The sequence below is a fragment of the Xiphophorus maculatus genome, chromosome 22 (assembly GCF_002775205.1).
Source record: "Xiphophorus maculatus strain JP 163 A chromosome 22, X_maculatus-5.0-male, whole genome shotgun sequence".
Taxonomy (NCBI): Eukaryota; Metazoa; Chordata; class Actinopteri; order Cyprinodontiformes; family Poeciliidae; genus Xiphophorus; species Xiphophorus maculatus.
This window is the reverse complement of record NC_036464.1, coordinates 16,996,753-17,225,440: the sequence shown is the minus strand read 5'-3', so window position 1 is coordinate 17,225,440 and position 228,688 is coordinate 16,996,753. Positions and strand designations below refer to the sequence as shown.

At 37.1% G+C, this 228,688-nt stretch overlaps 3 protein-coding genes across 7 annotated transcripts; 1 reads left to right on the top strand and 2 right to left on the bottom strand.

Moving 5' to 3' along the window:
- Window positions 1–26,981: 26,981 nt before the first annotated feature.
- Window positions 26,982–95,788, top strand: LOC102230130 (VPS10 domain-containing receptor SorCS1-like). 4 transcript variants are annotated; one of them, XM_023327843.1, is made up of 28 exons: window positions 26,982–27,040; window positions 27,335–27,374; window positions 57,056–57,123; window positions 58,007–58,106; window positions 58,316–58,474; window positions 60,241–60,314; window positions 63,273–63,337; window positions 64,103–64,221; window positions 64,545–64,634; window positions 65,234–65,413; window positions 66,675–66,821; window positions 69,097–69,199; window positions 69,506–69,582; window positions 70,984–71,075; window positions 71,214–71,321; window positions 71,471–71,588; window positions 73,323–73,456; window positions 74,256–74,369; window positions 76,211–76,382; window positions 78,872–79,058; window positions 80,729–80,862; window positions 80,936–81,059; window positions 82,896–83,008; window positions 83,692–83,826; window positions 87,601–87,700; window positions 89,975–90,083; window positions 91,115–91,269; window positions 93,893–95,788. In XM_023327843.1, exons 3-28 carry the CDS (start codon window positions 57,065–57,067, stop codon window positions 93,949–93,951), a joined length of 3,027 nt encoding a protein of 1,008 aa, XP_023183611.1. In that variant the 5' UTR covers window positions 26,982–27,040; window positions 27,335–27,374; window positions 57,056–57,064; the 3' UTR covers window positions 93,952–95,788. The 4 variants fall into 4 exon arrangements, with proteins under 4 accessions (XP_023183611.1, XP_014326425.1, XP_023183609.1 ...); XM_014470939.2 differs by lacking the exons at window positions 26,982–27,040; window positions 27,335–27,374 and adding an exon at window positions 35,655–36,483; XM_023327841.1 differs by lacking the exons at window positions 26,982–27,040; window positions 27,335–27,374; window positions 64,545–64,634 and adding an exon at window positions 35,655–36,483.
- A 146-nt stretch (window positions 95,789–95,934) lies between these two features.
- On the bottom strand, window positions 95,935–103,385 carry LOC111606698. Its single transcript, XM_023327844.1, has 8 exons — window positions 102,557–103,385; window positions 101,296–101,589; window positions 100,850–101,037; window positions 100,590–100,686; window positions 100,117–100,461; window positions 99,859–100,009; window positions 99,667–99,776; window positions 95,935–99,556 (listed from the first exon to the last, which is right to left on the bottom strand). Exons 1-8 carry the CDS (start codon window positions 102,578–102,580, stop codon window positions 99,230–99,232), a joined length of 1,536 nt encoding a protein of 511 aa, XP_023183612.1. The 5' UTR covers window positions 102,581–103,385; the 3' UTR covers window positions 95,935–99,229.
- Window positions 103,386–103,900: 515 nt separating this feature from the next.
- Window positions 103,901–166,825, bottom strand: LOC102230391 (VPS10 domain-containing receptor SorCS3-like). Of its 2 annotated transcripts, none has more exons than XM_014470936.2 (27): window positions 165,970–166,825; window positions 140,927–140,994; window positions 137,493–137,592; window positions 136,421–136,579; window positions 136,224–136,297; window positions 135,326–135,390; window positions 132,625–132,743; window positions 129,708–129,797; window positions 129,313–129,492; window positions 128,142–128,288; window positions 127,160–127,262; window positions 125,642–125,718; window positions 125,450–125,541; window positions 124,538–124,645; window positions 123,181–123,298; window positions 122,936–123,069; window positions 122,285–122,398; window positions 121,674–121,845; window positions 117,487–117,673; window positions 117,081–117,214; window positions 116,605–116,728; window positions 116,186–116,298; window positions 115,749–115,886; window positions 114,161–114,260; window positions 112,692–112,797; window positions 112,427–112,587; window positions 103,901–107,026 (listed from the first exon to the last, which is right to left on the bottom strand). In XM_014470936.2, the coding sequence occupies exons 1-27, from the start codon at window positions 166,615–166,617 to the stop codon at window positions 106,962–106,964; spliced, it is 3,696 nt and encodes a 1,231-aa protein (XP_014326422.2). In that variant the 5' UTR covers window positions 166,618–166,825; the 3' UTR covers window positions 103,901–106,961. The 2 variants fall into 2 exon arrangements, with proteins under 2 accessions (XP_014326422.2, XP_023183845.1); XM_023328077.1 differs by having other exon boundaries at window positions 115,749–115,883.
- Window positions 166,826–228,688: the final 61,863 nt, after the last annotated feature.

Below are 228,688 nucleotides of genomic sequence, written 5' to 3'. Positions count from 1 at the left end.
CGGCCATCAATAAAAGAATACGCTCTTTATTGAACAACCCAAACAAATAAACAGAGCCAAACAGCGGCAAGCGGGTATCCCCCCTGTGGTCGATGGCATCTCTGAAGCCAGTGATAACCGGAAAAGTTCTGCAAAAGAAAATAAAGGTCAAACAAACAAAACCTAACAAAGGCAGGTTGGCCAGACAGGTAAGGGAATAGCCACCTCTGTAGAGCCTAGCTGGGTGGAGAAGCCGACTCCTTTTATAGCGATGACGCGCTGGCCCTGGTGAATCCTAGTCCCGCCCACTCTGCTCCGCCTCAGGACAAAACACAATAACTGACGGATCCCTCCACGTCAAGTGGAGGGATTCGTCACAATAAGAAATCTAACATTTAATGCAAAAGTGGCTTAAAAAAAATTAGAGAGAGTAATTTAACACCCCATAGATCTCAATTATCTACCTGTACATTATTTATAGTAATTAAGATTCAGACTATCACTCTGTGTAATCCACATAACACTCAACAACAAGTGGTTATACATAGTGAAATATTGTTTCCAGTGGACTTTTGATTGGCAAGAAATAGCATCATTGACTTGTTTGCAGATCTAATTCATTTAAATGCCTACAATTTCAATAAACACATTCATTCATCTTGGATTAGATTTTGCTGCAATGACAAAAAAAAAAAAAAAATTGAACTTTGGAGAAATTGTCTTGTAGCTATGTTTTTTTTCTCAAAAATCCTTGAAGAGGGAGCTCAGAGCTGCACTCCTGCTCTGTGAGCATATTTTGAACTTGTGCCTGAACTTGTTCCCAGGGTGCCTCTTGATGTGTAAAGGATGGAGGAAAAAAGAATATTATAAAAGCAGCACCATTCAGCTGAGGTTTGCGTTTTTTGAGGGGGGTTAAAACCTGGCTCTAATTAGATACTGTGCTTTGTCACCCCTTGTAAGACTGTGGGCTGTCATCATTGCATCGGTTTTCATTGTTAGGTGTCAAATGGGGACACTGAGGAGATCTGATTGTGATTCATCAAAGCTAAGTGTCCACAGCTAGGGTGACAACGCTGCTGCAGTGCACCACAGAGCTGAAGTACATTTGAAATGAAGCTAGAAGTTCTTCATGTAAAATATAGGCGTGCAATTATAATATCAGCAAGATATAGCAGACAGGTACCAGAATGACATTTTGACATATTTTTTTCATCGACTTTCCATTCCTCCTTAATTTTATTTTGGGTTAAAGGTGGAAGGTTGAGGGTTGTTACTGTATATTAGGGCTGTTGAGCAAGATAAGTAACCAAGTAACCAATAAGTACAACTGGTGAGTTGAAGTTTAAACAAGATTTATGTTTTTATCTACTGAGTTATTTCTGTATTTGTGTCTGTTAAAGTTAATCAAACGTATACATCTCAAGTGCTCCAAGACTCTGCTTTTCTTTTTAAAATAAAATACAACTCAGCATGTCATCAGTGTTGGGAAGTTTTCCATTGACTCGACACAAATACTCATCTCTGAAGAGACAAATACGTTTTCCTTTAAAAAGTGGCACAATTTAAAGGGAAATAAACAGTCTTATCGCCCAGAAGCATCGTTACAACAGTGAAATAATTGACCAAACACAAATCCTCACTTGTGTAAGTGTGAAGGAAAAAATTAGTAACAATGTTTAAATAAATTTGAATGTACACTTTATGATGTTTCTATTAAAGGTTTGCACTCAGTTGCAGCTCAACAGGACATATGCTCTTCTGACCTTCCTCCAATAAGTGAAGAACAGGGTGTTCAGCAGTTAGAAATGTGAGACATGGCTAAGGTGATAAGCCTAGTTTGTAGAAGTTCAGTTACTAGTATCTGTTTAGCCATCAGCTGAGAGGCTTTTTGGATTAACGCCTAGAGTTGAGCTGTGAACGTGTATGCAACCTTGCTCGACTGAAACTTACAGATAAGTAACGTATAGATTTTTACCTGACACTTGAGCCAGGGGGTGTGACTAAGTAATGTGTGATGTATCCTATGTAAATGAGGGGACGTTCAGCCCCAAGTCAGAACTCATCCGATTCTCACTGAGATGTGAGCTTTGTATGTTTTCTCCATTTGCAAATGTTAATTAAAGCTGTTTGTTCTCTTTTAAAGCTGAAGTTTGGTCTCGAATTTTGTGCAACTTAACATAAGTACTTGTCTCCCTGTGTTCTAAGAGTCAAATCTGAGATTGACTTTGTGTTTCCACTTGTGAAGATTCCAGACTTACAAGCTACTCTGTCTGCTTCACTAAACCTGCTACGCTCATCTGGATCAGCAACTTGTCTCACAGCCGTCTTCTTCTGGACAGCTACTGCCTGAAAATACTCACCACACCTTGCATCCCCATCCACCCCCAGCATCACCTCTGTCTGAATCTCAGAACCAAACACTGAATATCTGGACCAAAAGCCACCTCTATGAAAGAGAAACAACTCCTGGAAAGTCAACCCCCCGCCCCCAGCCAACCTCTCTGACAATTAACCACAATGATTCATTCTGAAATACCAAACACACCTTTTGGGAACTTCTCCTACTCCTGTCCACCGCCGCCCAGAAATTGCTTGCTTTTTCTTTGACTGTACAACATTACTTGATAATTACTGTTATTATAACTAAATTGTTTCTTAGTGTGTGAGTTCAGGTCTCTAGTAACGTAACCCTTTGCTGGGAAATTGTTTTCATTCTAATGAGAAATACTGTATGGTTTCAGATTTTTATATAGTTTTTTTTCACTAAAACACTACTGAGCCAGGCATGTTTTAACTGTTTTTCTTTGTTACACTTTTATGTTGTGTTTATTTATCTAAATTTATCAATGTCAGTGGTTCAAAAAGGAATAGTGTTATTGAGCAGAACAACAGTTTGACCACATTCGAATACAACCTCACTCAACTACTAGAGGTCATAAATCTTTAAAAACGGTTTTGCTATTTGCCTGAAGGAAAATGAATAACAAATACAAACATGTTACAGTATATTTTATTTTCAAAATGTGTAAAGATTTAGTCAAAAAACAAACTCAAGAGCCATTGATAATAGCAATACCATTGAGCAATACCATCTTCTGAAATGTAGTTAAGCAAAGGTTTGCATATAAGGGATAATGCAAATGAACATCAAGGTCTAAAGATTTTTAGTCTTCTGCTATTTCACAAGTTATGGGAAAAACAGAAGCCTTTCTATTGTTGGGTGACTGACCGCATGCGGCAACAGATAGAAAGGACAGGCGCATGAAGCCAGCTGTCCTTCTCATCTGCTTTTTAATCAATAGTCCTCTATCACTTCTGAAGAGCTTTTCCAGCTTTATCTTTGAACTTTAGATTTTTTTTTCAGTCTAATATCAAATCACTTGTAGGAGAATGTCTCTTTGTTTGTTAAGCTACTTGGCTCTCATGTGTCATTGAGTCATAAAAAGCTGCTAAAGCTCACAGGGATGAACAAGTGGTCTATTGACACAACATACTTTAATTTGGATCATTTGCCAAGTTGTTATAGCAACATGTCTCAAAGACACAGTGTGCCCCCTACTCTTCAGTTTGAGTTGTGAAAAATCTAACATGAAAGTAAAGCAAATTAAATAACCACACTATTTAATTCTTAACAGGTCCATCAGCTCTTTCTCACAAATTAATCGCACTGGTGTTCCAACATACAGTTTACACCAAGGTTATCAAGACATGTCGCAGATTTAGATGTGACAAGTTCAGTATAAAGGATATTTTTGATTCTGCAGGGCAATAATCAGGCATACATATAATTTATTCGTCTTTTAACAAGGAGAGGCAATTTCTTTTCATCCTTTGAAGCCAGGTTGGTCTGGGATATTCAATAAATCAGTTTGCAAACTGATTTCTTATTCATTCGGACCGTGTCTGAGATAGCATATAGCATGAGGTAACCTGTCAAACATATGTCTGATGCTACTGATATAAAACATTTATGTAGAGTGAAAAAACCAAAAACATAAAAACATCTTTTTGTGTATTTTTTTTATTTTCATAAAAGCGCACAAGGATCGTCCCAAATGCTTAAAGAGAAACTCAAAGATCAAGCAATATAAACTCCAATATGAAGCAGATTTTCATGTGAAATCATCTTTTGAAGATTTTGTTTCGCTGTATGAAACCTCTAGACATAAAATGAACGTTTCGACATGGATTAACATCAAGATATCTCTGCTTTTTTTCTCCACTTAAGGGAACTTAAATTCACATTAGCTGTTCTTGTTTATCATTGTTTTAATAATTTGTTGTTTTTTTAAATTACTTTCTTGGATATGTGTTTATGAGACAGCAAAAGCTCCAGTGTTGGAGAGAAGGTGCTGCTAGCAAGGCTCTGTCATTACCTAGAAATGCACTGATTTGTGTACTTGTTGTTGTTTATGCAACTTTAATGATAAAAGTAAATGGAGAGTCCCAAACTTTTAGGGAAGAGAATCAGACCATGAATGCAGAATGCAGCAAACCACAGTCTCCTGAGCTCAAACTTCACTTAGCTTTGGCTGGAGCTGACAGCTTAAATTCCCAGATACAATTCTCTCTCTGGCAGCACACTCAAGTGGAAATGGGGGAAAAATGCGTTTAATGATTTTTCGTCTCTTAAGCTGAAAGACTAGTTAACCCAAAAGTGAAACTATAAAGCACCAGAATGATAGAGGTTTTCATTATTCACAAAGCAGCTGCTTGCATAAAGGAATTGCTTTTTGTCCATAGCTCATAAAAAAATGGTCATGAGGTTATTTTTCCTGAAGCACAGTATTATTGTGGGATATTTTTCAGAGCATACAAAGAGTGTGTTTAAAAAAAACACAAAAAACAAGAACAACACAGGGAATAGATTTGTCAAACATATTAATGGAGGCTGTTCAGCAACATTACTTTGTTGTATAAAATATCCCTAGTTTAAAGGCCTTTTAAGGAAAATAATTCAACACTAAAGAAGGGAAAGGGGATTATTTTTCTCTCATTAGGCCACTTTAAGAAGTCCAACTGAGAAAAAATCTTTAGGAACACAGTTTATTTTGTTTATTATTCGCCCATTCAACAACAAGACCTAGGGCTTATTGTTGTCTTACATATTTGATTTTTTTTTTTGCCCTCTACTTTTGTAAGGGAAAAAAAAGTAAGAGCTAAAATACATTTATGGTGTATGGTGTATTTTATGTGGGTGGCTTATTGCACCGGTTAGCACTGTCACTACAGAGCAGGAGGTTTATAGTTCAAACCTTGCCTGAGGCCTTTACGTATGGCATTTGCATGTTCTCTTTTAGCCTGCGTGGGTTTCTAGAGAACTCCAAAGACCACATAGATGCATGGTAGGTTAACTGCTTATAAACTCTTATAAGTATAAAAGTTCGCCATTGCATAATGGACTGGGAACCTGTTCAAAATGTGCCTTAACTGGAATTAGTAGGAGTGACCACCTGGTCTTCCCCAAATCAACCAACACCACTATAAATAAGGGATCAATTAGATTTTATCTTCTGTAAACATCATCAATTTGTTTAATTATAAACCATTAGAATAAAACTGAGGTTTTTTTTCTGTGTAGGCAGCACAGAAAGCATTTCTAAAAGTATTTTTTTCTCTAACATTGTCTTTGACTTATGTGACTTTAATGTGGTTCATGTATTGTTGAGAAACTTTGTGGGAAATGGAATCAAACACTTGATGATCCAGATTTCTTAGATATAGAAAAAAAAAAAACCCTCCTAAAGGTCTGTTATAAAACATTCATTTGATTTAAGTTTTCCTAATGCAGAGAGCGCCTGGGTTCTTTCTCCTTTAAAAAAAAAAAACATCTATAATAATGAAATGCATTCATACTTTATTAAAGCTGGCATTAAAAAGTGCAACTTTAATAACTTTTACATTGATTTTGGTTGTTTAAATATTTTATGTTGCCATTTATATGTTTAACTTTCCTCTGTATTTTGTCTAAATGTCAGTTAGCCTTCACTAACTATATAACATAAAAATTAAACCTTATTTTGACTTTGAAATTGTATTTATTTCCAACATCCTATCTTTGATTTAGGCAAATAAATATAACATGCAAAATATACATTCTGGAATCTGAACTGCTTACTTCAGATAACATCATAGTTGACCTTTCACCGCATTTAACTGTATCCACAATGCCAATTAAAAATGTCCTTGCTTGGCCTTTCAGATCTATTCATAACAGCCTATTATCCTGATGGCCTCCCTGAATCTGAAAAATCTAATTGTTTTCATGACCTTGAGGAGTTATGCTTTAACGTTTTGCCCGAAAGCCTGTTAATCCAGTTGGACCACTTACACTGTACTGCACAGAAAGATACAGTACATACACTTTTTTTCTTGCTCTCTGACATCAGACAAAACACTTATTTTATATTAGTTGGGATTAACAAAACTATTTCTAACTCCTAAATGCCAGAATATAGAATTTGCTTTGTGCATCTTTAACAACTTCTTGAAAGTAGGGAACATTAGGTGGACATATAGCAACATTTCAGCCCGCCCTCTACTGGTTCGTTCCTGCACCCCAATTGTCCCGCTCCACTTGCCCTCACTGCTGCCGACAGTCACAGTTCTGCTCTGTAGGGATGAAGAGGGGAAGTTTTGTTATTATCTGATGTCCGAAATTGGAAAAAGGGAAAAGGGGAGGAAAAACATGACAGAGACGGAGGTGCAGCTATGCTTGCTAGCCGAAAACAGAGCAAAACAATAAGTAATATTGCTAGTTCCAACATTGCTTAACTGGTTGCTCATTTCTTTGTTGTTCAGTGGGTGTTACAACTGCAATTTTATTTTCCTGCTTAGTTTTTCCTGTCCTCACAATTTTATGTTGTTGGCCCAGTTGTTTGTTGTTACCAGGAGTGGAAAATAACTAGTTAATGTAGTCCTTTGATTAAAATAAAAGTAAAAGTTCAGGTTCTGTAAACATTTTTAAAAAGCACAACATGCAGACACAGCATACTTGGAAATCCTAACCCTTCTGCGTTTTATTTATTTTTGTCACAGTATCGCCGTTCATATTTCAGACAGATAAGCTTATAAGAATTTAACTTTCATTACTGAACAAAGTTTGGACACCATTGCAGATACCATTTCTTGTTCCTGTCATCATTAAAGAGGAGCTTTGTTGAAAAAAGACCTAGGGTCACGACTTCAGATTCTCGGCTCCGATTTATAGCGGCCTGCTGTCCCGGGATTTGAATTGTAGTTCTTTGAAGACCGACTTAAATCATTTAAATGAGTTCAGCATATCATCGCCAACTCGACGTCGGTGATGTCACAGCCAGGTCCCCTCTAAATATATTCTATTGTTGTAACCATTGATCGCCTGATGCATTTATTTTTAACGAGGCAGGACCCCTCTGTGCTGCTCTGAGGGAACCACATATGGGAACTGCTGTGACAGTTTCATAAGATGGAGGAAAACTATTCTCCAATAAAACACCAAAAGGAGAATATTTTCTGGTATAGCCAGAGCTATATCTGGGGGTTCAAGGCGACACTTATTAAATGTAAAGTGTCTAAGACAAATCCTTGATGTCTTCACCTTCTTTAAAATATGTAGAATTAATTTTGGGTCACTAAGTAGATTTCTATCCACAGCTCATGTCTTCCAGTGAAGGAGAGTGTTGCTTAAGGAAGATGTACAAAGTAAAGACTACAAGTAAAGCAGGTTTTCATAGCAAGACAAGAGAACAGTCCAGTAGGAGCATTTTGATTCAGCAATTGAGTTTCTGTCTTGCTTTTAGGATGTGATCACTGAATAATTCCTGTAGTCCAAACAATTTGGTGCAAACTAGGAATTGAATTAGTTTTTAAGCAATTTCCAGCACTGAATGGAAATCCAGTGCTTGACTGATAAATGAAAGTCACTAGTAAAGTCAGATTCTGCTGTTGAGCTGATGACAGCAACAGTCGTCCCATATCATTTGTCATCACCCAATGGTTTAACCAATCACAGTACATAATTGGTAAGGATGCCAGAGTGGTTATTTGGAAATTTGGGATAAAAACGTGATTATCCATGCCTCTATGACTTTCTCACTGCTCAAACACAACTGACTGGAAATTCAATAGGCTAATTAATGCTAAGGTAATGTCTATCCTATTGCAACATACATAATTAGATGCTTTAGCAAACCTAAGCACAAAATGTTCCTGTTCTGTAAAATCTTAAATATTTCCTTGGTAATCTGCTAAGAGTTTCAAGCTAAATATCAAGCAACCAATAAAGTCAGGAGTGAAATTCATGGAATTGTGTAATAGTGAAGTCATTTTTAAAGTGATACAATCAGAGCTTCAATTGATTTTGTGTACTCTTTTCTAGTAAGGGAAAGGTAAATACGTTTTTTTAATACTGTAGAAAATGTCACTGATTAGGAGTATGGGCACTGTGGGAAAATTTTGTTTAGGAATTCAAACATTTTCCCAAATTTTATTTAAATTCCCCAAGTCTTGGCTCTGGGGCCAGATTACATTTCAGTAATGAACAGCAATCATCCTTACATCTCTGTTGCTGTTCAACTCTGGGTTTTACATCAGCTGCACTGTGAAAGTTGTAAACACTCCTACGTACCATAAAATGCTGGGTTGAAACACACAAACTAGTGTTGCTAACATGACTGCTGTTCGGAACTATACCATAACATAGAAAATTAAAGCAGTTAAGCCGGCTCTGGCAAACTAGCAGTTCAGATATTTATTAGGATGGTAGTGAAGAAGCTATGCAGTTGATTACAAGTTAGGGCTGTTAGCCTTAAAAGCTAGTGGGGAAAAACAACACACTTTAAAATAAACCCAAAAGGAGAGGAGAGCAGTTTCCTAGAGAGAGTAAAAAGACAAACAGAATAACAATGAGTGACTGAACTCTTTTCAATGCTTTGCGTCACGCTACCCAAGATAGATTTATCATTGGATAAAAATATATCTTTGCAGCAAACCCAACAGGATTGTGGATATCATGCTGCAAAGCAAATAAGCAAGCAACTGTAATGATGCTAAATACTAGACGGAGCGCATTATCTGACCCTTTTAAGTCAGGACTTAGGAAAAAAGGATGATGTAGGATGATGTTTCCAAGCATGGGCTGCTTATGGTTTTCAACTGGTTTTGCACAAGGCAGTGTTGTGTTCAAGACCACCTAACCCGAGACCAAGACAAGACCAAGACCAGAGTGTATCGAGACCGAGACAAGACCAAGACTTTTAGGGTCCGATACCAAGTCAAGACCAAGACCGAGGGAAGTCGAGACCGAGTCAAGACCAAGACCAGCGCCAGTATGTGACAATAAAATGTGAAACATGATCAAAATCACTAAAATTGATCTAAAAGACCCACATTCACGTAAAAACACCTAGATATTTTACACAGAGAACTGGAATAAACATAAACATCTTTATTTAGTACTTCTATGTTGTAATCACAGAATTTCAAACAATCAAAGTCGATCAAAATAGTATTTTCTCTGCCTTTCATGAACAGTACATACATTTATGTTGTTTTTAAATGTGCTATTTCAAAACCATGTGCAAATATGTAAAACTGAAAAAATGCCAATCATTTCTCTCGTTTCTCTCTCGTATACAGATTATAGCTACATTATATAACTTTTCTTAAATAAATCTATATCTATCACCAAGTTGTGACAATATGTTATGAGACAGATAATTTGTTGAAAAAAAGATTGATCTCCTTCACTTCCTCCCTGAGCGACTACTGCCATCTGCAGAAATACAAACCCCATTGAAATACGTGCACAAAAACATGACTGACTTTTATCAGTTCTAAGACCCTTTTGCTGGATCAGATGGTTTGTTTTTGACCAAGCAGTGTATTTCTCCAGTTAGCACTGGGAACATGGAGAAAAGGCAGAGGAGCTCAATATTTTCACAGCTTGTCGGTCTCATAACATACTGACACAACATAGTGACATAAATATATAAAAAAAACTATATAACTTTTACAAAGATATTTTTTTGTTTTAACAAAGTTACATACTGCATCTTTAACTCTGCTGTTGAATGGATGTAGCAACTTATACATAACATACATAATAAAGAAATCTGACATTTAGAGGCCCAACTGCATGCGTTTCAAAAATAAAATTATACAACTGGAAGCAGTTTCATAATACGCCAAAGCTTTAGAAAACGTCAATGGCAAAACTCGAGAACAAGGATAACCATGTAGTTGAACAGTGGTTGAAATAAAGTAGGTGATACATAAAATTAGTTTAAAGTAAGGTTTCATTGCACTTCAGAAAGATTAGAGACTGCAGCATTTTTGCACCTAAACGTGCACGATGCTTAACTTGCTAGCTTTCCTAATATCACTTTTACACACAGCTTACCTTTCTTTGTGCTTTCTTTCAAGGTGTCGATAAAAGTTGGACGTAGTCCCCACCGTCTCTGATAGTGAAGCACTGCAGAACTTACATTGCGCTGTATGCTTTTTTCTCAATGTTGCTTTACAAATGTATTGTTTGTGATTTAAATAGCCAAATTTTATAACCGATGATTTGGCCGACATCTTATCCCCTTCTCAGACAACCACTTGTAACTTTCAATCGAAGTGCTGCAGTCCGCGCTCAAGGTGAAAGGGGGGGGGGCGACAGCAGTTAAAAAAACAACAACATGCATTTACCAATGAGACGGGTTATTGCTTGGATTTGAATCAGGAGTGCATCCAATAAAAAGAAGGATCTTAAAGAAATTGATACTGATGATTTAGCGTTATTTTCACAGTTGTGGTCTTGACCGGTCTTGAAATAAAATACCGAGTCCTCAATGTCCGAGACCGAGACAAGACCGAGACCAAATGTGGTCGAGTCCGAGACAAGACCGAGACTATCAAAAAATGGTCTTAAGACCGGTCTCGAGACCAAGACCGTTTTCGAGTACTACAACACTGGCACAAGGCACTTTAACAGTGGAAGATCTTATATGTCTTTCGAGGCAAAAATACGGTTCACACTTCTGAAGACTCGTTGAGTTGTTTTGCGGTGTCTTGTATGGATAAAATGTGTTTGGAGGAACTTGAAAGAAACAAAAGTTTTATCTTCCTTCGTTAGCATAAATAAATCCATCATCTTCGCTTACAAGCAGAGTCAGAAGGCCTGATTCCCTGTTTGTTTCATTTAATATTTCATTGAATGGACCAGCTGCTATTGCATGAGGATGTGATGTGTTACAGGGTTGTTGATGCCACCCTTGCATAGCTCACTGAAGGCATTGAATTTGTATCATGTTACTCTTGTTGACAGTGTGACAGCTGTACACTTAAATCTTTATGAGCTCAATTCATGTCTTATTCATCTTTAAAGGGTTCTATTAAAGCCACCTGGAATCCGACAAGCTAATTTTTTTATGATCTACTTAAGCTGCTGTTTTGCAAACATCTTAAAGCCTCAAACAAAAGAAATTTGGGCTAAAGACTTCCTTTTGTACATCGAAACATGACAATGACAAAGGCTTTGATCAGGAGTTGAGCAAAGTGCTGTGAAAGAGACAATTATTTTTGTTTTGTAGGACTATTTTTTTCTTTCCTCTTCAAAAAGGATCTCCATGTAGAACAACCCAGACAGCATTTCTTTTTGTTGCTTAAGCACACCCATGTGAATGTTATGTTTTATTTATGGAATCTGAAAAGTATGCCAAGAGAAGGCTCGGCTCCCAAAGTTAGACTTCAAAATAGTGGATGGCGCTCATAAAAGTTTCAGCTCCCCTTAGAGTGGATAGTTCAGACATGTTGTCTTTAATTATTTTATTTTGCATTGAAAATCTGAGAACATTCAGTGGATGTCTGAAAAATGGGAACGTTACTTAGTGGATGGTGGGGCAGCATGTAGTGGACCTTCGCAAGCTTTATGCATAAGGCTTATGATAAGGCTCTCAGTTCTCCAGTGCCTGCCTGGCTGTCCTTAGTTGCACCCCATGCATTGTTAACTATTTCATTCTGAAACCTTCCATAGACAACTTACTCAGCAAAGAAGAAAGATGTCACATTTCTGATACAAAGAGTTTTTACCAACTAAATTACATTAATTAAATGAATTTAATTAATAACACACTCCCTTCACCTTAAAGAGCTTTCTTTTTAAAATAAACTTTTGGCACTAGTGGGTTTTATTGACAATAAAGCAGGGTGGATAAGTAGAAAGGGGGGAGACAAGCTGCAAATAGTGGTAGCCACTGCACACAGTGCACACACTCCACCAAAAGAGTCACCCAGCTCCCCCAAGATGCTTCTTTTTCCATAATTACTTCAAATCACTTTGCTGGTCACAGTCTATCAATAGTAAATAACAGGAATACAAAGTTAATGGCAGCAACAACTCTTTTAAGGTCTCTATCTCGAAAGGAGTCACAGCTGAACACAGAAGCACCAAGCCAGTAGTACTTTCTGTTGGACAGAAAAACTGAAGAGATGCAGTTTATGACAGCAATAGTGCCAGTTATGAACCCCTCTAGGAACGACAAATAGCTATACTTAAGCTACTTAAATAGCTTAGGGGCGTGCTGTGGTGGCACAGGGGGTTAGCACGCCCCACATTTGGAGGCCTTAGACCTGCAGACGTCGTGGGTTCGAGTCCCGACGACCTTTGCCGCATGTCCTTCTTCAAAAATGACGCCGGCTCAGCTGGCTGCCTGCAGACGCAGCTCCCGTCGTGTGTGTGTTAATCTGTGTATAAAAAAAATTCTTGCTGTAACTGCGAAATAATTTCCCTGCTGGGATGAATAAAGTAATTCTTCTTCTTCTTATACACCAAAATACAGAAAAAAAGTCAGAAAAAGTGGCCATTAAATTCTCCAATCGATTAATGGCACAGCAGCAAACTTGTAGATAGAAATAGAGATCAGATTTCATATTTATACAATGAAATTCCTTATTACCAGGAACTTTCCCCCAGAATCCATAGCTGGGATTCTAGCAATATTTTCAATGCTGTCACATCAGTAATGTTGTGAGCTGCTGCTGAACACCGAGCCTCCAATGTTAGATGTTTGCACCTAATTTGTGGTGTTTCTTACACACTTTTACAACAAAGACATGGAGCTGAATAATGATGATGTCATGCAGGTAAATCAAGTAACAGAGTTTCCACTCTCGCCCCAACACCCAATACAGAAACTTCCATAAATAGTAGGTTGATTATCGTCACAATGTGACGCCTCAAACACATTAATGTAGGGCCACACAGGATTTGCGACTACATTCTTTTTTGCCTTGACAACTCTTTTTATTTTTTTTCCTCACATCTCTTACAACTAAAATGAGGATGCTGCAAGTCTTTGTGTGTGCATTTCACTGAGGCAAATCTCGTGGGACAAGCAGGATGGTGTGCTGTGACAGTCGAGCCTGGGACATCGGAGTCTCACACTCCTCTTTTCTTCTTCTTATTTTTCCTTCTTCATCGGTTGCTGAGAATAGGACGAATCTTTCCAATTAGCAGCTTTCTGAAGAGGTGTTGTCACACTCTGGGAGTACATTCTTACAGTTGTTCAAGCTCATCTGAAGTCACTGTGAGAATCTAACAAAGATCATAATATCCCTGATAATAATCCAGAAAAAAGTTTATGAAACATTGTGATGATTGATTGGGCAGGTTTGGGATGAAAGCTGGTCTAATCCCAGCAGTACTTCCATCCAAGCTGCTTACACTCACCTGGGAAATTGCTGTCTGCCGCTAGATAATATGCACCAATTGCAAATTACGACTTCCCATTGTTGTCTGGTGGGAGACCTGCACAGATTTTTCAAAAGCAGGAAGATGAAAGAATGGTTGGAAATGTGGTGACTTCATTTATTATTATCATCTGACAGTATAGCGAACAAAGTGTGAATGAAAAGCTAATTTTTTTTCACACTGCCAACAAACTTCCTGTATACCGTAGTCTATTCTCTAAAAAATATGCTCATCATTTTGCTAACAACACAGCAAAATAAAATATGGGCCAGCTGTTTCTTTTATGGGTGAGCATTTGTTTGAGACAGATTTTCTACTTAAAAAGTGTATTATTTTTTTAAAATCACAGTGATGAAGTTATTAAGGAAGAGCTTCATTCATATTCACTAAATCTCTTAGTCTGCTATTTCATAGTTTAGTTTTGTAAAGTAAGAGCTACGAGACAGTGGACAGTAAGACAAAAGATGAAGTGCTCAGTAAAAAAAAAAACAATGCTGTCCATCTCATGTTGAAGATGAAAATAAGACATTAGGGGAAACGAATGAAGTAGTGAAATATTGTATGCACCTGCTGCTTGCTTGGCTTCTGACACTCACAAAGCAGATTGCAGTTATTGCATGCACACACATGGCCATCAAAACTAGTCAATAGGAGAAATTTGTACTACTCACAAATAAGAATTTATACTAGAGAAAAAAATGAAACACTTATGTGATTTCATTGTGTTAATTTGGCTTGTGCATATCCCACAGTCTTAAGGACCGGTTTCTTAAATACAACATAATTTTAACACAGCCTTTAAAATATATTTAAAGACAATATATTTTTGCAAAACAGACAGGTTGAATTCTAACTACTGAGACATCTTTGGCTAATTTGTGTACAATGAATATAGAAAGTTGCTTTTTTCCCTCCTTTTTTTCATGTGCACCATCACAACACACTTTCATCATATGGTACTTTTTCTATGCAGAGTGTTGATCAAACTCAATGTGTGTAAACTCAAGTTTAGATACATTTAGTTCGGCAAATGGTTTGGCAAATGTGCCTGTATGAGTCTAATCATATTTGAGTTTCATCATCTATATGGAAGATGAAAATGTAGGTGTGCGGGTTTGTTATGATGTACAGTTTTACATCTATATTAAATGTAAACAGGAGTAATTTTGTAACCTTCAGTAAGATTTGATATTAGTATATACAACAGTTCTTTTTAATTCATGTAACATACACACAGATATATTTATTGCGCTGTGAGTTTATCAAGGTGGAAAAAATTAGCATCATCACCTATCTAGCCAAACATGATTAAGAAGCTGGGGGTATGTCCAATGAGGCTGCTGATTAACAACTCTCATGCCTGCTCAAATGAGGCATGCTAAGTGGGCAAACAGTGCAAAGTATCTTGTTAACTGAACCAATCAGGTTGGTGTTAAAACACAAAAGCACTCGGATGATTCTCTCTGAGAAGGATAGAATCATCTGTCAATTTATTTAATTCACAACTAAATAAATTACTGATGCATGAATAAAACTGTGGTTTAAGCTCTATTGGTGTTTCTCCCCCTCACGCTATAGTGAAAGTTTTGAGAGAAGACATAAACCTTTTCTCCATGTCAGCAAATTGTTAATGATTGCACTCTGTATGAGTACATGAAGACCTTATGCATTGACCAAGAACTGCTGGAGATTGGCACCAGCAACCTCTGCAACCGTGCACAGATAATCAGGTCTAAGTTACAGTCAATTAGGCAGATGTGTCACATACATCAATACCATATATCTTCATATCGTCCTTTATACGATTTTAAACACTGGCATACATATCTGCTAAAATAATTAGTCTATGTATTCATTTTGAATTGCATAATGTATGCCTGTAATTAGAGGTATCTCAAGTCTCCCTTGAAAATAAAATTACTTTCTAGCATTGTTACTTAAGTCTTCATCAACTCAACCATGTTAGCAGTTTTTTTCATAAACTGTATTTTATTGCATATTTCTTTATCTTTGACTCTAACAGACTTGGCGTGCTAAACTTTGTGCGCCTGTCCATGAACATTTCATAGACGCCTCAAGTGATAGGTAGGAATACATAAATCTTACTTGTTGTCATTTCTTTGAAATTAAAATACATTTAATTAGATCTTTTTTTGATTTGTTTTGAAGCTGCAGCCTAATGTCACATCTGTATTTCATTATAGTATAAATAATACCATGCTAATTGGCAACTACAATCAGTTTTACATCCACAGTGGCTAATTGGCCACTATGTTAAATAAGTATTACGTGTTAAGTAGTTACTTACTTAACATGTAATGTTATTGTTTAGAAAGCATAAGCTCTTTTGAAATACTGCTTATCTGCACAGACACATGACATTTACAGTTGGTAAATTTTGGAAAAGTAAGACTCAAATGTTTACTTCGTGGTGCTTCATTATCAGAAAACATGCTTGTCTCTTAGCAACCAGTTAACAAATATTGTTATTGTTCATAAAGCATACAATTTCTTCTGCTCTTTTGAAATACTGCTTATCTTACACTACTTACTACTTAATACGCATTGTGCAGTTGGTGAATTTTGCAGAAAAATAAAATATTTTCTATTTCATTGGTGATAAATATATTATAAAACAGACATTCAACACATAAGTAAAAATCAGATTTTTACTTTGTGGCACTTTGTCACCAGAAAACGAGCTCGTCTTTTAACACCAAATTAATTATCAAGTTGCTTTCCATTCCACCTTTACTTATTTACTTACTTATAGTCTCCAAACTGTCATTGTAGTTTATGTAAACACTATTATATACATCTTTGAACCATAATCATGTTTGCATTGGACAGTGATTTACAGAGGCTCTCCCTTGTTGCCTACTGAGAATGGAACATGTGAACCATATCCAGTAGGCAAAAATAAAAACACTTATGGCAATGTATGCAGGCAGTATTCTATTCACTGTGTTACTTTTTTTTTTTTATCTAACACTTACTTTATCTGGAAATGCTTTTAATGTTTCCTTCTCTGTACATGTTTCACATGGAAAGATCATTAGTGGTGCAGTGCTGCCAACTTCCATTTTCTGGGTGAATAATCATGGAGTTTCTCTGTAAATAACCATTCAATGTAAGCATGACAACAGCTTTGAAGTCCATTAACTTGCGTTCAGAACAACCGCTTTGACATTTTTGATTTGTAGTTTAGTAAAAATCTGCTTTGATTTTAATCCCTCCCAGACTAGCTTGAGAGCTTCAGCCTGTGGAATCAGCAAATCAGAATTCAAAATTAAGATACTATTAAAAAATCATTTACTCCAGGAAAGAAACCGAACCTTTTTGCAAAACCTCTTTTTAAAAGTGTCAAACTATGCCTACAGGCCCAAAAGGCAGCAAGATGATTTTATTTCAGGATTCACCTGCCACATTTATTTATTCATATTTGGCCTTTCTCTAAAAAAAAAGACTAAAACAAAAGAAAAAGTGTGTAGGAGTCAATGATATGCCACATAATTGGATGTTGCACCGATAACTGATGCAATTTTGTGTATGACAGAAGCTGGAAATGAGCAGATAACATTGATATTTTCTCACAATACCTCTGAATAATGATGGCGATCTCATTGAGCCTCCAGGGTCTGCAGCAAGGAATCCACAATAACTTCTCACCAATGCTTAAAGAAATAAAAAAAAAGACTCAAAAGTATTGATCTTCATGTTTTTTATCTTAAATGACAGCTCTGCCTCTGTCATTATCTGAAAGCCATATCAATGGACTCTTCAGATTAACTTTATTTTTTGATATGGCAACTGACGGCCCTGTGAGTATATTTCTTTTTTTACTGATATAGGAATCGATATGTGGCCTATTACTATTTTTTCTTTATCAACTTCTTCTTCCTCTCAGAGCTCAGTGTTGTTTTTTCATAAACGACATAGTATGATGCAGAGATTCAAAAGAATGCACAGTAAAGAAATCTGATCTGAATAGCGGCATGTCTCCTTTAAGCACAGCAGATTTGTTTCATTTGATTTGTATTCACATGCTGTTTATAAGAGTCACCTGGAAGCTACTCTTGATTTTTCAACGTATTTACATTTAAGGCACCAACATTTTCTGCAATCTGCAGCATGAATCAACTGATTGTCACATTGAATGTGGGTGAATAGTGAAAGCACTCACACTTAAACAAATAGGTACATTTTAAAATCCTACAGCACCAGATTAAAACTTCTACAAGGAGAGACAGACAACTCAGTCTCCTTCTGTGCTGAGGGAGTCTGTGGGCCATGCTGCAAAGAGAAGTACTGATGTCCCCAGGCTGCAGGACAGGGTCAGCGCTGGAAGTGGCCACCTGAGCAGGGTGTAAAATGCCCAGTAAATCATTGCTGGACTTGTGTGAGTCGGCGTTTGTGTGCGAGTGTGACGGCGTGTGTGCAATATTTTGCATTTCCCTGTTGTTCATCCTCAGAGCTCTGTTCGCACAATGCATGCATGATCAGCCAGGAGATTATGTGCATTCAGGCATCTTGGTACTCTCTGTGCTCTGGTGAATGTTTATGTTTGCTACTTTGGCCAACATTTACATGGTGCATATGTAGGGGGGGGGGGGGGGGGGGGGGGTATGTGTGTGTGTGTGTTGGCGTGGATGAACACAGGTCACCCTGAAGCTGCCAGACCAGATGTGCAAGAGTTTGGATTCAGCGGAGTGATGAGTGGCTCCCTCGCTGACTCTGCAGACTTGGAACAATGCACACAGGTCTCTCCAGCTAATGAGCTCGCTGTATAGTGGGCACACACACACACACACACACCGTGTATCCACTCTGGCCACAGTTTCAATCAGGGTCCTCCATATCTGGTGGGCAGAGGTTTTTATACTTGTGTTGGCAGCAAACCAAGGAACCTGATACAAAATGCAAATCAGTATCAACTACCTGAGCTGGTTCCAAGTTTGTTTGTGTCACCAGGTGGAGAGTGACAAGTTCTTTAGATAAAGACGGAGTGTGTTTGGGAATGCAGAAGCAACCTGGCTATTTTTGTTTTTCTGGAGTTCTGAGCGTGCGATTCTGTGACAAAGCACTTTGTAAATCTGGGACAGCCTCCGCCAAACATATAAAATAAGCTTCACCCAAAGCATAGGTATACAGTGCAGTGATATACAAACATCACATTTACACTTGACTGCGCAAGGACTGCGATGAATTATCTGTTTTAACTGTGCAAGCTTGAAGTTTTGCTTCCCAGTGGGTTGGCTAAAAAGGACTCAGTAATATGAGTTTAAGAGGCTTCAGAGGACGATGAAGCTCCCCTACGGGACCAGAGTCCAGACTTCTTACTGTGATATAACTCTACATTATTCATTTCTTCGCTAATGCCTTTGTTCCACAACAGTACTCTAAGTAAAGCAGGACCTTTCAGCTGAATAGCCACTAATAGGACTCTGCCAAATACTGAGATAATTTTTCTCATTGTAACATTAAGTTTAAATATTTATTTTTTCAGCCAGACAAATTTAGAGGCATCTCTCCCAAAGATGTGTGAATAGTCTTTCACAAATAACTTTTCTTTTCTTGCATTAGCCCAATTTCAAACTGAACAGTTTAAAAGCATTCGACATTTAATAAGATGCCATTTAGTCAGTCTGGGAAAATAATTCATGTTGAGAAATAGTTATGGTCGCTGTAGAATCACTTAGTACCCATGACAAACTTTTATAATTCAACATAGCATCAAATTCATACTTTACATTTTTTGATGAGTTAAGGAAAGAGCTCTACATCCAAAAAAATAGTTTTCTAGAGTCACAGAGTTAGGGACCTTTAAGTTTTAGGACTTTCTATTTCTTTATATGAGATAGGCACAAGCACCCCCCGACCCCACTAGGGACAAGGGTGTTAGAAAATGGACGGATGGATGGATTGTCTGAGCCACAGAGACTGGTGTAAGGACTTTAGAACTGGGTTGATTTGCTCTAGCAAGAGCCCAGGTGGTAATATCTGTTGCAGATTCTTCGAATCGTTTAATGATATTTTGCACTGTAACTGATGAAATCCCTAAATTTCTTGCAAGTGTACATATGGTAAAATTATTCCTAAACTGCTGAACTGTTTGCCCACGCAGTTCTTCACAAAGTGGTAAACCTCGGCCCATCTTTGCTTGTGAACGACTGAGGTTTTTGGTGGATTCTCCCATTATATCCAACCATGACACTCACTTGTTTCCAATGAACTTGTTTCAAATATTCCAAACAAGGGTTTTTGGTTTTTTTTTTGATAAGCCCTTAAAATTCTCAGTCTTTTCGTATCAAATTTCAAAGGAGTGAATATTTACAAAACCGCAAAAAAGCTCTTAGTTTGAACTATATATGAACCATATATTCATTTGAATATATGTTGAAGAAGATTTGTAAATAATCACATTCTGTTTATTTATGTTTTACACACAATCCCATCTTCCTTGGAGTTGGGGTTGTATTTGTTAAATTCCTGTTACCTATCTGCGCTAGCATCTTACAATATTTTCCTGTAGGGAACAAAAGGAGTTCATGTAGATTGTGGTAAAACTAAGGCCTGTTCCTTCTCTGTATCACACAGTCAGGACAAAGATTTGGAGATGGAGGCGCGATGACTCTGTAACAACTTAGATTTTAATGTTTTAATAATGGGAGCTTGGTGACAAAATGAAGGTTCCTGGAGTGGTGTCATTGGGATTCAGATTTTGACAAGGTTGTTCAAATCATGAGGTGGGTGAGATGTGAGGGGGACAAGAAGGAGCTTCTTGTGCTGTGGATGTTTTCAAGATCCAGTCTGGAATGCTTGCTTTGTCTGTTAAGATTTGTGCTGTAGAGATTGTTATTTAAAAATAAGATGTAGTAGGTAACGTGTGAGTTGAAAAGTTGGATTAGACCTTCTTCTATGGTATTGTGAACACAGACTTCATTTTTTTTGGTAACCAACACTGAAGTGTGTTTGTAGTGAAACCAATGGGAAATCACCTCAAGCCAAAAGTCAAATATGTGAATCTGTGGGTCATAAAATACCATCACGATCTGGTGAAAGTGAAAATGGGTTATCAGTGGGTCTTTCAACAGATTATTGATCCAAAACATGTGCGCAAATCAACACAAAAATCTTTTTTTTTTTTTTTTTTGTGGTTATAGTGTCTAAATCCTACAGAAAGTAGAACATGAGAGAGAAGCCAGGACGATTTTGAGAGTTTTCAAAGACACATCACAAGGTTGTGCTTTAGCCCTTGTGAAATATTACTTGCCAGTACCATATGTTGTTGTAGAAAGTTTTGTTGGATAACATTGCAAAACTTCTCTGTAGAAAATATAAGTAGAGAGAGCAAATGAGTTGTGGTTCACACTGTGGGTAAATATTTCTGCTGTGTGGCTTTAAACTCAAAAAAAGAGCATTGAAAAAACAGTTGCACACAGTTTTTGGCGTCTTGGTATATTAGGACATATCTAAAGTTGGCTATAATGACTTCTTTTTTTTTGCACAACAGGCAGTTTAGAATGCAAATCTACTCATAAGCTACAAATCATAGCCTGGTAGCAATGTCATAAAATATTCATTTCCACAGGAACCCTATTCAGTGGTGGTGCAAAATTCTCTCCTTCTGATAGAGGAGTACAAAGATAGGCTCACATACCCTACAGTGTTCCTCTGCCACATCGCGTACCTGTCAGGGAAATTACAAAGGCTGTGGAGCTCTCGTCAGAATTCTGGCACGTAACCTTTCTGTTTTAGTTTTTTTTTTGTTTTGTTTTGTTTCTTTGACAGCACTAAATACATCAGATACCCTGTGGTATCTCACGAGCATGTTGTTTTGAAATAGGAGGTTATGATATAAGCTGCGGTTAATAATTGATGTCTGAAAAAATGTCTCCTTTCATACTTCATATGACTCAAAAATGACATTCCTGAAAATAAGAGGGGTCTCCTGCAGGATGAAATCTTTCACTTTGTGAATTACTGATGCGCTGTGTGGGAGGTTTCTACCTTCCTGGCTGCCTTATTATTGTGAAAAGTTCAGGGTTTTTAAGTTTGCCATGGCCTTTACACCAGCATGAAAAGGCTAACATGCCCTCATTAGTGGTTAGTACTGATGTGTATCCTTTAGTTTCTATCTGTATATTAAACAACAAATATGACCTTCTCTTCTTCTCATATGTGTCGCCCCTTGACTAATTAAATAAGGAAAGAGCACTGGACGACACCTGCTTTGAAGGGGGGAAAACATGAGAACACCACGTTCCTTCCTAGGCTGAGCCACAAGAAGCAGTATGTCAGCCCAATTTAGAAGAACACTTTAGTCTTTTTGAGAAATGGGAGTATCGAGAACTGAATGATACACCCAACAGTTAGATGCCAAAACTGTGCTGGTCGGTTAAACATGATGGTGCAGCCGCAACTGTACACAATTATAATCACTCAGACACCAGGGACGAAAGTCGCAAAGGGCACAGGAGGATCTCAGGAAAAATAGTGTTAAAAAGATATAGCGAGGAATAAAACTGTGCCTAACTTTGTGGAAACATTATGTGTCTTGGGGACCACAAGCGGGCATTTTGGGAAAAACTGACTGTGATTAGTGTCGGGATGACACCTCAATGTCAGTGTGGCAGCTGCCAATCACATATTTGACAGGCAGATCTTTACTGCTGAGTTTGAACCCTGGCTGAAGAGAATTTTTAAAACTTGAATTTTTATTTAACAAATTGTATGAAAAAAAAAGGTTTCAGTGGTAGCAAAGTCAGCAAGAAAAACATTAAATAAAACTGCAGTGAAAGGTTGCTAGTTTGATTCCTTTTAGGAGGGGAAGAGAGGGTGAAGAATTTCATAGTCTTCCTGCTTAATTTCAAAATCTAAATAGGCTTATACACTGCGTCATAGAAACCAGGTATGTCCATGTACTATATAAAAACAGAAAAACATTTTTCTCCTCATTATTTTCCATTAATTCAGACTAAAATATAAGGTCTCAGGTCTGTTAAGCTGACCAAAATAAATATGATACAACACAGTGTTTTTACTAGAATCAGTGTTTCACTGTGAATTTACGTGGCTTGCATTCAGTGAAAGTAATGTTTGCGCCAGTGTAATGAGGCAATTGGCAAAAGAGAAAAAGGAAAACTAAAATTGTTGATTCCGGCGCTCATGGCACTGTAGCACTAAGCTACAGTTAACCGCCTGTCATAGCATCTTAGACTAGATGCAGAGCTGAATAACAGGCTAAGATCTTTTTTTGCCTTTTAGGTCTCTAAGATCAATAAAAGAAAAAAAACAAACCTTTATTTACATGCCAAAAACATGGCGGTTTTGTGAGTAAAATCCCTCTGAATTGTTAATTTAGAAAAATCATAAAGCAGCCATATTCACAAAAGAATTCATGAGAGACGGAGGAACAAAAGCTGGCAGCAAAAAAGTACAGAGATTTGAGATCAATAAACCTACGATAAAATAAATCTAAAGCAGTCCAAGAGCTACACTATAATCTAAATAGGAAGACAGAATAGTAAGACAAAGACTACTGAACGTACACAAGGACAGAAGAAAGCAAAAATAGTTAGGAAGGCATTAAAAATGATCTGGTGGTGAACTGAGAGAGTCAATGAATCTTAATAACAGGCCCCATAGGTGAAGAGATAAAACAAAACAAAAAAAAGTAATACTACATGAAATACAAAAGTCTAAATTTATAGGAAGAATGAAGAAATGAGTGTCACCAAGGTGTAAAGAGATAACATAAACCAAAGTGCCAACTCTGAAGTATTGCTGTGCTGATGAAGATTCACTCTTGGAATGCTAAATGTTTGGTGTGGCACCATGCGAGGTAGTTTGACATACAGTACTATCTAGTTAATTTATCCTAGAAGTGCCACTTTTGGCACATAGGCTGAAGAGTAAATTTAACACAAAAAAACAACAACAACAAGGACATAGTGATGCTAAATACAATACAAAAATTAAATACCTTAACATATCACAATAGAACAGTCAATTTTACACCCTTACATCCCAATGAACACAAACTGTGCTCAACGGGAGTGCAAGAAAGTGGCTTTTTCAGAAATGGGAATTACTATTGCATGAAATATGCTCTGATTCTTCATGTCTAGATCTACATTATATATATTTTTAGAAACTCCAATTTACTTGGCAAGAGTAGAAACTGTTAGACTGTAAAAACACATAATGTCCTGCATAACTTCTCTTTGCTTTTCTTTGTTGTGTTTGTGTTTATTAGGACAACCTTAGGTTACTCCTTGAGGACCACATTATGCAGAGACATCTAAAACCTGGACTGGATTATTGCACACTGATGACGAAACCTTCAAGAAACAGTTTCTAGGAAAACAAAACCCGTATTTGATAAGTTAAAGTGAGTATATTGATCCTTAGTTTTTATGTATTTATTTATTTTGTAATCAAATCTAAAATTATATTTACAAATCAAACTGTGCCTCTAACATTTTGTCTTGGCGACATCAGCCAACACTATTATAAGAGGTTATTTTATATTTTGATAAAGCACATAACGATTTGTTTTTATTATTATTATTTGGTCAATTTGTCACAGTGAGTCGGATTTCACGACCCCCTCCTTTGGAGACAGCAAGAACAGATACATTTATTATTAATAACTACAAGTTTGTGTCTCATGATTATGGTTCTACTGCTGGAGGCCAATCAAGATATGAGCTGCTATTTCTACTGTGAAGAAAATTGCTTGATTTATTTATTTTTTTCAGTCAAAGACTGAGGGTTTGTTATGCCCTACAAATACGCTGCAAGAAATGTGTCCTAATGATTTTCCAGTTCACCTCCAATATTTAAACAACCATGTGGGGGTGTGCTTTAAGCGTCTGTTCTTAACAATCTTTTGAGTGAAAAGGAGAAGAAACAAGACAACAAAACAACATTTTCAAGGTGGGGAATTATTCAGCAGGGTGCCCTGACTTCGATCATTATCGCATCGAGTTTAAGTGGACATGAGGGACTTCTTTAAGTTTTAATTAACGTGAAAGAAAATCTGGAAATCTTTGGACCTGCTGCAGCAACATTTTTGTAATTCTCTCAGATCTCGGGTGCTGCTGAGCTGTGGCGTCCTCAGCCACAGGTTCAGACTTCTTTCACTTTTCCCACTTTCACTGCTTCATTTGACCACCGGAACTCTTCCTCCTTATTAAATCAGATTTGCTCATCTAATTTAGTAATGAACTATTCAGTCATCATTTCCAAGTGAGTAAATTTTAATAATGAATATAGTCATATTATTTGGAGTCTTGTGCAAATTTCCCATCCCAAAATGACTTCACCTCAAGTCAAGAAACATCTCCTCAGAAATGACTTCTTCCAGGTTTTTATCTGGGGCACCACATGAAAATTACATTTTGTTTAAGCTTGTGCAGTGAAATCTTAAGCCTGGCACTTCTCTCTGAAATACTGTACATGTCCATGACTTCAGGAAACTTTGGTTTCAAAGTATTGATTCATGAAAAACAAATTTCAATCATTTTAAAATTTGGCTATAGAGACACCAGGTGGTGAAGTGAAAAATATATATAAAAAAGCTTTTGTTCAAACCAAAAATCTCTGGGATGATTTCTGCCAAATTAACACATATGGCAAGAATTACAGCTTTCCTGGATTTCAGCATCATCTTATTACTTCCAGGTTTTCTTTCTCCTCTATTGCATCCTTGGAACCATATTCACAGTCAGTTCAGACAGCCCAAAAATACAATATAACTTGGGGTTTGTGTGCGCTGTATTGCTTGGTCCAAAATAGCTCTAAGCTGAGCTGGAAAGTTAGTTGGTGAAGCTGGCAGACGTGAATGTCAACATATTTTCAATATCCAAGATACAGTGAATAATAAACACATTCAATATGAGACAATCACCTCTATATTAGATCTCGGGTTCTACATTATTTTGTATTCTCATTGCATTATATCCTGCATAACCTCTAACACTTATATAAAATATATAAAAAAGACTTAAAGGTGACTTGCAAAAGTATTTACACCACACAACTTGCTTTTTATTCCTTTTTTTTTCTTTTTTACGTAATGTCATGTTACACCTATAAATTTCAATGCATTTATTATGTCACCAACACAAAGTAGAATGTACTTTAAAAAGTTAAGAATGTATGGTTTAATTTTCTTTCTTTCTTTCTTCTAAACAAATAGAAGAAAGAAATGTGAAATCTGAAATGTGTAACTTGCATTTCTATTCATCTCCCTTTACTTAGAGTCTTCCAGAGGAAATCAAACAACTTTCAAATTTTACTTAGTCAATAAATTAACATAAACACAATTGTTCTCAGAAGGTTTGTCAGACAACATTACTGAACAAACAACATCTTGAAGGTCCAGAAACACAAGCATACAAATGATGGATACAATTCATAGCAGTGTTATATTTTAAAATAATGACTGATCTTCAAACATATCGTGGAGCATTGATTGTGGGATTGCATGAATATCACTGGACACTAAGAATGCAACATCAAACCCACCAGCTCATCTTGCACCGGAAATGGAGAGCAGTAATCAGACAACTTGCCTGTAGGCCCATGGTTACTCTGGAGGAACTGCAGACATCCACAGCTCAGGTGGAAGAACCTGTTGACAGGACAACTAATATTGTCCACGCCACAAATATGAAATTAATAGGAGTGTAGTAACAATAAATGTACTTTTTAAGGAAGGTTATGCAATCTATTGTTTGCAGTTTATCTTAAGCCATGTGTTACATGCTCACACTTTTCTTCCGCCTCCTAATTGTTTATTTTTGTTTTTATTGTTGGCACCTTTGACGGTTCACTGGTGGGGACGGGGCACAGCCAGCCCAGGTGTTTTAGCTGGGCTGGTGGCGCACCTGAGCGGGATGAGTGATGGTGGCGTGTACGAAGCTGCCGCAGCAGCGGAGTTTTGGACGAAGAAAAATTAATTGAAAATACGGTGCGGGAAGACTCTGGACGAAAAAAAGAGTACCTTCACCTCGGGACGGATCCACCCAGAGGGGAGCGTCGGAAGTTTTGGCCGGGATGAAGTTTGTTTTTGTTTGTTTGGATTTGTTTTGGGAAAACCGGCTGGACGCTAAAGCATTTTAGCACCGGGGGAGTTACACCCTGCCAAGATCAGCCACCGACGAAATCACCAGAGGTGCGGTTTTTAGGAAAAGAGAAAAAACTATATATATATTAAGATAAAGAAAAAAAAAAACTATTAAGCGGAGCGGCTGATGAATGAGGGATCGCGAGGGCTCGCCCTTTTCCAATGGATGCCAGCTGGTCAAGGAATATGATCTACTGATCGGACATAAGGTAAGCCCCCGCCACACTGTGTGTTCCGTCAGGTGCCCAGTTTTGTTTTCTTTACTTCGTTCCTTTTTGTGTAAATTATTACACACTTTGTTGCGGCCCCTTCTCTCCCGTAAGAGCAAACATGTGGATGTGGGGTTTGTGGTCAGACAAGATATAAAGTGAACTTTCTGCCCTACATTTAAAACACTATGTGAAAACCAGCACTGCTCTGAACACATTGTGAACTCTGAGAAAATATGGTGCTGGCAGAACTGTGTTGTGGGATTGCTTCTCTTTTTTTTTTTTTTTCTTCAGCAGGGACAGGGAAAGTGGTGAAACCTGACGCAAGTATAAAGTGAGTAAAGTTTATTTACAGACACAAAGCATTATGCAACCTAGATTACATATCAGTTACACATAGCATGAAAACAAGTATAAAGAGGCACAAGCCACTGGAAGCTGGACAGAGCTAAGCAGACGATAAACATAAAGCCCAATCAACATGATTAAGTTCAAAGGATTCTCCTTTGTAAGGATTGCCTCATCAAAGTCTAGATACATTTTAGAGTTTCATGTTCCTCGTGTTCAATCAATAAAGTATTTTATTGTGTGTTCAGTTGAATATTCTACTCTATTCAACCTAAGTAAGTAAAAATATGCTGGCACGGATCATTCCGAGAAATCCTCTAGAGTAAATGGCATAAACTTTTCAATTTCACACATCATCCCTGTCTTGGGACTGCTCATTATAATGAGCTGACTCCTTCCCCTGAGCTTCTAATCTCAAGCAATCCTGATCAGTTTGTGCCATAAAGCAGTTCTAATAACTAAGATAAAATGAAGATGAAAATTTAAACAAACAACAATGAATAATCTCAGTCATTTTAGCCTTGCAAAACAATATGAAACTTGAAAAGTGTTCTCTCCACTTAAACTTGCAAGCTGCATAGAGCCATAAGAGAAAAAAAAAAGCTTGACATCTCCCAGAATCTGAACCAAGTACCTTCTTGTTGTGAAACAACAAGGTCATACCAATGCAGCCTAGATTTTTGAACTTTTGTGTTCGCTGCTGCTGCTGCTATTTGGCTTTATGAGGAAAATGTATGTTCACTGAATGCTGAGCCAAATAATAAAATTATATGCATTGAAAACTAATCACACCTCAAATTAAACTACAATAGGTTTCACTTATCTTGCCTAAATTAATGTTAGTGCACTATTGTAAGAACTTTGACCAAAGCATACTTTAGTTTGATATGATCACATGCTATGTTTCTGAACATTTCAATAGATTTGTTCTGCTACAGCATTTAACTTGACTGACAATACAAGCATACAGTATTAGTGTGAGCGTCTGATGGGTTTGGAGCATGCAGCCTTTATATACAGTCACAGCAACCAACCTGCTGCTTGTATTGCATTTCACTGTATCTCTCTGTAATTTAAATGAAATCATTATTTGAAAGGGCAGTTTTCTTGCTGAAGCCTCAGAGGTGTGTTCAGCTTTAATTAATATAGTTGTCTCAGGTGTCTGTTATCAACTCGAGCTACATGCTGTTGCAGCTGCAACACCCTCTTATATCTGAGGAGCTGTATATACTACATTTGCAAAGATGCTCTGCGTATTTCTCCATCTGATTTAGGAAAAAAGAGTAGATGTTCAGAGTCACTTTAAGGAGAAAAGAGAGATGACTTTCATGCCAACTGCAGATATCTGTTTTCACTTACTCAATATTAGCCAGCTTTGACGGCAGATTTTTTTTTTTCTTTGAAGGAACAAAACGGTTTGACAATGCACTGTGCATCACTAATGACCCTAACGTCTGCTCTTTTTTTAATTTTTTTTTTAATCTGTTATAAAGATCAGAATAATTAAGAGCGCTGTGAAAGCGAACCAGACATCAGACTTGAAGAGACTAATTTCAGAGATGGCCTTTACAGTGCTCTTTTCTACTTCTGCTGGATTCTATTTAATTAAAACACAGAGAAGTCTAACAACGTGGATAGCTGTCACCTTGCTCCTTTGTGTGCGTTTTCACACTGCATGCGCACAAGTTCCTATCATAGGAGAAGGAGCTCAGGGAGCATACACAGTTTGTATTCAGTCAGTGTGACAGGCGGCGAAGCAGCAGACTTGTCTGTCGAAAGACAATGATTCCACTCCGCCACCATGTTGTGCACACAAATGTGCTGCACATGACATCAATCCTGGAATATGTCAACTTTTACAACAAAATTTGATGACTCTTAGCAAGACACCAACATCTTCTGTGATATTTATTTTAGGAGCCTCATTTTACAACACACTGCATAGGATTACTCAAATTCCCTTCTTTTTTTTCCTTTTTGGCTGCATGTTCTTTTTTTTAAATGGACTGTGCCTCATAGTAGTATATCTCTTAACGATTTTTAAATTTTGTCTTCTTACAACCACAAACTTTGGTGTTGTTTGTTTTTGTGGTGTGCATATGTAATCAGTCCCCTTATTGTGGAAGTCATATTGTCTGGAATTACAGCTGCTTGTTTTTCGGGTATGTCTCTATCATCTTTGGACATCTAGAGATTGAAGGCTTTGTCTCTTCTTCTTTACAAAATGCACTGTAGAAAAAAAAAAACATCTCTAATTTAAGATAAAGTACAGGCATTTGTTTTTGCCAGAATTTTACAGTATAAATACAGAAACATTTTTCTTTACAGTATAGCTCAGACTTGGTCAGATTGTAGGTATCAAACCTATAAACCACAATTCTCTAGTCTCGCAAAATCACCTCAATTGAATCTATGTCTGGACTTTGACTGAACCATTCTCAGTACTGTTGTCCCTCTGAAAGACGATGAATCTCTGTCTCACCTTCCACTAAGAGGTTTTCTTCAAGGATTTCACTATATTTTTCTCTATATTGACCCTCATCCATCTTCTTATCAACTCTGACCCGCATCCCTGTCTGCCTTTGAAGAAAGGCATCCCCTCAGTATGATGCTGCCAACACCTTGTTTAGAAATGGTGTAATCTGGGTGATGTATAATGTTAGCTTACCTCCTCTTAGCATGTGACATGCTGGCCAAAATGTTGAATTTTGGCCAGATGTTAATACGTCTTCCATGTATTAACAACAATGAAGATGTATTTTCTCTTTCTTTCAACAAAGATTTTTTATGCCAGTGTTTCATATAAGAGTAGATTGTGGAGCATGTAACTAAAAGTAGTTCTTTTAGTTATTGTCCTCTGCTGTAAGTCTATGAAGCTACTCCAGAGCTAGAACAGGCTTTTTAGTTGCTTCTCTGATTAATAATCTCTTTGCTTGTTCTGTCAGTTTAGTTTGAACATATCTTGGTACGATACGTAGTTATACCAACATGTTAAGATGAAATGGATGTTTCAACTATCAATATTGTTTGATAATCTAACCTCGCTTTGAACTTTCATTTACCTGCCTGGTCTGCTCCTTAGCTTTCATTAATATTCTCTAACAAACCCCTGAGGGCATCACTGAACAGCAGCATGCATACTGACATCAAATTACATACAGGTGAACTTTATTAACCACTGCAACAGGGATTACTTCTGAAGGCAGTTGGCTGTACATGATTTTGTTTAGGAGTATCAAAATAAAGGGGCTCACTATCAATGCAAGCCACACACCAGGCAGATTGTGGCTGTAATGAGACAAAATGGGAAAAGACTCAAGGGATATTGCTAACACTCAACAGATAATACGATCATCAAAAAGTGACTTTTAGATCCATTAAGGCCATGAAAACACTGCTATTTTCATATTCCTGCACATTAACCACTCACATAAGTTACAGAGTCGACACCTTGGAGTAAATATTTTATAATTCATGAATACAAGATTCACTTCAGCTTGATGGAAAAAGAACCAGTTTTAGACTTGAGTTGGAGTTCAGGTAAGGTGGAATCTGTTTCCATCATCCTGGGGGCTATTTTGAGGGTCTCTCGCTTTGCTTTACAATTGCAGCTGCCAAAGTGCAATTCATGAAAGAAGATGGCTTGCATATCATTTCAGTTTGAAATGGAGCCAAGAACAAGATGAAGCATGTGAAGAGGCCTGATTATTATGACTTTCAACCGGATATTACCAAGTCGTCAAAGACGGTTTTTGTGAAGAGTTAGTCCAAAAGACGTCCCAAGATGTAAACTACACAGAAGAAGAGTGTTTTGGAAATATTTCATTGTTTCCATATCTTTTGGTCCTAAATGATAAACAGACCGAGTAGCTGAAGAACAATCTCTCAAACACCAGCCTATCCTTTGTCTAAAGTTCTGTCAGACGTCGGGACTGAAGTGGACCAAATGCTAAAATGTCTCGTAAAAGCAGTGCTGCACCCGAATGGGTTTCTGGTACATCTTACTCTGAAATATACAACCTATCCACAGGGCTCGTATTTTCCTTTTCAGCTGTCAAATGATGCAACCGTGCATGCTGCTCCGAAAAGACTCTTTCCTGTGCAATGTTTTTCTTTTTAAAAAATACCAATTTTTCTTCCAAGTTCAAAACCTGGATTTGGAAAAACAAATGTAGATGGCTTATACAGGCATGGGGGAAAAAAGAGAGGAAAAAAAAAACATTTTTATTGGTGGTAAATATAGTCATGGAGAAAACTAAGCAAGTCCTTGTTACTTACATAGGATTTAAGAGGACAAAGTAGAAGCCAGTTGCTGGTATTCCACTGCAATCAAATAATTGATCATCAAGTGAGACCATGTCTATAAAAAAAGAAGATTTGAAAGTTTATTGATATGGGTTACAAAAAAAAAGAGCTGAATATTTAATAGGGTGTCCTCATTTTTTAAATATGACTGGATGCTTTAATGTCCTTAGTTTCTTTAAGTCTTTTCAAGCCTCATGAAAAATAATGTAAGGATTTCAATTTTTTGTCTTTAAAGTTTCCCCTTTATTATAACCATCTCATTAGTATGGCCTGAAAGTTCCTTTACCAGTCGAAGCACAGCACATCCTACATATTTTTACATCAAGGACATTTTCATAAAACATTAATTATGTCTTTCCAAACATATTTTGCCTACCAGAGCACATGGAAGAAAGTCTCAAACACTAAAGCTATTTTAGTATCTTTCTAATTTTCCTCAGCTATAAAAATATGGTTTACATTCAAAACATAGATTCCTGCTTGTTAAAAAGACAGAAACTTAGGTTTTAGAGTTTGAGATGCCATACTGCTCAGTTTTTCACTTTACATCTGATTTTTTGTTTTTTCGCTTTTTTGCCATTTTCTGTGTGAGAGTCATTGTTCCAATCACCTGAATATATTGTTTGTCCTTTCTTCTCTGTGGCAACGTAGTGAGGTTTATCAGGAGTGATACTGGTACAGCCACAAGGGAACTGCCTCATTATGCTGGAGTAGCAGGGGATGTTCAAGGGTTTTTCACTGCTTGCTTTATCTTCCCCAAAATCTTGCATTTATTTATTTCGACACTCATTTGACAGTACCAGTCAACAATTATGCCAGGCAGAAACAGACTTTTTCTGCAACCCATAAATTCATGGAACTGGATCTGTCAATACATAAAGACTTCACAACAGCTCCTCTCAGAGAGGTTAAATCGTGGTGAACACAAACATGTCTGATCTGACCTTTCACCTTCAAGAATTACAGTCAATATTACAGTAGTTCTTGTAACAGGCAACTCGTCTTGTAACAGGCGAGTTGCCAGTTCGAAACCCCACTCTGTGAAATCTTCCACTCTTCTCGGTCTTGTGTCCTTGGGCAAGACGTTCACCCTCCTGATGGATGGCAGCCTGGCTTCTATCAGACTGCCCCAGGGCAGCTGTGGCTACAATGTAGCTTATCACCATCAGCGTATGAATGACTGACTGTAGTGTGAAGCGCTTTGTGGTCCTCTGGACTCGACAAAGTGCTATGCATGTACACACTATTTAGATCTAGTCAAAATGCCTGAAGTTTGAATATTTTTGTGAAGTGTTGAGTTAAAAAATGTCAGAATGCTTGTCAATATATCAAAGTTTATCTTATGAGTTATCATATTTTTCCTTATTCAGACAATAAGAAAGGAGTTAACTTTATGTGATGATGGTGTAAAATATGAGCCCGACTTTTTCTCGATTAGAATGATTGGCTGTTAAGAACTTCAAATGTAAAAACAGCTCAGGTCATAATCTAGATATAATGACTGTTATTACAGTTTGCTAATGGTTTGGACCTTAATAAAAAATGTGCTTTATTAAAAAAGTAGCAGATTACTCTTTTTTTATTTTTCGTTGACAGTATGAAGTGACTTTATCCTCTGTCTGCCTCTGATTGATTGTACAGCCCCTTGAGGCGTCTCTACAGGAACCTGGCGAGGAGTTCTGTGCTGAGTTCAGAAAGACTTAGATGAAACCAAAAGCCTCCAAGAAGCATTGCCATGATCAATTTGCTTGATTCGGTTGTGATAAATGTTCTTGTTTTCACTGATATCAAATTAACTGGCCCAGAGCCAACCGCCTTGTGAGGGACCTTCCTGCCAGAACAACAGTCAGGGTTCTAGCACATTTTTTAGTCTTCAAATGAGGAACTTCTAAAAATAGAATCTGGAAGAAAAGAAGAATGGAGAGAGAGAGAAGGAAGGAATCAAGGGAAGTTGCAGAGATAGGACACAAGGAGGGAAAAAAGTCACGAAAGAAGGAACAAACGGATTTTTGTAGAGTAGAACTTTTGTTTGTATATTTGTACTTTAGATTGAAATGTAAAAATATGTATAGCATATGTAATAGAGCTGTTTCTTTTGCTTCATTAAATTATTAGTCGGCCAATTTTGTTGTTACTAATAACATATTTATATCTCAACTTGAAATACTTTATTGTTCCCGGGGGAGAATTCATTTGCAACAGGGTCTACAAAATCCACACATACAAAAGCACTCACACACCAGAGAGAACTGAAAAAACTTTTTTTTTTCCATCGTCGTAATTTTAGAGTGAAGCCAAATACATGTTAGTCCAGAAATATACTTAGAAATCTCTTTGCCTCTTTTATTAGAGAAAGAGACTTGAGACTTCTGATTGATTATGTGACTGGTTATGAGACAGATATATTCATGTACATTAATCATGTTTAGCAGAGCACGCTCACACTGCAAGCTGCACTAACCACTGCATCCTCCTTTTAACTTTTACTTAATCATTTCTAAAAGCTAATCACTAGATTAAACGTACCAACAGTGACTCGAAGTCACATGTATCACTCAAGTCGTCATAAAACATTACCATAAAAAATAAGCAACCTCTCCACATGCATCCATGTGGATCTAAGCGAACAAATCAAGAGTAAGAATCTATTATGTGCAGTGGGAATCAGTCCCTGACAAACCTCAGCGAGTGAAAAACACATTACAGAAGTTGTATGGATGTCTCACACCTGCATGGTCATTACTTTTGCCGAGGCGCTGATGTGCATTGTGATGGCCAGTTTTGCTTTTAGGTTTGCGTTGCGGTCAAGAATTCAGCTTTTTTAGCCGACGTTCTCCGTGATTGAAATTCTCAGTCAGCCATCAATCTGCATTATAGACTGATTTCCTCTTGTCTGGTGGGGGCTAACTAAAACAGATTGAGACAGCTCTAGCTCACTGCATTGCTAATGGCTGGCAATGAAAGACTTCTCTGTGCAGTTGACCCGTATGTGGAACAGGATCACGTCGCAGCTCAGAGCGGTGAAGAGAGCACAGCTCAATACAGGGGAGTCTCTTCGGCATCAGTCACCAGTCAACAGCATCCTCATCTTATTGACTAAATGTTGCCCAGAAATAGAATCTAATCACAGGGTTTGGACAGGCTCTAGTTCTCCTAATGGTTTACCATTAGCCATCTGGAACAAAGCCCAAAGTGTAAAAGGAAATATAACAATACATTCCGAGGGTCTGTATTGCATGGCAAAAAATGTGCTCTCAATTATTGCCACAGCACTGGCATATTTGCAGAGATCAGAAGAGCTTTGCAGCAAAAAAAAGAGAAAAAAGAAAAGATTACTTGCTCACCCCTGCTTTGAATCCTCCTCATTATTTTCTGTCATACCAGTCCCTATTAACCTGTAAAGGCCACGGAAAGCAGAAGCTAAAATCTTGGGGGTGGGGGGGTTGGAAACGGCATTTTCTCCATTCAGCTGTTGTTGAATGGATGATACAAGGGAACAGTCTGTAAGTGAAACAATTACCCAAGCATTTTTTCTCGCAAGCAGGGCCAAAACAGAGTCATTACTTGCATGGCATAATTGACAGTGAACTCAGGCAATCTTATTAATTGATTACCCAGACCTTTTGGTAATGGAAAATGCAAAGTCTCATTGTATCAGCAGCCTCTCTGTCCCCCCTTACTTTCTAGCACAGGAGGGAGCAGATGGAGACCCACTAATGATTCTAGACTTCGCCCCCCATTCCCCCTCCATCATCATCGAAGAACCTCTCAAGGAATTTTAATTTTATGCCATCAAATAACCTTTATAGTGTAGTAACATGCAGCACAGTGCATATCAAAAACAGCTCAGGCCCAGGGGAGATATATAGCTTAATTAAGATAACAAGTTTATTTCTTAAAGCAGGCAAAGATGAGGATGCGGGAGTGTGCCCCCGCGCCTCTCTCATGCAGGATTCAGCCTCCAGCTCCTCCTCTGATGCATCGTTTGCATCAGTACTTGGGAACCCTTGTCCGCGCGTTGCTGCACCTCCCCACAGTGCGTTCGCAGACTCCTCTTTACCAGGTGATGACAGGCGGGGGAGAGAAAGAGAGAGAGAAAATAATAGCTCCTGATTAAAACAAAATTATTCTCAAAACTCTAAAGTCGGAATCGATGCATGATGGAGACGCGTCTCGGTTGCTGCTTTTTTATCCTTTTTTTCTCTGAGTGGATTTGTCTATTATCATTAACTTCCATCCTGGGCGGAACAAAGGCGGAGGTAAGGTGCATTCGCCAGTGCCAGCAGCCGCTTGTCGTAGAGGTACCCCGGGAAAGAGCGGCCCCGGACCAGGCGGGTTCCGACGCAGCTCCCGGTGAAGAATTCGTCGGATTTGTTGAGGAGTCGTTCAGCGCCAGTGGAGAGGAAAAAGACGGCGCTGCGGAATTGGTCGCGAGTGAAAAAAGTTCATTCAAACTACAGCCGCGGCCGGGGGAGAATGAGACAAGTGGTCTGCAGGGAGACGGGGGCCATCAGAAACTTTCCCACCCACCTCCAAGCGCCTCCGGCCCCTCTTCTATTAACTCGAGTGAAGAGAGAGATAACGGCTTCAACTCGACCGGGGACGCAGATGCGGTCGCTTGGAGAGTGCGAAGGAGCGCAGAGACCTGGTCCGGATTCCGGGGCGAGGGTGTGGAGGATGCTTCGGTTTCGGACCAGGAGGAGTTCGAGCTCACAAGTTCAACATTTGCCCTCGCCGGGGACACAGCTCACAACCAGGCGATGGTGCACTGGTCCGGACAAAACAGCAGCGTAAGTATAACCTACTTTGTGGCGCTCCTCATTTTACGCACGGCTGTCTTTTGACGCAGTGTGGTCAGCGCTCACTCACGCATCTATGGTATGCGTGGCTAAATTTGAAGCTTTTGTCCTGCGCTGTAGTCACAGGAAAGAGGTGAAAAACTAAGAATGCTGACAGGTCGCAGAGTTTGGTGGCTGATATTAATGTGTGCCTGTGCCCGCCTTCCATCTCCTCTGTGTCGCACACAGAGCACTCACGAACACAACTTATTACGGCTGTTGCTGCATAGTTGTTGGAATATATAGAGAAATGCATTATCTGTAAGATTGCCCAAATGATCTTGTTTATAAGTTCAAAAAATATATTTCCATAAAAAGAGAGATGCGTCTTTTGATAGTGATTCCATCAGGTCCTCTCGATAAAGCTTTTTCTGTTTCCCCCTGTTTTTGTTTTATGATTGTTTATTTAAAACAAATACTTAATACATTCATGCGTAAAAGTAACTATAAAGGTATCTCTTTCTTGGCCTAAATTGAAACTTTCATCTACCTTATTAAAAAAAAAAAAAAAAAAAAAAAAAAACAGGCCTACACAAACTTGAATCTAAATTAGGTGTGAGCATACAAGACCGTGAGCATTCACAGTTGGACATCGTTAGCATGTAGAGTTGGAATGCACCTAACAGAACTGCATATGAAATATTGCCTCCAAGAAATAAAGCAAGCAAACAAGTTACTGAGACATTGGAGACATCACAGTTTCAGTCACTACTGTGACCTGATATTTCGTGCAGCTCTAATAAAAATATCATAATCATAATGATTATAAATAATTTTAAGATGTGATCTTTTAATGCAGACTTTCGGTACTTCACAGTTTTAATAAAAATGGGGAATTGTGGCTTTTTCTTGAATGATCTCCTGTGTAAATCCATTCTTCTGCTCCCCACACAGCTGTCACCACACATCAGAGTCCCACACAAAACCACACAAACCTATTTCACCCAAAAAAGAAAGAAACCTTTTATATTATGACCTATTTATTAAGATAAAAATAATTATAAAATATTGTTCTATTATTATTAGCCCTGGGCTAATAAGTATTTTTATCTTTTATTTAGATAAGCTCAAATACAGATTTAAGAATATACTATCTGATGATCACTGAAAGCTAAGATTCATATTCCTATTTCATTAGCCACTCTCCAGATATGGCCACGTTTGTTGAACTTCCCATTAATTTGTTTCTACCAAGAAGAAATGGAAAACTTATTTGGGTGCACTGCCAGATCATTTTGTTTTGTCCAAAGAAGTTGTCTCACTGGACTGTGCTAGATGGTTTGGGGTGTTATTCTTGCCTTGTCAAATAGCATAGTCAAATGTGCTAAACATTTAAATTAAAACTATAAGTTGGACAGAAATAAAAAGTGTATATATATATATATATATATATATATATATATATATATATATATATATATAGTGCTAAAAATGCTTACAGAGTTCACCTGCCTTTGGTATCTACCACAGCTTGCAATTTCCACTTGATGACTTCTGTGGTCTTAAAGCTCAACAAACCCTGAGAGGAGAAGATGAGCCAGTGTGGAAGCACTTAAAACAACAGGGAATATTCCTTGTAACAAGCTCTTTCTCCATTTAGAGCCTCATGTGCAAGCAAGGAATGTCAACATCTATTTGGAGCTCCGTCATATTTAACTAAAACCACAGCTTGCTACATGGACGCTTTTTAGTCAAGAGGAATGATCTGAATTATTTGTAAACCCTCAACTGAACTGAGTTTGCTATGAGACCAGTGAGTGTCTTGTCTGATCAGCTAAGAATGAAAGAATAAGCTAAGTTGGATGGTTTCATATCTGAGATCAGTTGATAGTCATTTGGGGCTATTATTTAATTTATGCCAAGTAATGTTAAAATCCAAAATTGCTGTCTGGAAACAAATATTAAGATTAGGTCAGAGGCAGAAGACATCTAAGACTTTTGCCTGTTGGACGTTTTAAAGAAATAAAACCATCTAAGGCAGTGAATACAGGAGTAGCAAGACATGCACACATGTATATCATCAGCATAGCTGTTTATCTCAGATCCATGTCCTTATTTTCGGTTTCTGAAATATTTTTTTAAAGTTACTTTGTATTACCCTATGTGCCATTAGCATGTAGTGTTAGATCTCAGTAATTTAATTATCATCAAAGTGAATGTTTATTTGAGTTAATCAGTAAAAAACTTTATAATGAAGAGTTGGGAGGAAGGAAAGTGTGTGGTTCAAAAGGGCGCACAAATGAGGAACAGTCACATGCTTAAGGAGAATGTATAGCAAAGTCAATTCAAGAGTTTAGTTGAGATACACAAGTTGTGATCTGCAGCTGGAATCAAAGGTTCAAGAGCCACTACACTCACAGACAAGTCCAGGAAATGTGCTAATTGTTTTAGACACACTTTCCAAAGCTTCCTACCTGGACTAAGGAGAAAAAGGGCAGTACTGTTCCCCAGTGGCCCAGTGTCTTCAGAAGAAAGCCAATTTTGCATTTCATTTGGTAACCAAAGTCCCACAGCGTTGAGGAAGAGATTAGAGGCAAAGAATCAGAGCTTTTTCGGGTCCAGTGCAAAGCCTCCATGAGCAGTAATTTATTTAAGTGCCATGTGTTCTGCTGATTTTTGTCCACTGTGTTTTACCAAGCCCGGACATCAGCAAGTCTACCAGAAAGTGTTGGGGCACTTCCTTTTGCTAATTAGAATATCTAATGTACCAGTTTCATTTTTTGAATGAAATTCTTAAAATAAAAAATTTGATGATGTTCTAATTTAATAAGATGTGCCTATAGTCCCGGTAGTGAGTTCTAAGTCTGCTCCAGACTTGTCCTAAAGGGAGGAAAGCGCCAAAGAGGCTTTCTAGATATCAAAACTATCTCAGCTGACTCTTTGACGCAGAGGACTCCACTCTGAGCTTCCCCTCATTTTATCTCTAGGGTCCACTTCAGAGGGAGATCATCCAACCATTTATCCAGGATATTCCGTTTTTTCAGTCACGATCCATGTAGTGCAACCCTTAGGTACAAGGGTCGAATCATATACAAACCAGTGAATTGAGAGTTATGCTTTCCCTTTCCTTCTATAACTTGTTAGCAAGTTGTCAAGATACTTGAAGTCCTTTGCTTGAGGCAGAGACTGATCCCAGTCCTGGAGGGAACAGTCCACCTCATTTGATTGAGAACCTTGGCCTCTGACTTAGAGGGGCTACTGCTAATCTTTTGGAGAGTGATGAAAGACATCAGGTCAAACTGCCTATTAGCACAAAATTTGATTTCAGCCTTTTTAAATCAGTCTTTATTGATTTGAGACAGCAAAATAAAATAAAAAGCAGCAGCACTTCCACTCAGAAAAAAATAAAAATCATCCAGTAGTTTAATAACACATTTTGCTCACACTACACAAACTAAGCCTTTTTCAAACCTTTAAAATCTTCCAACTCAAGAATACAGAAAGCAGAGGAGCACATTGTTTTTACTGATAGATATGTATTTATGTATTTCTCATATTTTTCTCAAGGAGGGTAAAATAAAAATGGGACTGATGTGTTCAAGGTCTTGGAAGGCTGATGCCTCCCTTCCAGCTCACACTGGGCAAGATCAAGGACAGTTTGACTTACTCACCGGGAAAATATAATGACAAACACATTCACACCGACATTCAATTTAGACCTTTTGATATCCCTAGTTAGTTTCTCAACCAAAGAAAAAACTACAACAACTGACAAAAAAAAAAAAAACTAAAGAAGCTGTACCTTCTATATTATGTGAGGAAATTCAACTGTAGAATAATTAAATTAGCTTAACCTATATCCAAAGTGGAGCCACATATCTATGAAATTTAGCCAATAACTTAAGTTGAAATTAGCAGATTTTGATATTTCAACGTGAACTTCAGACCTTAACTTTGAAAGTGACAAACGTTGGACAATAAGGACGAAACTGAACAAGCTCTGCTGCACTCTACAGCCCTTTCGATTTGAAATCCCTTATATGTGTGCCTTTATAGAATGTCTTGCCCTTGGATGATCATAGAGGTTCAGAGAATCTTTGATGAACACAAGCTGATTGAAATTATGCATCTGCCATACGCAAGACAGTCGCTCAAGGCTGTGGCAGCATGAATACAACTCAAGACGTTTTATTTAGAATAAACATCCGCTAATCATCTAATTCTTTTGCACTCTGTGTTTTTTAATCAAATCACTAAAGCCTGTTGATGAATTGCTTCAAAGTGAAATGTTCAAGTCCAATGGCTGATACCTTGGTATTGAAATCTGATTCATGTTCATGGACAGGAATATGAATCAGAGCTGTAGCTTGTAACGGACATGGCAGCTCTTCTATATTTTCCAAGGTTTTACTATTAGATTGCAAAACTGAAGGGCTTTCAAATTGTGATAATCATTTCATAAATGAGAAAAAGAAATTATGACAGAATAAGTAATAAATACTAAAAAATAAGCCAGCAAGCCCTGAACAATAATTCCCTGACAAATATAATATAGAAAAGGGAGGAAAGTAAATTATCAGAGCAATGTGTTTCAAACTATTTAAACACAAACTACTTTTCAAATGTTTGACAAAACACAGTTTTGTATTACAGTATATTACTGATGCACAGAGGTTAAAAATACACACAAAGACAACCTTAATTTATAAGACTCTGCAAGGTTATTGCTTTTTGATTACTTATCTAACGTCTAAGAAAACTCTAGTCGAATATTACAAAAAAGATCAACATTTCATCTAAATCCTTAACTGTAAGGAGAAAGTTGAGTGACAGAAAGAAGAGCTAAAATCTTATAACTAGATTCCTAGCCGAACATTTTCAACTTGTTGATTATATAATCTGGGGCTCATTTTAATGTGAAATAAAATGCCTGTTCGCAACTGTCTGCCTTTTTTCTAATCAAGAATGATTGACACAAAGCAGGAGTTGGATATTAGAACTTGAATTACAGGTGGATCTTGATAAATTATAATATAACTGAATATTTCATGGATTCATTACACACAGAGTGATATATCCCAAGCCTTTATTTCTGTTAGACTTGATGATTACACCTGATAAAAACCCAGAATTCAGTTTCTCAGAAAGTTTGAATATTACATAAGACTAATAAAAAAATATGTTAGCACAGAAACCATGAGTACTAAAAATGTGTTCATCTACTGTACAGTATTTGCATTAAATATTTAATCGTGCCTCTTTTTGGATCAAATGCTGCAGCTGTGGAGTGTTACATGGAGGAGGTCAGTCTTTGCCTCTGCTCCGGTGTTAAAAAATTACTGGTTGTCATAATAACTGCAGTTCCTCTGAATTGTTAAATCTAGGGAATGTCTTCTCTAATTTAATCAAACCATCATGAAAATTTATCAGATTAAAATGAAAATAAATTAAAAAATGCTTTAAATATATGACCCAAAGTACAATATATAAACACACACACACATGTTGTACATGTAGGTTGTGGAGTCCAGAATGACTCCGTCTGAGAAATGTTGACGTGTTCAGTTTTAATTATTGGAACAATATTACTGTCCGAATTAAATAAAAATAATACTGGCAGGTGTTAAGGTAAAAACAGATTTGCTCATACTGCAAGATTCTCAAAAATATATCAAATTTTCACTATATTTTAATATTTAAATAATAACTACATTAAAAACAACAGCAGAGAAACAACAACACAACAGTGCCATTATTCATTTAACAAAGGACGGAGCAAAGAAACAGCAGGTTAGAAATTACGTACATCCCTATTTTTTAATAGGTTGCAGAATAACCTTCAGCTCTAAAAGCTATAATTTAACTTTTTTGACAAATGAAACTACTACTGTGTTTTCCCTGCATATCAGTTATAGATACTGGAAAGCAAATTGTTTGCATAATTCCCTCCTCTGCTCCTGTTGTCATCTTCTATTCTACATATTGTGTGACCAAGACTATTAGAAAATGGGCTTTTAGGACAAGAAGCTGTTTATTTAGATGCATGTCAACACTTGACCGACAATGCTCTTTAAAAATTAAAAGTGTATTTTTTTTCTAGTTTAGGACTCAACCAGTATTTGAACTCAACAGAATCCTATCTCTTCCATCTTGAAGTATTTTAGTGCATATTGATAGACCTAAATAAAATTTCTGCTTCCAGTAAGTTGTTTATCTTATTGAGTGTATTGGATTTCATTTTCTAAATTGATGCTCCTTTTACTTGATTTTTCTTACTTTTGAGGGAGTCAAGTCTCATGTACATTTTGAAGCAAACCAGTGGGTTGAATAAGACCTTCACACCGAAATCTCCCAGTTTGAAAAAATGTGAGTCTTTGTCATTCTCTAGTATACTTAAGTTTGATTCTGGATTTTGCCATGGCCTTTGCAAGCCCCCTGATTATTCTCTTCTTCAGGCATTCTGTTGCTGAGTTACTGCTGTGTTTGGGGGGGATTCTCATGGCGAATGACCCAGTTTGGCCTGATTTTCAGCTGTCAAACAGGGAGACTCACATAAGACCCTGCCTGTACCTCTGTGTACAGAAGAGTTCGGCTTGCTTAACCCTATAACGCCAAACGTATCATATATGATACATGAGTTTTTGAGACCTCCAAATTAGCAGTGTGACATTTTTTTCCCTAAAAAACCCGATGTATACAATTAGACACATGTAGTGCACTGATAATCCAACAGGGGGTAGTAACTTTCTCGCCAGAGGCCTTTCCACTGATACTACAAGACTGCCATGGCAAAGGACTGGGACACATGCGTTTTCAGCAGGAAAACTTTGCCAATTTTAGAAGGTTAAGGTAAGAAAAAAAAATTTGTTTTGGGGTGAACTATCAATAGGAACACTTACTGAGTTGATGCAATGTAAAATTACTTAGTATTTTATCATAATTTATTTGTAAAACCGTGTTGAAAAGTGATGTATCAAATTTGATACAGTGGGTCAGTTAACTCGAAAAATCAGGCAATTGTCTTTTATTGTACTTCGTGTATTTTACATCATGTCAAGCAATGTACAGTCTTTTTTCATATAAACTAATGACATGTTTGCATGTTCATAATTTTGGTACATTTATAGCTTAAAAATAGATATGCAACTTGGACCTTTTGCTTATTTTCAATGAAAACTGACCAATTCAAAGATAAAATAAACACTCTTTTTTGTGCCTGTGTTTTTTTTAGATGGCAAAGACATACATTGTTGAAGATATTCTGAATATGATTATGGGTGGGAATTCAAGTGACATTGAGCAGCTAGGGGAGGATGAGGATGAGGAATGGACTCCTGCAAGGATTGAGGAACACCCAGATAGCGGCGATGATGACCACCTGAAGAATGTCACGCTGTTGACGAAATCATGGTGCCTTTCAAAGGAAAATCACATCTACGGTGCTACATGCCAGGAAAACCTCACAAGTGGGGGTTCAATATGTGGGGACGTGGTGGGCAAAGTGGCTATCTATATGACTTTGATGTGTGCCAAAGGGCAGGAAATCTTGACCAAGAGAAATCTGATGTTGGTGCTACAGGAGATGTTGTCCTGAAAATGACCTCAACCCTTCCAGCAGGAAAGAATCACAAAGTTTTTGCTGACAATTTCTTTATGTCAGTTCCATTGGTAGAGCACTTGAAACAAAGAGGAATCTACTACATAGGCACAGTCCGAATGAACAGGGTGAAGAATTGCCAACTGATGGATGAGAAAGAACTGAAGAAAAACGGAAGAGGGTCACTGGATTTCAGAGTAAACCAGGAAAACAACATCATTGTGAGATGGTATGACAACAAAGCTGTGAACCTGCTCTCTTCTTTTGTTGGTGTTGAACCACTGGGCAGTGTGAAGCGTTGGGATTGAAAAGCCAAAACCCACATAATGGTTCCCAGACTGGCCATTGTTGACACTTACAACAGGTTCATGGGAGGCATTGACCTTCTTGATATGCTTTCTGCACTGTACAAGTTCAGCTTCAGATCTCGAAGATGGTACATCTACATTTTGTGGCACACCATCACAGTGGCAGTAATCAATGCATGGATCCGCTACAGAAGAAACCTGGAGAAACTGCATCCCAGGCAGAAACACCTGCCCCTGCGAAGGTTTCAGGCCTCTGTTGCCACTGCCCTCACAAGTGCACGAAAGGTCAAAAAGTGTGGCAGTCCTTTGTCCTCTCCGGAAGCAACGCCAACCCCTCCTAGGAGGAGGAAAACCACTGAGTTGCCCCCTGATGTGAGAAAGGATGGCCTCAATAATTTCCCAACATGGGGAACTCGACAGACATGCAAGCACTGTGTGGGCCACTTTGCCCATGTGTTCTGTAAGAAATGCAGAGTGCATCTTTGTCTGAAGAAGGACAGAAACTGTTTCCAAGCCTATCATAATGCAAAATAAAAAGGTTGTGAGCCACAATATGTCTAGAAAATAATTGAAATGTTATGTTCTCGAGACTGCCACCCTGCCAGTTCCATTGGTGGATTTGTTATTGCTGCATTGTTGTAGCACTTTTTATGTTTGGAATTAACAATTTATCTAACTTATTTGTGTTTTATTATGTTTTTGTTTGTTCAAGAAAAAATAATCTTTGAGCATTGTGACCCGATGTATCAAATATGATACAAAATGAAACTCATATATGGAAAATGATATTTGAAAAAAAATTTTTTTGTTTGTTCAGAGGGACCAATAAAGGCTCCAGTTTCAAAGAATTGGAATTTTCTGTCAGTTATTTCATGGTGTGGGCTTTACAGGGTTAAAGAGGGCATGGTGTCCAGGTTGTGTGACTGCAAAGCAAACACAAATTATCAGCCCCCGACCACTGTGCATGAAGGCTGTTGTGAGGTGTTTGTGCTGATCTGTGATGATTGTTTTGTTTGTGTTACAGCACAACTCAGCTGTGGTCAATCGAAATGGTAACTTTGTTCATATGTAGCTTTATGTGTCATGTGCCGCCATGCTGTTTTTAGTTGCCAACAGTCATAAATATTCATGAAGACTTACTCATGTTCATGACAGGTGTTATGTCATAGATAGATAGATAGATAGATAGATAGATAGATAGCATTTATTGTCATTGAACAGAATTCAACAAAATTTCCATTGCAGCTCCCATGCAAAAGGTCAAATATATACAGTAAAAATAAGCAAACGCACAATAATAATATGGAGGTGTCATCACAGTCTTATTCACTACCTGTCAAATAAAGTGTTACCGAGTTTTGCTCTGTCTTTCTCTCTCTTTTAACTTCAGACATGACATAAATGTCCCTTTTTACATAGCCTTCATATTTCCGAACTTCCTCTGATGTCATTTTTAACATCCCACTTAAAAGGAAAGTAACAAAAAATTCAGTGTTCTTCTCTCAGTCACAGGAACCACAATGAAGCATGTTGCTGTCACCTATATTTTGCACTCACTGATCAGAGTAACATGGCATTTTGTATTTTCTGAACCTCTGGTTACCTGCTGGTTTCTAGAGGTATTAGTAGAGTCATGTCTACTAAGTAGTACTATCAGGAAGATTTCCTATCTATGTTTCTTGGTTTCTTAGGTTGTTGGACAGGTTTAAATTTAACAATAAAGGCAGATTTTTGTAGCCATTTTCTGCTGATGTGCATTTCACCCTGATATACATATATTCTGTATTAGGGTTGGAAAAACAGGCTAAACTATCCTCCATTCTAATTCCTCACCATCTCATTGCCATTCACTTTCTTGGTCCTCCTGGACACATGTAGCTTCCTTCATAAAGCGCGCTGACATGCTCAGACAACCGCCTGACGAATGCTTTCAGCATGAACCTTCACGGGTTCTTCTCTCTCCCAGGAGGCCTGGATGGACAGTTTTGGGAGGCAGTAGGGGTGGGGGGAAAAGGGGTGTGCTTGATGTTGCACTGTTACAGGTAGTGAACATCTCACACATAAATATATTCATAAAAAACATAATGATGGGAATCGCGAGAAAGTCGCACTAAGAAAAGTTTTTTTTTTTTTTTTGGACAAGTTTTGGGTCTGCGGTGCTCCTTTCCAGCATGGACAAACACCGCTCAACTCTGCACAGAAACCACTGGCTGTCTGAGTTCAGCTCTGTCAAGTCACCAAGCCTTCCCATGGTGAGCTTCTCTGACGCCTTCAGATCCTGCTGAGTGTGTTTTTTATATATATATAACCAAGCTGTGCTTGCCTCCCAAGTTTCCTTTCTTCTTTGCCAAATGCGGCCCAATGGAGCAGAAATTCAGAATCCAAATCAGGTGAAGATTGTTTTTCCAGAGAAGCATAACGCTAACTTGCGGGGAGCATAATGAGATCTCACCTCTTATTCTTTTTCCTTCTTTGTGTGTCATAGACACATCTTTTGTGTTTCACTTTTGTGTGTGTGTGTGTGGCAGCTTAAATCAGACTTATGCTGTGTGCTCAGCCTGTTTGCTTTTGTGACTCACTGTAGTTTCATGATCGGCTTCAGAATAAAACATAAAGCCTCAGAATGGTTGCAGCAGCAGCTGGTAAGGAAGAAATTAGCTGTTGGAGACGCGCTCTTAAAATAATATGTCAGGAGATTTGTTTTGTTGAGATTTATTTATTTTTTCCTGTCTTCAGCTGAAGTGTTTGCTCTGTGTTCTATCTATGAAACTCTCTCCCAGTTAGTTGTATTTGTTAGCATTCTTTTTTTATTATTATTTTTTTGGCCATTGCTCAGTTTACATCTCGTTTCGTGCTTCAGAACACTTTCACATAACAGTCGCCACCTGCAATTCTCATTGAGATGAGCTACACCATCTGGTAGGAAAACCTCATATTTAAAACTATGAGTTTGGTTCAGTCATTCATGTTCTCTATTTTGGATATATAGTGATGCATTATTGGCAAACCTCAAACACAGTTGGTGAGCCTAATAGGACATATGGATGAAAAAAAAAAAAATCCATCCATGGCATATTTATCCCATCTGCTGTTTCACTTCATCAGAGGAATTGCACTTTATTAAATAGTCCAAGAAGCTTTAGGTTTGTCAACATACGACTAATCTTTCACCATCTCCTTCAGTACTTCCACATTACAGACCGAGTGCTGAAGATTTAAAAGGATTTTGGAAAAAAAACCCACAGAGCTCGTGGCTCAGCGGGTACAGTTTTATGCTTGGGTTAAAAGTGACAGACCAATAGCTGTCTAATAATTGCGTGGATTGATCAGAGCCCCTCCTTGTTCATTCGGAGGCTTTTCAAGCTCAGCGGGCCGCTGTGTCCAAGCGGCTGAACTGGCTCTGGCTTTCAATTACGGTGAAAGAGCCAACGACGCGAGGGCATAAGCCTAAAGAAGATGGAAGTCGTTTCAGAGGGTCTATCAACCAAGCTTCTATATGGACACGGTGCTCATGTCTCAGCATGAGGTGCCTAATAAATGCAGACACTTGCTGTTCAGCTTGAAAGCCACAGCTGTAACACAAAGTGTCTGAAGTTAGCCTGCTGAAAGTACAGCCAAGTTGTTCACACATCAATAGAATTACATCACAAGTCACACTCCAGTTGAACTTTATTACTAAAACTGCTTTCTTTCTCTTCCATGATTAACTCCTTCATCTGTGAATATTCAAGTTTTATCTGTGAATATTCAAGTTTTATGAGGGAGTAGGCAGTTTATATTGTGCAAAGCGATATTGTGATGCTTCTTTTATAATTCATGTTTGCAGTGACCTGACGCACACAGTAGAGCCAACCGCTCCGACTTCAAACAAGCCAACTTTAGCACAACAGCTGGCCTACGAGGAAATGTTGCCTTTGTTAATGAACTGATATAAATTGATGTGACAGACAAAAGCCTCTGCACATTTCAGGTCGTGCTCAGGTGGTATTGCAGTGCGGCAGCGTGCTGCTGTGCCACTGGCTCCGGTGGCTGCTGAGAGATTTCACAAGGCAACAAAGAGTGGAAGTGAAGTAGACAGTTCTGCTGTTGTGAAAGGTGTTAAGTGATTCTGTTTATTGTGGTAATTTCATCAAGGGCTATTTCACTTACATCGGGGATTTCAACTCATTTGATTGTAATGTTTCGTTGTTTTAATTTATAGAGGTGGATTTTCTGTTCCACTGCTCTCGCCTGTTTCACTTTATTATTTTGGATTGAATCCTGGTATTCCTTTAGTCGTAATTGTAATATTATTTTAATGTTTTTGAATCACATACAGTGTCTTGTAAAAATGTTCACACCTCAAGCTTCAATGTATTTTATTTGATTTCTATGTGGACAGATCCACACAAGGTGTGAATTGAAAAATATTGAAAGTGAAATATATATTTTTTTATATTTGAGGGTTCATGAACACCTTCATTAAACCCAGTCCAACTTAAATAAAAATCTTGACATAGATATCAAGATTTTTATTTATACTGTAGTTCGATATAGATATCCACAAAGGCTTCAGTGGTTTGTTAGCAAGCATCAATGATGAAACAACATCATGGAACCCAAAGGATAAAGTTGTGGAGTAGTTTAAAGCAGGGTTAGGGTAATAAGCAGTAATAAGTAAGCACTCTTCAGTCCATCACTCAAAGAAGGAAATACCATTCGAACTTACCAAGACATGGGCGTCTTCTGACAAGCAAGGGAAAGCAACCAAGAGAGGCTCATGATAACTGTTGAGACATTTTAGAAATCTCCAGCTCAGGTGGGAGTGGCTGTCAACAAGAGAGCTATTAGCTGTGCACTCTTCAAATGTAGCTTGTAGGCTTTTTGCTTTATGAAAAATGTTCCTGTAGAAAAAAAAAAGCTATAAAAGTGGTCAAAATAACACTCAGAGGCACCCTATAGAGAAAATAGAGCATATTTTAAATACATTTAGGTTACATGGAAATTCAATTTGGCACTTTTGGTTGACACTGTTGATATTGGAATTGCTGTATAATATAAATGCATTTTAAACATTTTCCCTTTATTCACATTGGGCCTGTAGCATTTTTTGACCACTTGGGTTTTCCTTTTTGCTCATTTTCATTGTTAACATGCACAAGATGTCAGTACATCTATTGCATCAATACAGGTCCTGCTTGATTATAATAAGGGTCCTGCAGGCATTTTAAGTTTCTTAATGTCAGTAAGGGGGCATAACAAGACACATGAAAGACAATGCTCTGGTCAAATGATGCCAAAATGCACATTTTTAACCCTTGCTATAGATATGAGTGCACTGTACATTAAAACCTGGTGTTGGCAGCATCATGCTTCAACTGGGACAGGGAAGCTTGTCTTAGTTGATAGGAAGATGATTACAGCTAGAGCAATTGTGAAAAAAAATGTACAAGACTACAAAATACTGAAGACTACAGAGCACAAGCACAATTAAAGGGATTGGATCTAAGTGAATTCATGCTTAAGAATAATTCTGTGAAAATACAGACCTACATTCACTTAAAGTGGAAGGTATACTCTTGATCCATGCTGACTGAGCTGGATGCTGTCTGTTTTGCAAAGATGTCTGTAGAAGTGAAATAAGGTCAAATCTTTCTTCTTTTTTTTCAAATTGAAAACCATAAATCTTTCCTTCACTTCACAATTATGCCATTTTTCATCTTGGTCCGCCAAATTTGTATTTGTAATCTAAGAGAGCATGATACGGTTTGTTAGCTCAACACATTCAGTTGATGTTGACAGATACAGCTTCCTAAAATTATTTTAACACAAATCTTTTTTCCACCGCACTGCTGAATTTGCGAGCTTGAATTTATCAAAGCTACGTCAATTTTTTGTTACCATTATTATTGATATTCCAATCACTAACTCCTGTAACAATTGCTATTATGGAATCATCCATCTGTTTAATTGCTGTTGCTAAATGTGATGACAGTCTTATTGATGAGGCAACTTAATTCCAACAGCTGATGAGGCTGGATCAGCGGGCCGCTGAGAGTGGGAATGAATTTCAGTGAGTGCTCTCGTGTCAATTGTTTCTTTCTTTAGTAAAAGGAGTTTGTTTTGCATTGTCTGGGCACCTATATCCCGTTTAACAGCTTCATTTCACACCAGTAATCCTCTCACTCTAAGCCCTGAAAATCACCCATTAGGCCTCCATTTGTTTAGACGTAATGATCAAATTCATCCCCGTCCATTTAGCTCCAAGGGTTGAGATTTACAAAGGATTAGAGTTGAGAAATCAATTCGCTTTCTCTTGGATGTCTGGTAATCCAGTTTGGAGACATGTTTGTGTTGTTGTAGTCTAATGAGTGCGGCAGTACATGACACCTTTGCTGGAATTCAAAGGGAGAGGTAGACTAAAATATGTAGGAAACAGAGTCTGCGTCGCTGCTACCAGGTTTTTTTTTTCTGATCATTAAAAGAAGATCCTGCGTCTGGTGATTTCAAATAACAATCTAATGGTTTGCAGGTCGTGCTGAGCTTCAAGCAGCTAACGCCTGACAACTACAAAGTGAATATTGTATTGTTGTATTGATGTATTAGCTACAGCCATGAAACATTGCTCCTAAGAAAGAAAGCTTCTCCAGTCAGTAACAAGACTTTATGTATCCCACTGCAGCTGTTTGATTATTCCCAAATAAATATCTATGATTAATTCCAGTATAGAAGAAGGGAAAGGTACGCATTTTGTTCTACTTTTCCAACTTGTCTAAGTTGTTTTGTTGTAAATGACTCTGTCAGCGATGGTATGACCTTTGGAAGGTGTACAACTAGTTTACTGGTACATCATAAATCTCTGCAGCCTAGTCTGGACATCGGACCAAAGTTGTACCAAGCTGTGCAGATAATTGCACAAAAATAAAAAAAAGGAACTCCTTAAAACAATATAATACTTTTATGAAAGGTGAGAGCAGACTTGGACTAAAAACTAAGAACTTTCAGTTGTAAATGTTAATAAAATCATATTTGGGCATCCAATTTAATATTTACTATGCATGAATAAGGTAAGACACGTCATGATGGGAATCACAAGCTGTGCAGGGACCCATGAATAATAAGAAAAAACTGAAGACTGGGGGAATAAATAATAAATGAATGTCAATATTTCTAATAACTGTGTGTTTGCAAGAAGATTACAGAAAAGAGGAACAAAAATGAATTAAACATTACTATTTAAGTAGAAAATCTTTGGGAAGATGTGGTTTTTGACTCAAGAAACCAAATACAAGCATCTAACTATTTGAGATGGTTTAACGAGCGAGTATACAGAATAAATGTTTTAAGAATAAATAATATTGTGCATCATTTGCACATATTTCTCTCCAGAATCAAAATGAGGTAATTGAGATTCAAGTTTAAGATTTTTGACTTTTACTTATGTGTTTTTAAATGTATGTATAGTCAAGTACTATTCTCTTATGCAGGGCCAGACAGCTGAAGACTTTGTTTCAGCTGCAGGACAGAGGAGGGGAAAAAAACCCTTGTTTACATGAAGGACCACTTTCTTTTTACATCAGTGTCACCCCATACAGTCATAACGTTTGATAATTAGGAAGTAGATCTGCAAGATAAACAGAAGGGCTTCCCCTGAAGAGCAGTATGATGCGCAGGCTTTATGATTACAAACATGGGCAGGATATCATTGTGGCAATTAATTTGTATAAATAACAGAACAAGTTTTTTACCCCCCTCTAACAGTTGTGGGTTTGTACTTTTAAAAATGACTTTTTTCCAGGAAGAACTTATGGAGATAAACAAAAAAGTTAAGCTTCCTCTTGTTTTTCTTTAATTTAATTTCTGTTGATGAAGAAAAATTAATCTTTAAAGCAGTAAACAAGGCTTTAAAGATCAGTAGTTGCATGAAAAAATGCTTGCTTTGATTAAAATTTTAATGTTTTCTTAAGAAATTACCCACAACATTGTTGTAAAATTTTAATTTACAAAAAAAATAAATAAAAAATCTTGAACTCTACTATTATGACTGTTAAACACTCAAAGCAGCATGTTCTGCTTGTAAGTTCCTCTGACATGAGTTTATTCTCAGTATCAGGGTCGGAGTGGGATTCATTTTCCCGGAGCTTCTTGCCTCAGAGTGGCCCACTTAAGTTTGCAGTAACTTTAAAAAAAAAAAAAACATACTTGGAAATATTGCCTAAGATGAAAAGTAAGTCAATAACTTATATATTGACTTATTTACTTAAATTTACTCATTTATTTTTCTTTTAAAATATCCTCATACCCATTTAAGGGTGAACAATGTTTCTTTGTAGTTTAAAATTTTGTTTTCTTAACAAGCAACAGAGTTTATGCATATCCTCAGCAGTTATTGCATTCCAGCTATGCAAATTGCTTGGCCTCTCTTGTCGGCCAGTTCCCTTTTACCTTTTTTTCAAAGTTGAAACTTTATTCCTGTGTTTGCTGCTTGTTCTGTCTCTAAAGCCTCACCACCAACAGCCTAGATTATTTGGATACTTGTTTTTCTCTGATGAATGAAATTTTCTTCATTCGGGTCATGATAATGTTATCTTTAATTTTAGATAATACTAAACATAAATTGGACAAAACAGTAAAAACAGAACGAATACGTCAGACGACAAGTAACTTTTACAGCAATGTACCATAATGCTGGAAACTATACTAGATGCAATAAGTCTGGTCTGTCTTCTGTGTTTCATTCAAGTCATTGACTTAAATTAAGACCGGCCCATATGGCCCATAAACCCAGTGGGCCCACTGGGATTTTTCCTACTTCTCATGGTTAGCTTCTCTGAGACTGCTCAGAATATGCACATACAATTTTGACCTCAAATTTTAGACTCTCTGTGACTAAAGATCAAGTCATTTTGAGTGAATTTTATTTGATCAGGACTAATATTATGCTTTTAACAGTTGACTCACATGTCTCCTTCATCCCTGTGATGCTTTTAGCAGTACTTCAAATGTGTCTCTTGGTTTTACTTGTGGAAAGTACAACACACTCCTTATGCACACTTATGCACAATAGTGAGTTAGCATTTGGTGTAGCAATTGTTTTATAATCACTGTTCATTCTTTATACACAACTCAGGTTTCTTTTTTTTATTTCAGATACTTTATGCGGATCTAAATCATGCCAATATGTATCAACAAAAGACTTATAGGGGACAACATGGGGGGAATATGTCATTAATATTCTAAATGAAATGAAGCCGCATCTTTATGTGAGACTAAATATGCAGAATTAGATGACTTCTGTGTTCGTACATCCAATTTTAAACACACACTGCTTTCAAATAGGTTAGAAACAACCAAATGTGTCAGCATCATATGCTAATTATATTGCTGGTGCTTCGCAGTTGCCAACTGTATTGTAACAGAAATCTGTCAAGTCTGACCTGTTGCAGTCACATTAACAGATGCACATCTGCATTGGGTTAATTTGGCATACGATACGATCAGCTTGTCAGAGGAATCAAACAAATTGCACAGTTGAATAAATAAAAAATAACATCACTCTCCAGCTCATCAAACACCACAATTTATAATTAGCTTCAGCATCCAGTCTTTTTTTTTCTACTTCTGTAAAAAGCAAACAAACCACTAACTCAGTTTAAAACAGCGATTGAACTGCACAGAATAATCCGCATGGCTTCTGATTAAAGCAAAATCTTAAATTTCGACTACTCCCATCCAGCTTCATTATAGTTTTACAGTAAACCAATGCAGCCTGTTTGTTAGATTTTTGTGGCAGAGCAGCATCTTGTTGCGATAAAATTGTAAAAGGACTTGCAGAGTTTGAGATGTTGATGTGACTTCTGAATTAGCTTTGTGAGAGTGATGAGTAAGAGTGGAGTTTAAAAAAAATTATGAGTTTAAAACAAGTAAACTTATCACAGTCCAATGCAGACCAACTGACAGCCTGCTCTGGCTCAGAACAAATTATTTGGAGATCAACCTTCACCCAAGACGTTCATTACTGTGTAACTACTTTGAAATTTGATTGATTTTGCAATCATGTTTTAAAAAAAAAATATATTTTTAATATTCCCTTCTTTCCCATCATTTCAGATCCATGCTTTGTTACTTTTTTCATTTTTCTCACCTTAGAACCGGTTCATCAAAAATATAAATAACTTTTAAATATACTTTTATGGTTTCAATGTATCACTCTGTAATAACTTTTAATTTGTGCAGAAAATTTACATGTTCATTGAAAACTTCTCCTTCTGTTCGCTGATTGGTTCGGTAGAAAATCTACTGGAGAAAATCCGAGTGAAAGGGAGAAAGTCCAGACATTACTGTAAGCAAGTTTTTTTGTCAAGCAGAATTTCACAGGAAGGCAATGGCCAGGCTAGCATCTTACTAAATAAATCCTAGTATTTGACTGGCTAAGCTGCACAGCAACTCAGCTGCAGATCAAAATCACTTAGATGGGATTAACACTACTTTTCCATAGCATCTGTGAGAGGTATGGATTTGTTAAGTGGAGAGATAAAACAAATTAATATCTTCAGCACAGGACCATGAAATACATTTATAAAATTACAAATCATTTCAATTAATACATATTTTTATGTATTTTTTATTTGCTAAAGACACAGATGGATGAATTTATTTGATACATGCATCTAAAGTTTTGTTAACAGTTTCATATAAATATAAATTTTGGGTCATTTTAATTTATTTAATTGTGGCACGTTTGGTTTTCCGTACTTACTTACTTATTTTAGGTTACTGCTTGTGTGATATGATTATATTTGACGTCTAAATACCATGGACAGAATCTACCTCAAGCAGAACTGCTTTGTGTACAACTTTGCATCGTCCAGATGAGGAAGTAACATCAATATACATGTAAACAGTGCAGGTATTAATGTTTACCAGCCTCCAAACTTTACGTCTGAGTTTTCAGGTGAGTCTGAGTTTTCTAGCAACATTAAAGCCGAGGACACAGATATGAGAGGCCAGGTGTTAGCCGAGTTAAAACTAGCCCCCTTTGGGAAGGCAATGGCCAGGCTAGTTGTAGATAAAAGTGGAAATAGAAAGAACTGTATTTATTTTGCTTTGCGTTTAACTCAGAAGTCGGAACTCAGATATGTGATTTACGCCAGACTTCTGTGTGCATTACCGCCACCTACTGGTATGGCGTGTGGCTCAAAATGTCAATTTAATTTTTACAAATATTGTCATATTCTATTAATTAAATTCCCCCCGCTTCCCCCCCAAAAACAAAACAAAACAAAAACAAAAAAATAAAAAAAAATAATGTGAATACCTTTACTATTTGAATTTCCTTGCTGTATATTTATTAAAATAATGGATTCTTTAATTTCTCCTGTATTTTTCCAACATTAATTTGCTTTGTATCTCATATCTGGTACACAATAAAATTGCATTTCATATTTTCTTATTTCCTCCACAATATTGACAGTTTCCCGCAATATTTTGCTGTATTCTGAATAATGAGCTGTACAATGTATGTACAAATCTTAATCTTGCTAACAGTTTAAGACTTTTGTTTTTCTTTCCTACTCTCATCTCTCTTATTTTCTTTTGAATTCTACACCACCTTCTTTTGTTATCTTCCTCCCATTCTTTCTGCCACTTTTCCCTCACTTTTTGTTTTTGACGTCAGCCTTGCGGTAAATATTCTATTTACATAGTTGGAATTTCAACGTGGCGACACTCATAGACATTATTTGCCGTGCCTCTTACAAACATTTTTTTAAGATTTACTCTCCTTCAGCAAACACCACTTTTTATTTGTTTAGTTTTGAGTTGCAGACGCTACTTATTTTAGATGCACGCTTACATACGTGGCTTGTAAAATAAACTTGTTTCCGTTACAGCTTACAACTGTTAGTGAGAGGAACGACCATTTTGAAATGCAACAGTCGGCCTTACGAGTTGTAATTGGGGGTAGTCAGAGTTATTCCCAGTTTCCCAGTGGAAAATCTGACTTAGAAGGGCATTCCAGTTTAGTTTTTCCAACTGGGATGTAAGAATTTTCCAGTTTTGAGTGCAACTGTAACACAGCATTAGTCTATGCCTCCGGCTTGAGGTGTGTCCCTCAGGTGACGGATGTGGTTCAGTTTCTTTATGATAACTGATGGAGGCTGCCTGAACCAGAGCAGAAGAACAGATTGAAGATATGTGTTTTCCTGCCTGCAGAGCACAGAACATTTTATACTTAGCTGGCGTGTCTTAATAAACTCTAAGTCAGACATTGCATCAGCAGACAAACCATTTCTGTGTTTGGGATTGGAGCTGTGGGGGGTTCCCCCCCACTGCAGCATGGAGAATTGGGAAGATCAAATAAATAAGTGGTTTTATGTAACTTAAAATAATTAGAAATATGTTTTAATTTTTATTTTTTTTATCACAGTCTCTTTTCTATCATGAGACTTGGACAATTAACAAGATTTATCCCCCATCCTCTCTGTGCGTCTCCCCTTTAATTTCAGAGGTGTGTCCTAGTGAAGCATGATGGAGGCCAATATGACAAATGTCTGAGGGACTGAATGTTAACACTTTAACAGATCAACTGGAGCCTTTAAAATAATGTCATGTCTGGAAAGGGCCTCTGTGGCACTTCACTGCTGCTGGTCTGCAATCATCAAACATTCCTTCACAGTGACCTGTTTGATCTGTTTTGCAGGTGATACTCATGTTGACCAAATACTACGACTTCAACTCTGGCAGAGTAACAGAGAGTTCTTTGTGGAGGTAAGCTCTTCTGTTTATTTTCAACATTAATAATGTTTACATATCAGGAGAAATTAATGGAGAAAAATTATATATTATAATTATAGCATTTGAAGCTAATTGGTATAGATTTGACATTAAACATATTTTCTGACATAAAATGTTCAGTTGTGGTTAGACAACTGAATTGTGATGATTATAAATGTTTGCTTTTGGCACCTTCACTCTTAATAATAATAATAATAATAATAATAATAATAATAATAATAATAATAATAATAATAATAATTCAACATAAAGTATGCTGTAAGTATTTTGGAAAAGTTTCAATATCCCTTGAACTTTTTCATGTTTGCAACTACATTTAATGTTTTTTTTTTACGTCACCTACAATATTAAGTAAAGAAAGGAAGAAAGCATGGCAATTTAAAATATAAGACAATGACAAAAAAATATAGGCTACAAAATAAAAAATATATATTCTATGAAAAAACACAATTATGCAACAATAACATGCATATTTTAAAAAATAATACAGCAATTAAATATTTTCTCGTTTACTGTTTTTTTTCTAAACCCACTAGGTTTGAGTTCAGCATTTTAGCAATGTCAGCTTTCGAGCAAATTCATTCTTGGATTCTTGACATTTTATACAACAAATATTGGAGTAAGAGGAAATTTGAAATCATATTTTTCCCATTTATGACACATGGATTATATTTGTTCATTTTGAGCACTAAAAAGTCCCGTTTCATTTAGCAAATTGCCTCAGGATGTTTGTTGCTGTAATTTTCTGCTTGCTTGATGTGCCTAACGATCCCATTATCCCCATAACTATTAAAGCCCCTGTTGTCCTCTAGCCACCATTCAAACCTATTTACTTTGACTTATAATTGAATTATAGGTCAACCGATTATGGGACCACGTATGAAAAACTTAATGAGAAAGTGGGGACCAAGAGCATACTGAGCTACCTGTATGTGAGTCCAAACAACAAAAGGAAGGTGAGTTTGTGTCTGTGTGCTATGTCAAAATCCTGCCTGCGCTGAATAAATTTACAGGCAGAGTGTCTTTTGCACAACATTGCGATAATGCACAAGCGGGCTGCATGCATCTATCCAAGCGGAGCAAACAAGCACATTTATTCCCTGTGGGGAAAAAAAAATGTTGTCGAAGTAGGCTGCTGATTTCACCATCTTCTTTCTTGTCTCAGATCATGTTGCTAACTGACCCAGAGGTGGAGAGCAGCCTGCTCATTAGCCTTGACGAGGGGGCGTCCTATCAGAAACACAGCTTAGGCTTTGATATTCTCAGCTTGCTTTTCCACCCGGAGCAAGAAGACTGGATCCTGGCTTACAGCCATGACCAAAAGGTAATGTGTAGGTGTCTACTCGTGTTTAGCGTGAACAAACCAGAACGAAAACTGAAAATGTGAAAGAAAAGCGTCCTTGTGAGAACATGTCAGCTGAAGTGTTTGGGTTGCTTACCTTTTACACTCCTTTTGCAGCTTTGTTTTAGAGCTTCATTTTATTGTAGTCTATGTAAGTTTACAAAAAAAAAAAATATACATCTTTATTAAATAAAACAAAAGACATGTTGCTGTTTAGCTTTATTTGGGAGCTTGGGGAGCTTTGATCCTGACAAAAACAATTGTTCTGCTGAGACTTTTATACTGATACAGTACCTGGCAAAATTACTTACACTCAGTGATATTTTTTAAATAAACACAAACTTAAATTTATATCTGCATTTTATTTGGATATTATATAATACAGCTAGACATAGTAGCAAATATGTAGGTGAAGAAAAATTCTGCATAATTTTCAAGAATATTTTACACATAAAAATCTGAATGTGTCAAATGGCAGAATTTTAAGTCTCACTACTGAATTTTTACCAATTCAACATATAAATCTGTTTTTATTTAAACCATTTCATTGTAGTTCTGGCTTTATAGTTATGACCACTGTTCATTTTAAAAGTGAACCTTCCCCTGACTCAAATCTTTTATACAACATTTTTATGTTGAAGGTACTTAATTACTTAACTGTGCTATCAAATGGTACTACGTGCCTAAAAACACATAATACTGCCCCTTTAGACCAGGCTACAGCTGCTAAAACATCAGACCAGCTCCATCCTTAAACAAGCCATAAGGTCTGGCTGCAGATGTCTGAATGGTTCAGGGCAGAACAAGAGAAAATTTAACAAGGAAGACACGCCCCCTCCAAAAATCCCTAAGCTCAACACGCATACACACATCTGTGAACGCAAATACACAGCATCCATTACCATGTGCAAGAACCCTGCTGTCTGCTCCACTCAGCAGCAGGGACATCAAACCCAGTCCTTCTCAGCTTGCTACCAGAAGACTTGATTTTCAGAGAGAGGAACAGACAAGGTCTGAGAAGTGAGATAAATGGTGGAGTAGGGAAGATGAAAAGCCCTGCAAAGAGTGATCAGTGGGTCAAAATAAAGACGCTTAAGAGAGGTTTGCCTTCGGGCTATTCTGTATGTCTCTGTAAAGCTTTATCTGAATTGTTTTCTTTCTTTTATTCCTGCCAAAAGGAACTAAATGAACGTCAGCTTGGTTTCATTTTACATTTATTGATCGTCTGTCATGTTGTCTAAAAGTTGCGAGTTCTGAGATGGGTAAGAACGATGCTGCTGATCCCTCTAAAGCTCAGAGCTCAGGATGCGTGGCACTCAATCAGTGAAGCGAGATGACACATCTTTAATGTTCTTGAGCACCAATAAAGTTGCTATATGGAGACAAACTGCAATGACAGTTAAAAGAGAGGTTTCACAGCGTTTTTAGATTACAATCCTGCTCAGATGCATTGTGAACGAGTCTCGTTTCTTGCCGTGAGAACAAATTGTCTGCATTATATAAAAATTTATTCTGAAAACCTGGCACTGAAGCATGACTTCACTTTACCTAAAACAAATTGATTTTCCTCCTGCTGCTGACTGTTATTCAAAATAACAGCGTCGTGATTGCAAAAACTTCATAGAGTTGGCAGCTGCTCAATAATGCAATTGTAAATAAATCCAGAAATAATTCTGTTAGATATTCGGATGTGCTGATGCTGTATTTCATGTCATATTTATTTGTCAAAGGCATTCTCATTTTTTCAGCTCTATGTCTCCGTTGAGTTTGGGAAGAGATGGCAGCTTGTGCACGACAACGTCGTTCCCAACAGATTCTACTGGTGAGATCATCTGTTGGTCACTTAACAGTGGAATAGTGCAGTGTTGTTTTTGGAAAACTTCATTGAAATTGTGAGCGTCTCTGGTGCTTTTGTACACTGTTAGTGTTGGGGGGAAAAGATCAGTTAACATAATTTTTGTGGCAAAAAATTTCTTAAATTATTTGAATTTAATCAAGGTAAAATATTTTTCAAAATATTTGCACATTTTCTCCTATTATAAAATTATAAAATTACTAAGATTAAGATGTTATGCTTCACAGATAAATCATATGTATTACTTTTGAATGTATATATTTAATTACATAGTGAAGTAAATCAATGTGTTATTTATAAAGATAAAAATTTCAAGAGCACATGCAGACTTTACATAAAATATTTTCAACAGTCTTGCAATGTACGAACAGCATGTTCAATTGAGTTATATCAAATTGAGTCAATCGAGTCATATTATATGCTCTTTTCTTCCAATTCTCTATGAAAAGATGTGAATTGCTGCAGATTTTTCAATTTCTTGTCTGACAGTTTTAGTGTTTTGCTCGTAGAGATTTATGACCTTGGATAATTGGACGACTTATTATTGGTTTTATAATTTTTAGCTGCAATGATTTGTAGGCTTCTCTGCTCCATGTGTTTTAAAAGTTACTGTTGCATCGTCATTGTTAGAGAAACAACATGGAGTAAACATTTTGAAGCAAGCTGTGATGTTAGATCGAAGGAAACCTTCAACCTAAATCAGACAGCTTTTATTTGGATTAACTAAATTGTAGGATGACACATAAGCAATCAACTAAAATAGAATAGAATAGAATAACTGGGACATTCACTCTGCCTGGTCCACAAAAACATTGCCATCTAAGAAAAGGAAAAGATAAAAAAAATATTTCCTTAGATGTTTTCTGTGCTTGATGCAAATGATGTGGCCCTTCCTAAGCAGACAAACACCTTGTTTGTTTAAGAAATGAAAAGCCACCCATTGCATCAACTGGGGTTAAATAATGTGTCATCGGGAAGACAGCTCTCAGTTAATTGTGTGAAAGGTGGCACCTTTTCTTTGGCAAGACAGTATAAATTTATATATGAAAACTGTTGCCGATTAATTTTAATTTCAACTGAACACGTTTAGTAGAGCATGCAGAAAAAAGCAAAAAAGCTTGTTTTCGGCTCATCCAAAAATCAAACACTATTTACAAAATCCTGCTAACAAGCACCCTGTTTCCTAAACATGCTGCATAGCCAACACACACTCATTACGAGACATTGTAGCGGCGTGTGTTAGTTATTGGAGAACACTGTAACATTGTGAGGCTTTATTTAAGAGTGCAGGCTGCTGTTCACTGATAGAATTGGATGAAGTATTTGACAGAAAGTCCATTAAAAGAGATGGAGCTGTGAGGCAATTACAGAGTGCTGAGGGAAGCAGGATGGGGAGCTTTTTATATTATAGTTCAGACACAGTATGGAAAATGAGAGAAACCCATCTTCTGTCACAACAGCTGCTATTAATACAACAAGTGGTCACTTCCGCTGCTTGGTGCTTAACAGCTACGATGAAGAATCTGTAGTTCAAGGGGAATGAAATGGCTAAGTACATCTTACAAAAAAGAAAAAGAGCAGAGCAGGTCAAACGTCCTTCAAGACACTGTCTAAAGATCAGGCCATTGTATTATGACTCCTAAGGGAACAATAAAGAGTACTGCTGTATCTAGTATAAGACACCACGATGGAAAGGATCTTTGTTTGATCATAACTTCTACACCACTTCACTTTGTTTATGGGTTTCTCACAGCAGCAAAGAAGATGAAGTGTTTTGTCCTATTGACAGTTTTAAAATCAAATTTATAAAAAGAAATACAGCCAGTGTAGAGTAAATAATTCACAAGCTGAGAACCTTCTCCAGATAAATTAGATACTTAAACATAAGCAAACGTTTTTTTATTGCAGTTTTTTTTTGTTTTGCTCCTTTAACTTCTCTAGGTTTTATTCTACGTCTCAAAGATACGGCGACAGAATCCTGTTTTCTGTAGCTCAGTAACACTCACTCTCAGAGGAGACTGCTGATTTGATTATGTGTAAATAATAATAATGGCTTTGTCCTTTTGAGAACTAAGAGTGCTTTTGTTTCTATGTGAACTGCTTCAGCTGGGCAACTTTATGAAATTACAAATAAATACACACATTAGTATTCCTGCCCACCCTGCAGATGTTTTTGATAAGGTAGTACATGCTGTTCTGTGATTCTCTGCAGATGGCAGCTCCTGCTTGACATAAACTTCCACAGCTGATATGAGGCAGTAATTCATAGTTGCCCCCTAAGTTATTTAACTTGCGGCTAATTTACAAACAACCTTGTGCCACTGAAAAATGTAGATGGGCCGTTGTCTTGTTTTGTGAGGCGCACTGTTTGTCCAGGAAACAAGATACTCTCTACACACCACAGACAACACTTTATGTAAGCAGGTTATTGAAATTAATAACACTGCTGTGTATAATGTATTGAGCCAAAGATTATGAAGATAACAGGTGATATTTTAAATAATAATATAGTTCCTGGTGGAAGTATCCATGCCTGTTTAAATGTTTTGCATTTTACAGCAACATAATTCAATTGATTTCATTTGACTTTTATCTGATAGACCAAAATAACTAGTGAATAAATAAAATCTGAAGAGTGTGGCATGCATGTAAATTCATTTGGTTTGATTAATTATGGTGTTAAAATGGTCCAGTCTTTGCCTAGAAGTAAATATCCATTTGAAAATTTGTGCCAGAATTGAATTGGCCACATAATTTTCCTCATAAAATCACATGCAATCCTGTTTTGACACAACATTTGTGATTAGAATGTGTGAAGAAAGTTGAATGAGTGGGAATACTTTTAAAACTCCCTGTAACTCACAAAGAGGTTGATTTGTAACCACAAATCCAGTGATTCTCGGTATGTCTTTCACAATGTTTCAGGTCTAGACTGGGTTTGGACAAAGACCAAGGGATGATTCACCTCGAGATCACCATCTCAGATGGACGTGAGTCAAAAACAGAAGATATTTCACCTCATGTAATTTGAGGAACAAAACCATAACTACATCAATTCACTAATTTAATCAAAGATGAAAGAGGATGAAGGAATTGATGGTTCGGAAAGGTGGAGCTGCATCCCCGGGGGTCTCATTGACAGGGAAGAAAGATGCAACATGTGTGAGTTAGATTTGAATTAGCTAATGACCAGGCCAACTTGTTACACCTTGAGTTGGTACCTGAGGAACAAGGACAGCTTTTGTTACAAATAGTAAATGGAATCAACATTAGGAGTAAGGTAGGTTTACTTCTATTTGTTAAAAGCAAATTTGAATTTCGCAGATTTGAATAGTTTTATTGTTATACATCTGCTTTTAAAACTAGATTTGGAATTGTTTGGTGCATTTCTAAAAACTACAACTTAATATAAGCTTTTAGTAAATGACTAATACTTTTTGAAATTTATCTAAATGACTTCGAAAAAGGAGTTACAACAATAAGAGTTGATAATCAGGAAAAAAAAATAAGGGATGAAAGAAATGTTTGATGACAGCAAACAGGCTGATGTGCATTATCGTTCACAGGGATGGAACATTATTACCTCATACACGGGAATATGACACCTTCAAGTCTACCAAAATAAATTGTCTGTAGTTTATCCTCTATGTATTACTTAGTATGACGGGTATAAATGGTGTGAAACCTTGATTTTAGACTACAGAGGGTTGTTTTTGCATTTCTTGCATTCTTAATATTTTCTCCACTACCCACAGGGTCGCAGTACATAACTTGCAAACTTCAGAACTGCTCAGATGGAAACAAGGGCAAACCTTTCCCTGGATTTATAATCCCAAACTCCCTGGTCGTGCAGGATGAATACGTTTTCATCCAGGTGGGTTTTTACTGCAAGGTCTGGCTTCATTAAAAGGCGATTAAAAGCTGTAAAATCAGTGCATTCAGCCGCATCTTAATGTACAGTCATGTTTTTCATTAACTAAAAGGCAGCATTATGCTGGCAAGAGAAGGGATGAAAATAAAATCACTGCCTTTTTTTACTGCAACTACACCTCACTACAACTCTCAGCATCACAATTAGAGACTAATGCAAGGTTTTTATGGTGGGATTAATTTTTTTAAACAGAAGCTTTCAGTAATCAATGTATTTTAATGTTTATTGTGATTACCTAAAATATTTTGGGTATATTTCTCTTGAAGGTGTCAGTCAGTGGCCAGGCTGTCCATTATGTGTCATATAAAAGACATGCCTTTTACCCAATGAAGCTTCCCAAATACACCCTCCCTAAGGTAAAACTGCATCTAATATTTTCTTATAATTCTTCACATTGTTATTTTGCAGACATGCCTTTAGCTACCCACAATCATGATATGTAATCTTAAAATCCATAAAACTTGAAACATAAATCAAGTAAGCATCTTTCAGAATTCTAAAGAAACATTTTTTTTCTTTTATGCCAATCTGCCTTTTGTCCCATGAGACACAAACACAGTTGGGTGGATTAGTGGTTTGGCAGTCAGGGTCAGAATAATCGGGCAACATCAACGCTTTCAGAGTGTCAAAGTGTCCACTCCAGCCATCCAGCCTTGTAAATTGTGAAAACCTCCTTGAGAAGGGCACATATTGCCTTACATGCTTCACTCTACCTTCAAATCTCAGTAAAACTAAATTAACTCAGTCTTCATTTCTGGTGCACAGCGTTAACCGCCCCGGGTCTAATTGCCGGGAAGTGATTTAAGAATTAACAAATTACTACTTCCCCTGTGTGACCACTGTTTGCTCATTGCTATTGTAGATTCCCAGGCATTTATCTTTTCAGTTGTATAAAATTAGTGCTATCAATTTTAACAAAATCTCAAGCCTTCCCTTGTTATTCCCTCTTATTTAGGACCTGCAGATAATCAGCACAGATGAAAACCAGGTGGTGGCAGCGATTCAGGACTGGCATCAGAATGAGTCGTACAACCTCTACATGTCTGACTACAGAGGACTGTTCTTCACTCTGATGCTGGAGGATGTTGTTAGCACCGGTGGTCCAGAGGACAATGTTATGATAGACCTCTATGAGGTAAGCAGTTACTATGCTGTGAGGCTGCTGCTGTTATCTAACTGCTGGGTTTTGATCCTGACATAAACTGAAGTAAGTTTATGTTTGCTGCAACTTTTATCATCGTGTTATATTATAATCATTGCCAAGCCTAATTTAGGTTACTAGCTAAAAGACTATTATTTTCTGTTACAGCAGTGTTTCTAATTTAGCCTATAAGCTACATATTCTTGAAAACTGTTTGGAAAATGATAGCAAGGGCTTATGTTCTTGTAGATGGGAATTTCATATTGTTATAAATATATTTGACCTACTTATTGAAAAAAAAAACACATGCATAGGTTTCAAATGGTTTGTTAAAAGATGTTCTGTTTTAAGAGTAAGAGAGTGTCTTAGCACTGTCAATCATGCTTGTGTATGTGCTGCTCGCACCCTCCCCCACACTGGGTGTGCAAGCTAAAGATTACAGGTTTGCTGCAGCTGTTCTCCCCATGGCAAAACAACCCCTAATGTCACAGGAAAATTATTTATCCATTGTCTTTGGAAGCCATGCTTACAGAGAGAAAGGGGAGGGTATGAGCAGTGCATACACCAGTGTGATTGACACAGCTAACACCTTGCACAAGGAGGAGACAGAGGAATTAATTTCTCCACAGATTATCAGTCTCATATTATACTCTGACAGTTTTAACAAATATGTAAAAAACATATTTTTATAAAAGTTACCTACCTCAGCTTTAACACAAGCTTTAACTTGTGCCAGGAACATAAATCTGTGTTGACAGATCTACTATGAACTTGCAGGGATTCCACATGAATGCATCAGTGCACATTATCCTCATCGTCATCCAACAGTGAAAGTATCATGTTGCTACAAACACACACCTCAGATATCCCTCAGTAGTTGCTGAGACGACTTTGCCACACATGTTAGGTTATGTTTTTATTCTCTTACAAAGATTTGGCAAAAACTAAGGAGAAATATGGACACAGTTGATGTCGGCTGTATGTTAAGTCTGCATCTTTGCACACAAGCACAAAGAAGAAGACATATCCCACGGCTCTGCCATATGTTGTTTTGATTTTACACAGCCATACAGATGGTCCAAAATAGTGCTCCATGTCAGAAAAGCTATCGCTCTCAGACATCTCTCTCTTTCTCTTGCAAAATGAGGCCCTCAGCTTTACTTAAGTTTGAATATTTTAAAGCTTTTTTAAAGTTTTTTTTCATTCCTTTTGTGTTATTTTTCTCCATTCCGCTTCATGCTTCTCATACACGCAGGTTGCCGGGATTAAAGGAGTGTTCCTGTCAAATAAAGTTGTTGAGAACCAAGTGAAAACTTATATTACGTACAACAAGGGCAGAGACTGGCATCTTCTTCAGGCTCCAGCAACCGATCTCCAGGGAAACAAGGTCTATTGTGAGGAAGTAAGTGGGCCACTGACAGGAGGTAGATATACTTATTTGGATTTCCATTATCTGCTCTCAGAAGCATCACACTGTATCATGCTGTATTATGACAATGCTAAAGACAGTGAAAATATACCAAGATTGTTAACACCACTGATATATTTAGGCTTTAAAGTAATATGTGAATTTTAACAACAGCTTCTTTTGACTGGACATCTTATTGACATGTCTGAGTGACCCACCCAATGTCTCAACTTGCATCTGAGTGTTTGAATTAAGCTAAAAATTAGGGCAATGGTAAAAAGGCCTTCCAAACTCAAAGAACTGGAGCTCATCAACATAGAAAACCTCCAAAATACCGGAAAATAAATATAAAAACTTACTTAATAAATGACTAAACATACTTATTAAAACTTTGAATATAAAAAAATGACTGAGCATATGATAACCCTCTAAATAATTTCAATTAAAACTATTAATTTGCTTAATAACCTTCTTCTGTTTGGTTTATTACAGATTATTAACAGTTTATGTTCAGTTCAATTCCGTATTTATGTACATTTAGATTATTTTAGAGAAAGAAAATCCTCATATGGAGTAAACATAGCCAACACTATCAGTAATTAATCATTAAAATAAACAATTATTTAAATCAATATAAATCTACATATAAATTATTCTTACAACTTTGTCATAAACTTGATGTGGAACAAAACAGCAAAATAAGGCAAAGGCTAAGCTGTCAGCCATTAATCATCTGCTGCTCTCAAAGTTTTGCCTCCTGCCATCAGGGAGGAGTTATACTTTTCCTAACCAGGCCAAGTCGAATGGATACTTGAGGTCGTTTGTCCCATCACCTGATGGGTTTGCTAACAAACTTGTCTGTGTTCAATTTCTCAAAGGAAAACGCATGACAAGTATGTTTTTAGATATGGTGGACATGTATTTATGGGTTTATTTTTCTGCACAGGTTTTCCTTAGTGAAGCGTGTTTGAGCTGCCTGTTTTTGTAAACCAAACATCCCCTGTGGGGTTTTCAAGAATATTCTTCACAGGTCATAAGAACTACTGTGTGTATCTGTGGTGGCGTGAAAAATGATTTGTTGTCCACATATTTATTCTGTTTTTTGCTATTTGCCACGCTTCAGTGTTTCAGGTCACATAAAAATCATTATCAAGCAAATCTGAATTACTAATGAAAGCTGTTTTCAAATGGCAATTTTACTTGTTAAATTAAAAATGCACCCAAAAATAACATGGCATTATACTAAACACAGTAAATATTTCTGCCACAACTGGAAGAAACATTGTAACGACTGCCATTGAGCATTTGTGGTATCTTTTACATCAATATGGAATAATTTTGTCCCACAGTTCTTTGCAGAATTGTTTTAATTAAGATACATTGGAGGGTTTCTGCACAAGCAGCAGGAGTGTATCTTGGGTCGTGTCACGGCCTCTCAATTGGATTTAAGTCCGGACTTTGACTTTGCTTCAAAACCATTGTTCTGCTGCGTTCACAAAGTGAACTTGAGCTCAAGGCCATTAACTGATAAGTGAACTCTCTCCCATAGGATCTTAAGGTAGATGGAAAATTTTATGACTATCAGGTTCTGAAGTTGCAAAAGTTGCCTTAGGCTATATTTGACTGTAGGTGAGTTCTTTTCAGAAATATTGGTTAGTTTTGTAGAAGATGTGAGGGGACACACACACCCATTTTGTCTCGTCAATGCACAGAATATGTTCTGCGAAAAGCTTGGGCAACTTCAAGATGTTTTTGACGAAAGTGAAGAGAGCCTTTGTGTCATTTTTGATCTGCAAGGAATTTTTAAATGTGCCCAGTTCTTCTTTCCTCTTTAATTAAGAGTAAATTAAGTCTGCAGTGCTGAGTATGTTGTTCGGGTTTCTGGACTACTGAATTAGTAATTGATAAACTCTTAGATTTATTTTGGAAGTGGATACTACTGGAGTCCCAAAGCCTGAAGCAGGACTTTTGTAGACTATCTAGACTGAGAGTAATTTTTTAGACTGTAAATTACTTTCATTCTCATCTGTTCTTGAAAACCATAACAAATCTATACAGAGGCAAATACTTTGTATACATGGCATGGATGATTAATTGACATCAACGAGACTATACTTGTTTTTTTTTTTGTAAAAACATTTGACACCACAATATTTCCAACAAAATCTTCTTTAAACATTTTATAATTGAACAAATGTTAAAATATTTGTAACGGAATCAGGTTTTCTTTTTGCACATTCTTAACAAATTAATCTCCTCTGTTCGACAGCCATACTGCTCTTTGCATCTTCACCTTCATGTCTCTGAGAACCCTTACGCCTCAGGAAACATTGTCAGCAAAGACACGGCTCCAGGGGTTATAATAGCATCAGGTGAGATTTGATTTGCACAGGAATCTGCGAATGCATATTTGTGTTTACTCGCTGTCATAATGCTGGTCTTTGATCATATTCTCCGGCACTTGCAGTCAGATCTGTATTTTAGCTCCATTCTCATGCACTTTCCTTCCATGACAACACTTTAGGTGATAGCTGTCTTTCCCATACATCTGTTGTGTTCTTATCTCAACAAGAAGAATGGAAGCACTCTGACTGCAACATGAAAATTGTTTTGGTGATATCTTTGAAATAATTTGGAGTTTAAATAAATGATATTTTTTTATGCCTTTCTTTATTTAGGTGTGGTTGGTCCAGAATTAAGCAGTGTGAATGTCAGTATCTTCATCACATCTGATGCTGGAAATACCTGGAGAGAGGTACAATATAGTTTTTGGAGCTTTGGGTGTGACACATTTCTAAAATCCTTTTATGTCTCAAATGTCAATATAGCAAGCGACCATCAACCTCCCTTAGCACTCTTTATGATACTGATGGAGGCTTATTAAAAATCATGACAAAGGTTTTCAATAAGTTGTGCATCTTATTAATTGTTGTGCATCTTCCAGATTTTGCTGAGCTACAGATATCACAAATAGAATAAGAAAGATTATCTGGATGGCCCTCATAGTGATTACAAATTTGTAACTAACTACCTACCACCATATTATTGATGGAGTGACTTCAGTCCCTATACTGTGGTAGACACTGTTAGTTGATTGCAGAATAAAGCACATGTGCTGATCACAAAATTATTACATTTTTTGAAAGTGACTAAAATCCTCTTTAACTTTTTGAACATGTATTAAGTAACATGCTTTTCTTCAGCAGGGTTTGGAAAACTGCCGAAAGTCCATGGGAAAATGATTGCCCATTTGGGATACAAATGAATCTGAATCTGAATGATTAGAGCTAAATATAGGGCAAATCTTGAAGAAAACGTGAGGGAGCTTAACATTTGAGCAGAACTTTGCTTGATCGCCTCACACAATAACACTCAAAATACACCACATTATTGACAGTCAAGTTTATTTACTCTTAATAACTAATAATAACTCTTCTTAGATACTCTCCATCTAATTTGACAGAGATTGAGCTTTTTTTTTTTTTTAATGTTCAATATACGGTAAAAACTGTATCACAATGTTCCACTGTAATGGCAGCAATTCAGGACCCTAAATGCAAATATCAGACATACTTTTTGGATTTTTAATTTCAGGTACGGTTACTGGTTGTGTTTTTCCTCCTTGAATCTTTTTTACCCTTTTACCACCACCGAGAGCGTCTGTAGTCATAATGGCTCAGTATATTTTTGAACATTTTTAAATTAAAAGTAACCTATCTCTAGATGAATCTGAATAAAGAAGAAAAAAAAAACAACCTTGCTCAGATATTTATATGCCAGCTATTTTTTTTTACTTTTTATTTTTTCCCTTTCCAGCTTTTGGTGCTGCAGTCACATCTGCATAGAAATACAGAGGCGAGGTTTGACAGCCAGCCTTGTGCAATCCTGATCTCTTGAAACAAATAAAACACAGAGCGCATACATATTTTTGCCACTGGCGTAAGACTCCAGAAATCAGCAAAGATACCAATATTTGTATGATGTTTTTCACACTACAGAGACTCTTGTGAAAACAGCAGCTTTGTGTTGTACTTGTTTGGCATTTAGGTGAGAGCACGCATCCATTCTTTTGTTTGAACTGCTGTATACCTTTTCAGAGTCTTGAACAATTTTCTCTGATGTGTTAAAGCAAAGGTGGCTGTGTGTGTATGTGCAGGTTTTTCAGGAAGAGTACAGCGTGTTTTTCCTGAATCAAGGAGGATCTCTAGTGGCCATCCGACATACACCTCTGCCAATTAGACACATTTGGTATGACTTTCCAAGGACGTTCCACGTCTTTTTAGAGAGCATACTCAATCTTTGAAACAAGGAGTGAGATTGCTTTTCTTGCAAAGCCTTTTCTGACTGAATTATACTCCATTTGTGGTGGGTCTCTCTCCCCCTCAGGCTGAGTTTTGATGAGGGCAGAAACTGGGACAAATATAGCTTCACCTCCTCTCCACTCTATGTCGATGGGGTGCTGGGGGAGCCTGGAGAGGACATCCTCATAATGACGTAAGATGTGGAAGGATTATGAGAAGATTATGTGTTTTCAATATGCTAATTAATGCAGAGGCTAATTATTTTTTTTGCCCTGATGTCTTGGAAAACTCTGTCCCATATACTGAATGCTATGACCTTGTTTTTCTGACTTGCTTTTCCAGGATATTTGGTCATTTCAGCCATCGATCTGAATGGCAACTTCTCAAGATTGACTTCCGGCCTATATTTGAAAAACGGTGCACATCTGAGGACTACGTGACATGGCAGTTACACAATGAGGTAGGAAGGGCTTTTTAGTAGATATCTTCACTTTGCTCTGTTATGTACAATAACATTTGATAGAAGCCGAGAGACTGTAAACCTTTGATGAAGATATGTATGCGTTAGTAAGTCTAAGGATCATATATATATACACTGGCAGGAGTTGCTAGAGATGAGTTACCCTCCATTTGTTGTGGATTGGCTCTGTTGCTCAGACTTTCTCACAGAGTAAAATATCTGTAGAGGAATCTATTTAAATAAATCATTTGATGAGATTTTCTAATGATTTTTTTTTCCCAAAATTGCTCAAAGGTTCTTTATTATTTAACATTGAAAAAAAGCACATCTGAAATTTTGCTCACACATCTCTGGAAGTTTATGCGAGGAGGAGGAAGAGGTGGAGGTGGAGGGTTCGCTGGCAGCTGAGAATATGTGCTAATGGGAAACAACTTTTCTCACCTCCTGTTTTTTTATTTTAAAAAATCCAAATTTAGATTTTAGTTGAGCATGTTCACTGTTGAAATGTTCAATTATTAAGGTGCTGGAGATAAGCCATGTTGGTTACACATTATTTACTGTTTATATTAGTAATAAAACCAAATAAGGCAGACAAATGAGGATGAGCATTAATCAGGTCAAAAGGAGAATATTCAGATCGATTAAGTTTCTATTTTTACTTACATATTATCAAAAGAGTAATCACAAAAGACTCTGCGAAGATTACAAACTATGCTGATTCAGTTCTCCATTTTGTAACCCAATTTTGCATCAACTTACCTCCCATGTACTTAACCAATAGATTAATGAACTGTAGAGATAAATATTCTTAAAAATGCTTTAAATCTCCCATTTGTACTTTAATGGTGTTTTATTTTGTAAAGAATAATTTTTGCACCATATTTCTATTATTTGTGGTTCTATTCCTTGCTAGTTCTTTCATCTTTAATAACATATGTGATTTAATGACATGATGGATAGGAAGTGACACATGGTCAACATGAAACATTTGGTATTTGTCAGTTTTTTTTCTGCACCAGTATCTGAGATTAACTTAGCAAAATACATTCAAAACTGCTGGTTTAAAACCACCTCAACTTGGGTCATTTTGCTAACGTGGTTCTTGATAAATATAGACAGATGGAGCCCTAAAAACCCGGCGTAACAGGTCGTGTTGTTAGGGCTGCGCAGGATTGCACTTCTGTTGACTTGCAGCAAGAAAGTTTTTCTGCATTTTCTTCTTGAGCAAACTCAAGAAGAAAATGAGTTTGTGTAATGGGTTTTCACCCACCATATTTGTTGCAACCCCAGAAAATATGCTACTAAGTATTAAACGGTCCCTCATGGCCAGACTGATATTGCAGTCACATGCTTTCAGGATGTTCGATTTTGCACAGATCTTCAAAGTCCACAAGAAATCCTTCCTAGTTCATGAGTTCATGACTGAGTTAAAACTACCCAACATCTGTCTCGGCAAGATAAACCCAATATTTGAGTGAAATATATAACCCAGCTATTTTTTGTCTATCTTTGCTAAGTTAATATCAGCCAGAAAATCAGACTATTCTCCATGTATGATGCAAACCATTAGACTTTCTACTGCCTATGCCAGACTACTACAAAATGCAAGCTTCAAAAAGATCAGCCAGTGATTAATCTTAAAGAATCACTCTGATTTATCTACACAATGAAGAATAAGACTCTATAAAACAAAGGGGAGAAGAAGATATTTTTATGATGCATTATTTATCACAGGGGGAAGTGTGCATCATGGGAATGAAGAGAATCTTCCAAAAACTGAGAGCAAACGTTCGATGTGTCAAGGCCAGAGATCAGTATATTTCTCAGATGTCAGACTCCTGCGCGTGCACAGAGGCAGATTTTGAGTGGTGAGTTACCCCTTTGCAGCTTTTCACTTCATTAAGTCAAATTCTCAACACGTCATAAGTCTCCAGAGGCAGAATGTGTGAAGCAAAAACAGACACAAGAAGAAGAGAGTTTAGAAGGATATGTTACAATTCAGAAAGTTTCCTAAAGTAAAACACAAATAAGGATGATGGATGGGTGGGTAGGTGGGTGGATGGATGGATGGATGGATGGATGGATGGATGGATGGATGGACAGACGGACGGACAGACGGACGGATGGACAGACGGATGTCTCTTGAATCTGACATTATTTTTAAGGAGTAATTTGGAAGCTGTAATTTCCTGGAGAGTTACCCAGATTGAAGATGACCTACTTTTCTCTCAATGTCTAACAAGTACTGTTACATTTCCTGTACACCCCTTCAGTCAGCTCCACACTTTCTTTTATCTTTATGTCTGTAAGTAATATGCAGCATTTTAAGCTTAATAACAATTTATGACTGAAAGCTTCTCTGCTCCTCTGGTTGCGATTCCCTCATCCTGTTGAAAGAAACATGAGAGATCTGTAAGAGATTATATGGTGTAATTATAATTTTTGTAAACACAAACAATGATTTCTCTGCTTCTGAAGTGTGATTCATAAAACATCAAACCTCAACCAGCTGTTGTTGTGTGGGAACTTTTCACACACCAATCATTTTTCTCTGGCTTTGAAATGATTGATTCCATCTTCACTAAATATTTCTGCTTGAACTTTAAAAGAAATATCAAGTAGCCACGATAATGCCCCAGTGTGCCTTTTTCTCTTGACTTAAAACAGTGACTATGGGTTTGAGAGGCAAGTCGATGGGAGCTGCACTTCAGCTTTTTGGTTCGTTCCTTCAGCATCAACTCGAGACTGCATTACGGGGGACAGCTTCTTCAACACAACAGGGTACGTTTAGTTCAGATCTGCTGACATGAACCAGAAGGCACAAGCTGTGAAAATGCAGCTTTGAAAAAGTGTGGAAGAAAAGTAGACAGTTGTTCAAATGGTTGGTCGCACACTATGTACTTTGGATAAAATCTTTCAAAGCTGATGCAAAGCATAAAATGACCAGAGATACAAAAGTGAAGGAATAAATGAAAACATTAGAATAATAACATCCTTTCTAAATGTGGGGTCACATTTAGCCTGAAGTGAACTCTGGCATGGTTTGAATGCATAAGTGAATGCCCAGCATACCAGAAACTGGTCCAAGAGCAGGAATCACTTTAGTGCAGGACATTCTGGATGAAATCAACCAAAACAAACCTGTGTGTCCAGCACTAGAAGAAGAAATGTCTTGTTGTCTTTAACAAACAACAAACATGAAATTGTACAACCACTAAAATCTGACGCTATTCCATTTTTTTCTACATTTTGTGAAGAGGGAAGTTTTGCTCATGTCTTCTAACCATGTTCTGTACTACATGACATATAGTCCCAGATATCTATGAGTTTAGAGGCACTTCTGCATTTGGTTGACAAGTTTCCTTTCTTGTACAATGAGGTTTAAGTGGAAAATGTGAGTGTAATTTAATGTTTAAGTCTTTGGGAAAGATTTTCTTAAGTAATTTCCAGCCCATGTGGGTATATCAGCTCCTGATGAGTGACAGTTCGCCTGAGGGACTGAAGAGCTCAGGTGTCAAGTTTGAGATTGTGTCCTTACTCCTGCTCTAAATATTCTTCCTGCTTTCCTTTGTCACTTGAATATGCTCTAACATGAGCACCCAGGTGTCTGGTTGCTTGAAGGAATAATTTAAGCAACCAGAGGACAAGATACTCTTCAGAAATACTTCTGTTGAGATGTTATTAGCAGTTGGCCTCTTATCAGCAGTTAATGACTCTCTCAGACTCTTTATTTTGTATGGATACAGATGAACTTTTCTCAGAAGCTGGGATGATAGGCGCCATATGTAAATTGTATAAATGCTATTTTAGAAACATTGAGACCACACCCATGCTTTCAATTGGTCATCCCAGAAAAACTGTATAGTTGCTTAACACGTTGCAATATAAGCTGCAGGGTGGAAGAGTTGTTCGCTGTAGTACCTGGCAATGAGAAGGTCCTGAGATGGATGGGTTCTCTCTTACTGCAGGTACTTAAACAAAAGGAGCACACATGGGGCTTTCCACACAATAAATAATAATTCTGTACTAATTTAGTATAAACTGCATTGTTTCTGTGATCAGCAATTAAATTTTCATTGGTCTCAGATGAAAATGAAAGAAGAATTTGGCTGGCTGAAGAATCTACATTTAAAGTGACTTTAAAACTGTGCTAGTGGGCACATCAGAAATCCTGACTTTTAATCTGTAAAAATTAAGTTGGACATGTAAGAGACGCAGTCAGCGGTCTTTCGATCGCTGACTGCATTCTGAAGCTACAACAGGAAATAGCTACTTACTACTCAGATACAAAACTGATTTATTCTTTGTGATTTAAATGCAAAGAGATTTACTACTTATAAGTTCTAAACAGAACCCCAAACTTGATAAGTTTTTCACACATTCCCTGTTCTTTCTAGATCGTGTTGCATATCACCATTCATAAATGTAAAATAAACAACAACAAAAATTAGTGGAACTAAATGTCATACAATTGAACTGAATATCTGCAGTAAAGTAAAGGCATTTGTCATTTTAAATTTTCAGTTTTTCATAGCTTGTTCCATGTTTTTCCAATTTTGGTTTATTTGTCTGTTTTCACTCAAAGCATCCAAAAGTGTTTTTTGTTGTTCATTTCATTCCAGATATCGCAAGGCTTTGTCGAACAACTGCACCGAGGGAAGTCTGTTGAAGTACAGCCCCAGGCAGCAAAAGTGTCCCAGCCAGGCTCCCAGGGGCCTCCAGCTCTTCACCAGCGAGGGAACATTTGTAGCAACGCTGGGAAGGAATGTTACCTTCTTGGTCTTTCTGGAAGAGGTGATGATTTCATTACAAAAACAAAAACAAAACAAAAAAAAAAGCAGCACTACACACTTGATCGTTCAGTTTCGACATAATGCAATTCAATCTTTAAAAATGCAATTTTAGGTTAATAACTACTTGATTTTAACATACTTTATGCTGCACTGTGCATTCTCAAGTTGGTATGTAGGAAAGAAACAACAATAGTTGCAAGTGTCTCACAAACCCTCCCCCACAGTCTTGTAGGAGCATATCATTGTAGATTAATATCTGAACCCTGAGAATTTCATTCATGAGACGAGAGTTAAAATCCTGCATAAGATCAAATATTTAAAACAGCTAATAACAGAGGCAGTGATGCAAACAAAGAGAAAATAATATATTTTTCTCTCGTCTTTGGAGTTAAGAAACTTGGATCACAAGTAACTGGAGAATTTTTGTGATGAATTAGTGAATGAAAGGGGATTTTGGAGTCTGGTCCTGTTGCATTATTTTTGGCTAGAGGCGGGTATAATTTCCCACTGTGCTCCCATTTCAGATCACAGGGGGAGTGTATTTAAATGATTCACACACTGTGATTTTTGTTTTAAGACCTGCGGTAAGCAATTCACTGCTGACTATGTGCCAATTTTTACAAAAGAAAAAAAAAACGGCCTTAAATTTTACACTTGATGTGAGCGTGAGAGATGCTGGAAAGAAGAGGCGCTGCAGGGAGCAGAGAGTATGTGATGGAGAGGAGAGTACTGCTGCACTCGTTAAACGCCTGGGGGATAATGTTCATACATTGATAGTGAAGACATGTTATTAATTTAAAAGAGAAAATTAGAGTTAAGCAACGTAACATTACCAACTACAATGGACTAAATGAAGTTTGTAATAATGCATATTTTGTATTCCCTTGCAACTATATTTTCAGCCACAGAATTTTTGGTTGGAAGAAAAAGGGAGCCAGGGCTAGACTTAGTGACTTTCTTACATTTTTCTATATTATAAGCACAAATCTCAGTGCACATAATTTACATTTTATAGTGTGACAGACCAACACAAAGTAGTAGATTAATGTGAAGTGGATGGAAAAGGGTACAACTTTTTTCTTTTCTTTTTTTTTAAATCAGCATCTGAAATATCTAGCATGTGTTTGTATTCAGCCATATTCACTATCTCTATACATCTTGCTGCCTTTAGAAAATCACTTGATTAATAAACAAATCCCATTTTTGAATAGTTTAATCTCAGTGTACACAGCTCTTCTGGGCATTAGTGAACAAACAGCTCCTAATTTGAAGGACAATTATCATAGCGAGATCATCAAACTATTTCTTGATCTTTTCAATCCATCTTTAAAAATGGAAAAAGGATGACATGAACCTTCCCAGGCAACTCTGATGAAGGCAGAAAGAACTTTAATGAAAATCCAACCAAAATGCCCATTTTACTTCTGGAGAAAAGTCATGTTTTGCTGTTTGTTCAAGCTGTATCAAAGACACAGGAAGAACGTTTTAGAGACAACTGAGAACAGAGCTATTTTATTTTTTTTTTTCATGAGACATGATATGTGTAGCAGAAAAGTAACACTGTCCATCACCATAAACACAATTCAAAGATGGTTGAAGCGTCATGCTGGAGGGATTCTGGGGGGAATGGTTTATATCTACCCTTATTCAAGTGTCAGAATGGCTAAGACAATGTCAACAGCTAAATTCAATTACAAATCTGTTGCAAGAGTTGAAAATTTCTGTTTACAGATACGCTTAGTCTAATCTGAGTTTAAACTATTTAGCAAACAACTAAATAGTTTAACCTAATAAATCTACCAGCTAATAGATTTACTAAGATTATTTCTTATTACATTTGCACTAAAAGGTGATTCTGAAAGGTTTTTACTCAAAAGTCCTGAACACAAATCAGACTATAGATCTTGTTTCCTTTGAAAATGGGGTCATTTTCTGCCATTTCACATTTCTAGTGTCACATTTAGACACTACTCTGTTGGCTTTTATGAAACAGATCAGCACTATCAAAGTTTATTACCTTAACTGGGTAAAATGTGAAAAAGTTGAAACACCATGAATATGTTTGCAAGGGATTATAACAGACTACATAACAATAAGCCTTCCAGCTACAAAGCTTTTCTCCTTAGGGTATGAAGGTAAACATTTCTGGTTGCAATTACCTAAACTCAACATTCACTGTTTACCATAGCATTTCAGGGGAGTGTTTTACAAGACTGCTTTTGCAATTTGATTTTACCACATGTCAAAGTGCACCTAAAGGGGTATTACTCACTTGCTGCATGTTTTTATTTAATGTGGTGTGAATCAAAGATGCTGTCACAAAGGCTATAGCCCTGGCGTATCAAATAAATATGCATCGACGTGATTTACAGCAAGACCTTGTTCTTGTAGCTTTTATTGAAAGTGCTCCTGTTATGAATCAGTGACTACACAGGGGAACAGAGAAGGATGAATAGCAACATCTTTTTCTTTTTTTTTCTTTTTTTGAAGGGTCTTAGCTTGATGACAAGTATGACAGTGGACTTTGGTGATGGAACTGCCATATCTTACGTTAATATCAGCTCCATCGATGATGGGGTCAAGCACATCTACAATAAAGTTGGAATCTATCAAGTTTCAGCCACAGCAAGTAACCATCTCGGCATTGACAAGGTCTTCCTCTACCTCCACGTGTCCTGTAAGTCAAAAGCAAGTTGTAAAGTAATTGCTAAAACGTTAGAATTCGTCCAAATATTTCAGAGAGCTGGAATCATAATATACACATACTCTCACAATTGTTTTGGAAATAACTAATTTATAGTGCACTGCAATAATTATCAAATTGTTATTATCTTAGACAAAGATAACCTGAGTAAATGCAAAAAGCAGTTTTAAAATTATACCTTTACTGTCAGGCCTGTAAAGTCAGGGAATCACTAAAACAGAACCGTTCATGAAGTATGTTAAAATATTTTAACAGTAACACATCAAGCACCATTTCAAATGACACATTACAAATAAAGTCACTGACATTTATCAGTTTGGAAAGGGTGGTGAATCTGGCCTCCAATAAGAGGTCAATTTACCAAAAGCACTCCAAGAGGACATGAGCAACTGATCTGAGAGAAGATGAACGAACCCTGAACAGCAGATCATTTTTTAAAATTTATGATACAACAAAATGAGATAAACTGGGCAAATCTGTATCTCTGAGAGAGAAAAAACATGTCGATGATTCTTAAGACTTTTGGGAAAATATCCTGTGGACTGATGAGACAAAATTGTAAATTGAAAAGTAGGTGTCCATTTACATCTGCAGTGAAACTAACTCTGCATTTCATAAAAGGCAGTCTAGCATGGTGGTGTGATGGTCTGTGATTGCTAGATCTAGAAGACTTGCTGATGATTTAACAAGGAAACTTGGTCTTTACTAAGACATCCTAATGCTCATGTGCACTTCGATTATGCTCTGGTCATGTGAATAGCTTAAAAAAACATGAAAGTGTTGGGGTGATCTAGTCAAAGTCTAAACAAAATCTGTTTAAGATTCTGTGGTATGACCTTAAGCAGGCCATACATACGTACAAAACCATCTAGTGTGACTGAATGAAAGCAATTCTATAAAGAACAGTGGGCCAAAATTCCTCCACAGTGACAAAAAACATTTGTCAGTTTTTACAAATATTTGATGGTAGTTATTTCTGCAAAAGTAGCCCTAGTGAGTAACCATATTGATTTAGTGGACAACTGCTTTTTCACACATGGCCAGATTGGTTTGGGTACTTTTTTTTCTCTTAATGAATGCAGTCATCATTTAAAAACTACATTTTGTATTTCCTGAGGTTACCTTCATTGGATTTTTAAATACTTCTGATGAGCTGAAACATCACAGTGCAACAAAGAAAAGTTCAATTAAGAAAGCTGTAAGGAGCAAATACTTTTCTGCACGTTGTACTAGGCCATACCCTTTATTATAGTTTATCAAGGATATAACTGTAGTCTTTTTTCATTACTTTAATCCAAGATCCTGTGTAGCAGAAAAATTGACTTCTGTGTTCATTTCCTTACTACCACAGAGCCCCACCGATCAATTTAAAACAAACTTACTGTTGTGGTTTTTAGTATTGACAATTTTATGGCTGGAAAAACATAAAAAATTCCCCATGTGCAGAAATCAAACGACTTCTGGAGTGCAAACAGCTTTAACGCTGTCCACCAGTGGGTTTAGTGTGTTCCACTTGGTCTCTGCTGTGCCAGATATTACAAACATTTCATTTGTTGAAGCTTAGACGCACCAGGGAGGCATTAAATTTAGCCCTGTTTTAATAAAAGGTGTAACTTCACACTCTGTGTGTTTTCTCTCTAAAGGTCACCTCGAGCAGGTGCAACTTTCAGCTCCTTTGGTGGTCATTAAGGACAAAGCAGTGAATTTCACAACAACACTTCGCCCAAGTAGTGTGGGAACAGTCACATATTTCTGGTGGTTTGATAATAAGTCAGAGGTAAGCCATCTCCAGGCAATTTTGCCTTAAAAGCTTGACAGAGAATTACATATTATGTCCCGTTGTCTTGCAGCCAGTTGTGACCCTTGATGGAGCAATCACCTTCACTTTCTCCAGAGAGGGAAGTCACATTGTTACTGTTCAGGCTTTGGCCGGTAATATTGTCCACCAGGACCAAATCAGAGTGGCAGTTTATGGTAATAATATTTATTATTTATGTTTGTTTAAGTTAGAAAGATTTTTTTAGAGTACACATTATCCTTAAAATCCCTCTTGAAAAGAGACATGGTAGGCTTATAGTCAATTGAATTTTAAAGCTCCACATTTTGCTAACCATGTCATGGATTTGAATCCATACCAGGTTAGGTTTTCAACCAAAGTTATTTTCAAGCTGCCTCCTTGCAACATATCATCTACGTGTGAAAATTTCACTCACCAAGGAACATTTCAAAGATGCTTTGACGATTTAAAATAATTCCAAATATTCTACTAATTTGTATGTAGTAAGAGAATGTAGTTGGATGACTCCAGTAAATAATATCTACAACCAGGAGGTCACTTAGGAGTTGTTTTGGTTTGGTCTGTCATGTTTTACAAAAGTCAAAAGGTTCAGTCAAGAATCACACAATCAATAGAAATAGTACTACTGAGTTTTCAGAGAATAAAATTCTGTCATGTTCAATAAATCAGAAAATTTTTGAAAAGTGAAAAAAAAAAAACTAGTATCCATTAATTATACACATACTGATGTTATGTAATGTTAATTGTGAATTTCTGCTGACAGCTAATGTTTAAAAAAGATTAGGAAAAGAAAATAGACATAAAAGTGGGGTAAATAAAAGTATGCTTAAGACTTTTGAAAGGTTTTTGAAAAAATATACTTCTAATCTGACAAATAAGCATCATTGGAGTGCAAAGTCTCATTTATTTAATATGTTTGTGCAGATGAATTAAATCATGCATAAGGTTTGGTCAATTTTTTCAATGTGTATCTTCATAATTAATGAAAATACAGTAAAAATAAATTCAAAGGCTATGTACATGTAGCGAAGACTCCCTTTAGTTTTCTAACAGGTAATCCAGAGGTACTTTAGCAACCGGAAAGCTCATGGAACTGCTCAGCCCAGAGAGCCAAAAATCCAGTTATTCAACAAGTCAATATGCAGTTAACAAACAGAAAAATATAGTTTTACATTAGTTTTAACAAATATTAAGAAAAAAAACCTGTCAGGTATTGAATTATGCTGGTCAGAAATAAACTTTTTTAGAAACAACCTCTAACTGAAGCCTGGAGTAGTTATTAAAATTACAAATGAAATGATTTGATGCATGATGAAAAGTTCACATCCTTGTTGCCTGTGTGTTACTGTCGCCCCCTGGCGGTGGATCCAAATTCTGATGTAGCTGATACCTGTAAATAATATTTTGTGAAAGTTTAGTTAGGATAAAATTACAAAGTCTGAAATATATATATATATATATATATATATATATATATATATATATATATATATATATATATATATATATATATATATATATATATATATATATATAAGTTTTTTGAAAAAGTAACATCTAACTCTGAATCCAATTTTGAAAACAATATTTTTTGGTATTTTATGGTATATTTACTTTCATTCAGAATCATTACAGATTCACAGAATATATATTCCTCCAGGTTTAATTAGTTTTTAACTGTTTCCCAAAATAAAAATTCTTATTTAATGAAATTCTTTGTTGAAGCTTATTGTGTTTTCAGCATAGTAAATCTCTACAGAGCAACAGTTAATTTCCTTCCAGTCAATATTGTGACTTCAGCATGCTTAATCATTGTAACACCTCGTTGTATTCTCTACCCATACCTAATAAAATAGAGTTTACATATTGATATTGTTGCATGCAGAAGGCTCAACAGCAAATTTTCAAAATAGAGGCAGGTCACTGAACCAAAATAATCTTTAGGATGGAAAAATGTCCCTTTTTTGTTTCATTGCTGAATCAGAGAGTAAAGTGTTTTTCTTAAATTTTAGATTATTTCAGGTCACATCCTTTGGTTTTTTCCTCTAATCTGGATGAGATGAACCCAGGGGTATTGGAGTGGAGAGAAGACATTGGCAGAGTTGTGAAGACCTGCATAGTTCAGGTAGGTCACAAAGACAATGCTGTATTGCTCTCAGAAGTTTCTGCCTCAGGAGAGGGTCCATCCTTATTCTTGCATTGAAAGAATGTTAGTATTTGTCTAGTAAAATGCCAAAAATACTTCAAATCTCAAATCTCAGTAGTAGCAGTGCAATTGTTATGTTTACAACTGTAAAAGTTTTTAAATTATCAGCAAAGAAAACTTGTTTGTTGCAGTAGAAATAAAAACCCCAAGTAAAATGAACCTAAGTGCAGTTAAGTTGTAACTGGTTTTCTCTTTTAGACATAGCATAGCAGGTTATATAAAAGACCTGGATACTCTGTTCTATATATATCCAACAGTAGCCCTCAGTATGAAACATTCACTTTGACCTTCTGTCCTGTCAGATTTTACCACGCTCTACACCAGGAAACTGACAGTAGACCTCTGGTTATGGCATAAATGCACTAAAAGCCCCGGCCTTTACCAAAAACTGTCAGAATGAGCTTCCATGTTCCACTTGATCCAGGGATTAGATCCTGACAGTACTAAGGCAAATGATACATAAAGGAGAACCAGAAAGCCTTTTCTCTGTAATACACAGAGGACTCTCATAACTCCGGTAATATCTTTGTGTCTGAAGCACAGACTTCCACATCATTTGGAAGTTAGAGCTTACTGGCAATGTTTTGTTGATATTTTTAAAGGTCACAGGGATTAATGAGGACCAACTCCTGGTCAAGCTGTTTCCAGGTTTACCAACTACAGCCGAGGTCTTCATTGTACCAGAAAGGAGGTCAAGAGACAGAGGCATGAATGAAGAGTGGGCACACCTGGATCAGGTACTGTTTCAACAAATTATTCAGAAGCTTCTGGTAAATATCAGTATGATCCTCATGGTACTCAAAAACAGACAGATAGCATTCCCGGCTGAATATCTCAAGTAGGCTTGAGCTCAATGTCACAAACTGATGGTGGGATATTATTAGTAACAAGTCCTTCTGTTCTTATTACAAGAACCCACCCCAGATCATCACATTATCTGTGATCACGTGCAACAGTTGATATGAAGTTCTTTTTCTTAAAAGAAAACCAAAGAAAAACGCTGCAGTGTTTTACACTAGCTGTAACAGGAGACCGTCCAAAAAGTTCATTTTTTGTTTCAATAGATTGTATAATATTTTCCAAAAAGTCATGGGAATCATTCAGAAGTCTTATGGGAATTTTTTGTCAGCTGTCTTTTTTGCCTCAGAACTCTATCATGCATGCTAGATTTGCCCAGCTTCTCTTGTATTGTTGTGTCATGACAACATACCTTAAGAGAGGCAATTGAGGCCTGCAGTTCAGGTGTTGTTCTGGGTTATTTTGTGACCTTCTGGGTGAATTTGAGTAATTTTGGTAGACTGGCCTCTCCTAGGAAAGTTCACCACTCGATTTGTGGAGAAGATTTGTAGCTCTAGTAGTTTTATGGAGTCCCAATGCCTTAGAATTGTCCATAATGTTTTCTGGACTAATTCATATCCGTTTCGTTTCTGCTCTTGAATTTCTTTAGAATGTGATGTATTATTTCCAAGATCTTTTCACCTGCCTTATGTTGTCCGTCAAGTTCTATTTAAGTACTTTTTTGGCTTCAGCCATCATGCCGCATGATTTCATAAGGCTGGCTGCTACTTTTTTGCATGTCAGGCCGGGTTCATTTGAATAGCTTTTTTCCCTTCAAATGAAAACAACATTTGGAAACTGATTTTTGTATTTACTTGGGTTATATTTATCTGGGTAAATTCCAGTTGTTCCTTAAATATTTAGATACCAACATATGGATACATAACCTGTTATAATGCATGTGCCACAGACATTTTAGTATCAGACGATACATTATGACATCAAATATGTTTTTGAACTTTTTATTATTATTATTGTGAATGAGCTAGAATTTGGAAGCCTCTATTCTACAAAATTAACTTCAGCAAGTCATCAAAACTACAGTAGTTTGTTTTTACATTTGGATTACATTTTGCTGTCACTCAATTTTCACTAAAACTTTCATCTACCAAGAACTGTCAACATCCTCCACCTCCACACTTATCCTCTGACACTGGCACATTCTTCTGGTTCTGTGAAACAGGACTTCTGGATCGGATTTGTGCTGCAGTATATAGATGACACTTGATCAGATGTGAGTTGAAAAGCAGGCCAGCACCCTTGGCGCATTGTTATATTCTTTGTGACATTCTTGGAGCAGGCGTTTCAGTGTGGTGCCATGCTCTGTCCTGCGGTGGAAGAAGATTTTGTCAGGGATTCCTGCCACAATAGCTTTTTCTTTTTACTACAGCGGGTCATATGTGTCATAATAATATTAGCACCAAGCCAACCACAAATGTTTGCCAGAACATTGCTCTGCAATGACAAGATGTTTATTTCATTTACATTTAGGTAGTTTTATTGCTGTGGCTAATGGCAGGTATGTAAGTAGCACTTCTCTCTGACCTTATGTCAGGAGCAAAAACTTGCTTTCACAGATATAGCTGTGAAACTCTGGTTCTAAACATATACAAGAAATAATAATAAGAATAATATTGATAATATTTAATAATCTAATAAGAAGAACATGAAGAATACAGAGAATAGTTATACGAATCCTAAATTGAATGCAGTTCAGCCTGCCTTTTAAAAAATGCATGTATTGTTGAAGCTGCTATACATCAATGATGAATGCACACATTTTCTCTGTTGCATAATCACCATCTTTAGTGAATCTTGAGCTGTAACATCTCCTACCTTTAGCCACACGTTCGTAAGGTTAACTTTGACAAATACAAATGCAGGCGTGATACTCATTGTGATTGATCACTTGAAGCAACCAAGCAACTTAAGGCCCACTCAGTTGTGTTTTTTTATATCAGAGTGAAATAAATAGATGCCAAGGCATATCATGCCTCAGAAAAGAACAGCTGTAATGAGGACTGGACATTTTTTGCAGTAATTGGGCTAAAACATGCAAACAGTCTCTGGTGTGGTCCATTAAGTGTTCACACAGAGAGCAAGAAGAATGTGTTTTCGACGGGTTCATTGTTCTCTGCAAGCAGGAACATCCATCTGATCTCAGAAAGCCACTGAGCTCGATTCTTAAATTCCTAATGTTTCTGGGTTTATAATTAGTCATGCTGCACAAAATTAATTAATTCGGGTTTATTTTTTCTGACAGCTGTCGCAAAAATATATTTTGCTTGTGCATAATGTGCTCTAAAGTGACAAATAATTCACCGTTTAATCAATCTTACATGTATTCCATTCCTGCCTAAAAGCTAAATACTTTAAGTTAACACTAGAGGGCAATGCCATCCTTTATATGAACACCTGCCTCTCAATTGACACGCACAAAGCAGAACGTGTCATTAGACACCCTGATGTGTTTTTCAGCTTTAAATTTGCAGGAGCCTTTAAATGATATTATGGGAAAAGATTATTCAGAGCTATTGTTTTGTTACCATGCTCTAATGGCAAAAGAAGACAATTTGAAATTGATTATTGTATTAATTGTTTATTTAAAGGTATCAAACATGTAACAAAAAGAATAAAGCAGTATTTTTTTAAGTGCAGTGCAGGGAAGCTCATTTATTCATTGGGAGTAAACATGAATTTGCTGGCTCACAGTCAGTCTTGAACTAAGTTAATAGGTATTTAATTACATTGATGCATCATATAATTGGCACCATCGAGAAGGGAGACAAACTGGGGCAGGCTGCTGGGATTGGGAATTAAAGAGATGTATTTATCTAAAGCCTGTCTGATTACCTGGCAGAACCTCACAGACAATAGGGTAATAAATCTTCAGTTCACTGTTCTCTCATCTCCAGTGAACGACTTTCAGCGTGGAGACATTAAGTGAGCAGTGCCCACACACGCACACGTGTGCGTGGCAAAGTGTATGCATGGCGCGGGCTTATTAAAATGTGTAATAGATTTACTGACCCTGATATGCCACTAGAACAAAAAGTAATTATTCATGCTGTGTAGAGCAGTCTAATTTTAACCAGTGGAAAGATTTGAGAAAGAGTGAGATGGAATTAGTGAGGCATGGCTAAGGACTCAAATATGCATTGGGAAGGCATTTTGCTCCCCTGCTAAATGACTGTTTCATCAAGGTGTGAAAAGCTGAGGAACTTTTGGCACTTAAGCGAGAAGAAATTAAAACAGCTATTTTATGATATTAGTACATAGTTTGATTTCCTATAACACCGCCTCGTTGAACTTTTAAATGGGTAATTCTTATCCTCTTTAGAATACTTACGCTGATGAAGGTATAGAGGAAATATTCCCAGCGTGGGAGACGTAGCAGAAAGATTAATATTTCTTTAAATGTCACAGCTGCGCTCCAAGCAGGACGCCCTTTTGCCTGGAAGTCCTTAAAGCCTGTTGGGTTTCGGTGTGGCAGGTTCGGTTTTGCATGTGTCATTTAAAGATTTGCCCCTCTTTAGAAGGAAACAGAAATCCCTATCCATAATTCATGCTGTTGGTGGAAATGACTGTGGGTGAAATATTGATGAATGTGGATTATTGGTGGACGGCTGCAGCTAACGCAGTCCCCTCTGCTCCTATTTCACTCCTCCTTGTAGCTTTCTCAGGTTCTGCTGAGTGCTCTAAACCAGGATCTCATCGAGTTTACAATCAAACCCGGGCTGCAGGTGAATGTGTATGCCACACGGCTGTCTCCAGGTAAGTGTGTCCCAGTATTCCCCGCCTAACCCACCTGTTCCCCTTTTTCGTCATTTCTTTTTTTCTTCAAAGAGCCAAGAGATTAGAGAGGTCTTAGCCAATAGTTATTGTAGCTTCCTCAAGGTCTTTTAAAGTGTGTGTTTGGACTGCCATTTCACTCATTTCAAGTCCAGTCCATTCACCTGACCATGACAGCATATTGTGCGGACCGCATTTGATTAAACGAAACGGACAAGTGGCAGTCAAAAGATCTGTCAAGCTTTAAACAAAAAGCTATTTTCTGCAGGTGAATTGAATTCAAAGTCATGTCTTTGAGAGACGGGAAAGAAATCTAGTAAAGATGATGCTTTCGGTAGATCTACTACTATATACCACATTTTTTGCTAGTAGTTCTTTTAAAAATAGCTCTGGAAATCACATTGATGGTCGTGAAACAATTATTAATGTGTTTAATGTTTTGTATTTTTATAGATTTGGTTAATTAATTGAAAAAATGTATCTTTACTGAAAAAGGATCCACTTCAAGGTGGATTTTTTTTCTAAATAAACAGCAAACTATGAGCAAACTAGATGAGCTCTTATGCTCTTTCTCTATTTCTGGAGCAACTAGCTTGCTAGCTAAAGGGCTGGCAGCTTTCACTCTTCTAGAGTGAGACTGAAGGGTTTTTTTCTATTTCTCCCTCTTTCTTTCTACTTAGATAAATCTCAATCCAATGAAGTGTGTTTGCAACCAAAAAAATTACTCATGCTGTTCTCTCTGATGTCAGAAGCAATCTTTGCTTGCTGCCTTATGTGGTACTGCCTCAGTACCACACTGTGATTCTGTTGACCCGGGTCTGCTCTGGATGGTACAGCTGCATAATTGAGTTTGATCTTATGATTTGAATAAAAACATCATCTTTCTCTTTTTAACTGTTTATTTTCTCCACATCAGTCCTCTGATGTTCAAAGTGTTGCATGGATCTTAGTTTCATTAGATCCAAAAACATCAATTTGATTTTGTTTATAGGGAAATATCTTGTTGCTTTCTCAAAACATCTCCAGGATTTTTGTTTTTGTTTGCTTCAATCAGCAGGTCACTTTGGTTGCATTTGAATATTCCAGTTATAATATATTTTAGAACTGTCATTGGTTAACAGTGTTCAGATGACTACAGTGTTGCCAGAATGGATGGGTTTCCACCCAATTGAACAAGTTGGGCTGTAAAAAATATGCTTTGGGCAGGTTGTTAAAAAAAATGTCTGCTTTTCACAGTATTTGGTTATTAGAAAGTATTAATAGTACATTCTAACAAAATAGTTGTGTTAGAAAAGTTTGAAAAACAACTTGGACAATGCTTTGTTCTTCCCCTCATTTGATTAATCTATTTAGAAATGTCTAAAATCTGGGACATTATCATTAATAATCATTTGTTTATCAACTGTACAGTATCTGGCTATTTTTAACACGAGTTTCAACAGAGATTGAGATTTGGGATGGTTTTTTTTGGGGGTTTTTTTTAGATGGGAGGGTTTTACATTGGGTTTGTGCTGAAAACTGCCTACCAGTTCTGGCAACCCTAACCCTATATCCAAGAAGCTTAAATCATTAGCAAGAAAATAAAGATATTCTCTTTAAAAATACCAAAAGTCACCTATGTAATGTACAATGAACCACACACTATTAACTATGCAGTTTATTCAGCCGTTCAAGTTTCTTCATCTCACTTTTTCAAATACAAATCCCACCTGAACTCCCATCTGAATTAATATAGCTACAGCTAGCTAGCAGCTCAAGCAGACAGATGGATCAAAGTACACTGATGTCTCAACCTAACAATAGCAAACCGAACAAGCTTTTGTGTGAAATAAAGCTGTACAAAGTAGTTAATAGTAACTGTAAGGCTTTACATTGACCAATTGATCTGTAATGATGTTGTTGAGTTTTGTTCAGCTGAAGCAAACTGGCTGACAGTCAAGTAGTTTAAAGGATTAATGGTAAATGAACTGAATTTATATGGTGCTTTTCCAGTCAAACACTCAAAGTGCTTTACACTACTGTAGTGACCCATTGACCTGTTCGCACCATCAAATGTACACACCCACAGCAGGATAGGTGCCTTGCCCAGGGGCACATCAACATCCAACAAGAATGAAACCTACGGATGGATTAATGGATGATAAAGGGTTTTAACAATGTGCCATTTTAGGACCTTAGAATTGGCTTCAGAGTTCTTATCAATGTTCTATAATTAAAGTTCATATCACTAATCTTCTCACTCATTCTCTTTTAAAGCTCCTCTTGTGGACGGCAGTGACAGTGGGCACAGTGGCACTGCAGTCATCATGCTGGTGTCAGTGGTGCTGATGGGATTGGCTGTCTTTGTGATATATAAATTTAAAAGGTACAGTATAGCAGGTGCAGTGCATACACTATGGAGTTCTTTGGAAGAGAGATGAATGCAAAATCCATTCCACTGGGTTTCAGAACAATAGAAAAAAAGCTGATCTATACGATCAAATATTTTGCCTTGTTTCTGTTTGCACAGCATTGTTCAGATTGTCCATTGACTATAAAGACGCTCCTCAACCTGAAAGCTCCTGAAACTTTCCACATGTATTCAGACTCCATATATCTCCAAGTTATGGACATCCATGGCACAATAATAGCTAGAGGAATAAGACAATTCCCCTCTGTCTCAATCTGCCCAATATTACAGGGAATGACAGTCTAATCAATTCTCCCAGAGTGCTGAATGGGTGTCAGAGTCCTTCAGTTATCAATATTCATCTATCTGACAATGTGAGGGTTGACCTTTTGGAAATGCTAAACACAGCCATTCAAGGTGAGGCATACTCCGCACAATGGCAGGAAAGGTTGAGGAGATAAGTCCTGAGACAACATATATTATACAGTGTGGGACATACAGTAAATAGTATCCTCTGCTGCAAGAAATCCCATGTCATTCATGGAGGATCGGTCTGCTTCCTCTAAAATATTGCTCATTATAAAGCGAAACATTATTTGACTTCAACTTTCTGGATTGTAATTGCTACATTAGGAAATCAACTTTGAATTTCTTGAGCTCCCCCCGAATGTCACAGCACCAGCTGCAGCACAAGCTCATGAGGGAGAAATCTGAAATTAGAAATGCAAGAAGTTAGTTTTAGGCAGAACTGGGGATGCATCAGAGGGGATAAAAAATTGATTGAAAACTGAGGTGAACAATATGAAAGAGAGAGAGCGTTGCCCAGTGGAATGCAAAACGCCCTAGTTTCCAGCTTTCAAACAATCCTCCGCCATCTTTAACTGTTAAAAATAGTGTGTGACACATTATGCACAGTGAAAGCATTAGTGGAAGTAAAACTGATGGCAGATTTCCATTAATGCACCTCTACTTTACTCTAAACCTCTCCCACTCTACACGACCTGCAGAAAGATCCCAGGCATGAACACGTACGCCACAGAGAAGCCTGACAAAGAACAAGAGGTCATCCCTGCGGTGACCTCCATAGCTGTCCCAAACCCTGAGGGGGATGAGCTGACCTCACTGGACCATGTGGATATACAACTGGACTCAAAAAGCAGAGGTATCGATGATTCTATGTCCTATTTTTGGAATTATTATTTTTTCACTCATGTTGTAGTGCCGCATCCTTCACCAATTCCAGTGAGACTGTAATGTGGGTGTATTCGGAATTAAAATTGCATGAATGTCTGTTTGTAATGACGAGGGTAGATGGATAATCCTTTGGGGAAATGGTCTTTTTCTCACCAGGCATTAACTTTTTATTTCTCTGTTCTTTTCACATTCATCTTTTTTCACGCCAGTCTAAACTGATAGCTTGACACATTTAGTGGTGTGATTATTTTTATTGTGCAAACTGATTCATATATTAATTTTAAATATTCAAATATCTTATTTTCTGTTCATATTACATTTTCTGACTAATTGGATGATTTTAGCTTTGAGTTACTAATTATTATACATCCATTTATAGAACCCAGTTAAAATTTCAATCTAATTAATTGTGTGGTATGTAATTAATTAATCGAATCATAACTTTAATTCATAATAATTTAAAAAAGGCCTTAGAACTCTTAAGATTTCCAGAAATCTTAATTTACAGAATTATTGATTTTTTTGTAGCCTTCCCTGTCTGATATTTTTGCACTCTGAGGTCTTGTTAAGTCTTTTTTACAACAAGCAAAGGCTTTTTTTCTGAAAGAAGCAAATCAAAACAAAAATCCAACTGATAAATGCCACATTACATTTGTTAACTGGAAGAGATTTATCAAGATCTTCACTTTTTTAAATCTCAAAAGCCTGTAACAGAGGGGTTTATTCTTTTGAGTACCACTGCACAAATAGTTGATCATATAGCAACAAACTAAATGTATATAATATTTTATTACTTCTTTAGTTAGTTAGACCTTTGCTGTCACAACCAGCTGTTTTCCCAGGATGGGGACAATAAATCCATCCCCTATTTGCACAATGCATAATATAAAACTCATATATCACTTAGACTTATTACATTCATAGTTGTATATTTTAAGCATTTAATAACCAATTAAAACCAACTTCCTAATACTGAAATGTTATATATTAGCTTATCTGAAACTGTTGAAGGACAGTCAGCCAGAAAACTGTCGCATTCATTGTGCTAAGGCACTCTTGAATTTGAAACAACACAAGTGTTGTACCTGAGCGAAGAAGAAAATGGACTTGGCTGCTAAAGTTCTCTTTCATATAAAGTAGGGCAGAAAGAGGAAATTAAATTTTACATTTCATTTGGAAACCAATCTCCCGGACTCTGGGCCACGATTGGAAAGGCACAGGTTCCAAGTTGCTCGAGGTCCATTACTGTATTTCCACAGTCAATGATGATTTAAGGAGCAATGCCATCTGCTGGCGCAGGTCTGCTGTGTTCTACAAAGTCCAAAGCTATACTCCCTCCTGCTGCCAAGCTTTGTGGAGATGCCGCTTTCATTTTCCAGCACGACTTGGCACATGACCACACTGAAAAAGTACCAATATCTGGTTAATGACCATGCAGTGCTTGATTGGCCAGCAAACTCTTCTGACCTAAACCTAGTTAAAAAAATCTATGGAGTATTGTAAAGAAGATGTTGAGAAACACCAGAGCCAACAACGCAGACAACCTGAAGGCCACTATTAAAGCAACCTGGGCTTCCTGAACACCTCGAACCCTGAAATATTGTAGTGATTTCTGCTAAAGGAGCCCTGATTAAATCTTGTATAAATATCCAGTAATGTACATGGACACTCAGCAGTGTCAAATCATTTTCTCTATGGCTGGTCTTATGCCACACTCAAATTTTCCAACCAACAGATTTTGGGGTTTTATTAGTTATAAGTGATAATTGATAAAATAAACAGTAAAAGTCGCTCTTAGTGTTAAAAATATTTATAATAAATGAGTTTCATTAAAGTAATTTTAAGTAAAATTACTTTAATGAATTAACGTCTTCATTATATGTATGAAAAAAAAGTGATCCACTTGTATGCAATAGAAATTAGGTTGCTTGGAATTAACTCTTTAGTCAAATTGGACTAAATAAAGTTTTTCTTTTTTTAATCTTTGAGCATCTCTGAATGAAGTCAAGCTTTATTGGCTGATTCTCAAAACCTTAGCACAACAAGCCAAAATCTGATACACAATATTGCAGAGTATTATTTTTTTTATAACCCTTTATAACAGTAGAGGAATGTGGCCACAAGCTGAAGCTCGCTGTCGGCAATGAGGGATTCACTTAATTTAAGTGCTGATGCTTTGCTTTACGTCCCTCCGCTTCACCCCCCAGGTTGTCATGTGAGTTGGCAAGATGCAGCTTTTATTATGTGCTGTATATTTATGCTTTTGCCATCCTTAGTTTGTCACACAGAGGTATTAGTATACACAAGCAAGTGAAGCACAATCAAGCGCCAGCTAAAGTGATGAGCACGTCCAGGTGAATTATTTGATCCAATAAAATAATTAGTGCATCAGGAATGCAGCGGGGTGGTGAAAGCATTTTCATCAAGCGATATCTATGAGGTTCCAGCTGATTTACCCCTTCCCTTCCCACACCTTACAGTAAACAATCGGCCTATCCAAGATGAATGTGTTTGCCTGCAAAAACACACTCTTATGCAAATACCAACATAAAATCTCTCCGCTGTCTCTTTTCTTTCTTCTGCCTCGCCAGGCTACCTGCCATCTCACACAGACATCAAGCTCTCTGATGAAGCGCCCCATGTGTTTTAATGTTGGAAGTCTATGACCGACTCGAAAGCAATACATCTTCTTTGGCAGTTACTTCCAGCAAGCTAGGAAGCTGCGGTCACAATGAATGGTCTCGAGTCTTTTGCTACCCATGCATGGATGGACCAGTTCACACTGTGCTGCCTAAATCCCTCCGAGGAGACTGTACAGATTTATACTTGCCTCTTGAAAAGGAACAGTTTTTGACTGAAATACTTGTATTTTTGCAAGGACGTTGATCTTTTTATGTAAATACTGTACATCCATAATGGAAGAAGCGAAAGTTATTTGTCTCAGCTGGTTATAGCTGCAATTGCTCAAATATGAAAACATCAAACAGTGGTATGACAGCAGAGTGTAATATATATATTTAGAAAATTTGTCATTTTTTTCCCTGATTATTGGACTTGTGTTTGTGAAGTTTACTTTTTTTTTGCACAGACTTATCAGAGTAAGACAGTGAGGGAACCAGATTCATTAAGCTCTCTGTAATCAGTAAATCTTATCACCAGATTCTCATCCAATGAAAACTCGCAATATCCAGGAGATGATGGAGGGCTCCCAGGCCCGGATCTGTGTATTCCATCAAGCCTGTCTCTCTGCAGCTCACAGTGTTATATATGTCATAGCGGAGAGAAAAACAAAAAAGAAAAAAACACACAACAGAAGATTATAGCAGATAGGTACGCACAGAAGATGAGATTCTCTGAAATCCCTGTTGTTTAGGAGACACAAATAAGTCATTTTAGAAACAATGAAACATCTTCGATCTGAAACAAACTGAACTAAAATATTCAAACGATTTTACCCCTAAAAGAAATGCTTCATTCAATTCTCACATGGTGACACCTATGAGACCACGCGGCCCTCGTGTAAATTTCCTCTTTGTTGGTTTATGTATTTCTTGTACTTTCTGGCTTGTGCTGAGAGCAATATGTAAATTTATTGAATCGTTCCAAGTGTGGAATAATTACATGAACTAAGAAGAAGCAGCAAGAAAAGAACAAAAAAAGTTCCCCGTTTGTGTTTAATTAGTAATAAGATCAAGGTTTATTTGCTTTAAAAGATTTGTTGGCACACTTACAAACTTTTTCTTTGAACTGAGATTACTGTGAAGGTTGGTGGTGTCTTTTCAACATTTGCACTACATTTTTTTTTTCTTCTGTTTATTTTTGTTTTGCTTAAAGCCCTTCTTATTTATTCTGGACTGATTCTCCACCATCTCCCAAGATTCCAGAAATGCAAAGGGGCCCGCAATGTGTTCTAGGTTTGCCCCCAAGGACTCGGCGGACAAAAGGCTGCAGATTTGTTCATCTCCTGCGCTGCGAGGGACACTGAGATAGAGAAGACGTATCTCCTGTCAACGCGGCTCAGCCCACGCACACGGCTTCGGTCAGCCGCTGTCTCTTTGGGATATGTACCGAGGTCCTTCTTCATCAAACTTTCTTTTTAAGTGTTGTCAGCATCATATGTCAGTAAGACAAATTGACTGGAGGCTTCTCCATACTTCTTCCTAGCAATCCCCTGATTGAGCCAGAAGCATAAATAAACTCAAGCCCAGAAGAACTCTTTGTGCAGCTGTTCAAAGATCTTTCTTTTTTTTGAAAATTATTAAGTGAAATTAATCATCTTTCAGTCCCGGTTATTAAGCTGTGAATACAATCGTGAACAGATTTGCATGATGTTTTTGTTTCCTTTTGATCTGCTTAAAATATGTCTTACCTTGGAGAAAATGTATCTCAGTATTTTCTTCTTTTTTTTCTTTTTTCCAGAGGCTAGACAACTCATACATTACAAGTGAAGTGATTATTCAGTGGGTTGTTAGTGTTTTTTGTTTGATCTTGCAGAGGTAACCATGGTTGCAGAATAAAGAAGAGACACAACAGCACTGCAGTGTGGCTGGTTGCTGAATTAAACAGAAACACTGTTTATGTTAGTGTTTAAAGTTATAAATGTCCACTGCTGTTAGTCACTGTTTATATGTCAGGGTCTATGGTGTATATTTGTTTTTTTTTTTATTTTGTCATGTTACAACAACAAATTTCAATGTATGTAATGGGAATTTTATGAAATAGGCCAACACAAAGTAGTCCATAATTTTGAAGAGGAAGAAAAACATTTCTTACAAATAGGAAAAACTGAAAAGCATGGCATGCATTATATTTAGCCTCATTTCCTCTGATACCCGTAAAGCAAATCCAGAACAACTAGTTGTTTTTAGAAGTCACCAAATACAGACAGTAGATTCCATCTCTGTGTGAATTACAAAGCTATTCTACTCTCTTAGAACAGATGTGTTAAAAACAACGCATGATGTGTTAAATTTTAACACATGTGCCGCATCAGCTCAAGGACAACACATGACGTGTTATTTGTAACACAATTTTTGTGTCTGTCATTTTAACACAAGTATTGTGTCACTTAAATCAACACAAAATATGTGTCAAGATGTGTTATTTTGAAACACAAATGTGTAGAATGTACTTTTTATAGATTAGAGCTTATAAAAATTGACATTTCAAATTGTGGATATTAGAGTTTTTTTTATTACAATCATGCAAATAGCAAAGTTGACACAGCTACAATTTATAGTTCAAATATTAAAACATTAAAATAGAAATTGAAATCACCAAGCTAACAAAATAGCACTTTTAAATACAATAACATGTGCAAAAGAGAACATGGATGAAAATAATGACAAACATCATGAAAAAGAAATGAAAATAAATTCCTGTCCCTTTCAACATTCGTGAGATTTTCAATCCCACTCAAATTTAAACTTCCATTTTCAATACCGAACAATCATGGATCAAAATACAATATTTTGTATCTTGGTGCCACATACAGCTTTCTGTTACCAAAACTCGTCATAACATCTAAAGGATGGAAATCACAAATATCTGCAAGCGTGATCAATTCATAATCACTAGTTTTTTGTACTACATATGCATAAAAATGATCATCAAAGTATATTACATTTAGTATTTGAACAAAGATAAAAATGGAGTCATTATGTGCCAGAAAATGAACAACTTCACCAAATACAGGTTCTTTTCGGTAATCTGCTCTCAATGACAAAATGGAGCCAGTTATGTAGATTTGACTATACACATTAAGACTGTGAGACAGATATATTTTCGTGGCTAAAGACATGTCAGTTTTTAGAGCTAACATTAACTGATTTAACAAGAGCTCAGATTTGTCCAGTGACCCCAGAATGACAAGATAGGCATTGGTCACACTGACTTTCTTAGAGATGAGAGAGCAATGTTTATAGTGATACATTTGTTGTACCTGGTGTTTGAAAGCCAATGTCTTTGAAACGTTTTTAAAGTTGCACATAACATGTGCAAGTCTTTTGAATGGATTATGCTTTGCTTCAAATCGCATGCACCAAAGTTTAGACAGAGGTCCAAAACGAGCCATTATCCTTGGATAATGTATCATAAAATGATGTTTCGGTGTGAGATTTTTCTCATACAGCTGCTTGAAAAGAGTATGATGCTCAATTATCAATTGTTTTAGAAACACAGCAAGCCCTTTGGTAACCACTGGTGCAAAAATAATGCTGCAGATCTCATTTAATAAAACAAGTAATTTCCAGTGTTGACTCTTTCTGTTCACAAGATCTCCAAGTAAAAAGGGCAAGGCGAGCAAAAGACACCACATTTGAGAAGCCGACTGTTTTACAGGATTCTCGCTAGCTCTCAGATTCAATATGACACTTGGCTTATTTTTTACATTTGCACTTCCATAATGAAAACCTGAAATTCTGTCATTCAGTTCTTCCAATGTAATTAACTTTTCCACATGAATGAAATGTTGCAGCATTAGTTTAACCTCTAGGGGGGCTACACCTTCAAGAACATCATGCATGACATCAACACTTGAGTTTTCTGTTACATGAAAATACCGCAGTTTATTCAAACAAGAGTCTCCTTTCACACCTGTTTTGCTAGGTTCATGTAGTTCAACATGGTCCTGATAATTTTGTTTTGTTCGCAGCTCCACTTTATCCTCATCAAAGATACCCTGTGCATCTGCTTTGTCAATCATACAAAAGTGACAAAATTTATTTGAAGAAAAACTTTCCAAATAACCACCAAGAGTATGCAGTGCAAGGTTATCTGCTGTTAACAAGCAGACAGTCCCATAAATGTGATGGTTTTGTCCATTTAACTTTAATGTTATACCATCATCTTCAAGAAGTTTCAAGTCCTCTAAAAGTGGCTGCAAAATCTTGTCAAATCCATATACCTCTCTGTCAATTGAGTTGAACAGAAGACATAAATGAATATTTGCAAGTGTTGAATTGCAGCTGGTTGGTAAATTCCTTATGGTAAAATACATAGCTCCAAGCTTATGTATTTTTGTTTTTGATCCCAAAGGGTTTGCTGTCTCCAGATCGTCATAGTAAAGTTGTATTTGCAAAGCATTGGGAGACTTTTGAAACAGTGGATGTGTAGAGAAATGTGAGCCATCACAATAGTCACGCAGATTATCGTCTGTGCTCTTGTTCTCCAAAAGAAAGAGGGCCTGCATTTCTTCATGTTCAAATAAAAACATTAAGGTTTCAATTATTGATATGTACTGGAATGTGTCTGCGACTAAAACTTGGTTTATTTGACCATTTTTTCTTGCTGTATCAGATCTGTGACCTAAAAATATTTCCTTTGGTTTGACAAGTGAAAACTTCGCAAAACATTTTTTTATTTTATATTGTGTGTCAAGATCATCAAATATGTGCTTGGCATCTTCAAACTCTTTCATCAAAGTATCACTGTCACCAGGTACTTGCAAACTATTCAACAAAGTTGTAGTTGATTGCTGCAACCTGTCTACAGTTCTAGTAATTAGCTCCTTTGCACAGTTCACATTTTTCATGACATCAGAAAAAGTTACATTTGAAGATGAATACATCTGGGAAACAAAAGATGCTGCACAATTACTGAGCTCAATGTAATTTTCTGATTGTGGAGCTGCAACCATAATATTGGGTGTATCCAAATTATCAGTATGAGTTTGTTCTCCACTGTTTGAACCCTCGCTTGGGAACAAGGATTGCACAACAGGCATATCTTTTGTACCCATCTTAAAATGTACTCTGTGTAGATGCCTAGTAAATGAATTCAAGTTATAATATGTTCTTGGACAATTTTCCTGAGCACATCTAATTTTTATATTCTGTCCATCTGATAAGCAGTGTATTTCACGGAGGTGCCATAGGAGATTTTTCACCTCTTTGAAACCAGTTTGTCTACATTTTGGACAACAATACATTTCATTTACAAGCTTTAAGTTGTGCAATCAATTCAATCACCCTTGTTTTTCTTTGTGTGGAGAATGGAAGTTCATAGATGTACTCAAAAAATGTAAAGACAGGTCCGAGTTGGGATGGATAACACAAGTTAAACACCCAGTACAGCTTAAAAAGCTTGTCCACAGCACATGTGAGTCCATCGTCCAGGGGGATGGTGACTTTGTCATTTTTTGCAACGATGACATACTGCTTTGACGACCGCAGATTACCGATGCAGATGAGCTGGGGCTGATGGTTTGTTGATGAAGTAGCAGAATCATTGCAGAGGGATGCTATTCTTGTTCCAGTCTTAGAAACAAAAATTAAGAAATAAAACAAAACACATTTGTTGGTGAAATAATCAGGAATTCAATGTAATTTCTGTTTAAAATAATATTTGTCAAAGGATAAACACCTACCGGCACAAAATCTAGAAGGTGTGTTATTGTATCCTTGACGCTACATTGTCTTCCACTAACAGGGGGCAGAAGGTGTGTTAGTACCACGAGTGTTCTGTAACAAGCCTCCTCTGAAAGTGAACAAAAACCAAAACATTAAAAACATCTTCTTATTACTGTGATACACAGTAAATGTACATCAACCATAAATACCTTCAGTCATGTTTTCAAATCCTCTCAAAAGAGTGCTGAGTCCAGGTTCCATGGCAGCCACAACTCTAAGTTTTGGCATGATGTTGGTCTCCCATCTACGAAGGAAAAGGTCTGTCTTTTCACCTGTCAACCTTCCAAACTCTGAGTCCAGCTAAAACGAGGCAAAAAAAAAAAACACCCACATTTTTCTTTTAGAAATTTCCAAGTATAACATTGTTGGTTGAGTCAAATAGCAGGTAGGAAAAGGAACAAACCTACCAGACTCGGCATGTCCATAAATCGTGGATATTCACGCAATATTTCTGCAAGTGTGGGCGATTCCCTTGTAATCCATGCTCTGCGCTGTGTGAATGTTTTTTCCATCCCAGACTTTATTACTGAAAGGTTTTCCGAAGAGGGCCGCAATCTCTTGATCAAGGTTACCCATTCATTCATGGTATTATCATTTTCGGTCTCGGTTGCACTGGATGTTTGTGCATCCTCCGGGTAACTGGTTACTTTTCGCTTTCTGTAGCGTCTTTCATGTTGTTGTAGATTCCGCCGAAGGTTACGCAATTTTATCTCAATGAATCCACTGTGGGATGCTGGATCATAGAAATGCTCCTGATAAAGAAAAAAAAAATCTACATATTTTTTCAAATTCTGAAGAAATATACCAAAAAAAAAGCAACTGAACCCGTTACTTTGGATCCCTATTGAAAAATAATATATTATTTCACTTTTTTACTTACAAATCCCTCCCCTTCTCCAGCCACCTGGATACTCAGAGATGGGAAGATGGTAATGATGCTCTTCGCTAAGGCTAACTTGTCTCCACTAAGAGGATAACTGGAAATAAAACAACTTATTCTCAATCATTTGCTCAAGTTACTCACACAAAGATCACATTTCAAATATCACATTTAGATGCATCAGTTCAGAGGCTGTTAAAGTGTAAAAATCCACATTTATAGAAAAAAATGGCAAAGTGTCAACAAAAAATAATACTTACTAACCACACCTCTGAACTAGGTCTCCCACGCACATTTTCACTATACATTTTCTTGACTTCCCTGACAGGAAGCCTGTGTTTTCATACTCCTCAAAGATTTGTGGTGCTTTTTTCATTAGGAGCGATTTTAGAGGCTCACTGTCTTCTCCTGTATGGGTCTGACCGTCTTCTCCTGAATTAGCATGGGGCTGTAGAGAGTAACAGTTATGTTTAATATCATCAAAATAACCTTAGAGAACCTAATAACGGAATAGAAATTTGGTTTGTGTTTAAATTAGCAAACTTTTCAACCACAACCAATTTCTCACAATTTATTTGTGAAATCACAAATAAATGGCAATGAAACTGAGTCACTCACAATAAATGAGGTATTTTTTAAAAAGTGTTTTTATTATATCAACATAAGAACATTAAGGTAATATTAATTTGTCCAATACAAATAGTACCTGGTTTGGAATTTGCTCCTCACGAGACACTTCTACCAGGGGCCCTCCAGTTGATAGAAACACGTAGAATCTGTCCAAGTCCTTAATTTCAACATTAATGTCAACATCAATGTACTCCAAGAAGTCAGAATTAAATTTCTGTAGCCTGTCCAGCAAAAATCCAGAATGGTTGGCAAGAATCTCCTCAACAAGATTGCTGGCAGTTGAAACACTGAAAATGTTTTTCGAAGTCTCTTTTTCATTTTTGAATGTTGTTACAAGAACTCTCGCCATTTCTTGATTGTCAAATGAGAGCTGAAAAGATAAATACACCAAAAAATACAATTAGAATATTTAAATTGAGACCATATGCAAAAACAAGCTCTCCTTTGTTGGAGTTCATTTGAAGACTGTTACAATCAAAAAAATGTACTTGAGAAAGTTTAACCTGAGAGTCATGTTTTTGGACTGTGGGAGGAAGCCGGAGGAAACCCACGCATGCACAGGGAGAGCATGCAAACTCCATGCACCCAGAACCCAGAACCTTCTTGCTGCAAGGAAACAGCTCTACTAAATGCGCTACTGTGCAGAACTGGTTTTCTGTAAGAATGTCATACAGAAAATTTTTCCTGAACTCTACTGTGACTTTTCAGTAGTTGATTTTATGTATACCAATGAGTTTTAGCATAAAAGATTAAATCTCACAGCCTGTTAGCTTGAATGTTTTAAGTACTAGCATAAAGAGCTGCATTTTTGTGTACAGTGCCCACTAATCCAATGTTTTAGTTTTTAGCCAACAGGTCATGTTTAATGAATGTACTAAATCTGGTAGCATTGCGGTTGAAATTAATGTAAAAATTTCAGCACGGCTGCATCAGTACACACGTGCATCATGCTAAACACTTTTTATGGAACGTTACCATGGAAGTTATGATTAGTTAGCAAGTAACGTTCCGATTACTTCTACGTTGTTGTTTTTTTGTTTGTTTTTTTCGCCACCGGAGTTTTACCGCAGTTCAATTTAAGGACGTCCGCGAACAGCCCATCTTAACATTTCAATTAATTTAGAAGTACGCCGTTAAATACAACCACATACATTTTACTTGATCAAAACTCCGGTATGACACTCAACGTCAGTTCCACTCGAAAGTGCTAACATGGCTAACATCTTACAAATACTTCTATGTCTGTTTTGTTTTTTGTTTTTTTCGTCAGCTGAGCTTTAAGGTAGTTCGCTAACAGCCCATCTTAATTTTTGAGTTAAAACAACAGTAAATATTACCGTGTCAGACCGACTTTCCGACATCTCCGGAGGACTGGCGCTTCCACTCGAATATCAGCTTCCGTTAAGAGCTCCAACCGTTAGTGTCTCCTTCACTGCCAAAATGAATTTACAGAACCGTTAACTTACACGTTTACTTACAGAAAAGTTAACAGCTTTATTGTAAACTGTTAACTTCCAGTTTACAGGAAAACAGGCATTTTAGATTACAATGGCTTCCAATTTTAATTTAAAGCTAAATTATTTTACAATATTACACTTATGTACAGATGTTTTCCCGAAAATGAATTAAAGGTGTTATTTAAAAAAAATACGTTTTGTCTATATTTTATATCTATATTTTTTGTATACAATGTATCTAAAAATTCTCACTGCAATATTCATCATGTATTGTACATTTATTCCAAAGCTTCAACAAGCTCCCTTTAACATTTAATTTTAAAATTTTACCCTCTTCAATAAACTTTGGACAAAAAAAACAACAAAAAAAGACAACTGTAACAAATGATAAAATAGTGACTCCATCTCACGTGCCACAGTGAGATAATTAACGTTACAACTTTGCAGACCCTGTAGAAGCACAAAAAAATAACGTTTTTTCCAACCACTGAGTCCTCAAATTCTAGACTATATTTATGTGTTTAAACAAATTTAAAACTTACCGAAGTTGCATTTCATAAGATCTCCATATTTGCCTCCTGCATGTGTTTGCTTACTCCGTGCGGGGAATAAAAATCCAAACTTGATCCTTCATCTGGTGGCCACTTGTGCTGATTTGAGGTTGTTCTTTGATGTTTGATTCGATCAACTTTCTTTGCTCAAATATATTTTCTAATTAATATATGTAATAATTGTTATTTATTGTAAATGTTCAAAAATTAAAAATGAATAAAAATTAATAAATAATAAAAAATTAAAAAATAATAACCATGTATTAAAATTATGTAAGAATAGTAGTAATTTAATGAAAAGTGATAATCAATCATTATGTGTTGATTTACTCCCCCCAAAAATACCTCTGCATCATTTTAAAAATTATTAAATCTCATCACAACCCTAAATTAACAACCACAGTTTAAAAATAAATTAAAAGGAAATAAATTAATTAAAAGGAAAATTTATTGAGATGAATTACCATTTGAATGGCAGATTAATCAGATTCATGGTTGTGTACCTGACAAACACAAACTAACACAATTATGTGTTGAAATATTCAAATAAATATTCAACACATACTGCGTGTCATATTATATTCATTTTAACACACAATGTGTAAAATTAACACAAAATATGCTTTTAATTTAATAACACATTTTTTGTGTTATTTTTTAACACATCTGTTTTTAGAGTGTAGTAGGATGGCAAATCTGTACAAACAACCAAAGCTACAATAGAATGATTTAGATCAAAGCATATCTATATGTTACAATGGCTGGGTTAAAAGCCAGACCTAAATCAAACAGGAAACTGTGGCAAGACTTAAAAAAATATGTTCACAAATACTCTGTGTAGTTTGATGAGTTTGCTCTGTAACAACACATATCTCCAACAAATGTAGATGCTGGCATTAGACATACACCCAAAATTGTGTAGCTCTCATTAAAGTCTTTCTACAAATCATAACTAAGGAAAGCTGAATATAAGTGCTGGTACATTTTTCAGGCTTTTATTTGTTAAAAAATAGAAAACTATGCTCATCGTCTTCCCTCTGCTTCTGAATTCTACACTAGTTTGTGGTGGTCTAACTCATAAAATCCTCATGAAATGCGTTGATGTTTGTGGCTGTAAAATGAGGAAAAGTTCAACAGGTGTGAATCTTTTTGCCAGGATCTCTGTTGCCTCTGTGTATGAAACACACAGCTTTGACTCCACACTTTCTCTCTGTTGGATTGGACGTTTAGTGCCTTTTCTTTCAATAAGTGCTTAGCATGCCTAAAGTTTCGCTGCAGCCATTTTCTTGTTACAAAGGGGCAGAGTGGGAGGACAATGAACAGTGCAGAGTATCCTGGAGTGATTCTAATTGGCTGGTTCCTTCGCTCTCCCACTGTGCAACAAATTAATTACCCCCTCTCCCGGAGATCAACACGTACCCGGTCAACAAAGAAGATTTTCCTACTCCGGATGGCACCTTGAATGAAAAATGGCCCACAACAATAACCCACAGCAATATTGTGTTAGCCACAGTGTGAAATTGATGAGCATGTTTCCTTTCATTGAGTGCTACATTACAGTGTCTGGCTGCAGCGAATCATCCATTAGTGATTGTCACCGTTCAATTTGATTGTGCACCGCAGAACATCCCAGGGCGGTTAGAGAGAAGCCTTGGTGTTAATTCAGACTGAGAGCACAGGCGAGAATAAGACTCTTGGGGCGTTGATGGCTGTTTGAGTGATGGAGATTGGTGTATGTGTGTGAGAGACGCGGTTGTTGAAGTGGCAAGCAAAATGCAAAGCAGAAGATGGGCCTGTGTGAAGTTTCCGTCCTCCGTTCTGCCAGCTTGCGCGACATTTTAATGTGCAGCAGATCTCCTCATACCAGAAGAAAGAGGGGACGCAGTCTTAATGCTCGTAGCTCTTCTTTACAAAGTCATCCGTTTCTCATCGTTGTCCACGGCCTTGTAATTGTTCCCATTAAAACAGAAACCATCTGTACCAGACTAACTGAGCGAAAGAGGTAAAATGGAGCCCAGTCTAAATGTCAGATGGGAATCTTCATGTGGCTGTTATCACACCTCTCCCCATTAAAGCTGACTTCAGAGACTCTGTGAGATCATTAAGAGCAGTATGTTGAGGCTGATACACTGCCTGTTACAAGGCACCATTTATCCAGATAAGACTGGGGCAAGGTTTGCAAGAACACAGCTTCTTGAACTATTTTTGTCAGGATTATGTCACGACATCATAGACATAGTCTAAGCAATGTATTTGCACACATACGCCTACCGAACACATACTGCAGGAACATGCGAAATAGAAAAATAATAATAATAAAAAACATATAAAAATACATTTATTTTCAACAGTTTTGTAATGTTAATTTGTTCACAGTAAGAAATGTAACTTAAAACATGACAATGTCCTTTTAATTGACAAAAGGATACAATACTAGATATGTCATGCATAACTTTTGAGCAACTGCACAACTGGACCTTTAGACCAAACATGTTTAATAATTTGTTTAATGTGTCAAGGAAGATTTAAAATCACCATAAACATATATACAGTACACACAAACACACCCCAACATAGTCTTTGTTCACAGCTAATTGGGGTATGCTGTTGTAGATAATAAAGTAAACAAAGTGATCATAGAGCTTGTAGAGCTGAAGCAGATGGAAACACAAGACTGTTTAGTGACTTTACGCTACTGTATCACTTTCTTTCTCCCCTCTATGTACAAGGTATCAACAGTCCCAAATTTAATAAGGACAGACTTCCAACATCTGAGAAACAGTCTTTGAAAGCACCGTTATTATCTCACAGAGCAAAACCACAACTTGTTTCTGTCCTTTGAGCATTCACAAGAATCAGATTTGGACATTTGTACACATCTTGATGATATTTACAACAGAAAATCTTCTGTTACTAGAAAGGTAGAAACACATTTATGCTCCAAAATTTCACCGAGTGTAGTAATCGTAGCTTTGAGGCAAGATACAGTTAACACTTTACATACTGGTTCAGTTGTGTGCAGTATTGGAACATACTAACCAAAAAAGGAAATAATATTACCAACTCTTGTATATATATATATATATATAAAAAGATTATTTCATTTTGAGTCCAATGTCTTACTACTCCTTTAGGTAGGTCCAAATGAAGCAAGGTAACTTCCAGAACATTATACACACATTTATTTCATGTAGAAATCCACATAACATTCTCTGACCACTTTATTATGTGGATCAGTTTGACGGGTTGTTAGCGGAAACAGTGGCTCAGCCAATTACATCTAGATGTGGTAGAGACAATTGAAACTTAATAAAGTGGCCAGTGAATGGATCCCAATGTTTTCTAAAACATACTTTTAATATTTTCATATTTTACTTTAGCGACTGTCGATAACTTTAAAGAAGAATCATTTAGATATAATAAACTCAGACCAATATTTTAAAATCTGGACAATATTTTCAAGACATTTATAAAACGTTTATAGTGACCACTATGGCAGTTTTAGGACCATCTGGACTGATTTCAGTAGATGGACACCTTCAGAGCAAATAATTGATACAATTGAGACACTGTAAACTACGTACCCTATCCAGAGAAGTAAAAAAATGACTTTGAACAATTGCAGCTATCAGCATGACATAAATGAAAAAAAAAAAATATATATATATATATGTATATTCTAACAAAGCGAACTAAGCACAATCAAAACACAACACACAGTACTTACTCATGTATTAGACGTTAGTACAATTAGGAAATTCCCTTGTCACAATTCTCTCCATATTTCTCCCAAATCCTCCTGTGAACATAAAACACACATGTCGAAAGTTCAGAACCATTAGATTGCTTTGATATCACAATTATTTTACAAATTATCCTCTGGCTTTATCTACATGACCCTCAGATACCATTTTATAGTTAATATTGACTTGATTTTAATCTAAAATAAACATGTTTCTGAAAATGTAATATCAATGTTAGATTTTCATAATATTTCATGCCTAATTACAACTTAAGTAAGAAAAACATTTGCGTAGCATTGTTGCCGTTTGTTTTAAAATTAGTTTTCTCCATAGAATATCATGGGTCTCTCTTATAGAGGAGGTGAAAAATTCAGTCATCTGGAAGGGGCTCAGAGTAGAGCTGCTGCTCCTCCACACTGAGAAGAGCCAGGTGAGGTGGCATCTGGTTAGGATGGCCCGTAGACGTCTCCTTGGTGAGGTGTTTTGGGGACGTCCCACCAGGAGGAGACCCACAAGAAGACCCAGAACACGCAGGAGGAACTAGGTTATCTGGCTCAGGAACGCCTCAGGATTTCCTGACCTCAGATAAGTGGAAGATGATGATGGACAGATGGATAGCTCACTAAAGAAACATAGTCTGTCTTAGACTTAAGAACACAAAAGAAGGCCCTTTTATTGAAAGTATGCCTAATTAATATGTAGACTTTAAAAGAGGCAGAGGGGTTGGGCGTCCATACTTTCTTGAAAGACCCAGTGGTGCAACGACAGTGGGTGAGATTTACTAAATTGAAAAGTGGCGTCCCCCTCCTCTGCCACCAACAAACAGTGTTATCTGTTGAAAACACTTTCTGCCCTAAGAGTATGAAACAAGTCTTGGCTTAAAGGGGAAGAGCAGCAAAGACTGTGAGATGAAGCATGCCCCACAGTACGCTGCCACAACAGAAGTCGAGAGAGAGAGAGAGGGATCAACAGCTGGGCCATTCAGACGTTTGTGCGGATGTGTGGAGTTTGTCAGGTAAGCAAATGTGTGTTTTAACATGGCTCGGAGATTAAACCAGATGTTTACATGTACTGCATGAAAAACTCTGTCTAACATTGCATCAACAAAACCATTTTCTGTTACAAGTTAATTAAACGGGGAGTATCATGCATTTTCCAGGCACATAGTGCCATTTTACAACACAATCAAGTAACTGAGTTACCTTCAATTGTTATAAAAATGCTGCATGTATCATATATATGCAACATATATATACGTATAAAATAAATTTGACTTTGTGCATTGAAAATCATCACAATGCTTCACATTGCATTGTGAAGCAATGTGTGCCTTTTAATTTAGAAAATATGAGCATTTTGTAGGTTTTCAATTGTCTTTCAGAAGAATAAATTATGGGGGCCATCACACAAATGGCCTCTCTAAAGCATAAATAAAAAATTACAATTTAAATGTAAAAATTAAATGTCTTATAACACTAATGACTACATGTAATCTAACAAATTATAATAGTTTTGTGTCCATGAGGGAGAAGACACACAAAAGGAATCCTTCACCTTTGCTATTACTCTTATAAGCGGCAGAACAAAAGCTGTATATCATTTGTTTATGGCTACACATAGTCAATGTTATACTGCCCACGTAAGTGAGTTCAAATCTAATGAGACACGTAAATTTTACTGATGATGTCATTTATAGAGTCGGTGCAATAATTTCTCTGATGCCTTTTTATGCTTCATCTTAGTCATTTCAAATCATTTCTGACCAATTTATGTAATTATAAATGTATTAGGCTGTTGTTGATTACACAAGTTAATTGCTGCTGAAGCGGCAATAACTCATTTTTGTTGCAGCTTGCAGTTACAGAGCAATGCCATAATTCATTTAGAGTTATGTTCCCACAAGCATGATGAATGTAAGCCTAATGTTTACTTTGCTTTGGTTTCAGTCTCTAACAGCTTCTGGGTTGGAAATGCTCTTTAGCTACTACATTGTTTACCATTTTTCTACCTATGAGTTTTTAACTTTTTAACAAGAGCACTAAGAATAACTCAAATGTATGAACTGAAGTCAGTTTTGAAGAATAGATTTGAGCTATTTTCGAAAATTTATAAAAACAGTTCATTTGAACAGGAACTAATCCTGATTTGAAAATTGTTTACTTCCTTCCTTATATTCAGAGAAGACATTTAACAGTTTAAAAATAAAACAAGTAAATTCAGGTTTAGTATGTATGTTGTCTTAAATAACTGTAGCTCGATCCTAAACAAGTTTAGGTGTTATTACAATGGACCTTACCAGAGGAGCCGCTTTTCATTGGCTGATGCCCATTCTACGTGGTCACGTAAGCGGCCGTCTCACAAACACACCGTTAGCTTCCCGTTAGCTAAGTACAGCATAATGGCAGCACTGATACAACTTCTACACTTTGAAGCCTGTCTGCTACACAGTCTTACGTTAGCTAAACAGATCAATATGCAATGTATCTGTATCTGACATACACTAAACATTTTATTAGTTAGTTCCTCTGTCCATTGTAGTAGCTGATATATTGTGAAAATCCGGTAGAAATGATGCACTAATCCAGTCATGTGTACATGGAAACAACGCCACGAGGCTTTGCTTGTGAGACTTGCGGTCACGCGGGTCGGTTGTGGGCGGAGCTTGGTAAGGTCCATTGGGTGTGTTCTAAACATTTTTTGACAGGACATTGAATTGTTTACCTCTCTTTCCGCTGGCCCACTCACAACCAAACGAGAAATAATTAATACATTCCAGACTCCTTGCAAAACACTAAAATATCCAATTTAATTTAATACACACTAACTTCAACATCATTACCTAGCTATGATGTGCATCAATATTGTTGGGCACCTTGATATGCAAATAGGCAAAACAAATACTTATTGAGGTGCATCTGATAGGTTTTTTCTTTTTGCCTCATTGTTTATCTTTTTGGTCCTTGCTGCCCTGCAGGCCTTTGGCAGAAAGCCTTTTCACATAGATCAAAATCCACCACAAGGTAGAGAAAATGTATTGGGCTATTTCTTTTAAGGACCAAGTTTAATACCAAGGTTTATGAGGTGTCATTTTGGTCGTTTTGCCTCAGCACAAATCAAATAATTCCTATTCACATAAAAAAAATAATTATAATAATAACTTAAAATGTGCTGCTTTTTGTTCAAACTGCACTGACAACTACTAAGATATTCAAATTATAGCTTGAAATGTAATTTGGACTATAATCAGCAAACAGACTCTCTTCACACCAGTGTTTGTTCTGAACAATCTAGTCCTATCCGAGTAGCACTTGAACATTAAAATAGCTTTAGAGAGGGTTTTTCCTTAGACCACCTTTGGAGGACACTATGTGACACTTTATTCTGAAATAGTTTAGCAATTTGAAGACAATCATTAAAGAACCACCCACTGATGTGATGTGACTACCCTCGAGCAACAGAGTATTTGGTCATCTCCCACTTAGAAAATATATAACATATAAATAATATAATCCGTGTTCTTAAAAACCACACTGCGGTTGGTCATTTAAAATGATGAAAATGCTATCTGAGGTTGCTTACTCCATTTATTATAGATATGAGTGTGATTAAGATGTATCATGCGGCTTCCAGCTGCCAACAAACCATCAGATGGTTTCACTCTGGTGGAGATTTTAAGGGTAGTGGTGAATTTATTATATTTTTCTATCTATTCATTTTCATTTGGTTGTAACTATTCCAGCATCTTCCTCATATCGTGTCTTTTACATATTTAAGATGATTAAGAGTTTTGAAACTGAAATAAACAAAAATGTGATTTTGGTAAATCTCTCTAGAGTTAACATTTAAAGTATTTAAAAGTAGAACCTTGATTACATTTTGCTGACAGTGCTATCTGTCAGATGACTACTTGAATATTTAGATGTAAAGTATCTGGAGAAATGTTAATGCCATGAGTGAATGAGCGCGCTCTACTTTTATAAGGACACATGCTAATACCAGGCCTTAAAAAAGCTATAAACACACTGAATCCCAAATTGTCCTCTTGCTAAAATGTGATATTCAAATAAATCTAAGTTGATTTGACTTACTTAAATATAAAACCACTTATTTTTCTTCCCCCTCCAGAGACTTTAAAATGTCAAACTTGGTAATTTATGCACAAGATTACAAAATATTTTACATCAACTATTGCATGACAAAATATATTACTATGTATTTATATAGTACAGTGTGGTTTGTATAAACAAATTCAGAATAAAGACAACTAAATCCAAACTGATGAAAATAAATAACACCTCTAAACAGAGGGGCCCAAATGAATTTGATCTGCCAATTCCAAAACCTGAAGGTCCACTGCTCTACTGCTCTTTGGCAAATAAACACTTTTGTTAGTGACCCTAAAATGAGTTAATTTGTCTTAGATCAGCAACAACTTGAAAAGGTGGAAACAGCTGAGAAATGAAGAACAGCCCAAAGTGCTGAGTGATCACAAAAAAAGGCCTGCAGCCCACATGTCTGTGTCAGAAGCACTGCAATGCTACTTTTGTCAAGCAGTCCACACTCAGTGTGTAGGGACTGAGTAGTTTCCATCTCGAAGGCTTCACAGAAGATGTCACGCGAAGCAATCAAAAAGTTAACTTGTCACAGTGATATCTGGGTTTCTTTGCAGATGCTGTGGCTGTGCTCTTGGGGGGCAATTTGCAAAAATATGACACACCGTGGTGATAAAGATGTTCCAGCTCCTCGGACGTGTGCTGCACTTCAATACAGGGCACGCTGGAATCACTCTAACAGGAGTCATTTAAGTGAGACTGATACAATGCAGCTGCTTCAGGCTTCACCAAATGCTGTTAACATGCATTCAAATGCAAAGTGGTGTATTTTGGGGGCAATAAAATGCTAATCGGTATCAGTCTCTTGCAGTGACAGTCATCCCTTAAATCCTGTTTTAATGGATTAATGGATCACAGTAGTTCACAGATATTATTAGTCTGTATTTAATTTTGCCTGAACAAAAACGACGGAGTAACAACCGTCATACCCTAGATTCTAAAATGTAGTCTTTGAAACTCATTTAGGACAGATCAAAATGAGGTTTGTTATTTACACTGTAGTGTTTCAGAATACTACTTTGGAAATGACTCATTAGCAGCTACATCTCTTCTAAGATGATTTACTAGATCTCCAAAATATTGGCATTTTGTAATTTTTAAAAATATTCCATACAGAACTTTGGTCCGTCTGGCAATGTAAAGTGCTTTATAAGTAAAGCTGGATTGGAATGATACTACTTCCCCAACTATATATTATGCTATATTATGTGTTTATTTTATGACATTCATCATTTGAATATATTTTAAACTGAAGCAAAAACTGATCTCGGAATTTCTTCCAATAGTGCTTAAGTACAGTGTGCTGCACAAAACTGCAAATAGTGAAGGGTTGAAACTGATTACCTCTGCTTCTGCCTTCCAGCTCTTTCTCCATGAGTTCTTTCTGAGACGGAAACTCGCTTAGCTTGACCTTGGACATGGCATCGTTTTGACCTACTGTGCTTATCACTTCTGGATCCTTCTCATGGGGGTCTTCGGTCTCCACATGGATCCAAGGAATTTTCCTGAAAGAGACAGTACACCAGCAAAGATTTTTTTTAGCCGTTTCATTTAAAAGATTAGGTTCTAGAATAGACTAGAGCGTCGTTTTGGATGCGGGCAGACAAACCTTTTGAATTTGTAGATAAAAAATGCAGCTATACCAACAAAGACCACGCTGATCAGCATTAGCATTGCGGGCCCACTGTGAATTGAGTTTGAATCCACCAGTGGTGCTGAAACACAAGCACATTCGAATCCGTGATATGAAATTGTGAATATCGACACAGTCAGGAATCATAAAACCTATACTGCATATAATTAATTTTAAAAGACATTTCTGATGGAAAAAAGTCTTTGTAGCCACAGAACCACAGCTTTGTTAAAGACATGAAGTGAATGCTGTATTCAGAGGTTGAAGGTTCATCTGCATCTGTAGGCTCTAATAAAAGTATGACAAAAAGTACGCAACTTGACCCTGCAGCTGTACTCAATTATTCCAAATGTGCGAATATAAAATTGCACAATTGTCTTTTTTAAGTTTTTTTTAAATTATTATTTTTATTGACTTTTTATGACCATTGTTGGTACAAAATGTTTTCTGAACAAAGTTGAAAATGACATCTTTCAGTTTTTGCTCTAAGAGGTAAATTACCATGGTAGATAATTACAAGCAGACTGGACTTGGACTTGCAACAGAGCACTTTTAAAATTCTTTCATAGCGTACTGGCATTTTACGTCTCCAAGCCACTGTTCTCAGACATTTTTTTTTTCTTACAAATTTGTGCAATATTAGTCATGAACATGAATTTAACTATTAGGAGCCAAAAGCCAGAGTCCAAAAGTACAAGTAATATATAATGTTTAAACATTTTCCCTTTCAATTATGGTTGTTTGTCTTCCAGAGGGATTACTTTTATTACTCAATCCCATGCAACCACCATAGCTGCAATTTAAAGAATTGGACTTTGCATGTTATCCTCTGAGGGTGTTAAACGAAACCTTCAGGACAACCCTGGTCTCTCCCTGGGGACTGTCATGGTGCAGCAGCTTATGCATGCTGAGGTGCAATATTCAAAGCATTTCTCCTCACCACCCATCTTTCTCTCCCACTGATAGAAGACGATGAAGTGTTTGACCTTTCAGGATCATTTTAAAGGCAACCCAGACCTTTGTGTGCAGACACAAATGAAGACAGATCCATTGGTGGATGAAAAGGGTAAAGCCACGTAGGGTTGATCGACACATTTGTGCAATATGTTAATGACCTGATGACCCTGCAGATTTCCTTGGCGCATACCTAATGCCCTCCTTGTCAATCACCTCATCGATTGACTAATTTCAAACAGCTACTGTACCACAGCTTCAGGCTAAAAAAAAAAAAAACTGACACTCTGAACAATGTTTAAGTCCTGTGATAAACTGTACTTGAAGTTTTAACTATAGATAAAACCTTGGGTCAAACAGTTCAAAGAGTCTTTGAAAATTGCAAAATTATGTTAACAGGTTTGAATCTGTTATCTGTTGGCAAAAACAATAGAAATGTAAAACTAGAGTGGTTTGTAGAAACAGTGACCTAATGTTGCAGCAGGACTTACCCAAGGTTTGCTGAGTCATGGACACGACAATGTGAATATTTGCTTTTAGCTCAAAATGGACCAGGTCTTGGGTCAGGGCAGTGACAAAAATATCTGATATCTGTTTAGAAAAGATAACACCAAGAATGTTATCAGACACAATCCAAATTTGTCATTGCAATCATTTGACTCTTAAAATAATAATGACACTAAAGAGCAAAAAACGTAGAAATGCAATGCTGAAATAACAATCTGGAGAGGATATTTTTTTATTAGACTTAATTTGCTTACTTTTTGAATGGCTCTCTTGTGCATCCCAAGATAAGCTAATATGCTACATCAGACAAAACATTTCCAGTGTATAGTTCTATCCTTACCAAAAATGATAAGGATGGTTCAGTCCCCCAGACACCTACCGACCCTCTCGACTAACTGGCTAAATGTTGCATAAAGGAGAGTCTGGCAATGCATGAAAATGGGACATGTTAATGGCTATTCTCCTTTCAGTTTCCAGGCACAATGCAGAACAGAAATGTCCAGGGAGGAGTTTCTTTTTCAAATGGGTGAAAAAAACCTGTTTTTGAGCACAGACTGCTCCAAAAGTGTCACCATGAGAAAAAGAGAACTTGCCAGACTGATTTACAAAGCTAATTAAGAGTCTGTTATGATGTTATGGTGTTAGAACTTAATTTTTCATTTAAGTGTCTATTTTGATCATTTCTTTGTCGTTTCTTTAATTTGATTTTGCCTCTTTGTGTTTTTATTTCCTGGTTCATTATTTATTTCGCATTTAGATTTAGATGTTTGTTTACAGTACTGTTTGTGTTAGTTTCAGGATTTTCCCTTTAGTCTATTTTCTCCTTTTCTCCTCCTCTACCTATTTTGTATTAGATTTCCTGTTTCAAGAACTTTTTTGTTTTCTTGTCTGTTTTTTTTTTAAGAATTATGATCATCCTGTGCCATTTTCCCAGCCAGTAAGTGTCCTCAGTTTTCTTTATTTCTTTTTCAGCAGTCCATGTCTGTTTCCCATCTAAATCAGAACACCTGTCCTCAATCAACAATTACTTGTCCCAGTTTTTAAACAACAGGAGGTTCTTTTGCTCCATTTCAGATAATTTTGTTGCCATGCTGTTCTTACTGTGTCCTATTGGAATCTTTTTAGCTCACCATTGGGCCAACATTTTAAGAGTTCAAACAACAAACTGTTGTTGAGGTTTTTGTTTAAAATGAAAGCTTGTTGAATCTTAATTTCATGATTTTTGCCTACCTGGATTTGGGTCAAAGTAAAACCTTTTTTCCTATGTTCAAGTGAATAACATGCATGCATTTCTTTTTTCTAGAATGTGACCAACAAAATGAAATCACAGACACAAGCAGCTAAATTGAGCTTCCTATGTAGGGTGACTAGGCTCACCCTAAGAGATATGATCATAGAATCATAGAGGGGGAGCTTGAAGTAAAGCTGCTGCCCTAAAGTTTAAGACAATATACTGATATGTAGGAACAAATTACACCGGAGCTGATATGGTTGCTATTAATGTTGACGGTTTGCTTTTTTTATTACCAGAAATGTTCAAATGAAAAAATTTCCACAAGTCGCGTCTCTTACTGTATCCAAAGCCTCCTCGCTTCTTTTCTTGTGCTCACTTGACATTTGCTCATCAGACAGAATAAAAAGCTCAGCTGTGGTCGGAAGTCCAGGGTACAGAGACACCATCAGCTGACTCTCAGAAACCCCGGACACCTGCTGGGACACGAATGACAGGTTTAACTCCATTAAGGAGCTTAATTTAAGTTCGAGACCAAAATATAGCAATATCCCGTGTTTCTCCACAGCAAGAGTGGCTGACATCGCCTCTAATTCACACTAGTTATTCACACTAGTGACCTGTCATCACAGATCGCCTCAAAAAAAAAAGGCTCGTGGAGGACAGAACTTCATGGCTGTGTGGTTATTATTGCACAGGGTTTTAAAATAGTAATGACCCTGAAAGTAATGGGGTTCCAATGTTGGTTTCAGGAAGGATCTGTTGGGACTTGATGTACCTGTGACAGAGCTGTCCGCACCACACGGCCTATGTCCTCCCTCCACTCGGGGATGTCAGGATTGTGTTCGTCAAGAGCTGGTGAAAACGACAACAGCAGTGACCTGAAGAACTCTGGAAAAAAGGGGTGAAGTAGTATGTATTAGAACATGAACGCTACTTCTAGTTTAGTTTTTGATTAATATGATGTGCAGATTTGTCTATTTTCATTTGGGAACATACGCCTTGAAGTTAATTGCTCCTCCAGATTTTATGTTCGCATAGCGTGACATTTTATTCATTAGATAGGTCTACACTGACATACATTAGGCACAGCTAGCAGTGCTGACCGTGAGGCATCACTTCCCCTCCTCTCCGACAGTAACATATTGCATATTCATGTACCTATAAAGTGCTTTGAAGTCTGTCTTTTCCACTCACCTTTAACAGTTATAACTTTTGAGTCTTCCAATACGCTGCTTCCACAAGCAACCTGGACCGTGACCTTGTTTTCTCCCTCTCTGAGAAACATGTGCGAGATGCTTCCTTCCAGAGTTATAATGGGCTGAATTTCAAAAGAAAAGAAAAAAAACCAAACAGAATTTCTCAAGAAAATGCTGAATAAATACTACATGTATGCAGCCCTTGACTCGCCGTATAATGAATAGTTGTTTCAGTGAATATAATCAACGGAATAAAAAAGTCAGATCCATTTGAGCTCGATCTTCCACGAAAAAGGGGGGGGCACAAGCCCAAGATTTACATTATTTGTGGAAAAGCTCCGTAGGTTTGCGGTTTTAAATTAATACGGTGGTGCAAGGACAGCAGAAGAGGAGTGGAAGAGTGGAAACAATGACAGTAAGCTGGACAAAGACGAAGGCTGAAAACAGTAGTAGGAGGAGGTGATGCTCCCTCACCTCGGAGCTGTTTTCAAACCACCAAAAGAAGGTCAGAGTTCTTGTGTGGCTTGGCCAAACTACTGCCGTGAGATTAGCTGCTTTCTCCCTGATGGCCACAATAGGAGCGGAGAGATACACACGATCCACTGGACCTGAGGCAGTAGCAAAACACATGCAGATATCCATACATGCATTAGATTAATTTAAGTAAACACTGAGTATTGAATTCATCACAGATGATGTACACTGCAGCTCAAAGTGTGTGCTTTTGCACGTTCAACAAGCCTGATATGCATAAAAGTATTAGGAGTGTGACTGGCATGATATTTGCCAGTGTCAAAATGTGACTATCCAGAAAAGCGAAGAGGCTTCATGCTGTATGCACTGCTGCAGGAATGAGTAATGACGCTACTTATCCACGTACTGGTGATGTGCAAAAAAAGTGCGCTGCTGTCAGATCCCAGGTTGTTTTCTGCAGTAGCTATCACACGGTAAATCCCAGTCTTTCTGTAGATGTGCTTGATGCCGTCGTCGGTCCGGCTCAGGTTAGAGTATGTGATCTTGATTCCGTCCCCGAAGTCTAGCTGGATGCTGGTGCTCGGAGACTCTCCCTGCGGATACACAGGATGACATGGCATCTGTCATCACAGCTTAGGTCAGGACACTTCTGTTAGGCCAAGTACAACTGGAGATATCCCGGCCCTTTGCTTAAGTGCTGAGGCCTGGATGTCCATTAAGCAGAGCCACTGAAATCATGTAGGCGTCTATGGATAAAAGGTGACATAAATCCATCTGAGAAAACAAGATGAAACGCAAAAGTCGGAAAGGTCACCCAGTGCCCAAAAAGTAAAGAAAAGTTTATGGACTGCAGCCATTTTATAAAATCCTTTAAATTAGATATGCTACAATATATTGCTTTGCAGTCACTGACACAATTTAATTCAATTTAGGGAAAAATAGCAATAGTAGAGAAATGCTTGGATGCAATATTTGGTGATCTGTAATATTTTGGGTATGTTTCAATCAAACTCTTCTTGCCAATAACACATTAGGTCAGTTGGATGGATCTACAGTTTCTTTTTTGGAGCCAACATTTGATGCATAGTTGTGTTCATAATTTACCATCAGGTGTATTATGGCAATAGGAAACCAACGGCAATGGCATGCATGCATCTGGTTCTGTGTAACTGTATCATCAATTAAAACAGGTGTCCTCAAAATAATAGCATTGTGGAGATTAATGTGGTCAGTGTGGTCATTCATATTGTTGTTTTATCTTGTTCTTACAGTGACTTTGAGTGTTTTGAAAGGTAGTTTCAATAAAATGTGTTATTTTTATTATTATTATTATTATTATTATTAATAATAAAAACAAATAGCTGACATTTATTTAGGGACAAAATCAATGAATGTTCATGTGAAACTCTGAGTAAAACAAGTTTTTCCAGAGTGTTCAGAAGAACAGAGTATAAACAAAAAGGTTTATTGAAGAGGGGAACAGATACAAAGTCAAATTATGTAAAAATAGAAACCAATGTTAGAAAAATGTCTAAGAATACAGAAAACAACCATTGGAACGGATCACAGAAAAGCAAATATAACAAAGAACAAGTCAATATTCGCTCAAGAGGGAAATAAATCTAATGTTAGTTGTGAGAACTGTAATAATAAGAAAATGTCAATGAGAAGCTCTGTGTAAGAATCCCAGCAGGAATACCCTTTGTCAGTCCATTTGATCTAAAGAGGGGTCTTCTTGCAAACATATCAGTCTATGTTTGTGCTGAAGAGGTTACGATTTGCCAAAAATAAAACCTCAATGAATGGCCAAAAGATAAATGGCACAATGACTTCTGGACAAGTTTTTCTCGTTAGGTCTACGAGCCTTAATTTCTTAATTAACCTCAAACACTGAATTCAACCCACAATGGTCTCACCTGGGTCATTTCCACTTCTGAACTATTTATCAATTTGAATCAATCAAAAATACATCAAAATTCGTCTTGTCTTATGCCAAAGAAGAAAATGCTTTTGAAATGTTTTTTTTTTATTTTTTTATATACCAATTGAAAACAAACCTGAGCAAAGCTGAGCAGCATCTCAGACTTACACTGAAAAAAATGCAAGAGATGGAGAGGTCTCATCAATTTGAAGACAGTAGTCCAATTAAAAACTTGTGGGATGATGTCAAACATCCTGTTTTTGAGTAAAAGGAAGAACAGAGGAACAGTGGAGAGTAGTCCGATCATTCTGGGCTAAAATACCTATCATGTAAACAAAAACCTTAAATACACAGATTTTGAGCTTTGATCATTTTTTTTCAAAAGGCACTGGATTAACTTTTAACACATCTGCAGATTTTACTGACAGAAGTGCTAATGCTCCAAGAGAGGGATGGAGAAGTTAAAATTGACAAGAAAGACAAGAGTGATGAAAATTTTTGCTAATTGCAATTATCGTAACTACTGTGATCACAGTAATCAACAATATGGTAAAATGGTAAATTACCCATACTTGTACAGTCCTTTGTCAAGTCCAGTGGAGCCCAAAGTTCTTCACACTACATTTAGTCATTCATTCATTCACATTCAGCCCTCTGACCATCGCCAGCAGGCAAGGAAGGTGAAGCGTCTTGTCCAAGGACACAACGATTAAGACGGACAGCAAAAGTTACAGGACGAATTCCTACCACCATCGTAATTCAGATTAAATTATTTGCTATTTATAAAGTGTTTAATTTTATTAAAAGACAATTTTGAATATTAACTTAGGTATTGTTTACTCTAACCCTATAAAAGTCTTAAATACAATCGTTATTTTTCACAACTTGTTAAATCAGCCTCAGAAAGTTCATTTGTGGAGCTCACCAGAAAAAAAAAACCCTAACACCATGTCAACTGTTTTCAGGCTACCCTTGAAAGAAGAGGTAGTTCCAATTAAATCTGCTAACAGCTGAGATCTAAGGATAATCCAGGGCAATGACGCGGTTGGTGATGCCCTGACTTTTCTTCGGCCATTATAATTGTGCTGTGTGTGTGGGTGTGGGGATGCATGTGAATCTGTTAAGACCAATTCTGATATAAACAATGATAATGGAATTTAACAATGATAATAGTTTATATATATATATATATATATATATATGTGTGTGTTGTGGGGGCGCGTGTGTGTGTGTGTGTGTGTACTCATTAAATATTTTTAATGAGTCACCATCTACATGTCAAATTGTCCTTGAGCAAAACACTGAAATCACACATTGTTTCAAATGTGCTCCTATTTGTGTAACTTTAGACTAAAACAGTGCAGTGTGAGTGCAAGAACTGCTGCTCAAGTCAGTAGGTTAATGGTCAATAACTTGCACAAATACTTTGTAGAACTTGGATAAAAGGAAAATAAATTAGTGTGGATCATGGCATGCATATGGTATTTCAAGTATGATAAAATATGATCAGAAGGTGTGATGTGAAAAGCAGCACATGTGACCTTACAATATAGGTGTACAAATATAAAGAATCTAGAGTAGAGCTACTGCTTATTGCCATGGATGGTGAGATGTTTTATTGTAAATAAATATGGCCATGATTCAAAAGGAAAAGCTCATTGCGAGATTTGGAAGTTACACAGGCCTTTAGTACAGTGCAACACTTGGGCATTAGTAAACTGAAACACTAAGATAGAAATTTTTGCAAAATGGAAAAATCTGCTGCATTTGCACAGTCTGCTGGTGGTGACAAGAGATTTGTATGAAAACATTAAGTAAAAAAAACAAAAGCATGTTTTTGGCGTATGTATGGAGAGCATTTTGAATAGCATAGAAAGACAGCTGAGTCAGGAATCACAGCTTCTTCAGTATGTAAAACAAATCTGCCACATGAGCACCACAGATTACACACCTGCACCTAAAATGTTACAGAGATGAAATGATAGCCTTACGCGATTCTATCTAAATCCCTGACTCACATCAGGATGCTACATGCTTGAAACCAAAAGTGAAACGTTAGGGGTTTGCTGCTGTAGACTAATAATTGTATGGCCACTTGGGGAGACTTATTAATATTATTCTCAGATGATAAAACGCCTACTATGCAACAGAACTCTATACCAAAACCCTGTGACCTCAATATTCAGGGTCCATCAAAAGTGACAGGAAGGGGATGGTAGTACTCACTGTTCAACATGTTTAAAGTATACAGTACAATGACAGGATACAATATGACAGACAACCAAATAAATGAACAATTTTGAAGCCCAGGGTGAAGATGCCTAGCAATGAGTTCTAATGTTTTTGTTTGTTTCTTTGTTTTGTTTCTGCACCTTTATCTCATTTTGTCTTCATTGCTTTTCTATTGAACTAAGACTTAAAAAACACTCTGAACAATATAAAATAAAAATCTCTCCTTCAAGTAGTTGAAGTTATTCACATACCATAACTTTTCCTTTCAGTCAATTTATTTGGTGCCAGGCATACACTTCCTGCATAGCCCCATTTTGTTCCTCTCAACATACATGCATGACATTCTGTTGCACTAAAGACAAGGAGTATAGTATCCCTACTACACAACAATTGACACTACATGTTTATTTAAACACAAATTATGTAAAATTCTTACTCACATTATCAAGGTGGATCATGAAAGTAACATTGCTTCCAATGGCAGCACTGAGTTCTCCGTGGCTGGTGGACAGATGCAGGCCCTGGGGTGGTTTGGGTTGACATGCAACCCTCTTAGGCAAGTACACATTTCTTCCTTCCTCCTTACAGTTATTGGACAAAACCTTACGATACCTTTCAAGCATAAAGTGGAAAAGAAGCAAGCATAAATAACAACCAGTACTTGAAGAGATGCATCATCTGACACCGATGTGCACACTGCACTTTTCACACACACTAGAGGTGCCACCGCCACACACTATTGGTTTTATCTTTCACCTCTGTAGTAAAACAATGGCAATCTTTCAACAACGTAGAGATTTAGCCTGAATTGCTCCAAGTATACATAAATCTTTCGCTTACAAAGTGTGCAATTGATTGCTTTGTTTATTTATCTTAAATAAAATGATACACAAGATGCAATACTTTGTTTTTTTTAGTTCCCTTGAGTTTTTCTTTTCACCCATCCTGGTGGTAAACTATGATTTTCTGTTTTCATTCCACACAGCTTGTAAAACAAGATGAGATTGAATAATAATGTTTGTTGAGAGACTTAACATTGGGGCCCACTTACCCTGTGCTGTTAAGGAAGCTTTGGCTGGAGCTGCAGCTTTTAGCCACACCATTTGGATTAAACCAAAAAGCAGGAGAGCACTTCCCATCCGCCTGGCGCTCCCAGCCATAGTCACTGCCAAAATAAAACAAAAACAAACAAAAAAAAGAAAACGCATCACTTCATGACATGATAAACACTGCTACTCAAAATAATCTACAAGCTTTCATACTGAGGCAAATTTTCTGCGGTTAGGGCTTCATGGAATATTTTAAGACCTTAACCAGAGACATGATTGTCAGACAAGCAAGATCAAAGAGAATTTCAGATGGATAGATAAAAAATATTTAAAATTCATTTAACTATTCATTATTAATTGAATTCTAATAAGTTATTTGACATTATGCAAATTAGAAAAGCATGATGAAGGTTCTAAACTAAATGTTTCAAGCTGCAATTAGAGTCACACTGCAGTAAATGTGTTATGTGGTATGAAAATAGGAAGTTTTTCAGGCTGATACCTTTGTTTTTCTCTTACAAATTTCAACAGACAGCCTAATTACATGCAATAAAATATGCTTGGTGGTGAGTTGATTGGAAAACACATTAAAAATTACACTCTGCAGTCCTCTCTGGACAAAATAAGAGAAATACAAATAAAACAGTCTTCACCATTCGAAATCATAGGAGTTGCAGGGACACGGCTCTGAGGAGTAGATCCTGGAATAATCTTGAGCCAACATGCAACGGTTGCCAGGCCGCCGCTTCATATACTTCTGCTTCTCACCCATCACACACTGCTCTTCCTTTTTCACATAAAGAAAATTGTGTTTGGGTTGTTTAAGAGCGTGAATTTCAACAGCAGACAATTTTTCAAGGAACATGCGTGAACAGGCATGCAAGAATATTTCTGTTACCTTGTTGTGCAGGGACCATGTCTGATAGTCACCGTCCATGCATCTCCTGCTAAAAAGACCCTTGTAGTCAATCTTGATCAGCTGCCACTCTGAACGGTGGCTGAAGTGTCCGAAAAAACTGCAAGAAGATTAAAGGAAATTCCTGATTTCCAACAGAAACCATGCTGAGATGTAGAAATACACTTTTTGAAATCTGTGTGTCTGACATGTAGATCTGAATTCTGTAGTAAAAAAAGACCCCTTCAATACTTAATGTTGATGAAAACACACACATTTAAGATAAGTATTTTAAATCACATGAGATCAATGAAATTAATTAGTAAAATGAAATGTGGGCTCAAAGCTGCAGAAGGTAACTTAAAAAAACCCTCAAAACTTTTACATATTTTTTAAAAATTGTATTCATGCTTATACAGTTTAATTTGAGTCAGGTAATCTGTGAAAAAAATCAATATCCTGTGGTTCTACAGCCATCTGCAATAATACACTGGTAAATAAACTTGTTCAGAAACAACCAATCAAAGCCCAGAGGAGGGTCCTAGCACTGTCACCCTCCCTCTTGCTCTAGGTTGCACTACTAAGACGGCAATGACGACAGATGAACAGTTTCAGTTGAAAAGCGTACCTAAAGCATGATGCTGCCACCACCTTGCAAGAGAGTGAGGATGGTGTGCTCACGGTGATCTACAATGTTAGTTTTTCACCAAACATATTCTATGAGGGCAAAATGTCCAACTTTAGTCTCATTGGACCAGAGAAGAAACCAAATGAATTATATGGTGTGTTCCTCTGTCCTCATGATGCTGTTCATAAACTACAAAACAGCTGCATTTATAACAAGATTTAATTACACAGTGACTGCCTCCATCTATTTGTAAGGTGAGTTTTGGATGTAGTTGGTTGTATGGGTTTTCTTTAGGGTTGGCAGAGTAGAGTCAACTGTGAAATTTTTTTTGCTATTTTTTCACAGCAATAAAAAGTGTAACTAAAGTGGATTTTGTTGCAGTGCAATAGTCTGCTGTAATCATCACTTTCACCTTTGTCATTCACATAAAGAGTGTGGCAAACTCAGACAATCCTACAACATTGAATCGTGAGAGTCTTAATCACTGAATAAGCTCCAAACCCCTGACTGATAATACATACCCACCCAACAACACAGAGCACAAGTTTAACATGGCAGGGCAGGAAACCTCCGATACAAACGGTAGACAAGTGCCTTTACTGTGAGGGCAGAACGATGCTGGAAACATTTTAATGTGGAACACCTGTGGAAAAATCTCTGCTTAAACCCGCAGAAGAGCTCGATCTTAAACACTAACATCTTCCTGGGCTGTACCTGTTAGTCTTTGCTTACGTGATAATGTGATTGTCAGACTCAGGCTCCATTAAAACTCCATCCACATACAGAGGCACCAAGGAAAAACTGTGGCGATCCCATTTCTTCCCTTCATCAAGACTGATCCTGCATAACAAAGACAATATCTGTCAGTGCATTAAAACCCCTGTACTCCTGTTTATCTCTCTAAAGATGGAAAATGTGTTATTTATTCCATGTAGACGTTATCAAATAGGGTACGTACACCAACTATACAATGGGAAACAAGTAAAAGTGAAATATGATAAAAGATTTTAGGTCATTTAGCTTTTGCCATGTTTGAAAAATGGAGCCCAATAGCTTCTCTTCACTTTGAAAAATTAACTTGACAGCAGGCTGAACAAAGGAACAAATGTCCCTCAGCCCAGGTAAATGTTTGAAGGTGACAAAACATCAGAAAGAAAGGTATGACTCAGATTTCAACATCAGAAATAGATTTAGGGGGGGTTTCAAATCACCTTTCTTTGAGCTTAATCACTTTTGACAGCATTGTAGTGTGCAGGGACATCAAAGTAGATAGTGTTACAAAGCTCCCACAATGAGGGACTTATGAGGGCATTCTGAGTCTCATATTTCCATCCTGCTCCACTTCTCATTTACATAAAAGCACTCAAACCTTCATATCCAACCAAGAGTACAAAGCTGTAACACACTCTCTTCTGCTGGAAATGACAGCTCTGAAGCCACAGTGGCGATACAATAATCACATAAAGTTGGCCCATCAGCATTTCAAAACATTAAGTGTAATCATATGCTGTACCACCACCCCCAACCCCAGAGCCCTGAATCCCCCACCCAGTTCAAAATTATATTCAGGTAATTTTCCACTACACCCTCAAACCTACACTTCCTAGCTCTGGTATGCTGCTTGTAACAACATGCGATACCTACCATAGTTGTCTAATAGGCATTGCCGCATGAAGAACTGCAAGCAAAGCTCCTCCGTTGTCAAGAAACCAAATATTGTACTCTTCGTCAAAAATCTGAATTCAGTTAAAAAGAAAAAAGACATTGCATTCTTTCCTTTTTCATTTGATATAAAAACGTCATCTGTTTCGCACAAAATCTATAAATGCTGCTTACCTGTCTCCAGCTATTCCCTGCGTCTGATGTTATAAACATCCCAAGGTTGGTAGAGGACAGCTCATTTCCAATGTTTCCTGAGTACAGAAAATACAAAATGTACACCATGCTTTGCAGCCACAAGCTTTAAAGTGTTTTATTGGGGTGGGGGGTGGGGGTTCTGTGAAGGACAGACACTACAAAGTAGTGCATGAGTTGAGAAGAGGAAAAAAAACAATGCATTGTTTTTGGATTTTCTATGTAGAAATCTGAAAATCATGGCATTCGTATGTAAACGTTGCCGTCTACTCTGTTACCCCACAAAAACCCAGTGCCACTAATTCCCTTCACTTAATTAGTAAATGGAGTCTGTTTGTGTGTAATTCAATTCTAAACATGAGTAGAAAGTGCTCTGAGCAGATGAGAATAAAACGAGACCTTTTGGCCAAGACTAAAATTGCATATGTAGAAAAAACTAATAATCTAAACATACCATCCCCACCATAAATCATGGTGGTGGCAGCATGTTGTGGAAATACTTTTCTTCAGCATTAGAGGGAATTTTGTCAGAGATGATGGGAAGATTAGATTAAGTTAAACACAGGGCAATCCTGGAAGAAAAACTATCAGACAAAAAAAGACCTGAGACATCTCGAGTCTCAGGTCCGATTTTGGCTGATACCATTTTTTTTTGTCCAGAATGTTGATAAATGTAGCAAGAAAGTTGATGAGTTGCCAACAGTGAGATGACTATTGTTAACTGCAACATATAGGCCTAACCTGGTGGGGGTGCTAGTCAAACCTCTATCACTGCTGAGAGAGGTTTGACTAGAAGAAGATAACAGTTGATTTAAATACATTTACCGAGGTAGATAAGATCGATGGTTAAGATCGGCTTCACATGTAAAAATCAGCTGATCACTGATTTTCCAAAATTAGGGAAATAGGCATTGATAAATCGGTGCATCCCTAGTGCAAATGCAGCAAAGGGATGTTGGACAAAATCTGAGAACTAAATACATATTTATTATTTACATAAGTTTTTTTCAACGCTACAATTATGCACTGATTTCTATTGTTAACAAAAGAAAACACCAAAATATATCAAATATGCCAGTTATAATATGATAAAATAGATAAAAATGAAAGGAGGACTGATGTTTTCCCAAGGCACTGCATTAACACAACAGAGACCCAATGTCATATTTTCTCTACTCACACAATCAGCTGATAAAATCATTACTTTCCAAAGCTGTTTGTGTGTCCTCATTTTCCAGTCTCAGTTTGGGAGGACAAACTTATGTCTTAGTGCAACCAAATCATTTCACCGCAAAAAAAAGTAAGATTCGGGAGCCGAAGTTTCTGTATCTGATTCCAGTGACAGAAAGGGGGCAATGTGCAATTTATTTCGAACGTTTCTGCTGTTGCACAGCAGCAATGTACTCATCTGAGTGAGTACTGAGGGGGGAAAGAATTTGTGAAGTCTCACTGCTTTTCAAATGCACATCTATTTTTTGTATTATTTTCAAACAACTGTACCTGTGGCCACAATAATTCCTGGGACAGATTTTTTGCTGTTGATGGGCCCAGATGTGTAGGGATTCTCTGACATCTCCAGATGGAGATGCAACGAGCAAAATGGCTGTCAACAACAAAACACAGCACACGGGTGAGCTGAGACACCATGTATCAAGATCTTAACCGAGGCGGCTGTAATTAGCTCTCCTTTCTTCTGATTCTTCTCACTGAGAGAAAAGTGCAAACATTTTCAGAGACCATTTATAAAACAAAGATACTTTGATCCCCCCCATCTCCTCTCCCAGAATAAAAACAGGAAATAGCTGAGAGGACACAGAGGGCATTCGAATTGTTTCATTCCAAAGCAAACAAGGCATGTAATTAAAATTCCCCAAGATGCACTGATAAAACTGGCAAAATTGATTCGAATCATTTCACTCATCTTCCTGACTGAAGCAAACTGAAAAACATCAATACAGCCTTTCAAAGAGCTGAAGCTGCTGTGTGGGGGGCGGTGGGTGGGTCGGGAAGCAGACAGAAGCAGAGTGGTCATTTGTGCAGCACACAGAACGACTGCAACCTGCTATTAACTGAATAATATACATTTTCTCTCTCTACAGGACAGACTGGCTGGATTAGATTCCATAATACCGACTGAATAACAACACAGGCCCTTAATGTAATTCTGTGTAATCTAACATTCATTAGTCCAACGTGACTACAGGTAGTAAATTGAAATCACAGAGGTTAATGGAAAGTCAGGACCTCAGCAACTAAATGCGATGACACTCAGTGCCTTACACCGATAATAGGAATATTTCCCTCATCCATTTAGCAGCCGAAAAGTCGTGCTAATGCTAAAGCTGGCACCTGGTCTTGCAATAGAAAAAAATTAGATCCTAAACATTACTGACTAGGTCAAAACATTTGATGAACTATACGTGCCATGATCTGACAGGAACAGAAGCATCCATACACTCTGGTCTAACAGGCTCAAACTTACCAAAATGCAGTGAAGGTTTTTTCCTGACACATCTGTTGCTGGCGCTGGCAGCAGAGCCCATGTCTGTCCCTTGTTGTATGTGATGAAAGTCTTAATATGATTATCCACTATTTTGTTGGCAAGATACATTCCGTTTATGCCCTCAACCTGCAAAGATCAGCAGAAAGTAATGTAAAAAAATGTTTAGCAGTTGCAAAATGCATTTTGAACATTGAATTCAAAATATCCTCTGTTGAAACATTTAAAGCTAATTGTTCTGCATGACCTTTTCAGGGGTTTTGATTTGCTTTTTTAGCTTTGATAAGCAGCATGTTTTTAAACTGATTTCATGTACAAGCATCACGAAAACAACACTCTGATTGCTATGCACATTAGAAATTTAAATGGGCAGATATTTCTGACACATGAGTTGACCAAACACGTGAATGACACTCTCAGAGGGAGAACATCTCAAATTTTAGGGAAAGATAAGGATAAACAAGCCAAACCTTTGCTGTAACTTTGGGCATACAGCTAAATGTGTTTTATTGGTGTTAACATAATTTACCTAAAAAATCAAAACGACCGAGAAAGACATTAGACGACACACTCAAGCAGACTGAATGCACTCCTGTGGCGCACTCCTTCTCACCCGATGTCACCCGATCAGTATTTTGCAGGCTGTCAGTTTTTACTACAACACCTGGTTTGTTCCTGCGGTCGGCTCTAACCTCATAAAACCTGCCTCCCAGGCTACTGTAGGTGGCAGTTCTCACGTGGCTAGTGACTTAATTCAGTTGGGAGAGGCACAGAAATTCTTATTGAAAATCATGACATTATAATAAGAAAAATTTAATGGAAAATAATACTTTTATGGAGTAAGAAAGGAGTAAAATTTCTTGTATTTTATCCCTTAATGCATAAAATACAACTTGCAATCTAGAGTAAAAATATTTAAAAAATAACTATTCCAATCTGTGTTGGAAAAAAAGCTAAGATATAAATAGCTTAATAAATAAATAAATTAATAAATAAATTAATTAATAAGTAAATGATAATCAATCTTTTAGTTATAAGTTAAAATTGGCCTCTTGCCCATTGACCGCTGGAGATGGGCAAAAGCGACCCTCGCAACCCCACTGTGTAAGATAATGGATGGATAGTTAGTCCTTGAACAAAGCCGACGACAAACCTTGTAAAAATCAACCAGTAGGTTACCAGCAGGCCCTCTGCTGGTCCTCAGATTCTCTAATGAAAGGATAAAGTAGACGCCGGGGGAGTCTGAGATATACAGGCTGTAAGTGTTGTTCTGGTTCCACTCCTGGACAGCAGCAAATACCTGCTTCTCATCTGTGCTGATAATATGCATGTCCTGTAGCAGTGGAAAGGCGGGCACAGAGAGACAGACAGACAGAGAATAACAGGCACAATGGAGAAGCATAAAACCGACTCCAGAAAGAAGTCATCAGCTTGTTTCAAATGTGACATTTCTTTATAATTAAACACATTTGTGTTGCACGGTTTTGTCCTCTACAAGTGAAGGCTAAAATTGTGACTAAAAAGGAAAACAGGAAATCTGTTGCTTACCTTCGGCAAACAGTACTTTGGTAATTTCATCTGCCTGAAGGATTCCCTCATGTAGGAGACAAAGTAACTGGCTCGTCCTGACTTGGTTACCTTTGTAGGAAAGAAACTGTCATAAACATTATGTAATAATTCTTATTTATTGAAAGCATCTTTAAATGGGAGGATAAATGGATTAAACGTATGATAGAAAAAAGGAAGATGAACATTTTCAAGCAATATTGAGATAACATGAGTGCAGTTTAAAAATACGCAGTGGGTTAAAAAGTATTTATACTGCTTGAACCTTTTCAAATACAACCTATTTTTTTACTTTGTTGCATGCTTTCCAAGTTGCTTATTGGTGTATAGTACCTCAACCACACCATCACCTCTATAATCTAGAAATACATCTGTTATGCTTACAAAAAAAAAACAGTATAGACAAACTCAGCTTCTTGACAATGCAAAAAAAAAAAAAAAAAAAAAACAACAATCAGAAGAGCGCTATTGACACTCTTATTAACCTAAAAATGTTATGATCCTTGGGTGTTGAGTTTTAGATTTCATTTGTGCTTTGAGAACTTACTTTGATCTTTATGTTTGTGTATTTAATTATTGCCAATCAGGTCTTGCCATAGTTTTACTTTCATTGTTATTGCTGTAAAGGTCTTCCTATATATTCATTTCCTTTGTATTTAGTTTCCTCATTACTGTGTTCTGTTCCCTGGGAGTTGGAAGTTTGTTCTGTGGAACAAGTAAATTTTAACCCCTTTTATATATACAGTAGTTTCATTGAGTCTCAGTTCTTCTCCACTTTTCCTCAGCCAGGCAGCTTGCTCCCTTCCACAGCTGCTTAATGTCACCTGATTCTCCTCAGCCTGCATTCTTCCTCAGCTCAGCTGTTCTCCATTCAGCTCTTATTAGACCTTCTGATTGTTTTGTCATTTCCACCACTGCCTCAGTATATAGGTTCTCATTGTTCATTACTGGATCCTCCCATATTTATGTTTGTTACCTGCCTGTGTGTTGGTACCGGCTTCATGACCTGTTTGCCCTGTTCCTGTTTTTGTAAGTTTTCTGTTTTTCACCTGGAAAGGTGTTTTAGCTCTTGCAATCAATATGTTATATTATCATGGTCACAGCAGGGTTAATGTTCACTTTTCTGTGAGTAACTAGTTCATGACACGTGTGTCGTCTGCATAAATACAACCAGGCTATAGTCATTTTGTTTGTTTGTTTTGTTCTCATGGAACCGTAACTGGATTATTGCCCAACCGTTTTATTTTTTTTCTCGTTGGCTTGTACAGTTTACTTGTCTCCTTTTGTATTCCCAAAAGATAATACCACAAGTTATCTTCAGAGTTGTGAAGGTAGTTTTTATGACAATTGTTGCATGTTCATAGTTGTCTTTATGTTGCATAGTTAACTTCTTAAGAAGTTAAGAATGCTTCCTGATTAAATGAGACAATTGATAATTACCTGAAAATCTTAATGCACCTGAATTTCCAGACAATTACAGAGAATTGTTTATCTGGGAGGTAACTGTTGTGAAATGAAACATCTCCTGAAGGAAGCAAATTAATTCAGCATGCATGACTGATTTGATAAAACAATTGCATGTGTATGCTGCTCGCCGCAGCGTTGAAGGCTGGGAAGGAAAAAAAAAATACAAGCAAAACAGAAATTAATATTACCACCTCAATTAGTCTAAAATGACGAGCCGTCCAAAATTGAGTTGGCTTTATCTACAGCGCATCTTGCATATCTTAACGCGCTACCGCTGTCCCCATCCACACGCAGGCCAACAGTACTTGATTGCTTATTTTCTAATCAACTAGAAAGATGGTGTTTGTCCCCGAACACACTACATTAGGGCTCTAATGGAATAATCTATCGAAAATCAATGAGCTGCATTTTCCCAGGCCACATTTTTGAGGATGTTGCACTTGGCTGTTCCTCCCCTCCCAAGAGAGTTTGGAGGTGTTGAAGACGGCTTATTTTGTTGTACCCCAATCGATAACCTCATTACTCTTTGTCAAGTTAAATCCAACTGCCCCAAGCAATGAAAGTCACAAGAAAGTCATCTGTGCCACCGCAGCTCCTTGCAGCCAGACACTCTCTCCCTGATTGTCCGGTTATATTCACCAGCATCTTCCCCGCGTCTGCCTCCGTCTCAGTGGTCAATCTCACCTCAGCTAAATGCAATTTCAGAATATTATTGAATCACAGTTTATGCCGTGATGTCTTTCACCGCTTCTCAGTTTCAGTCAGGTCTGTAGCAACACATCAAATGATAAAATCTTTGACTGCATAGGAATAAATACCAACCGTTAAGGAATGTTTCATGTGCGATGAAAACACACAGCCAATATGAACAGCTTTCACTGAAACGTACCCAGAGTCAAATAAGGATGACCAAATGCATTAGGTCTGACCACCATGATAGAAAATTACTCACCAGTGGAAGGAAATCAATGACAGTGGAGGACATTGGAAAATTAAATTTCTAATAATGACCCTGACTGTGGTTGTCTAATTGGAGTCAAAGTTAGAGTGAATGATAATAAGGATGGCGACCTGTCTTTTCATTATTCCTTCACCATGTGATCATGGAGAACAAAGATATTTTTCCAGGTATGGATTGGATTATGTCTGTGCAGAAACTGAAACGCCTAAGCGTGCCCTGACACGAATGAGGGAAAAAAAAAAAAAAAAAACGTAATCAAAACACATATTGGGCCGGCGGGGAACAGGTGTGTTGGGAAAAGCCATTATGTGGGGTTTGATGGAAAAGCGTAAATTGGCTGCACAAGGGAGCAAAAATAAAAACAAAGAAGTAGGTAAAAAGAAATCAAAGTTCACCAAGGCAGTAACCTTTAAGTAAAAAGATGAAGGCAACTATTGAGATCGAGGACAAGTAATCTGTTGCAATGCAAACCTGTGTGAAAACATATTCGTCCTGCACAACGAGGGAGTTGGTGTCTACGTGTCCAGGAAAGAGATACTGTCTGTCGCCCTCTGTGCATCTCTGGGCTCTGCACTTCACATACTGAGCTCCTGAAGGGGGCAAAAGGAAATCAATAAGAAGTAAATTAATACCATTCACATTTAGACTCTACTTTGTATGCACTGGAGGTGCTATGCAGTACTATGATTTTAATCCACTCTAAATTTACTAGCTCATAAATTCATCCAATTTCAGTTCAGTCCTACTTTTTTTTCTAATTTGGTGTGTTACTACTAATGCTATCCCAGGCAGTAGCTGGCTGACATGTGCCAAATATTAAAAAATATTCTCAGAAATGTTTACAAATGAGCTCTGTATAGATTATGTGAATAAAAGAACAAAATACAAGATCTGAGATAGAAAGTTAAGCTATAAATGTAGTAAAAGTTGTCTGTGCATTCATTGGTCATTAACTGGACATAAAACTACGACGATATCTATCATAAAAGATACATTAGAAAATACTTTGGATATCATTTCACTGAACTTGGATGCAGAACCACATGCCATTCTGGAGATGTAGGCAGCGAGGCTTTAGCCGCTCATCCTCTCACAGCCACCCAAACAAGGTTGGTGACATCAACAGACTTACTCTTTGCTACGCTAGCAACAACGTGTTGCTTAACATACGTAGTAACAGTATCATGTTGCTCCCAACACACTTCACTCCTCAGAGGTTCTTACACAATCAAGCTAGACTCAGGCAGGACTCGAAGTGAAAGCTGGACACTCCTGAAAAAAGGTCTGTTTTTACGACTGTATACATCTACTCAGAGATGCACTGACTGACACAGGAAACTGTTCGGCAGGAAGCAGTATTTTGCATACCGATTTGATCATTTTGAGAGCAACCGGTCACAAGGAGGCGTAGCATGACTGCCGCTCTCTGCAGCACTGGCATTTGTGCGGTGGCTGACCTGATGGACCATTCAGCTAGCTCACTGAACATGAAGGTATCCATTGTGGTAAATGAAAGAATCTGTCAGTACAGACAATCGGTACGCTTGACTGAAATTTCAACTGTCCGCAGACAGCACACTTGGAGTCTGCGTAGTTCACAGAATACACATAGAAAGGGTGAGGTCCTAAGTGGAAGGAGAAGATGAGTACAATAGCTCTAAAGAAAATTGAGGATAAAAGAGGAAAGTCATGTCACTAGCTTGGCAGTACTTTGGATAGATAAAGCAAAAAGCTAATCAATAATTATCAATGCCGACTAATAAGAAATGCATTTTTCAGCCATATCGACCAGACTTATTGGTCATGTAAAAAATATTTTGACCCCACTTAAGAGTATTTCGATGCATTACCCTTTATGCTGACTCGTGCTCTTACTTTGCTTATGTATTGTGAAGCAGGGGAGTTCTTAATGGGAGAATAACACCTGACCAAACTGATCATAAAAATGTGGGGTTTTTTTGTTGTGTCTGTGTGGATATGCCTTATTGAACAAGCCATTTTGTTTTCCCTGCTTGCTGTTCTGTGACACCACAGACATCGTCAATGGAAAGGTCTTTTTTCTGCTTTCAGACATATCGGCACATAAAGGTAAGGAAACAGAGCAAAAGCTGATTTTCTTTTCCCTGTTGTTACATGAACTGAAAAAGAAACACTCAATATATTAAGGACTAAGACAAAGTCCATCAAGGTTTTTTGGTGGTAGAGAACAGGCACATGAGCTTCATTTCCAAATAAAGCGATTGCAGCAGTAAAATATCTCAAAGGCCAAAGATTGTTTTGTGTGCTGGTTTTTAATAACTGATATTGGGTGGATGAATATGTACATACAATCAATTAGAATGAATGGGTCTTGCACATCAATATGGAGTTTTGCAGACCATTAATCTCTTTGCTACAAGTCTAATCCATCCCAGTCTCTGGTTCTTTTTTCCATCTAAGATGGTATTCTGAGATAAGAAATTGTTTGATGGGTTGTATTAGGGGATACACAGATTCTGTGCAATTAATTTTCACAATTTTACACATTATTTGTGTCACATTTTCACATTGTAGGTAAAAAACATGGAGTTTGTCTGCTGCTGCATTACCACAAATCTCAACATGTCACTGGTCCAACTACATTTTTAAAGAATATTTTCATAAAAAATATATATTTATATTATATTTATATTTGCACTTATATCTAAATATATTCTGAATTTTGTTCATGAAATTCTGAAGTTCTGACCAGGAGTGTATATTCAACGTTTGCCAGGCATATCACAAACAGTTTGGGATGTTATTGTGTACGACAGGAGGAGTTTGTATGCTAATTTAACTCCCCGTTTGTTCCCCTCAGAAATACTATGCATATTTCTCTGAGGCAGGAAACTCCCTCTAATTGGTTTGACAAAATATGCAACAATGTTTAGAAACAGGGGAGCTCAGCTTTAGCCGATGAAACACGGGGGATAGATTAAGGAGAGGAAACATCTATCAACCTGCTAAATCTCTGAGCTTTTTTTTTCTTTTTTTCAGGAGACACCTATTCAGCTCTACGAGACTTCAGGGACCAATCTGAGCAGCAGAACAGGTCTCATCTTGCCCGTGACCTCTCTCTAAATGAGAGGCAAAGGGGTCCTGCGGGTCCTGCGGGTCCTGCTACAGCAGCGAACTGAAGTGCAGCACTCACGGCCTTTTGCGATGCGCGTCTCGATGTGGACCACATCTGATTCTCTGTCCAGCCCCATTACCGCCCTTGAGAGAATGTGAAGAGCAGAAGGAAATGGAAGGGAACAGAAATAGGGTTTGGTGGATACGAGAAGGATAAATGAGAATTAGAAGAAAAGAACAGAAAGCTTTGTTGATCATAGCAGTAGTAGATGGACATTGTTGTTCTCAGAAACCCAGAACAATATCATTTTATCTCCTGTAAATCACTCGGGGTAAAATTAGCTCCAGCGGTGGCAACTAATCTCAATTTACCGAAGCGTCAACAGGGGCAACAAAAAGAGAAGGGAGGTGACAAAACGTCCAATGCTCACATAAATACCAACCATGGCAAATGGATGTTGTTATGAAATTGCAGGCAGCTGCAACAAATTTGAAAAATAACTTTTTGACATAATGTGTGTCAAGGAATGGCATTCAAGAGCACAACAATGCATTGTTTCAGGCTGTGCCATACCCACCGTGCTCCACTAATTTATGAATCATCTGACTGTTCATGCATGTGGAGAGGGCGTCCTCCAACCAACCTCGTTTCTTTTTTGAATAAAAACAAGAACACAGTTGGCTGGAGTCATACCATGACCAACCCGCTAAACGGACTCATCAATATTCACCGCCTTGTGCCTGCGCAGTAAAGACGTCTACAAGGCAGCAACAACAAAAACAGCATGTTGTGTTTGTGCTCCAGAGAAGACGGCACAATATTATATCAGCCCTACGTGACGGGGATGTAATCAGTTTTGGGGTCGACTCCTGTGAGGGTGAGGTTTTTTTTGACATAGATCACTGGATTCATCTGTTTGCAATCAACTTCATAATCGTGTTAGTGATCAATTACAGGACAAAACAGGAAGTCATACCAGTAGAATCTGCCTGGCATCACGTTTTCGTGGACAAGCTGCCATTTCTTCCCAAAGTCCATTGAGCTGTAGAGCTGCAAAACAACATTTTGATCCACTATTTCACACACTAAAAGTAGGCTGATGATAATGTGAGAATAAAAACACGTGAGAATAAAATCAACATTTCATTGTGATTTATTTTCTCCAGAATGTACCTTGTAGTCATGACTGTAAGCCAGAATCCAGTACTCCTGTGCAGGGTGGAAGAGGAGGCTGAGGACGTTGAAGTTAATGGGGAACTTCTCGAAGCTTGCCCCTTCATCTGAGCTGATGAGAACAGCGCTCTCTACCTCTGGGTCACTAAGCATCAATATCTATGGTACGGGAAGCCGAGCAAGGGGTAAAGCATTAGAAAAGGATAAAAGAGCTTTGGACATATTGGTTGAGCAAAACTTGGGAAAAAGACATAGTACAGGAGCATCTCAATAAGTTAGGATATCACCATAAATGTTTTTTTTTTCTGTAATTAAAAAGTAATTGTGCAAGTCAATCATATTTTTAATTACAAAGTAATATATGACAAGTGTTTATTTATGTTCATTTTGATAATCAGTGTTATTGAAAACCAAAAATTCAATTCCTCAGAAAATTACAGTGCATATAAACATTTCACACCCCCTTGGAGGTTTTGCCCTTTTTACAAATCAATCATGATCAACAAAATGTTGTTGTTTTCACAAAAACCCTTTAATGTCAAAGTGAAAACTGACTCACCTGCACTCGCTCCAGCTCCATAATGTTCCCAAAACGTTTCACTGAGCTCTGCTTGACAATCATCTCAAGGCTGCAGTAATGCCTGTAATTTGTGCACAGTTTTCTAACACTATTTTCCCTCAACTCAACTTTCTATAAATATACTTGGATATAGCACTCTGTGAACAGTCAGCTTCTTTAGCAATGACCTTTTGTGGCTTACCCCTCTTATAGAGAGTTTTAATAACTGTTCACTGGACAACTGTTAAATCAACAATATTTCTGCAGCATAAATCTATTTCCATGGGTTTCTAAATTTTCTGAGAAACAGATTTTTGTGTGTTCAACAAAATTATCAGAAACAAATGCTTAAAATATATTACCCTTTCTGGCAGTAATTTAAAGTTACATAAATGATCATCACGTTTTTGAATCAAGATGCCAAAATAATTGAACTATTTAATGATATTCTAATTTATTGAGAATGACTTGTGGAACATCTGAAAGAAGTAAAAGTCAGAGGGAAATGCTGACCTTTTGCTTGTTGGTAGGACAGACATACAGGTAGCTTAAAACTGTCCTGGAGGTCACTTTATCATTGAGTTTGGTGTAGGTGCTGCCACAATCAGTGGATCTGAACAGAAACAACATTGTATAACAATTAAAAAAAATAACATCCATTACAGAACTATCCAGGTTTGCCATGTTTAGCCAGTTTACTGTAAATCATTTTCTTCTTAACAAGAACGTCTCTCCAGAGCTTTCCATGCAATTAGAGATTGATTTTCTGACATTCAGGCAAAATGTTGTTTAATGTGTAAAACAGATTTGACAGAGACTACTGTAGTTTAGCATTTATTCACTTTTGTTGCTGTTGTTGGGGTTTGTCATGATTTGTCTTGTTTGGACTGTGAATTGTCTCATATATGGATCAACTAAGTAAAACAATTGTAGTCAAATCATTTATTACTACTATGTTCAATCAATACACCTCTTATGGTTACTTGTGTCTTTCCCAGAATTTTGACGTAATGCTTCCAGATAGAGACTCTTGGTTTTTGTTATGTATTAAAAGCAAAGGTTCAACAAGTTGTTTTCATCCAGATATGATTTAAGTTTCCATCACATCAGCACCCTATTAAGGCATTACTTAAAATTATCTCTAAGAGACTGGAAAAATGGTACAACAGTATACCAGATTAGGATGACTGTTTTCGAGCAATTAGGCCATTTTGACATGACATGAATATGCAAGGGCAAAAATACCCCACGCTCTCCACATGTACTGGCACCCTTGTTAAAGACATGTGAAAACCCTTACTTATTTTTATTTTAGCAACAGAATCTCAGTTTTTAAAAACCCAGTTTTGATTTGTGATGCTGTGTGCCTGTTGCTTTTCCAAAGACCTTTGTTTGAAGTCCTTCTTAGAGTAAATAGCCTCATCAACTCTTTGCAACACTAGCAAATTTTGGATAAACACCTGGTGTCTTCTGACAGGAAACTGAAAATGGGTTGTCAACTGGGCCTTAGAGTAGGATAATGATTTCTAACAAATCAACACGTAAATTGTTCCCCAGACACAAGATTAACCATCCACTATGTCCATCACAGCCCTCCAAAATAAATCCTTTTGAAGACCTTTGGGCGAACTGAAAATAAATATGGAATATACTGTACATAACAGCTAGCGAAAAAGACGAAGAAATGAAAATCTAACCTTAAAATTATTTTCAAACAACCACAACTAGGCTCCCAGAATGTTGTATCTTCTTATTATGTAAAGGCATTTAACTTCTTTAGCATTTGCAAAAATTTTGGATGTGTGTTAACACTGTGCCATAGTTCATAACGCCACCAGGATTAATTGGAAGTTACATCTTCTTTATCCTCAGACAATGCAAAAAACTATGAATGCCAAAAGATTTCACTGACTCTGTTTTCTGCATTGAAAATGAAGCTTTGAATAAAGCAGAATTTTAGCAATGTGTTAAGGTCACCTTTGGAGTAGTACATTTTCTATCAAATTTCTTAACAGAGTCATATTCAGGAAATGAAAATGTGCGATGAGGATTGCTTGGCAAATTAACAGTACCAGTTGAAAAATAAACATTTTAGCAGATATTAAGCTTTTTTATCAAAGCCAGATTAAAAATGTTTTATTGGACTGATGTTATATTTAATTCCTAAATGTTACATTTTCATGAGCTGCAAAAGGAAAATCATAAATAACATAACCAGAGGCTTAAAAACATCAGTCTATATAATTAATCTATATTATGTGTTTCACTTAGTGAATTTATGTAGCAAAATAAATTAAATTTTTATAAATATTAAATTTTATTGAATGGTGTCTGTGAAATATTTATCTCAAATTATTACTAGTTTAAATCTGCATCAGCTCAAAATTCAGCTAATTTAGATTGTTTGTTGTCTTTTCACTGTTTATCTTTAAGGAGAACATAATATGTGAATACAGAAATGAGCCAGTTGTTGGCCTTAATTAAAATGTCTGTGTGAGAATGTAACAAAAATATCCACAGCAGTGTTTTAAAGATGCCTGCACTTTACTAAGGTGACTCCAGTGACAAGGGCAAATGTGCTTTGTCACTCATGGCTTGCTATTTCTTCTTTTCACAAACGGCCAATCCATGTTCTCAGTTCTACCTGGGTGCATCCAAATGTAATTTTGCCACATAATTGGATGGGAACCCACCGTCTGCTATCATTGTCTTTGCATTAACTTGAACTGTTCCTGTTGGGATTTGTTTGCACAAACCGCGACCAGTAAAAACATTTGTATTTAAGCGTTAAGTGCTCCTTGTCTGTTTCTGACTGAAGAGCTCTTAAACGATGTGATTACAATGTGAGGCTTCATCTGGAAACATAATGGGAATCGAGGCGTGTTTCGCCAGCTCATGCATATCACCCATTGATCTGCATGCTGCGTTTTGCCACAAGCAGAGGCCCAGAAGCTGTAGACATAAATCATTTATGGTGTTGTCAGGGAAATCATTTACTCTTTTCTTTTCATAACATGGAGATCACTGCTTTTCTAATGCCCCTACTAAGAGATCTCCATGGACCCCCTCAGGTACTCTTATTTGCTTGTAGGCCATTGTTAAAGGAATCACCTTGATGATGGAATACCTCCTACATACAATATGGAATTTCAAAGGGAGTAAGTAGAGTGGGTATAGATGCCGCTGGAAAAACAGATATTAATTTAAGGCTCTTGCTTGCTGGACTGATGGTCTTCTTTTTTTTCATACGTATTTCAGAAAGAAATGAATTCTCTGCAGGCTTGTAGAGAGGTGAGAGAAGGCATATCTGAGACAGTATTGGACTTTGTGGTATAATCCTTAATGAATTCTATTCTTATTTATGACCTGACAGGGCACTGTAACTCACCCTTTAATGCATTCGGAATGAAATTGCTATGACTATATAGCAGCAATTGCATGTCAATTGCTGCTGAAACAAAAGGTTACAGATGACTATCAATCAAAAAGTCAATCAGAAAGTTTCTAGGTCAGAGGAAAAGCACCACAGATCCAAACAAAGAAGCTCTCAGATCAGTCATCCGGTTTATCTTTCAGAAACAGCCTTTCAAAAAAGTTTTTTGTGCTGATGATGGACAGAAGGTAGCATCTTCTCTAAAAGCCTCCTGCAGTCTCTCTCGACTTATTTATGGGGCTGCAGGAAGCAGAGAGGAGGATGGTTCAATCTTAACCACTTCAGAACGCTTTATTAAAACATACTTCACCGTGGCTTCCACTGCAACTTGATTGTTCATATCCTAGAGAGGGAGAGCACTATAAATCATACTTACAGTATGCTATGCTCTCCATGAATATATTATTCTTATTGTTTTGTTTTGGTTTTTTTCTTTTTCTAAGCCTGGTGTCCTAACCTGTATATGTTTATACTGGAAAATAAAAACAGCTATGATTAAATTACTAAAACCTACCTCCAGAGTGAGCTCTCGGTTACGGTCCCCATGGTTAAGTCATACAGCTTAGTCAAAATCAGGATCACCTGCAACAACAGCAGAAACAGATGGATTTTTCACATTTTATTACACTGCAAACTTATTTTTTTAATATGCCAATTCAAAATTGAGTATAACTCCGAAGCTAAAGTAAAATTCTAAAAGCTTTTCAATTTTTTAAAACATATACATCTGAAATGTGTGGGGAACATTTGTACTTAAGCCCTCTTTCTGCCAACTCTTTGTAGAGCTGCCTTTTGCTGTGTTGGATTTGCACTTTAGAGATTTGACATTTTTACAAATCTTTCTTTGCAAGATAGCTCAACCTCAGTCAGACTAGAAGGCGTGTCCTTGTGATCAGCAATATTTAAAGTTGTCATAGATTATAATTAGCTTTAAGTCTATGACTTCCTATGACAAGAATGAATAAACCAGTCAATTGTAGCTCTGAACTGCGTGTTTAATTTTTCTGCTAAACAGTGATTCTATACCAACATCTCAAGTATTTTGGAGACCTGTAATTTGCTCCATTCATCTTCTCTTCAGCTACATCTGACTGGCCACCCTTAAACAAAATCATCCCATGACTCACAGTAGGAGATGAGTCATGGGATGGGAGGAGATAGTGTGTTTTGGGTGTTACTTTCTGCCACGCATAGCATTTTGCGTGTGTGCTGTATGTTCTCTGACAGTCCTCAAAATTACCCAAATGTGACTTATTTTAGATCATTCAAAGACTGTTGAAACAAATCGGTATCAGAATTACTGGATATAATCGGTCAATATATCCCGTTTTTAATTTTGTGATTACAAGCCACCAAAATATGAAAAAGTTTGAGGGGTATTTATACTCAAACTGTTGAAATTATACTGCCTCTGTAGCACACATTATCTCTCTACACCCAATGAAGTCAACTGTATAGGACATGTTTGGCACATTTCTTTACCAATGTATATCAGCCTCATGCAGTGGTTATCTCGACAACAATAACGTGTCATTTTGTCATGATGTATCAGTCTACTGGTTGTGGGATTGTGAAAGAAAAAAAGCTCCATGTGTTATGTCAAGTGTTGCGTCTGTATATCATGCAGAATGATACCCATTAAATAACAAAATCTGAATTGCTCAGTGAACAGGAAGCAGACATGGAGCTAATAGCTGAATGGCTCCTCCCTCTCTTTTTCCTCCCTTTGTTTCTGCTAATATGTTGTCGAAATTTCTGATTGAATATTGAATCTTATGTTAGGTAGGTCAAGTCTGCTGTCACACTTTTTGCAAACTATCTGTGGTTGGTTGGGGGGAAACAAAAATATTGCCCGCTTAGGCAAAGACAGCAGAGGAAAATGGTCTGCAAATGCATTACTGTCACTCCAATAAAATTATAAAGGACTTCCCGTGTGAATGCTTATAACTCAGGCAAGAAGGATGGACAGGATAGACAGTTTGGGGCAGAGCGATGAGAAGGGATGGTGGGTAATAACAATCAAGGGGTATAAAACATGATATAATATGATGATTTCCTTTTTTAACAGAAACCATGAAAGACAGGTCAAAAGCTCAATTACAGTGAGTTTAAACACATTAACCTCATGGGGACCCATGGAAGGAGTTATTAAACTGTGAAAAGCTGCACAGACTCAGAGGAACAAAAGACACGTCACTAAGTCTGCTTTGGAAATGTTAAAAACCCAATTGACCCACAATTTAGCCATCAAACAGCCACTATGCATTGCTGGGACTATCTGCATTGCAGGTTAATTAACCAATCACACGGAGAGATAAGCATTTGCATAACTAAATGCACCGTGTCTGCAAGGTCCAGCGCTGTAGTCCGAATCAATTTGGAGAACAGACTTAGTTAAATGGCTGTGATGCCGGGCCTAATTGCCTGCTTTGAAAAATAAATACAAGAGAAAAACTCTGCCAAACTGTTGATCGTTTGTCTCCTCTGTTCTTTTTTTGATACAAACACTGACTCAGTGTCATGGGACATAATGATACTAAAAGGCAAATTGAATCTGGAATTGATTTTATTAGTGTCAAACTAGAGGCAGTTCCTTCTTTACTACAAGAAATCAAACATGGTGTACTAACTCAGCATACGCCACAGAAACGTTTTTGTGATGAACCGAGTTAAAAACAGGAGGAATCATAGGAACTATTAGGAAAAATAGTTTTGTTTTTTCTTTTGATTTTAACCCAAAGACTTATAAAGGACAAAAAGATCATCTGAGCTCATAAAAGAGGTCAAAGAAACAAAACTGAACTCAGGCAAAAATGCACACAAACTGGTTGCACAAACAAACAGAACTGACCTAAAAGAAATGACACACAGGGGTACCTATACTGGCTGATCAGACCAATTGAGACACAGTAGAGCAAACTAAACAGAATACGATTACAAATAACAGTACAGCTACGTTTGACTAAACCAAACACCCAAAAACAAAAAGCAAAAATATTAAACTTTAAATGCTAATATTTACTTGAATACAAAATCTTATCTAAACAAAGAAACTACAGATTCCCCCTGCCAGCAGGAACTAGTGATGCAGTCCAATCAGCATTTAAGCCTGCCGAGCCCTGGCCCCATTTTTTGTCTGGCAACTCCATGACATGTAAGTACCGGCTAGAAAAAAACAAACAAGAGTTAATTTTAAGCAAGCAAAATTGACTTTAAGTTGATATAAATACATATGCTAACTAAATGTGAGTGTTAAAAATGGAATAAATGTATCCAAATAAACTAATAAATATTTTAATTGAAACTAAAGTGTTGTGCTTGTATGAAAAAATGAATTGTGCATTAAAAGTTACCGACTTCAGAGTGTGGCCATGGATTTGGCCATCACAGGCTTTCACTTTCATTATTTTGTATTGGGAACAAAGGCTGCAAAATCCTAAACTGAATCAACCCAAGCAAATAAAACATGTATGAAAACATGCTTAAGTGTTTATGTATTTCCTCATCACCCTGTTCCAAAATAGTTCACTTTCTGAAAATACCAGATTAAACGTAAACGTAAACATTGAATTACACTACAGGAAGTTTGCCAATCCGCTTTACAGTGTGGCTAACGATTTGTGATGGAAATCAAATGCCCTGAACAAACCATCCCCTCTATAAAACATGGTGATGGCAGCACCATGCTGTGGGGATGAAACTATGTAAAAAGTTGTTTGCAATAGCTCTGCCCCTGTTTGGGAGTACAAATGGGATGCACAGCAATTAAGTAACTTTCTTCACCAAAACAAATAAATATATAGTCTGGGTAATACACAGCTGTGCTCATACATTGGCATTCCCTGGCAAAATACCATTGTTTGCTGCATTCGAGGGAATTTGAATGATAATACAAAAACTTTTCTGTCACTAATGGTTGGTGTTTGGGTCAAGCCATTATTCTTAAGCAATTTTGTTTGTTAAAATCAGAATAACGACAGATACCCAAACTACCTTGGTCAGAGATTTCCATAAAGCGGATCTGGATATTTTCCTATTTAATAGGAAAATAGGAAAGGACAGGATTTTCCTGTTTAATAGGAAAACATCCTATTAAACAGGAAACCTGTCATCCAAAATTTGACAGGTTTTGGATGACCTGTCAAATTTTCATTTTGGCAAAAGGCTTTTATAGTTGTTTTAAATTCTTGGGCAGGTCTGCAGGCTTATATGGTTAAGATCTCTCCACGGTGGTATGATCATACTAAGGCTAGCAAACAAAGTTAATCCCCTGAATGTTCTCATTTTCCTGTTGTTGCCTATGGAAAGTCAATGGAGAGTCTAAGTACACCACAGACAGTTTCCAAACTAAGAGTGAATCTTTATTGAGTGTTTTGTGATAACGTCCTCTTATTAATTAGGAGGAATTTGCATGCACCTTTTTTGCTCACACATCTCTAAAGCATAAGCAATCCACCTCCTTATTTAAAATTAGGAATCACATACTTTTCTGATAGACAGTCTGACTCCTCTCCAAATGTAACATTTGTGGTTGTGTCCATAAAGTTACATTTTGGTGTCATCACTCCAAATGTTTGTCTCTGTGATGTTTGGCACAGCAGTGTCTTTCTTCTGGCAACTACCTGTGTAGCCCATTTGTCAAGTGCCTCCTTGTTGTGTATCTTGTAGCAGCTTGTACCCTGCTTTTACCTGAGAGTACTGCATGTCATCTGAAGTTATTTCTGGATTTTCACAATTTTCCTGGCATTTGTGGCTGGACTTGTTTTCAACAAAATCCCTCATTTTCCACTTCTTGGTAAGGGCTTGAACACAGCTGATTGGCATTTCCAGAGCCTATTTTTATATCATTTTCTCAGTTCTTTAAAGTGCAACTGCCTTTTCCTGTAGATTATTTGATTTTGTTTTCCACAGTTCAGCAAAATCAGTACGGTTGAAACATCCAGGAGTCAGTCAGGAGTTCAGAAATTCATATACTTATATACTGTATATACACACACATACACTAATTACAAGCAAATCAATTACAGATGAGATGGCTGCAGTCTTGATGACGTCACATCCGGTTTGACCTTTGGCAGAAAGCTCGCAGCTGCTATTTTAGGAAGTCCTATGAGTGTTTTAAGAACTAAGAGTTTCTCTGTTTTATCATTTATACATATGGCAATGTGTATATTTCTGAACTCCTTAATATTTATCTTCTTTTTCTGTTTTTTGAAGTGTTTAAAGTGTAACTAATTCCTAAATCATTTTTTTTTTTGCTAATAAACCCTATAAATAGGTTATTTACGGTTGTACCTTTATGTTTCTATGCAAATTTTGACATTTGTGTGTGAATATGTTTAATTTGACAATACTTTACCTAAAACCATCTCAACGCTGGCCTCCTTTGGTGAAATGAAGCTAAAGTAGTTGAACTTTTCCAATGGTTACAGCAATACGATTTTGTTACAACTTGGTCAAATCCGCGTTCGGGTATAAAACCATCTTATTCAGACACACAGCCTCTCCTGGCGACGAGTCAGGAGTTGGAATAGCGAGCTGAGTGTGACACAAGCATTGCTCGATAGTGTTATTCATCTTTGCAAATGTGTGATTCATTTAATTTGCAATGTAGAAATAGGGTGGGATGGACCTGCTCTGCTTTGACTATTGGTGACGGTTTGCTGTTGAACTGACCGGTGTTGCAAGGTGTTATCTCTCTGCTCTTCTCATGGCACAGTCAAGATGAGATGCAACTCTCCAACAATACCAAAAAGAAATAAATGAAAAAGTCACAAGAGGGTTTAGAAACGTGGATAAATATCGCAACAAAGTGGATAAGTTGACATTATCCTTTCCTCTCGTCCCCATTCTCCGGTGTCCTTTAGCTCCGCCCACTTTGGTGGAATTTTTCCAAATTTGCCAGAAGCTGGGTTTTGCTTTCACAGCTGTAATAGTTACATTTTAATGTCTTAATCCAGAAAATCACCAAAAAGAAACTGAACTAAGTTCACAAAAATTGTTTAATGAAACCTTTTTTTGTTTCGGTTGTTTTCTCTTCCCTACCTCACTGCCGCTGCACCTACATGACAAAACTGGAAGACAAAAATCCACTCGACACCCTCACCGTAATTGCCACTAAACATTCTGTCTTCACTGTTAGCAACATGTTTTTCTATCTGGCTCATTAACAAATGCTGACCCACTGGGTGTGGGTCAGTGAAGATCCACCTCAGGGAGTAAAACATCGAGGCAGATGACTGGATGATTTCTCCCCAGGTGCGAACATCACTTTGTGTTCCCATGTGTTCAACGTTATGGATAGGATAAGCAACTGTGATTAAGTCAGTGGGGAGAGACTACTGCAGACATGCAAATGTTGAAGCACAAGACCTACAGACCAGTGTGTTTTGGTAATGCTAGTGGAGCTTGGCTATTAAAGTTGCATTTAGCACAAAACCGTATGAATCGCTGCTGCAGCCTTGCCTTTTTATAAGCACTGGTATCAAACAAACAGAAAGTGGCTCCCAGAATTATTTGGTGCCTTCAAGGTAAATACAATTCTCTGTGCATATCATCATTCACTTGCATACATGAAATTAAGTACGAACCCTGGAAGGCCAAAAGCAGTGCATTTATTCATGTTTATGTTTTATTGATGTGAGCAAAGAGAGCTTTGCCTCTGGAAACTCAACCAATCATTTTTCAGATTGGTTTTCAACCTCAAAGTAGTTAGGTTTAGTCATCCTTTCATCCCTACATTCTATTCATTTTACTTACTTCATTTCTCAATCTTGCCTCCACTCTTTCAATCCCCCGTCTTTGTTTTTTTTCCACAGTTTAAAGCAGATTCTAATATACATTTCCGTACAACATGAAAAGGCACATCAGAACGGAAGCTGTTTGGGCATGCAAAGACTACGAATCCTTCAGATAGCTGACTGGACACCCTACTTGACAATAAATTTGTTACTGCTGTAATATCATTGTGATGTACTGCGTCAGCTCAAAAGCAACCATCTCATCTACACAGACTCGCACACCCCAGCAACACAAGTGTTGAGGCATGCAGTGTATGCAGTCACACTGTTGGACCAAATCATGTCTCCACAAATTCCATATCAATCAATTTCCTGACAAAAGAGAGAGAGAGAGAGAGAAATCTTGAAATATAAACGTGCTTCAATGGAACGTGAGAGGCATCTTGACAATACGCCGGTGGGCAGAGGTTTTTTCTACGCAGCTCACAATTTAGGCATGAATCATCTCTGTTCCATACTGCAATATGGCTATTAATAAAATGAAATAGACTGTTGCCGCACATCAGCACAGTAATCCGGCGCTCTCTAACACTGGGCTTCAAACAGAACCTGTTGCTTACTCAGCCTCCACTAAAATATCATTAAAAAGGAACCCCTCAAATATTGTTTCTTTCTAATTGGGCAGGGGAGGAAAGGAAAGGAGCCACGTAATCTAAACATCACACCTCCAGACTGCTGTTTCTTTCTGCTTAGGAATAACAAATCACAGGAAGAGGAAGCGATCTCAGAAATGTGAAGAATACAGCTGCTTTTATGTAGCTCCAGCAGTCTTTTTGAACATAACCAGCGGGGACAACTGAGGCAGCTAAATTAATTTCCAAGGGACCACCAAAGTTGATGGCAGCGAACAGTGTAAGGCTCCTTGTAATACAACAGCTAATGGGTGATACAAAGAGAAGGCTTGACACATTCAGTATCTCTGTTTTACTGTCTGTTTCTGAAAAGTTCACAGCAAAGGGGATCTATATTTACATTCTCAGTAAAATAAATATGTAAGTTTATATATTATACTGTAAAGACATGGGTGTAGAGATGCTTCTCCAGGGAGTAATCTCTGTCTCTTTATATCATATCACTACAGCTACAAGAGCAATGTGTCTGACAAGCAACTGAAATTAATCATATTTATTTAATCTTAGGAGGTAATTTCTACACTGATTTTGACAACTTTCCCTGATAGCTTCAGAAAATGTGAATTTCTGGCAGTTTAAGAAAATGATGAATGAACATTTTAATTTGTTTTACTAGAATTTAACTTACTAAACCTTCAAGACGACTTCATAGCCCCAAATTTTTATGAAACTTCCATGTGTTTTATTTGACTATTACAGTGCATGTGGAACATATTCACAGTGCTTCATTTTTTTCACATTTTGTTTATTTATTCCAAATTGTATTTTAAAATAAGTGTTTTCTCAAAATTCTATTCACCAATTGTGACAGAGTGATTTTTTTTTTTATTTTTTCGCTAGTTTATTAAAAGCAGAAACAAAGAAATCACATTTATTTAAGTATTCACAACATTTGCTTAATAAAACACATAGAACACAACATTTTTAGTGTTAAGCATAGTGGAGTAAAATTTTCTACAAAGTGTTGCTTAAAAGCAACACTTTGCTTTCAAGCAACAATGTAAAAATGATTAGGTTTAAAAGTATGAATGTTTTTTAAGTTACTGTACAAGTGCATAGTTGGTTTATGCTACCTTTTTCTACCAAACTTTTAAATTCCAAATGTTTTGATGCAGTAGGACAGATAATTCACAACTGATACTAAAAATGAATATTTTGCACAAGACTTGCAGCAAGAATATTTGTCAACACAGAGCTACATGTTTAACATCTTTTCTGTTTGTCACATTGAAAAACTTGTCTTAATCACAGGTTACCTCCAAAATGGCAGCATGCAGATAGGCCATGTAAAATAGCTTTTTTACAGATCAACATCACAGAATGTTCAGAAAACTACGATCACCATTTTTATAAAGTTTCTTAATCACACATGCCTCTGAAACTGCGGTTCTGTGATAGATTATGATCGCTCAAAATGTTTTGTATTTGTGCCTTGGTTTATAGCATGGTGGTTTTCCAGTTGGTCTCATACTGTGACCCAGTCTGGTGGGTGAAAGAAGAGGCTCATCATTCCTCCCAGACAACCATTTTGAGCTTTGCAATAATCTGATTAGACTTTACTGAAGCTTTTTCAAAGAATGAAAAAGGAAATGGTAGGATTATGCGGTTTAACTTGCAACATCACAGAGCTGTGGTAATGACTTTGTTCACTCTGGAAAATTAGCTTGTTCACCTTGAGTAACATTTCCATTTTAGCTGCAAAGTACAGTAGTTAGTGCCGACTACTACTAACTTGATTCAGAATACGCTTTGACCACTTTGACAAAGATATGTACTTTTTGCAGGATTGGCACCTATTTACAGCAGCTTTTGGGCAAGATGTGTTCAATCATATTCAAGTCTGGACTCTGAGTAACTATGTTACCATCAGTTGTTATAAAAAAGCTGTATACTGATATATTAAATAAAATATGACTGTCAAATATCAAATACGACTTAAAAGAAATTTGACTTTGCAATTTTGCAAACCTTAAAATTGGGTTTCTGTCTCTTTAAGAAACTCCTAGTTATAGTTATGTTTTTGATAAGGGAATACATTTATAACATGATGTAAAGCTCAAAAAAGTTGATTTTAATCATTCAGAAAATGCAGTAAAAAAAAAATTTGTTTCACCACTTTGAAAAATGGTGAAGCATTTGCTCCAATTTTTTATTGTTCATGTGTCTATGCTTAACTTAGCTGATTTTAAAATTAATTTCAAACCCATTGCAAAAAGTAAAACTCGTGACCCAACTCTGTTTATATGCTGAACATATCCATACCTAGCCTAGGACTGGGTCAGCAAAAACAACTAGGTTGGTTTGTTTGTTTTTGACCATAGTTTTTAAGATTATTGTTTTCAGTTTTGACCAAATGTGCCACAGTGGAATGGAACATGATGTGCTTCATGTGTAGTTCTCTTCCAGATGCTTTCCATTAATTGGTTATGTCTGTTTCTCCGCTGTGCTGTAAATCTCTATTATTGATCAATGAGGGCACAGCTATACAGCAGTGGCAAACACTCCGTGAGTTTGACAGCTTTTTTTTTTTTTTGCAGATTTCACTGAACGTCAACAGCTGTACTGACCCTATTTGGCTCCCCTGAGTATTTCAATGACTTAGTGTTAATCTTGTTGATTAAATAATACAAATAGCCTGTTGAATTTGAATTAATTTTTTGATTCTAACATGCAGCCTCTCAGCAGAATGTCAAAAATTGCCATAGATGAGGGACTTTATCCACTCTCTTTTCCCTCCTATGAATACAGACGCCAGCTATATATGAATGGTCATCAGAGGAGTTATTTATTTATTAAGAAAAAAAAAAGAATATAAAATTTCTATTTTATTGTACACATATTGTACAAAAATATTTTAACATTTATGTGAATGACAGGTTTTTCTCAGCAACTCATGTTTGGAGAAACATGACTCCCAAAATTAAGGAAAAATCCATTGTGGGCACATCTGAAGGCCAAGATTTTTTTACAAATCTCCCAAAAACAGAAGTGCAAATGTAAAAAAGAAAAAAAATTACTTAATAAGCTGCATTCAATATTAACAACTCTCTCTTTCACCAAAGTACTTTTCTTAGAGAGCTGCACATCAGTGGTGCTTCCTCCATAACCATGCCAGACTGACCTGGAGTTGAGTCGTTCATCAACGATTCATTCAAATTGACCGTTCAGCATTCCGGTCTGGTGGAACTTCCACTTTCTGTGACTAACAAAATGTGTGATAAAGATTCATCCAGTGAGAGACACAGCGCCACTCCAGCACTGTAGCTGTACTGTGCCACTATGCTACAACGCCGCAGCACAAATCTGGACATTCACCCTGTATCCTTGAGACAAGTAGGTAGGCTTACTGCAAAGCAATGCAATGCTTTATTTGGTGAAATAAGTAGATGGGGGCATGCGTGTCTTTGTTTTTATGTGGCTTGACACAACGTTAGCCATTAGTTTGGAGAAACAGAACCAGCAACACACTGTACTGGAGTGGCGCTATGTCACAGAATGAACAGCTCACTTTCTGATTTGTGCCATGTGCAGATTGTGCTGGAAGAGATGCTACTCTGCATGAATGAACCATGTGATCAGGTGAACAGATCTTGTTAGCAATTAAGGTATCTTTTCTGAAAATCAAAGTATTTTTATTAAGTGACACAAAAGTTATCTTCAATAATGCACTCAAAGGGAATGGTCAAATTTGAACATAGGTAGGCACACATGCTTACTAGAATTGGTTTTACTATCACATAGAAGCACATCATGTTCCATTTGGACCACTCTGACACTTGGAAAACCCCACATGCTCAGTTATTGCGAAACACGACCACCTGGTTTCATTTTCACTCAGAATGCAGTCACTTTAAAATTCTGCTAGGTGCTGCTTTAATGTTTCTACGAGAAATCCTTAGTGTCACCCACTACTTTGACTGACTGTTGGATGCTTCATGAACTGCCTGATGAGCTAAGAGAAACCTTTAGCTGTTCTTATCGATATGTATTTTAAAATATTCAGCTAACATGTCAAAAACATAAAGCCAAATAGAGTCATAAATATGAGAACTTTGAGTTTTGTTACTGGTAGTTTGGATTTTAAGAAATTTTGCTTTAGTTCAGTGATTGCTGATTTTTCTAGTTTCTATGTTTCTCTAGATTTTATTGTAGCTTTGCCTTCTGATTCTTTCTAAGCTATTTTTTTTTCCGATTTACACCACTGCTCATATATGTATTGATAAATGTGTGTTAAACTTTGTGTAATCTGATTTTGGATTATACCTATACACTTTCTAGCTAATTTATAAAGTCATAACTTGGCCAAAATACGGTTCTTGTAAGTCCTTGCATTGGTGTCCTGCTATCAAGTGAACCTAACCCCCTACCCATCAACAAATATTTGCAAAAAAAATCTGCTTCTAGGTGACAGAGGTGTTAAATGCTTCTGGATTCTTTTATAAAAACTGTTTCCAGTCTTGTGGTGGGCAGGGAAACCCATCCCATTAAAACACGCAGTAAGTACTGTTTTGCAATATTGGCTAAGACATCTAAGAGCTATAAGAATACAAGTCTGCAGCAGTACTGATATGGTAAGCAAACTATCAAAATGAGGACAATTATTATATGTCAGAACAAAGTAGTCATAAAATGCCAGTCTATTTTTGCTTGTAAGATCTAAGATTAATATATTCATGTATTCATTAGAAATTACCTGATGCAAACACCTGCAGAGAAAAAGAAACACAGTAACCCCTGCGCATTTGCATAGACTTCTTAAAGACAGCAAAATCAAGAAGCAGTGCAAGTGGGTGGACGGTAGAAAAACCACCACATCTTGATTGTGCTTCTGTTAGGAGGTTTCCAAGGCAGATTACTTAGCAGGGAGACAAATGTCTTTCAGGAAAATGGTGTGGTCGAAGAGTGGCCTTACTCTGTGCCCGTCTTATCTGTGGACAAAATTGATTGTTTGTATTTTTGTGGGCGAAAACATACTCTGGGGAAAGCTGCTTTCATCAAGTAAACTCCGGCAAAATGTACCTTGTGCATTAGTCGGCGATCTGTATGTTTGCTTATCCACCCAACTCCTGAGCTTTGGTCATATAACACAAATGCTTCAAGCTTGAGAGGTTTCAACAATCAATTCAGTCCATTATGGGGGGGAAATTAATGAAATGGGTTTCACTTCAACTGCGGCTCTATTGTGACGAGATTTTGTGGGCATGTTGGGCTTTTCTTCCTTTAACAACAATAAACAATAAACCGTTTTTTTTGCCCTCAGAGGGATAAAAAGATTGTGAATGGCCTGCTTCATTTTTTAATGAAAACTTGGGGTAAAAGTCAAAGAAATATGTTTAATGGACCAGCACTTATTTTTCCTCCTCCTGTGTTCCGACATTGTCAGACAGCGAATTGTAGTTTGCACTTTAAAAGGTAAAATCAAAAGGGACTTGGTGTTCAAGGACAAATTTGGTTGCCATTTATTTATGTAATTTAAATGTTGGAAACGTACGACAAAGTTTTAGTAAAATTGTAGCAGTCTAAAACTAATTTGATGCATTGTATGTTATGGGGATGCATTAGGACTTTTCAGTCTGCCAGTTCGTTTGCATTCTTTCACTGTAAGCATGAGGACAATCATTTTGATTCATTTTATCCTGTCTTTCAGTAAACCATGAACCACAGCAAAGATTTCATATCTGGCTGGGTGAAATATCACATTATAAAGTCTATATAATTTAAAATTAATTGTTTGTGTAAAGGGTTTGATATTTGCATTTTGGTGAACTGATTCCATATAACTACTTCCTAGAAGTCTTTCAGTTCCCTTACAGCTTTGGCTTCAAATAGCTTATCTTCTGCCTGACTTTTTTGGAGCCAATAAGGGGCAGAGAGTTCAAAGTGAGCATTTCCATCACAAATGTTATATGACTCAGATCATGAGGTAAACTTATCTATCATGGATGTGATATCGATTCTCCTATAACTTATTTGCATATTTTACCATGTTTAGCTGCAGCTCGTGAAGATTAGGGAGATTTTTTGTGTGTGTGTTTTTATTTACATAGCCAAAGAACTTCATTCTTGCACTAAATTTCTGTATATAAATTACAATTTCCAGACATTACATGAACCAAAGCAAAAGGTTAGTTTTTATCTTGTCATGAAAATAAAATAAAAAACTACCTCTATGTTATAAAAGTGGTTAGATGGGCAGCAGTTCATGCACATTTCATGTTTGCTTTTAATTTTTAATATGCCAATATTTTTGGTTTATATATTTTTTGTGGATTTGCCAATATTGCTATTATTAAAATTACTAATATATTTTTATTTAATTAATAGCTTTGGATTTGAGTGATGTCACAGTATTATTCCCTCATCTAAAACATACCTGGAACCTGGGTTAGATTTTTTCCTGCACTGTTGAGAAATATTGAATCTCCTTTGGCAGCCACTGCTGGTGGTACTACTAGTCTGCTGACATCATCAAAATATTTGTTATGAAATGACCCTATGTAAGTGAACTCAGCTGAATTGAAATGCATAACTAATAATCAAAGCTAACATTACAGGGGATTGCTAGTGCCCTAAAGAAAAAGTTACAAAACCAAGACATCTGTATTTCTCCATCACATTGGCTTACACTATCCCTCAGACTGTTCCACTGGATACTGTGTCAACTTCTTTTTCTTTGCACTGTACCATAACAGGAATGAATGAACTGTTTGTAAGTGGATATGATTCTCAAACTGACTATACTGAGCTGAAATACACTGGAATAATATAAATTAATTTAGACTAAATCAAATTTCATTAAAATGGAGACAAGTCAGAGCTGTTTGGACCTCAGGGCGGATGATCTGTATAAACAGCTATTGGCCTTTCACAAAGTAAAAAAGTATATAAATATTAAAAAATGTCAGAAATAGACTTACGTTGGTGAAGACAGGCAGCACAGAAAAAGAGAGACTATACGACTAACATAACAAGATGACTCTGATCGAGTGACATATCCTGGAAACAGGACTGAAATAAATAAGAATATATTCAGAAATGAATACAATATATCCCCCAGACAGCTGGGGAAAAAAGCAGCAGTAGCAGTAATAATCCCTCCAACAGAGCCACAGGGACATTATTTGTTCCCAAAGTAGAGTATATGAATTTTTAGCTCATCATATAACCCCTGAGTCTGTGGCGGCTCTGCACTCGCACACGAACACAAAAATGCATACATATGTTTGATTCCTAAAAATAAGACAATATGAAATGATGACAATTGTGATACTTCCAATTTTGAAACACTAACTTTTTAAGTCAAAAGATGTGAAATATCTTTTGTATTACTCAGTAAATGTATTACTGAGGGATAATTGGCACATTGATTCTGTACAAAAGAAACAAAATAGCCCATTTTCCTTTCACATTTGATAATAAAGAAATACTGCTAAATGAGAAACAAAAGAGAAAGTATTTGAAAATACCACATAATATTTCAATGTTCTTGATCAAACACCCTGAGTATAAAACCCTGTCTTTCACTTTGCATTTTGCTCTTAAATTGAAGGAAAAGAGCTTCAAACTCATGTGATCATGTACATTTTGTACAAAACTGAAACTTCTGGCACACATTTAGCAATTAAATGTTACGTGCTGCAGCTCAGGGAATGAGTGAAAAGCCAAACACAGAAAAGCCAAAATATAATTAGACTCTGTTTTGTGATTTATATAATCAATTTTTTTGATGACACTTCCATCATGTTTCAGCTCATTCACTAAGTCATGTAAATCATATGCAGGTTTGTCAAATCTGACCTCTGCAAAGATTTTGTTTATCCTGTCATGAGTTCTGCCAAAATTGTAATCAAAATTAATTCACTTATTGACGCAGCCTGCCAGACAATAACTCTGATTATTATTATTATATATATATACTTTTTTTTTCATTATTATTATTATTATTATTATTATTATGGCACAGCAAACCAGCTATTTTAAAGGATCGGTTCCAGGATATCTAATGAGTGAGTATTCTGTTTTCTAAATGTGCCATTTTCTGTTTGGAAGTTTTCCATCATTTCCATTGATTGCACCGTGTGTGTGGCACTTTAGGTTGGGTCTTTTGTTACTCGCTAGATAGGAAAAGCCATTTTCAACCCTGCAACTAATACATTCCTGTCACTGTAAGCTGCCAACTCGTGCCATTATTTAAGCTGACTGCCACCTGAACAGTTCCAGTCATCTTTAAACATGATAGTAGCTGCTGTGTTGCTTCAGGCAATATGCTGCTTCAAGGTGTAGTGATTCTCGGCACATAATCTTGCTAAACCAGGTTCTCTTAGGTTGCCTGATATCTGGATAGAAAGACACAATCTGTTGTGACCTTTAGGCGCAACATTTTTTACCCTGAAGTGGGGCAGTGTGTGTAGACGAAATATCCCTGATGACTAATAAAGCTGTCAGCCAATTGGGATTTCAATTTTATGATTTTTCCCAATCAGAAAATGCATAAATTTGTTTTCATAAACTAATCACAAATATACTATGTGTCTTCCTCGCTGCAACAGCTATTAAACTAATTAATCACATGCAAAACTGTCAAATATGATTCTGCACCCGCTTTGTCTCTTTGATTAAATGTGATGGATAAAAATATGTGCGTGTGTATTTGTGTGTGTGTGTGTGGTGCACAGAGAGAGAAAGAGAGAGAGGCAAGCAATGTCAGTGTGCTTGAATATGAAACTGATGGGAACTCTGTATTTACTGCTTAAAATGCACTTTGTGAGGAACAGCTAAATTGTAAGTGCTGAGGAAGTGCTGAGAGGATATGTTGATGGGATGCATTATGGTCCCTGAGCACAAATGATTCATGAAAAAGAGCACACATGCATGTCTTTTGAGGAGCAAAAACTGGGATTTTACTGAATTATTTCTACTGTAAGGGGTGATTTATTTTTGTCAATGTGACATAAAATAAAACTTAAAATGAAAAAAGAAACATATTAAAATATGATACTCTAATTTTACCTTTTTTGGTAGCTTCTGCTAAAGTCTTCTTAAAACACATGGCCGAGTTCTACTACTGCTAGTGCAAGTGACCTGCCGCTAATCTAACAGTGATTATAGGAGCAGCCTTCCATGAAATGTTAACTGGTGGAAGGATTAGTTTGATCTAAATTTAAAGAGCTGGACAAGGTATTGGTTTCTACTCACAAAGCTGTGAAAAACTAGTCTGTTTGTCACTGTAGCATTAATAATTATTTCTAACATAAAAATAGATTAAAAACCATCATATTGTCAAGAAAAACATGAAAAGCTAGCGATAGCCATTAACAACTGCTGCACACGTCTCTACAGCGTCCTGCTCTACTGCAAAAGAACGTTTCAGATTCATTTTAGCATGAAAGATACAAATTTTTTACAGAATCCACGTGAAGAGTCTTGTATGTGAGAGATTTTACTTAGAGTACTCATAAGATCGGTCTGATCCTTATGTAAATACCATTTTAGTTACTTGAAAACTTTATGACTATTTCACGTTGCTGGAAACCACAATTGCATATCTACAGTCCCTGAGGAAGCCATGTGTTTCTGCTCCAGCATGTCCACTGGCGAGGGTTGGTGAAAAGAGTACAGCTTATGTAATTTATTTATTTAAAGTCATGCATAAAATGTTGTAAGCCTAACCAGGAATCTTCTGTGTAAATTATTTTTGAAGGAGGCGGGGGTGGTGGTAAGGACAGTGGTGCGGTGAGCCTGGGAGTTAAAGAAAGTCCAAGGTAAAAGAAGAGGGAAGTAATTGCTTACTGCCGGAGACGAACAGAGGCACATAAGCCCATCAGATGAAACTGGGTGTTTTAGAGCAAAGCTGCCTACCCGCCAATAAGTGCTTGTTTGTCACTAATAAAGCTGAAGGTCGCACACACAATTCCCTCTCCTCTGTTTTTTTTGTCAAGCATGTTTCAACAAAAACAAAATCAAAATCATCCTAACCCTGAAAATTACCCCAGAGACTAAAATCAAATAATTTGTACTTTTTTTCTTTGGCACTTTTAACTGCCTTGTTGTTGCTTTGTGCTATGCAAATAAACTTGACTTTGGTAACTATAGGTTGCTACAGATTGGTGGTTTACTTTGGTTAATTAGATTGAAACTTCCACTTTATTAAATTTTGGCACTAAAGCTTGAGGTACATAAACTAGTGTTTCTCTCCTTCATGATTTCTTTAGATTGCATTATTTTATTCGACTTAAGCTTTTTACACTGAAGAGAAAAATAATAAGTAGGCTGAGAAAATGCAACAAGTCTGTTATGCCACCCTTGTAAGCAACAGCTGCTAACAAGTCTTGCAATACATTCTTTTTTTTCATTTTGAACTATTTCAGGCTGGACTTGTTGGTTTGCTTTGCATCACTGACCTGCTGATCAGAATCTGCACTGATTTAGCTGAAGTACTCTCAAGCATAAGGTTACAAACTAATAGTCAGACGTCATCCCTCAGAAAATTCTTCATGAGAGAAAAAAAATCAAGAAATCATTTCTTCATCAATTATGTCAAGTCGTCAAAGTCCTAAAGCACCACTTCCCTAGATGTTCTTTTTCTGAATTAATATTTCATGATGTTTAATGACGAATATGAGACAGGGCGCTGTGTTCTTTTGGTTAAAAGCAGTTTTACCTCAGAACACATTGATGCTAATTTTTTTCCTTGTCTTTTGTTGCTAAGCCATTAAAGGGATGGTGTTATATACGTAGTTTCCAGGCACAAAGTACCATTTTAAAGAACAATTAAGCAACTATGTTACCTTCAGTTGTTACACAAAGGCTGCATATATCAAACACATCTAAAGAAATTTGACATTGCAATTTGATGCCTTAAAGTTCTCTTTAAAGCCCCTTTGCTCTTTTCCATACTCTGCATTCAACACATCAGCACAACAATGCTTCTCATTATCCTGTCTGCAACCATTCTTAGGTTTTACTCAGAAGTAGTTCCTATGCGCAGCTCAGCAGACTCACAGTTCCACCAGGTGTTAGCTAATCGCTGCTGCTGCTAGTCTGAAGGAGCTGTGTGGAGAAGGGATTCTCTCTGAGGCAGAAGCTCAGTTGGGGACTGCAGATCTGAAGGAGGAGATTTGTAAAAATAGGCGGTACTTTGTGTGAGCAAGCGTTTAGGCTGAATGGCTGCTATAGGAGATTTAAGGATTCCTCAAAAAATGAAAGAATCAAAGCAACACTCCTGGTATATTAATGAGGAGGGAATAAGAATATCACATGATGGGAGAAAGTAGATTTTATATACCTCCGCTCTTCTTTGCCCCCTCATTTAACACTGACCTTATACCTGAGGCAAGTGATCATAATCAGGCCACTGAACTCATGTGGTCAATCACTGTTAATTTATGATTTAACTAGGCTGTATCAGATACAAATAAAGCCTAGGCATGAATTCAAGTTAAATTCAAGAAATGTGATTAAGGACATGCAGGTAATCTGTTATTTTATTTATTTTTATTTTTTGCAGACCAATAACAATTTGATATAGGGCTATGTTAGTAAACTACTTTCAAATTAATTTACTTACATCATGTTTGCTTGATATAAATAACTGTGATCATCAGAAACATATAAGTGTGACTAATAGTCAAAAACATTCAAAAATTATAATGAGCAAACACATTTTCTCACAGCAATGTTCTTGACCATTTTATGGATGAGGCCATAGTTCAGGTTAAAAGAGATCATTGCTGAGTTGAATAACTATGATTTATTACCACAATTTTAAAAAGTCAAATCCCACTGTGAAGGTTAGGCAGTTTCAAAAAAGAAACAATGGTACTGAAGCGGTGGGATTCCAATTTGCTGTGACTCAACTACAATCACTGGAAAACTACACGATACCAATAATTGCTGTGAACATGTTTACTTATGAGCAGACGCATCTTGAGCACCAAAGAATAAAATCAGTGTGGTATACAAATTTTTTTTATAAAAAAAAAAAAAGGACTCCGGAAGGAATCAAAAGCCGACCTCCTTTAGCAACAAAAATCGACAAAACTTTTGTAGTTTTAAAAAAGTCGTAGGCATCTCAAATAAAACTAATTGTACTCTTTTAGGAGAGTGCTGCTGTTTCTTTTGTCCACCAAGTCATTATAAAAACCAAACTGCAAAACAAGAGGTTTCCTTAATTAATGAATAATTTTTCCTGGACCTCAGAATGCTAAGTGATTAGAAGATTGTTGTTTTTGGTTAATTAACTGTTATAAGTTTTGGCTTATGGTTATTCTTATAACGATTAGCCATTTTAATGAGCGACAAAATACGCTTTCAGTGTGTAGCACTAACGATTGTGTCAACTGACTCGCTTGGTTAAGCTTTGTGAGGAGGCTTTTCCTGAACTCGTGAACTCTTTTTTTCTAAATTATTAAAATGAATGCACAAGGTTGAAATCAAGGCAGAGAGGTCGTATACTTTGATCCCAGTGTTATGAAACTATTTTTCTGTAGGAAAAAAAACTTTTACTGAAGTGGGTGCGGCTTTGACTTTGTCCCTCATCAATAACTCTCATTACAGTAAGCTGCAAGAGTATTTATATTCAGTGGAGTTTTTCATATTCTGCCACATTTGAACCAAAAGCTTCTATTGTTTTTCACTTGGACTGTAAAACCTAGCAGTACATCCTAATAACAGAAATTAGTTGAAATAACTTAAACTAAAAAAAAAAAAAAGTTGTGATAACTCATTTCCATCAATTAAATAAATATTTGTTTGAAGTAATAACTCAGTGGTTTTAAGTTGTGGTAAATATACAGTACCCTATCATGATGTATTTTTAGATCTTAAACTAAACAATTATCCTTGAAATGTTCAAAGCTTGAGATATTATTTATGTACAAATGCCGATTTAAACTTTTCCACAATGTTATCGATGTCTGATGTATTTGTTGGTCTTCACAATGCGCTTCGTTTGCTTATGTTTTCCAGCAAACCTATGGGGCCTTCATATAATGACTGTATCTTTATGGACAATAGTTACACACAAGTGTCCTCTATTTACAAATTCAGTGACTTTTGAAAGGAACTGGTTGCTATGGATTTTAATTGGGGGTCAACACAAGTTCAGTAAGGGGGAGTGCAATATAAATGCATATAAATTTAACAAACTTGTTATTCCTGATAAAAGCAATTAAACCTTGCATTATTTTGCTTCCATTGCTTAATTATGACCTACTTTGTGTTAGTCATGATATAACATTCATATTAAGCAAACTGAAGTTCATGGTTCTAACATGACAAAATGTTGAATAGGTTTGAATACTTTTGCAAGGCATTATTGCCAACCACATTTATTAAATGATCGTGGAAAATAACCTTTATTAAAACCCGGCGCTCAGAGAAACATGTCACTTCTCCTCATTAGATGCCATCACAACTGGCCAACAAAAACAAAATTAACTTCTCTGAAGCCGCATATCCACAAATGCTGTGTTCACAGTGACTGGATAAATGGCTGTACTCTACGTTTTATACAGCACACAGCTGCAGTTTCCGTCAGCATCTTACGATTCCATCAGTGGACAGTGCACCCTAAAGGCTTAAGACAAGTGGGATTAATGAACAAGTGTGTGGTGTTGACACCTCCAGAGACAAGCATGTGGAGGACAAGAGTGCCTTGCAGGGGAAAAAAAAAAAGATTTTTGATTTGTTTTTGTGCCGCCAGTTGCAACTTTACAAACAAAAAAGAAAAAAAGACACAAGCTAATACTTGTTATTAAAGTAAATATAAAATTAGAAGGAAAAAACTCAAGAGAAGCACAGTACGGGAAAGTCGACTAATATAAAGTGCATCACAGACAGAAAGTAATTTATACTCAAATATAAAAGCATGAACTGTTTTTGGTTTTCATCAAGCATAGTGAGGATCAAAAAACCCCTTAGATGGAAAGCAGGGGGCCAGAGGATGATAAAAAGTTCATGGCTAAAAGCCTTAAGGAACTATTAACCCTTTGACTGAACACCATTAAAGAGTTTTCTCCACGTTTGGCGAGAAAAGCATTTAATATTTTACAACTGATTTGCAATATGAAGGATATGCATTTTGAGTACAAAAGAAACTCCTATTTTGCCTTTTGCTATGCCTCAGTTGTGAAAGGTTTATAATGCTCTTTTCATCATCCTGTAGCAGAACCAAATTCTGGTCAAACACCTCTGTGATTTGGGAACCCATTCAATTTGATTTTATGGATCAATGAATTTCTGGCGCATTAAATGGAATGGCTGTCTATGTAATGAAACGGTTTTAAACACAGGTGTCCCCCAGGGCCATGTCATTTCCTCTTTTTTATTGTCTATTTATACCAATGAGATTATGAGGAACAATAATGGCCTCGTTTTGATTAAGCGTTCTGACAACACGACCCAGGGGACCTGTCTAGTTCTGTGTAAGTCACAACAACAAAAAAAAAGAAAAAAGAAGAGACAACATTACAGAACTGACAGATCCGTTTGACTAATTCCACCTCAAAAGGAAGAACAGAAAAAAGAGAAGGAGAGGAGCCAGCCTCATCAATGCCTGGCACCTCTTAAAGCAAGTCTCCAACAGCAGGGCAGTAAAGATGATCAGACCCTTTCTATATAGGAACATTATTTACAGGGACGCACAGAAGAAGCTCCAGGGATGTGTAGTCAATAAAGATGCTCATTAATGTCCTCGGCTCAAACACTCCGTCCTGGTTTGATCAGCTGTCTGTGAGGAGCTTGGAAAAATGGTCAATCAGGAGCCCAAAATCATTTGGCTGCCAATAAACTCCCTGATCGTCATCAACTGGCTTGCACACTAAGATGCCTGCCTTTAAAGGGAGGATGGCTTTGCATCCACTGAAGTAGTTTAATATGTGCTGCAACAGCTGTTTAGCACTTATGTGAGGGAAATAAAAAAATGAAAAAACCTGTTATGCATTACAACCAAAAACGTTTACAGGTTTTGCTAGGGTTCTATATGACAGGCCAACAATAAGAAATTCATATTTGTGATGCAGATACAGAAAAGAAAAAAAAACAACAACTTATTTTCCAAGATTTTTTTGATACTAAAAATCTAAAAGTATGATGTGTATTTGTATTCTACCCACCCCTGTTAATATCTCGCTACAATTGCAAGTGCAAATGTTGGTGTATACCACCACAATTTATGCATATGTGGAGACAAAACATTTTGCCAACTTTTCTGCGATAAATAGTTCAATCTCAGTGGGATTGGATGCAGAGAATGAATGAATAGAAATGTTCAATTGGTTTTATGTCTAGAATTTGACGGGGGAAATTCAGCACAAATGCTATAAGGTGGCTCTCTTTGTTTTCCTGCTGGAAGGTTAACCTCCGGCTCAGCCTCAAGTCATTTGTGCCTTTGACCATGTTCACTTCCAGAATTGCCCTGTATTTAGCGGATAAATCATCCCCATTTGTTTTTGACCACACAAAGCCTTTTTTGCATCCTTGTGTGGGATAAAAAGTTCTTCTCCACGACTTGAACAACACTAAGCTTTCCTTGAGTAATTCAGCAACCAGGCCACTTTTACATAAAAGCCAGCTATGGGGAGTGCAGGCTAATAGTTGTGCCTTTAAATTCTTTCACCTGAGCAGTGGATCTCTGCAGCTCCTCCAGAGAAATAATGAGCCATTGCCTTCTTCTCAGTGCGTTCCTTGCATGGCCTACACAAAACAATTCTATTTACACTGAGATTAAATGATACAGAGATTGAATATTTTCAATAATTACTGGTTCTCTGAAAGCTATTGGTTTGCACTGGATTTCATTTAGGAGTGGGGAAGTAAAGAGAGACTAAACTTTTTAAATATTTACACATTTAAAAAAGAAAAAAAAAACATCTGTCATCTGCCTTCTATTCCCCAAAAATACAAACATAACACAATTAATTTTGTGGATGTCACATGACTTATGAAAATACTGGAGTTTCTTCATATGAAATTTCACCGGCCATGTTGGTATCCATCTATCTATTGTTTATGCAGGCGTGTTCTTATAGGGTTGCAATGTTGTTTTTCCTAATTTGCGCAATTAATATTTTCGCCCAAACTAAAACAGCATCATTACAAATCATATTTCTTTTTACCACCTTCCCTATTCACATGCAGGACAGATTTAAGCAACGAGACACATGCACTACCAATCAATACAACACACAGTTAAGGAGCATAAATTTAAAAGGGAATTTGTGGGGTATATGTTTTATTCCCCTGGTTGAGCCCAATCAATGTTATCTCTCTTAAAGTCAGAGTCCAGGGGGCTACGACTGCAGGCTTTGATGTCTTAGACAATCCCAGAAATCAAATGATGGTTGGAAGACTGACTCATGGACAGGTTCAGGGTTTTTATACGATGAGATTCTTTATCAAATCTGAACTCAGAAGATCCCCTGCTGGCACTTTTCACCATCACCCTCAACATCTCTCTCATTTTTCTTCCTGTGGGATTTGACATATTGGCCAAATCGCAGGCAATGTCTTGAAGTGAAAATTTGATAGAACTACCCTAGACCGCAGGACTGAAGTAATTTTCCTTCAAATGTCCCTTTAAGATTGAATTTATTATCAGTCATTTACATCTAATATAGCCTGAGCTCTAACATCCAGTCGTAAAACCCCATAAATTTAAGCTCCGCCGTTTCACTTGTACTTTCAGGACCACAGACTGGAGTCCAGATTGTATAAATCTAAAATGTTGACTGGCTGCAGTGACAAGCTCATCAAAGATCCAGTGAATACTGTTGTGCAGGAAAAAGAAAAAAAGTGGGTGTGGAGGGTCATCAATGTGAAGAGATCTGAAAACTAACCTCATATTTCACTATTCATTACATATGAGGTTGTATGACTTCAAAAATGCTTCGACGTAGCAAAAGTCTGAGAACATAATAATATGCGCCATATAACAGAAAATGGAACAGATAAGAAAAGCAATTAAAGATTGAATTATAAAAAGAAATTGATCTGGCTGTTTAAAAAAACAGGAATATTAGCTCTTTCACTGGGGATGTGGAAATGATTAAATGTGAAATGAAATGATTGTTTCTGACACAAAGTGTTTTACCTACTAGACTGAGGTGATCTAAGTTACCTGAAGTAAGAAAAAAAAAAAAAAGGAAAGATGTAGAGCAACAGCTTTAGTCCAAGGCTCTTTGTAGTTTGGAGATCTTTGCTCCTGATAAATCCTGCTGCTTGAAAACATCTTTGCATGCTGCATATTTAAAGCACGAGATAAAATCACCTTGGCTTTGTCTGTGTGTTGCCGGAGTGTGTGTACCCACAATATGTGTTCCAGAATGTAGAGAAAATGCGTGTGCGTGCGGGTGCGCGTGCGTGCGTGGGTGTGTGTGTGTTTGCGTGGGGGTGTGTGGGTTAATGTGGAGGGATACAGCAATGTCTTGGCATGCATTTCAGCTGCCTTCTGGTGTTAAACCGGGATTTATCAAGACAGCAAGCATACAGAGCAACAACATTTATCAACTAAGCAAGAGTTTACTGTCAATAATAAAACTGTGTTTAATTTGCTAAAAGGTCAGACGCTGTTTCATCAGCGTCACATTAGGGGCCCAGGTTGGACACAGTTATTCTAATTGTAGCTCTTACACCTCTCTAGGAGACATTACTTGATTATTTCATAAATAATTAATGTGTTGTGATTGCTGCCAAAATGCCTGCACCCTCCCACAGCTCTGCGCCTTGTCAAATTTACTTGCAAGGACGGATATTAATTTAAAGTTCAAGTGACAAACAGTTGAATAAATGATTCTTCTTTGGATAAATGTAAAAAAAAAAAACAGCAGAGAGAGAGAGATAAACAGGAGGATTGCATGCATCCAAAACACTCAGTGGGCATCTACAACAAACAACAAAAATGAGTATTAATGCAGACATAGCAATATACATATAATTTGTTATGTGCGTGTTTGTCGGGCTTTAAATATTTACATATGTGCGCTGACATAAACGTGCGTAAAAATGTGGTTTCCTAAAAACATCTAAAACGTTTCAGTTTTAAGATGCAACGGCATATAAGGCAAGTGAAGGGCAATTTAAACCCTGGCGATATTAAGTTGAGTGTTGTTTTTCAAACTGAAACTCACACTGCTATTCTGGCCGGACCAGTGCACCATCGCCTGGTTGTGCGTCGAGTCCCCCGACAGAGCAAAAGTGGAGGTGTCCAGGTGAGGCTCGCTCTGCTTCGGGTTTGAGCCCCTGCTTTCCTCCCCCGTGCGCCGGTACTCTCCTCTGAAGTTCGAAGCATCTTGGACAGTTCTCACGGACCTGCGCGCTTCCCCAGTGATACTCCTGTCCAAATGTTCGTTGTAGGACACGCCGACACTTCTTTTCTTCCTTTCCCCGATTGAAAATGTGGCTTTGGGTGTTTCAATCACTGCCGTCGAAATATTGTCACACTTTTTGTCTGGTATTTTGAGAGTGCTGAAATTGTTTACCGTTGAGCCATTTGTAATCACGGTTTCATTTTTCACCTCCTGCTTATATTTTGGTCTCGGGGGTCCGTCAGTTTCAGACATGTGCAAAACTTCATTGCGGTCACTGACTTTCAGCGAGACTTTCATCCCCGCTGATTTTCTGATCATATGTCCCATCGGCGTCGTTACCTCCATGGGGTACAATCTGTTTGCCAGTCTAGGAAAACTTATCTCCGCCCGAGTCGCCAACTTGAGGTGAAAGGGGAATAGCTGAATGAACGCCAAAAGAAAGCAACTCCAAAATGACCAAAGTGTCATTGTGCTCTCCAATTCGGGCAGCCCTCCTTTGCAGAGCAGATAATAGTGCGGCAAAACTGTTCGATTTCTCAAATATTTAGAGAATCATGTCTGCAAGTAAAAAAAAAAAAAAAATCCATTCAGCAGAACCACTCACGTCCAAGAATTTGTCAAAGTGAGGGACCAGTTGGGGAGGCGCTGCGCATCAGGCAAGCGCGCCAGCAGAGAGTATCTGCGAGAACGGGTAGTATAGAGCTCATGAGGACGTCTGAAAAAAAAAAAGAAAAGAAAAAGAGGAGGGAGACTTTAAAGCCTTCAAATCATTTTGAAATCATTCCACGATCTAGGCTTTCATTCAGTAACATCTCTGGCTGTCTGTTTGTGAAAACCTGTGGAAGTTATCCAGAGCAGCGCTTGACAGAGTTAAAACCGTTACCAGAAAAAAAAAAAAAAAAGTGATTTGCATAACATCGTTCAATCTTAGGTAACATTTTGCCTTTGAAACGACTGTGGAGGAAAAAAAAGAAACATAATTTGCTGGCATCAATCAGCAGCGGATTCACCTGTCAGTTGTGCACGCCCGAGCATATGTGGGAGAGTTCATTTGCGAGAGATTCACTTGGACTGCTGATAAAGATCCAGATTTACTATTATTGTTCCAAGCTGCGATGCTGCTGAGGTGCAGAATTTTCTGTTCTCCTCTTGTCCCTACAAGAGGTTTTTGTTTGCGTTTTTTCTTTTTTTCGTTTAGTGGCCTTAAAAAAACCACAGGCCTTCTCCAAGGACACACACATTATTAAAAGCTGTAGAGGTGCAATCTGGTCGACTCACCGAGACAGAAAGTAGTTTTGAAAAGTTAAACTGTCAGTAATCCGATTGGAGAAGCATAACGTACTTCACACACAGACTGCAAGGAAAACTTTTTTTTTTTGTTGACATTAATGATAATCTCTTTCAGAATAATGGAAATCCAAAATTCAGGTTGTCAAAAATACTAATCTGTATATAAGACCAGTAAAAAAAAAAGAAAAGAATGTGGTGTTGTGGGTCAGCGATCTCATTTGTAATTCATACAATCATGAGAGAGAGACTGCTGACTTGACAGAGATTTACACCCTAAACAAGGAGCGTAAACCACATAAGGTCATTGCTACATAAAATCACTGTGCACAAACTTGCTGTACACAGAACTATTAATAAAAGTTTAGTGGAAGAAAGATCTGTGGCTCCCTTAAAAAGTTAGGGTAGATTCACAAGGCATAAGCTGCAGATGGAGTCATTGCTTCAAGAGCATCTACAGCAGTTTTAGGAACATGCATTATTAGCCAAATCTCTTGCATTCTGCGTGGAACCGGAGGTGTAAACAGTGCATCGCTGAGCTAAACAGAAAAAGGATCGGACTGGAGCTCATGTGGTTGAAAACACACAAAAGCAGCTAAATCCAATATACACCAGGTCTGATTAAAAAATTACATTAGATGACATATTACTGAAATAATGATCAAAATACCAAAATTTCACAAATGTATTTTCCTAATGAAGACTGTTAGAGAGATTCAGTCTAGATTTGACATATTTTCACTCTTTACATTTGTCTCAATTTATGGTTGTTCATTATGTCCAAAAAGAATGAATAATATTTTGTTTTGTTATTTTTAAAAAAATCTTTTAAAAGCATATGGATTTCATTAAGTTTATTGTAGTATAAAATATCTAGTTTCAGTTTGACATGTTTTGAATCTTTAGCGACAGATGATACCAGACTTCAGATTACTTAAAAAAACAGCCTCTGAAGTTAGATAAGAGCAATATTCAACTCAAAACACTATTTTTTTTTTGTTTTGTGCATTTCTCCCATGAAAGAAACCTTACAATTATGCCAACATGCTATGCAGTGTATGTTTGACTTTAAAATTGTGAGTTTTAAGCAATGAGGGACCAGGCTTCCAATGCTCTGTTAATCTCTGCACCATCACATTTTCTTTTGTTCATTCACTTTTACTGTCCACATTTGAAAAATTAAGCATCCTTCCAAATCAATAAGCTATTTGAAAGGTATTAGTTTCAATTAGTAGAGCCAAATGAATCCTGCAAGGCATTTTCTATACTTCCTGCTGACAAAACCTTCTCTCTCTCTGTCTCTCTTTCTCTCTTTTTCTCTTTCCCCCTCTTTCAGTTGTTGCAAAACTGGTAAGCCAGCGACCAAAGAAAAACTGTCTTCTTGTAAAAGTTATTACAATGCCTGTTAATGAGGAGCTGGAATGTATGCAAGATAAGTTTGCATCAGCTACCAGACAGTTCCCTAAGGAAGACTCATAAAATAAGTATTTCCACCTTCCTCAAGGACAACAGAAACATCACTGAAGAGGGGCATAGAACCATGTTCCAACATGGGGAAACGGAAAACAATCGAGGACCTAAAGGTTCTCATTTATTTCCTTAAAGTGTGTATGTATGGTAATTAGTGCTAGCTAGGAAGAGATGTAAAGGCATTGATCCTTTCTTACTTTTAATTAGATTTTTTTTTCTGTATATACTTGACAAATATTTTCAAAATTCAGGTCTAGACCTGCGCTTTGATTGTGTTGAGTGGAATCAGTTCTCAGCACGATAATCATCCGTGAATCAATTTCAGTGTAGTGGGTAGATAAAAAAAAAAAAAAAAAAAAAAATCACAATCTTTGAAATAAAAAAAACAATACACCAGCAGGACTGGCAGCAACATGAGTTTATTGCTGGAGAAAAAAAAAAAAAAAAAAAAAAAACCTTATGATGTTGAATGGTTTCAGAGACAGCGCAGAGAAAACAGCAATCAGAGTGCCAAGGAAGGCGGGCAGGCAGCAGTGCCATCCTCCTTAGAGGCCTCACTTTTTGGTCGCCGCATTTCGGCACGGCTGTGCAAACAAATTGAGATTCATACAAGTGAGGGCTCCGGGCAGCAGGTGCTACTGTTGCTATCCGCAGCATTGCCAGGCGGCTAGCTCTCATTCCCGCCAGAACGCCTCTGCAATGAGGGGGTAATTGGACTGATCACACTCTGTTTACCCATTATGCTGTGAAAATGAAGTGGGTTGCTCCCAAACACAGTGTGACAGTCCAGGGATGAAGGAGGAGTCTCCTCCATCAGTGACACATCTTTTAATCTGTTCTAACCTTGGGCCGGCTGCACTGCGCGGCTTCATTGTTTACCTCTTACTTATGAGCCCATATATGGGGCTAGCACAGAGGGAAAGTCTGAGGAAGAGTTCAGCATTTGTTGTTATCTGAAGACGTATCTGAGGAGGCAGCTTTAATGTGTCTCTATGTATGAAACTGTGCCCTACATCTTGTGTGCTCCTAAACTAATGGAAAGGAATATTGTACATCTTCCGGAGAGGAGCATCTCTCTGAAGCTGCATAAGACACAGCTATGGTAAAAAGGAATATGGGGAAAAAAAGCGAAATGAAAAGCAAGCCCAAAAATCTCAGGGCTCAATCAGCTTTATGTGCTCTTCTCCTCAATATTAATCAAGAGCAAGATTATCATATTCACTCATCTCATTTCTTTGGGCACACAGCTAGGACAGCCTCAGCAAAAGCCGAACGTCCGCGCTTTTGTTTCCAGCCGGAGACAGGAAGCAAACTTTAAAGCTTTCAGGACAAAATCCCATTTGTGCATTCTCTGTCTGCATCCCTGGCTTGTTAGCTCCAACACTTCAGTGATCCCGGTGGAGCGGACGCACATGCAGCAGCAGGAGCCATAATGGCCATCAACCAGACAGCTCGCACTCATACGCAGGAGATGAACAGCAAGGTGCACTCGCCCCTCGCCCATACCCGAGCCATTAAAAAGAGAGATTTTCTTTTATTGCAGATGACAAAACACTTATTTTGTACTTCCTTTATCATCCAGATGAAAGGAAGGCATTTTAAAATCACAGTGGGAGGAGTAGTTTAGGACAGTTTGCCATTGCAATAAACCGGCCCTGTCACTGAAAACATAATTTTCTCCCTTTATGAGTTACTACCACACTGATGTCTTTGTTTGTGATGAACAGACTGCTGCATATCAACGCAATTTACCTAAGCCCCAAAACATATAGTTTATTCACAGCTGCGGTGTTTCTGTGGATAAAACATTTTAAATGCACACAGACAATGTCTGTTTGTGATACTTCATCAGTATTCACTAGTCTAAGGATATCACTTGATGACAGCACCTGTTATAGTTTGGCCATTGTGTCTGTCTGGAACAAGATTGTTTTTTTGTTGTTGTTGTTGTTTTTAGGTTTTGACAGAGAATGGAAATTAAAATCAAAATAAAAATGCTTAGGTGAGAGTTTGCTAATGCGTGATCAGTCAAATTACACCTAAGTAGAAAGGTGAGATGGTAAAGGAAAAGAGGGAGAAACTCTTAATGATATTTGACTAGATTTTAGTGGAGGTCAGAGGAGGAGGAAAGTGTGTAGAAGTTCAATGTACAGAAGCTACAGAAAGAGAGGCGTTTATACTGAGGCTTGGTATTGAACTGGGAGTGGTTTAGGCGCAGTCTTTTTTCCAGAATAGGATTACTTCATAATTTCATCATGAGTAAGCATATGAGTATGTCAAATAATTCATAGTTCAATAATTGTTTACAGTATGTATGTGCTTATTTTTCCATTTCCTGAAAAGTTCAACTTTTGGAGATCCAAGTTTTCTGTCATATCTATGTTTTTTTTGTGATGACCTAACATTGTCTTTGATTTTATCTGTCTTTAAAAAATAATAACATAGTGGAATCTGTTGCATGTATGTCATTTCATACACTTGAAGTTCAATTTAAATAATTTTAGAACTAGCTATGATCCTTGGATGTTTAGATTTAATTTGGAAACATTTTGTTTAGATCATGGCATATTATATTGAGTTCACTGTGTACATTATTGTTCTACAGATGTGTCATATCAGTTCATGCCTTTGTGTTTTTTTATTATTATTTATTTGTTTCTTTATTTTTGTATTCTGTTCTTTGTGCATTTGGTCATAATTCCCTTTCAACAATGTTGATTTTTTTCTTTTTGGTTTGTAGTTTCTTTGAGTCTTAGTTGAGCCTGTTTACGTTCTTCCACAGCTGTTCCCAATCAGATAATTACCTCAGCTGCCTCCAAAATCCTCCTTCACTGCTGGTGTGTTCCCTGACCTGCCCTTCCTGCAATTCCCCTTGTAACTTTTAATTTTCTTCATTAGTAAAGTACTCCATTGTTCTCTGCACTTATCAGAATCTAACATGACAGACCTTGATAAAGACAGTTGTATTAAGAATCCTAGAATTGACAAAAAGCATTTTTTTTCTTACATCTGCATTTGTCAAAACCTCTGCGTAATAGTCCGATTTTTTTTTTCCTGTATGAATATGTCACCAATTATGTAGCACATAGAGCCCAGCAATTATCCCTAACTCATGTAATCACACAACACTAAATCTGGCCGGTTCATTCTTATTCAAAATGTTTGTTTATGGCCACTGGTGAACAAAACACCATCTGCTATCATCAGAAGCTGATTGATTCGCTTTTGAAAATACCTGATCTGTCTTGGAAAGGGAAAATACCAACGATTTCATGCAGAACACAAATTCTACCTGCTTGATTGAGCATCTGAATCCCTTTTGCAGTTCGTGAGCAAAAGTGAGCATGTGATAGTATATAAATGCCCGTAGACATTTTACATCAAATGTCACCTGTTAAAAGAAACCTGTTGTTATAGTCAGAAGCAGGAAAACAGCTTGAGTAGGCAGACATGTTTACTGGCTGCCCCTGGTAAAGATGTGTAAAAACGCTTTACTGGAGCAGCAGCATCACAAACTGAAAAGCTTAAGCAAATAATAGATAGTTTTTACATCAGTGGTTGCAAAATGACTGGTACTCCTGCTGTTGGTATTTTGACAACCTCTTTTCACCAGTAAGATAGTTCCTCAGTATTCTCTTGTAAAATGTCTCCAAGGTTAGGCGTATAGGGAGAAGTATTTTTGACCATTCCCCTTGGCAAAATCTCTCTAGATCATCCTGACCCCTCCCCTCTCTCATCTTCTTGTCTCTTCAGTGAAACCTTGCCTTCTTTTAAATACAATTGAAGTGTGGGGACTGAAATAGCCACACCAAAATGTTAATGTTGTTCCTAATGAAGCATTTTATGTGCTCATTTGGTCATATTTATATCCTGTTGAAAGATCCACAGACAATTAACTTCCAGCTTATTGACACCAATTCTTTATTAAACATATCCTCTTATTTTTATTTCGCTTTGCGATTAATAAAGTAGTTATTTGAATTTGAATTTCAAAGGGTTCAACTTTCCATGTACTTTAATAAGCATCCCAGGGCTTTTGGAAGAGAATGAGGCCCGCAGCATCACAGATCTGCCATCATATTTAGAAGTGAGAGTACAGTACTCATTCATGTATTTATATTTGGTTTCATGTCAAACCCACTGCAAGAGTTTGCTGCTGAAGCTGGAGCCTTAGTTTTATCTGATGAATGCAAACAACTCCAAAACCTCTTCAGATATTAGCAAGCTTACATTTGTGAAGGTAAGACAAAAAGTATTTGTTTTTCTTATTTTTGCCATTGATCCCAAACCACTTGTTGGCATGTAGATAAAATGATCATGTTTTTCATGGCAACAAGATGACACTCTTTTTCTGTTGCTCTGGAACAGAAAGCATTGCAGACATTTTGTTTGTTTTGTTTATTTTATTTTACATCACTTATCATCCTTGTCACCGTACAAAAAGTCAAGATGAATACGGGTCCTCATGTAGCTGAGTGTTGAGGATAAAAAAAAAAAAGTGTTACATCACATTTATTCCCCCGAGAAATAGAGACACGTGGGTTACTTATTAAAAGTTTAGAACTTATATTTAAACTTAAAAATGCAAAGTAAAAAATAATTTAAAAAAATGTTTTTGTTGCATTTATTTCTAAAAGAATTAAAGTTGTAATACTTAGCCACTTATGATTTTAATAAACAATTCCTTCCTATCATTTTTTTGCCTACTGAATAATTGCACTGAAAATTTTCCTGTGTTTTTCCTTTTGTGTATTTTTTACAAAATACACAAAATTTTGTGTACAAAATACACAAAATTGTGTACAATTTTGTGTACAAAATTTTTTGTACACAAAAATTTTGTGTACAAAATAGCCATTAATAGATGGCTATTTATTTCAATAAATAGCCAACACTGTATGCAGTGAACATTTTTGCCAGTTTATCATGGACACTGAAGCAAATGAAGCATTATTGAATGTTTAGACATGAGAATTTGACGGAGTCATTGTAGACAGACTATCATTTGCCAATTGCCAAATATTGGGATTAAGAGGACAAGTGGTGTAGTAGAGCAAATATGTTCTGTCGCTAACAATTCTTAAGATGCTCAAGGACTGGAATAGATTGGAATATTGTTTCCAGGCAGTAGTACTGGCAGCTACATATAGTACCAACAGCTGTGAAACAAAAAAAAAACAAACTGTTTTTGGTTGCAATTAGTCTCAGAGTGAGAGGATGTGAAACAAAAACAGGAGTAGATTAGATTAAAAAGGTGATAAGGCAAATCTTGAGTTCAACCCAAATCTTCTCTCTCACCTTTTAGCATTAGTATGATGTTGGGGCAGATTTACAACACTATAACATGGCAAATTAAAAGGATCAGTACGTGTTAGGAATGAGGATTGCTTATTACAAAAAAGGCATCCTGCCCATTCTCCTGCCTCCAGTGTCATAAACAAGTAATGGTTGTATCAGTTTACTGTCCTGTTATATTTCATGCTGACAAGATAGAAGCCAAAGGAGAGAAGAAAAAGCATCTTGACTATTATAGATTTTGTCCCACATTTACACATGGGCTCTGTGGACAAACTTGGACTTTCAGCAGGTTTTCTTTAGGCTTTCCACAAAGACTGAAGGAAAAGTCAATACTGCTAAAAACCCTCTGCAACATTTCTGCGACATTTATAAATGAGCACTTTAGAACTCGGCTAAAGGTGACGCCTTCTCTGTTCCCTTACTTTTTGGGAAATCTATTGACGGACAATTGCTTACCACTAGAAACCCATTTTTCTCCCACCAAATGAGAGCACACACATTACTCCTTTTTTGTCTCCCTGTCTGTCTTGGTCTCTGTCTCTCTTTCAACTGCATTCCCACCACCTCCTTCCCAACTCACCGCGGTCTTTTTTCTTCTCTGTCTATGTGTCTCCACTTGCACTTCCTCACTTGCTTTCTTCCCCATCTCAACGCTTTTGAAGTCGGAGACAGCTTGAAATCCAATGCGGTTCTTTTTTGGACAGCCAAGGGGAAATGGCTCAGAAACAGAGGCTCAAGTTTGATTACAACTGTTAATCAAAAATCTACACTGCCCAGCATAGCGTGATGTGAGAAATGATTTTGCTTTCGATCTGTCAAAGCTGCTGTTTGTTACGTGCACTGACCTATGTGAATATACATTTGGCATCAAAAATAGAAAACTGTGGTATAGAGTATAAAATAAACAACCATGTAGATATGCAAGATAGGACAAATGAAAATGAAAACTGAGAAAAAGGCATTCGCAAATATCTGCACAAGCTACTGTGTCCTCTTTGGCTCGATGGAGGAGATTTTCGCCCAAATGTAATTTAGCAAACCTTCACCATCATAATTCACTCAGCTTGGGTTAACATATATTCTCTCTCTGCGAAAACTAAATTACCGTCTGATGATTGCATCTCTCATATGGTTTTTGTCATAACACTCAAATTTCAACCTGGATATCGATATTTAAAATACTCCACACTTGATTCTATGCTGGAAAAAAAATATATATATATCAGTAATAGAAATATTTAATATTCTGCTCCAGATTTTATTTTATTTCCACCAGTTGCCAAAGTGCTCTAAAAAAAAAAAAACAATTGGAACAACACAAAATTTAGAAACATAACTAACACTCACTTAGCTTCTGGAAGCTGTTAATTTGTGACTGGCTACAACAAAACCAGGAACAAGTATCCTTAGGGGCATTTTGAGTTGTTTACAGATTCAGAAAGTGTAGATTTCAAGCTTTCCAGTTCTGTCAAACACTTAAAAAAAATAAGAAGATATATTTGAATGTTACCACTCTGTAAACAAGATCATGACTACTCATTTACATTCCTTTGCAATAACCCCTGCACCACAGTCAATACTTGGTGGTAGGCACACCTTCCCAGTGCAAATGGTCTGCACTGTGAAGGAATTCAGTCAAAAGTGAGTTTTTGTCTGGCTTATTGAGTTAGACCCGCCTGATCACCGCCATGTTGCACTCAGTTCAGCTGCAACAGCCCTGGCCCGTTTTGTTCTAAAAACAAAACGTTCTGAAACTCATCCCAGGTGAAACTGAACAGTATTCCTGCAGACATAAAAGCCTCTGATCATATAAATGGTCCAGCCATGCTTTCTTTTCACCAATATTTTTTTCTGGTGGATGTTGTCATCGCCAAAGTAAGGATATATGCTTGTTGGCTTCAAGATCTCACGTCCAGCCACTGTTTCTGGTGTTAAAGGATCCATCCACACATTGCGCTCAAATTCATGGCCCCACAACAGTTTTCTTCTCTTGTAGCATTTATCAGTAATACTTAGCAAAAAATAAAGGTAACACTTTATTTGACGGGTTGTGAATAAGACTGTCATGACATCGTCATAAACATGACATAACACCTGTTATGAACATGAGTAAGTCTTCATGAATATTTATGACTGTTGTCATAAAGTGTCATTTGGTAAATCATGACACTTTTAGTACAAAGTTGACCTTATTCAAAATGTCTTTGTTATGACAACTTGACATTAACCAAGAAATCATGATCTGACATAAATTTGTTATAAAAGTATTACTGATTAATGAATGTTATTAATGAAGTTTTACTGTAATGAATATTCAATTAATTACAACTTTATTATCTGTTACTTTAGCTCTATCAACTAACGTGTTTGTTTACTGCCACATTAATCAAAAATGAAATTAATGCGGAATATATGCAAGTTTGTGGAGATAAATTTTAGCAAAAAAAAAACTTTTGTAAACTGCACACATATGCTGCTTCTGATGGTCACTTTAACAGTTATTGACAAACAACTAAATCTGATGCATAAATACAGTGAGTGACAGCTCTGCCTCCTGAAATGTTTTGAATAATATATACGTTTCTGATTTTAAACTCTTAAAATCAGAAACATTTCATTTTATTAGATAATCTGATGAGAGTGTCTCCAGGGATTGTACTGGACGGTTTTCAGTCATGTTGTGCCTTGAAACTGTTTCATGTTTAAAGTTTATGGACAAGTCAACAATTACAGACAGATAAACAAAAGTGGCAAGTGTTTTTTTTATGTTAAGACAGTGACACAGCAGAGGTAACAATTCTGATAAGTTGCATTGTGTTAAAACCATTTTCACAAGCAAATCCATCAATCTTAGCCTCCATTAGAATGTAATCACCTGCTGATTCCGCATCTTATCCTTGCCTCTATCAGGTTAGAGGAAGGTGTGCACGCTTGTTTCCTTCGGAGTTTAGAGAAATGACAAGCATAAAAAGTGAGAGACGGCACGCTCCTCAGCAGCGTTAAAACAACAGCCCACTCAGCAGCTGAGGACAACAGAGCAAAGGTAATATTTTCTTTGCCAAAAGTCGCAGCAACTCTTCATCATATCTCACACAAGGCAAGTACACCCAAACAAGTTCTAACATTTCTGTCCTCTTTCCTAATGATGAAAAAGGGAGACAAAATAAAAAGATAAGAACAACACTATACATATGGTGGCTTACAAAAGTATTTATGTCTTACCTTTTTTATTCACATTTTGCTTTGGTACAATCAAAAACTTATATAAAATGGTCGTATGTAGTTAAAAAAAACTAGCAGCTAATTTATTGCATATTTTCCAAAGCAGCACTCTGGTGTTTGGTTTTAATTCTGTTTTTTTTTTTAAACAATCTCTTTTAAAAAAAAAGTACCATTTATTTGAATAATAGAGAAAAAGCGTTATCACAGAAATTTTTTCAAACACCAGCACTGACAATGGTACATTTAACACCTCCAAACACGTCCAACCCCTATAGAAAAGATATTATTGTTGAATAAGCAGCTAATCCACACTGGAGGGAGATAACCGACATTCTCCTGCTCATACATAGCTTGCAACGTTTGACCTGTGATCAGCATGCATTTATTTTACTTAACGAAAAACTCACAGGATCATTATTAACAAATTTTGGATGTTAGAAAACGCAGGCCTCAGCATAGACTCTACCAGAAAAGCAGATCATTAACATCAAAGTTAATTGACATCATGGTGTAACTTTGCAGAAGTTTCAAACTTAGCAAACTTGATGAACTGAGTCTAAAATTATTACTAGAATCAACTGCAAAAACTTTATCAGAGAGCAAATTCAATCAGAAAACATGTATCCTAAAGAAAATGCCCCCAGGGTTTTCCAAGTAGCTCTGCTACATTTTGAGCTTTTGTGTCAAATATTATCATTCAAAATCTGATTTTCCATTAAATTTGTGCACATGTGGTGTAAAAGAAAAGTTTAGGTTAAACAATTGCATATACCTAAACCAAGTAAAAAACAAAAATAAAAAAAACATACCATAATGTGATTTTGATAAGGCAGAATTACCAATTAACTTAAAAAAGGAAAACTTTACCTCATGTGTTATATTCTAATTGATGTTCATATTGTATCTTCTCAGTCTAGTTTCAACTTATATATATTTAAACAACATACTGTATATGTAAGTAAATTCATCTCTTACCCAGATGCACTTACTTCTCTATTGAATACTGTTTTTGTCTTAGTTTAAGATATGTTTTGTTGCTATTCATCATTTTATGGAGAGTAAAAAAGTTAAAATGAAACTACATGTTTCTTAGCAAAAACTAAATTGCCCAACACAATTTCTATCCTGAGGAAATTAAGGGTAGATGGTGCAGAACTACAGATACTTGGATGTTTTTACGCAAGAGACAGGAGATTTCACTGCTTGAAGAACACTCATCCTTCCGTCTTTTTAAAAGATTATTGCTGATTTTTAGGTCTGAAACATTGAAAGAATTGTTCTCAGCAGTCATTTATTGTGGCAGCTGCATCAGAACAAGTGACTCAAAAATGCTGAGCAAAGAAGCCTGGCTCTGTGCTGGGGAGTGCTCCAGACAACACAGCACAAAATCAACACTACAAAGTGATTGAACAATGGGGATTCTTTAGTGAAAGGTTATTTATGTATTACTACAAAGAGGACTTTGAAAAATGATCAATTCACATAAATATATTAGAGCATTAGGTCAGGATTCTGTTTTATCAATTTCCCCTCGTTTTTAATTGCAATTTGTTTTTATTTTCATTTAAATTTATTATTCACAGCATTTACATTGTTAGATTTGTCTATATAAATGTGTAACTTCAAAGATTGTCAACATTTTTAGAATTCATTTAACATAATTGCATATTAAATGTGTTACAATCACAACTGTGTCAGTGTAGTTATCTATAAATGGATTTCTTTTCAAGGCTTCTTTGTTCCAATTAAAGACAGTCTCCAACCTGTTTAACAATGTATTATAGCTTCACTTCAGGACAATCCTGTTTTTATTTCAACCAGCTTGTGAGTCACATTTTTTCCTTCTTTCAATTCATTATGTAGACTTGCTCATGTTGTGCCTTGATCTTAACCTCTTCCACCACCTTTCGGGTGAATGGCTTCCTGACTGGTTTAAGATTTTATTAACCAACTCCACAATCCCACTTCACTTGCGCTGTGGTTGATTAAAAGCAGAATGCACTGCAGTCAAGGTTGAAGATCTAATGAAAAGCCTTCACAAAGAGTTTAAAGGTTATGACTTGACTTAAAAATTTGGCTGTTAGAAAAATGAAAAGTATATGATTTAGCAGCAGGAAGCCATTACACTAAACTAAATTTGTACCATTGTTTTTCACTGAAATGCAACACAGTGTTTTCATCTGCAGTACAGTAGTAGTCAAGATGGAAACTCAGAAAATGCTGGCAAGTGGTGAACAGTGGTGCAAGCTGACAACATATCCATACCATAAGCTATTATGACACAATCAATAGTTACTTCACACTACTTTGCAATTTTTTGTTGTCAAAGCAGACATAAATAGAGAAAATCGTTGGTTGCTTTGAATCCACAGAAAGTTGAGCATAAAATGATAGAATCTGTAAACATATGAAATTGTAAATAGGCAAAATAAACCTACCACTTTCAGAACAAGTGATGCAAAAAATTTATTTTTACATTTTTTGATTTGCTTTATTTCAACACAGGTATAAATTAAGACAAACATAAAAAATATAAAGACATCTAAAATTTCGATGGGTTTCGACAAATGCATGACATCGCAAGTACATTTATCAGGAGTATTTTGGGCAAGATGGTGAAAATGCTCATCCCTACCATAAATAAAAATTAATGTTGCACAATGACAAAACCTGCTTTGGATGAGAAGCATGATGTAGAAAAGGGTTGTGATTTATTTCTAATCAACACCCAGCAAAACATAATTTTCTTTTTGTTTGCTTGCTAGTTTTGCTGTTTCAAAAATATTCCAAAACATATGTGAGAACAGTAAATAACTGTTCATGTAACTGTATTTACTGTCAAGACAGTAAATAATGATGCAACTTTACAGGAATCATCTCCTTCTGCCAAAGCAGCGTTCCTTAATGTGAGCCACATGTTAAACAGACGTATTTGCAGTGAGCACGCCTGCAGTAGGAAAAAAATCCAGCCCAGTTACCGTCAAAATGAGCAGTTAGTGGGGAGGCATAAAGGAGTAAGTAGATTTGGAGCCACACTGACATGAAAAAGAAAACAGTGTTGTGGTTTTTCTCACCTTTAGGCTGCAGTTGGCTAACGGTTATATTATCCAGTGTAAGCAGTTTTGAGTTTAAAGGCTTCCTGGAAATGTCACCACTGTGACAACTCTTTGTCAAAGCAGCATGCTTCAGTTATCAATTAAAATTATAATGAAGTACAACAAAACATAAAGCTTCCTCAGAAAAACAATTTCTCTACACCAGTGGTGTCCAAAGTTTGTCCTGGAGGGCATGTTTTAGTTCTCTCCCTGGTGGTAGTAACAACCTCCTCAGCATGTCAATGTCCTTCTTCTAATGAGCCATCGTTTGATCATTTGATCCAAAATGTTTGGCAAGGTGTCTGGGGCAATATTTAAATATTTACAGTATTTACATTGAATAAAAACTGTTCAATATTGGCAACCCTAGGGCAAATCTCCGCTCTGTCTGTGCTAGTCATGTCCTTGGGTAAGACAATTCAACCACCTTGTGAGAGCCTAAAGCTGCTGTCAGATTGCCCCAGGGGTAGCTGTGGCTACAATGTAGCTTTTCACCATGAATGTCTGAATGTAGTTTGAAGCGCTTTGGGGTCCTCTGGACTGAATAAAGAACTTTAAAAGTGCAGACCATTTATTTCCATGTTTATGTGATATTTTTGTTGATTTTATTTCTCATAACTAGCACACTATCTAATAATAAACTGTGTCAAAGTATTATTTTAAGGCCAAAATTACAACAAAAAAACAACTATAAAAAAGTATTGAAAAAAAATTGTTGTGAGATAAAACCTACACAAAGGAAGGCTGGATTTTAAAAAGTATGTTGAAAAGCATTTTAACCCCATTAATCTAGAGACCCTAAAGATGATAAGTAATTATTTGTACTTTTGTTTATTTTAGTTAAAAAGAGAAATGATTAAAGTCTCTGTCGATTTCATACAAATTGATTTGCTGCTAGAAAAAGTCAGATGAGTTTATAGAAATGTTGCCAATCTGAGGTACTTACCTGTTTGTTCAGCGTAATTTATACCATTGCCATTTCACAACTTTACTATATGTTTACCATTTAAACATTATCACAGAATTCCCCAAGTAAGTCACAATATCTAACAATTTTACAACTTGAAGAGTATGGCCTCAATGTGCCAGTTGTTTTGTCCGACATTGTTAAGACGCTTGGGAAAGCTCTGGAGGTTAAAGCCAGCTTTTGGGTCTGCTGATGGTCACAGCTTCACGGGCTGCAGGTTTCACTGGATGCAGTCCCTGGAGTTGGAATGCAACTGAACACTTTGTCTTTGTCCTGCAGCTTTGTGGCTTACAAAACAAACAAAAAAATTATTTTACAAAGACAGTATTTTGTCCTGTCAGAGAGAATAATATAACAGTATCATAAAATAATGTTAATAATGCGAGGTGAACTCAGGATCTCCTGTGTATAATTCATAGAATAACATCAAAGCAGGTACCACCACAATAAAACTATTTAAAAAATGTACAGTCAAAGTTTTAAGCAAGAGAGTATCACACACAGTTGGATTCTTAAATGATAACCAGCACTGCATTGCAAAAAGTGTGCTTGTACTACTGTACTACTCTTCCCTCAGTATACATTCATCTACAATAATGGTCAGATGATAAACTGATCATTGAGGAGGTGGACAAAAGCTTCAATGCAACAAGGAACTACTGCCACAATATGGAAATGATCGCCTCATCTTAAACTGCTGAAAACAAAAAAAGAGGATTCTGGGTTTCGGGAGGTCAGTTGCACAAGCACTATTTCTTTGCAGTACTGCATTTAAATCTGGAAATATGTCATTTATTTTTGATATTGTGCAGGTTTGTATATATCCATTAAAGAGCAGCCTTTCCTAACATTTGCACATTTGGGTGGTTTCTCAAGAGATGAAGGATCAGAGAGAAATAAATAGTAAATAAAGAATTAAAATACTCAAATAGTCATCCTGATTTGATATACATGCACACCTACAACAATATAAAAAAGGGAAGGCTTTCATTTGACCAGGTATAGCAAAGTACTGAAGCAAAAATAGGGTTTTGCTAAACCTCTGAGGCTGAGAATGCAAACATAGTTTATTAGTGTGGTGGGCAATTCATAATTTCCAAAGCTTAAACTGCTTTCTGTCGGGGCCAGAGGCTGAATCTCATCAGGTGTGACATGACTTTTACTCTCCAGATCCCTGACTGCTCCTTGTTGTTAACTCTGATGCGACAGTTTTCTTTATATTGAAAGGAAACCGTACCGGTCACGCCACACAGTGCCTACACGACAAGGATACTGGCAATGTGGGTTTATGCTCATTACACAATCACTTCTCATGCCAGCAGATCTGATAGAAGTACTGTGATGGAAGTGAGCAATGAGAGAGGGTAACCTACAGCTGCAACGTTTCCCGCTGTGCTCCCCGTTCCTCTTTGAATCAAGGCTTAAAGCTTTCTTCTGAGACCAAATTACAGGATCTTCCCCCTGCGCGACGGCTCTTCGAAGGCACTCTCCCTCTCTGTTGGGCGGTTTTCACCACAATAAGATGGAAATGTGACACAGTTAGGTGGGACTCCTGCCTAGGCCTGTGTAGCCGATCGGAGGTGTGTGTGACACATTTCCAGCAACTCCTAGCTGCTCCGAGAACAGCTGCTGAGGACTGTTATGACAGCTTTCCACTGAGAGCACAGGAATCCATCTTCTCTCTACGACACTTCTATTCCAGTTCAGTCACTTTCATTTTCTCTTTTTCCACAGTTTTTGCAAGGCTGTCATTCAAGCTGCCTTGATTGGGTTTGGGGAGGCAAAAATAAAAAAATAAAAATAAAAAAAAAACCCACTTTTTTTCATAACACTTTGAATGCATAATTACATAGACCAGTAACTCACCTGGATCCTTACATTTCTTAACATATATTAGAAGGAGAAACCTTTGATCTTGCATTGCCTCCAACCATCCTTTCATGGGAGTTTTAAAGTTTTATCACCGTTAATGCCCCTGGACAAACCTGGGATCAGAGACGAGAATCAAGACAAGACGGGCAGCGCATGATACAGTTGATGTGTGGGATAAAAAACACATATAGTTCATAGCTTAAGTGAACTTGGCAGAAAGGTAGAGAAGTGTGAAGCTCAGCCCTAAATTGTGCATTTGCACTGCATAATCTCAAAACAGGCACCTGTTTACCCTTGCTTTGCTTTGCATAACCAACAGGAGACCAGGAGGAGACATGCTTTCTGAACAGCAGCTTGTGTATAAAACTCTGCTCCCAGTCACGAATTTGAAATAAAATAGTAATAAAAAAATCTCAAGTAAAAGCCCAGAAAACAAAAGGATGGCATTTTTAATGTTTGCTGAGAGATATTTTGAGGGAGCCAGACGAATTTTTATTTCTTTTAATAATCTTTCTGAAACAGATGACATTCATGTTCCTCTGATATTGTCTAGCTTTGGGTTAAAGGCTGAAATATTAATGGGGTATTGCATACATATGAGCACAGATGAGTGAAAAAGTAGCCAAACAGTTAACTGCAGGGTGTGTTGTCTGGCAGGCTTGCAGCTAGCATATGAAGAAACTAGGGATTTTGTTTTTAATCCTCCAAAGCCCCTCATCTGAGACATTTGACATGGCAGCTAATATTGCAAACTCAAAACACATGATTTCATGCAGTGGTCAAATATTAGTCACACCCAAAATGCAAGTTGGGAGAAGAATCCCCTAATGTCCGAAATGAGAGTAGTGTCAAGTCAAAAGAATGCCTGAATCTTAAACAAAACAAAATTCGAGCATGTCATTTTGCTCTCATTAGGGACTGGGGTGTCCTTATTATGGCTTCGATCAAAGTGATAATATTTCCTGGCACAATGTTGGAACATTTTTACAACTTTGTAAAAATGTTGTATATATCAAAGATGACTTGAAAGAAATTTAACTTCACAATTTGACACCTTAAAAATTTCTTAAGCTCAGCAGACTCACATTACCATCTGGTGTTTTGTAATTGCAGCTGCCACTGGTCTGGTGAAGCTGTGTGGGAGGAGCTTTGTGTAAATAGGCGGCACATTGTATGAGCAAACATTTAAGCACCCCTGAATGGCTGCTAGAGGAGAGAATAAAAGCAGCACTCCATGTATGATTTTGTTGAATGAATAACAATTTAACTTGATATAAAGCTCAAAAATGTCACATTTACACATTTACATCTCCCCATTTAAATTTTCCTAAATGATGAGATCCTAGCAACACTAAATTTCCGATCTCTGTTGCTGGAATGCTGCCTAAGATTTTAAATCAGTCGAACCAGGTATGTTTTTCTTAGGCATTTATTAAGAATCATAGCTTAGTTTTGGCTTTCAAAACGTCTAGCAACACAAAATATTTTGTCACAATCTAATGTAAAAGGTGTTTATAGTGAACACTCTCTCTTTCAACTGTCCACATTGAAAAACAGAGACTCCATTAGCTGCTCCTCCTTCTTCTCTTTCTGTCTGTGTCATGTGACCTGCTCTGTGAGGCCTTACCAAACAATTTTCAGAAGTTTAAGGGAAAGCTTTGAGTACAGCAGAAACATTAGTGAATACATCTTGTGTTGTTCAAAGCAAAGTTTTATGTTTATGAAGCAGAACACATGGGGCCACATTTGGTGCTGTTCAAATAACAAAAAGCCAAAGCAAAACAATGAATACACATGCTAACATTAGCCAAACAGTTCTGCAAACATTTCTGCATAAAAAAATTTAAGTTTATTGAAGACACAAAGCTGTATGTTGACTGTGTCCACCGTTGTGTAAAGTATGTCTCTCTCAGGAGCACAATGGATACAAACATCATGTGATCCCATCTGCCCAAAGCCATGGCAAGATTTTATTACTGAATATTTAATTTCAGTCAACTGTTCATGGTATTATAACAATGGGGAAACAATTAAGTATAATAGAAAACAAGCTATGAATTAGAAAAGAACGTTATGAGTGGAGTCAGCAGATACTGAGAAACATAGTGTGGTGGGATGGTGTTCCACCCTCCCAACTATGTGCAACAGGTGTAGCAAGAAGCATGCCGTTGATTGGTGGGCGGGGCAGATAGCTTTATAGCTGAGCAGGCCGCTACGAGGTGCGTCTGTCTTTGTTTCCGCTACTGTATGTCGGCTGCCCAAGTGACTGGTGTGCTTGATCCGCTCATCTGAATCGTAAGTGCCATTTTGTACCAGCTGTGGCTGGGATTGTGGTTAGGTTTTGGTGCTATACCTGTCGTGCGTTTCTGCAGCGTTGCTCGGCTGGCGTTAGCGGCTGCAGCTGGAGGTTGTTGCGGCGTGCGGCTTCCATCTAGCCCTCGCCTGCTGATCCGCTCTCTCCCTGGGTCGGCTGTGCTACCACTCCTGGGTAAGCTGTTGCTGCTTGGACAGGCTGAGCGAGCGGGGCAGGACTCCTGTGGCCCCATTTGAAAGGCAATGAAATTGGACAACGACGATTTGTTCCACCGTTTGAAGTGCTTGTGTTTTTTCCTTTTACAGTTTGTTTGCTAGCTTATTGTTGAAATTACTAATGAGTTTGCTTTCTTTTGCATTGCATGTTTTGTTTGTTCATTTATTTTTTTGGAATAATTCAAATTGTCCTTTATTTCACATGATCCCTTTTTCTTTCCAGGGACAGAGTAGTAAGCCTGAAGCCATGTTTTTAAAAAGAAATGTTTTAATGGAATTGTTTAAATAAAATCTTGTGGACTATTCTGTGTTCTGGTGCATCTTGTTTAAAAAGACCTCACCCCTGCTGGTCACAATAGGGAACAGAGGTCGCTAACCGTAAGTTATTTTTCTTTCATGTTTCACCATGAGATGTAGCTGTGTGGAGACACATGTTAACAGCATGGAGAAGGTTCATCTGACATATTTGTTTTTAGTGGTTTTTTTATTTTCAAAATGTTTTACAGTATTCATAAGAACAAATGATGAACATCTGATATTTAAGTGAAATTAAAATGATAACTTTGATAAGTCTACTTTAAGAGCACAATGACGTCACTTGCGATTTCGCTAAGTTCAGAATTGAGTTGATGTGACCGGACCCCACTCTTTGCTAATTAAGAACAACTAAGACAAAAAAAAATATTCAAGTTCACCAGCTTCTTCACTAGCAGGCCAAAGTGTTATGTATGTTCTATTTTTTGCAAATCATATATTTTGTGGAAGCTGAAACAGTGAAGTTAATATTTTGTGCATCATCTGTGTTTTCAGTTCTACACTGTACTTGAGGTGTAAAAATACTATGGTGATTGAAGAAATGTGATATACATACACGGTAAACATCAGTTAAAGGAATTCTCATGTCTAGTATGCCAGCTTTGTGAGCAAGCTGGTATACTAACTTTCTGAGAGTCAGTAGCTGCAGACCCCCAATCTTTCTGACATTCAGATAGTGAAATAGTGTGTAGAAAACTTTATTAAATGGATTTCCATGGCAGAGAAACTGCATGTAAACCTTCCCCTGCCAGGTGCAACACAAATTATGAGCTGCAGTGGTGTAAAGCATTCTGCCACTGGACTGTACAGCCACAGAAATGTGCTCTTTGGCGTGATCATTCATACCTGTCTGGCAATCCAATGGACCAGTTTGGTTTCAGCAGTTGCTGGGAGAACAGCACCTTCCAGAGTGTATTAGTCAACTAATATCTGGCACATCTTTGTCCTTCTGATTGTGAGGTATCTACAGAAAATATCCACTATGTGTACATTCTTTACTTTCTGTCTCATTTTGATCCCACTGACTCCCATTATAACCACACATTCTTGATGGGCTGTAGTCCTGGCATTTTAAAATAACTTTCCCAGGAACCCAAAATAATCTTTCCTTTTACCTTCAACCTAAAACTAGTTTTAGGTATGGCAACCCTCCTAAAATTAGCACAAGCCATATTGTTCCATTTCATAAAATGTCAAAGGGTACATGGTTCTATTGCCTTCAGAATGCATATCAATAAAATATTGAAGACCACAAAAGTCGTCTTGGTCTGTTGGCAAAGATATAAAGGACTGGAGTGAATGTGATTGAGAAAATATTTCGTATGTGTAATTTGAAGGATCAAAAGTTAAGTTGACTTCATTTATGTTTTCTTTATCAAGGGAGAGACCTCTCTCTCCTCTCTCCTATTGGACGTGTGGCATAGCATGTTTATGCATGTGCTTTTTCTAGTGAGGCAAGTTTGCAGTGTTGTCTACCTGTTCATTTCTCCAGGAGACAGCCATGAGAAGAAGACTAATTCTCTAGAGAAACTGATACAGCATTCTTGAAGTGTGGGGAGAGTGAGGACAGGTTTTCTAAGGAGAATATAAGCACAAGTCAGAATGAATTTAAGGGGCATGAAAGATTGGTAGATGAATGGATGCCTTGTAAAGGAGGCACCTTCCAGTTGAGAGGAGTAAGAAGAGGAAGAGGCAATGAGTGGGTGATTGGAAATCTCCATTCAGATTGAAAAATAAGGAAATCCCAGGGTGTTCCATAAATGAAGAGACTCTGCCATACTTTTGTCCTTCTATCTTGATCTTCTCATTTGCCAGCATCAGCAGTCCTTTGGTGGCATTTGGCCTTTTTGTCCATGAACACATCTCGCAAGCAGCTAGTCCTGCACGTCTCAAACCTAATACAGTCAGGAAATACATACAATACATATAAGTAAAACATTTAATTTTAAATTTTTATTGCACTTTTACATTTGTGCCGTTTGGAGATCCAAAAAGAGTGACAGGAATTTTTGTCCATTTTGGCCACAAGACCATCAATATCTATTCCATTGTACATCTTGATTGTAACTGACCAACACAGATGGAGACAAAAAATAATAGGTTAACTTAATACAGGACCAACTTAGCTAAATCAAATCAATTTTTCATTCTGAAACCTTGGTGAAAATATACCAAAAGAAATTAAGGCAGTTCTGCAGGGACAAGGACAATATACATATCTGCTGGAATTGTATTACCTCTAAAACCTGCCCCAAGTGACGCACTTACAGAGTAGAACATTTGGAAAACGTTGATTAATGTATTTTTTTCATTTTTCTTGAACCTACAATTTGTTGACTTCATCATCTATTTACTAGTATGCTTTTTATGAATGTATTTCTGTAAAAAATTATTTAGTGCTTTTAAGGAAATGTGACACAAAATTGGTATTGTCTTTGCTCTTACCTGAAAGCATGCATTTAAAAACCAGGAAGCCGTCTTGTCCGCAGTGACTGTATTCAGCCCAGATTTAAGTGCTACACTACTTATGACATTCACCAGCTGTAAACTATAAATCCCTGTTAAATACAGACCGCGGGGGTTGTAAATGCTAGGTCTAACATATTCATCCTGCTGTATATTTTCGTCATATACGTTGCACTATGCCTGTTAATGAAACAGGCTCAAGGATATGCAGAAGAAATGAATGAGTAACAGCACTGGAGATGTTGTTGACAGGGTAAATCTCCAGTGAAACAAAGAGGAGACCTGGAGTTGGATAAAAATAGATAAAGGTTACACTGCAGATCAATTTGTTTCCTCTGGGGAACTGAATTATAATGTAATTTTGGGTGACCTTGCAGTCAGGTGTGTATGAGGCAATACTTGGCCAGCTGATCCTAAATATTTCTCAAGCATAAGGAGATCAAACTCTGCCTAAAGCCCTTTTTAAGCTGCCACCTCTCAAACCAGCAGACCACAGTGCGTGGCCTCTTTGGCTCTTCGTAGCTTATGTGTATGTATTTCTGCCACTTTGTTCTGAGCCTTTTTGCCTCACGCCATTATCAAGCTGCCTTCTCTCTCTCTCTCTCTGTTTCCTGCACATGCCAGCAGGATTTAGATACCCTATGTATTATGGATTGGAAAAGTAAACAGAACGTGGCAGCCATTTATATGACACACTTGTGAGATCACAGGACAGAAGTGATAAAAGTGGTCAAATAAAGCCTCATGGGAAGATAAGGGGGGGCTGTGATAGAGCCAAGCTTATAGGTCTGCTGAATATTTTCTCTGATACTTTTCTCCACATGTTGCCTTGTAACCAATTACATTAAGCCACTGCTCCCTCTTGATAGAAGTCTATTAAAGTGGGTTTTAATCTAATAAAAGGCTTATGTATGTGTTGTAGTGATAATTATTCCTCTCATTGAGGATGATAGCACCATCATCAAGTACCACTTGGATTCAGAAGACCTGCTTGTGCACAAGCAATTTAAATAAACTTCACTGGAACGTCACCATAAACTGTAGTAGCTTTGTGAACAGAATAATCTTTTCTCTTGGTAGAAAAGCTCACATTTCACTTTAAATTTAGGGATTTAGCAATATAATAGTTATTTAAACTTGACTTTTTAATCTTTATATGTTAAGGAAATAAGCTAATAGAAAACAAGCTTAAATGCAATGTTTTCGTAAAACTTGTTTTTGTAAAAAGTAGTGATAATCATCCCAAAGCTAGTTTATTAATGACCACAATTAGCTTTTTCATAACTATTGACATGTATTGTACAACATCTAATAATATTGCTTGTTGCTGTAGTTTCTTGTAATTAAATGTATTTCAAGTTTTCTTTCTCTTATATTTTTTTGAAAAATTGTACTTCTGCAAAATCATTCAACTGATTTTTGTTAGCGTTTGGCATAATTTTGTGAAACCTGTAAAGAGATTAATTATTTTGTGTTTGTAAATCAAAATATGTATATGTACTCAATGAATCACTGCCATTGACTGCCATTGAAATTATCTGGTAAGATAAATGTTGTTAGACATACTCATGTCAGTTGCATCATTGGTTTTATTTGGGAGGTTATGAAGTGTACTTTTTATTTTTGCACAGTTTGTTGCTTATTTTTTAAAGTTGCTCTCTTTCTCTCACAATGTTTTTTTTTTTTTAGTTCTTTTTCAAATCAAGTCACATGCAACCTGGTTGCCACTGCTTAACAAGCTTTCATTCTGCATGTATATAAAACGCTGAGTGGCAGCAGGTAGAGCAAGAGGGATAAAGTAGAGAGGTTGGAAGGGTAAGCCTAATACTGTGCTGCTTTATGATGAGGTGTGCCCATTTGGATCTTTTTGCACTTGGTGCTTATTCAACACAATGCTGAGCTGACATTATTTTCTTGTGCCTAAATGTGGAAAAAATTAACACTAACACATTTTTTGGACTCAGAGTAAATCTATTTCTTACAATGATCTTTTGCCATGAGTTCTGCAAGAACGGAAATAAAGACTAAACACTTCATCAACAGCATCCTCCCAATATAGACCCTTTGTGGTTTAACATCATGAGAGCCTGCTGTACGACTATCTATCCTCTTGTTGGCAAAACAGCACCATAGCTGTTCTGAAGGATGGCATTAAGTATCAGAAAATCTCAGGAATGAAAATGAAAGAGTAAAATTTTGAAACAAAACTAATGCCAAGACGATTTACATTTCTATTCTTTCCTCCTGAGACCCAGCAATACATTTTTGTCCTCTGTGGAGCACATAGGTTTTTTGTTCATAACTCTGAAACCATACATGCCACTGTGTTAAATCCTGTTGGTCCTTAGAGAGGACATCCTGGGCCTCAAAATGTGTTCATATTTGCCACAAGAGAGTCCCGATGTCCTCTCCAAAGGACATACTCTAAAAAATAAATAAAAACATGTTTTGAAATTTTTTCAATGGTAGTGATGTTTTTTCACTCCAAAGAGTCATGTAGTGTAAAAAAAAAAATTCAAAAACTTTTTTTTCTCTGGGTCTCAGGAATATGGCAAAACCTGCCAATATGCTTCCAAAAGGCATTTATGTGTTTAATAGCAGTGCTTCATGTAATTAATGTCTATCACTGTAAGTAAAGAGCTAACCTCAAGGACAATGTCTTTGATTGACCCATCTATCTACATAGCAAAATCTCACCTTTAATTATGACTGAAAGAATGAGATTTTGGATACAAACAGCCAAAGGTTTGTTTTCTCTATTAAAATCTTAGTTTATTTTTTTATTTCATTGCTGTACAATACTTCCTGGCGATAAATCTCATACCATCAGAAACCCAACAAGTTTGTGGTTTGAGCAGCTGAGTTGGGAATGTGGGTTGCATCCATGAAGAACTTGCCAAACTCCCTGTGCCAATGCAAAGACATTTACTCTGTTATTGATTTAGTGTCATTTATTGGATTGGATTATGAAAGTTTGAAGACACAAGACAAATTGGCTGTTAAGATTTTTTTTTTTTTTTATTTTAATAGGCATTCTTTTTTTTAAGTCAGTCAAGTCACGACTGTGGGCAAACCACTCCATCCTCTCCAGTACCAAATTCTGGACTTACTTTGATAAACCAAACTCTGTGGTAGAACTTTGTAATCCAGTCCCAAAGAGTGGACATGTGGGATTACAGCTTGTTGTTGAGCTTCATCCCTCTCTGCACTGAAATGGCTTCCATTGATGACAGGCCTTGTTTTTCCAGTAAGGGAGATGCTGCTCCACATGATCACACCTCTTCCAAAAGCTGTTTGGCATTGGCAGAGGATATGGCAAGCTTTTAATGAGTACAACCCACATTCTCAACTCTGCTGCACAACTTATGAAGGCCTTTTGCTCACAAATTGGTCTTTATTGAAGAGGAAACAAATAAGCATTCAAACTGTATAATATTTATTGCAAGATGCATCAGTTCAACAAAGGAAATAGGTTGTATGAGCACCTGGTTACAATGCATCTCAAATGGCTCCCTCTGAATGGCATGTCTTTCTGGGTCCATACCAGAAACGTGCTGGAAGAGCTAAATGTTGCTTTTGGCCTGAGAAGCCCTTGGAGTTTACCAGAGATGCAGTAATAACTCGGGTAATTACTGCAGAATACAATGGAAAGCTGTAGGGTTGCCCTGTAGAATCCACAGTATGGCATGCAAAGTGCCAAGTGCATTTAAATACATGTACTTTTTAAACCACAGTATATCTGATGTTCAGTTCTCATTATCATAACTAGATGTTTAATGTTTAAAGGTTTAATTTGTTAATCAGGAGGCATTCATTAATAGAAGTTTTGTATATTATCTTGCAGAGAAAATTATGTTAATCCATGAACAGTATCTCAGCCAAAAGAAAAATGATAAGCATGTATAAATGAAGAAAACAAATGCCGTTTTTAAAAAAAATATTTTCTGATTGGATATTAAATACTATATTTTGTTATCTGTTATAAGCGTGAGCTTGGTGAATTTGCTAGAGCTAATTAGCCAAATGCTAGCTGTGTTTTGCTGCAGTGTGATATTTGAATGCCGATGTTTATTATATGAAGAAGTGTTCAAAGAGTAAACTTTGCCTTATAACCGGTTAGTCAAGTCAAGCCTAGCTAATAAATCTGTTTAAGTTTGTGTTTATTGAATACTGCAATACTTAGTATTGATGTTTTGTTTTTACTTTATTTGCAGTTTAACCGGATGGCACGAATAGAAATGTAAAGCACTTGGCAATAAAATGAACAACAACAACTATCTTATGTTCTTTGTAACACCAAAGCTTGGTGGGAAAGTTTGGCAGGTCAGTTGACTACCGCCTAAGATAATCCATTGCACTCTAAGGAGCAGCAAATATAATAGTAACTCAGTATCTCTGAGTCACATTTCACCCAGCAATATTTGGCAGAAATAATTTGTAGCAACATGTCAGGCAAAAATTGTAAAAAGAAAAAATGCTTCTCAGATCATCAGTATACCTATATGTGTAACATACAAAACCACCTTTCATATAATACTCAAAAGTTCATAATATCAAAGGGCACGGGATGATGATAAGATATCCAGGAAACGTGAAGGCTTGCAGAGAAAATTACACACATCCAGAGAGCAATATCTCGCCCAAAATGAAAGTGATAAGTGTGTCACCTAGACAGAAATAAAGCTATGAATATCTCAGAGCATAACAGTGCAATTTTTTCTGATTGTCTGACTTGATCTAGAGTTCATGCTTCTAGCATTATTGAAAACCATAGAAACAGACATGTATGAAGTCTGTTTGCTAAAAATAGCTACAACGTACTGGATTGGAGAAGTCAAGGACAAAAAAACAGTCAATAAGAATTTATTTTGTCTGCAAACCCTTTCCTGAGTGTAGCCACTTTATTTACAAGCTTTTTATTTCCAGTTATGTTGCTACCTTACAGATCTTGAAGATCAACTGATGAAACATAATTACAAAAGTGTACTGCAATGTCCTTATTATTGTTTGTCTTTCCTAAAGCAAAGCTTTTTTCCTGCATTTTTAAATAAATGGCCACAGTTGTCCTTCCTTTACCAAAACTGCTGAATTTTAATAAAAAACAGCCGTGTAGAAGTTGCAAATTTCCAATGCAGAAATTTATACAAATACATATTAAACAGCAGGCCAAAAACGCAGTTATTTTCACATAGTAAACATCTAGGTTGATAGAAAACACTGTAGTAAATATGCTTTTGATAACCAAAAGCATGTTTAAAGAAGATTTTTTTTTTAGTTTAAAAACTGGAGGAATACCTTTTGACTCTTGACATTTAACACCAGAGCTCCTGACAAGCTCTGGTGTGGAACCTAAAGCCTTTTCATTTAGTCTGAGAAAACTAAAATGGCGTTAAACTTGGCAAAGGTCAGACAGCAGGAGTGGTGCAGATGTACGCTAGAAATATGCCTCTAGTGATCCATAAGCAATGATGGATGCAAACATGGATGCCAATGGGTGTAAGAAGAATGATCATCTTCAGAACTTGAGCTGATGAAAATCTATTTACATTCCCCAGGAAAGATAGATTTGCATTTGAGTTTCGGCTCTTGAAAACTACATATTCAACTAGTATGACCTCAATTAGTCATGTGACGTGCAGCACAGCAGTTTTGCAAATTATGTAGACATTTTGTGGGATACACTTGATAGAGACTGCATAAATAAATAAAAATAATTTAGAGGACTTACTTTTGTGATTTGTGCTCAAATTGGCTTTTGTGTTCTAAATGTTTATTTTGATCACACGCTACAATGCGTGTCACTTAATGTGCTGTTATTCTGTGAATTGCAACTGGACTCATTTGTCTCTCTGCTTGGGGATTATTTTTGGTAGTTGTGCTGAATATCAGTGTTGTGGGTCCTGCCATGGGATATAGTTGGTAGTTAAAAATCCAGTCTGGCCTTCCTGGTTAGAATTGTGCAGTATTAAATAAAATCCCACATGTTTTTTTTGTTCATGGTGCATAGAATAAAGTATAAGTACTTACCCAATGACAACTCAAAATGACACAAATTATTGTACTAGCCATACTTTGCAATACTCCATTCTATTAACTATCACTTATTATGACATTTACAATCAGTGTAACTGATTGCAGATGTTTTTTATTCTATGTATTTTGTTTTCAAGATGTATAATGGTTAAAAACAAAGCACCACATTGAAGTGAAAAGCTTTGCTTTGTGAAAAAAAAATTACGTGAACGACTAAATACTGCAACAAAGTATACCTTCACCCATCCAAATCATGAAATTCAGGTGTTCCAAATTAAAATAAGTTGTTATAAAAACCGAGAGCAAGCATGCTGACATCAGACTAAAAGTATTTGCATAAAAGCAGGATGAAAGACATAACTATATCAAAGACATGTTACAATCAACTGGAATTTCCCAAAAAGTATTAATTCACCAATCCATGTATTTGATTTCAGGGGTTCCAGTCACATCTGTTATGGGTGTAGAAAATGTAGACATGCCGTCTGCTTTTGCAAACATTTGTTTTTTTTTTTAACTTTATTTTTATTCAATTTTTAAACATACAATTACATACAATCGAACATGAGGGCAAGGGCAGGTGGTATGTATTCACACTGATGGGCATTACAATGTTACAGACATTTCACTGTTTAAAATCACAAATGGAAAGTAGCAAGGAAAACTCCCAGGTGTCTGTCCGAGTGGTGTGGAGTCACAGACGTCATCTGTTACACACCTTTGGCAATAAAATGATCCCATTTTTCCCAGAGTTTCTCTCCTTTCTCCTTCTTGAGCCGTATTGTAAAAGTCAACATTTCCATATCGTGGATCAGGTTTATAATATTCACAAGAAGCTTCAGAGTTGGAGGTCTGGGTTGGAGCCAACATTTAGTAATCACTTTCTTGCTCGCAATCAAAAGTATCTTCAGCAAGTATGCTTCCCCATTACTGAGTCCCTCAGGAAGTATTCCAAGGTACATAACGGAAAACGAAAAGGCTAAAGTTATACCCAGGATTTCATAGATTACTCGATTAACATCCTTCCAGAAAGTCTTCAACAGAGGACAGTCCCAAAAAATATGAAAGCAGCCCGCAGAAACCACACCGCACTCCCTCCAGCAACAGAGCTGTGAACCACCCAGCTTTGATCTCTGGTTTGGTGTAATAAAAAATCTGATTAGGTTCTTCCAGCCGAAATCGCGCCATGTTAAGGAATTTGTGGTAGACAGAGTGTTTCTCCAAATATGCATCCAAGCCTCAGGTAAAATGATTACGTCTGCTTCCTTTTCCCATCGTTGTCTAATATAATTAGTTGAGTTCTTATTCATAGATGTTAAGTTTCTGTAACATTTGTCGATGGTGCCTTTTGTATTTTTGCCAGCATATGAATCTATAAATCTTTGTAATATTCCTGGCTCTGTATCCAGGTCAGGGGTTTTGATTTCCTTCCTAAAGAAACTTCGGACCTGCAAATAACGGTAGAAATCTTCTCTGCCCATCTCATAAGTCCGGCACAAATCCTTAAATTTTACCAACTCCCCATTTTTAATTATCTTACATAATGCGGTGACTCCCTGTTTCGCCCATCTTCTATATTTGTGGTCTATCGATGCTGGGAGGAAACGCGGGTGGTACGCAGGCCAACTCAATACTCCTATCTGTTTGTGGAGATTAAACTTTTTAACCACCTCTGCCCACTTTTTCAACGAGACATTCAAACATAAATTTTGTAGTTGGTATACCTGGGGCAGCCCATCCAGGCATCCCAGAACAGACTGTATGGGAAAGTCCAACAAAGAAAGCTCAATGTCTTTCCATTTAGCCTCATAGGCTGGATTACACCAGTACACCAGAGGTTTAATCTGGGCAGACATGTAATAATCCACCAGGCAAGGCAGGCCCATCCCGCCCTGATCCCCAGGCAGCTGCAGTGTCGAGTATCTTACTCTTGGCCTTTTATTGCTCCATATAAACCTTGAAAAATGTTTATCCCACTCCCTAAATTGTTTTGCTGGAACCTCTACTGGAAGTGCTGCAAATATGTACAATAGTCTCGGAAGAACATTTATCTTTATTGTTCGGATTCTGCTGCCGAAGTCAAGGGGAAGCAGGCTCCACCTGTCCAGGTCCTGCTTTTGCAAACATTTGTGAGAGAATGTGAAGACCTCAATGACTCAGTGAAATCCATCATAGGATTCCACCTCTACAAGACGTCCAGTCATGAAATTTCTTCATTGACTATATTTTCTGCTGCCGACTGTTTTTGGCATCAAAACTACGTTGAAAAAGTTGGGGATGACAACAACTCATCCATGATGTTGAAGGCCATCTAAAACCACAGAGTGGGATTAGCAGATGCTGAGGCACATGGACTGAGTCATGAGATAATGCTTTCTCATGACTCAGTTATACACTTATATTGCATGTGGCCTTCAGAGTAACTCAAGAAATGCACTTAGGGAAACTCATAGAACGAAACCCATTTAGATCCTTGTCAGAGCAGCTGTATCTAAGCCTTAAGTCACCAAGTGCAATGCTTCATGTCTGATGCAGTTGTGTAAAGCATGCTGCCTTTGGAGTTGCCTCATCACTTAATTCCATTGAAAGGAACTTCTGTATAATTAGACATTAAAGGATTTAGATGGCACCATCTGGTTCTAATCTGAATGTGCACCAGTCTACAAGGAAGATCTACAAAGACACAGAGACATGGTTTGGTGAGACAGACCTCACCTGAAAGTGTTGTCACATATTGCTATAAAACACTTCTTAACCTTGTGAACAGCGTTGGCAGAATAGGTAAAGCTTTTGTAGCTGCAAAGGAAGAACCATGTTCTATTAAACCTTTTCTATTAGTAATGAGGTGTCCTCAAAGTTAATGTGTTTGGAAAGTCAAGTGACCCAATAGTTTTGGTACATATTGCAAAGGATTGATTGATTTTAGCCAGCACTTTTAAGACATAATAAAAGGAGGTTGAAACTTCAACAGCAAACAAATTGTTTTAATTCTCTGTTTCTTTGCCTTTGTGCCCATTAGTAATATGGCAGACTTAAAATGGCACTAATAAGGTTATGAAAAACCGTCCATTTTGCTGGAAATCCTGAGCCATTTTTTTAAAAGGTAACGACTCAAATGTTTCCTGTCAGCAGAATGACAAATAACACTCAGGGGTCCTCAAATGCACCAAGTTTCCAAAGTTGAATAAAGACAAATTCAAGTTCTTATTTATGCATAATTCATTATCATTATTCTTTCTATCCTGTCAGCCTGCTATGTGTTTGAGTTCAAGGGCAAAGATGAAATGATAGTACGAAGGGGCTGGGTAAGTCACAGTGGTAAAATGGCATTATATCTCTTGCTTAATGTTTAATCAACGCTGTCACTGAGCCCACACAGGGCTCAGTCAGACTACTCAATTTCAATGACTCCACAATGTGTGTGTGTGTGGGTTTATGAATGCATGTGTGTGTTTGCATCAGTGTGAATGACTGTATATGAGACCAGCTTAGAAGCTAACATTCTGTCTGAAATGTCCTAGAAACTTTCACTGCCGTGAGTATATTTTCGGGGCAAAATGAGAGCTGAAAATCACCAATTAAAATGTCAATGATGAAACCATCAGGCAGGACAATGGCAGACTTTCATTACACTGATTCAGTGTGTTCCACATACATATCCCATAATTGCTCTTCCAGTTAAATAAGGGTTTTTCTCATTTTATTCATGGTAGCTGCAACCAAAACCTAATTGTCTCACACATTTACAACTATAAGGAGAAACAAGAGGAGTGACCCTTTAAATCTTTTAAAATGTGTTTAAGAACTCCTTTTTAATAAATTCTTGATGGCTTTCTGGCTTCATGGAGAAGGTAATAAAAGTTACAGACGGTCACTGAGTGCTCAACATAAATATAATGACACAATAAGTTTGAAGCTATTTGTTTGGATTTTGTGTGTTTGCACTTCTTGCTAAACAGAAGCTCACACATCAAATAAATCCAGGCACTCCCAAAACAAAATTGCTGCATTTTGTAGAGATACAGAAGAACTTTCAAAACCAACAAAATAGTCAAGATTTTATACATGCAAATGTACATTGTGTGCACTTCCTGCCCCTCAGACCATTTCATATTTTCTCACATTACAATCACAGACTTCAACTACATGATAAACAAAAACAAAGTGTTGCATAAGGTACTGGTTATCTGTGTTCAGCAGGAATTTTGCCAAGTTCCAGTCTGGCATTTTTGTTTTTCTGGTAATAGTTGAGCTCTCCTGGTTTATCTTCCTTATTGTGGTTCAAAAAGTGTTGCATGTTAACATTGATGTGGAACTTGAATGGTTTCAGATTTAAATTCCTCCCTGCATCAGAGGTAGGTGCTTCTGATTACCTTCAAGGACTATCACAAAATTTATGTTGGATAGGTTTCAGCAAATTTTGCTCATTTAGTTCTGCCAAGAATGTCAACGGCAGAGTTGGCAGAACTAAGCGAAACGTGTTGGTTGTTTGCCTAAATCTGACTTTTAAACATAGTTCATGTGTTTTTATTAATGCCGTGAGCAGGACTTTTGGAAAATCATTCCAAAAGCTTTAGATTTGTCTTTTATGTTCAACATCAGCATTTTTAATATCACCAGAAAGACCTGGGGAATATACCACTCAGCAAATTTACTAGACTATGCTTCAATCATGAAACCTGTGTTCCTGAAGGATCCATGAGGACTCTTCACAGACGTGTGTGCAGCCCAGATTTTTACCACAAAGACAACAGGAAAATTCAATCTCTCAATCAAAGGGTTGCCCAAACACACAGGACATATGGAAAAACATGAATTAGATCATGACTAGAGGGGGAGGAAAGCAAAAAATATGCTAGCAGTATTATATATTTTCAAAGCACATCGTCCCTTTCTATAACACAATCAAGTAACTATATTACTTTCAGTTGTTAATGCTGCATTTATCAAAGATTATTTTAAAAATTGACATTGGACACTTTGAAATTGGCTTCTGTCAGAATGTGTTGAATTTCTGATATATCATTGATTTATTTACTGACTGTGTCAACAAATTATGTAAAAGCCAAATAATGTGGCCAGTGAGTGTGTATTTGGTAAAATGCTGCTTTTCAGCTCACATAAAAATAGAATCAAACGTCTTGGCGAGGTATGAACAGCGTTCAGTTGCAAACACGGAGAAGTATGTGAAGACTTTAAGTCAGATAAAGTATTGCTAGATTTGGAGATCACAGTCATGTGTGGGTGCATCGAGTCAGGATCCAGTGATAAATTTGTTGCACTAGAAGTTGGGGCAAGTGATGGGAAGAATAGCTTTTACTTGACCTGCTCATCTCGAGTCTGTCCATTTAATACTGTGATCTAGTTAATAGGATAAAAATGTTTTCAGTGGAAAGATTTTACTTTGTTTTAAGACCCTCATCAACAAAGTAATCATTCACCCAGAGAAACAGACCAAGTGAGCATACAAACAATAACAAATTTTCAACACATTTTTTTCTGTTTTTCACAGCTAGACTGGTCAAAATAATGTCGTTGCTGAATAATAATGAAATTTCAATAATGCCAGTGCTCACTGAAAAGAAAAACAAGTGTTTCCATGATACATAGTCCATATGTTGACAGATGGGGGCTACATTTTGACTCTGCATGAACACTAGCCCCATGTGAAACCACAAGAGGAACACCACTCCACAGCACTGAATTGAGTTTATATTGAGTTTGCATCTCAGGAGGTGGAGAAATTTTTCCACCTGTACAGCAATGCACCACAAGAATCTATATGCTCTGCACTCATAAACAACAGTATTTGGATCTATAGAGATACAAAAATTGGACGGTATTTTTATCTTTTTGTCCATTAATTTATTTTGGAGTAAAAAGAGAAAGTTTTAACCTGCGGTAATGACCGAAACATAATGATCTAACTCTCCTCCTCCCCTTAACTGTACTGATTGTTTTAGGGGTTTTTTTGTCTACCTATTTTCTCTTGGCTTCACATCTTTCACTGCATTATTTTTGGCTCATAGCCACTGCTCTCATCAGCCTCGTTGCTGCCAGCTCTATTAAGCATACACTGAGTTGAAACCAGTACATGCAAATTTCACTGCCCAGAACAACAAACAGACTGAAGTTTGTCTCTCATTGGTGAAGCATTTAGATGCTAGAGAGCCAGATATTCCCTTTAGGAGTTGCAGGGAAGAAAAAGAGGTCTATTGGCAAACAAAAAAAAAGTGCTATTTGCCAAGAGGTTGCCTGTAAAACCAGTCCAAATGAGAGCAAACATTGCCCTGTGTTTGCTGTTTGTGTAAATAATGTTTAGAACCGTGTGCTACATGTTAACATCGCACAACTTGTTCAAAAAGTAGTACCGTTTAAGATAGAAGCTGAGCAAGTGAATTAAAATATTTTTTGTTACAAAATCCCTAGGAGATAAATTACTTATACAGAAAAATTAGCATAAGTTCTAGACACAAGCAGATATACCGAAATGTCACATCAAATGAGATGCCAGAATGGACGTCTATAACCCGATCTCAAAAAAAACAAAATCAACAAATGTAACATTTCCTGATAGGAAAAGTTGTTGACTGTGTTTGCACCACCTTCAGGTGACAACCAATTAAACGCTTCTCTGGGTTTTTTCACACATTCAATATGGATATTTAGAAGGTAACTCAAGATTATGCACCACTGTCTAATTAGTGGGAATTGAAACATAGATGCTCGAACTAGAAATGGCAGTGAGGATGACCAAAAGCATTTTCAAGAGTGTGTTTTAGGTTAAGGAAGAAATTATGGATTAAGGTCTTTTAAAGTATTTGACCTTATTATCACTTTTAAACCACAAACTTCTGTATGTTTGATTCAAATTTGATGTGATAATCCAACAGAGAGGAAAGCATAACGTGGAGGTGGAGGAAGCATAAGTAAATTTCAAAATGTTTTACATGAAAAAATTTGAATCTGTAATTTGATGATGTCAAAATACAAACCAATGCAACCAGCTCCCTTCAGAAGTCACCTAATTAGTAAACAGAGTCCACATATTTGAAATTTAATCTCAATATAGATGCAGCTGTCACTTTAAAGTCTTTGTTTGAAAACTTTGAAAACACTAATGAACAGCAACATGAAGACGCTGCAGCGCGGTCAGGGAGGGTAGGTTTGAGGAATCTTAAAACCGTGTTTCGTTATCACACAACAACTAAAGTTTGATCAACTCTGGTCAATTTATTATAAGACAATTGAATGAGCATGGCACTACTGTAAACTTAGAGATAACCATCCTTCGAAACTGGCAGGCCGGGCAAAAATAAAGCAATAATGAGAGAAGTTGCCAGGAGGTCCATGGTAACTCTGGAAGAGCTGCAATGATCCACAGATCAGAGGAAAGAGTCTGTTGACAGTGTTGAAGAATAGAAGAATGATAGGAAAACAAATACAGAGCATAAGGGGTATAAGAGGTTCTGGTCAGAGGAGACCAAATGTTTTATCTTTTATGCAATGTGTAGTGGAAAAAGTAGCAGTGTACTGCTAACATAAGAACCTCAGAGGAACACATGGTGGTGGCACCATTATGCTGTGTGTCAGGGAAGCTGGTCTTAGAAGAGGAAAAGATGGGTGGGGCTCAATACAGGGGAATCCAAAAAAAAAACTGTTTAGATGAGCAAAAGACTTGAGAAGACGGCAAAGGTTCACCTTTCAACAGAAGAATTATTCTAAAGAGAGCTTAGTATGAGATCTACTTTAAAATGGTTTAGATGTGCTAAAATGGCCCAGTCAAAGTGCAACTCGCATAAAAAAACAATGTTGAAATTGTTGGAGATCACTGTTCACAGATGTTTTCTGTCCAAACTAACTGAGCTGAAAATTGGCAAAAGAATCTCAGTTTTTAGATGTGCAGAACTGGTGGAGACAAACAAGGGTCTGCAACGCATTGACTCAGGCAAGACGTTTACTTGTACAAAATTTTATACTGAAATGTTTGGGTTGCAGTTTTGGGAATGGTTTTAATCTTAAAATTTGAATCTTTTTATCATCCCAGCCTTACTGTCTCTGCCTACCCCCTTCTCCTGAAGAACATCCTGGAACTTTCTGTCCAACTATATAATCTGTAGCAACTCCTGGGTTGACCCTACAGTAAATCTCTAAAGGGAGTAGATCAAAAAGCATCATTAAATCAACCTCCTGATATTTTTGTTCTGATTTTTTTAGCCTTGGTTTAGGTTGGCATAGCAGAACATGAGTCAAAACTCACACTCTAGGTGCCACAGTTTTCAGTCTGCATGTGTTTCAGTTTTCAGAAAAATCTCCCGCACAGCAGAACAGAAACCACTGACAATGATTGCAAACTGAACAGAAAGAATAATCAGGTATCTGTCTGACTCTGGCAGTTTCCTTAGAACCGTCAAGAAAATTGGAAACTTAAAAATGACATAACTAAAAATGTTCTATGTTTTATAGCATCCTCCTCTGTCGCAGCAGCCCTCTCCATATCCTCCTTCACAAGCTGCTATGTGGTTTTTCTTTTTTCCCATTCCTTGGCACCTCCATATTTAACATTCTTTGTATAGTGTATCTCTCCTGTGCACATGTCCAAACCATCGCAGCGTTGCTCCACTAACTTTGCCTTCAAACTGCTCAACCTGAGCTGTCCCACTGATTTACCCACCACTAAATCTGTGCATTTTTGATCACTCCCTAATGAAAATCCAGGCCGACCCCCTCCACCTATCATCACTGCCTTATTGTTAATTTGTGCGTCTCCAAAATACTTTTCAACAGGTTTCACTTCCACCTTGTACACCTCCCCTTTCACTCTTGCATCCATCGTTTTACATCAGTTTATTCCTGATACTCATCTTCAACCAGTATTTCCTTTATTCTCTTTTCCTCTTGTCCACTCACCATTGCTTCAGATGAATGGCCCCGAGTACTTAAACTCTTTCACCTTCAATATAACTGTATGCAGCTGTACTGTTCCACCTGCCCCCCCTCATTCACATGTTTTGTCTTGTCTCTGCTAACTCTGTGCGCTTCAGAGGACAGACCTTCTCCTAACCAGGGATTTTTGAGATCATCCTCTGTATTCTCCAGTGTTGACAAGTACTTTTGCTTTTTGTTCTGTTAATTGATTACATCCAAACTTGAACTGTGGATGGGTCTCAAGAGACGTTAACTTCAACATTTTAACTGTATATTTTTAAAAGTACCATTGTATTTAATGGGCAGTGAAAAGACAAGTACGCTCAGTTATAATTACATTATTATTACACTCTATCAATTGAAGTTATATAGCTTGTGTTGTCATATTTTTTTAAACCATTAATCCCATCTATTCTTGAGCCTACAATTATCTGTGCAATATACAGTATAATGCAAATATAAGGACAATTTCCCAGTCAATGAGAAATGGTAAAATAATTTAAAAAGTTTCATCCTCACATGAATTAACCTGTGCCTGCTTTGCTTTTCTTTTTTTTTTTTTTGTTTGTTTGCTGGATCAACATTGAACTAAATCACTATTTTCCTCTAATTTAATTTTTAACGCTTTTCAATAAATCATCAGGGTAAGAGAATTCTGTCAAAACAAACATCGTGATAGCTATACCAGCTGTCACTCTAATTATTCTGCACATGTTGTGAAACATAGTCTTATTTTATATTAAATATTTCTGTTTCTGATTAACCCCATTGCAACAAAAGTATTTGCTTGTCTGCGGTGACACAAAAATGAATCTGAGTGGCATCCTGTCCCTGATCCAGATTATTTGTAATGATGTTGGCTCACCCTTTGCAGCTACAAAAGCTTCAACTCAAGCGTTTCCACCAGGTTTGTAAATTAGTTTGAGGGAATTTTGTCATTCATTCATAAGTGCATTTGTTAGCTTAGACATTAATGTTGTAGGAGAAAGCTTGGCTCACAATCTCTGTTCTAATGCATCCCAGACGAATTCCATCGAGTGGATAGAAGTAATCTGTGCATTCGAGTCAGGTTCTTTCACATTTTACTCTCTGATGTATCTCTGTATGGATGTTGCTTGTGCATTGGTTAATAGTCATGTTGAAGCAGGAAGTGGCTATCCCCAAATTGTTCCTACAATGCTTGGAGAATAAAATTACCCAAAATATCTGGGTGTGCTGAGGCATTGAGAGTTCATTTCACTAGAAAGAGCAAAGCTCAACTCTTAAAAAACAACCCCACACCATAATACCTCCTCCACCAAGCTGACAAGTTACACAATGCAGCTCCCCTGACAGTTGCTAAACCAGGCTCGTCCATTTGATTGCCAGACAAAGGCATAGATCGGTCACTGCAAAAAATCAAGTCCCCGCTGATCCACAGTCCATTGGTCATATGATTCATACAACCACATTCAATACTTTGCATTTGGTGATGTAAGGATTAGATGCAAAAGCTTGGCCATTAAAATCCATTCCATGATGTTCTCTGTACACAGCTTTTGAGTAAATCTAAAGACCACATAATGTTTGCAGATCTGTAGCTATTGACTACAGAAAGTTGGAGACCTTTGCACGCCATTTGCGTCAGTGACCCCTGTCTGTGATATCATCTGGCTATTACTTTGTAGATTCCCAATCACTTCCACTTTGTTAGAACCACTGACCTGTGGAAGGCATGTGGAATATTCTGTGAAGAGAAAACTTCATGATTGAACTTATTGCACAGGTGTCATCCTTTTACAGTACCATGGTGAGATTTGCAGAGTTCCATATTTTTTCTGAAAAACCATGTTTTTCACAAATGTTTTTAAAAGCAATCTACATTCCTAGGTGCTGGATTTTTTGCAGCCAATGAAATAATTCAAACTCTTGATTTCAAAGATTCAGAGAGGTACACAAATACGTTTGGTAATATAATGTATGTTGTTTGTGTATTGAGGTCAAGAGTGTGAAATTTACCCTGTGCTACTGCTTAGGGAAATAAGTTATTATTATTATTATTATTACTATTATTATTATTTGTTACATTCTTTCAATGGACATTTTAAAATTGTTTCACAAGAAAATTGTGACAGTCAAGCTTATGATTTACTTCCAGACACATATTCCTATGTTATAGAAACAAAAGGCAGATATACTGTGATAAGAGGCATCATCTTGGAAAAAAGGTTGAAATCTTTGTGTAAAAATTTCCATTTTGGGACTTGCAAAATATCACCTGTAGTGAAATGCAGAAGACAATAAGGACAATAGTATGTCACAAGGTTAATATCACTCTTTGCAGACATTAAAAAAAAAGATTTGAAATGCAACAACTACCACTTTTTTAAGGGTCTCCGCTGTAAAGAGTAACGAGTAGTTTGAGGCAATATTGACCCCATACTGGATTATTAAAAATATGCTTAAATGTATATCATTCACACAACATTAATATGTCTTTCTCCCTTGTAATATGGTAGCCTCTTTGCTGCTATATTGCAACATCACCAGAGTAGTTCAAACTAAATAATCCCCCAGGACATGTAAACAATAAAAAAGGAACATGAAATAAGCATAAACATACCATAAGCAATTTTCATATAACTAGGCACCTTGCTTAAGTAAGATCTATTGAAAAAAAATGTGGAGAGAAAATGTTACATTAAACCCTCTGTATCTCAAGTTACTGAAGAAAGTCCACCATATGAGCTTATTTACAGTAGATACACTAAATGTTCCCCAGTAGCAGACTATCAAGATTTCCAAGTAGGAGGTCATTACATTTGACAAGAAACTGTCACTTCCATATGATTTTTCTTTTAAAGGAGTCCCTGGAATACAAAATAAACTCTGCGAGATGTGACGGTATACCAGACATCATGGGGAGAGCAGATTATGATCACTTGACAAGTTTGATGTGGATGTGTGCAGTAGAACACATTAAGCTTTTTATGTACCTCTTCTCAAGATATTAACATCACTTTGCAGCAAAGAGTAAATGCTAGATTCATACTATGTTTATTCATATTTAAAGATTCAATGCTGGGTCCAGATATTATTACAAGTACATAATTGCTAATTTGAGCACACATGTGTAAACAACAACATCTTTGTTGGGGTTTTTTTCACACATGTGACCATTAATTACGCACAATATTCTCTGTATATAAAGATCTGATTAGGAGATGTTAGATTTGGGAGATTAATCATGCATGAAGCTCCCACGCTCCGAAGAACGAAGGAGGAGATTGGAGGAGAGTGAGAAGCGGAGTTGCACCAGGCAGCGTCTATATTGCTTTTGTTTAATGTCATGTAAAGTACATCCATCCAAGTGGAAGCAAATAATATACTACTACCAGAAGCGCCTGTAGCAGCAAACTGGTCTCCTTGTAACAGATAGCGCTGGGTGTTAAATCAGCAGTCAGGAGAGTAACAAGAGAGAAATCCTTTCCTGTGGTGTCTAATAGCATAAGTCCTTCCATCATCAACGCGCCCAGGAGTCTGGGGCAAAGGTGAGTCCGCCTCCTGTGTTATCAAAACTACTGCGACAGATCTTCAGTGGATGCGTGCGCGGAATACAAAAATAGCATGAATTTAATGACTGTTGCGTGGCCCCAAAAACGTGTCCTTTCCTTGTGTCTATGAACTGTGAAAGTTATCTGACTGTGCGAGAGGTGTCTCTCTCGCACCTCCCCAGTCAATTTGTGTCTCAAGTCAGGGTCTTTACAGATCAAACTGTTTGATCCGACTCTGATGGCTCTGCCGCCTGCTCCTGAGTAGCTCTGGCCTATTGACCGAGGCAGCCGTGTCTCCAGCATCAGCAGATGCCACAGTATTTCCATACGGTTCGTCTTGGAGTTTTGGGGTTGGGGGGGAAGCTTCGGCTCAAGAAATAAGAACATGTCAACACTGATTCATGTCAAAAAAAACGATTCTGTCCTTTTCACTGATGAGATTGTGTGTTTGTGAGACAGTATCTAGGCTGTTGACCCACTCCCTCAAGCTGATGTTTAACCACTGCTTTCATACTGCAAATGCTCAACAATGGACTGTCAAATATCACCTCAGTCTACACTAAAAAAGTATTTGCCCATATAGATTCTGTTTTTTGTTTGTTACCCTTGAATGTCTCAATTATCAAACACATTTTAATATCAATTGACAACCTGAGTAAGTAAAAAATATAATTTTCAAACTATAATTTTATTTCTTAGGAGTAAAAAGCTATAACCAACCAGGGGTTACATTAACTCACTGGAAGTTCAATCAGATCAACCGTTGTGCTCTCTCTGGTCAGCAGAGGTTTTCATCTTGGAACGTTTGTGTATGTCGTTTTGTATATTTTGTGCAATTGTGAACCCTGACCTGAACTCATGTAAGTGAGCCTTAAAATGTTCTAGGTGTCGTTTTGGCTTGTGGTGTGTGTATTTAAATATGTGATTGATGTGTTTTTGTAGTAATTTTAGTAATAAACAGGCCAGTCATGGGCTATGCTTTCATCATTCAGGAGTAATCACTCTCAGTGTAGTTCACCAAAACCTTGGAAAGTCCAAACGCTGGGGTTACTCAAAGGTAATTAATTATTTAAGGATGGCAATCACATTCACAAACGGCTATTTTTTTTTCAGCATTTTGAGGACCTGAAACATTTAAGAGTGACAAAGTGCAAAGAAAATATTTTTTCATGAAATCAAAATTAAAATTCACTTAATCCCTGAGATTTAATCCATAGAGAATACTATATTATGCTGCACAAACAAGGTTTTATTTTTTTTAAGATCCTGCTATTCAACAGTCATGCTAAAATTTCCTGTCGGAGAAAACTTTGGATTTTTAATGAGCAGCTTATAACATTGCTGCAAATACGGATTGTAGCTTTTTTAACTTCAGCATTATTATGGAATAACAGCTTTGAAAGCCAACTAAATGTACAAAAATGGAAATGGCAATTATCTAAATTGAAGCAAAGAATTCATCTTGTTTATTTGATTAGATGAGACATTTTTTAACACATTTTTGCTTCATTGTTGGTGCTTTGTTGCCATGAAACATAGAATAAAATATGTAACCCCTTCCCTTATTCACTTTCACTAGAGGAGCAGAATAAATAAACAAATCAGGACAACTTTTTAAAGGTTTTTTTTTTTGTTTGTTTGTTTGTTTCAAACTATTGCACTGCAGTAACAAGCCAAGAAAGTACCGAAACAAACTTGAAGGCTTATAAAGTTTGGAAAGTGATATAAACATTTTAGAGTGACGTGTTTCGATCAGTAGATTTGACAATGTTGACAAATTCCAACTAATGTATCAAAATTAAGAACCTGAAGTCAACCAACATTTAAGGTGATGGATTTAACATAAAAGTAAGATATGATTGTATCAGTATGATGTTTGTTTATTTTTCTCTTCAATGTTTCACCTGATTTTTGTCAAACTTGTGAATTGTGTTCTGAAACATATTGCATAGCTATTCAAAGGTTTGTGGTTTCAAAGACACAAAATCCATATAATTTGTCCCAATTATAATTGTGTAAGTGTTGCTTTTAAGCCAGTAAATGTTTTTGTTTTGTTTGTTTGTTTTTCCACAAGGGGTAGTTGCAATAGCAAATCAGTGTGTGGCTACATCCCCATTGTAAGGTTAATTGTCTTTACTCTTAAAGAATAAGCTGGTGGTACTTGTGGTCATAAGACACAGAGCTTTCAGATCCTTAATAAATTCACTATTTATTAAGTTTTACCATCTATCTATCATTCTAGGTTCAATTTATGTAAGATATATAAATTGGTCAGTTTCCTTAAAAAGGCTCAGCCTCTTTTTTGTAATCCAAAAAAAATATTTTTAAATCAAGTTTCAACTCTAGGTTAATTTACAGGATTTTGCTTTGCTATTCATTTTGAATAAATGAAAATCTAAAAAATCAACAATACTAGTGTTAAAAAAAACTCCACAGCATGATGCTGCCACCACCATGCTTAGCAGTTGGTACAGTGTCCTCAATTTGCATTTGTTCTTGGTTAGTACTCTCTGTTCATTTAAATGTATAACTTGTATCACAGTGGACGACAATTTTAGTCCTTGACAAAGATCAGTTCCTGCTTCCTGGAATATCAGTTCATGACAGCTGTTGAGACTTGGTGGTTCCCGTGTTGTTCCAGAGCAGAAATCTTTCAGAACAATTTTACAAAAGACTGATGTCTTACAGATGGAATTAATAAAGCAATCTCTTTTGAATAAGCAGTTGATACCACTCCAGGAATGCAGCCATCATGGAGTAATTCAGAACTGCATGAAATTATTAAGTTAGATCATGTTTTGTTGTAGGATTTCCCACTTTCAAGCAGCAGTATCTTTTTCTTCTGTGAAAATTAAAAGACAAGCACTTTGGAGAGATTTGTGCACCACAGGAAACTTCAGTTCAAATCAACATTAATTTGACAGTTTTACATGTATAAATACAGTTTTTCACAAGCAACTGCTTTGCGCTCTGAAATTTAAAATGATTGATGCCCAGCAGGAAAAACGCGTATGGTTGTGATAAGCTAAAGTGTGAAGAACTGAAACTTTGTGCTCAGAGCTTTGCCAAAAATGCTAAAGAAAGCATATTATTTCATGGTGAAGGACTTTGAGTAACACTGAGCAAATGATAAAGTGGAATTGCACACTTCTACCAGGCAGATGGTTTATTTAACCATCACAAATAAACAGAAAAAATACCTTTTTATTATTTCAAGGAAATTTAAAATGGCCCTTTGCAAAAATGATATTAATGGAAAATATGTTCTCTGAACTGAAGAGTTATACATATAGATTTTGTATGATAATAAATTCATTCAGAGTCAACCAAATAAAACTTATTTAATCCTCTTCTGTTTCCTTAAACTTAAGGTGTGCTGAAGATAAAATATATTGTCTTCTTTAAGCTATTTCTAATTATTAATAGTTTATTTATTGTTTACCGTTTATAGCTTGACTATTATGATGTCTACACTTTGGTATTCACAAGGCACCTTTACAATGCAATCTGGTTAAAAGCAAACTGAAAGATTTTCCAACAACCTCAAAGCAGATTGACATAAATGGAAAAACCGTGAAGAAACTCAGGCAAAAAAAAGAAAAAGAAAAATAAGTATGTGGGAAAATACTCATGTTTAATTAATTCAATAAATGTGTTTCTTCGACAGATAAATTAACAACCAATTAATAAAGTTTCACAGGCTAGCTAAAGTTTTGTGCTATGTTTGGCACATGTTTAGAAGCAAAGTCCTTGCTTAAGAAGAACAGATTCAACAAACAGCTTCATATTAGGTGTGAATCTGAACTGAAGATAATAGTTTGTACTGATCACAATCCATGCTGGTGAAGAAAAATAACTGCTAACCTATAAGTGCACTAGTTTATTTTACTGAAGAGTAATTGTACAATTTCTGACATCTGTCTTGTATTATTTCAGTTCGCAATAAATTGAGATGGTGTCATTTTTACATTGCTAATTGCTTTCACAACTACATAGCCTTCCAGGATTAGCTTTTTCTGCTGCTTGCTGCAGTGTGCACAATGTTAAGCCTATAAGTGTTGACAAATGCAAGTAGGCCAATTGTCTTTCAAACACACAAGTAGCATTCTGACTTAAGGCAGCAAGCGTAATGAGCTTCAGAAAGACAGATCCTGCAGAGACAAAAAAAAAAAACAAGAGTGGGAGAGGATTAACAAAAGTAGTCTATGTGTTTGTTTCAGTAGAATGCATCAGAAGAAGGCCTTGGCTTACATTGAACCTAAAATTACTGCTAGATGATCAAAAGGATGAATGTTAAAATTAATGCCTCTGTGCTTCGACGTTCCCTTTGAACATTTATGGCTTTTCCTGTAAATTAATATATTATTTGGTCTGTATGTGTCCTGAATCAAAAATAACCTGATAAGCGATGCTTTTTAAAATAATTTTCATGGATAGGGTAGGTAAACAAAGAAAGAAATACAAAGGTTAAGAAAGTAATCCCACAAATTCTGCTGTCAGCAGTGGTGTGAGATATAATCTGTTGTTAGGCTTAATTAAATGTAAAAACCTGAACATACAGCAAATTATCCATGTGCATCAGAATTACAGTGGTTGATGAAAACACGTACATCATTAAGTGCTTTTCAGGTCTCTTAGCCATATCCACTGCTAACAATGACTGAGGTCTAAGTGATAAAATGAGGAGGACCTTCATGGTCAGAAGGTTAAATCTATTGATGTAACATTTAATAATATGGATAACATTGCTTACGTACGTACATGTAGAGTGAAAGAAGGGATCTTTTTTATCAATACTTTTGCCTTAGCCTGGTCATTCCTATTCGGTTCAGCTCGATTCTTACATAGTTACAGAGACCAGACCATTACAAGCAGAGACCATTACATAGGCTCTGCTTGTATGATTCTCATCTCCCTTCAGTTCTATATGTTGGATTTCTCCCATTGAACTTGATCTCAGTGAACAGAAAGAGAAGCTGTTAGAACATTATGTTGTTTTTCTGCACTGTTTTATAACTGTAGTTTAACATTAACAATAAATAAGTGAATACTTAATGTTTTACAATTAGCTTTACTGTTTGTATTTCCCAAACAACAGTAGTTTTGATCAACATGTAATATATGTTTTCTTACTTGTAAAATGTCTTCATTTGTTTGATTATGTGGCTTCTACCGCATGTGGCAGTTTAGGTAGTTGTTTGTGGAAGGGCTTGATTCATTTAAAGAAGTTTTTTCCAATTGTCTCATGTTTCAATATCCAATACACACAGTAGGCTTCTGTAAGAGTAGATGCAAGAAGAATGGAAATGTATAAGAAATATGGGCAATGCTCATCCGCCTTGCAATTGCAGGGGAGACTGACATTTTGATTTCTTTGCTCCAAGTTTGATGTTAATGATTTGGATTTGGATGGGGGACCTTCATAGAGTCTGAGCCATATGAGTGCAATTTCCGTCCTTGGGATGAAAGCGCATCGATTGCCCTCTGATGGTTTTTTAGGAGGGTTGGGGGCAGGAGGGGAGCAGAGGCAGGGGTGTAGTGCTGGGGGCTGCTTTCATCCAGACTGAGACATTATTGAACTGTGCTCACTATTAATGCAGAGCTGATTCTGTGAAACTATATCAACAGGAGTCAAGCAACCATTACATAGTCTCTGCTTGTATGATGTGGATCCCGTAGCCCTTCGTTGGTGTGTCTTCGTGAATATGCAAATGTTAATGTGAGGTGGAATAATTTCAGTTTCTCACAGTAAAACAAAAGCCTCATATGATCCTGTGAATAAAGACTACAGGAAGTCAGTACACCAGCCACCCATGGCAAGCATAAAAATGAGCCTTTTATTCTCTGTAATTGATTAATATTGCAATTAGACTTTGCAGTCGACGAACCCCTCTGCATTCGCATTAGGGAATTTCATCCCTGCCAGCGTGCAGCGGGGAGGATGCTGCTGGAAGCCTTTCTGTCTTTATGAATCTCTCTCTCTGTGTCTGCTTGGATTAAGGAATCATCCACAGCTGCCTCTACAGGGCTGATGGGGTTTGTGCTCGGGTTAAACACTGAAATGTGCTCAAGTGATTCTCCCATAGTACAAACCTTATTGAACTGACCCACAAAGACACAGAGGAATGCATCTGTCTAAATGAATAGGGGCTAGGCAAAACCTGCTGTTGAATTTGTCATCCACATACATAAATCCGTCTGTAGGTTGTTGCTGCTGCTTCTGCTGTTACCCAGAATGATTCGAGAGTTATTTTTATATCCATTATGTTTCAAAAAATACTTAGATGTTGCACTCAGACATTTTTGCCTCCTGTGTTTAGCTATGTTCTGAATGACAGTTAAATCCTAGTAAGCATACTTCATCTTTGATATGAGTTGACATTATACAGTTCAACAGTCCTCATTAAAAGCATTGTGTTGCTCTTCAAAATACAGTAAATTACTTCAGCATGAAAAAAAAATATTTTACTTTACTTTGACAAAGCCATGAAAGTTTCCATCTTCATCGCAGCCAGCCCAAGGAGTCATGAACTTAGAAAAACACTTGAATTATTTCTGAAATAGTTTTGCTGTTGTTTTTTGTGTGTGTTTATTTATTTATTTATTTATTTATGTATTTATTTATTTATTTTTGTAGCTAATTTATTAATATCTCAAAGGTGGACAGAGTTCTTTCTGACCAGGAGGTTTGATACTTTATGCAAAAAGTTCAGAACTTGCTTTATTAACACTGACAAGATTTAAGCTTTACTGGATGATCCAGACCCAATTCAAATTTCTGACCAATCACAAACAACAACATTCAGGCATAAATGATATGTTAAGAAGAAATTGCCAGAAACCCCAAAGTTAAAAAGATTATATATATATATGACCTAAAACAAATTACTTGATTCCTGCAGGATACATTGAATTGATTGGTCATAATATGCCATATTTTATAAGAGTCAACAGGCCCTATTGGAGATTAGAATCAAAATAGAGGGGATTTTTTTGGATGATTATGTGCAATTGAATTTGATTACAAGTTGTATTTTGGAAAAAAAAATACCACATCTCGAAGAGGAAGATAAGTCATGTTTTACCAAAGTTGACCTTTTCATTATAAAGTAATCATCAGTTGGTGAAAGCACATTTTCATCTGCGACAGCACAACAAACCTGCCTGTAAGGTGCTTTAGTTGCTCTGTCAACTCTCTGTTAACAAATACATCTGAACAAGGAATGGTGAATTTTGGGTTTATCCTTGTAACAGAACAGTTAAACGTGTTTCCTTCTGTGCAGCTCGACTCAGTCTGTGCAGCAAACTGAAAGCCCAAAAAGGAAACACAGGAAAAAAAAACAATTTTCTCCTTTTATTTACAGTGTTCACCTTCTAAAACACTTCATCACAAGTGCCATTTATGTTTTAAATAATGCAAACTGATTGTAGTGATTGTAAAACAAAAAGTTCTTCTCTGCGAGTGTGCTCCCAAGAGAAATTCTTCTAAATTAAATTCAATTAAGTTAATTTATATACAGACATTTCCCAACAAATGTGATCTCAAGGCGCCCAGACAGAGTCGGTACATGACCAGAAATAGAAACAGATTAAAAGTAAAATAAATTTCTATTTAATCCAAGTTATGATGCAATGGATTTAGTTTATTAAACCAGTTTTAGAAAGTCATCAAAATAAGTCCATCTTCTTTAATCAAGTCACTAATTTTACACCAGTCCCTCATTTTGAGCAACAGCAGACAGGAACAACTCTCTTTTAAGAGTAAAAATTGCCTAGGACAACTTGGTGCAGTCTGAGGCCATCTGCCATGCCTGACTAGGGCTTTGAGAACATGGTAGTTGACCTATTTAATGTCTAAAAAAGTATGCTTGGTTAATGATAATATTTAACTCTCACGGAGTTAAATATGATTTCTTAGCCAATAGTACTATTTCTGGGAGGAAAAAGATTTGCATTTGTCGCCTTCAAGGGTTTTGCTCCAGTGGTGTCAAACTTCAACCCTGGAGGGCTGGTGTTCTACACCTGATGCTTCAACATGACTGAATCAAATATTTGGATCATTTTCAGGTATTTTAGTCTAGTCGTTAAGTTGTGTTTGATCAGGGATGTTTTTGAAAGTTGCAGGACATCGGCCATAAAGGACTGAAGTTTGAGAATTATGAGCAGTAGAAAGGAGGCTTTGACATAATACCAAAGAAGAGTCAGGAGGAGAAATATGAATCTCATTCTGCCTGTTGAACAGTGGATTGAAAACAGACGAACTTTGTCCATTCGAGTAAGTTGTGAGCATATTTCTACTTGGATTCCACCAGTATCCATTTATCCCTAATCTTGTTTGTGAATTTCAGTGGTAGGCAGGTTTGTAAAGGATAGCCATGTAGAGGAGGATTTCTAGTCTCCGAATTTCAGGATCTCGTCTCCACTTTTTATAGCTGATGTGATTTTGTTGGGGTCTTCAGGCCATGATCTTCATTTTGCACCAGAGCAGCCAATTGTGAAGCAGACAGGATAAGAGCCAGTTTCTCTAAGTCTGAGGTCACGGTTTTCAAACAGAAAAAGGTAGACTGCTCTCTTAACTCTCAGAGGTCGACGCCCGCCCTGTGGCGGGCATGACGTCATGCATTTAAAAGACTTCTGTATAAAAACAAGACGCCATGAGAAGTGTGCACTTCATTTCTGTTGGACAGTAGAGACTTCAAACTTTGTAAAAGTAGTGTTTTTATATTGATTTTGTTTTATATTTACTTCCAAATAAAACCAGGAATATGATCGATCATTTTAGCCATAGCGTAGTGCGCATTTTACGCATGTTGAGTGCAATCAGTAGTTGTTTTATGACCAAAAAGTGAACGAATGCAACATGAAAGCCATTTTTCCGAGTTCCTCCAAGTGCACCACATTTCCGAAGCAACCAATCAGAAAGCATTTTCGGGCATTTTGACTTGAGATCGGAACAGCAGCGCGGGGAGAGAGTTTTGTGGCGGAAGAGAACGGTGCGCTGTTGAGATTTCGGATTTTACTAGTAGTGTTTTGTATTAGATTTTTTGGAAGTAGTATTTTGTATTAGATTTTTAGATCATACGTGTGTTAGTTAGTGTGCATTAGTGTTTGTAGACGGTTTTTAGTGTTTAGTGTGTGTCAAAATGAGTCGCTACATGACTGCGCAGCAAGCCCTGAAGTACATGTACGAATGTGAAGAGGACGAAGGCGCGCTGCCAGAAGGTTCGGACTCGGAGTTTGAGCTTGACGATGAGTTTTTTTTTTTCTTGTTTCATTTCTTTGTTTGGCATGGGATATGTACAGTAAATTATTATAATCGGAGTAGATGCACACTGAAACACATTATATGCTAATTTCCATCTCCAGCTTGGTGATCCCTCCATTCTATTCAGGGAGGAGGAGGAGGAGGAGGAGGAGGAACATTTATTGGCGTACAATAAATATATGGGTGGGGTTGACCTGTCTGATCAACTCATCCAGTATTACTCTGCACAACGGAAAACTTATCGTTGGTACAAGACTGTGCTTATGCATTTGGTTGACATTGCCACAGCAAATGCCTACATCCTACACCAAGAGTTGTGCAAAGCCAAAGGAGTGAAGCCCATGACACACAAAGACTTCAATGTGGAGATGGCCAGTCAGCTTTGTAGTGTGGACATGGCAGGTGTTCCAAGGAGAAAGGCAGCTGAACACATTCCTGTGCCCATTAGTGCTTAGCAAAATGCCAGAAACGGCAGACTGCTGTGCAGACACTGCCTCCGGGTGAACAAAGTCAGGAAGGACACGCAATGGAAATGTGAGGGCTGTGATGTGCCATTGTGCCTTCTGATTGACAGAAACTGCTTTGCACAATGGCACAAGTAATTTGTTTTGTCTTGTGGCACCCATTTTGCAAATATTGTAAATAGTTGTAAAAAAAACGCCTGGGAAATTACCCACAATATGGTGAAAATATGACTAGTAATTTGTTTTTTACTAAGTTTGTACAAAAGTTCTTAAAATTTACCCAAAAACTTTTCATGTTAGGCTGTAAAAATGGTTTGTTCAACATTTTTGTGAATATTATAGTAAAAATATCAATATTTTTTCTACTCGGATTTTGTTTCTGTGTGTGTTTTTTGCTCCAATGTGATAATAAATTTTGTCAAAATGAAACAAACACTGTAAAATCACAAAGTTTAGGATGTTCTGAAAAGAATGATACCAAACAAGGTAAGGTAAATAGTTTTTATGGTGAAAATATAAGGGTAAATTCAAAATTAGACCAAAACGGCCATTTAGACCCAAGACTCCAAAGGGTTTTAAGCTGCGGATCAGACTGTCTAAAGTGGAACGTTTTTCAGTGTCTTAATTGCAATTGATGTAGCAGAAAGAGCAGGAGATGAAGAGACGGATTGGACCTTTGTCTACAGTGTAGTGGTGATTGCTCTGACCCATTGTGAAGAAGAAAGACCTGAGGCCAAAAGCAAAGCTCTCAACTTACAGGTCTACTTACCTTCCCACCCTCACCTATTGGCATGAGATATGGATCACACCCAAAAGAACAAAATCCTGAATACAAGAGGCTGAACTGAGCTTCCTCTGTGGGTTAGCCTTAGAGTTTGGAGATTTTCTGGAGATGATAGTGGGAGGAGATCCTGGGCTGGATGTAAAACACACTACGGGAACTTCTTACCTGGAAATGTCTTTTGATTCTCTAAAATAAGTTGGGAAAATTTCTAGGTCTCCTGTTCAGACCTGTTACCCCACTAAATGTCAGATAAGCAGAATTTAATGGATGGATGGATGGATAGATGGATGGATGGCCAGACGGACGGATGGATGGAGGGACAGAGATGCAGTAGTCAGTTGCCACAATAACTCATTCAATGGGTTTGTCTCTAAACACAGCAACATGAGGGGTCATGTGTTTCATCTATGGAGACACAGCATAGAGTTATCGGCAGTTCTGGTGCCATAGCTAAAGGCTGTTTCCAGAAAGACGAGGCACTGCATCACTAAATCACTAGGCCACGTGTTTCTGAACACTGAAAGAAACACCTGGAGAAAAACACAAAGAAAGAGAACAAAGTTAATTTTATCAAAAATTCCAAGTCATGCAGAAATGGAGAGTAACAGAAACAGCAGATGGAGGAAACATTTTCAGTGTGTCCATCAGCAACCCAGGCTGATCACAACATACAGCGACAGCTCAGGATAACCAATACTGCTCTAATTATGAGCTTCATCAGAAAGGTGAGGTTTAGATCTAGTCTGCGACCTTTTACAACGTTAGGCTTCCTCTTATCTTATCCTGACTTTAAGATGACTCACCAGAGATCAAAAATGTTCACTTCTAACCGGTCTATGCACTAAAAGCCTGTGTGTACAATGAGAAAAAGCGAACCTGTGCTTTGAAAAGCATGAACCAGCATTCAATTTATTTAATCAATTATGCTGCTTGGCTGCAGTGCATGGCTGAGTAATCACTAATGTACTTAATAACCTTTCATTTGTCTCTTTAGGCAGAAAATTCCCAGTATGGCTAAACTAGTAATTGGTACACTGGTGATATTTAGTACCCAACACAAGACTGCAGGATCAGCATATTCACCGAGCAGACGGAGTCTCTGACCTCTCCTGTTTCTATTTAATTTCGGTGACAAATTATAAATATGGAACATAGCAGACCTATCCTTGCACTCTAAATTAGTGCTGTGAAAGGTGTGCTAAAGGTCAGGGGTTATTTTAGGAGTCAGATGCATAACCGTCCCGTAAACATGGCACCATATACAGGTCAAGAGGTTCAACCGAAAGGATCATTATCTTATTACAATATTTAAAACAGGCTCAGGTATAAATAATGAACAGGAATAGGAAGTTGACACTGGCCAGAAGCAATGCAGCCTAAATTTTCCTTGTTGATCTGTGATCTGCTTATCCCTTGATTCTTTACCTAATGGCCATGGAGTTCTTTTCAAGCAAGCCTGATTGTTGGTTAGACCTTAACAACTGCTTACATGAAAGCTACATCTCACACACACACTTCTTAGCCAATTTGCAGTTTTGTGTTTTAGCCTGCTTGCTCCTCTCCTTTCCTTTGTCTTTTTCTTTCTAAACTAAGACCCGCAATCCCTTCAGATCTCAAGAGGCTTAATCAGTGTCTTGTGTCAGACTACTTCACACCAGCCTTTGGCCACAGCGGATATTATCCATCTTTTTCTTTGAACAAATCTGTCAATCCACTCAACGGGAAATGAAACTTCTCCCTTTTGCAGACAAGCAGGGAAATCAGAACAACATCAGTTTAGCATTAAGCACACAGCAACGCATTATGTGAAAGTGGCTCAGGCTCTGCGGAAGGAAATATCAGCAACAAAATGTTGTCTTCAAATTCTCAGTGTATGCAAAGGGGGGGATAACCAACCAGGGGAAAGCTTGCTTTGATTTGACTTTATTTGCATAAACCCTCCCAACTATGCTTTTAATAAGTGATCTTCACCCAGGGAGTTGCCGGTGCATAGCAGATTAGCATATTCTAGACAACATAACCACCGGTTGGTTTAAAAAAAAAAAAAAGAAGGTATGAAAAAATACTGGGGGATGGAAAGGAAAGAGATGAGGTTTAGGGATGCAAACTGGAAGAATAACAGGGAGAAGTGTAAAAACAGACATGTTTGTTCTAAAATTTATTTTTCAGCAACGCAGCATTAGGTTGAGGTTGCTGGAGAAATACCTCCCCTTAGGACTCCCCTGCTAATTTGCTAATGACTGTGTTGTTTCATAGTGCCCCCTAGTGGTTCAAAAAGAGCAGTCAAAGTGGTTGTCCAGAAAACAAAAGATCTCAGCATTCCAAGCCCAATAAACACCTCTTCTTAAAGAAACTTAAGAGCAAAGGGGATGTAAATATATATATTTATACATATATATGTATATTCCAAAAGGATGCAACTTGATGAAAAAATTAGACACTTTTTGTAATTTCTGTAAGGTTTGACATTTTTTTCCAATACATTATGGAAGTTGCATTGTTTTATTTTACGATAAACAGTGTGTTGCATATTTGATGTGTAGGGGCAGGAGTTTCCTTTGTTATCATTTCTTTACACACTAGAGGGGGCTAGATCATTGAAAGGAAGTCACATTTAATATGATGACAAAGGACTGCTCCGGTTCTGCATTTGGCCACATTTCTACATTTGCAGAGAGAAGACGAGGAGCTCATGGAGAGCAGATAAACATCTACATCAGTGTGAGCTTAATCGGATATTATGGGTCAAGTTAATCCTTCACGTAATACTCTTGAGAATGAACTGACACAGACTGCAGGATGAAATGATGACAAAATAAAAAGATACACCAAAGTGGATCCACACTTCAGTGCCCAGGATAAGCTGGAAAGCTCAGTTAATTTTGCTGTAACTTTAATTTGCATGTCTTTGAAAAGACAGAGACTAATTGGTATTAGATAGTTCAGTGTTGATAGAGAGGAGCTGTCAGTGTTATTGGCAGGAATGGAAACACAGGGACTATTGTTTAATTGCCTTTCAGTGGGGGCAAATCTTCATTAACTGGTATGGCAAGACTTGAGTTAATTATAAACTGTTTCTAAAAATATCTCATAACTGTGACATCGTTTTCATATTCTGAATACATATTGTGCATATTTCGATTGATTTTTAGCAAATAATCATGCTTCATATATTTGCAGGTCTCCCATTTGTATGTGTTGGATTTACCTTTAGAAACGTACGTCTGTGAATATACATCAGAAACGCATGCATAAGCACATTTGTCTGTTCTGCTGTAATTTGTGAGGACAGTTTAGGTAAGATTTCTTTTTTCCATTTAAACTTTTTTCTCATGGATTTATGTATAATATGGGTTGAAAAAATGTATGGCTCTCCCTACTGATTTCATCAGTTTTTATTTTTTTGTGATCGCAGCCACATTTTTCAGATCATCAAACAAATTTCTCTACAAAGCTAATGTAAATAAACAAACAGCAGTATTAAATGATTCTTTCATTTTCTAAAAGAAAATGGGCAACAGCTGTGTGGAACAGCTGTTGCCCATAAACCTAATTAATTGAAATGCCACTCCTGGTAGCAGTCAAGCAGTGGAGACAACCACGTGTGTGGCCCCACTTTTTTATAGAAATATATTAGAGTCATGATGTCACAAAGATGTTTTAATTCCAGACTTTGACAAGATTGCTCAATAATCTTCATTTTCTTTTATCTGAGACACGTAAAGATGACTAACTGGTTTACTTTTAAGGACCTGCGCTTCAGGTCAAGGCTATAAAGTGATGACTCGGACATTCTTCCTCAGAATATTCTGGTGGAAATTAGTTTTCATGATTCCATTAATCATAACAAGTTGTCCAGGTTCTGAAATAACCTGGACAGCTTGGATATTTGTCCAGCCCCTACGGTAACAGTTATGTTTGACTGTCTGTTTGATGAAAAAAAAATCTACTTTTGTCTTTTCCGTTCATAATCTACCTTTACAGTAAAAAGAGTTGCTGATAAAAATAATAAAAAAACTTCAAATAAAGCAGGGGCTAGAGGTTTTTTGTTTCCTCAAGGTTTCTGCATATTTATTTGTTGGTCATTAGCTCAGTGTGAGCAGTTTCCTTGGCAACAGAGTGCAACATCTCAGTTATTTTCATATCCTTGCCCTTGATGTTCAAACCAAACTCTGGTCAGATTGATTCATATGCTGAAAAAGTTAAACTTATAACTCTCCAAGTCTGAGCTAGTGAGATTATAGCCACCCTTCCCTCTCTCCAATCCTCCTTTCCAAACTTTAGTGTGATACACTCTGGATTTTAAATTCACTCAAATATCCCACGCCGCACAGTCCCCTAGTGAGGACAAAGAGGGAAAGAGGTTAAGGGATGTGCGGGGATGACGTCAGCTTCACAGTGTGAGTAAAGACAGATGTGTTGAAACCTGTCTCATAAGCACAGACACAGTGGAGAGAAACACAATTCTGCAACATCAAACCCTGCATTTCACTGCACTGATTCTGACTGAGTCTTCATACGGACAGATTCAGGCTTATGTCAGGGATTCTTTCTGGACCTTGAGCAGGAGTAATTTATGTCATTTTTGTGTGATGAGAAAATATGGATAATCTTAGGTCTAAATTACCTAAACGCAGACACAAAGAAGAGACAAGAGTCAGAATTTAGTTTTACCTGCAGGGAGAGCACAGTTGAAACCCAGTTACAGATTTCTGCCTATGCTCTGAAGCTTCAACTGAGTCTTACCCTGCTTTTATTAGAATTAGGAACAACCTAGTTACATGACAGTGTGCAGCCCTGAAGGGAGGGGGAGCAGAAAACAGCTGCACACTCACATGAACACAACTCATTCATACAATCTTCAAAACCATATTTCATAAGATAAGACTATAGGTTTGCAGTTCCTCTGGACAATTAACGCCGGAATGTCTCGTTCATGGTATCCTCCTTTTTCACTGCTCAGCAGGCCACTTCCAGAGTTTCTGCAAACACTTCAAAACACTCAAAGCCCCTCTAGACACTCAAAGCACATTATTAAAATGTAAATGCAAAGGTAAATAAAATGGATGAGATTATAAAATAAAGGTAAAGCAAATAAATGATAATTAACTATAAAATCCTTCCAACAGATAACTTTGCTTAATTCTTAAAACTGAGAGGAAATGGGATAAACACGTGTATTATCATTTAAAATAAAAACACCGCCACTGATCTTTCACTAAGAAACTCAAATAAGTATTTTAATTACATCTAATTTTACTGCATGTACTGTAATCACACAAGATTTAGCATCAATAATTAATTAACCTTAGAAGCAAAGGCCACTGCATAGATATTTATCATAGAGCCAAGCCATTGACTCAAAAGCACAAAACAGAGAGAATCACACATAAACTTGAGAATTCCAGTGCAGATGAGTTCTGCATTACAAGATAAAATGTAATATGTTAGAACTGGATTACTTTCCAGTGCTTGATACGTATTTCTTCTGCAGAACTCAAGCAGTAAATAAACACTGAGTGAATGATGCAGTAAACTTTGTGTTTATGGGTACATTTCTTTGTGTGCAGTTACATAATGTCCCTTTGAAACCCTAGAGCTTTTTTTTTCTGATTTGCAGACTGCTGAACAGATCAGCATGCTCGCTTCACCTACTACATGTCACTATGTTGACTTTCTTTTTCTGACAGAAATGGAAACGTCAAAGTGCCACAAAAGTGGTTTGAAACCAAACTGCCCTTGGGTACCACACTCTATAAAGATCTGAGAAGATTTTGCTGATCCAAGCACCAGTTTATCCTGCTTAGACTAAATTGTTTTTTTATGTTGCCCCATATCAACAAAATCACCCCAGTAGACATCAAACGTGTTAATGAGAGCGATATAGAGCCCTATGTCTTGTCTGTTTTGGTTGTGATAAGCTAATGCTAATGTTTGTGCATCTCCAATAACCACAGATAGCAATATCATCTCTCAGGTGACTATAAGTTGCTGTGCAAAGTAATGTCTTATGTTTTTCTTAAGCAATATGGCCAACATTTATTCAGTTGTGTGTCGTGCTGCTTTTTGCTTTTCCTGTAAAAGGACGTGATATGAGGAGTCAAGGACCACCCACGATGTTACTGCCTTGCTGACTAAATAAAGAGCAATGCTTTGGGATGCTTTCAATTCCAGATAAGATCAGGATGGACATGCAGCATGTATGACAGCGGGATGAATGTAGGAAAAACTGCCAAATAAAGAGCAGCACAAAAGACACCAAAAAACACCAAGCTTATTTACAAACTTACGCTGTCTTGCAAAATTGTTCATGCCCATGAAACTCTCAAGTGTGTGCTATGCATTCGTATTCAGTCCACTTAATTCTGATACCCAGAAAGAAAATCCAGAGTAAACAATTGTTGTCATGAATCCCCTAATTAGGAAATGGAGTCTGTGTAAGTTAATGTCAGTATAAATAAACTGACCTGTTAAAGCCTCAGAGGCTTGTTAGTGAACAAACAGCGTGATAAGCAACAGGACAAAGCAAGAGAGCTTTGATCAGAAACATACACTGGATGATGTGTACAGATAGACATATGAACTGGAAAAGATTTTAGTGTTCAGGTGTGCAAAGATAAGATACCCAAAAGACTTGTGGTTGTGACTTCAGCAAAAGGCATTCGAGTCTATTCTTTTATTTGTAAAAAAAACTTTTGAAAACCATGTGCATTTTCCCACAGCTCTTCAAAAATATTCAGCTATTTTGTATTTGTCTATCTATTACATCAAGCCAAAAACCATACATTGAGGTTTGTTGTTGTAATACGACACACAAGTAAAAAATGTTTAGGGTCATAAATGCTTTTGCAGACTCTGTATTTATGTGCACAACAGCAACACACACACCTATGCTCCAGAACGACATGAAATGTTTCACAGTGGATGACAGCTTTTACATGGATAGTCTTTGAATGGAAGCCGTGAAGTGACAATAGCTCCTATTGCTCAGCCAAGCATAAAGATATTTGATGGAACTTCTATTTGGAAGAGCACAGAAACAACAGGCGGAACAAGAGGGGAAGTCTGGATGAGGCAGCCTGCACATTGTAATGCAGCTTCAAATTATAACCCATAACAGACACAACAATGGAAAATGACATTTACACAGACAGGATAAAAGCAAACACGTCATTCTATGAACACATTTCCCTCATACGTCACTCCACAAAGAGTTACCTGGAAAGAGGGAGGGAAATAGTAATGAAAGGTAAAGAAATTTGTATCCAAGCATCATTCAGTTTTACAGTGGCCTTATTCTTGTTGTCAGCCTATTATGATGGTAAGTCACAGCAATGACCGAGGACCTGTTTGTGGCACAGAGTAATCCATAGTGTGGAGTGAAGTCTCATCTATCTTCTTTCACACTGACTTTGAAAATATAAGCAATGGCTTATCATGAATGCACAGAGACGGTGTGATTGGACAAGGAAGGAAGCATGTAAATGTTAACATAAAGTTTGGTTTAGTGGTACTATAGAAGTAATTTTTCAACAACAGATTAAATATAATTGTGTAGGGGAAAAAAGTAAACAGCTGACTGATAAAGATTTAGGACTTGACAAAATGCAAACAGCACAAAAGGAATATACCCTGAGAAACAAAGAATAATGGCGTGTTCCTTCTAACTGTATAATCAAAATCTGTTGATGTGGATTTCTGACATGTTGCTTACATGTCGGGGTAGTCGGTGTTAGCCAGAAAAGTTTTAAGTGTTGACTGTGGTCAAAAAGTCCAGTTTTCAGGTTGCAACAAACCATAGAGAACACAGCAAACCCATGAAAGATGCTCTGGTCAAATGAGACAAAGATAAATGTTTTGTCTTACATGGAAAACGCTATGTGTGACGGACAACAATTTACATCACTGTGAACACACCATTCCAGCGGTAATAGATTGTGGCGTAAGAATCATCCTGTGGGAAAGCTTTTCTTTAACGACAGAAAAGCTTGTCAGAGATGGTGGAACAATGAATGAAATGCAATACAGAGCAATGCTGAAGGAAAACTTGGTTCAGCTCCAAAAGAAAGACTTGTTACTGGGTGGAGGTTCACCTATCAGCAGGACAAAAGCATAAAACACACATCTACACACATACAGTACTTACTCTGAAGTAAGTATGTGTGTGCTGGAAAATAATATATATTTTTTCCATGTTAAAGCAAAACTAAATCAAATGAGAATATCAGACACAAGTTTACATTTGCGACCTGTCCAGGGTGACCCCGCCTCTCGCCCGGAACGTTAGCTGGAGATAAACATCAGCACCTCCCGACCCCATTAGGGACAAAGGTGTAAGAAAATGGATGGATAGATGGATGGATGGTTAACATTTGCTGTTCACATTCACTTTCCATCAAAACAGATTGAGATTTAATTTTGTTGCAAAGGCAAGTTTGTCATGTTCTTTCAAAGTGAGGTTCTTAAGCAGGCAACTATACAGAGATGTTTTGCAGTTTACAAAAATACACCACGACTGATGGTTCTTCTTTGTTCCGGGGTCGTTTCAGGATGTTTGCAGTTTTCTCTTAAGGAAAATGACTCATGGGGAAGTTCCAAGGAAAGGAAAGGAGAGGAGCTTGATTACCACCCATACGATGACAATAATGACAATAAATGCTATCTATCTATCTATCCAAACAGTTTGACATCTGCTTCAGAGAAACTGCCCCTCCTTAGGCTCCTCTTCTTGAGGCTCAAAGAGTTTCAGTTATGGCATTGTATCTGCAACTCTTGACACTTATTTAATTATGTTGAAGAAGTTTATTGTTGCTTTCAATCTATAAAGTTGTACAGTAAATGCAATAATATTTGAGCTTTTCATTTATTTTTTATTATTTTGCTTTCTTGTATAAATATAACTCAAACTTATCTTCTAACAGCAATGGTTCAGATCAACCTGATTTAAGATGTAAGTTTTATAAAAAGAAGATAAACCTTTATGTCCTTGTTGTACAGAACAAGAAAGTTACTTTTAAACAATTTTCTTGCAAACACACAAATTACCACACCAATACCATCTTATAGAGGTCACAGAAGATTAAATAAAAAGTGGTAGAACCTGCTAATAATGTGAGTATTTCCATGGAGATCATTACTCCTTGTAATGGCATGCCTTCCCTTGCAAACATCCTTGTAAAAAAAAAAACTTCCATAAACACCATTAGATCCAAGACAAGACCAAACAGGCATGTCAAGTGTCAACTAAATCTTTGAGAGTCAAACCTTACAGCTTCTCAGCTTCAGGATGTGAAGCTTACAGAATTAATTCAGGTTGTGAAACATAATGACTCAATTTAAAACACTGAGATCGTATTATTCAGAATCACTTTCTGCAGAAAAAGTACATTAAGAGGAAAACATTAACAGTTCAAATTTGTTTACTCTTTGAAGAAAGTGACCATTTCCGGGGAAGCATTTTAAATTACATGGATGGTTTGATGACTAGTTTGATGACAAGACAATAATTTTTAGAGTTTCACAAATGGTTCAAAAATCACAAACCTACTAAAGAATCTATGATCTATGATAAGAATGGTTCAGTCAGTGAATGTTTCACTAATCAATATATTGGGGAGCTTATGCTTCAAAATTATGAATTGGACATTAAATAATCTCTATTCATTGTAGAATCTTTCCATTTATGTTTAGTTAATCCAAATATTTTACATTTTGAACTACAGGTGATCAAATACACTCAGGATTTGTTCATAAATCTACTTAATGTTCAGCATAGCACCAACCAATTCATATTTAACTTGTCAACATATTTAAGATTTAGAAAAAATAAAAGATAATTAATTGTAGCCGTATCTCCTTCAAAACACAGAAATAGTCTCTCAAACTGGCCCAAAAGCAACCTGTAACAGTAAACAGAAGACCGTCATGTTGCAGTTTCAGCAGTAAAGAAGGTGCTCTACTCCTCTGTACACATACACAATCGCTTGTGCAATCTGAACAAATTAAATCTTCAGCCTTATTTCAGTTCTCCACATCAATTCCACACTGTAAAAAAAGTCAGTAAATTTACGGTACAAAACTGTAAAAAACCAACAGTTTTTGACCGTCGTATCCAAAAACATTGCATTACCGTAGAAATTACATGGAACTACCGTAAGTCGAAACTGCAAAGAAAGTCAGTAAATTTACGGTAAGAAATGGTAAAAGACCAACAGTTTTTGACCGTCGTACCCAAAAACATTGCATTACCGTAGAAATTACATGGAACTACCGTAAGTCGAAACTGCAAAGAAAGGCAGTAAATTTACGGTAAAAAAGTGTAAAATGCCAGCAGTTACTGACCAGAATATTCACAGCATTATACTGCCGTAGAAAATACATGGCATTATCATAACTGAATAAACATATATCCTAAATAATTGTGACAGTCACGAATGTAGAAAATACAGAAATATAGTGTAAAAATATAAGTAATTGTAAAGTTCTTAAAAAATTGTAATATTGCCAGCAGTTAATTACCCTAAACTTAACAGTAGCAATCAGCCAAAATTACAAATTTTGCTGATGTTTAGATCTACAATGTAAAAGCGTAAACAAGACTGCAAAATAATTTTTTACAAAGAACAGAATGCTGGTGTGATATTTTGGTTTCTTTTTTAATAATGCCTTTAATACACCAAACTGAAATCTCAGCAGTAGACCAGGCATCGATCTGGCGATCCACCGATTGCAAAGCAAACTCCTACAGCCAACGCCACCATCATTTATGAGAGCATTTGATCATTAACATTAAGAGAACTGTATGTTAGCCCCTCTTGCTTGAATGAAGCTGAAGTTGGTTTCCAATTGCTGCTTCCAATTTGGGAAATGGCTAAAGGGCAATTCCACCTAATTTTTCACTGCAATCAGCATCTTTAATTTACTCTAGCTAAAAAACTACAACACCTAGACTCTTCAAATCTGGACTAGATTATTCTCAACTCATATCAGAATATTTAAAACCAAGTGTGGG

Bases quoted from the DNA above. Each gene is read 5' to 3' on its own strand.
- LOC102230130 (XM_014470939.2), top strand. From the start codon at position 35,851: ATGATGGAGACGCGTCTCGGTTGCTGCTTTTTTATCCTTTTTTTCTCT. The intron at 64,635-65,233 runs GTAAAACTGCAT...CCTCTTATTTAG, and splicing joins CCAAATACACCCTCCCTAAG to GACCTGCAGATAATCAGCAC. The intron at 80,863-80,935 runs GTAAGCCATCTC...GTTGTCTTGCAG, and splicing joins GGTTTGATAATAAGTCAGAG to CCAGTTGTGACCCTTGATGG.
- LOC111606698 (XM_023327844.1), bottom strand. From the start codon at position 102,580: ATGTCGGAAAGTCGGTCTGACACG. The intron at 101,038-101,295 runs GTACTATTTGTA...TACTCTCTACAG, and splicing joins AGGAGCAAATTCCAAACCAG to CCCCATGCTAATTCAGGAGA. The intron at 100,687-100,849 runs GTAAGTATTATT...TTTTATTTCCAG, and splicing joins CTAGTTCAGAGGTGTGGTTA to TTATCCTCTTAGTGGAGACA.
- LOC102230391 (XM_014470936.2), bottom strand. From the start codon at position 166,617: ATGACACTTTGGTCATTTTGGAGTTGCTTTCTTTTGGCGTTCATTCAG. The intron at 128,289-129,312 runs GTTTGTCGTCGG...TGATCTTTGCAG, and splicing joins TACTGGTTGATTTTTACAAG to GTTGAGGGCATAAACGGAAT. The intron at 117,674-121,673 runs GTGAGTAAGAAT...GTGTATCCGCAG, and splicing joins TCATGATCCACCTTGATAAT to GGAGAGTCTCCGAGCACCAG.